Source organism: Bufo bufo, chromosome 8 (genome assembly GCF_905171765.1).
Source record: "Bufo bufo chromosome 8, aBufBuf1.1, whole genome shotgun sequence".
NCBI lineage: Eukaryota > Metazoa > Chordata > Amphibia > Anura > Bufonidae > Bufo > Bufo bufo.
Genome location: NC_053396.1, coordinates 222374125 through 222662482, shown reverse-complemented (window position 1 = coordinate 222662482; position 288358 = coordinate 222374125). Strand labels below are relative to the sequence as shown.

General features: G+C 43.6%; 1 protein-coding gene across 2 annotated transcripts; it reads left to right on the top strand.

Moving 5' to 3' along the window:
• The first annotated feature begins 65431 nt into the window (after window positions 1-65431).
• Window positions 65432-263874, top strand: PCDH11X (protocadherin 11 X-linked). Of its 2 annotated transcripts, XM_040404755.1 has the most exons (5): window positions 65432-65828; window positions 184616-185183; window positions 235301-237787; window positions 261070-261159; window positions 263134-263874. In XM_040404755.1, the coding sequence occupies exons 2-4, from the start codon at window positions 184644-184646 to the stop codon at window positions 261139-261141; spliced, it is 3099 nt and encodes a 1032-aa protein (XP_040260689.1). In that variant the 5' UTR covers window positions 65432-65828; window positions 184616-184643; the 3' UTR covers window positions 261142-261159; window positions 263134-263874. The 2 variants fall into 2 exon arrangements, with proteins under 2 accessions (XP_040260689.1, XP_040260690.1); XM_040404756.1 differs by lacking the exon at window positions 261070-261159.
• The last annotated feature ends 24484 nt before the right edge of the window (window positions 263875-288358 follow it).

Here is a 288358-nt window from a genome sequence, read left to right as displayed (position 1 = left end):
GGTCCGCAATATGGCAACGGGAAGCACACGTGCGTGTGCAGGAGGCATAAGACTGACGAGGCCTTGAAATCCTCCTGCTTCTGATGAAAATTCTGCTTTTAGGAGACAGAAGCCCCGCTGGTAATACGATGCTTCCGAGCGACACATACACAGGCACGGAACTGGATCCGTCAACAGCACTTGATTTAGTATTGGAATAAAAAGTATGTAAAGCGCAGACGATGTAAAAACTGATCATACAACTGGTTATAGCGCGGTGCGATGATGCATGACATCAGACTGGGTCTCCTTCCTAGAAACTAGTAGGATCCGTCAGCAGGCTTCCGCGATCGGCACTGTATTACAGCTCGGTGGAGATGTTCTCAGCGCTGGTTGTGGGGTGCTGACTGCTCCATAGTGCTGAGCCATAGGGACCCCAACGTGCCGCTACACCCGCTCTACAGCTCTGCTGAGTATACCAGGCGTTACCATTAGAGGCCCCTTTCACACGGGCGAGTATTCCGCGCGGATGCGATGCGTGAGTTGAACGCATTGCACCCGCACTGAATCGTGACCCATTCATTTCTATGGGGCTGTGCACACGAGCGGTGATTTTCACGCATCACTTGTGCGTTGCGTGAAAATCGCAGCATGCTCCTCTTTGTGCGTTTTTCACGTAACGCAGGCCCCATAGAAATGAATGGGGTTGCGTGAAAATCGCAAGCATCCGCAAGCAAGTGCGGATGCGGTGCGATTTTCACGCACACGGTTGCTAGGTGACCATCAGGATGGAGACCCGATCATTATTATTTTCCCTTATAACATGGTTATAAGGGAAAATAATAGCATTCTGAATACAGAATGCATAGTACAATAGCGCTGGAGGGGTTAAAAAATAAAATAAAAAATTAACTCACCTTAATCCACTTGTTCGCGCAGCCGGCATCTCTTCTGTCTTCTTCTTTGCTGTGCACAGGAAAAGGACCTGTGGTGACGTCACTCCGGTCATCACATGATCCATCACCATGGTAAAAGATCATGTGACGGACCATGTGATGACTGGAGTGACGTCACCACAGGTCCTTTTCCTGCACACAGCAAAGAAGAAGACAGAAGAGAAGCCGGCTGCGCGAACAAGTGGATTAAGGTGAGTTAATTATTTATTTATTTTTTTAACCCCTCCAGCGCTATTGTACTATGTATTCTGTATTCAGAATGCTATTATTTCCCTTATAACCATGTTATAAGGGAAAATAATCCTATTTACAGAACACCGATCCCAAACCCGAACTTCTGTAATGAAGTTCGGGTTTGGGTACCAAACATGCGCGATTTTTCTCACGCAAGTGCAAAACGCATTACAATGTTTTGCACTGGCGCGGAAAAATCGAGCATGTTCCCGCAACGCACTCGCAGCTTTTCCGGCAACGCCCGTGTGAAAGAGGCCTAAGAGTTGAGCAAATTTCTTCAAAATCGGATTTGGCTGCACCGCCTCCCTTCATTAAACCCCTCAGATGCCGTGTTCATCGCTGATCGCGGCATGTGAGAGTAATATTAAGGCCTTTCAGGGGTTAATTATATAAAAAATAAATGATAGTAGTCACCTTATCCATTTGAGCACGAAGAGGTCACAGCTGGCGGCGTGGTGATGTCATACGTCACCGCGCATGAGATTTCACGTGGGATCTTCAAGCAAGATGGCCGCGGCAGTGTCTTCATGCTGAAATGGATGAGGTGAGTATGATTTTTTTTTTTGATTTACCGCCATTTCACGGAAAATTGATTTGTTACCACGAAGCACGAGGAAATTCGGCTTCGCGGCGAATCGAATTTTCCCTGAAATTCGGATCGCAGTCCACTTCGGATACTTCGATTCGCTCAACACTAATTACCATGATAACAAGTCAATGTTATAAAGCATTTCACCCCTTGAAGTCCCACATGTTAAACCCTATCCACAAGAACGTTGGTCCCGGTTCCCTCCATACCAGTGGAGAACGATGACGGCTACTCCAATCATCTCTGTGCGACTGCTGAACATTGCCAAGCACTGCATTCGGTTGATACAAATGATCTGAAAGAGCCCCTGCCAGCAGGATCAACCCTAGTAGGTCACGCGTGCTGCCTGGTGGGGTTGATCCGTCTGATTAAAATGATACCTGTCTTGGTGAAATCGGTTGCAGCATTACAAAAAACAAACAAAAACTTGTATTATTTATGCAAATGAGGCACTCAGTGCACTGAAGCCCTCATTTGCATAAATGATAATATTACTATTTATATATTCAGGAGTCTTGGAGGTGGGTGGTAAGGACTCCTGTGGGACCCCCCATGTCTTGGTGCTCTTTTGGGGTGAATGCCCTTCACTATAAAAGGGCTCCACAGAATTGATACATTTGTTACTTTTTTCATTAATTCCTGGAAAAAGTGAAAACATCCAGAAGAGTGAGAAGCTTCATCGCGGCGGGCAATGCTGGATGGCACCTCATCAGAGGAGTGTGGAGACCATCGTGCCGCTGTTTTCCCAGAGGTCCCTGCTCGATGTATAAGAGTCAGGATGTCATATTGATTTCTGTACAGTAGCAAATATGTGGTTGGAAAGAGAAGACGCTCTGAAATCCAGATCTGTCCCGTCTCACGCTGGACACTGCAGATCAATAATTCACATCAGATGAAACGTGGAAAACTCAGAGCAGCAGTTAGAGCCGAGCGCAGGGCATTGCGGACCTAATGCCAGGGCTGGTGTCAAAGGTGCATTTTTAGGGCAATGAAAAACGTATGTCAAAGACTAATTTACACTGCGCTGATTGAGCAGGCAATTATCAGGAAGGGACCGTTCCCAATAACTGCCTGCTCGTCAGTGGAGGTGAAGAGCTGCATTTACATGCCACAATCTCCTTCACGGCATAGGGATTAGTAGTGGCTGCTGCCATCGCTCGTCCTCATACAGCAGATGCCTGTTCACTGGTCACACAGCAAAATCTGCTATCTAGAAATAATTATTTAACCCCTTCTCGACATCCATTGTGCATGTACTGTGGATCTCGAGTCTTTAAAGATGACGCCGCTCCCGAGAGGAGCAAGCACCACAGAAACCAGGTGACTGCCCGTGGCAAATGTCTGCAATTGGTGGTAATGCCAATCACTGACATTTCACCCCTCAGATGCCTTGGTTAATTGTGATCATGGCATCAGAGATACCTAAAACCTGGAAGCGCATGATTCCCAAGCAGGAATTCCTCTCCCAGGTAGAGATAAGGGAAGGTGTATCATTTAAGTAGTGAGCCAGAGCCTGTACGAGGCTTCTACTCTCATTCTTTGTACATCCCAATGCAGGCCAGCTGTCACGATCAGTGTGGGGGAAAAACACACTAAATACAGGAGGGAAGGGGAACAGTAACTGGGCCTGGAAACAGGTCACCTCCTAAACAACCCTAATCCGGGCCCTAACTACCTATCAATATGACTAGACCTTGAAGGTAGGTATACAGCATATGAATATTCCTAGGCCCTTATATCCCTATATGGCCTCATGCACACGCGGTCCGCAAAAACGGGGTCCGTAGGTCCGTGATCCGTGTCCGTTTTTTCTTCCGTGGGTCTTTCTTGATTTTTTGAGGATCCACAGACATGAAGGAAAAAGTCGTTTTGGTGTCCGCCTGGCCGTGCGAAGCCAAACGGATCAGTCCTGACTTACAATGCAAGTCAATGGGGACGGATTCGTTTGACGTTGACACAATATGGTGCAATTGCAAACGGATCCGTCAGGAGTCCCTATTAATATACCATCGGATCGGAGTTTTCTCCAATCCGATGGTATATTTTAACTTGAAGCGTCCCCATCACCATGGGAACGCCTCTATGTTAGAATATACCATCGGATTTGAGTTAGATCAACAAAACTCAGATCCGACAGTATATTCTAACACAGAGTTCTCCTAGTGATGGGGACGCTTCAAGTTAGAATATACTAAGAACTGTGTACATGACTGCCCCCTGCTGCCTGGCAGCACCCGATCTCTTACAGGGGCTGTGATCTGCACAATTAACCCCTTAGGTGCCGCACCTGAGGGGTTAATTGTGCGTATCATAGCCCCCTGTAAGAGATCAGGTGCTGCCAGGCAGGAGGGGGCAGACCCCCTCCCTCCCCTGTATTTAACTCATTGGTGGCCAGTGCTGCCCCCCCTCCCTCCCTCTCCTGTATTTAACTCATTGGTGGCCAGTGCGGCCCCCCTCCCTCCCCTGTATTTAACTCATTGGTGGCCAGTGCAGCCCCCCTCCCTCCCCTGTATTTAACTCATTGGTGGCCAGTGCGGCCCCCCTCCCTCCCCTGTATTTAACTCATTGGTGGCCAGTGCAGCCTCCCCTCCCCCCCTAATTAAAATCCCCCCCACCCCCCCATCATTGGTGGCAGCGGAGAGTTCCGATCGGAGCCCCAGTTTAATTGTTTAACTCCCTGCTGCCACCAATGAGGGGGGGAGTGATTTTAATTAGGGGGAGGGAGGGAGGGGGGCCGCACTGGCCACCAATGAGTTAAATACAGGGGAGGGAGGCCGCACTGGCCACCAATGAGTTAAATACAGGGGAGGGAGGGGGGGGCCGCACTGGCCACCAATGAGTTAAATACAGGGGAGGGAGGGGGGCCGCACTGGCCACCAATGAGTTAAATACAGGGGAGGGAGGGGGGCCGCACTGGCCACCAATGAGTTAAATACAGGGGATGGAGGGGGGCCGCACTGGCCACCAATGAGTTAAATACAGGGGAGGGAGGGGGGCCGCACTGGCCACCAATGAGTTAAATACAGGGGAGGGAGGGGGTCTGCCCCCTCCTGCCTGGCAGCACCTGATCTCTTACAGGGGGCTTTGATACGCACAATTAACCCCTCAGGTGCGACACCTGACTGGTTAATTGTGCGGATCACAGCCCCCTGTAAGAGATCGGGTGTTGCCAGGCAGCAGGGGGCAGTCATGTACACAGTTCGTAGTATATTCTAACTTGAAGCGTCCCCATCACTATGGGAACACCTCTGTTTTAGAATATACTGTTGGATCTGAGTTTTCACGAGTTTTTATGCAGACGGATCTGCGGATCCGTCTGTGTGAAAGTAGCCTACGGACACGGATCACGGATGACAATCTTGTGTGCATCCGTGTTTTTTCACGGACCCATTGACTTGAATGGGTCCGTGAACCGTTGTCCGTCAAAAAAATAGGACAGGTCATATTTTTTTGACGGACAGGAAACACGGATCACGGATGAACAACGGTGCATTTTCCGAGTTTTCAACGGAGCGATAAAAAGTCAATGGGTCCGCAGAAAATCACGGAAAACGGAGCAACAGACACAGATGCACACAACGGTCGTGTGCATAAGGCCTAGGGCCCTGGAATGAGGTTAGGACCAGAGACAACCCATTCCTCCCCAGATGGACGAATGGAAGTCTCTGTCTCAGGCCCAGATACAAATAACAGGTAATATAACAAACACAAAACAAACAGAAAAGACAAGACTTATCTGAAAGTAGAAAACTGGCAACTCCAGAAGCAGCACAGAGTACAACCGACCAGCTAGTTAGAAGGCAGGAAGAAAATCTATAAACCGCACCTCCAAGAGTAAGAAGCGGCTACTTATGGGAAAGGTAAATTACCAACAAGCAACACCTGAAGCAAGGCGTGTGGCATTCACCAAAACACAGACACAATAAGATCCTCAGTGAATGTGTCACTTTAACCCACGAGTTGCCAGTCTCTCTGATCTCCTGGTACCTGCGACGGAAACATCCGTGACACCAGCAGGTGGCAACACAGAATTGTAATGTAGCAATTTCCTGTATTATTAAAATATTATATCCCATACTGTGAATGGCCTAAAGGGAAAAAAAAATGGACAATTTGCAGTTTTTTTACCTCCCCAAAAATTTGAAAAAAGGTGATCAAGATGTCAAACATACACCAAAGTGGTATTAATAAAAACTACAGACTGTCCTGCAAAAAATGAGCCCCCACACAGCTCCGTACACATAACTATAAAAATTTTATGGGGGTCAGAAGTGGCAATACCTCATATATTTTTCAAAATTTTTTTTTTTTCAGTATTAAACAGCAATAAAAAACTGTACAAATGTACTATCGCCATAATCGTACTCTCCTGGAGAAGGAAGAGCACAAGTCAGTTTTACCACAAAATGAACGCAGTAAAAACAAAGCCCATAAAACTGGGGAGAATGGCAGTTTTTTTTTTTTACAATTCCACCCCATTTGGAATTTTTTACCAGCTTCCCTCTACATTCTATAGTCCTATACATCTATGTAAACGGGAAAATAAAAGTAATGGCTCCAGGAAAGTAGGGAGCGAAAAACAAACAATCAAAAACGGAAAATCACTCTGTCAGGAAAGGTTTAAGGTCCTTTTACACAGACCAATAATCAGATTGTGTTTGTATGTATGCTTGTTCCCAATAATTGGCCTGATAAAACGATGTCGATATCACAAGAGCAAATACTCGTTCATCAGGTGTTCATGTCGTTCTTGCGCCACTAAAAATCATTCTTTCTGTGCAGCAGATCAGGCAATTATTGGGAACGTCTGATTTGTTCCCCATAATTGCCTGACACATTGGTCCATGTAAAAGGACCTTAAATGTGCAGTTGTCACGGCCATGCCCATGACCGTGACTCCTTTACCGCATGCGGTTGTCTGCGGTTTTGTATGGGCATTCAACCACGGGTGAGGGCCGCTTGTCTGTGGCCTCACTTGTGGTTGCCGCGGACAACCAGTGTTGTTTTTAGCAGCAGAGCAGCCTGAGCGTCGCTAGGTAGCTTGCTGCCTTGGCATGCGGTCACACCTAGCAACCCTATTGTTAAGTGTGTGTGTTGTGTGCACTGTGTATTATGTTTTGTGTGCACTTTCCCTTTATGTATGTTTGTTTTCCCTTCTGTGTTACTGGAAGGGTTAACTTCCTTCCCAGTGTGTGTGTGATGTCACTGGGTGTGTCCAATCCTTGGGTGTGGCCACTTGGGCCTATAAAGACCCTCTCTCTTGCAGAGCTCAGTAGGTTGCTTCAGCATGCTTGCTGATAGCAGCCTCCTGTGTTTGTTCATCCGCCAGTGAGAGCCACCACTGTGGTCATAGTTTTAGTTTTAGTTAAAGTTCATAGTTTGAGTTTGAGTTTAGGTTTAAGTTAAAGTTTTACGTATGCCTATGTCTTTATGTGTGTGTTGTAGCAAGTTTGTCTGTTGGGATTTTCATATGTGTTTGTGCAGCATAACGGTTCTGGATCCCTGTCTGTTTAGGGATCCAGTCAGCAGGGCTGTGGCAGGTTGCTGAATGTCTGTTCACCTGCCATTTCCGTATTGCTGTTTCTGTTCCCCTTTTCCCAACAGCTTGGCCATTGAGGCTCCTGCTCCTCCGTGTCAAGGAGGAGTAGGTTGCCTTACCCAGCTCCTAGCTCAGGGATCTGCGGAGGGTAAGACAGGGCTCAGAGGTTCCGGCGCATGGGCCCTCCTACCTTAAAGGTCGGCCCATGCAGGTTAGGAGTTAGGGTCAGGGTAGGGACGCTGTAGGAGGTGACCTGCTCCCTGTCCTGTGGCTTCATGGCCGAGTAGCTACTTCAACACCTGGCACCTCACGGCTGAGGGTTTCCCCCATCCTCAGCCGTGACAGCAGTGCATTTACACGGACAGATTATTGGGAACAGCTTTCGTAGTAATGTTCATTCCCAATATGCCCGACGATTGTGAGGTGTGAATTCACTGTTACCCTATAGATTATGCCCTTGGAGGAGGCTTTTAGCTCTCCCGCTATAAATGATCTGTGATTCCAGCTTTTCTGCATTGTCTGAGTTCATCTGAAATAAACCTGCTGCCCCATCAAAGTCTCAGGATGCTGCAGTGTCAGTCTTCCGTGCTTTACACTGAAGCTCTGCTTTTTCCAGTGTGAGTGAGGCTTCTATGCACAAGCTCAGGAGGATGTCAGAACATGGAGACATGATGAGAGCAACAGCAGTTTCAATATGGGGAAAACCTGAAGAGAGACTGAGACAAAAGAGTTTTCAGTGCAGCTTTGGATGTGACTTGAGCATATGCCATTGTCTCGCTCATGATCAGTTACATACAGATACTGATGTATCTCTGAGCCTTGGCCATCACTTCCTGCAGCCTTACAGCCTTTCCTTCAGCATTGAGATTCGTCAGGCGGAACATTTGCCCGGTTCATAAACACCATCTCGTTGTTGCTCGGTAGTGCCAGCGTCTCCTGCCATCAGGTCAATTGCTGTTATTTCCCTCGGAGAGCGCAGTTTAGCATCTCACGGAGCCGCCTGGGAAAATAATCTTTACTGCAGAGATTTTCCGAGTGTTCCTTCATTTGTAATGAGTGTGTCACTGTCCTCTCTGCAGGGGACCAAGCAGGAGGGTTAATACATGGTAATTGGATAATAGGAAGATAAACTGGACTCTCCAGAGTTAAGAAGGAGAAATGGGGGCACAACTGGTGTCCTGGAAACCCTTCCTGACCTACCCACCCTGGTGAGGAAAGAGAAAATGTTAAAGATGACAAAAGGAAGGAAGGGAGGGAGAGAGGATAGAAGGAAGGAAGAAGGAAAACGAGAGACAGAGAGAGAGAGAAGGACAGAAGGATGGGAGGGAAGAAGGAGGAAGAAAGTAAAACGAGAGACAGAGAGAGAAAGAAGGAAGGAAGGAGAAAGGAAAACAAGAGAGAGAGAGAAGAAGAACGAGAGAAAGTAAGTAAAAAAGAGAGAGAAAAGGAAAGAAAGAATGATAGATTTAAGGGGACAATGAAGAAAGGAAAGAAAGGAAGGAAGGAAAACGAGAGACAGAGAGAAGAAGAACGAGAGAAAGTAAGTAAAAAAGAGAGAAAAAGAAAGAAGGAAGGATGGATTGAAGGGGACAATGAAGAAAGGAAATGAAGGAAGGAAAACGAGAGAAAGAGAGAGAGAGAAAGAAGAAGGGAAAGGAAAATGGAAGGAAAGAGAAAGGAAAGTAAGAGAAAAAGAGGGAAGTAGAAAAGAAAAAAAAAAGAGAAAGAAGTAAGGAAGCAATGAAGGAAGGAAAAAGAGGGAGAAAGCAGGGAATTAAGGAAGGAAAAGAAGGAAAGAGAATGGAAAGTGATAGAGAGAGAAAAAAAGGAAGGAAAGAGAAAGGAAATAGAGAGAAAAAGAAGGAAAGAAGAAGGAAAAAGAGAGACAGAGAGAGAGAAAGAAGGACAGAAGGATGGGAGGGAAGAAGGAAGAAGAAAGTAAAAAGAGAGGCAGAGAGAGAGAGAGAAGGAAGGAGAAAGGAAAATGAGAGACAGAGAGAGAAAGAAGGACAGAAGGATGAGAAGGAAGAAGAAAGAAAAAAGTTAAAAGAGAGGCAGAGAGAGAGAAAGAAGGAAAGAGAAAGGAAAACGAGAGAGAGAGAGAGAAGAACGAGAGAAAGTAAGGAAAAAAGAGAGAGAAAAGGAAAGAAGGAAGGATGGATTGAAGGGGACAATGAACGAAGGAAAGAAAGGAAGGAAGGAAAAAGAGAGGAAGAGAGAAAGAAAGAAGGGATAGGAAAATGGAAGAAAAGAGAAAGGAAAGTAAGAGAAAAAGAGGGAAGTAGAAAGGAAAAAAAAAGAGAGAGAGAAAGAAGTAAGGAAGCAATGAAATAAGGAAAAAGAGGAAGAAAGCAGGGAATTAAGGAAGGAAAAGAAGGAAAGAGAATGGAAAGTGATAGAGAGAAAAAAGGAAGGAAAGAGAAAGCCTTCTGCTCTTTCAGAACTACAAGTCCCAGGCTGCTTGCTAATTCCCAGACTGCTCACTTTGTGATTGCTGAATATTGTCTGCGCTCTCCTTACTTCCTCAGCACAAGTGGATCCCCAGGTGACGATTTATACGTTTCTCCCTGCCTTCTGTGTCGTGTGGCTGAATTTCTGAGATTGTTGCTTTCCCTCCAGTCATTTCAGATATGGAGCGAGCAGAAACACAATGGCGAGCCCGCGAGAATGGAAATAAGGAGAAAATGAACTTAGAATATTGAGGGTTGAAACAGGGAAGAGTCTTATCCCTTAAAGGGGTCATCACATGCTCTCCTGGTGGCTTCCCTATCATTCGAGTGAATGGAGAATGATGACATGGATGTATGACTGTATGTGTCACTGCACATCCCAGCAGAGGAACAGGAGGAGCAACGGTGCATAGAATGTCTTGGCCCCGCCCTCGGTGCACATACTGTAACAGCTCATTTGCATATGGTTTAAAAAGAATGAAGCAGTGGATCACTAAGTTAAAGGTCTCATTACATTCGGCTGATCTAGCCCTACAAGGCATTGTTCCGGATGTAACAGTGAATCTCCTGCTGACAGACATCCTGCCATCAACTAGAAGACCAAAATTATTCCTAGAATTATTTCCTCTACCCTAACTTGTAAGGCAACCAACAATCCAGAAATGCTCTGGGTGACAACTGCAAATCAGTCACCGCTTCCTAATGTAAGGTCTTTTTAAAGCCAATCATCTCTGCCATCCCCAGCTCTGTGCAATGCATGTGCAAAGCATGCTGCTGCACAGGAACAGTGTGCAGTATCTCCTGGGCCTTAGACGTATATCTGCGTCTTTCCAGCTCAGAATTCGGTATCATTTATTTTACTAGAGCTTCTGCCAAATGTTGATCTGACCACTCCTCCTTATGTGATGCCTAGGTCATCATAGGACATGTTGTGTCCACTGCTACACTCCCTGCAGCTATTGGTTATATTTTTACCTGATGAGGAGGATTGGCTAAGCGCACTTGTCCAGTAGAGCAGATCCTGGGCAGCATTGATACTCAGTGCTGATGTAGCAGAGCAGGAGGATAAGTGCAGCAGTGGAGCTGCAGAATGAGTGTAGCAGAGTGGCTTTCCAAGTGCATTTGGGCTCTAAACCCGATGTAGCAAAGCTGGAGGTCTGATGTAGCAGAGATGAACAGAACGCCTATATAGCAGCGCAATGAAAATCAATATAACAGCGCTGATGGAGTAGAGATACTGGAGGCCATTGTAGCAGAGTTGATGGAGTAAAGTACCGGAGACCAAAGTAGCAGAGATGATGTAGCAGAGCAGGAGGATAAGTGCAGCAGTGGAGCTGCAGAATGAGTGTAGCAGAGTGGCTTTCCAAGTGCATTTGGGCTCTAAACCCGATGTAGCAAAGCTGGAGGTTTGATGTAGCAGAGATGAACAGAACACCTATATAGCAGCGCAATGAAAATCAATATAACAGCGCTGATGGAGTAGAGATATTGGAGGCCATTGTAGCAGAGTTGATGGAGTAAAGTACCGGAGACCAAAGTAGCAGAGATGATGTAGCAGCCTTCTGCAGACCAGTGTAGCAGATCTGATGTGGCAGAGCACTGGAGACTGGGGTAGCAGGGTTGAAATAAGTACACAAGTAGCAGAGTTGGGTGGCCAGTCTGTCGGGATGCTGGTCACCAAATTTAATTATAAGGCAGTGTCCCACCCCCTGTACTGGGAAAAATAACCACAACAACGCAAAGGGCAGGAGCAGACACAGAGCCAGAGGAAGGGACCGAGGTAGTATAGGCGCTAATCCAGGACAGGTGAGTAACAATCTCTATAGCCAAGATGGCGGACAGAAGATGAATTATTCTCTTCCAAAGATTGAGGTTGTTTAGAAAAACAGAAGAACATTGTAACTATGGGAGCAAAGGTGAGGGAATTGTGGTAATGCTGGGTTTTCTGGAGTTTCCCTTTAATATCCCTACATGCATGGCCTCCCAGTGTGAACAGAAGGTTATAACGCCCCATCATTTCTTATGTAATATTTGGCTCCTGCATGATTTTATATGATGTAACATAATGTATCAGCTGCACCTCCAGATAGTAACAAAATGTATCAGAAGCAGCTTTGAGCTGGAACGATCACAGTCGGGAAGGAGTTAAGAGATCTCTGTATTTCCGTATGACACATATAATGTGAGACGTGGGAAGGCCACAGCTATTTTCTGCAGAACATCACGTCTTAAAATAACGTTTCCTTCCACTACAGAAAACAGAGGAGCAGCTGTGTTTGTTCTGAAATTAGTATCCGAGTTGTCTCCACCTAATGAGCTTTGTTGTCGACAACACGTGTGTATAGTGACGACGTCTTATCAAAACCCAGTGAGAGCCTGAGATGACAGGCGACATCGCAAGCGCCACTTTTCCATCTCTGAGGATGAGGTCTTGTGGTGGTTATAACTAAATATGAGCGAATTGTTCAAAAATTTGTCCGGTTCGCCGAATTTTAAAAAAAAATTTGCTTGCGGTGAATCGCATAAAAAAAATGTCTATTTCCTGGCTGCAACCCTGTGCCTTGCAGTGACACGCATAGGGAGTCTGCTTTGGGAGTAAAATAATACTGGGAGCAGTGATGGCCAGTTCGCAGTGTTCGCCAGCGAAAACATCCGGGCAGCCATCTTTAGTATGGTAGACTCACCCGTCTGGCGATGCACAGGTAAGCCCTTAGCCGTGCCTGTGCCGGGACCCGATCTGAAATCAAACGTAGTCACATGGAGCAGGCAGTTCCGAGAGCAGCCGCCGGGGGCCTTCATTGGGCTGTTCTCAGAACTGCCTGCTCCCTGTGACTGCGTTTGATTTCAGATCGGCTCCCGACACAGGCACAGGTAAGGGCTTACCTGTGAGTCCATATGACCTGCAGATGACAGGCGGCGCTCTTAGAATCACTTCACACTTCACTTATTTGTCACGGGGCCAAAACTGACCAAATAAGGCTACTTTCACACTTGCGGCAGATCCATCGCCAGAACCTCCTGCCGGATCAGGCAATCTGCATGCAAACGGACAGCATTTGTAGACAGATCCGTATGTCATCCGGAGAAACAAATCCGTTATATTTTTTTCACATTTTTACCGGAAGGACGGATCCGGCATTCCAGCAACTGATCCGGAATTTTTAGACGGAGATAATACCGTAGCATGCTCTGGTATTTCCTCCATCCAAAACGTTGTTCAGTGACTGAACTGAAGACGTCCTGATGCGTCCTGAACAGATTTCTCTCCATTCAGAACGCATGGGGATATGCCTGATCAGTTATTTTCCGGTATTCAGCACCTATGACGGAACTCAGTGCCGGAAAAGAAAAACGCTAGTGTGAAAGTAGCCTAACTCAAGTGTGAACTCAGCCTTACAGGTGTCTGTTAGCGCCAAGAAGAAGTGCACTCCTTTTACTCCGTCGTCAGCTGATTCCACATAGATGTCTACAGAACCTGTTCTATTAAACGCTTATACAAGTAGAGCCCCCGACAGAGTAAAGAGGGGGTCAGCAGTAAGTTTGTGTATATTTTTATTTTGCCACTAATACACGCCAAAAAGGGCTGTAATTTTCACACTTCACCACACAACGGCTAATAAGCCCTTTTTTTCCCACTAATACAAGCCAGAAAAATGCTAACTGCACCGCAAAAGGGCAAATAAGAGGTAGAAACATTTCCTTGTAATAAACCCTGTTAATGCCGGTATCACACAGAACTTTCACCCCAATAACAAGAACGGTTTGCTGGAATTACAGAGCTGTATAATGGCAATGTGGATCCGCAGTGAGTGCAGCAAGGTGTAATAGGATTGTTCCTATCACCCAGGCTGTAACCTCCCCTACTGAACCCTGTTCTACATAAATACTGTGGAATGATTCCTCCCTATCCTTTCCCTACACCTTGAATAATCTTTCCCTGAACTTGTAAATTGTATTTCTAGCACAATGAAGTTTTTCCTAGCACTGTCCCTAGCGCCTGCTGACGTCTCTCCCTGCACTAAGTACACTGGTAAATGGCAGAATCCAAGACGGCTGAGGGTATTTATAGGGCTGTGACATCACATGGCTGGCTGGCTGCTGATTGGCTGCATGCATGGCATTGTGGGTGATCCCTCATTCCCAGAGTTCCTTGCTCCATGTCCTCACACATGCAGCAGCCATTTTAGGAAAAAAAAAGCGATTCGTTACCACGAAGCGTGAGGATATTCGGATTCGGTGCAAATCTAATTTCTCCTGAAATTCGGATGAAATTCCACATTGTCAACTTCGATTCGCTCATCTCTAGTTATCACCCAGCTTTCTCCGAACCCTGAACAGACCATGTTGAGCTGGAGAAGAAGAATCATAAAGTTTTGTTAAAAGTTTTACAACTTTCCAATATACAGTATTTTGCATTTCAACATCTAACCAATTTCCATATCTTTACTTGTTGTCAGTGAATGGGAACCTTTTGTATATACCTGGAAATAAAAAGAAAAAAAAAGAAAACACATTTACTGTTACAGTTGTGTTAAATCTAAAGAATCCTTTGTGACCTCGATGGCCTGAATGTGATGCGATTAATAACCCCCCCCCCCCCCTCTTAAATAATGAAATAGAACTGGATCGCTCCAGTGCTGCCCACTACAGGCCTGAACCTGACCATGGAGCTGTCAGACTCCACCGCATAAGACATTTCCTGGCACAATCAATGCTTGGTGCCAAGAAGTGCTATTGAGCAGCACCCTGTGGCTCTGCAATGAAGGTGCAGAGCAAGACTTCATACAATTCATCTCAGACATACACAACCCCACTGAAGTCCAGGAGATGCCAGGAGACCTGGGGTCTTCTAAGGAACATTGGACTGCAGTCGCTATGGTCACCTTCTTCGGATGTCCCCCTATAAGAAAATACAGCTCGGGCTGCCACAGTATTGGGATGGGGAGCAGGGCACTTTAATGGGTGACAAGTGCTCTGGAGAGGTTGTCACTTTCCACTCCCACACACTGGTGGGAGGAAGCTGGGTTTGTATGTTCTTGGGAAGATAGGTAGCTGCGTGCATGGTCACTCTACATTGAAATGAAAGGAAGATCGCAGGGTTACTTTAGGACTACATAAAAAAACGTGCATTGGGGCTCATCTTTCCTATAATCTCAGTGATAACAAAATCAGGAAAAGAGATTCTTTTAGGGCATACAGGGTTGTTTTAGCAGCAAACACATGGATTTCGGCAAGCCTCATTGAGATAAATAAGTCCCAGATATGTATGCAGCGCTCCACCGCTACTATAGAGGTGCTCTGCAAAAGGGCGATAAATGTGTTTTTATGTGGTATCTGCATTTACTGTACTTATTGAACATAGAGAGTTAATAGGCCTTAGCAACAAATTTATAGGTGGGGCTGTCATCACCCTCATAGCTAGAGCATTCAATGTACAGAAAGAGGATGCCTGTGCAGTGTAGCCTGTGCTGAGGCTGCAGAATACAGCCCTGAACGAAGCTTAAACATAAGATAAAGTGGAGAGTAGGGATGAGCGAACCCGAACTGTATAGTTCGGGTTCGTACCGAATTTTGGGGTGTCCGTGACACGGACCCGAACCCGAACATTTTCGTAAAAGTCCGGGTTCGGGTTCGGTGTTCAGCGCTTTCTTGGCGCTTTTTGAAAGGCTGCAAAGCAGCCAATCAACAAGCGTCATACTACTTGCCCCAAGAGACCATCACAGCCTTGCCTACTATTGGCATGGCTGTGATTGGCCAGTGCAGCATGTGACCCAGCCTCTATATAAGCTTGGGTCACGTAGCGCTGCACGTCACTCTGCTGATTCAAGCATAGGGAGAGGTTGCAGCTGCGACATTAGGGCAAGATTAGGCAGATTAACTCCTCCAAAAGACTTCATTCTGTGATCGATCTACAGCTGTGGATCATTGAAGTGCTGATATTGACTTGCTCACTTTTTTTAGGCTGCCCAGAGCGTTTTTCGATCACTTTTTTCTGGGGTGATCGGCGGCCATTTTGTGGCTTGTGGTGCGCCAGCACAAGCTACCACCAAGTGCATTTAACCATCAACAGTGTGGTTATTTTTTGGCCATATACTACATCAGGGGCAAGCTGAGCCTGTCACCCAGCGCCTAAAAAATAGGCCTGACATTTATATTCATCCAAATCTGTACTGTTTTAGCTGGTCAAGTTATTTGTAGTGACCGTAAAAGCACAGTTTTTGTTCTGGGTTGAAAAACTATTCCCAAATTTGCCATTCTCATAATTAGTGGTTTCTGGTATATCAGGCCTACTTTAAATCTATCCCTAAAAGGGTATATTAGATTCAAGGTGCTGATAGGGTCATTCTGAAAAACTTAACACACACACTACTGTGCAGATACAAGTCTAATTCTGTGATTAAACGTATACCTGTCACACAGCGCCTAAAAAATAGGCCTCACATTTATATTCAGCTAAATCTGTCATTACTGCTGTGCCTGTATTAATGTAATACGGTACCTAAATACATAGCCAGACAGTGTTAGGTGCCTGTAAAAAAAGGCCTGAATTTTAATTCAATACATTGGCCCGAATAATATTTTTCTTATTGTGGTGAACGGTAACAATGAGGAAAACATCTAGTAAGGGACGCGACGCGGACGTGGACATGGTCGTGGTGGTGTTAGTGGACCCTCTGGTGCTGGGAGAGGACGTGGCCGTTCTGCCACAGCCACACGTCCTAGTGAACCAACTACCTCAGGTCCCAGTAGCCGCCAGAATTTACAGCGATATTTGGTGGGGCCCAATGCCGTTCTAAGGATGGTAAGGCCTGAGCAGGTACAGGCATTAGTCAATTGGGTGGCCGACAGTGCATCCAGCACGTTCACATTATCTCCCACCCAGTCTTCTGCAGAAAGCGCACAGATGGCACATGAAAACCAAGCCCATCAGTCTGTCACATCACCCCCATGCATATCAGGGAAACTGTCTGAGCCTCAAGTTATGCAGCAGTCTCTTATGCTGTTTGAAGACTCTGCTGCCAGGGTTTCCCAAGGGCATCCACCTAGCCCTTCCCCAGGGGTGGAAGAGATAGGCCTCTTTCACACGGGCGTTGCGGAAAAATGTCCGGGTGCGTTGCGGGAACACCCGCGATTTTTCCGCGCGAGTGCAAAACCTTGTAATGCGTTTTGCACTCGCGTGAGAAAAATCGCGCGTTTTTGGTACCCAAACCGGCCTGGGATCGGTGTTCTGTAAATAGTATTATTTACACCATGGTAAAAGATCATGTGACGTACCATGTGATGACCGGAGTGACGTCATCCCAGGTCCTTAAACTATAGTTAATGCTCTCCACAGGTCCTAGACAGTAAAAGAGTCAGACGGAGATGCCGGCTACGCGAGCAAGTGGATAAAGGTGAGTTAAATGACTTTTTATTTTTTTTTAACCCCTCCAGCCCTGTTTTACTATGCATTCTGTATTCAGAATGCTATTATTTTCCCTTATAACCATGTTATAAGGGAAAATAATAAGGTTCGGGTCTCCATCCCGATCGTCTCCTAGCAACCGTGCGTGAAAATTGCACCGCATCCGCACTTGCTTGCGGATGCTTGCGATTTTCACGCAACCCCATTCATTTCTATGGGGCCTGCGTTACGTGAAAAACGCACAAAGAGGAGCATGCTGCGATTTTCACGCAACGCAAAAGTGATGCGTGAAAATCACCGCTCGTGTGCACAGCCCCATAGAAATGAATGGGTCAGTATTCAGTGCGGGTGCAATGCGTTCACCTCCCGCATCGCATCCGCGCGGAATACTCGCTCGTGTGAAAGGGGCCATAGAATGCACTAACGCACAACCACTTATGTTTCCTGATGATGAGGACATGGGAATACCACCTCAGCACGTCTCTGATGATGACGAAACACAGGTGCCAACTGCTGCGTCTTTCTGCAGTGTGCAGACTGAACAGGAGGTCAGAGATCAAGACTGGGTGGAAGACGATGCAGGGGACGATGAGGTCCTAGACCCCACATGGAATAAAGGTCGTGCCACTGACTTTCACAGTTCGGAGGAAGAGGCAGTGGTGAGACCGAGCCAACAGCGTAGCAAAAGAGGGAGCAGTGGGCAAAAGCAGAACACCCGCCGCCAAGAGACTCCGCCTGCTACTGACCGCCGCCATCTGGGACCGAGCACCCCAAAGGCAGCTTCAAGGAGTTCCCTGGCATGGCACTTCTTCAAACAATGTGTGACGACAAGACCCGAGTGGTTTGCACGTTTTGCCATCAGAGCCTGAAGCGAGGCATTAACGTTCTGAACCTTAGCACAACCTGCATGACCAGGCACCTGCATGCAAAGCATGAACTGCAGTGGAGTAAACACCTTAAAAACAAAGAAGTCACTCAGGCTCCCCCTGCTACCTCTTCTGCTGCTGCCGCCTCGGCCTCTTCTGCAGCTGCCGCCGCCTCGGCCTCTTCCTCCGCCTCTGGAGGGACGTTGGCACTTGCCGCCCAGCAAACATGGGATGTACCACCAACACCACCACCTGCATCACCAAGCATCTCAACCATGTCACACGGCAGCGTTCAGCTCTCCATCTCACAAACATTTGAAAGCGTAAATTCCCACCTAGCCACCCTCGATCCCTGGCCCTGAATGCCAGCATTTCTAAACTACTGGCCTATGAAATGCTGTCATTTAGGCTGGTGGACACAGACAGCTTCAAACAGCTCATGTCGCTTGCTGTCCCACAGTATGTTGTTCCCAGCCGGCACTACTTCTCCAAGAGAGCCGTGCCTTCCCTGCACAACCAAGTATCCGATAAAATCTAGTGTGCACTGCGCAACGCCATCTGTGGCAAGGTCCACCTAACCACAGATACGTGGACCAGTAAGCACGGCCAGGGACGCTATATCTCCCTAACTGCACACTGGGTAAATGTAGTGGCGGCTGGGCCCCAGGCGGCAAGCTATTTGGCGCACGTCCTTCCGCCGCCAAGGATCGCAGGGCATCATTCTTTGCCTCCTGTCTCCTCCTCCTCCTACTCAGCTTCCTCCTCCTCTTCTTCCACCTGCTCATCCAGTCAGCCACACACCTTCACCACCAACTTCAGCACAGCCCGGGTAAACGTCAGCAGGCCATTCTGAAACTCATATGTTTGGGGGGACAGGCCCCACACCGCACAGGAGTTGTGGCGGGGTATAGAACAACAGACCGACGAGTGGTTGCTGCCGGTGAGCCTCAAGCCCGGCCTGGTGGTGTGCAATAATGGGCGAAATCTCGTTGCAGCTCTGGGACCTAGCCGGTTTGAACGCACATCCCTTGCCTGGCGCATGTGCTGAATTTGGTGGTGCAGAAGTTCATTCACAACTACCCAGACATGTCAGAGCTGCTGCATAAAGTGCGGGCCGTCTGTTCGCGCTTCCGGCGTTCAGCTTGTCCTTCAACCCCTGCCGCTGCTCGCCTGTCTGCGCTACAGCGTAACTTCGGCCTTCCCGCTCACCGCCTCATATGCGACGTGCCCACCAGGTGGAACTCCACCTTGCACATGCTGGACAGACTGTGCGAGCAGCAGCAGGCCATAGTGGAGTTTCAGCTGCAGCACGCACGGGTCAGTCGCACTGCGGATCAGCCCCACTTCACCACCAATGACTGGGCCTCCATGAGAGACCTGTGTGCCCTGTTGCGCTGTTTCGAGTATTCCACCAACATGGCCAGTGGCGATGACGCCGTTATCAGCGTTACAATACCACTTCTATGTCTCCTTGAGAAAACACTTAGGGCGATGATGGAAGAGGAGGTGGCCCAGGAGGAAGAGGAGGAAGAGGGGTAATTTTTAGCACTTTCAGGCCAGTCTCTTCGAAGTGACTCAGAGGGAGGTTTTTTGCAACAGCAGAGGCCAGGTACAAATGTGGCCAGACAGGGCCCACTACTGGAGGACGAGGAGGATGAGGATGAGGAGGAGGTGGAGGAGGATGAGGATGAAGCAGGTTCACAGCGGGCTGGCACCCAACGCAGCTCGGGCCCATCACTGGTGCGTGGCTGGGGGGGAAACACAGGACGATGACGATACGCCTCCCACAGAGGACAGCTTGTCCTTACCTCTGGGCAGCCTGGCACACATGAGCGACTACATGCTGCAGTGCCTGCGCAACGACAGCAGAGTTGCCCACATTTTAACGTGTGCGGACTACTGGGTTGCCACCCTGCTGGATCCCCGGTACAAAGACAATGTGCCCTCCTTACTTCCTACACTGGAGCGTGATAGGAAGATGCGCGAGTACAAGCGCACATTGGTAGACCCGCTACTGAGAGCATTCCCAAATGTCACAGGGGAACCAGTGGAAGCCCAAGGCGAAGGCAGAGGAGAAGCAAGAGGTCGCCAACGCAGCTGTGTCACGGCCAGCTCCTCTGAGGGCAGGGTTAGCATGGCAGAGATGTGGAAAAGGTTTGTCACCACGCCACAGCTAACTGCACCACCACCTGAAACGGAACGTGTTAGCAGGAGGCAACATTTCACTAACATGGTGGAACAGTACCTGTGCACACCCCTCCACGTACTGACTGATGGTTCGGCCCCATTCAACTTCTGGGTCTCCAAATTGTCCACGTGGCCAGAGCTAGCCATTTATGCCTTGGAGGTGCTGGCCTGCCCGGCGGCCAGCGTTTTGTCTGAACGTGTATTCAGCACGGCAGGGGGCGTCATTACAGACAAACGCAGCCGCCTGTCTACAGCCAATGTGGACAAGCTGACGTTCATAAAAATGAACCAGGCATGGATCCCACAGGACCTGTCCATCCCTTGTGCAGATTAGACATTAACTACCTCCCCTTAACAATATATTATTGTACTCCAGGGCACTTCCTCATTCAATCCTATTTTTATTTTCATTTTACCCTTATATTGCGGGGCAACCCAAAGTTGAATGAACCTCTCCTCTGTCTGGGTGCCGGGGCCTAAATATGTGACAGTGGCCTGTTCCAGTGGTGGGTGTCGTTAAGCCTGATTCTCTGCTATAACATGAAGACTTATTCTGTGCTGACATGAAGCCAGATTCTCTGTTACGGGACCTCTCTCCTCTGCCTGGGTGCCTGGGCCTAAATATGTAACAGTGGCCTGTTCTAGTGGTGGTTGACGTGAAGCCTGATTCTCTGCTATGACATGAATACAGATTCTGCGCTGACATAAGGCCAGATTCTCTGTTACGGGACCTCTCTCCTCTGCCTGGGTGCCTGGGCCTAAATATGTGACAGTGGCCTGTTCCAGTGGTGGGTGACGTGAAGCCTGATTCTCTGCTATGACATGAAGACTGATTCTCTGCTGACATGAAGCCAGATTCTCTGTTACGGGACCTCTCTCCTCTGCCTGGGTGCCTGGGCCTAAATATGTGACAGTGGCCTGTTCCAGTGGTGGTGACGTGAAGCCTGATTCTCTGCTGACATGAAGCCAGATTCTCAGTTACGGGACCTCTCTCCTCTGCCTGGGTGCCTGGGCCTAAATATGTGACAGTGGCCTGTTCCAGTGGTGGGTGACGTGAAGCCTGATTCTCTGCTATGACATGAAGACTGATTCTCTGCTGACATGAAGCCAGATTCTCTGTTCCGGGACCTCTCTCCTCTGCCTGGGTGCCTGGGCCTAAATATGTGACAGTGGCCTGTTCCAGTGGTGGGTGACGTGAAGCCTGATTCTCTGCTATGACATGAAGACTGATTCTCTGCTGACATGAAGCCAGATTCTCTGTTCCGGGACCTCTCTCCTCTGCCTGGGTGCCTGGGCCTAAATATGTGACAGTGGCCTGTTCCAGTGGTGGGTGACATGAAGCCTGATTCTCTGCTATGACATGAAGACTGATTCTCTGCTGACATGAAGCCAGATTCTCTGTTACGGGACCTCTCTCCTCTGCCTGGGTGCCTGGGCCTAAATATGTGACAGTGGCCTGTTCCAGTGGTGGGTGACATGAAGCCTGATTCTCTGCTATGACATGAAGACTGATTCTCTGCTGACATGAAACCAGATTCTCTGCTATGGCATGAAGAGACTGATTCTCTGCTGACATGAAGCCAGATTCTTTGCTATGGCATGAAGAGACTGATTCTCTGCTGACGTGAAGCCAGATTCTCTGCTATGGGACCTCTGTCCAATTGATATTGGTTAATTTTAATTTTTTTTATTTTTATTTTAATTCATTTCCCTATCCACATTTGTTTGCAGGGGATTTACCTACATGTTGCTGCCTTTTGCAGCCCTCTAGCTCTTTCCTGGGCTGTTTTACAGCCTTTTTAGTGCCGAAAAGTTCGGGTTCGGGAAGAAGTTCGGGTCGGGTTCGGATCCCGAACACGAACATTTCCGGGAAGTTCGGCCGAACTTCTCGAACCCGAACATCCAGGTGTTCGCTCAACTCTAGTGGAGAGGAATTCATTTATATATTTAAAAAGCATGCCAGTGTCAAGAGGAGAAGCCCTGTGGAGAGAAACTGCGGAACAAGAAGTCTATTGACTCCATGGCAGACAGTGTCCAGAAAGAGAAAGGCTTCCAGATATGCCCACCATACTATATCCCACAATGGAACCCTGTAGTAACTCAAACTGTGAGTATGGCAACCTGTAAAAAGAGGTGCAGACCTTAGTCTGATGTTGGGGTCTGCCCTGTAGTTGCATAGTGAGAAAGTGTTGCATTCCCATTCTGGATGTTTATGTAAAAGACAGCAAGAGAAGTGCAGTATGAGGAAAACTGCATTAAAGGGAACCTGTCAGCTGCAAAAACCACCCCAAACTGCCCACACTTCAAGAGTGACTCGAAAATAGCGCGCTCAAGGGATAAAAGAAAGTTTTTTCCTGCTTTTAGCGCATCTGACTGCAGGAAGAAAATCATCATTAGAAACACACTGCTGGCTACTTGAAGGTACTGCTGGTGGTTTGCGGTGGTTTTTGCCGCTGACAGGTTCCCTTTAAGGAGACATCTTGGCCTATTAACTGTAGCCATGTAAACTTTAAGATCTGTGGAAATTGCACACTGTGTAAGAACTGCCAGTCTATGCATGTTGAAAACTGTGACTAATGTACCTGTACTTGATTCTTAACCTTTTTAGGACACAGGACGTACATGTACGCCCTGATGTCCTGGTACTTAAGGACACAGGGCGTACCTGTACGCCCTGTGTATTTATTGATCACCGTCGCGCGGCGGGCGGTGATCAGAACCCGGTGCCTGCTCAAATCATGGCAGGCATCTGGGGCCAATGCGCCGGGGGGTCTTGTGACCCCCCCCCCCCCCCCTCGTAGGTGATCGCAGCAAACTGCAGGTCTGAATTCAGACCTGCAGTTTGCTGCGTTTCCGGGTTATTCGGGTCTCTGAGGACCCGATAACCCGAAACAGGATGGTGATCGGTGGTGTGTTTTTACCCCACCAATCACCATCCTGCGATCCTGAGAGGTGATGTGACATCACCTCTCAGGATCGCCTCTGATTGGTAGGTGGGCGGGTGGGAGATTCAAATGTTGCCAGCGCTCCTCTCCTCCTCCGCTGCTGTGCACGTCGTCGGATCTGAGCCAGCATCACCCCATCTGTGCCCCAGCACCCATCCTTGCCCCCAGGAACCGATCTGTGCCCCAGCACCCCCCATCTGATCAGCAGGTAATTATCGAAAGTCTAGGTAAAGGTTGGGCTAGGCAGGGATAATAAAGGGAAAGTTAGTATGAAAAAAAGTTTTATTGCATCACCCTAAGTAGGGTGTCTGGGGTCCACAGCACAGCTGTGTGACCCTAGACCCCCCAGGGGTGCTGCCGCTTAGACTTTAGACTTTAGAGATACAAAAAAAATAATTTTGTATCAAAAAGGATAATATAGTCTAAAACCTAAATAATTGTAAAAAAGTAGACTTATTAGGTATCTCCGCGTCCGTAGGAATCTCCTCTATAAAAATATCCCATAACCTAACCCACCAGATTAACACGGTCCAAAAAAAAAAAAACGGTGCCAAAACAGCTATTATTGGCACTTTTCCATTTCAATGCGTTTTTTCCGGTAACTAAGCAAGGGTTAACAACCAAACAAAACGTAATATTTATTACCCTGATACTGCAGTTTACAGAAACGCCACATTTGTGGTCGTAAACTGCTGTATCACTAAAAGGCAGGGCGCAAAATGAAAGGACCGACATGGTTTCTGGAAGGCCGATTTTGATGGCCTTTTTTATTGACACCATGTCCTTTTTGAAGCCCCCCTGATGCACCCCTAGAGTAGAAACTCCCTAAAAGTGACCCCATCTAAAAAACTACACCCCTCAAGGTATTCAAAACTGATTTTACTAACTTTATTAACCCTTTAGGTGTTCCTCAACAGTTAATGGCATATGGAGATGAAATTTCAGAATTTCAATTTTTGGTAACCTTACCTAGCAAAAATGTAATATAGAGCAACCAAAAATCATATGTACCCTAAAAATAGTCCCAACAAAACCACCACCTTATCCCGTAGTTTCCAAAATGGGGTCACTTTTAGGGAGTTTCTACTCCAGGGGTGCATCAGGGAGGTTGAAACAGGACACAGTGTAAATAAACCGGTCCATAAAAATCAGCCCTCCAAAAACCACACGGCACTCCTTTCCCTCTATGCCCCGCCGCGTGGCCGTACAGTAGTGTACGACCACATATGGGGTGTTTCTGTAAACGGCAGAGTCAGGGCAATAAAGATACAGTCTTGTTTGGCTGTTAACCCTTGCTTTGTTAGTGGAAAAAAAAATGGGTTAAAATGGAAAATTTGGCAAAAAAATGAAATTCTCAAATTTCATCCCCATTTGCCAATAACTCTTGTGCAACACCTAAAGGGTTAACAAAGTTCATAAAATCAGTTTTGAATACCTTGAGGGGTGTAGTTTCTTAGATGGGGTCACTTTTATGGAGTTTCTACTCTAGGGGTGCATCAGGGGGGCTTCAAATGGGACATGGTGTAAATAAACCAGTCCAGCAAAATCTGCCTTCCAAAAACCATATGGCGCACTTTTCCCTCTACGCCCTACTGTGTGCCCGTACAGTAGTTTACGGCCACATATGGATGTTTCTGCAAACTACATAATCGGGGCAATAAATATTAAGGTTTTTTTTGGCTGTTAACCCTTGCTTTGTTACTGGAAAAAATAGATTAAAATGGAAAATTTTCCAAAATATCTAAATTCTGAAATTTTATCTCCATTTGACATTAACTCTTGTGGAACACCTAAAGGGTTAACGACGTTTGTAAAATCAGTTTTGAATAGCATTTTTGGGTGGTTTCTATTATATAAATTTCACAAAGTGACTTCAGACCTGAACTGGTCCCTAAAAATTGGGTTTTTGAAAATTTCTAAAAAAAATTCAAGATTTGCTTCCAAACTTCTAAGCCTTGTGACATCCCCAAAATATAAAATATCATTCCCAAAATGATCTAAACATGAAGTAGACATATGTGGAATGTAAAGTAATAACTATTTTTGTAGGTATTATACTATGTAATATACAGTAGAAGTAGAGAAATTGAAACTTGGAAATTAGCAATTTTTTAAAAAGTTTTGGTAAATTTTGTATTTTTTTTACTTCATTTTACCAGTGTCATGAAGTACAATATGTGACAACAAAACTATCTCAGAATGGCCTGGAGAAGTCAAAGCATTTTAAAGTTATCACCACTTAAAGTGACACTGGTCAGATTTGCAAAAAATGGCCTGGTCCTTAAGGTGAAATAAGGCTGTGTCCTTAAGGAGTTAAAGAACTATTCTACTGCAATATTTCCTCCTCATTGTCTGCACCTTGAAGGGGACCCTGCACTGCACCTCAAAATTAATCACTATAAGGCTACTTTCACACTAGCGTTCGGAGCGGATCCGTCTGATGTTTCATCAGACGGATCCGCTCCGATAATGCAGACGTTCGCATCTGTTCAGAGCGGATCCGTCTGCATTATAACTTAGAAAATTTTCTAAGTGTGAAAGTAGCCTGAGCGGATCCGTTCAGACTTTACATTGAAAGTCAATGGGGGGGGATCCGCTTGAAGATTGAGCCATATGGTGTCATCTTCAAGCGGATCCGTCCCCATTGACTTCCATTATAAGTCTGGACGGATCCGCTCGCCTCCGCACGGCCAGGCGGACACCCGAACGCTGCAAGCAGCGTTCAGGTGTCCGCTCACTGAGCGGAGTGGAGGCTGAGCGCTGGCAGGCGGATGCATTCTCAGTGGATCCGCCTCCACTGAGAATGCATTAGGGCCAGACGGCTGCGTTCAGGACCGCTCGTGAGCCCCTTCAAACGGAGCTCACGAGCGGACACCTGAACGCAGGTGTGAAAGTAGCCTAAAGGGCACCCCAAACAACCACCAGGCAGGAGAATCGCCAGAACCAGGGTATGCCCTGAAAAAAAGAAAGAGGTCGCCCTTCTTATCACTGCACGACCCAGGGGAGCGTCAGAGTGAGTAACAACTACAACCACCATTCTTGCTACTATCCGCTGCGCTCTCCTCCTGGGTCACTGCATGTTTGCCACATGTGAGCAGATGAAGCACCTCATAGCCTGGTGGCCACACCTGATATGTCTCCATAACTAATGATTCCATCCACAGAGGCCAATATTTTAGACTCCATTGACTTGTATGGAGAGAGAACAGATCTGCAGCTTCTCTATCTGCTTCAGGACTCAGTCCTGGTGAAACTATCTGCCATCTTTAACCCTTTCTTCCCCTATTAACTCCTCAGCACAGGAGACAGGTGACAATATTCCCCTCTATGGCTTAATAGGCTACCAGTCAGCTTTAGGGCTCATGCACAGGACAGTTGCCTGTTTTGCGGTCTGCAAATTGCGGATCAGCAAAACGCGGATACCGGGTGCATGCATTCCGCATTTTGTGGAACGGAAGGGCCAGCCCCTAATAGAACAGTACTATCCTTGTCCATAATGTGAACAATAATAGGACATGTTCTATTTTTTGACAGAACAGCCATGTGGACATATGGACACGGAATGCACACAAAGTCATTTCAGTTTTTTCGCAGCCTCATTGAAGTGAATGGTCCAGCATACGGGCCGCAAAAAAAAAAAAAAAAACGGACACAGAAAAGAAATACATTTATGTGCCCTAACACTGACCGACAAGAAAATTATATTAATCCCAAGGCATTATGTAACTGGTCTCAGCTGCCAAAAAAAACACATTAGATTAGCCCCTTAAGGACCCGCGCAGTACATGTACGGCGCTGGTGAACGTGACTTAAGGACCAGGGACGTACATGTACGGCAGGCTGATTGGGCGGGTGCAGGAACTGCGCCCCCCCGATCAGCAGCACAGACCTGGAAGTCACTGACAGTCGGCCCCTGCTGCATACGCCGGCATCGGTGAAAACTGAAGCTGACCGAAGCATGCACAGGGTTCGTGGAGGGTATGGGTGCCCTCCATTTCCCCATCGGGTCCCCGCGCTGTAGTGGCGGGGAACCGATGGCAGAGAAGGCAAGCCCGATGCGTTCCATAGGCATCGGTGCTTGCCTTCTACGGAAGCATAAAAGCTGACAGCCAATGCATTACAATATAGTACAGGTTGTATGCATTGCAGAGGGGATCAGGCCCCAGAAGTTGAACTCCCAGAGTGGGACAAAAATAAAAAGTTTGAAAAAAAAAAGTGTTTTTCTTAATTAAAAAAATTAAATTTTCAAGTAAAAAGATAAAAAAAATTACCAAAATATAACCCGATCGGCTCTACAAAAATATCACATGATCCACCCCCTCACCTGAACGCTGTAGAAAAAATCTAATAAAAACTGTGCTAAAACAATCTTTTTTTTGTCACCTTACATACATCACAAAAAGGGCAACACCAAGCGATATAAAAAGTGTATGCCCCCTATAATAGTACAAATTAAACCGTCATCTCCTACCGCAAAAAATGAGACCCTACATAAAACAATCGGGCAAAAAAAATTGGCTCTCAGAATAGAGACACTAAAACATTATTTTTTTTGTTTAAAAAATGCTAGTAGGCTGGGCTCACACGGGCGTTGCGGGTGCGTTGCGGGAAAATGCACGATTTTCCCGCGCGAGTGCAAAGCGTTTTAATGCGTTTTGCACGCAAGTGAGAAAAATCGCCATGTTTGGTACCCAGACCCGAACCCGGACTTCTTCACAGAAGTTCGGGTTTGGGTTAGGTGTTGTGTAGATTTTATTAATTTCCCTTATAACATGGTTATAAGGGAAAATAATTGCATTCTTAATACAGAATGCTAAGTAAATTAGGGATAGAGGGGTTAAAAAAATTAAATAAAAAATTTAACTCACCTCATCCACTTGTTCGCGCAGCCCGGCTTGTCTTTTTTCTTCTTCTTTCAGGACCTGGGAGGAAAAGGACCTTTGGTGACGTCACTGCGCTCATCACATGGTCTATGGCAAAAAAAAATGAGCCCCTACATAAGACAGTCTCCCAAAAAAAAAAAAACGATGGCTTTCAGGATATGGAGACAATAATTTTTTTCAAAAATGCTTTATTATGTAAAACTGAAACAAACAACAAAAAAAGTTGTCATATTTGGTATTGTCGCATCCGTAACAACCAGCTCTATAAAAATACCACATGAGCTAACCTGTCAGATGAACATTGTAAAAAACAAAAAATAAAAACAGTGCCAAAACAACTATTTTTTGTTACCTCGCCTCACAAAAAGTGTTATATAAAGCAACCAAAAATCATATGTACCATAAAATAGTACCAACAAAACTGCCACCTTATCCTGTAGTTTCCAAAATGGGGTTACTTTTTTGGAGATTCTACTCTAGGGGTGCATCAGGGGGGCTTCAAATAGGACTTGGCAACTTAAAATTATCCCAGTGAAATCTGCCCTCCCAAAACCATATGGCGTTCCTTTCCTTCTGTGCCCTGCCGTGTGCCCGTACAGCAGTTTACGACCACATATGGGGTGTTTCTGTAAACTACAGAATCAGGGTAATAAATATTGAGTTTTGTTTGGCTGTTAACCCTTGCTTTGTTACTGGAAAAAATGGATTCAAATGGAAAATCTGCCAAAAAAGTGAAATTCTGAAATTTCATCTCCATTTTCCTTTAATTCTTGCGGAACACCTAAGGCTACTTTCACACCTGCATTAGGTGCGGATCCGTCTTGTATCTGCTCAGGCGGATCCGCACCTATAATGCAAAGTCTTGTATCCGTTCAGAACGGATCCGTTTGCATTATTCTGTGAAAATAGAAAATGTCTAAGTCAAAACGGATCCGTCCTGACTTACATTGAAAGACTTACACCAAAAATGGTAAAAGGCAGAGTGGACCCAGCATGCATGTAGATACAACACTTCCTGAACTTTATGGCGGCCAATGTGGCGCATAACAGGTAGTATTTAGTGTTAGGACCCGTCTTACAGAGATCGCCTTGACGTCCGGCAGACGGGCTCAGATGGTTTTGTACAAAATGCATTGTCCAAGCATCTCACTTTATAAATAAGCGTAGCATTAGCACTATAATATTTTTTGTGACTATGGCATTATTGTACTTTATCTGGTTTGCAGGGTGCTGTTGCGTTGCCTTTTTTTTCATAACTGAACTGGTCCATAAAAATTGGGTTTTGGAAAGTTTCTTAAAAATTTTAAGAATTGCTTCTAACTTCTAAGCCTTCTAACGTCCCAAAAAAAGAAAATGTAATTTACTAAATGATCCAAACATGAAGTAGACATATGAGAAGTGTAAAGTAATAACTATTTTAGGAGGTATCACTATCTGTTTTAAAAGCAGAGAAATAGAAATTTAGAAAATTGCGAATTTTTTGACTTTTTTGGTAAATTTGGTATTTTTTATAAATAAAAATGAAAAATCACTGTCATGAAGTACAATATGCGACGAGAAAACAATCTCAGAATGGCCCGGATAAGTAAAAGCGTTTTAAAGTTATCATCACCACATAAAATGACACTGGTCAGATTTGCAAAAAATGGCAATAAAATAAAGCGAATGCTGCCATTTTTACTTTGCTGACACTGATACACTGATACTGCACAGCGCAGCCTGCGATGTATCAGCGGGGAGGGAGGAGGGTCTGGAAGCCGGCAACTCGCGGAGGGGCCCAGTGCAGTCACTGTACTCTATTACACCGGGCCCCGCACAGCAATGTTCATATGTAAAGTGTAGTCATGTAATCCTAATTAAAGTAGCGCAATCCTCTGCAGTATTACTTACTATCAAACTACCGCAGCAGGCAGGCCGGCCGGCAGCGTAACGTCACTCACTCCGTCACGCGCCTGCTCCTCCTGCTGCCGGCCGGCCTGCCTGCTACGGTAGTTTGATAGTAAGTACTACTGCAGAGGATTGTGCTACTTTAATTAGGATTACATGACCACACTTTACATATAAAAATGGCTTTGCGCAGGACTGGTGTATTGGGGTCACTATTTACACAGGGACACTAATGGGGGGGGGAATCTGTGGATGACACATATATAGCATAAGATGCTATATATGTGTAATCCACAGATCCCCCCATAACAGTGTCATCCACAGATCCCCCCCATAACAGTGTCATCCACAGATCCCCCATAACAGTGTCATCCACAGATTCCCCCCATAACAGTGTCATCCACAGATTCCCCCCATAACAGTGTCATCCACAGATCCCCCATAACAGTGTCATCCACAGATCCACCCATAACAGTGTCATCCACAGATCCCCCCATAACAGTGTCATCCACAGATCCCCCATAACAGTGCGTCATCCACAGATCCCCCATAACAGTGAGTCATCCACAGATCCCCCATAACAGTGCATCATCCACAGATCCCCCATAACAGTGCGTCATCCGAAGATGCCCCATAACAGTGCGTCATCCACAGATCCCCCATAACAGTACATCATCCACAGATCCCCCATAACAGTGCGTCATCCACAGATCCCCCATAACAGTGCATCATCCACAGATCCCCCATAACAGTACATCATCCACAGATCCCCCATAACAGTGCGTCATCCACAGATACCCCATAACAGTGCATCATTCACAGATCCCCCATAACAGTGTCATCCACAGATCCCCCATAACAGTGTCATCCACAGATCCCCCCATAACAGTGTCATCCACAGATCCCCCATAACAGTGTCATCCACAGATTCCCCCCATAACAGTGTCATCCACAGATCCCCCCATAACAGTGTCATCCACAGATCCCCCCATAACAGTGTCATCCACAGATCCCCCATAACAGTGTCATCCACAGATCCCCCCATAACAGTGTCATCCACAGATCCCCCATAACAGTGCGTCATCCACAGATCCCCCATAACAGTGAGTCATCCACAGATCCCTCATAACAGTGCGTCATCCACAGATGCCCCATAACAGTTTGTCATCCACAGATCCCCCATAACAGTGCATCATCCACAGATCCCCCCATAACAGTGTCATCCACAGATCCCCCCATAACAGTGTCATCCACAGATCCCCCATAACAGTGCGTCATCCACAGATCCCCTATAACAGTGAGTCATCCACATATCCCCATAACAGTGCGTCATCCACAGATCCCCCATAACAGTGCGTCATCCACAGACCACCATTAGTTCAAAACCCACCAAAAGCACACCTTTTAGTTCAAAATATTGTTTTTCTTATTTTCCTCCTCGAAAACCTAGGTGCGTCTTATCATCAGGTGTGTCTTATAGGGCGAAAAATATGGTACACTGCATTGCTCTTAGTGTACAAAAGCAGCTAAAAAAATATAGTAGAAACAATATTTTTCTCCAGGCCCCTCTAAAAAGATAAATAAATGAAATAATAAATTCAGGAACAGATCTGGGATTTCTGGTGTCTGCAGCCTCCACTGCAGAGCTAAACTCTGTCCAGTCCCACAGTTGCCCCCATCATCTCCCTAAACCTCCGCTTAGGCTACTTTCATCTCTGTTGAACATGTCCAGCCTGTTGGAGTTCACTGGATCCGGCATTGTTGGATTTGTACAGTTCATTAAAATAATGCAAAATTAACAACTAGTGTTTTTTTTTTTCCTTCCCTCTTTCCAAAAATACATGAATAAAAATGAATCTATAACTGATATGTACCTAAAATAGTGCGTATAGAAAGTACAACTCCTACAAACCTCCACACAGCTTGGCTGATGCGAAAATCAAAAAGTTCCCCAAAATAAGGCTGGTTTTACATTAATGTTTCATTTTCCGTTCGTCTGATCTGTTAGAACATCCGGGAGGGAAAAAACGGATCCTGTATTTTAGGGCTTCAGTTATGCACATTTTGCATCCGTTGTATCCATTTCTGTCCGAGAGCCGTTATTTTAGACAGAAAAAAAGTCCTACATGCGGGACTTTTCTTTACGTCTAAAAAAAAACATTTTGTTGTTTGTTTGTTTTTTTCTGCTCTTCTGATGGATCAGGAGAACAGAAATGTAACTGATGTGAAAGCTGATCCTTCAGGGGTGAACGTTTATTAATTGATTTGTACCTTTGTATATTTTTTATATAGTTATTATTTTTAATACTTTGTTTCGATGTATCTGATATTTTTATTTCATGCTATTATTTATCACTCGTTGACTCATCCGCCTTTATATTCCATTTATTTCCGTGTTTTTGACTCTCAGTTACAATTATTTGTCTGCAGATTATTAGTGACGTTGGTCATTTCTGCTCGTACCTGGAGCAGCGAGCCGCAGCTTCTCAGTATTAGGCCCGCGTCCTCCCCATCACCATAACCCGGCTGATTTTAGTTATGAAATAATTAAGAAATACAGAGAAGGATTTTCACTGCGGCTTCTTCACGTTCTCGCGGATATTGGCTTCACCTAGAAATGACCTCGCAGCAATTAGATTTTTAAATATACAAATCCAATCCTAAATCTCCTCCGATTTGGTGAAAGAGAAGGAGATGGCTCCCGAAGGTGGAAATCTGTCTGCAAAGCTCTGGGACCCCAATATAGAAGCAGTCAGAGGGCCCCAGCTACTCACATGGGGAAGAGGGGCCCCACAGGCTTGAGGGCCCGGGATGCAATCACAACTTCTACACCCCCAATCTTCAGTCTTATTCCCTCCATTGGCGATAAGTTTCTTCTCTTCAGAAGAACACATAATCAGGAATATCTACCTGCACAAAAGACACGCGATACAGGAGCTTGGATAAACAGTTCAGCAGACAGTATCACACATGATTAGATTAGATACACAGCTCAGCAGACAGTATCACACATGATTAGATTAGATACACAGCTTAGCAGACAGTATCACACATGATAGGCTTAGATACACAGCTCAGAAGACAGTATTGCACATGATTAGATTCGATACACAGCTTAGCAGACAGTATCAGAAATAATGAGATTAGATACATTGCTCAGTAGACGGTTTCAAACACAATAGGATTAGATACCGTGGCTCAGCAGACAGTATCACAGATGCAATGGCGTACCTCTAAGAGAGGCAGACAAAGAAGCTGCTATGGGGCCTGTGGGGAAAAGGGGCTCTCAGCGAAAAAAAGGACCCGCACCCTAATTATGTGAGATTGTGAATAAGCTCTGCCTGTATAAGGTTTAAGTTTAAAGTGTACTTAAACTGTCATTTGGCATTCCGGGCACTAGAGGCCACTGTTTTGCAGCTACAACCAGCACTCTCTGGGATTTGCATATGCAAAGTAGGTGATGACTCATGCTGCTGCTTGTGAGTGAACCAGGAAGTGTTGATCTGACATGGTGGAAGGATTGTGCTGTGAGGGACTGAATCCGATTCCATCCTGACTTGCAGATGTCCGGCAGTGAATGGACACTCAAAGGAAGGAGAGTAGCTGTCGTCTCCTTACTGAATCCAGCTCTTTGAAAGAGAGGTTGTCCCAGGAAGACCAGTTTCAGTGTGTGGACAGAAAGCCTCATTGTCAAGCAAGGCCGCACGGTTGCTGAGAGCTTGGTGGCCATCCCGGGTAAGCGGCATCCTAGGGCCCAGTATGGACGAAGGTCAGTACACCCGTTTACTCCATGCTTTACACTAGTGGCGCCTGAAAAACAGAGACTAAGCCTAGGCCTGAAACTAGATAGCTAGTTAGGGTTGTGTTATTGCCAGGTTGTTCGGGACTGTTCTGCGGCGCAGTATTGACGTTGCAGGCTCTGCTGTGTCCGCCATCGGCTAGGCCTGTCTAGTGGGTAGGGACATTGACTGTGAGTCCTGGATATAGCGTTTTCTATGCGTATTTGTATTGTTTTGGTTATGCCTGTGTTATTACTTTTTGCCTAAGTAAAGTTTCTGTTCTCGCATATTAAGCTGGTGTCAGTGTCGCTTTCCTTGTCTGTGACTTCACTGTATCCTGGGGAGCCCACCCCGATACACGGCTTACAATTACACTTAGTACTGTCCAGCTCCGGTATAGTGTCCCTATCATCAGTGCACACAGCTCACGGACCTGTGATAATGATAGGTCCTGTACATCTAGTAAAGGAACTGCACAGAGCATCATCACAGGTCCTTCACCCCCAGCAGCATGGAGAGGAAATGCAGGATGAGCTCTGCACTGAGACCAGGATGGAGCGGTAAGAGGAGGTCCTCCGCCTTTCTCTTTATTCACCTTTATTCACCCCCCCCCCCCATTTCCTGTTTTTACTCATACAAGAGACAGTTGCAACCAATATTACCTCATGTACCTCACACAGTGACCAAAATGTACAACTGACCACATATATCTGTACACACTGCATCTACTATACCTCATACCTCACATATCAGTACACTGCTGTATATACTATATATCTGTACACTGCATCTATTATACCTCCTACCTCACATATCAGTACACTGCTGTATATATTATATATCTGTACACACTGCATCTATTATACCTCGTACCTCACATATCAGTACACTGCTGTATATATTATATATCTGTACACACTGCATCTATTATACCTCCTACCTCACATATCAGTACACTGCTGTATATATGATATATCTGTAAACACTGTATCTATTATACCTCGTACCTCACATATCAGTACACTGCTGTATATATTATATATCTGTACACACTGCATCTATCATACCTCATACCTCACATATCAGTACACTGCTGTATATACTATATATCTGTACACACTGCATCTATTATACCTCATACCTCACATATCAGTACACTGCTGTATATACTGTATACCTGTACACACTGCATCTATTATACCTCATACCTCACATATCAGTACACTGCTGTATATACTATATATCTGTACACACTACATCTATTATACCTCATACCTCACATATCAGTACACTGCTGTATACACTATATATCTGTACAAACTGCATATATTATACCTCCTACCTCACATATCAGTACACTGCTGTATATACTATATATCTGTACACACTGCATCTATTATACCTCGTACCTCACATATCAGTACACTGCTGTATATACTATATATCTGTACACACTGCGTCTATTATACCTCATACCTCACATATCAGTACACTGCTGTATATATTATATATCTGTACACACTGCATCTATTATACCTCGTACCTCACATATCAGTACACTGCTGTATATATTATATATCTGTACACACTGTATCTATTATACCTCGTACCTCACATATCAGTACACTGCTGTATATATTATATATCTGTACACACTGCATCTATTATACCTCGTACCTCACATATCAGTACACTGCTGTATATACTATATATCTGTACACACTGTATCTATTATACCTCGTACCTCACATATCAGTACACTGCTGTATATACTATATATCTGTACACACTGCATCTATTATACCTCGTACCTCACATATCAGTACACTGCTGTATATACTATATATCTGTACACACTGTATCTATTATACCTCGTACCTCACATATCAGTACACTGCTGTATATACTATATATCTGTACACACTGTGTCTATTATACCTCATACCTCACATATCAGTACACTGCTGTATATATTATATATCTGTACACACTGCATCTATTATACCTCGTACCTCACATATCAGTACACTGCTGTATATACTATATATCTGTACACACTGCATCTATTATACCTCATACCTCACATATCTGTACACTGCTGTATATACTATATATCTGTACTTACTGCATCTATTATACCTCGTACCTCACATATCAGTACACTGCTGTATATACTATATATCTGTACACACTGCATCTATTATACCTCATACCTCACATATCAGTACACTGCTATATATACTATATATCTGTACACACTGCATCTATTATACCTCGTACCTCACATATCAGTACACTGCTGTATATACTATATATCTGTACACACTGCATCTATTATACCTCCTACCTCACATATCAGTACACTGCTGTATATACTATATATCTGTACACACTGCATATATTATACCCTGTACCTCACATATCAGTACACTGCTGTATTTACTATATATCTGTACACACTGCATCTATTATACCTCGTACCTCACATATCAGTACACTGCTGTATATACTATATATCTGTACACACTGCATCTATTATACCTCCTACCTCACATATCAGTACACTGCTGTATATACTATATATCTGTACACACTGCATATATTATACCCTGTACCTCACATATCAGTACACTCCTGTATTTACCATATATCTGTACACACTGCATCTATTATACCTCATACCTCACATATCAGTACACTGCTGTATACACAATATATCTGTACACTGCATCTATTATACCTCATACCTCACATATCAGTACACTGCTGTATATACTATATATCTGTACAAACTGCGTCTATTATACCTCGTACCTCACATATCAGTACACTGCTGTATATACTATATATCTGTACAAACTGCATCTATTATACCTCGTACCTCACATATCACTACACTGCTGTATATACTATATATCTGTACACACTGCATCTATTATACCTCATACCTCACATATCAGTACACTGCTGTATATACTATGTATCTGTACACACTTCATCTATTATACCTCGTACCTCACATATCACTACACTGCTGAATATACTATATATCTGTACACACTGCATCTATTATACCTCGTACCTCACATATCACTACACTGCTGTATATACTATATATCTGTACACACTGCATCTATTATACCTCCTACCTCACATATCAGTACACTGCTGTATATACTATATATCTGTACACACTGCATCTATTATACCTCGTACCTCACATATCACTACACTGCTGTATATACTATATATCTGTACACACTGCATCTATTATACCTCATACCTCACATATCAGTACACTGCTGTATATACTATGTATCTGTACACACTTCATCTATTATACCTCGTACCTCACATATCACTACACTGCTGAATATACTATATATCTGTACACACTGCATCTATTATACCTCGTACCTCACATATCACTACACTGCTGTATATACTATATATCTGTACACACTGCATCTATTATACCTCCTACCTCACATATCAGTACACTGCTGTATATACTATATATCTGTACACACTGCATCTATTATACCTTGTACCTCACATATCAGTACACTGCTGTATATACTATATATCTGTACACACTGCATCTATTATACCTCGTACCTCACATATCACTACACTGCTGTATATACTATATATCTGTACACACTGCGTCTATTATACCTCGTACCTCACATATCAGTACACTGCTGTATATACTATGTATCTGTACACACTTCATCTATTATACCTCGTACCTCACATATCAGTACACTGCTGTATATACTATATATCTGTACACACTGCGTCTATTATACCTCGTACCTCACATATCAGTACACTGCTGTATATACTATATATCTGTACACACTGCATCTATTATACCTCGTACCTCACATATCAGTACACTGCTGTATATACTATATATCTGTACACGCTGCATCTATTATACCTCGTACCTCACATATCAGTACACTGCTGCATATACTATATATCTGTACACACTGCGTCTATTATACCCTGTACCTCACATATCAGTACACTGCTGTATATACTATATATCTGTACACACTACATCTATTATACCTCGTACCTCACATATCAGTACACTCCTGTATATCCCATATATCTGTACACACTGCATCTATTATACCTCATACCTCACATATCAGTACACTGCTGTATACACTATATATCTGTACACACGGCATCTATTATACCTCGTACCTCACATATCAGTACACTGCTGTATATACTATATATCTGTACACACTGCATCTATTATACCTCGTACCTCACATATCAGTACACTGCTGTATATACTATATATCTGTACACACTACATCTGTTATACCTCACATATCAGTACACTGCTGTATATAATATATATCTGTACACACTGCATCTATTATACCTCCTACCTCACATATCAGTACACTGCTGTATATACTATATATCTGTACACACTGCATCTATTATACCTCCTACCTCACATATCAGTACACTGCTGTATATACTATATATCTGTACACACTGCATCTATTATACCTCGTACCTCACATATCAGTACACTGCTGTATATACTATATATCTGTACACACTGCATCTATTATACCTCGTACCTCACATATCAGTACACTGCTGTATATACTATATATCTGTACACACTGCATCTATTATACCTCATACCTCACATATCAGTACACTGCTGTATATACTATGTATCTGTACACACTTCATCTATTATACCTCGTACCTCACATATCACTACACTGCTGAATATACTATATATCTGTACACACTGCATCTATTATACCTCGTACCTCACATATCACTACACTGCTGTATATACTATATATCTGTACACACTGCATCTATTATACCTCCTACCTCACATATCAGTACACTGCTGTATATACTATATATCTGTACACACTGCATCTATTATACCTCGTACCTCACATATCACTACACTGCTGTATATACTATATATCTGTACACACTGCGTCTATTATACCTCGTACCTCACATATCAGTACACTGCTGTATATACTATGTATCTGTACACACTTCATCTATTATACCTCGTACCTCACATATCAGTACACTGCTGTATATACTATATATCTGTACACACTGCGTCTATTATACCTCGTACCTCACATATCAGTACACTGCTGTATATACTATATATCTGTACACACTGCATCTATTATACCTCGTACCTCACATATCAGTACACTGCTGTATATACTATATATCTGTACACGCTGCATCTATTATACCTCGTACCTCACATATCAGTACACTGCTGCATATACTATATATCTGTACACACTGCGTCTATTATACCCTGTACCTCACATATCAGTACACTGCTGTATATACTATATATCTGTACACACTACATCTATTATACCTCGTACCTCACATATCAGTACACTCCTGTATATCCCATATATCTGTACACACTGCATCTATTATACCTCATACCTCACATATCAGTACACTGCTGTATACACTATATATCTGTACACACGGCATCTATTATACCTCGTACCTCACATATCAGTACACTGCTGTATATACTATATATCTGTACACACTGCGTCTATTATACCTCATACCTCACATATCAGTACACTGCTGTATATAATATATATCTGTACACACTGCATCTATTATACCTCCTACCTCACATATCAGTACACTGCTGTATATACTATATATCTGTACACACTGCATCTATTATACCTCCTACCTCACATATCAGTACACTGCTGTATATACTATATATCTGTACACACTGCATCTATTATACCTCGTACCTCACATATCAGTACACTGCTGTATATACTATATATCTGTACACACTGCATCTATTATACCTCGTACCTCACATATCAGTACACTGCTGTATATACTATATATCTGTACACACTGCATCTATTATACCTCGTACCTCACATATCAGTACACTGCTGTATATACTATACATCTGTACACACTGCATCTATTATACCTCGTACCTCACATATCAGTACACTGCTGTATATACTATATATCTGTATACACTGCGTCTATTATACCTCGTACCTCACATATCAGTACACTGCTGTATATACTATATATCTGTACACACTGCATCTATTATACCTCATACATCACATATCACTACACTGCTGTATATACTATATATCTGTACACACTGCATCTATTATACCTCGTACCTCACATATCAGTACACTGCTGTATATACTATATATCTGTACAAACTGCATCTATTATACCTCGTACCTCACATATCACTACACTGCTGTATATACTATATATCTGTACACACTGCATCTATTATACCTCATACCTCACATATCAGTACACTGCTGTATATACTATGTATCTGTACACACTTCATCTATTATACCTCGTACCTCACATATCAGTACACTGCTGCATATACTATATATCTGTACACACTGCGTCTATTATACCCTGTACCTCACATATCAGTACACTGCTGTATATACTATATATCTGTACACACTACATCTATTATACCTCGTACCTCACATATCAGTACACTCCTGTATATCCCATATATCTGTACACACTGCATCTATTATACCTCATACCTCACATATCAGTACACTGCTGTATACACTATATATCTGTACACACGGCATCTATTATACCTCGTACCTCACATATCAGTACACTGCTGTATATACTATATATCTGTACACACTGCATCTATTATACCTCGTACCTCACATATCAGTACACTGCTGTATATACTATATATCTGTACACACTACATCTGTTATACCTCACATATCAGTACACTGCTGTATATAATATATATCTGTACACACTGCATCTATTATACCTCCTACCTCACATATCAGTACACTGCTGTATATACTATATATCTGTACACACTGCATCTATTATACCTCGTACCTCACATATCAGTACACTGCTGTATATACTATATATCTGTACACACTGCATCTATTATACCTCGTACCTCACATATCAGTACACTGCTGTATATACTATATATCTGTACACACTGCATCTATTATACCTCGTACCTCACATATCAGTACACTGCTGTATATACTATATATCTGTACACACTGCATCTATTATACCTCGTACCTCACATATCAGTACACTGCTGTATATACTATATATCTGTACACACTGCATCTATTATACCTCGTACCTCACATATCAGTACACTGCTGTATATACTATATATCTGTACACACTGCATCTATTATACCTCGTACCTCACATATCAGTACACTGCTGTATATACTATACATCTGTACACACTGCATCTATTATACCTCGTACCTCACATATCAGTACACTGCTGTATATACTATATATCTGTATACACTGCGTCTATTATACCTCGTACCTCACATATCAGTACACTGCTGTATATACTATATATCTGTACACACTGCATCTATTATACCTCATACATCACATATCACTACACTGCTGTATATACTATATATCTGTACACACTGCATCTATTATACATCATACCTCACATATCAGTACACTGCTGTATATACTATATATCTGTACACACTGCATCTATTATACCTCGTACCTCACATATCAGTACACTGCTGTATAATCTATATATCTGTACACACTGCATCTATTATACCTTATACCTCACATATCAGTACACTGCTGTATATACTATATATCTGTACACACTGCATCTATTATACCTCGTACCTCACATATCAGTACACTGCTGTATATACCATATATCTGTACACACTACATCTATTATACCTCATACCTCACATATCAGTACACTGCTGTATATACTATATATCTGTACACTGCATCTATTATACCTCGTACCTCACATATCAGTACACTGCTGTATATACTATATATCTGTACACACTGCATCTATTATACCTCGTACCTCACATATCAGTACACTGCTGTATATACTATATATCTGTACACACTGCATCTATTATACCTCCTACCTCACATATCAGTACACTGCTGTATATACTATATATCTGTACACACTGCATCTATTATACCTCATACCTCACATATCACTACACTGCTGTATATACTATATATCTGTACACACTGTATCTATTATACCTCATACCTCACATATCAGTACACTGCTGTATATACTATATATCTGTACACACTGCATCTATTATACCTCGTACCTCACATATCAGTACACTGCTGTATATACCATATATCTGTACACTGCATCTATTATACCTCGTACCTCACATATTAGTACACTGCTGTATATACTATATATCTGTACACACTGCATCTATTATACCTCCTACCTCACATATCAGTACACTCCTGTATATACCATATATCTGTACACTGCATCTATTATACCTCGTACCTCACATATCAGTACACTGCTGTATATATTATATATCTGTACACACTACATCTATTATGCCTCCTACCTCACATATCAGTACACTGATGTATATACTATATATCTGTACACTGCATCTATTATACCTCGTACCTCACATATCAGTACACTGCTGTATATACTATATATCTGTACACACTGCGTCTATTATACCTCCTACCTCACATATCAGTACACTGCTGTATATACTATATATCTGTACACACTGCATCTATTATACCTCGTACCTCACGTATCAGTACACTGCTGTATATACTATATATCTGTACACACTGCATCTATTATACCTCACATATCAGTACACTGCTGTATATACTATATATCTGTACACACTGCATCTATTATACCTCGTACCTCACATATCAGTACACTGCTGTATATACTATATATCTGTACACACTGCATCTATTATACCTCCTACCTCACATATCAGTACACTGCTGTATATACTATATATCTGTACACACTGCGTCTATTATACCTCGTACCTCACATATCAGTACACTACTGTATATACTATATATCTGTACACACTGCGTCTATTATACCTCGTACCTCACATATCAGTACACTGCTGTATATAATATATATCTGTACACACTGCGTCTATTATACCTCGTACCTCACATATCTGTACACTGCTGTATATACTATATATCTGTACACACTGCATCTATTATACCTCGTACCTCACATATCAGTACACTGCTGTATATACTATATATCTGTACACACTACATCTATTATACCTCGTACCTCACATATCAGTACACTGCTGTATATACTATATATCTGTACACACTGCATCTATTATACCTCGTACCTCACATATCAGTACACTGCTGTATATACTATATATCTGTACACACTACATCTATTATACCCCATACCTCACATATCAGTACACTGCTGTATATACTATATATCTGTACACACTACATCTATTATACCTCGTACCTCACATATCAGTACACTGCTGTATATACTATATATCTGTACACACTGCATCTATTATACCTCGTACCTCACATATCAGTACACTGCTGTATATACTATATATCTGTACACACTGCATCTATTATACCTCCTACCTCACATATCAGTACACTGCTGTATATACTATATACCTGTACACACTGCGTCTATTATACCTCGTACCTCACATATCAGTACACTGCTGTATATACTATATATTTGTATACACTGCGTCTATTATACCTCGTACCTCACATATCAGTACACTGCTGTATATACTATATATCTGTACACACTGCATCTATTATACCTCGTACCTCACATATCAGTACACTGCTGTATATACTATATATCTGTACAAACTGCATCTATTATACCTCCTACCTCACATATCAGTACACTGCTGTATATACTATGTATCTGTACACACTGCATCTATTATACCTCGTACCTCACATATCAGTACACTGCTGTATATACTATATATCTGTACACACTGCGTCTATTATACCTCGTACCTCACATATCAGTACACTGCTGTATATACTATATATCTGTACACACTGCATCTATTATACCTCGTACCTCACATATCAGTACACTGCTGTATATACTATATATCTGTACACACTGCATCTATTATACCTCGTACCTCACATATCAGTACACTGCGGTATATACTATATATCTGTACACGCTGCATCTATTATACCTCGTACCTCACATATCAGTACACTGCTGTATATACTATATATCTGTACACACTGCGTCTATTATACCCTGTACCTCACATATCAGTACACTCCTGTATATACCATATATCTGTACACACTGCATCTATTATAACTCATACCTCACATATCAGTACACTGCTGTATACACTATATATCTGTACACTGCAACTATTATACCTCGTACCTCACATATCAGTACACTGCTGTATATACTATATATCTGTACACACTGCATCTATTATACCTCGTACCTCACATATCAGTACACTGCTGTATATACTATATATCTGTACACACTGCATCTATTATACCTCATACCTCACATATCAGTACACTGCTGTACACTGCGTGCAGAATTATTAGGCAAATGAGTATTTTGACCACATCATCCTCTTTATGCATGTTGTCTTACTCCAAGCTGTATAGGCTCGAAAGCCTACTACCAATTAAGCATATTAGGTGATGTGCATCTCTGTAATGAGAAGGGGTGTGGTCTAATGACATCAACACCCTATATTAGGTGTGCATAATTATTAGGCAACCTCCTTTCCTTTGGCAAAATGGGTCAAAAGAAGGACTTGACAGGCTCAAAAAAGTCAAAAATAGTGAGATATCTTGCAGAGGGATGCAGCACTCTTAAAATTGCAAAGCTTCTGAAGCGTGATCATCGAACAATCAAGCGTTTCATTCAAAATAGCCAACAGGGTCGCAAGAAGCGTGTGGAAAAACCAAGGTGCAAAATAACTGCCCATGAACTGAGAAAAGTCAAGCGTGCAGCTGCCAAGATGCCACTTGCCACCAGTTTGGCCATATTTCAGAGCTGCAACTTCACTGGAGTGCCCAAAAGCACAAGGTGTGCAATACTCAGAGACATGGCCAAGGTAAGAAAGGCTGAAAGACGACCACCACTGAACAAGACACACAAGCTGAAACGTCAAGACTGGGCCAAGAAATATCTCAAGACTGATTTTTCTAAGGTTTTATGGACTGATGAAATGAGAGTGAGTCTTGATGGGCCAGATGGATGGGCCCGTGGCTGGATTGGTAAAGGGCAGAGAGCTCCAGTCCGACTCAGACGCCAGCAAGGTGGAGGTGGAGTACTGGTTTGGGCTGGTATCATCAAAGATGAGCTTGTGGGGCCTTTTCGGGTTGAGGATGGAGTCAAGCTCAACTCCCAGTCCTACTGCCAGTTTCTGGAAGACACCTTCTTCAAGCAGTGGTACAGGAAGAAGTCTGCATCCTTCAAGAAAAACATGATTTTCATGCAGGACAATGCTCCATCACACGCGTCCAAGTACTCCACAGCGTGGCTGGCAAGAAAGGGTATAAAAGAAGAAAATCTAATGACATGGCCTCCTTGTTCACCTGATCTGAACCCCATTGAGAACCTGTGGTCCATCATCAAATGTGAGATTTACAAGGAGGGAAAACAGTACACCTCTCTGAACAGTGTCTGGGAGGCTGTGGTTGCTGCTGCACGCAATGTTGATGGTGAACAGATCAAAACACTGACAGAATCCATGGATGGCAGGCTTTTGAGTGTCCTTGCAAAGAAAGGTGGCTATATTGGTCACTGATTTGTTTTTGTATTGTTTTTGAATGTCAGAAATGTATATTTGTGAATGTTGAGATGTTATATTGGTTTCACTGGTAAAAATAAATAATTGAAATGGGTATATATTTGTTTTTTGTTAAGTTACCTAATAATTATGCACAGTAATAGTCACCTGCACACACAGATATCCCCCTAAAATAGCTAAAACTAAAAACAAACTAAAAACTACTTCCAAAAATATTCAGCTTTGATATTAATGAGTTTTTTGGGTTCATTGAGAACATGGTTGTTGTTCAATAATAAAATTAATCCTCAAAAATACAACTTGCCTAATAATTCTTCACTCCCTGTATATACTATATATCTGTACACACTGCATCTATTATACCTCCTACCTCACATATCAGTACACTGCTGTATATATTATATATCTGTACACACTGCATCTATTATACCTCCTACCTCACATATCAGTACACTGCTGTATATACTATATATCTGTACACACTGCATCTATTATACCTCCTACCTCACATATCAGTACACTGCTGTATATACTATATATCTGTACACTGCATCTATTATACCTCGTACCTCACATATCAGTACACTGCTGTATATACTATACATCTGTACACACTGCATCTATTATACCTCGTACCTCACATATCAGTACACTGCTGTATATACTATATATCTGTACACACAGCATCTATTATACCTCCTACCTCACATATCAGTAAACTGCTGTATATACTATATATCTGTACACACTGCATCTATTATACCTCACATATCAGTACACGGCTGGGTATACTGTTTACTAATATCCATGGATATCTGTAAAATATCGCTACATCTTTGAGTATGTGAAGCACTTTAAGGACTACTTAACTCTCCTCCCACAATCCCCTAATATTCCATAGGTTTGAGAAGTCTGGAACCGGTGCCTTGAAACACGTGGGACGCTAAGCACCAACCTACGGAGTCACGTGGGACGCCAGGTACCGTCTTCGGGGATCGCAGTGAACGCTGCTGGGAGTGGAGGTAACACGAGCCGAGTAGGCTGTTGGAAGGAGGTTACAGAGAGCGGGGCACTGACCGCCACGAAGGACTCCACGGCTAACACTGTTTAATGAGATATAGCTCCGCCACTATTACAAGTGAGCAAACTGCAGATATAACGGACACAATATTAATCTAGTGACATTTGATAGCAACAGTTGTGTATCTAATGTGGCAAAATAACAGACTCACAGTTATCACTAACATCAAACCTTCTCTGAAGGAGACAATTATTCCTGTAAGGAGGTAAAGTTTCTGTGGATGTAACCAATTATGTACCAACATATATAAATGTGTCATTATATTGGAAAGATACAGCGTCTCTATATAGAATTATGTGGGAGTAACAAATTGTGTTATTAATATAATCACATATATAGGACCATTACACAATGATGGTACCCGGTGTAGCAGTGTTTTGACAATTGTACGGATGATAATAACACGTTATCGGCAGATCTATCATACATGCACTTCTCTTGGTATTGCCACTATATGTTTTTAATATTTTACAGTTATTTTAATTTTTTGCTATTTTTAGTTTTTATGTATATTTATCTATTTGGAATGAGGATGTACAATACTAAATGGTGATTCAAGGAAATATATTCTCTGGATGGTTTCAGATGCAGAGTACTTGTCTTAAACATACTTATATATATCCAATATATTGACAGGGTGAGTCGACTCGACAAGAGCACCATACCTATAGCAACAAGGGGGTGACCCCCTATCATTTTTTCTATTTCAATTCTGCTGGGTATACTACATACCTGTGTCCATTGCATCTATTGCACTGTGCATTGTATAATATAACAAAACGTGAGTAACTGCAACAATTTTCTGGGAGAAATACTTAACTTTCTGGAAAAATTTCAGGGGTGCCAACACTTTCAGCCATGACTGGCAGAGTCTGTGCCTTCTTAATATTGCCCAAGTTCTGTGCCTCCTGCATGTTGCCAGGTACCATGCCACTTGTATATAATGCCACACACTGTGCCCTCTGTATACTGTATAGTGTACAGACATTCTGTGTACTGATTGTATACGGTAACAATGAGGAAAACATCTAGTAAGGGACGCGGACGCGGACGTGGACATGGTCGTGGTGGTGTTAGTGGACCCTCTGGTGCTAGGAGAGGATGTGGCCGTTCTGCCACAGCCACACGTCCTAGTGTACCAACTACCTCAGGTCCCAGTAGCCAGCAGAATTTACAGCGATATTTGGTGGGGCCCAATGCCGTTCTAAGGATGGTAAGGCCTGAGCAGGTACAGGCATTAGTCAATTGGGTGGCCGACAGTGCATCCAGCACGTTCACATTATCTCCCACCCAGTCTTCTGCAGAAAGCGCACAAATGGCGCATGAAAACCAAGCCCATCAGTCTGTCACATCACCCCCATGCATATCAGGGAAACTGTCTGAGCCTCAAGTTATGCAGCAGTCTCTTATGCTGTTTGAAGACTCTGCTGCCAGGGTTTCCCAAGGGCATCCACCTAGCCCTTCCCCAGGGGTGGAAGAGATAGAATGCACTAACGCACAACCACTTATGTTTCCTGATGATGAGGACATGGGAATACCACCTCAGCACGTCTCTGATGATGACGAAACACAGGTGCCAACTGCTGCGTCTTTCTGCAGTGTGCAGACTGAACAGGAGGTCAGGGGTCAAGACTGGGTGGAAGACGATGCAGGGGACGATGAGGTCCTAGACCCCACATGGAATGAAGGTCATGCCACTGACTTTCAGAATTCGGAGGAAGAGGCAGTGGTGAGACCGAGCCAACAGCGTAGCAAAAGCGGGAGCAGTGGGCAAAATCAGAACACCCGCCGCCAAGAGAGTCCGTCTGCTACTGGCCACCGCCATCTGGGACCGAGCACCCCAAAGGCAGCTTCAAGGAGTTCCCTGGCATGGCAGTTCTTCACACAATGTGCTGACGACAAGACCCAAGTGGTTTGCATGCTGTGCCATCAGAGCCTGAAGCGAGGCATTAACGTTCTGAACCTTAGCACAACCTGCATGACCAGGCACCTGCATGCAAAGCATGAACTGCAGTGGAGTAAACACCTTCAAAACCAAGAAAGGGCTCAGGCCCCTCCTGCTCCCTCTTCTGCTGCCGCCTCGGCCTCTTCCTCCGCCTCTGGAGGAACGTTGACACCTGCCGCCCAGCAAACATGGGATGTACCACCAACACCACCACCTGCGTCACCAAGCATCTCAACCATGTCACACGGCAGCGTTCAGCTCTCCATCTCACAAACATTTGAGAGAAAGCGTAAATTCCCACCTAGCCACCCTCGATCCCTGGCCCTGAATGCCAGCATTTCTAAACTACTGGCCTATGAAATGCTGTCATTTAGGCTGGTGGACACACACAGCTTCAAACAGTTCATGTCGCTTGCTGTCCCACAGTATGTTGTTCCCAGCCGGCACTACTTCTCCAAGAGAGCCGTGCCTTCCCTGCACAACCAAGTATCCGATAAAATCAAGTGTGCACTGCGCAACGCCATCTGTGGCAAGGTCCACCTAACCACAGATATGTGGACCAGTAAGCATATCTCCCTAACTGCACACTGGGTAAATGTAGTGGCGCCCGGGCCCCAGGCAAAGAGCTGTTTGGCGCACGTCCTTCCCCCGCCACGATCGCAGGGCATCATTCTTTGCCTCCTGCCTCCTCCTCCTCCTACTCAGCTTCCTCCTCCTCTTCTTCCACCTCCTCATCCAGTCAGCCACACACCTTCACCACCAACTTCAGCACAGCCCGGGGTAAACGTCATCTGGCCGTTCTGAAACTAATGTGTTTTGGGGACAGGCCCCACACCGCACAGGAGTTGTGGCGGGGTATAAAACAACAGACTGACGAATGGTTGCTGCCGGTGAGCCTCAAGCCCGGCCTGGTGGTGTGCGATAATGGGCGAAATCTCGTTGCAGCTCTGGGACTAGCTGGTTTGACGCACATCCCTTGCCTGGCGCATGTGCTGAATTTGGTGGTGCAGAAGTTCATTCACAACTACCCCGACATGTCAGAGCTGCTGCATAAAGTGCGGGCCGTCTGTGCGCGCTTCCGGCGTTCTCATCCTGCCGCCGCTCACCGCCTCATATGCGATGTACCCACCAGGTGGAACTCCACCTTGCACATGCTGGACAGACTGTGCGAGCAGCAGCAGGCCATAGTGGAGTTTCAGCTGCAGCACGCACGGGTCAGTCGCACTGCGGAACAGCACCACTTCACCACCAATGACTGGGCCTCCATGCGAGACCTGTGTGCCCTGTTGCGCTGTTTCGAGTACTCCACCAACATGGCCAGTGGCGATGACGCAGTTATCAGCGTTACAATACCACTTCTATGTCTGCTTGAGAAAACACTTAGGGCGATGATGGAAGAGGATGTGGCCCAGGACGAGGAGGAGGAAGAGGGGTCATCTCTAACACTTTCCGGCCAGTGGCTCAGAAAGAGGATTTTTGCAACAGCAGAGGCCAGGTACAAATTTGGCCAGCCAGGGCCCACTACTGGAGGACGAGGAGGAGGAGGATGAGGAGGAGGATGGGGATGAAGCATGATCACAGCAGGGTGGCATCCAACGCAGCTCGGGCCCATCACTGGTGCGTGGCTGGGGGGATACGGAGACGCAGACGATACGCCTCCCACAGAGGACAGCTTCTCCTTACCTCTGGGCAGCCTGGCACACATGAGCGACTACATGCTGCAGTGCCTGCGCAACGACAGCAGAGTTGCCCACATTTTAACGTGTGCTGACTACTGGGTGGCCACGCTGCTGGATCCCCGTTACAAAGACAATGTGCCGTCCTTAATTCCCTCACTGGAGCGTGATCGGAAGATGCGCGACTATAGGCGCACGCTGGTAGACGCGTTCCTGAGAGCATTCCCGACTGACGCCGGGGGACAAGTGGAAGCACAAGGCGAAGGCAGGGGAGGAGGAAGAGGTCGCCAACCCAGCTGTGTCAGCGCCAGCACCTCAGAAGGCAGGGTTAGCATGGCCGACATGTGGAAAAGCTTTGTCACCTCGCCGCAACAACCGGCCCCAACTGCTGATATGGAGCATGTTAGCAGGAGGCAGCATTTCACCAACATGGTGGAGCAGTACCTGTCCACACGACTACACGTACTGACTGATGGTTCTGCCCCATTCAATTTCTGGGTCTCCAGATTGTCCACGTGGCCAGAGCTTGCCCTGTATGCCTTGGAGGTGCTGGCCTGCCCTGCAGCCAGTGTACTCTCTGAACGTGTATTCAGCACGGCAGGAGGCGTCATTCCAGACAGACGCAGCCGCCTGTCCACAGCCAACGTGGACAAGCTCACTTTCATTAAAATGAACCAGGCCTTGATCCCTGAGGACTTGTCCGTACCTTGTGCAGAATAGACATTTATACCACCATCAAACATACATTCTTGTACTCAAGTCAAGTGCAATGATTCTTTGTTTTCTTTTTTTTTATTTGTCCCAATATTTTGGGGGCTACCTACCCCAATAGAAAAAAAAAATAAACATTGTTGGCTGCCTCCTCCTCCTCCATTGCTGCCTCCACCTACAACACCACAGTCACCGCCTCCTCAACCTCCAACTCCATATTCACCTCCTTCTCTGAGTTGCAGGTTAACCATTTGTAATTTTTAGTTATTTTATTTCATTTTAAGTTATTTCCCTCTCCACATTTGTTTGCAGAGCAGTTGCCATGCTCTTAAGCACATTTTACTGCCTTTTACATCCCTCTAGCCTTTTCAAAGACTATTTTAGAGCCATTTTAATTAAAAAAAGTGCCAACTTTAGTGCTCTAAATTGAAAAAATTCTTATTTTCAATTGTCAGGTGACATTTTATCATTTTTGGCGTATACAAACCCCTGCTGTGCCTGGGTGACAGGGGCCTAAATCTCTCAAAATCCTCTGTTCTATTGCTGGGTGACATGAACCCCCTTTTGCCGTGAATGAACCCCTGCTCTGCATTGCTGACAGGGAACTAAATTTAGTGAAAACATCTGTTACTGATCGGAAGATGCGCGACTACAAGCGCACGCTGCTGATGGCATTCCCACCTGACAGCGGGGGCACAGTGGAAGCACAAGGCAGAGGAGGAGGAGGAAGAGGTCGCCAACGCAGCTGGGGCACCGCCAGCACCTGAGAAGGCAGGGTTAGCATGGCCGACATGTGGAGAAGCTTTGCCAGCCTTGGAGGTGCTGACCTGCCCTGCAGCCAGTGTATAGTGTGAACGTGTGTTTAGCACGGCAGAGAGCATTATCACAGGCCGCAGCCAATGTGGACAAGCTTACGTCTATTAAAATGAACCAGGCCTGGATCCCACAGGACTTGTCCGTACCTTGTGCAGAATAGACATTTATACCGGCCTCAACCATCCATTCTTGTACTCAAGTGCACTTATTCTTAGTTTTATTTTGTTATATGTCCCAATATTTTGGGGGATACCCCAATTTAAAAATAAAAAATAACACAAATCAGTGTTGGCTACCTATTCCTCCTTCACCGCCGCTTCCACCTACACCGCCACGTCCACCTACACCGCCACATCCACCCATCCACCGCCTCCTCAACCTCCTACTCCTAGATCCAGATTGTTATTTTTAATTTTTCGGTATTTTATGTTATTTTTTGTCATTTCCCTATCCACATTTGTTTGCAGAACAGTTGCCATGCTCTTAAGCACATTTTGATGCCTTTTGCAGCCCTCTAGCCCTTTCCAGGACTATTTTAGAGCCATTTTAGTGCCCAAAAGTTCGGGTCCCCATTGACTTCAATGGGGTACGGGTCTCGAACCCGAACTTTTTTTTCAAGTTCGGCCGAACCTGCCAAACCCGAACATCCAGGTGTCCGCTCAACTCTAATTAGAACACAAATGAAAGATCTAGAAAAAAGCAGAATTTATCCATTTCTATGTGTAACCTAATATGGGGCCGAGCCGTTCAGGTAACAAGCAAACTCCTCCAGGAGAATTTCATCATGGCTTTGTCTTTCTGGAAACGTGTTCCAGGCTGGGATAGGAAGTTATATGTGTAATTGCTGGGATCAATAGGCAAGGTTAGTGCAGCTGACTATGAGGATGGATCAGTTTTTCGCATCGTTCACCTTATCGATCTCCAATTATTGCTTGTCAAATGGGGTAAATATCAAATGTACGAAACCAGAGAAATGTGTTTATTTTCTGGGTGACATCAGCAATATGTCTACAGAATACATTCTTCTAAAGCAGTCATTAAAGGGAGAGTTCACCTGCTATCCAGCTTCATTCTTATCTACATCGACAAAAAAAATACCGAACCCAGATACAAATGTCAAATTGGTGCCAATCTTGTCCTCAGTTATGTCTCAGGCAGATTAAATGATTACATGTGTGGTCTGATTAGACACCACAAGAGGGTGCTTCCTCTGCTGTCCCATATAAAGGCTCTTAGAGGCTACTTTTGGGTAGTACACCGCTTGATGAGAGATTGTTGACTGCTAGACATGCCTCAAAGACATTTTGCCCAGTTGACAGTCTTTGAGAGGGGGGCAGGATGGTGGTTTGGATGAATTTCCCTCTAAGCCATGCTCCAGAAGTCCCAGACCGACGCCAGTAGAGAGGATTATTTGATCCACCAACAAGCACGAGCAGCTCCACAGTTTCGTTTTCTGCCATTCAGAAACAGGTGGCCATTACACACCCTTGTTTCTTCCTGGTCCATTTTGAGGGCCTTTAGCAGAAAAAAAGTTGTTGTCACCGTGCCCATTACCAGGGCGGTTCTAGGTGAAATGGGGCCCTGGGGCGAAAAACAATAAGGGCCCCACCCCACACGACACTTGCTGACTTTAACGTCCCCCCAATCACTACAGAAATACAGTGCCCCATACCTCTTACATCCAGTGACGTCTCCTTTGATGTAGATGTTGTCTTTCCTTATCTTCTCCTTTCAGACCTTTAGACCAGACCATCATTTTGTCTCCATTTTCCGTCTCTGCAGTTTGACAACAACTTAGTTTACTACTTTTCCATCATCCTCCCATCTTCTGGACAAATCATTCTACTACCCCCAATACTGTGCCCCTGTGCTCCCCAATATTATACTGCAGAAACAGATAATACTAGTTCCACACAGAGCCCCCCATATAAAATACCCCTTCTTTGTGGCCTCAGTAGAAGCCCCCATAGTGCCCCATAATAATGTGCCAATATCAAGTGCCTCTCTTCCACCCCCATGTGCCAGTAACAAGTGCCTCTCTTCCACCCCCCATGTGCCAGTAACAAGTGCCAAACCCCCCATGTGCCAGTAACAAGTGCCTCTCCATGCCCATGTGCCAGTAACAAGTGCCTCTCCATGCCCATGTGCCAGTAACAAATGCCTCTCCATGCCCATGTGCCAGTAACAAGTGCCTCTCCATGCCCCCCATGTGCCAGTAACAAGTGCCTCTCTTCCCCCCCTTGTGCCAGTATCAAGTGCCAACCCCCCATGTGCCAGTATCAAGTGCCTCCCCCCATGTGCCAGTATCAAGTGCCTCCCCCCATGTGCCAGTATCAAGTGCCAAACCCCCCCATGTGCCAGTATCAAGTGCCAAACCTCCCTACCCCCATGTGCCAGTATCAAGTGCCTCCCGCTCCCCCCATGTGTCAGTATCAAGTGCCAAACCCCCACCCCACCCCCATGTGCCAGTATCAAGTGCCTCCCGCTCCCCCCATGTGGCAGTAAAAGTCTGGGCTAAAAAATAAAAAAAACACTTATACTTACCTCCATCACACAGCGATGCAGGCCTCTTCTGGCCTGTGTCCCTGGCTGTACGGCTCAGGCGGCGTGATGACGTCATTGCGCCGTCTGCACCGACCTCTGATAGGCTGCAGGCCTATCATAGGAACAGGGAAGGGAGACGCCTCTCCCTCCCCTGCCCCACAACACAGCCATCTGTATCACTGTCCTGAGGATGGCGATACAGATGACTATGGAGATGAACGCTTCCACAATGGAAGCGTTCATCTCCCTGTGACCTGCTGCCGCCGGGGGCCCCCTTCCCAGACCCCCACCAGCGCGAGGCCTCACAAAAATAAAATAACCGGCTGGTGGGCTTGGGGGCCCCTAAGGACTCACCTATATGGAAGCGCCCCTTGCCTATATGGAAGCGCCGGCCCTGCCAATTACGTGTCCTAACATTGACCCCCTTGCCTATATGGAAGCGCCGGCCCTGCCAATTACGTGTCCTGACATTGACAGCCAGGCATAGTCCCCTTCATTTGCAATGGAGTCATGAAAGAGACACCTGGTCTACTGTGGACTGGAACAGTATCATCTTTATGGGTAAATCCAGGCTTTGTTTGGGATCCCACAATGGTTGGGTTTGAATATGGTGGTGAGTTCTTTAATATTGCCTCTGCTGTCGAGTAAAACACTGCCCAAACAGCTGGCATGATGATCTGGGGAGCCATCACATATGACAGTCAGTCACCCCTAGTAGTGATACGAGAGACACTAACAACTCAGTGATATGTGCAGGACATCATTCTACCACATGTGTTCCTTTCATGGCAGGGCTTCCATTTCTCAGCAGGATAATGTTTGCCCACACAAAGAAGGGGTTCCCAGGAATGTCTCCTCCAGATTACACTTCCTTGGCTGCCCAGTCACCAAATTTATCGCCAACCTTGCATTTAGGGGACCATCTGTGGCGCCAGCTGTGACGCCAACTTCAACAACGTACGACTGTGCAGGATCTACAGATCCAGCTGTAGGCAACATCTGTTGGCAAATGTGCCACAGGATACCATACAGAACCTGTATGCCTCCATGCCCAACTGTATCTCAACTTGTATCCAGGCTAGAGGCCATATCTCATCTTGTACCTGGGATGGAGGCTGTATCTCATCTTGTATCTAGGCTAGAGGTATCTGGGCTATAAGTCATATCTAATCTTGTATCCAGGCTAGGGTATGTATCTCATCTTTTTTCCAGGTTAGAGTCCATATCTCATAAAATATCCAGGCTAGAAGCAGTATCTCATCTTGTATCCAGACTAGAAGCTGTATCTCATCTTGTATCTAGGCTCTTACCTTGTCTTTAGGGTAGAGGCTGTATCACATCTTGTCTTCAGGCTAGAGGCTGTATCTCATATTGTATCCAGGGTAGAGTCTGTAGCTCATCTTGTTTTCAGGGTAGAGCCCATATCTCATCTTCTGTCCAGTCTCAAGGCCATATCTCATCTTGTATCAAGGCTAGAGGCTATATCTCATATTGTATCCAGGCTAGAGGCTGTATTTTATCTTGTATGCAGGCCAGAAGCAGTGTCTCATCTTGTATCCAGGTTAGAGGCCATATCTCATTTTGTATCCAGGCTAGAGGCCATATCTCATTTTGTTTCAAAGCTAGAGGCCGTATCTCATATTTTCTTTAGGCTAGAGGCCGTATCTCATCCTGTCTCTAGGCTAGAGGCCGTATCTCATCCTGTATCTAGGCTAGAGGCCGTAGTTCATCTTGTATCCCGACTAGAGGCCGTATCTCATCCTGTATCCAGGCTAGAGGCGTATCTCATCTAGTCTTCAGGCTAGAGACTGTGTCTCATCCTGTATCCAGGCTAGAGGCTGTATCTCATCTTAGATCCAGGCTAGTCATGGCCTAATCGGGCCCTAGAACCTCCTTTTAATTGTACAGTCTCCTCAATGACCTTCTCCTTTCCTCTAATATTCTAATCACTCACATTTATCATCATCACCTTCACACATAAAAAGCCTCACACTAACAACTCCTTTGGGATATAGAGAGGCTGATAGGGCAAGTAAATGAAATCTATTGATCTCTGTTATCAGCCCTCTGTTGTATACAGTATCTCCTCAAGTATCTATAATATGATAAAGCAGCACCTTCCTTGTCATGTGGCATCTTCTCTCCACCTGCTCCAAAATCCAAGATGACCCACACACCAGACAAATCTTGTGTGAGGCAGGAGGCAATGATTCGACAAAGAGTCAATTTAGGAATCTGGAATTGTTGATAGAAGTTTTTCAGGGACTGGATTAAAAAGGGTTGGTGTCATGTAAATGACTGCAGTGCATATTATTACCACTAGGTGGAGCCGTAAAATATTCTTTGTACTCAGTGAACATATTTCCCTTAACAGCGCACCGTGTGGTCAGGGGTGGTATTACAAGTGAAATTCACCAATAGTTTGAATGTGAAAGCTAATAACTTGAAGAATTTTTATGATATATGAATACTATGAATTTAAAAAATTTTTTTATAAAGAGATCTATAGCTGTGCGTTATTATGCCAGGTCTCAGTGGACTCCCTAGACGTGGCTCCCGCTATTGTGCCTAGAGTCAATAAGCTTACGCTTCTACATCCAATTTCCAGAATGAAGAAAATGATTGTGACTTCTGCCAAGAAACAAGAGGGAAGATTACAAGACACCATCCAGGGCCTTAACATATAAAGGTTTATTGGCCGCGGGTTAATGCCAGGACCGAGTGCAGATTTGTGTACAGGGTGCAAACAACATGGAGATTAGTGCAGAAGCCGGGACAGAATCTGCTAACTCCCTGCATTATATTTAAATCCTTAAAGCTCTAAGCAGGAAAGATAGAAGCCACCATTTGTGCTCCGCCATAGACCCCGAGCACAGATCTTATTCATCGACAGCAAAGCTCTGCAGGGAGTGAAGGGTTAACAGTAAATCTGAGAAGGGAGAAGATGAAATGCAGCAGATAACAATGGTGCTTCCGCTCATAAATCCGGAGGATTGCACCAGAGTCTTGTGCTGCCTGTAAACATGGGAACCTCCATGGAGAAGAGACAGAGAGATCTCAGGGCTGGGAGCATGCCCTCTTCTGAGGAGCTGAGGATGTGCAGCTTCATGTTCACACACAGCTCCAGATCCACAGCCGCTGCTGACAGGACGTGATGGATGGATAGATAGATAGATAGATAGATAGATAGATAGATAGATAGATAGATAGATAGATATAAGATGGATAGAGGAATAGATAGATAGATATGAGAAAGATAGATGGATAGATAGATAGATAGATAGATAGATAGATAGGAGATAGATAGATAGATAGATAGATAGATAGATAGATAGACAGATAGATATGAGATAGATAGATAGATAGATAGATATGAGATAGATAGATATGAGATAGATAATAGATAGATAATAGATAGATAGATAATAGATAGATAGATAGATAGATAGATAGATAGATAGATAGATATAAGATAGATAGATAGATAGATAGATAGATAGATAGATAGATAGATAGATAGATATGAGATGATTTTTGGAGATTGGATCACTTCAACATCCGCTGGCACTCCTTTTGCTCTTTGGACGTGCGGTGCCGTTCATACTATATAACATTTTTGCTAGATAGATAGATAGATAGATAATAGATAGATAGATAGATAGATAGATAGATAGATAGATAGATAGATAGTAAGTGTGGGGATTCGCTCTGGTAGGCAGGTTAGCGGACACAGTAAAGAGGCAACCACAAAGTCTTTAACTTAAACAGTTCAGTGTTTATTTACACAGAAGGCAAAACAAAATAACAGTTCGCAGTCTTGGTGTTCGTTCACACCATGGAAAGTCCACAGAACACAAACGTTCACCTTGTTAGCAGTTTTTCATCAGCGGTCCCCAGAAGGCTTTAGGGGCCTGTTTTCCAGCATGCGGCTCTCAGCCCTTTTGCACGGCACACATCTATAGATCCCAAAACACAGAGACTCCACAGCTTCACTGTGAGATGGAGGATAATCCACACCACCTGATAGTGCTGACTGCTTTCTATAAGCCTCCCAAGACCCGGCCTGGAACGTGGGGAGTAGCCACCCACCCAGCACTTTGGCTATTCCCAGTAAGAGCCGTCCCGGATCAGCTTTACATCCATACTGACCAGCTGAAGTGTGAGACTGCAATCTGCAATACTGACACTTCATGGAAAAAAACGGCTCTTACCTCACCAAGGGCAGGAACCTCAGTGACACATACCACCCATCAATGACGACCCCTTGTTCCTTCCTACATACCTCCCCCCTTTGTTCAACCCTGAGGGAGTTGACACACATTAAACAGTGTACACGAGACAGGGCATTCGCGTTTCCTAGTAACCGGCCTGCCCTGTGTTCCACCGAAAACTAGAAATTTTGCAAAGACAAAAACCACCAGGTGATTCGGGCATTTCTCTCTTTGGCTTGGCTCATCGATTTGAGAGAGGAGTGGTCGGTCACCAGACAAAACTTTCTCCCCAATAAATAATAGCAGAGAGACTCGAGTGCCCACTTGATGTCCAGGCACTCTCTCTTCAATATACTGTACCTGGTCTCGGCTGGTGTAAGCTTCCAACTGAGGAAGACAACGGGATGCTCCTCCCCGTTGACTTTCTGAGACAGTACAGCACCAAGACCCACCTCGGAGGCATCGGTCTGCACTATAAACTCCCTTTTGAAGCTGGGTGTCACCAAAACCGGGGACCCACACAGGATTATTATTCCAATGGGCCGTTACTGACTTGTGTCCCTTCAAAAGGCCTGTCAATGGTGCAGCGTCTGTAGCAAAGTGGGGGACAAACCTCATATAGTATCCCACCAATCCCAGAAACGACTTTACTTGCCGAGTAGTGACAGGTCGTAGCCAATTCTGAATTACCTCAATTTTGTTCACCTGAGGTTTGATAATTCCACGCCCAATTACATACCCCAGGTACTTGGTCTCTTCTAACCCTATTGCACACTTTTTGGGTTAGCGGTTAAGCCATCCTTCCTAAGGGAGTCCACTACAGCCTGTACTTTGGATAACGATATCGTCCAGGAACGCCTAAGCGTACCGACGATGTGGGCGTAGTACAACATCCTTTACCCTTTGAAATGTGGCGGCAGCGCTATGTAGACCAAAGGGTAAAACCTTGTACTGATACAGCCCCTCTGGTGTGATGAAAGACGTTTTTTCCTTGGCAGCCTCCATCAAGGGTACCTGCCATTACCCTTTGGTGAGGTCCAACACAGAAAAATACCGGGCGTGGTCTAACTTCTCAATAAGCTCATCCACTAAGGACATGGGATATGCGTCAAACTTGGAAACCTCATTAAGTTTGCGGAAGTCGTTACAGAATAGTAAGGTCCCGTCTGTCTTGGGTATTAAGATTATCGGACTGGCCCATTCACTTTTTGACTCCTCGATGACACCTAGCTGTAACATCAGCTGCACTTTCTCCGAGATAGCTTGTCGCCGAGCCTCGGGTACCCGGTAGGGTTTCAACCGGATTCTGGCCTAAGGCTCAGTGACAATGTCATGTCGGATGATAGAAGTTCATACAGGGAGGTCCGAAAACACATCCGTGTTTCTGCTGACAAACTCCCTGGCCTCCTGAGTATGTGTAGAGGAGAGGTTGTCAGCAATCTTTACTGTGGCAACTGCTTCCCTCGTATCAGACCGCGGGACTGGAAACTCTACCCCCAAAAACCCGTCCGGGGGCTGTTGTCTGTTCTGGTCTCCCTATCTTTCCACGGTTTCAATAAGTTTACATGGTACACCTGCTCCGGCTTTCTCCGCCCGGGCTGCTGTACCCTGTAGGTAACCTCCCCAACTTTTTCGAGCACTTCGTAGGGACCCTGCCACCTAGCCAGGAACTTACTGTCCACCGTCGGCACCAAAACCACGTTTGCATGCATTCTCCACCAATTGTGGGGATTCACTCTGGTAGGCAGCTTAGCGGACGCAGTATTGAGGCAACCACAAAGTCTTTAACTTAAACAGTTCGGTGTTTATTCACACATAAGGAGAAACAAAATGACCACAATCTTGGTGTTTGTTCACACCATGGAAAGTCCACAGAACACAAACGTTCACCTTGTTAGCAGTTTTTCATCAGCGGTCCCCAGCAGGCTTTAGGGGCCTGTTTTCCAGCATGCGGCTCTCAGCCCTTTTGCACGGCACACGTCTTCAGATCCCAAAACACAGAGACTCCACAGCTTCACTGTGAGATGGAGGATAATCCACCCCACCTGACAGTGCTGACTGCTTTTTATAAGCCTCCCAAGACCCGGCCTGGAACGTGGGGAGTAGCCACCCACCCAGCACTTTGGCTACTCCCAGTAAGAGCCGTCCCGGATCAGCTTTACATCCATACTAACCAGCTGAAGTGTCAGACTGCAATAATGACATTTCAGGAAAAAAACGGCTCTTAGCTCACCGAGGCCAGGAACTTTGGTGACACATACCGACCAGCAATGACGACCCCTTGTTCCTTCCTACAATAGATAGATACAGTATGAGATGATTGATAGATAGATAGATAGATAGATAGATAGATAATAGATAGATAGATAGATAGATAGATAATAGATAGATAGATAGATAGATAGATAGATAGATAGATAGATAGATAGATAGATAGATAGATAATAGATAAATAGATCATACAGACATGGGTCTACCCAGCACAAATCTGATTAGATAAGAAAAATTTTTGGGCTACTATGCAATTTTTGATTATTTTTATACTTTCTGGCTACGTTCACAGGAGACTATTTTCAAGCCGCATCGAATCTGAATTATTTGCGGATCGCACACAGACCCACTCACTTCTAGAGATCCGTGCTGCCATGTTGCACATTATAGAGCAAGTCCTAATTTTGTCCATTTTGTGGACAGAACAGGCATCTTTACAGTGGAGCCCGCAAACAGTGCAGGAGACACATTTCAGATCCGTGATTTGTGGACCACAAAACGCATACGGTCGTGTAAATATAGCCTTACACTTTTTTTTGCACTTTTGTGTGTTTAGCAGCATATTTTGCAGAATAAAGGACACACTGCCTGAGATGCACCGCAAATATTAACCGACTCACGTCTCTTAATCGCTGCGGTGCGCTTTGAGCTGCACATGCCCCAGAACTAGCAGACGGACTATCATGTGCAGGCATGTGCCTTTAGACCGCTTCCCTCTACCCACACCCCGCCTGATTTTTGGGGACAAAAGTCAAAAGCCCAAAAAAAGCTAAAAAGTTAAAAGCAAAATTTTGCCACTTTTCCACACCAGAAAACTAGCATAGACGCTTCATAAATCTACCCCACTGTGTATAAAAAGCATCAGGAAAAACACCACAAAATCCGCCTTCCCACGCCACCGATTTTAGATCTGGAGTGAGTGGGGAGAAGTCACAGACGAACCGCTGCAACGCCATCTGCGCCTTAAATAAGCCTAATATAGGCATATTTCCGGCTAACAGGTAACCCCCTTAGTTTTCCCCTCCGCACCGCCGTTAGAGTCCTCTAGTTTATCATGAGAGGTGCACCATGTCATAAATTAGGTGCATCTGTGGCAGTCCTTCCACCTGGCGTAAAATCCATACCAGCCCCTGGGGGACTTGCAAGTATTTTACTTAAATAGTCCCAAGTCCCTTAGTAAATGGGCCCCAAAGCTGAGGCCGCACCTAGACCTTCTGTATCGCCGCTTATTGATATTAACTGTGGAGTGACCGCAGCAGTGCAGATGATCGCACACAATAGTTAATATCAATTAGCAGCGCAGATGATCGCTCACAGCAGGTCTAGGTGCAGCCCCTGTTCGTTCAGATCCTACAGCTCCCTCTGAACGCTGCACAGCCGCCTCATCCTCCATGGGATATCAATGAGGCTCAGGGGAGCAGAGATCACAGGACGGAGGAGGAAAGATCCCAGAGGGAGCAGCACATCTGCATCTACCTGGAGCCTGGGGGGTTACACCGCTCCTGCCACCCACACCGCGATCTGCCAATACCACCATCATCCCACAACCAGGCCTCTCATCATCCAGGGAGACAAACATTTAGGCCCCTTTCACACGGGTGAGTTTTCCGCGCTGATGCGATGCGTGAGGTGAACGCATTGCACCCGCACTGAATCCGGACCCATTCATTTCTATGGGGCTGTGCACACGAGCGGTGATTTTCACGCATCACTTGTGCGTTGCGTGAAAATCGCAGCATGCTCCTCTTTGTGTGTTTTTCACGTAACGCAGGCCCCATAGAAATGAATGGGGTTGCGTGAAAATCGCAAGCATCCGCAAGCAAGTGCGGATGCGGTGCGATTTTCACGCATGGTTGCTAGGAGACGATCGGGATGGGGACCCGATCATTATTATTTTCCCTTATAACATGGTTATAAGGGAAAATAATAGCATTCTGAATACAGAATACATAGTACAATAGCGCTGGAGGGGTTAAAAAATAATAATAATTTAACTCACCTTAATCCACTTGATCGCGCAGCCGGCATCTCTTCTGTCTTCTTTTTTGCTGTGTGCAGGAAAAGGACCTGTGGTGACGTCACTGCACTCATCACATGGTCCGTCACATGATCTTTTACCATGGTAATGGATCATGTGATGACCGGAGTGACGTCACCATAGGTCCTTTTCCTGCACACAGCAAAAAAGAAGACAGAAGAGATGCCGGCTGCGCGATCAAGTGGATTAAGGTGAGTTAAATTATTATTATTTTTTAACCCCTTCAGCGATGTTTTACTATGCATTCTGTATTCAGAATGCTATTATTTCCCCTTATAACCATGTTATAAGGGAAAATAATACAATCTACAGAACACCGATCCCAAGCCCGAACTTCTGTGAAGAAGTTCGGGTTTGGGTACCAAACATGCGCGATTTTTCTCACGCGAGTGCAAAACGCATTAAAAAAATTGCACGGAAAAATCGTGCATGTTCCCGCAACGCACCCGCACCTTTTCCGCGAACGCCCGTGTGAAAGAGGCCTTATACATCTGACCGTCAGCCACAGATCAAGACTGTAAACTGGAATCTCCCAGAAGTTGTTGCCTTGTGAATGAGACTCATTGGGCTGCCTGGCATGGAAAGGGTGCCTTGGGGGTTGGGGAACAGATGGGGGGCTTGGGGCATCTTATCATTAGCAAAGGGCTGCATGCTAGGATTTTGCTTCAGTTGTTTCCTTGTGTCTTCCTTTTTTTTTGTCTGACAGGGGAAAAAAAGGAAGGTTAATGAAAAGTGTAATTTTATTGCACTAAGGTCTTGTAGAAAAAAAAACGGACACGGATGCGGACACGGATGGCATACCAGTTGTGCATCCGTTTTTTTTGACGGACCCATTGACTTGAATGGGTCCGTCCTCTGTTTTCCACTGACAAGAATAGGACAGGTTATATTTTTTGGACGGACTGGAATCACGGATCACGGACGCGGAAAAAAAACTGAGGACTATCAGTTTTTTTTCACAGCTCCATAGAAATGAGTGGGACTTCCGCTAAACTGTGAAAAATGACGGAACGGACGCGGATGCGCACAACGGTCGTGTGCATGAGGCCTTATAGTCTATGGGTCAGTGAAAAACCACGGATGTCATCTGTGCTGCATCCGTGTGTTTTCACGGATCATTAGGAAGAGATGCTTTGAAAATTATTTTTCAGCTGTTCAGTGTCAGTGAAACACGGATGGCACACGGACAGCAAAAAACGGACACAACACGGATCCTTCACGGATGCATCACTGACCACCTGCTCACGGATTTGGACTGTGAATGAGGCTTTATCCAGGATGAGAAAGACATGGCTGCTTTCTAACAAAAAACAGCACCACCCCTGTCCACAGGTTGTGTGAGGTATTGCAACCATTCACTTGGGACAGGGAGGCGCTGTTTTTTTCTTTATTTATTTATATATTTTTTTCTTTTATATATATTTTTTTATATATATATACATTATTTTTTTATTTTATTTTTTTCCTGGACAACCCCTTTAATTTCTCTTAGTCAACAGCGGTGAACTGCACGGTGGTAGCTTATACACTGCAAACTGCTTGGCATGGAAAGGGTGTATGGTGGTATGGGGGGTATTAACTGTCAACAGCAAGAAAGTACCTAGAGGTAGCGGAGGCCTAACAAGCCGCCTTGGCCATGCATTCTGTGATTGCAGCATGGCACAGCATAGTGACCAGCCATTCATGGTGGTCAGGTGATTGCAGAGTGGTCAGAACCGCATGGCGGCCTCTCATAAACCGCAGCTTGTACAGGCATCTGATATACTAAGGTGCAGCTGGCAGAGGGTGGCCCTGGGGTAAGGTGGGTGCATGTCCGTCACGGAGCCTACAGTATATGCCTGGTGGGCAGGGATGCACAGATCTGGGGGCCTGGTATACAAAGGGTTACTGATGGGGAGTCATCTGGCAGGGTGTCTGGCACCCTGAGAGCTGCAGCAGCCAGAGGCAGTGGGGTCTTCCAGGGTCTCTCTCTCTGGGGTAGATGACTCCTTGCTGCCCAGAACCAATAAGACATCAAGACAAGAACCTTCCCCTGAATCAGCCTGTAGAGCAGCAGCAGAACTACGACTCCCACCATCTCCCGGCTGGTGGGGCATGCTGAGACTTGCAGTGACACAACAGCTGCTGCTCCCTGGTGCACCCAGGTGTTTGTACATGGTGATTACTGTGGGGCTCCCAGGAGATGGGCATGTGTCTGCAGAGAGCTGGATCCATGGCGCCCACCTCCTCCTCCTCCTGCATCTCTGAAGCCCCTGCATGTGTTTTGCACGGAGCTCCCCCCGCCTGGGAATGCACACAGGCAGGGAAGGGGTTAAGGATGATGGGACCCGGGGCTGCCTCTAACCCCCCAGGAGTCCTCCTTGTGTTCTCTGTCGGGTCAGCCACTTCTTGTTACATTGTATCCATCTGCAGCAGATACTGTATCAGGGGGATCAGCAGCCCCTCCGCAGCTGCCATTCGGCCCCAGTCCCTGCTAGGGGCCCCGGAGAAGATGCTGCAGAGTCTGGACTGAGGGTGGGAGCATTCTGCAAGATGATACCTTTAAGAGCAAGCAAAAAAAAGAGAAGAAGGAAAGGTTCTGTGATTTGCATGCTAAGCCCCTCCCACCGGTGATGTCACTGCTGGAGAGGAATGCTGGCTCGAACAGTGCTGGATTCAGACAGCAGGCTTCAGCTGCTCCTGTCAGACTCTGAGGTCTCCAGCAGACACCATCACTACTGCAAGACCCAGGGTGAGGGATCTGTCTGCAGGGATCACCACCTGCCAAGGAATAGATCTGCCCATTGCATCCTTCCCACACAACTTGTCCTAGACTTTCCCACACCTGCCTGGCTATGTGGATTTGCCATTGCTGACAGCTGAGCTGCTCCCCATTAGAAGACTCAGCCAGAACTTTGGATACACTTGTTCCTGGAGGGATCCAGCCTTTTGGGACTAGCATGGAATGCAGAAGGAGCTATTGAGTCCAGGGTTAGCTTTGAATGGTTCAACTTGCCAGCGGTGGGACTGCTATCCTTATTGTAGATGATGCTCTGGAGTTGCTGCAGAACTATCACACCACCATCTATGCCATAGAGGAATTAAAGGTAAGCCAGGATCCCCCCCTCCTTGTGCAGCTCCCATACAGTAACTGGGCTCCCAATTAGGATTCTGAGCGCAGAACTGTCAAGTCACATGAAAGTAACCCTTGTTCTTCACATGCAAATGCAATAAACTGCAACTGAGGAGAGGATGGTGATGCTAGAACTGTCCATCATCACCTCCATATACTGCAGGTGGCTGGAGAAGGCTTCCTCACCTCTCACTAAATGTGTGTAATGCAAGATTGTAGCCTCCAGCCAGACAGCTGTGCCATCACCTAGCATCCCTCGAGTCGGTGCATGCCCTCCGAATATGTACCTGCATCAGGTAAAGAGGAGGGCGACAGCCTTGTGCAACTTGCCTGTTGTGTCTTATTATTCACACTGGTTTTGCAGGGGATCTAGGGGATTGCGGTGATGGGCTGCAGAGTTATACAATGGTCAGGCAGGAGCACTTGGCTGCAGAGGCAGAAAACACTCCAGGCACTTGGTGGATGTGGAATAAAATAGGTGATGATTGCATAAGGGGAGCCAAATGCAACTGGTAGGGGGGGGACCTAGAGACATGGAAACCTGGAAACCTGGAGCTTGTGCATCTGCAGTGGCTTCAGAAGGTGCAGGATGCAAATAAATAAACAATTGACAAATCTAATTTCTAGTTACAATGTATATATAAATATAAACAAGGGTAAGATAAAAAATATATATACCATGTAGAATTAGAAGAATCGGTATAAAATAAATGTATCCTATGGGAGTCTGGTGCTGTAGACGGTGCCCCGAGCCCCCGGCTTGTAGATCCTGCACTTCTGCTTAAAGACGTGCGCTATTTACCATGCAGGAGTGGAGCTAGTTGTAGTGCTGAACAGTTCTTGCATATTTCAATGAACAGCCTCTCTGTTTAGCTGAGCCCATTCTTTCTGCATCAGCTCAGTGTTATTACGTGGTTGAGCCATTGGAAAGCAAAAAAAAATAAAAAAAAATAAAAAATGTATCCACAGGCTGCAGTAGATGCATAGTCAAAAAGGACCCCCTGACAGGAGATGGGTCCGCGGAGAGGATCAGGGTTATACGCAGCCAATGAACGAGCAATTAACGGATTCATATAATTATTATTGTGAAGTAGGAGAGCCCGGCCGCCTGATGCCACCGTCCTCTGCAGGGGGATATTGATTAATGTCTGTGCTGTAGATATATTCAACACGCACAAGTAGTGTCCAGGTAAAATCAATTTCAGAATAAAACGCTTTGCCACAGTTGCTTGAGTCGTACATAATGCAGACCAGTGCTCGGCATCAATCTTGGAGGAAGCTTTAAATTTCCCTGTCGTACAGAATGAGTCTGACAAGAAATATACATATACATCTTTCATGGAGTCTCTGGAGCCGTAAACTAAAAAGAATGGCTGCTTAAAATAGCAGCAGGAACTATCTGTGGTCGTCACCGACATCTATCTATCTTCCCATCTGCAAGGTGCACATAATTCCCCATATGTCGCCTCCATAATTCATGATACCAGGATACATGGTTTTTGCCTATCATACAGTAAATCCTGAATAATGATTTCTTATGGGGGGGGGGGGGGGGTGGAATGGAAGAAAATATGTGGTCAGGAAATGTGAAGATTCCAAGATTTATCTCACTTCTCCACCGATTTCCCACGCACAGTGTTCCGACTTAGTAAGACGCATGGGTGCTTGAATTTGGAAATGTGAAGATGTCTCTTGGATTGTTCAAAAAATAAGTAGAAAGATGTGTTGTTCTTAGAATGTGGGTCTTGAGGAAGTGTAAGAGTCTTTCAGAGTAGGGATACTGGTGGTGCTGGTCTTCCAATGGTGGCCAATGGATTATAGACTGGTTAAAAACCTTCCCGTGTTCTCTTGTAGGTTCCTCAGATGCAACCTCCGTGTTGACAACGTGAACACAATTTTCCTTTCCTTATCACCGTGCCCTCCTTGTGCTTCTCGGGATGGGCGCCTTCTTCAGTGGAAGGCTGTTTTATGCTTCAAGGATCATTTCAGTGCCACGTTGTACTGTCTATTCTGTGAGATTGTTGTTTTTTTTTTTTACTGCATTGGAGAAGATCATTGATCTGAACTTGGGGTCTTCAGATAGATTTATATTCAACGTAGAGCAAAGTGATGAAGACGTTCACAAGCGAAGCTAAGGTCCTGATGGTAGTAAGGGATCAGGTTCACCATGATATAGTAAATGGTCGGTGGAATGAGGACGGTATTTGTGGTTGGTGCGGTCCAAAGGTGAAGTTACTGTAACTGTGGTCCCCACTCACCAAAATACTTATGTCTAGAAAGCCTTCCTAGATTACTTATATGGGTAACTTAGTAGAGCCAAGTAGCAAAAACATATGGGGTTAACAAAACAAAGGGGAAATAAGCAAAGCGAGCCCGGTCCAATGATGTATGAAGGAACCTCCACCATACAGTGCTGCCCTGGGTAGACATGGTCCCTGCCGCCCACCTGGTTTATGAGTTTTCAAAATCTCGTGCTCTTCACTTCTTCCCTTTCTCAAGGCGGTCATCATTCCAACAAATTGATGTAAAAAGTTCAAAACATAAAGCTTTAAAGGATCATGTCTTTTCAGTTCTAGTCTGTGAATTTGAGGCAGATCCTTTGCAGAAAATATTTTTTAAAAAGCTCCTGTGTCTGAGGATTTAAGCCGTCCTCGTAATTGCCTCTAATGTGGTATTTAGCGAGCAAGACCCGGATTAGCAGGGTATGGATTTTCCAACTTGCAGTCACTGCCTTTTGTCATCTTCAGGGTGTAAATGTAAATATGAGGATGAAGTTTTTAATTTTTTTTGGTTTGTTTTTTGGTCTGTTGCAAAAGTTTTAGTGTCTTAGAGACTTTGGTTCCCACTTAAGTGTTAAGTTCCCTGCTTCTGCACTTACCATTCCATGAGGATACAGTAATTGACATGAGATCCAGTTGGGTGAGGATTCGGGCAGAGCCAGCGTTGAGTGCATCACTTTTTGGATATTTGGAGATGGCACCTTTGCTCAAGGTCAGATGTGGCGCAGCACAATAAAGTCCTGCGCGTGTCTTACCTGCCACAATACCTGTGTTTTCCATAGAATTTGGCTACTGAATAGTTGCTGTGGATTATGCTCCATGGTGCAAGATCCGCATCGATGGAATGGAATGACCATTTTTGAGACGACCACTGAGGTTTAGGGTTCATCATTGCAGTAATTTGATTTCCACACCTGAATGAATTGCTCCCTAAGGTGAGACTCTTCCTTTACCTCTGAGCAGGGTCAGCGATGAACTCTCGTGGGGTCTTTTCCAGGCGCAGCGTTCTTGTCAGACACATTGATTTTGCTTTCCCATAAGATGTTATCTTTCTCATTAACAGTCATGATCCTTTAAGTAAATACGTTTTGTGTTTTTGTGCGTGAGTGTGGAACCGGGGTCATCCTCGGAGACACGTCTTCATATGTTTTACCATTCAGCGGGCTTAATGATCAATTAGCTGCTGTATATGCAGAACTGATAACGGGTAAGAAAAGCAGAGAATTAGCAGAAGATGTCAACATGGTTACCCCCCCCCCCCCAAACCTACTAAGATCTGTGACTCTTTGATGTCCACATAGTGTGGATTGTGTTGTATCCAGGCACAAGATATGAAAGGTTTGACCATTGACCGTATAGATATTCTTATCACTGAAGTAACATCAAATTAAAACCTCGGGGATCAAACCAAATATTTCCATCTAGAATGGAGCCCTGAGCTTCCTCCCATACTGTTCTGCGTAACAACCTTGATGACCCCAGATACTCATCTATGTATCATTAGCGTGGTCTTTGTATGACATTCTATGGGTTGTATATATGAACACACCTCGGGGCTGACAGAACCTTGTGCTCAGTTCTTGTAAGACAATGCGACATTTGGATGTATGGAGCCAAGATGTTCTACTGACTGATTGACAGGTCTGGTGTGTAGATATGGATGCAGCAGAGGTCGTGATGTGTTATCACAAGGTTTTCATCAAAACCATTGACTTACTTCATCTCACTGAGACACAAAAAGCATCACCTTAGGATTTCATGACCAATACAACTGCACAACATCTGTATCGCACACCTACGGCTAGTAGGTTGTGGAGTCAGTCATCATTACTAGTGGGGTCTAGATCTGTGTAGGATGCATGGTTGATCCCAATAACTGGCAGGGCTATAGGCTTACAAAGGGGGCCGTAAGGGCACCTAGGAAGTTGGGTTCATACAAAGTAGAACATGAAGTCATGTTATGTTAGTTGGGATAGGTAGAGCCATAGATCCAAGAAGAAGAAGGTCAATGTCAAAAACCAAAATGGGGCCCCCTGCTGTCTGATTCATGTCATTACACCCCATCAACCCCCCCCCCCCCCCCTTTCTATTGGGGTCCAAGAAGCAGCATTGCTTTTATTACTATTATTGTAGAGTAAAGGAGCTTAAAGAGAAGAGTGATGGTGCCAGTCAGAGCAGCCGTCACCCTCATCTGGACCCCATGGTCCGCCATGTCTCCAAGTTTCCATGGTGTCGTTCTATTTGCAAAGACCTGCTTGTGTTTGTAGTCCCTCAGAAGGTGTACAGCTGTACTCTGCCCAGTGGACCTGATGCGTGAAGTCACCCGATAGGTGTCGATGCTGAGATCCTGGACTGATACGTGAAGGTGTCGACGCTGAGATCCTGGACTGATACGTGAAGGTGTCGATGCTGAGATCCTGGACTGATACGTGAAGGTGTCGATGCTGAGATCCTGGACTGATACGTGTTCTGCATCGATTTCTCTGCTGATCTTTTGATTTCGACGTTTCTAATGAAGCTTTCGGAGATTGAATTGTCCTGACGTTCATTGTATTTCCTTTATTCCTTTCCATTCAAGATGAGATAACAAAGCGTTCAGTTTTTAGCTTTTGTAGATTGGAATATCATTTACTATATAAAACTGCAGAGATAAAGGGTGGGCGCCTGGTGAGTGTCTGATCTAATGACTGGATCTTCTTCCTAGAACGTCTCCTACCCTATTACTACAGAGTAACCCCTTGTCACCAGAACTAATGATATGTTCCTCTCATCTTCCATGAATTGGTTAACCCTTTAGCCCCCTTTGCCGCCTATACTGAGCTGTTGTGACAAGCCGTCTTCCATGAGCATGCTCGCTGTGGAGGAGAAGAGCAGATTTATGCACCTGAACTGAGTGAGTATCGTGGGTGTAGCGACAGCACCCCTAGCACTCGCTATGGGGGGGGGGGGGGCCCTATCAGGTGCAAGAACATTACAGTATGGTGGCTTTTTGCTATAATGTGCATTTTTTGATGTATTGTGCTATTATACAACATACTTTACATTTTTGTTACTTATACTGCTGTTTTAATTTTCTTACACTAGGTGGTGGGGACCCCATCTTATTTGGCTATGGGACCTGTTGAATAATAATTCTGCCCCTGATAGTACTAACTAACAATCAGTGGGGAAGGATGGCACTTGTTTTGCACTTCTGCCTTGCAGCCCTGAGTTCAAGTCCAACCATGGGCAACATCTGCATAGGATCTGCGTGGTCTCTGTGGGACCTCCGGTCGTTGTCGTCCCCCCCCCCCCCCCCCCCCCCAACACTCCAAAAACATCCTGATGGGTTAATTGGCTTTCTATGAAATTGACCTTAGTAGATCTGGAATTAGACTGTGGACGCCTCGGTAAGGCACTACGGAATATGTTGGAGCTGTATAAGTAGCAGAGAATTAAATCTACGGGCAGTAGATCAGCAGATGCTTTGGATCAGTTCCCCATCTAATTCTAAGCCATTTAAGAAGGAATTCGGAGACCACTTTCACATCTGCGTTTTTGCTGTCCGAATTTTGAGATCCGGCACAGGTGCACGCCGTTCCGGTTTGTTTCATTTTGGTCCCCATTGACAATAAATGGGGACAAAACTGAAGCGTTTCCCTCCGGTTTTGAGATCCAGTAGAGGAAACACAGATAAGGCTACTTTCACACTTGCGGCAGAGGATTCCGTCGCCGGAACTGCCTGCCGGATCCAGGGCCGTCTTTAATATTGATTGGACCCTGGGCAAGAATTTACTTGGGCCCCCTGGATCCCGCCTTCCCACACCTTAAAAAAAAGCCAAAATCTTATACTCACCTGTTTCCTTTCACTGGCGCTCACTAGCTGCTGGTACGGCGAGGGATGGTGCAACGCAGACACGCACACCTCACCGCGTCCTGGCACAGGCGGGCGTGATGACATCATCATGCCTGCCTGCGCTGGGATTTCACTACCAAATAGACCTCAGGCCTGTAGCCTATGACAAGTCTTGTCGCCATCTGCAAATTTCAAGGCGCATTGGCGACCATTTTGGTCGCCATCTGGAGCGCTGTATTGCATCAGTGACATGAACACTCTCCACATAGAATGTTATATTACATCAGTGACATCACCGCTCTCCACATATAATGTTATATTACATCAGTGACATCACCGCTGTCCACATATAGGCGATATATTACATCAGTGACATCACCGCTCTCCACATATATGTGATGAGCGGTGATGTCACTGATGTAATGTATTACTTACCGATATATGTGGACAGCAGTGATGTCACTGATGTAATATATTACTTATGTGTGGAGAGTGGTGATGTCACTGATGTAATATATCACTTATAAGTAATATATTACATCTGTGACATCACCGCTCTCCACATATAAGAGGCATATTACATCAGTGACGTCATCCCTTGGCGCTGGGGTGCGCAGCCAGGGCCGGCCTTAGGTGTTCAGGCGCCCTGTGTGAGCTAACCTTGTGGTAGTGTTACCTGCAGTCCTATGTAAAACCACAGATAACACTAGTGCTAAATAATGTAGTAGTGTTACCTGCAGTCCTATGTAAAACCACAGATAACACTAGTGTAGATCATGTGGAAGTGTTACCTTCGTCCTTAGTGTGCCTCCCTGTGTCTATCGCACAGACTCCATGCTGGCGCTGCCTCCTCTTCCATCTTCTTCCTCTTCCCCGCACAGAACGTTCTGAAGCAGCTGCGTCAAGACATAGGAACACTGTGGGCAAGGTGATACACACAGGGAGAGACATACACACAGGGACGGGGACACACACAAAGGGACACACACAAAGGGACAGACACACACGGACGGACACACACAAAGGGACAGACACACACGGACGGACACACACAGGGACGGGGACACACACACAAAGGGACAAACACACACACACAGGGATGGACACACACACACACACACACAAAGGGACAAACACACACACACAGGGATAGACACACACACACAAAGGGACAGACACACACACAGGGACGGACACACACACACACACACACACACAAAGGGACAGACACACACACACAGGGACGGACACACACACACTGGCACACTCAACATCAGCAGCAAGTCCAACCCTTAATGACCCCCACAATCCCTGGGGGGGGGGGGGGGGGGTTGATGTAGTAGCAGGCAGGAAAGCACACACTGTCCCCCTGTCCTATATGAGCCCCCCCCCCACCCCCACCCCCACCAAATACCTGTAAGTTCTGTTAGTTGCTTGGCTTTGGCTGTGGCTGCCGGCTGGGGCTCCGCCTCCTTCCTCTTTCTGCCTGTGCGGCAGCTGCATCACGCTCCAGCAGCCACTGGTCTGCTCTGTTAAAGAGACAGGCAGGCCAGGCAGCAGAGCGGAGCGCAGAGCGGCCGCGGGCCCCGCCCCCTCCTCACTCCGGACAGTGACTCCGTGCTGTTACAGGGCCGGCGGCGGCGGCGGCAACAAAATATAGGGGGCCCAAGTAAAATCCAAGTAAAAGGCTGCTTGGGCCCCCCAGGAGCAACTGGGCCCGGGGCAGCTGCCCCTTTTGCCCTGCGGTAAAGACGGCCCTGGCCGGATCCGTCAAAACGCATGCAAACTGATGGCATTTGTCAGACAGATAAGGAAATGCATTGAAATGCCGGATCTGTCTCTCCGGTGTCATCCGGAAAAACGGATCCGGCATTTTATTTTTTTTGCACAGACCGAAAAGCCGGATCCGTTTTGCCGGAACACTTGGGGCATTAATGCATGTCAATGGGAAAAAATGTTGGATCCGGCATTCCGGTAAGTGTTCCAGAATTTTGGACAGAGATAAAACCACAGCATGCTGCGGTATTATCTCCGTCCTGAAAAGTCAAAAAGACTGAACTGAAGACGTCCTGATGCATCCTGAACGGATTTCTCTCCATTCAGAACGCATTAGGATAAAACTGATCAGTTCTTTTCCGGTATTGAGCCCCTAGGACGGAACTCCGTGCCGGAAAAGAATAACGCTAATGTGAAAGTAGCCTTAATTGGGGTTTAATCCACAGAAAAAAAAGTAACATTTGCTGAATGCCATTGATACAATGTTGCAGATGGCTGTAAAGGTCACAGGGGTCACATGATTTCCAGCACAACAGAATCCCAAGTGAAGGAGACTCTGATCTTGCAGCCGAAGTCCCCGTTACCTTTCTAGAATTGCGCTCCGTCTGTCTCTTAACGGTTACCATTCGCCAAAGACCTCACAATGTAGAGCTTCACTTTGTCAAGACAAATCTTTGTCCCCAGGAAGACGGAGAATTAACGCTGCGGCGAGCGAGGCCCCGCACGGAACACAAGTCAATGCTCTAATAAGTACCAGTGATTGCCAAATGAGACATCAGGCAGAAAAAAAAAGTTGCGATCAATCAAAATGACATCCAGACTCCCAATTTATCAATCTGGTGACCCCTCGTTAGATGTTCTGGGTGTAAGGAGGATAATTGGTGGGAAGCTGCAGTGGAGGAGCTTCTCAATGACTGGAATCGTGAGAGGGGAAGTATAGAAGTGTGTCCGGTGGGTGTCGGGGTTCTGCCGCCTGATCTTAAAGGGGCATGGCCAACTAATGAGCTATGATTAAAATGGATAAGGAGCAAGGGACAGCAGGGTTGCTTGCTTGTTATCTTCAGATCAATATGTTGCCTTACCCCAGGATCACTGCTTGCTTTGCTTGTAGCTTTTCTTTTTGTCATTATAAGACATCAAGTTACGAGGTTTATGAATGACGAGGAACTTGTAGAGACGTCTGGGTGTATTAGCAGTACCTCGTCAGGTCACACTTTGCTGCCTCTGTATACACCGTCTATCATAACGAGGCACTCCCTTACAGTGAGCCGTTCCGTGCCTCGCGCTCCACTTTCTATTTATAGCAATGTTGCAGGAGGGTGCTCAGCTCCCATAGGGACCGGGGCCGCATCTGAAAAGGTTTACCCCTAACGGCACCACCTTCACTCATTCCTAACTGGGAATAGTCCCTTACAGATGTAGCAGAGATGAGTGTGTGTTGTGGCACAGCTGACAAATTCAGCTGCACGGTGTAAAGATTGTATCCAGATCGCTGACTAAGCTAATGTTCACACTTCCATGTTTGGTGTATCCAAGGATACATTCAACTCTCCGTTTCGGAGATCCGGCGCAAATGCCGGCTGTTGGCCAGACTAAAAAAACGTTACATGCGATGGTTTTTGCCGGAAATTGGCCGGATCAACGCAGTGAATGGGGATCTGGTGGTGAAGTAGAGGATCAGGCGGCCGCTCTGTGTCGGAACAGTGAAGCCCAAGGCCTCTTTCACACGACCATTTATTTTTATTTTTCATTTACGGGCCGTTTTTTGCGTTCCCTATACGGAACTATTCATTTCAATGGTTCCGCAAAAAAAACGGAATGTACTCTGTATGCATTCTGTTTCCATTTAAAGATAGAACATGTTCTATTATTGTCCGCTAATCACTTTCCATGGCTCCGTTCAAGTCAATGGGTCTGCAAAAAAAACGGAACACATACGGAAATGCATCCGTATGTCTTCCGTATCCGTTCCGTTTTTGCGGAACCATCTATTCAAAATTTTATGCTCAGCCCAATTTTTTTTCTATGTAATTACTGTATATGCCATACGGAAAAACGGAACGGAAATGGAAACACAACGGAAACTAAAAAACGGAACAACGGATCCTTGAAAAACGGACCGCAAAACACAGAAAAAGTCATATGGTCGTGTGAAAGAGGTCTAAGGCCTAGTTCACACGATCGTTTTTTTTTTTTTTGCGAGTGTACGGGCCGTTTTTTGTGTTCCGTATACGGAACCATTCATTTCAATGGTTCCGCATTAAAAACGGAATGTGTTCCGTAAGCATTCCATTTCCGTATTTCCGTTTTTTCCGTTCCGTTGAAAGATAGAACATGTCCTATTATTGCCCGCAAATCGCGTTCCGTGGCTCTATTCAAGTCAATGGGTCCGCAAAAAAAACGGAACACATACGTTATGGCGGTAGTCTTCTGTATCCGTTCCGTTTTTTGCGGAACCATCTATTGAAAATGTTATGCCCAGCCCAATTTTTTCTATGTAATTACTGAATATGCCATACGGAAAAACGGAAACACAACGGAACTCGAAAACGAAATAACGGATCCGTGAAAAACGGATCGCAAAAAACTAAAAAAAAACACATACGGTCGTGTGAAAGAGGCCTAAAAGTGGATTGATTTCCAGGAAGGGTTATAAGAGGGACAGTCTCTAGGACCCTCCTCGCCCTGCATTTGTGATGCACTGTATTATTGAAGCACCGTATGGCGGTAGTATATGGTGCAGGACTCTATGATTATCACCTTTTTCCCATCTATTCTCCATTTTCTTGCTTTCTCTAATTGTTTTGCCCCGGGGTCCGTACCTTTCGCTCTGATCCTGATATCATATGGAAGAGACGTGAGATGAGAGGAGACCGTAGTATGTGATGTGATGCATCGCCTGGTACCAGGCGGTTATAGGGTTAACTAGGCTGTATATATCCCCGGGGGTATCCTGGGTGAATATAATGGGGCTGCGTGTACGAGCCGGCCCCAGAGCTGCTGTCCATAGGACGTGACTTCTGCCTTCTGATCATGTGCAGGCAGCATTACCGCCGAGGGCCACAGAGGGCGCTGCTTCATTGCAGTCTACAGCTGGTAATAGGCGCCGTGACATCTGGAAAACATGATGATTTTATGATTACTATTTTCTTTCCCTGCATTTACCGTTCAAATTCTTAAAGCTATGAAATGATTGTGTATTATAGACCTATAACGAGCGCTCCCGCGAGACCAGATCCTGCGACATTATAGCTCTTCTGATTGGGGCCCCGGGAAATCCTGCTCCATGTAATACAATGATATTTTAGCCTCTGGTAATCCGCCACGGTCTGCACTGACCCCCCCCCTATACGCGCTGCCCATTTTCCGCGAGGGTCTGTGTGCGATTTCACGGTTCGTGCTGTGTGCAGCTAAACAACAACAAGAACCATCAACGCAGCAGACGCTTACGCTTGGTAACGCCAGCGCGGGGGCATCGGGTCTACCCAAATAAGTCATTAGAAATGGCAATGGTCCAGCATAAAAGTTTAATTGGATGATTCTGGTTGTGCATTATCGCTGGCGGGATTAATATTAAATGTGTCGGACTGGAAGTGATTGATTTCGGATCCAGACAGTCAGCAAAGTATAGCGTCGCCATATAGGAGAGTGTCTCCATATAGGAGTTGCCATATAGGAGCTCATTGTCCTGTAGTAGAGCGTCGCCATATAGGAGCTCATTGTCCTGTAGGAGAGCGTCGCCATATAGGAGCTCATTGTCCTGTAGTAGAGCGTCGCCATATAGGAGCTCATTGTCCTGTAGTAGAGCGTCGCCATATAGGAGCTCATTGTCCTGTAGGAGAGCGTCGCCATATAGGAGCTCATTGTCCTGTAGTAGAGCGTCGCCATATAGGAGCTCATTGTCCTGTAGGAGAGCGTCGCCATATAGGAGCTCATTGTCCTGTAGGAGAGTGTCGCCATATAGGAGCTCATTGTAGGAGAGCGTCGCCATATAGGAGCTCATTGTCCTGTAAGAGAGCGTCGCCATATAGGAGCTCATTGTCCTGTAAGAGAGCGTCGCCATATAGGAGCTCATTGTCCTGTAAGAGAGCGTCGCCATATAGGAGCTCATTGTCCTGTAGGAGAGCGTCGCCATATAGGAGCTCATTGTCCTGTAGGAGAGCGTCGCCATATAGGAGCTCATTGTCCTGTAGGAGAGCATCGCCATATAGGAGCTCATTGTCCTGTAGTAGAGCGTCGCCATATAGGAGCTCATTGTCCTGTAAGAGAGCGCTGCCATATAGGAGCTCTGTGTCCTGTAGTAGAGCGTCGCCATATAGGAGCTCATTGTCCTGTAGTAGAGCGTCGCCATATAGGAGCTCATTGTCCTGTAAGAGAGCGCTGCCATATAGGAGCTCATTGTCCTGTAGTAGAGCGTCACCATATAGGAGCTCATTGTCCTGTAGTAGAGCGTCGCCATATAGGAGCTCATTGTCCTGTAGTAGAGCGTCGCCATATAGTAACATCCAGTTCCGGTAATGAGGCAGGAAGGTGTGTGCACCAACATGTTATCATGCTCTATATGGCGGCCTTCAATGAGTGCACTCGATAGGAAGTGATTAGAAGTATAGAGAACCCCTTTGAGGAGCTGATGGATTTCGGGAGCTCTTGCACGGAGCGGAGCGTTCTATGTCCTTCTTCAGGATCCATCTTCCCTCTGAAGTCAGATACATGAAAACTGTGCAATACAGTCCAGAGCCTTAGGATGGCACTGGCTTGGTGTCTTCATGAAGTTGCCTGCACTATGTCCTTATAGTGTCCTAATAATGCTGCTGGCACAGTATGTTGGCATGGTTTCCTTTGGATAGCATTGGCAAGGAGTGTTTACGAAGTTGCTGGCACTGGTTCCTTATGGTTTTCTTATAATGGTGCTGGAAAAGGGTAGTTAAGATGCTGCTGGTACAGTGTCCTTAAGATTGTTCTGATGTGGTATCTTTATAATGGTGATGCCACAGTGTTGTTAGGATGACACTGGTACGGTGTTGTTAGGATGACACTGGTACGGTGTTGTTAGGATGACACTGGTACGGTGTTGTTAGGATGACACTGGTACGGTGTTGTTAGGATGACACTGGCACGGTGTTGTTAGGATGACACTGGCACGGTGTTGTTAGGATGACACTGGCACGGTGTTGTTAGGATGACACTGGCACGGTGTTGTTAGGATGACACTGGCACGGTGTTGTTAGGATGACACTGGCACGGTGTTGTTAGGATGACACTGGTACGGTGTTGTTAGGATGACACTGGCACGGTGTTGTTAGGATGACACTGGTACGGTGTTGTTAGGATGACACTGGTACGGTGTTGTTAGGATGACACTGGCACGGTGTTGTTAGGATGACACTGGCACGGTGTTGTTAGGATGACACTGGCACGGTGTTGTTAGGATGACACTGGCACGGTGTTGTTAGGATGACACTGGCACGGTGTTGTTAGGATGACACTGGTACGGTGTTGTTAGGATGACACTGGTACGGTGTCTTTATGATGTTGAGACCATTGTGTCTTTATGATGAGGCTGGCACGGTGTCTTTATAATGGTTATGCCACAGTCTCCTTAGGATGGAGCTGGCACGGTGTCTTTATAATGGTGGTGGTACGGTGTTGTTAGGATGACACTGACACTGGCACGGTGTCTTTATAATAGGGAGACCATTGTGTCCTTAGGATGGAGCTGGTATGGTGTCTTTATAATGGTTATGCCACGGTCTCCTTAGGATGGAGTTGGCGCAGTGTCTTTATTATGGTGGCGGCACGTTCCTCTAGCTTGTTTGTAAGATGCAGAGATTGTGTGTGACACTGTGGAATATGTTGGTGGTATACAACATAAAGTAACTGGAAGAGCGGGTCAGACTGGTCATGATGGAGCCTGTGCGCGGCTAGCACTATAGTCCGGTGGCTCCATATAGTTTATCACAGCATTATTAGCATGGCTCCTTGGGCCCTTCTCAAGGCTAGCCATAGGGATGAGCAGCGGTGGGACTTGTGGTGGCTCTGTTGGTCACTTGCCAGAATGTATCAGTCATGGATGACTGTGTCCTTGAACATCATGTTACCAGCATCTCCCAGGCTAAATGCACCAGGTTCCTCCTGTCCTCTAAACATCCAGAACTAAGTGCAGAGCAGCTAAGTGCACCTAACCCTGGATACATACCTGGAAATTTGCCTTCAGCCGTTATAATGCATATTAATGTAGATTTCCAGCGGCTCCTCAGATAATAACCGTGTAAAATTCCTTCTCCTGGAAGCTGACAGGCCTGGAAACTAAAAGCATGCATTACTGAAAGGTTAAAAGCTCGGCAAGCTTCTTCCGGTCCTATATGTCTCGCCACCAGGAGCCACCATCTTAATGAATCAGGCACAATAGCCTAATGGTTCCCACATTCGCCCTTTAAGATGCTCACTGACAACAGCATTTAGTCTAGACTGGGTCGTTCATGACGTCAGCCCATTACCTCACTGCAAAGGGTTAACACGCCGACACATTGTAGGAGCTGGCTGACTTATTTCTATTAATAAGTGTGATTCATAAGACAGTTGTAAATGGAGTCTTGGAGAATAATGAGAGGGGGTTATTTCTTATGTTCTTCCGTCTTAAAGGGGAAATCCGGCTAAGAAAATTATCGGAAGATTTCATAAGATATTGTTGGTGGGGCATCCAACTCAAGTATTAATGTGTCTATAGGACAACTAGTATTCCAATATGTTTCTGGATTTTTGTTGGTTAAAGGGGCAACGGGGCAAGCCCTACAAGATATTGTACCTGAACATCACAAAGGTTTTATCCATGGCAAACTGTTCAGATTGTTTCAAGACCAATTAAAGTGATTGGATGTGACTGCGTTCCATAGATACGATGAAAATGGTAACTTTGTGTCTATGGGCAACTTAATATTTACCAAATATGTCTCCACCCCTGCTTAGTGTCAGACAGCCCATGCAGAGCTGAATTATAGGGTGTGTTACCATTATAGTGACTTGGGGGGGGGGGTCTCCGTTAAGTTGTTAAAAATCATAAGTGAAGAGATTGCTGGTCTTCAGCTCGTTTTCCCACCATTCACCTTGCAGCCTAAAGGTTTCCTCTTTCCATGTCATTGCACCGCCTGTGCGGAGCTGTAGACGGCCTGGAGTTGGTATTTGAACAGGAAGGGTTTGCTATGAGACGCAGGTGGTTATAGAGGTAGTGTAAATAATGGGCACCTCTAGGACCCCACCTGTAAGGAGAGCCACGAATACAACCAAGAAGAGGAGGAGGAGGTGCAGGAGGAGTGTGGCTGAGGATCTGTAGACATTGTAGGAGAGGGCCACATACACGTGACCACCTCTTCTACATGTGGCCATAGAAGGGAGGACCAAGTTCTACACTTAAGAAGTGGCCCCATTAACAGTTTTTTTTTTATTCTTGAGATCATAAAACCCTTTAAATATTACAAGAAGGATGAAAGAAGAAAGCCTGGAAGACCCATCACTGGGGAGCGAGCAGGATTATGGATTTGGGACCAGCCTTTCGAAGTCCCCTTTACATGCTCATCCTTAATTTAGTTTTTTTTATTAGCAGTTGTTTTATGTTAAAAAAAAGTCCATTAATTATGCTTATTATGTTAGCTTATTATTTTGTTAATTTAATTATTAATTTTGCAGATTATTTTTACCTATCTTGTTAATTAAATTCTTTGCAGATTATTTTTACTTATCTTAATTTCATTTTTCATTGTCATGATTTATTTTTCTTTTATTTATTGTATCACTTTTTTGTTATTTTATTATTTTTTATTATGCTGAATATTTTTTCTTTTATATTATCTTTTATGCAATATTACCTTTTTTTATTTTTACATTTTTTTGGTCTTTCCTTCTCATATTTCATTGCACATTCTGGCTGGAATAGTCTGTGGTTTTCTCACCTGCACGGCCCGTCCCTTCGTGAATGCCACTTAATACTTTGCGTTGTTCGTAATGTACAGGAATATTTAGCATCTATTATGGAAAAAAAAAAAAGTTATACGGCGGTAGTTTGCGGCGCGGCAGCCATGGTGTAAGTCTTCGTGTTTGTCTTTAATGAGATTGTTGTTAAGAATTATGTTTTGCTATTACTTGCAAACCCTAAATAGTCTCTATAATATAGTTTACAAGGAAAGCATTTTACTAGATTAATATATCTCAAATTATTCTGCAGTCGCGTAAAAAGAACAGGTAAATGAGTTAAAGCCTCTGGGAAATTCTCTGCAGTTCTCTTTTTTTTTCTTTTTTTTTTTCTTCTCACCCCAGAATTATTTTTTATTACAGGACGAGAATATATCTGCTGCAGTATCAATTCACACTTTTAAGCTCTGTTTAAAATGGGTAATGAATCCTGAGAGATGATTTGATGCTGCAGCAGATACATATATTGCTGCAATTAACCAGAGAGTTAAAAAAAAAAAAAAAAAAAACTGTGAACCTGTGAAAAAGGCCCAAAAATAAAGTTCTGGTGCAAAATGGCTTCAGAAAGCTCCGGAATGAAATATGCTATCATTATAGCAAGCTTCTCTAAAGAGTATGAAGACTTTTGCAATCATTTATCATTTCTCCAATGCATCCAAAATTAAATAAATAAATAAACAAAACGCTTTGCAAATGTTGATTTAAAATCTCCTTGAACTTTCTGTATACAGCTCCTATGCATAAATGTGTTTCCATGGTGACAGACTGCAAACAAACTCTCCGTAGTCAGATATATTGCTTTACTGCCTATTTTTGTTACTTTCAGGTACTATGAGAGGTGAAAGTGATACAATAAGTTCTAGGCAGCCCTCAATGATTAACTCTTAGTGCAGTCTAAAATCATTGACCTCCCCCACCCCTGCAAAATATGTCTAAAAATAATTAGATAATAGCGAAATGCATTGCTAAGATCTATGTAATATATTGAGTAACATTGTAGCCAACATATCGTGAGTTGCATCAAAGCTACACTTCCAATTCTAAGTGATTATGGGAGATAGAATGGCAGAGAGACAGAAAGAGGTTTCAAAAAAACATCCCGAGTGAAAACTAAAAAATCTGGAAGTCACTTTGGATGTGACTGGAGTAAGCGTTATGGCAGAACCTTGGTAAAGTCATGTATTGGCCGAGACACTGGGCAATGTTGTAAACAGATAAGGTAGGATTTTACTTTAGAAATAATTTCTATTTCCGGTGAATAATCGGCAGCAGAAGAGCACGGTACTCGGGATGTTGTACTTTGAAAAATCACTTAATAACTGAAAGCTTGTTTGGTTTTCTACCCGATTAGATCATAGGCCCAGTGGAATGGCTGTTCTGCAATCTCTGGAAATGCACAGAAGTACACAAAGCATATGGAAGGCTTTCTGTTTTCCGGCCATTAGAATCCATCTTTTCATTAAGTCGACCAAAGATTTTGGACTTTTCTGTAGAAGGAGTTTTGTGGCTCGTTAAGTTGTTTCTTCTCCCAGTTTCCTGTAATTACTTTTCCTCCGTCATGTGTTGTTTCACGTATTTGATCAATTATCTAAATGACATGAAGTCGGCTAAAATTATCAATCTTATTTAGTCTACATGGATTTCTTGAGATGTTCTCTGTGAGCTCAGACTCATGGCTTAGAGTTGGAAAGATCCAACTAGATATCTACATACAAGGAGCGCTCAATTTCGCTGAGGTGTGAATTTTACCGCCCATAGAAATGAGATAAGTATGCATGCTACATTTGGTTCATAAGCAGATCAAAGATCCAGGATTTCCCATGAAAGCAGATGATCTCATCAGTCAATAGAAAACGAGAAAATTTCATCCCTCCCTGCACAATGACCTCTGCAAAGGTCACAGAACATACCTACAACACTTTCCCTTTGAAGTCAATGTGTGATGATCACAGCTTATCTCCTCCCCCTCCCTGCACAATGACTTCTGCACAAGTCACAAAGCCTGCCTACAACACTCTCCCTTAAACCTCAATAGGTGATGGTCTCAGCTCACATCCTCCCACTCCCTGCAAAATTACTTCTGCACAGGTCACAGAACTTGGTTATACATATTCATATAAGAACATTCATCACGAAGGATGCTGAGACTGACATCGTTCACACCTCCTCCCCACCACGTGATGTTTCTCCCCCTTACTCATGCATGTGCAGAGACGAATGCTACTATTGACTCCACAGGTTACAAAGCATGCCTACAATGCTCTCTCATACATTTTAATAGGTGATGGTTACACCTCCTCCCCCTCCATGCACAATGACCTCTGCACAGGTCACAGAGACTGCCTTCAATGCTCTTCCATAGAAGTCAGTAGTTGATGGTAAAGACTTGCCTCCTCCCCCTCCCGGCACAATTATGTCTGCACAGGTCAGAGAGCATGCAACAATACATTCCCATTGAAATCAGACTACAGGTTACTGAGGTCTATATGGCTGCTATAAAGCAAATCTGTTAACAGCAGCTCCGGCAAGACTGCCACCACAATCATCATGTTGACAAAATAGAAAATAAAAACAGATGAGAAAAAATATTATGTGTCAATATCTAGTTTTATTATCAAAAAACAGTATACAGTTGCAAGAAAAAAGTATGTGAACCCTTTGGAATGATGTGGATTTCTGCACAAATTGGTCATAAAATGTGGACGTCCACTCCTAGGCAGAGTAGCAGCAGTGCTGAACTTTCTCCATTTATAGACAATTTGTCTTACCGTGGACTGATGAACAGCAAGGCTTTTGGAGATACTTTTATAACCCTTTCCAGCTTTATGCAAGTCAACAATTCTTAATCGTAGGTCTTCTGAGAGCTCCTATGTGCGAGGCATCATTCACATCAGGAAATGCTTCTTGTGAAAAGCAAACCCAGAACTGGTGTGTGTTTTTTATAGGGCAGGGCAGCTGTAACCAACACCTCCAATCTCATCTCATTGATTGGACTCCAGTTGGCTGACACCTCACTCCAATTAGCTCTTGGAGATGTCATTAGTCTAGGGGTTCACATACTTTTTCCACCTGCACTGTGAATGTTTACATGGTGTGTTCAATAAAAACATGGTAACATTTAACTCTTTGTGTGTTATTAGTTTAAGCAGACTGTGATTGTCTATTGTTGTGACTTAGATGAAGATCAGATCACATTTTATGACCAATTTGTGCAGAAATCCATATCATTCCAAAGGATTCACATACTTTTTCTTGCAACTGTATGTAATACATTTCCTTTAGGGATTCAATAAGCTCTTTCTCTACTTTACCCAACCCATAGAAAATAGTGGGGAGAATAAGAAACGCACGTGCACAATGCATTTGGTAGATGCATATATTGTCCAATGTAGTCAAGTCCAGAGAATCCCGTCAGTCCTTACTTAATGCTTCTATTGTCCTCATTTTTGTCTCCTGATATAAGAGATGAGGCTCTACCTGCGAGCCCTTCTTGCTACACAAGCTCCTGTACATTTATATAAAATCTTCATACTGCGCACAAAATGTGTGTCGCTGCGGGGCTGAAAATATTTTAAGGCAACATCCAGGAAGCATAGATAATTGCATTGCTGAGCGCTAAGTTGATATACCACATTAATAATGTTTTCATTTTCTTAGTCTTACCTTTGGACATTTACTGTTCAGAAAGATTAAATGTTCATCGGCCTTGGGTGGCGAGCTGTCAGCTTGGCTTTCGTCTGACAATGTGGATAAAAGATAAACTGTGTCTCAGACTTTTCCTCTGCACAGTTGTGCTCATACGTACATTTCTCCAGAGGAATCGGAGGTGAATAAATCACATCACCGACCAAACGTTAACAGGAATTATCATTATGTTACAGGTAGAGATGGGGGAAAGTACAATTCAGTTCTTTAAACATGTAGAAGGACAAAACACACACCGAAGCACTACACAGCCTGGACAAACCCCATAATTCTACAGTACGATACCCAGGTTATACCAGCATGCTCCATATCACTATATACAAGAAGATGTATAACTTATACCAGCTGTACATATATAATTATATACAGGAGATACCCAGGTTATAACGGCATGCTCCATATCACTATATACAGAAGATGTATAACTTATACCAGCTGTACATATATAATTATATACAGGAGATACCCAGGTTATACCAGCATGGTCCATATCACTATATACAAGAAGATGTATAACTTATACCAGCTGTACAGATATAATTATATACAGGAGATGCCCAGGTTATACCAGCATGCTCCATATCACTATATACAGAAGATGTATAACTTATACCAGCTGTACAGATATAATTATATACAGGAGATGCCCAGGTTATACCAGCATGCTCCATATCACTATATACAAGAAGATGTATAACTTATACCTGCTGTACATATATAATTATATACAGGAGATACCCAGGTTATACCAGCATGCTCCATATCACTATATACAAGAAGATGTATAACTTATACCAGCTGTACACATATAATTATATACAGGAGATGCCCAGGTTATACCAGCATGCTCCATATTACTATATACAGAATATGTATAACTTATACCAGCTGTACATATATAATTATATACAGGAGATACCCAGGTTATACCAGCATGGTCCATATCACTATATACAAGAAGATGTATAACTTATACCAGCTGTACAGATATAATTATATACAGGAGATGCCCAGGTTATACCAGCATGCTCCATATCACTATATACAGAAGATGTATAACTTATACCAGCTGTACAGATATAATTATATACAGGAGATGCCCAGGTTATACCAGCATGCTCCATATCACTATATACAAGAAGATGTATAACTTATACCTGCTGTACATATATAATTATATACAGGAGATACCCAGGTTATACCAGCATGCTCCATATCACTATATACAAGAAGATGTATAACTTATACCAGCTGTACACATATAATTATATACAGGAGATACCCAGGTTATAACGGCATGCTCCATATCACTATATACAGAATATGTATAACTTATACCAGCTGTACATATATAATTATATACAGGAGATACCCAGGTTATACCAGCATGCTCCATATCACTATATACTAGAAGATGTATAACTTATATATAATTATATACAGGAGATACCCAGGTTATACCAGCATGGTCCATATCACTATATACAGAAGATGTATAACTTATCCCATCTGTACATATATAATTATATACAGGAGATACCCAGGTTATTCCAGCATGCTCCATATCACTATATACAAGAAGATGTATAACTTATACCAGCTGTACATATATAATTATATACAGGAGATGCCCAGGTTATAACTGCATACTCCATATCACTATATACAAGAAGATGTATAACTTATACCAGCTGTACATATATAATTATATACAGGAGATGCCCAGGTTATACCAGCTGTACATATATAATTATATACAGGAGATACCCAGGTTATAACGGCATGCTCCATATCACTATATACAGAAGATGTATAACTTATACCAGCTGTACATATATAATTATATACAGGAGATGCCCAGGTTATACCAGCATGGTCCATATCACTATATACAAGAAGATGTATAACTTATACCTGCTGTACATATATAATTATATACAGGAGATACCCAGGTTATAACGGCATGCTCCATATCACTATATACAGAAGATGTATAACTTATACCAGCTGTACATATATAATTATATACAGGAGATGCCCAGGTTATACCAGCATGCTCCATATCACTATATACAGAAGATGTATAACTTATACCAGCTGTACATATATAATTATATACAGGAGATGCCCAGGTTATATCGGCATGGTCCATATTACTATATACAAGATGATGTATAACTTATACCTGCTGTACATATATAATTATATACAGGAGATGCCCAGGTTATACCAGCATGCTCCATATCACTATATACAAGAAGATGTATAACTTATACCAGCTGTACATATATAATTATATACAGGAGATACCCAGGTTATACCATCATGGTCCATATCACTATATACAAGGAGATGTATAACTTATACCAGCTGTACATATATAATTATATACAGGAGATACCCAGGTTATACCAGCATGGTCCATATCACTATATACAAGGAGATGTATAACTTATACCTGCTGTACATATATAATTATATACAGGAGATACCCAGGTTATACCAGCATGCTCCATATCACTATATACAAGAAGATGTATAACTTATACCAGCTGTACATATATATTTATATACAGGAGATGCCCAGGTTATACCAGCTGTACATATATATTTATTTACAGGAGATGCCCAGGTTATACCAGCTGTACATATAGAATTATATACAGGAGATGCCCAGGTTATACCAGCATGCTCCATATCACTGTATACAAGAAGATGTATAACTTATACCAGCTGTACATATAAAATTATATACAGGAGATGCCCAGGTTATACCAGCATGCTCCATATCTCTGTAAATATGTAGATATCTTACTCTAGCTCTTGGTCAGGACTCTGTTGATGTTGATACTGAAGATGTGCAGTTAGTAAATTATTCAAGATCTAATTAAGTGTCTAGAAATTGTTCCTTTTATTAGCTCATGGATATTTTATGGATGAATTTGTATGAAATGAGATTTCTTGCATCATTTTGTAAGTGTTTAGGGTATTGCCGGTAATTGCTATGACCTTCCACGGCCAATCACCTATAGTAGGAATACTTATATTCTGTATTTCTGAGCTGTGGTTGGTGAAGAGAACCCAGAATTCGGAGGCAATCTTGGGGTCCCTGTTTAGTACCCTCCTCCATTAGCCTGAGAGGAGATGATTGGGAAGACTGAGGAAGCCTTGTCATAGGAGCTTGCTCTTCCTGATATAAAAAGGCATAAACACGTGTTCAGAGCCCGTGCGCTGATAGCACGCCAAATGGTTTTAGCAGCAGTGACAATTCTTAAAGAGATCAATATATCGATCAGTTCTGTGCTGGAAAGAACCGAGTCTGGTATTATTGTACTGTCCACCCAGAAGTACTGAAATAATTATGATAAAGGGTTTGTTTAGTCGACGGCCTTCTGGAAGCGGTTGGACTGCTGCCCTGGCAGTGGAGAAGTGCATTAAATATAATTACCGCTCAATGTTTGATCACAAAAAAAGCATTAGACTAACAAAATAATAGGTAAACACGGAGGAGGAACTAGTTATTTCTGTGCCCGGGGCGCGTTTCAGGGATCGCCTTCCAAAATTAGCCGGGCGAAACTGTAGCCAATCAATACTTTAGTAGAGCACAGAGCGTATACACTGTATAGGCTGCGGACAATTATTATAAGATACTGTATCCCTATCAGTGAACGCATGAGGAGGACACAGAGCTTATTTCACCAAGGAAATCAACGCCATATTGAATTCATTTTGCCCCCAACAGATTTTACCTTTTTGTGGTCAGCCATTCTTTAAAAACAAAATCCTCTATTCTTAGACACCACACAATGGATACATTGTGCTTCATGGGTATACACGCCTATAAGTGCAGGGGGTTTGTATCCATGTATTGCATTAGGGGCCACGCTTACAAAGGTGTTATTGAGCCCTTCGGGGGGAGGGGTGTAGAGGGATTTTTGTCCATGATATATCCAATACTAATTCATTGTTACATTGGACTTGCAATATTTAGAGGTATAAGGTAGCATTCCTTCAGGGGAAGAAGATCTCTAGACCTATGGAGTCCACTGGAGAGCGGGGAGGCTGTATGGTCCATAGTAGGGCGTCTTACAGCCTCAATGTACTGCCAGACAAACTCGCCAGATCTTCTTCCCCTGAAGGAATGTTGTATAAATGATAGAAATCCTGTTCCTAAGTCTTGATTTGGAGCTTCAAGGGGGGGGGGGGGGACAGAGCTTGATGCAAACGTTCATCCAAAAATGTGAATGCATTCACTGAAACCCATATACTTCCCCATTCTATGGATGAATGAATGTAGAATTTGACCCACCAGTATTTCAACCATGGACTTCCACAATCGACATCCAGGAGTGGGTTCATTATAGTCAAGCACAATAACTATGTGTAATAACAATGTCTATAGGCAGGACTTTAAGGTGAAATGATTTGATTTTTTTGGAGTCAAAACACTGTCCTTGGCTAGGACTAATGGATAATGGTTTCCATGTATAGGAATGTGGAGGGCAATTATTGGCTTAATGCAATAGAATAGGCGTTTTGTAACACTCTGGGTCACCTTAACGTTGGTTTGGAGGTCTATAAGGTGGAACCTCTTTCAAACTCCTGAAAAGAGGGACCAAGACTCTCAATTAGAACAAGAGATGCTTGTCTTTGAGAAATCAAGAACCAATGCGGGATCTTTGCCTCATCACTTTAAGATTTATTGGAGGGTCCCAGTTCAAGGACCCCCGACAGTCTTATTTTTTGATACATCATCATCAATTCAGTCGAGCAAATGAGTGAACTGAAAAACAAAAAACAATTCTTTGTTAAGAAGTTAGAAGTTTAGCAAATTTCCCCGTAATGTGGAATGTTTCTTACAATGTATCAAACAATCACCAACAATATTTGGCAACTAATGAAAAGATTTATATTGTTTCTTTAAATGAATGAAATCCTCGTCCTCAATCTAAAGGAGACCTTCTTGTCGGACACTTGGATTATATTATTTGCGTCTTCTTCTTCAGCCCGGGTGGTGAGCCAGTGGGGTAGAATAATAGGAATATCTATATTTTACTAGAAATCTCTCATTTTAATATTTTCCGAGTGCTATCTATCAGCATCCACTTTGCACAAATAACATGTTTGCCCCAAGGAGCGAGTGCTTAATGTGCCAAAACTCAGTATAATAAATATTGGAAGAGGCTGGATCCAGCGCGAGACTGGGAAAGTGCAACCTGCTGCTCTCTGCACATCCACTTCATTATAGATGATCAGGAGGAGGGACTGCGTTCCTGCGTGTCGCTGAGGTCGTGTAGTGGAGCCATGAGCATTATTGTGCTTTGATTTTCTAAAAAAGAAATTACCAGATGCACTTTATATTGTTTGGACACTGATTCCAAGCACCAGAGGGTCCTAGATTGTCACGGTAGTGCGACACAACTAAAAAGTCAATTCACAGCCGTTATGGAATCAAGAATAACATGAGGTTCAAGGCTTCATAGTTCTATACTCAGATCTACTAACTGTATTAGTATAAAAGAAGGTTGAACAATAAGAGAACGACTTGGGTTTTCAGAAAAAAAAATGTCTGGAACTTGAACAGAAAAAGTGACATAATGTACAGAACAATGACACTGACACTTGGGGTACAGGATAATGACACTGACACTTGGGGTACAGGATAATGACACTGACACTTGGGGTACAGGATAATAACACTGACTCTTGGGGTACAGGATAATGACACTGACACTTGGGGTACAGGATAATGACACTTGGGGTACAGGATAATGACACTGACATTTGGGGTACAGGATAATGACACTGACACTTGGGGTACAGGATAATGACACTTGGGGTACAGGATAATGACACTGACACTTGGGGTACAGGATAATGACACTTGGGGTACAGGATAATGACACTGACACTTGGGGTACAGGATAATGACACTGACACTTGGGGTACAGGATAATGACACTGACACTTGGGGTACAGGATAATGACACTGACACTTGGGGTACAGGATAATGACACTTGGGGTACAGGATAATGACACTGACATTTGGGGTACAGGATAATGACACTGACACTTGGGGTACAGGATAATGACACTTGGGGTACAGGATAATGACACTGACACTTGGGGTACAGGATAATGACACTGACACTTGGGGTACAGGATAATGACACTGACACTTGGGGTACAGGATAATGACGCTGACACTTGGGGTACAGGATAATTACACTGACACTTGGGGTACAGGATAATGACGCTGACACTTGGCGTACAGGATAATGACACTGACACTTGGGGTACAGGATAATGACACTGACACTTGGGGTACAGGATAATGACACTGACACTTGGCGTACAGGATAATGACACTGACACTTGGGGTACAGGATAATGACACTGACACTTGGGGTACAGGATAATGACCCTGACACTTGGGGTACAGGATAATGACACTGACACTCGGGGTACAGGATAATGACACTGACACTCGGGGTACAGGGTAATGACACTGACACTCGGGGTACAGGATAATGACACTGACACTTGGGATACAGGATAATGACACTGACACTTGGGGTACAGGATAATGACACTGACACCTGGGGTACAGGATAATGACAATGACACTTGGGGTACAGGATAATGACAATGACACTCGGGGTACAGGATAATGACACTGACACTCGGGGTACAGGATAATGACGCTGACACTCGGGGTACAGGATAATGACACTGACACTCGGGGTACAGGATAATGACGCTGACACTTGGGGTACAGGATAATGACACTGACACTTGGGGTACAGGATAATGACACTGACACTTGGGGTACAGGATAATGACACTGACACTTGGGGTACAGGATAATGACACTGACACTTGGGGTACAGGATAATGACGCTGACACTTGGGGTACAGGATAATGACACTGACACTTGGGGTACAGGATAATGACAGACATTTTTATCCAATTGTTTTACAGATATTTTAGCAATTTTTTTAAAGAAAAAAAACAAACTTTTTTTGACTAAAATTCTCTCCATTTGCGCTGCCCCAGCAAACCATATTTCACATTGAACAGGAGCTTCTTTCACAACCATAAAGTGCTGTTATATATTTTACTTTACTTTTTGCCATAATATTTTAGTTGGAAATAAATTCATAGAAATGATTTATTCTAGTTTCTTAAAGATGGACATAAAATGGACATAAAACTTGATCGTCCTGGCGATTCGGCCGGCGACGTGTCCAGGTGTAGCGGAGGCGATGTGCGTTATGGTCTGGGAGTGAAGCCTCTCGCTGTTCTGTGAGGGAGTGAAATGTTTTTGGAAATGACTTTGCTAATGTTTTTTTTTTCTTGCAGGTGGCTGCACTGCTATATTTAAAATGGCAGCAGCCCCCGTAGGGTGGTAGTTATCACACAGTGGGGAAGGAGACATAGCGCAGATTTAGATGGGAGCCTAAAGACTTCTCACAATTGCAGACCTGAGATGCAGCTTGCAGGTGCACTTGACTGGTGGTAGAGGACTGCAGCAAACGTCATGAACCGTAATCGCCCCTTCGCTCTTGCACCGCAGTAGACGCGCCTTTCACATTTCCCTTGTCTGTCGCTCAACTTACTCTGAAATTTGTTAAAAATATTTCTATTTTGTTGGAGCCGCTTTGTGCCGACTCTACATAGGACCCGAAACCATGAAGTTGTCACTCGGCAATTTTGTAGGAATTTCTTTTCCACGGTGAAAATTTTAATGTCGTAAAAATTTTGCATTTGCAGGTTTTGTTTTCTATACCAAAGTCCTGGTCACGCCCTATACAGCGGCATCAACAGGCGTCTGGTATGGCCCCCAGGCATTCCGCGTGCTGCTACACGGAGCCTCTGTGCGGGTTTGTATGATCCTGTAGGAGTGACGATATCTGGGGAGAAGATCTCTCTAACCGCATGTTCACGTGACGGAATTTTCATGCTGATTTTGGTTCCAGAATCTGCATGAAATCTGGTCAGGAAAAATAAAATAAATTGACATTCTGCCGATTTTTAAATCCGTTCCGTAGGTCAAAATTTGGGATGAGCGATAATACTTCATATGCATACTGTACGGAGCGAGCGCTCCATATAGTATTAGAATGTATTGGCTCCGATGAGCCGAAGTTATTACTCCGAAGTCTCGCAAGACTTCGCATAATAACTTCATAAATTAATTTCTGCTGTAAAAAAACATTTCCCAAAATTGAGTTTGGTTCCAGGTACCGCCGAATCCAAGTTCGGTAAATGCAGATTTTCCGCACGCAAATCCACGCAAAAAATCTGCACGCAGGGCTAAATTGGCATGCTGTGGATTTAGGTCAGTTTCCATATGAAGTTTGCATAGATTTTTTTTATGTAGCGTGTGAAGGAGAAACTTTGTTTAAAATAAATTAATAAATAAGTGCTAAACTGGCTTCCATGTTAGGGCTCATGCACACGACCGTATGTATTTTGCGGTCATGGATCCGCAAAAAGTACAGATGATGTCCGTGTGACATTCTTATTGCTTAGTTTTTTTTTGCGGATCCATTGCAGCACTGCCTGTCCTGGTCTGCAAAACGGACAAGAATAGAACATGTTCATATCTTTTTTGAGGAAGCGGAATGCATACAGGGTCATTTCCGTTCTTTTTGCAGACACATTGAAGTGAATGGTTGCACAAAAAAAACAAAAAAACGGAACAGACACAGAAAAAAATGTTTGTGTGCATGAGCCCTAAAGCTGAAAGCTTGTGGTTGAGCCCAAATTTCTTGTGATTTGTGATATTTGAGGGGGGGGGGAATATAGAGAAATGATTTAAATTAAAAATGAATCAAATGTAAAAAAAAATTTAGAGTCTATTAGAATTACTATAATCACAAAATGCTTGACGTTGTGCATTGATTATAAGCCAGGACTAAACTCCCAAAAAGATTGAAAAAGGAAAAAATAAAGATGGAATAATTAAAGGGATTATCCAGTCTTGGAGGTAACCAATCGATACCTCGGAACCTGTGCCCAAAAATATAAAGATGCTCCCGGCTTCTTCACTTCCTCGCTAGACTAGAAATGTCTTGGGCCTAGGCGATACATATGCTACAGCAGCACATTGCTGCTAGTGACATGCTACCGACGTGCCGTCACATCACATGACCCCTGAGGCCAGTGATTGGCTGAGCCACTTCCTGTCTGGTGGGACCTGAAGCGGCAGAACTGTGAACAGGTTCCAAGGATTGGGTTAGTCTGCTCCTAGGCTGGACAACCCCTTTAAGTAATAAACTCCTTACCTAAATTACAAATCATCCGAGTACGTTTTCTACGCTATATCCCACTTCCTCCCACATCATACAATTTCTAATGAATGCACAAATTTTTTACCATTTTTAGGAAAAGCTAAAACAAACAAAGTGCCGGCGGGATAATTGGCTTTTCACAAATTGTCCCCAGAGCTGAATGATATTTTTACGCCTTGAAGGAGAGAAATTAGACTAAACTCCACTGGGGCAGGAGCTGGTAGGGTTACCTAGAATAAGATTAAAATATGCTCACATTTAAAAAAATATATTCAATTTATGATTTAAAAATTCTTAAATCATCAGCGTAGCTCTGGGGGTCCTTCCCGGGTCCTGGTGCCTCCATATATATAAAGAGCAGATGTCGGGGTCGGAGGAGATACTTACAGGTTTGTCATTGGGTTGAGCTTAACTGGTGAGAAACAATTTTGAAATTCAAGCATCAACATTGTTACAATTGTTTCCATATTTAACTACTTTATTTCTATTGTTTTCTTTGTAAATGTCGATTGCAGAGCTTTGTATTTCCACGCCACTTCGGTAAATATTTTTAGCGCTAACGTCAAGCAGCAGGTCGTGAATCGGACTCTTGCGTCTGTTGTAATCACCAGCGCATTGACTTGACCTCTGACCTGTTTTTGTAATCACTTGAAAAAAAAAACATTTACAATCACATCCCGGCATTCAATCACTTTAAATTATCCTGCTTGATTCTGCATCTATATGTGCAACAGCAAACAAACACAAACATGTAGCAGCACCCTGGGGGCGCTAATATATATGCAAACTCTGAAATATATGCATTTATGTAGCCAGCCCCAGGCGGATTAGGACTCGATAATGTTAGGGTTCAGCTGAGCCAGAATATTATCACTTGACCAGATGTTTTTTTTTTGTTTTTTTTTCTTACTAAGGAATACATTTTTGAAAGATAAGAAATGCAGCAAAGTGCAATCTAAGAACCTATGAATGTAAACCCCCTCCCCCGCAGTAATAACTATGTGACAGTATACATCCTACAATTGTGCAGATGAAATGAGAAATTCCAATCAATGCTGGATTCCTCGTCTTGATTATGTAGTGTTCATCCTCTATAAACATCAAGTGATTGAGGCTCGGTTCTGGGGCTCATGAATTTTTAAGTTTCCATCAGTGGCCTTCTTCTGTCTGAATAAATTGTGGTGCACAAAGTAACCCACGTACGAAGAACATATGTACACGGCACAGGTCACAAGACATGGCATGCGTCAAGGTCCATACGTAACCTCAGGTCAGTGTGAAATGTAACAATACTTGCAACATGCGTTATATTTGGAGTCTAGTTTCACTTAAAGGGGTTGTCCGTGTGGAACCATTACTTTTGTTAGAAGGGTCCCCCAGACACCCCCAGTGACACCCCCAGTGATTAGATGTAACATTGCAACAAGTGATGAAGATTCCTGCAGCGCCACCACAGTGCAAAGGAAGCATTACATCTGTCCATGTTCTGAGCCAGCATGCCAAGTCCTCCAGACCCATGAGGGCCCTGATCATGGGGCTCCCCTCTTTGATTTCAGAATTTTTCAATAAGCTATTTGAAGACTTTTTTTTTTATTATTATTATTTTTTTTCCTTCTAAACTAGACAATCTTTTTTAAAGTGGTTTCCCATGATCCTGATATGGATGACCTGTTGTTGTCATGCTAGGTCACTAAAATCTGATGCTGAGGGTCCGATGCTCCACATACCCACTGATCAGCTGTTCACTGCAGTCTCTGGCGCTGAAACAATCACTTTCAATGGAACAGGAAGCAGATAGCTCCGTTCAAAGAGCAGTGGCCACGTTGGGTTACTGCAGTTTAGCTCTTATACACTTCAGTGGTAACTGAGTTGCAGTACCCAGCACGGCCACTACACTTTGAACGGAGCTGTTCTTTTCATGAGTTACTTCTACAGGGAACAGCTGATCGGTGGGGGGGTGGGATGTTTGACCCCCACTCATTGGATATTGATGACTAGTGTTGAGCAAACTTGTGTTTTAAGTTCCACGTCTAAAGTTCGGGTTCGGGTTATCGAAGAATCGCGGTATGGATTCTAAATTCCGTTAGGGTTCGTGGTAGCGGAATCCATAACTAAACCCGAACTTTAGACGCCGAATTTAAAACACAAATTCGCTGAACACTATTGATGACCTTTCCGGACATCAGTATTTAGAGCCTGGGAAATGCCATTACAAAACATATCTATTTAGCCTTGTTGAAATTAAAGCGCCAGAGCAGTAGGAATTGTCTAAAATAGTCGTGCTCAACCTGCGGCCCTCCAGCTGTTGTAAAACTTCAACTCTTACAATGCCCAGCTGTAGGCTGTTCGGGCATGCTGGGAGTTGTAGTTTTGCAACAGCTGGAGGGCCGTAGGTTGAGCATCCCTGGTCTAAAATTATAAAGGCATGTCTGTTTTCTTCATACAATGGCTCCACATCTGTCTACAGGTTGTGCCTGTTATAGCAGTCGGTTTCCCTGCCGGAATTAAGGACGCAGATGTGAACCCAGCCTAACTGGCAAGGTAACATGGTCACTGACTAGTGAGCTGTCCGCGACCCTCTGCCTGTTCATAAAGTCTGTACGACCTGTAATAATTAGAGATGAGCAAAGTTCTTAAAAATTTGATTCGGCTGCTTCGCCAATTTTTTATTTATTTTTTGTAAGTAGCGGGTGCAATGATGGGGAACGGCGATGCGCTGCCCCCGTCATTGAACCCCTCTGATGCCGCGGTCATCACTAATCACAGCATCTGAGATCAATATTAAGGCATTTTAGCTGTTGTTCATTTAAAAATATATATATATTCTATTTACCTCCGCAGCCATCTTGTTTGAAGATCCAGCACAAAATCTTGAGCGGCATGTGATGACGTCATCACATCGGTGGGTGTGGTGATGTCATACGTCACCGCGCACAAGATTTTGCGTGGGGTCTACAAGCAAGATGGCTCAAATGGATGAGGTAAGTATGATTTATTTTTTTATTTATTTTTACCGCCATTTTGGTAAAAATCTATTTGTTACCAGGAAGCACGAGGAAATTCTGCTTTGTGGCGAATCAAATTTTCCCTGAAATTCAGATCGCAGTCCACTTCATTAACTTTAATTCGCTCAACACCAGTAATCATGAAGAACTATACTTTAACCCCTTAGGGACGCATGACGGTGATCGGAACATGGTGCCTGCTCAAATCATTGAGCAGGCACCACGGCTAAATGCGCGGGGGGGTCCCGTGACCCCCCTTTGTCGGCGATCGCCGCAAACCGCAGGTCAATTCAGACCTTCAAAAATGAAATCATTGTGTAAAACTTACATAAATAAAAAAAAAGTATACATATTAGGTATCGCCGCATCCGTGACAACCTGGTCTATAAAAATATCACATGATCTAACCTGTCAGATGAATGTTGTAAATAACAAAAAATAAAAACGCTGCCAAAACAGCTATCTCTTGTTATCTTGCCTCACAAAAAGTGTAATATAGAGCAACCAAAAATCATATTTACCCTAAACTAGTACCAACAGTACTGCCACCCCATCCCGTAGTTTCTAAAATGGGGTCATTTTTTTGGAGTTTCTACTCTAGGGGTGCATCAGGGGGGCTTCAAATGGGACATGGTGTCAAAAAAAACAGTCCAGCAAAATCTGCCTTCCAAAAACCGTATGGCATTCCTTTCCTTCTGCGCCCTGCCGTGTGCCCGTACAGCGGTTTACGACCACATATGGGGTGTTTCTGTAAACTACAGAATCAGGGCCATAAATATTGAGTTGTGTTTGGCTGTTAACCCTTGCTTTGTAACTGGAAAAAAAATATTAAAAGGGAAAATCTGCCAAAAAAGTGAAATTTTGAAATTGTATCTCTATTTTCAATTAATTCTTGTGGAACACCTAAAGGGTTATCAAAGTTTGTAAAATCAGTTTTGAATACCTTGTGGGTGTAGTTTATAGAATGGGGTCATTTTTGGGTGGTTTCTATTATGTAAGCCTCGCAAAGTGACTTCAGACCTGAACTGGTCCCTAAAATTTTGGGTTTTAGGGACCCAAAAAATTGGGTTTTTTAAAAATTTCGGAAAAATTTCAAGATTTGCTTCTAAACTTCTAAGCCTTGTAACATCCCCAAAAATAAAATATAATTCCCAAAATGATGCAAACATGAAGTAGACATATGGGGAATGTAAAGTAATAACTATTTTGGAGGTATTACTATGTATTATAGAAGTAGAGAAATTAAAACTTGGAAATTTGCAAATATTTCAAAATTTTTGGTAAATTTGGTATTTTTTTTTTATGCATGAAGTACAATAAGTGATGAAAAAACGTTCTCAGAATGACCTGGATAAGTCAAAGCGTTTTAAAGTTATCAGCACTTAAAGTGACAGATTTGCAAAAAATGGCCAAGTCTTTAAGGTGAAATAGGGCTGTCTCCTTAAGGGGTTAAAGGAATTGTGTCACTTCAACAGATGGCATTTATCATATAGAGAAAGATAATACCATATTGCCTCCTTTGCTGGCTGGATTCGTTTTTCCGTCACACTGCTCGTTTCCAGGGGTTATGGACACTGCTGCAGCGCAGATACGAGGTGGCCGGGACAGGACCTGCTGCGCATGCGTGCCTCCAGAGTCCAAGCCACGAAAGTGGCAGGCGGTGGCCGTAACCCCAGGGAACGAGAAGTGTTTAATGTGATGGGAAAATGAATCCAGCCATCAAAAGAGGCAAAATGGAGAATCCCAATACATTAGTAAGTGCCTCGTATTAACTCTGTCTACATGATAAATGCCACTGGCTGAAGTGAGACAATCCGTTTAAAGGCACAGTCCTTTAACCAATGGTGAAAGTCGAGTCTCCGCCTGCTGCTTCCCGCGGGCTCTTTAAATGTTTTCTTTCTCCCCCACAGCCGATGACGTGAGGCTGAGCTGCTCTGTCTTTATGGAGGAATACATATAATGCTAGTCTTGTTACAAAAAATAAAAAGTAAAATTCTGTTTTCCTCCAGTGCTACTTATCTGTATGTAAAGAGCAGCTCGTCTCCCGCTCTCTGCCTGATTATGGCTGATTTGAACATTTCTGCCGATCCTTATAGAATTCATTTATATTCAGATGTTAAAAAAAAATAATGAAAGTAATGGGTTGCTGGAAAGATTCTATTATAGTCGCAATTTAACTTTTTTCTTTTTAGCTGAACTTTTTCTTGATGTTTATTGAGCTGAATCCATTTGTATATATTAATAATAACAATAATAATAATAATATTTTATAATACAAAGTAACCTAATGATTATAGCATGCTTGCTGCCTCTCTCTGTCCCGGGAGCCCCATTCTTCTATTCATAGCTTTAGTCACTTTGCAAAACTCCTTTTTTGGGATTTGGTTGCCTGCATTGCTCTTCAGCCTCTATTGACCCGAGCAGAGGATGCCCGTCGTGATGTTATAACCACTCATTGAAAGTTGTGTCATTAAATACTGCTGATTTGGGCCCTGATGCCACCATGGTTCTTGGGCGATATGAATGATATTGAATGGTACATTCTCAATGGACCTTTCCGCACATAAGTAAGAACTCCACAGGACCAGGTAGACGCTTATGAGGTCTTCTGCTGGGAACCTGGAGCTTACAGGGGATGTCCACAGGGTATGAGAATATCCTTGATCCAAAATAAACTGTTAACTATGGAAAAACCTAGCAGTTTTCACAACAGTGCCTCCACAGGGGAGGTGAAGTATTACACAATGTCCATTCACATGAGTGGGTTCTCTGTGTCATGCAGGACTGGATAGGTCCTCCAGAGGCAGAAATGCTCATTGGTACTGCTCTTCTCTTTAGACAAAGGGTGGCCCTCACTGGCAGATGGTATATAACCAGGAGGATGACTCCAGCTAACCATGGCTGAAGATCCTGAACAGAAGCCTCCTCTATTAGTTGCAATGTCCTGATACATCAATGAGACCCATCAAAGCTTCATGTTAGGGATTCCTCCTGATTTATCTCATTGCTTGTTGTCTTCTTGTCCCGACAATCTTCAGAAGAACTGTTGAACTGGCTTGGAACATGGAGCCCAATAAATGGGTGATATAGCAGATGGGGGTAGCTAACCTTCCCGCAGCATATCCTTCCTCTTAGTAGTTGTTACATTTACTCCAGTGCTACTTAGTGTCTCTTTTACGTATGATGTAAATAAGGGTGCATGTGACATAATCCCCTCATTCCTGCAGTTGTTTCATGCTACCTTACCCTACCTGCTAGGTGGGGGTGCAACAAGCAGCCCCCCCACTGATCAAATGTCTGTTGTACCCGCTGGTGCTGGAAACATAAGTGTATGGTGGCCGTGCCCGGGTACTGCAGCTCAGCTTTCATTTACGAGAATGGGATAGGTCATCCCATAGACATTAAATAACTGTCAGGGTGGTACTACACTGGGTGACCTTCAGGCAATGAATGGTGACCCATCCATTGGCGCTCCTTTGTACGGGCTTGATTAGACAGGCTGATTGCTACCACAATAGTCGTTACTCCTACAGGTGAAACGCGAAAAATTAGAATATCGTGCAAAGTTCATTTATTTCAGTAATGCAACTTAAAAGATGAAACTAACATATGAGACTCATTACATGCAAAGCGAGATATTTCAAGCCTTTATTTGGTATAATTTGGATGATTATGGCTTACAGCTTATAAAAACCCCAAAGTCACAATCTCAGGTCCCTGTCACGGCTGAGGATGGGGAAAACCCACAGCCGAGCGATGACTGAAGATGGTGGTCGCTGCTAGGCCAGGACAGGAATCAGGGAGCAGGTCACCTCCTATTACGTCCCTAATTTTGACATTTCTGACTCCTAGCCGTATGAGCCGACCCTGATGGTAGGAGGGCTCATACTCCGGAACCTTGGGGTCCCTACTAGACCTCAGGATGGCCCTGAACTAGGAGCAGGGTAAGACGACCTGTTCCTCCTAGATGCGGACGAACAGGAGTCTCACTGGCCAAGCTGCAAGGAAGGGGAAGCAAATACAACATATGGATATGGCAGGTGAACCAAAGCAGTTCCAAACCTACCTGCCACAGCCACGCTGACTGGAACCCGTGCATAACTACTGCTATCCACACAACACTAAGGGACAGAGAACACAACACATATCACACAGGTAACCAGGACATCCATAGTTGCAATAAACCGATAGACCATAAAGACATCTTCAAACATCATACATAAACTTATGACCACAAGGGTGGCCCTCACTGGCAGATGGTATATAACCAGGAGGATGACTCCAGCTAACCATGGCCGAAGTACCCCTCAGATACAGGCATCCAGTGGAAGCTAAATAGCCCCAAGTAGCCACACCCACACACAGACACACCCAGTGTTCACACACTAGGAAGGGAGTTAACCCTTCCTACACCAGGCAAGGGAAAAAGCCACTTAAAGGGGAAGTGTACAATAAACAATTACACTGCAGCTGTTACCGCAGGCAACAACATGCGTGGCAACCATGTCCTGGGAGTCAGCCAGAAGGCCGAGACACTGCCACCACATGTACACAATACCACATGTTGCCACGGGCAGCCACAAGTGAAGGGAAGTGTCACAGTGCACACCTACATAAACCTCGTGCACACCAGACATAGAAAGTGCATACATATACACACACACCCAACCAGGTGTAACCGAATGCACTTGACAGCAAGCTGCCTAGCAACAGCTCAGGCTGCTACACTGCAAAGTACAATCATGTTGCCAGCGGCAACCACACGTGAGGCAACATACAAGCAGCCCTCACCATGTGGTTGACACTAAAACCAAACCGCAGGCAACTGTCTTTAGTCATTTCCTGCGATATTTTTGCCCTCCGTCCTCCTTCCTTCTGGAATTATCTTTTCCTACTGTTACCGTGTGGGAAAGCAGATGATTCTGTAAGGGCTCAGGCTACCAAAGGTTGGAAGTGGTCGTCTTGAGCTAAAGCCCCCTCTCCATAGGGCGGCTGTAGTGATATTATGTAGACCCTTCTGCTCTGCAATACATTGGGCAAAGGTCAATTAGATGTGTCCATTGACTACCGGTCATAGAAATTATTAAGAACAGTTCTTTGCCCAGGGTCAGAATTGAGTGCAGGTATTCTAACTCATTTCGGCATATCTCCAGTGCTCGTGTTATTTTTTGTGTGGGTGCTAAAACCATTGAATGTTCAACAAAAATCTAGACGAAGCCGAATTTTAATGACAGATTGTAGATTCCAGGGGCCATCACTTCTGGAAACAATTTATTTTTGAGTGGTTTATGGTCTTAACCTTGAAATGGTCTTAGCGATCAGCATTGCATATAAGCTATAGCACAGGCCCTACTATCAATCACAGATTAGGGTTTGGAGGACTGGAGAAATGTGACATCAAAAAATCCAGTGAATTACCCAAATGATAAAAAAAAATTGAAGGGAAATTATTCCAGGTGCAAATATGAAGATGAAATTGCCAGGGGAGGAAATCTAATTTTTTATTTGAATAAAATATTTGAATGAAAATATAAAATAATTGAAATGTGAATATTGTTATACAGCAACAGATGTGCACACGGGTTATAAGATGTCTATGAAGCCAAGTGGATTAAGAAAAGTTCCTCCTATACCAAAAAGTGAGGCCTTTTGATAAGAGCACCGGCTTCCCAGATAAAGAAGGTTGTGCTTGACTGAACGGCAGAATAAACCAGCAGCCTGTGCATGGTTAATCCCGCGTAACAAGAACACAGCGTGAAAGGTCTTCCTCCTCATAGGTTAATCCCAAGTTGCTTCTTTACAGGGAAACTAATGGGTTTCACAGAAGAACATTATTCAGGCCTTAATTTGAGGAGAAATTTCTGTCTGTACTGATGTTACCATCAGTGGAGGGGGAATCGTTCTCTATGGACACTACATGGTACAAATATTTGTGTGTCATTCCTGCTGTCATGCTTCAGGAAGAAGTGCAGCTGAGGTAATACTGCCACCAATGTACAATAATATAACTACTATAATACTGCCACCAATGTACAATAATATAACTACTATAATACTGCTCCCATGTAAAAGAATATAACTACTATAATACTGCTCCTATGTACAAGAATATAACTACTATAATACTGCTCCTATGTACAAGAATATAACTACTATAATACTGCTCCTATGTACAATAATATAACTACTATAATACTGCTCCCATGTAAAAGAATATAACTACTATAATACTGCTCCTATGTACAAGAATATCACTTCTATAATACTGCTCCTATGTACAAGAATATAACTACTATAATACTGCTCCTATGTACAAGAATATAACTACTATAATACTGCTCCTATGTACAAGAATATAACTACTATAATACTGCTCCTATGTACAAGAATATAACTACTATAATAAAGCTCCTATGTACAGGAATATAACTACTATAATACTGCTCCTATGTACAGGATTATAACTACTATAATACTGCTCCTATCTACAAGAATATAACTACTATAATACTGCTCCTATGTACAAGAACATAACTACTATAATACTGCTCCTATGTACAAGAATATAACTACTATAATACTGCTCCTATGTACAAGAATATAACTACTATAATACTGCTCCTATATACAAGAATAGAACTACTATAATACTGCCTCCTATGTACAGGTATATAACTACTATAATACTTCTCCTATGTACAAGAATATAAGTACTATAATACTGCCTCCTATATACAAGAATATAACTACTATAATACTGCTCCTATGTACAAGAATATAACTACTATAATACTGCCTCCTATATACAAGAATATAACTACTATAATACTGCTCCTATGTACAAGAATATAACTACTATAATACTCCTCCTATGTACAAGAATATAACTACTATAATACTGCTCCTATGTACAAGAATATAACTACTATAATACTGCTCCTGTGTACAAGAATATAACTACTATAATACTGTTCCTATGTACAAGAATATAACTGCTATAATACTGCTCCTATGTACTAGAATATAACTACTATAATACTCCTCCTATGTACTAGAATATAACTACTATAATACTGCTCCTATGTACAAGAATATAACTACAATAATACTTCCACCTATAGTTGTTAAAAAATACTACTACTAAAAACCAGACCACACTTTTGTTTTTCCGGCCGGCAGCCACAAGACGTGTGTAACATTTCCGCTCCTGCAGTACATGTAGTTTTTATGTTGTAGTTTTTATGATTCTTCTTCGCTTACATTAGAACTTTTCTAAATGTGTTGTAAATGTCTCGGAACTCGTTATGAAATGCATTTAAGATGTAGCAAGAATTGACAGGAATGAATGTAGTCGTCTTTCTACGTTTCGTTTACATGACAAAACCTTGATATTAATCCTTTATGGACAATGAAAATAACCCGTACTGTGACAGGACAGAGGTAGCAGGTGGTGGCTCGTATATGGAAAAAGAAAAGGCCACTTTGACTAGTTAAATATCGAATGACAAATCCTGTCTGAGACGCCTCGTTTTCTTGAGTCAACAGGCAGTTGCTGGTATTTGAATGTCTCAGATTCATCTGCTTGGATCTGGAAAGTTAACAATAATGTGTCGCCCGTAGCTTCTGAGCTGCCGTCTAATTAGAAGACTAAAGACAAAGCATTTTACTCTTAAATTACTATGTGCTCCCCATCTCATAGTATCGGGTGGGTGGAAATGTGACTTGTCCTAGGCAATGGGCTGCCTAGTGCTCTGACGTCTATTCCGATCATTTGCATTTAGACCAAGTGACTGGGATCGTGCACTGGTATTGAGAGTTTTAATGGTTTTTCAGTGTTTACATGGCAGGTGCTCCTGCTCTCAACTGAATGGTGGTTGCAAATTTGTTTATGAATTTTGAAATAAAAGAAAGTAACAGCTGGAAATGCGTTTTTTTTTGTTATGTTTTTTCATGAATACTTCATCATCACAGCAGTGGAAATGTAGTATCACACTGACAAAAAATGATATAGTTTAGGCTCTGATCAATTACTGCGGCAGCTTCTGCTCTTAACTCCTTAATGACTGCCGATGCATGTTTTTACGGCATTATTAGCGGGCTTTATTCTAGTCCGCTGTGTTTTTATGGAGGCCTAGAATAATTAGCTTAGCTCTCATATGAGGGCTAGGCTCCGTCTCTAACAGCGCTATTCTGAGCTGCTCTGGGCCATTTAACTCCTTAGATTCTACAGTCAATAGTGACGGTGGCATCTAAGAAGGGAGGGAGCTCCATGTGTCTCCCATCAGCACCCCACGAAAGAGATTGCTGGCTGTGTATTTCTCTGCATGGCAGCCTGAGGCCTAAAGAAGGCCCCAGGCCTGCCTGTAGTAGTGTATCATCATCAGGCAGCACCTCTCTGGCGCAGCCTGCTGGTTACTGTCAGTATAGCACTGACAGTATAATACATTGTAAGATATTATGTAAGCAATGAGAAGATTGCCTGTTTAAAGTCCCCTAATGGGACTAGTAAATGGTAAAAACACAATTTAAAGTAAAAATATATTAAATTAAACCATTTTATTTAATCAAAATGATCAAAACTGTTGACAGGAAGAATAAAATGTAAACAGATTCTTAGAAAGTTTAGTGTCAAGTGTATTGAACCCTAATCATTGGTTATTCAGAGTGGCTGTAAAGACGCCCAACACATGCTTAATTGGCATCGACAGCAAATTGGTTTAAATAGAAATGTTGCAATGCACCTTTTTCCACGTGGTAGCGCTACAGGAATATTAACTATTCACTGCCAGGCTCTTTACCACATTATAGCAGATTATTAGGAGTTGTAGTAGGGGATACCCTATGGATTGCTTGCTTTTGGGGAACCTTCCTATCAAAAATGGTTTGTCTTAAAGTGGCTAGATGGATGGGTAATGTCTCAATGCTAGTGTGCATATTTGGATGTTTTCGCATTTGATCCCGGACGAGCCCCCAAGATGTCAGAATGTTGATAGGTGAGTAAGTGGAAGTCTAAGGGGGAGAGTTATCAGACTTAGGGCTCATGCACACGACCGTTGTTCGGGTCCGCATCCGAGCCGCAGTTTTTGCGGCTCGGGTGCGGACCCATTCACTTCAGTGGGGCCGCAAAAGATGCGGACAGCACACGGAGTTCCGTGGCCCCTCAAAAAAAATAGAACATGTCCTATTCTTGCCTGTTTCGTGGACAAGAATAGGCATTTCTACAATGGGCTGCCTGAAAATTGCAGACGGCACACGGGCGGATCCGCGGTTTTTGCGGTCGTGTGCATGAGGCCTTATGTAAAATAGAACTGGCTTAGTTCCCCATAGCATTCAATCAGATTCCACCTTTCATTTCCCAAAAGCCTCTTTGATGTTTAACATTATTGGGAAACAGTGTGAGGGAGACATGCAGAGCAATTAGTTTCCCTAGTAACACGTTCAATACAAGTTATTCCTTTAAAATTGTTTTACATGCCGTTCATCACCCAGGGCTCAGCCTGTTCCCCTCCTCTGCCCCATTATTTTCTTTACTTTGCTAAACTAAACATTTCAGCTTGTTAAATTGCAAAGCCTGAGCACTCCAGCCACATTACAAGCAGTAAATACACTATGCAAATAATCAGTGCGTATTCCGTTCTACGACCACGGTAGGTCAGCGTGACTCTGTTCCATCTGAAAAGAACATGCTACATTGTTATGGGAAATATACCGAGAATAAAAGAGAAAAAATAACAACATAATTGGAAGTGAGAAGTCCGCTCCAGCATGCAATGGACTATTTCACATTTGGCTCGATTAAAAATACTTGGTGGTCAAGAAAAAATAGTTATGTCAGCATGTAAAAGGCGCTCATTCTTCATTAAGTAAAAGATGAAAAGATCCATTCAAGATCTGCACAGTAGAAATCCCCTTTGCTCCTTTTCAGAAACATGGCTCAATTTAATTCTAGAAGCACAAGGGCACATGGTGATAAATCATGGGCCAGTACCGGCATGTGCTGGCACTGCTCGAATCTTGGCTCTAAGCATTCAGCTTCTGTTTATATCCCCTATAGTGCTCATTATTTCTTCTTGGATTCTAGGAAATTTTGTAAATTGAAACATTTATACAAGAATAAAACATGAATGTGAAAATATTTATGATTGTATTACTTTTTACATAATTTCTTCATATAATGTCTATAAAATGGAAGAAAATAAGGCTTCATGTTGGAGCCGAAACGTTGCATCACCACTGGGTGAATAAACAGCTTCCTTTTTTTCACCATACTGGAGTGCTGCTCTGTTTTTCATTGATATTATCCTGGGACGCTATTCCCATTGGAGCTTGCACCCAATTTTCAACATTTTAAGGTTGGTGCTGCCATTTATTACATTTTATGTGTATATATAGATATATATATATATATATATATATATATATATATATATCCAGTGATCCCTTAAAATGGTTACCCCATGATTATTTGAAAAAATTTAAATCAGACCTCATATACAGTACAGACCAAAAGTTTGGACACACCTTCTCATTCAAAGAGTTTTCTTTATTTTCATGACTATGAAGGCATCAAAACTATGAATTAACACATGTGGAATTATATACATAACAAACAAGTGTGAAACAACTGAAAATATGTCATATTCTAGGTTCTTCAAAGTAGCCACCTTGTGCTTTGATTACTGCTTTGCACACTCTTGGCATTCTCTTGATGAGCTTCAAGAGGTAGTCCCCTGAAATGGTTTTCACTTCACAGGTGTGCCCTGTCATGTTTAATAAGTGGGATTTCTTGCCTTATAAATGGGGTTGGGACCATCAGTTGCGTTGAGGAGAAGTCAGGTGGATACACAGCTGATAGTCCTACTGAATAGACTGTTAGAATTTGCATTATGGCAAGAAAAAAGCAGCTAAGTAAAAAAAAACGAGTGGCCATCATTACTTTAAGAAATGAAGGTCAGTCAGTCAGCCGAAAAATTGGGAAAACTTTGAAAGTAAGGGCTATTTGACCATGAAGGAGAGTGATGGGGTTCTGCGCCAGATGACCTGGCCTCCACAGTCACCGGACCTGAACCCAATCGAGATGGTTTGGGGTGAGCTGGACCGCAGAGTGAAGGCAAAAGGGCCAACAAGTGCTAAGCATCTCTGGGAACTCCTTCAAGACTGTTGGAAGACCATTTCAGAGGACTACCTCTTGAAGCTCATCAAGAGAATGCCAAGAGTGTGCAAAGCAGTAATCAAAGCAAAAGGTGGCTACTTTGAAGAACCTAGAATATTACATAATTTTAGTTGTTTCACACTTGTTTGTTATGTATATAATTCCACATGTGTTAATTCATAGTTTTGATGCCTTCATAGTCATGAAAATAAAGAAAACTCTTTGAATGAGAAGGTGTGTCCAAACTTTTGGTCTGTACTGTAGTTCATATGACAATCTCTATCTAACGACACTAGAACCAGTCATGTACCTCACATGGATCCAGAGATCTTCCCATTCATTGATTTGCAAGATTTATATCAAGCTGGCAGCTCAGGGGAATGTTTTTTCTGCTGCAGCTCAGGGGCGTGTCTTTTCTGCTGCAGATAAGGGGGCGTGTCCATGCTCTCCCTGTCACAGCCCCGGAGGCAGTTTAAGGATGAAACTAAGTATGTCCGGCCATTTCAGTGAGATAGACAAAGAAATAAGAAAAAGATCAAACAGCAGGTGGCGCTTTACAGATACATTTTATTGAATAGCTCAGTGACTATACAAAAATTTACATTCAATTAAAAAAGTATTCAGATCCAGGTGCTGGTTTGAAAACTGGAGAATATTTTTCATGGGACAACCCCTTTAATAGGATATTGAGATTATTAAAGGGATTCTCTATCTCTGCAAAATGTATATTTTCTTAGGATAGGCCATCAATATCATATCGGTGGGGATTCAACACTTGGCTGATTGAAGGGGCCACAGTGCTTCTGCACGGTGTCCCTTCAATGGTTATGTGGAATAGCGCTTTACTTGTGTCAGTGGCGATCCCTGGTATTGCAGCTTATTCCCATTCTTTTGAGGCATAGCCACTACTAAAATACAATATGGAGCTGTGCCTAGTAAACAACAACACTTCGAGTGAGCCGAGGTGCGAAGAGTCTTATCCCCACTGATCTAATATTAATGAACCATCCTAAAGTCAGAACTGCTTTAAAGGGGCTGTCTAGTCCATTGATATTGTTGGCCTGTCCTCAGAATACGTCACCAATATCTGAACGGTGAGGGTCCTACAGTCTACACCCCTACTGATCAGCTGTTTGGGAGTAGGTCAGAGGTTGGAGTTCTGCAGATTCATTCAGAGCAGCGCTGGTCCAGTTCACTTCCGTAGACAAGGCTGTGCAGTTCTGCTGCCTCCTTCCAACAGTGAAGCTACTCCCAAACAGTCGAGTGGTGAGGGTGCAGGTTGTTGGACAACCACTGATCAGATAGTGATGACGTATTTTGCCGAGGAGACAACCCCTTTTACGGTTTATTGATGATGTCTCATTTTCTAGAAATACTACTAAGCTACTAAGAAAATACTGAAGATATTGAAGCTCAGATGAACGTGTTTTAATACAGGTTATTGACTGCACTGGTTCCTCGGGGGAGGGTCCCAAGTGGTAACCTCCCACTAATGATAGTAGATCTGAACGTCTCCCGACAAAAAGGTGCAACTTCCGCCACGACTATGATAGAGGGAGGTGTACATTGTGTGTGTGCTCCCCAACTTCTGCACCGTTTAACTGGGAAGGAGAAGCTTTAAGACCATCACTGATTGATTCATTTCACAATTTTAATTACCTTTTAGCTGTTTTTTCTTCTCCACCTGATGGTTTTGTGCTTCAGCTAGGATAGAGCAGCTTTTTAAGGCACCTATCCATCCATGCTTAGAAGCCAACAGTCCGTGAGCGCTGGGGGGGGGGGGCCCTATGTAATATATTAGTTCTTTATTTGCTATTTTAGTACAATCCTCTTACTGTTGTGCTCTGTCAGCGACCCCCATACTTTACTTTCCAGTATATGTGTTTGTAGAAGATGAATATCGCTGCGCTTCCCACACACCGCTTGTTCCATAATCCATATCATCGCCAGCCTAAGTACTTCCTGAATTATGATGAGTGGGTTTGTCACATACTTGAGCCATTAAAAGGATTTCAGTTTTTTCAGTTTATTTTTTATTTTTTTTCACGCCTGGTAATATCTAGAATTACTGATGCAAGGATCTTTTCTTAGAAAACATAGCTGAAGTAGAGTTGTACTGAATGCACAGGAAAAGATATCAGAATATGAGAAATACTAGCCGAGGGCTGGAGGTCTGTTAAATCTCAAGGAGCAGTGAAAATATTGGATTTCTGGTTATTTTTTTTAGCATAGGTCAAAACTGCTGACGCTTTGCAGAAAGGCTATATGCTTGTATGTGATCAATGCAATCCCCACATGATGCAGGCTTGCTCCATTATCTTGAAGAGAAGCTTAACCGCTGCTTGCGATAAGTCTCCTCCTAGACAGGTAATGGAGGTTTCTGCCCATAAATTACCTCATTGGATCCATGTCTTGCTTCTTTCTGGCGTCCCAATAGTCAAGGCTTGGAGAAGTGAGACAGCACCCACCCTTACATCTGACATGCTCTTTGATTCTGCTTGGATGTGGAAGGTAACACCAACTGGAGGCACGTGTCAGCTGGATCAACCCTATCAAACAATTTGTTGATCCTGCTAATTAAAATGATACCTGTCCTTGTGAAAAATGCTGCATTCCCAAGTAAAATCTGCAAATTAGGCTGTCATTGTCTTGGAGAGGGAGGGGACAGCCTGGATAGTTGAGCTGCTAAGGTACGCTGGGGGGATAGGGCCTTCTTGGTCTAATAGGGATTATCCTGCTGACAGGTGCCCTTTAAAGTTAAAACTAATGACTAAACATGCATCACAGCCAATGACTTGATGGCGAGTGCTCCAAGGCTATGTAAGAAATGATGGCTTCTTGTAGGTAAGTGGCAAGAAGACCTCAGAAGATAAATATATCAAGTATCTATTGTTGGGCAATTTAACTCATATAATCATTATTGATAATCCTATCAATATACATCTTGCCATGATGAAGGGTTGGCTTAATTTAATTAAGTGCTCCATTTATTTCTATGGAGTTCTGAGAACAGCCAAGCCAGGGAGCATCTTGGGAGTTGTAGTTTCACCACAGTTGGAGTGCCGAAGGTTAACCATCACAGGCCTAAAGGGTCCTAGATGCTTGATTGATTGATAGTAATCTGGTCAACAGAAAGCAGAAGAAGCAGGTCCACCACCAGACTGTTTTGTACATAGGGGGGAAATCAGTGTTGAGGACCCTCTCAGTTTCCAGATCCTTGGCACTCTCTAGTCGTTGGCCAAGCTCATGACCATCGCAGTCAAGTACGATCTCCCCTTGGATTTTTTTGCCTCGCACTTTGTATCAGGTAATTTTCTTCCTGATCTTTGTTATATTATTACAATAAGGTTTTCTACATTTTTCATTTTGTGCTAATTGTTCAAGAATAAGGCCTCGTCCACATCACTGTTTCTCCTTTCCGTTCTCCATCTCCGGAAAGGACAGATTCTGCAGATAACTGAGACCTAACTGAGCGTAACGGAGCCTAAAGACCCCATAGACTATAATGGGGTATATTCGGTGTCCGCTCAGAACATGATTTTTGAGTGGAGACTCAAGTTCGGTGTCTACTCGGAACATGTTTTTTGAGCAGAGACGAAAGTTCGGTGGTCGCTCAGAACATGATTTTTGAGTGGAGACTCAAGTTCGGTGTCTACTCGGAACATGATTTTTGAGCAGAGACGAAAGTTCGGTGTCTGCTCAGAACATGATTTTTGAGCGGAGACGAAAGTTCGGTGTCTGCTCAGAACATGATTTTTGAGCGGAGACGAAAGTTCGGTGTCTGCTCAGAACATGATTTTTGAGCGGAGACGAAAGTTCGGTGTTCGCTCAGAACATGATTTTTGAGCGGAGACGAAAGTTCGGTGTTCGCTCAGAACATGATTTTTGAGCGGAGACGAAAGTTCGGTGTCCGCTCAGAACATGATTTTTGAGCGGAGACGAAAGTTCGGTGTCTGCTCAGAACATGATTTTTGAGCGGAGAGGAAAGTTCGGTGTACGCTCAGAACATGATTTTTGAGCGGAGACGAAAGTTCGGTGTTCGCTCAGAACATGATTTTTGAGCGGAGACGAAAGTTCGGTGTTCGCTCAGAACATGATTTTTGAGCGGAGACGAAAGTTCGGTGTCCGCTCAGAACATGATTTTTGAGCGGAGACGAAAGTTCGGTGTCTGCTCAGAACATGATTTTTGAGCGGAGAGGAAAGTTCGGTGTACGCTCAGAACATGATTTTTGAGCGGAGACGAAAGTTCGGTGTTCGCTCAGAACATGATTTTTGAACGGAGACGAAAGTTCGGTGTCCGCTCAGAACATGATTTTTGAGCGGAGACGAAAGTTCGGTGTCCGCTCAGAACATGATTTTTGAGCGGAGACGAAAGTTCGGTGTCCGCTCAGAACATGATTTTTGAGCGGAGACGAAAGTTCGGTGTCTGCTCAGAACATGATTTTTGAGCGGAGAGGAAAGTTCGGTGTACGCTCAGAACATGATTTTTGAGCGGAGACGAAAGTTCGGTGTCTGCTCAGAACATGATTTTTGAGCGGAGAGGAAAGTTCGGTGTCTACTCGGAACATGATTTTTGAGCGGAGACGAAAGTTTGGTGTCTGCTCAGAACATGATTTTTGGGCGGAGACGAAAGTTCGGTGTCTGCTCAGAACTCAAAAATCATGTTCTGAGCGGACACTGAACGGACCCCATTATAGTCTATGGGGTCTTTAGGCTCCGTTACGCTCAGTTAGGTCTCAGTTATCTGCAGAATCCGTCCTTTCCATTCTCCTGCTCCTCATCGGAGCCGGAGAACGGAAAGGAGAAACGTTGATGTGAACGAGGCCCAACACAAGTCGTCTGTTTCTTATAACGTTGTAACAATGTTGCACATTTTTATTTCCATAGCGTGGGTAATGTAATTTCACAAAAATGTCAAGATAAGGAAAGATACATAAAAGGATGAGCGGGATAAGCATCTTGTGTTCCTCCTGTAATAACCCCCTTCTAGCAGTGATTGCAGCACTTATCTCCTGAGATAAGGCCAGCCTCGTATGACGATAGTGGACATAGGAAGCATTGACCTCAACCTTCCATTAATGAATGTGCTGGCGGTTGTTCCCTTGTATCCACCTGATGGAGAATTGAGCTTACACATGGTAAATCGTTAGTACTGATGAACGGCTCTGAGAACACCAGTCCCTTACATTTGCATCATATTCCAGCCTGGAAAGATTTTCTGTAATCACATTAATGATCTTGAGGTTATTAATAATTATTATCACAGCTCGTTGGGAATTTCCCTTTTACAAAGTTTAATAGCAGGTGATTCTAATGTTTCTATATCCCTGATTTAACTTCATTTTATGTTGTTCTGAAGCTGCTTTATATACAGGAATCCATGGCTAAACGTGGAGTATGCTGCTGCTGCTAGAGACCTCTAGCGGTGGCTTATCTCCTGGGAAAAACAAAGGACTTGGCATGTTCAGACGCATCATGTCCAATCTTTCCTTCCCCTTTCATAGTCAGTTGGTCTTACCAAAATCAGCAGATTCATCTGAATTTTCTCTAATGAAGCCCAGGGATCATTAGAGACGATGAAAACCATTGTCAGTTGGAAAAGAATGGCATTGGCTCCAGCCAACGGTCCAGCAGGAGACTTGGTCATTGCCAGCCCCCCACACTTCGACTTGAAAATCCCACCCATCCCATGGGACATGACTAGACTTCTGCATAAGATGGAAACTGGGCAAATCTACGAATCCACTAATGAGCCAAAAAAGTGTTTGAATAGTTTATTTTGGATATGCTAGTTGTGCCTTGGAGTGATGTAACATATTCCCAAGTCTATTAGCGCCCATGACATGAGGGTGTCTTCTTTATACAGAAGAAGAAATACTGTTATTTTATGAAGATGTCCACGTAGTGACGTAGCCCGAAAAGATGAGACTCTTGGATTCGGCAGGACGAGCTAAATTAGGTTTTCTTTCCCAAAGATGCCCTTTCATTGATTTTTCAAAGAAAAAAAAGTTACTAATAATTGACTTAACTTTTTTCAAGGTTCCTTTGAGAACTGCACACTCCGTCTATAAAATTCCCCTCCGTGTTGTTTCAATGTTTTTTGCATTTTGTGTTGTCTGCCGCCAGCTTGCACTCGACAATCAAATCCCTTGCCTCAGAGCCATGAAATACGACAAGATTTTTTCTTCATGGCTGAATATGCTCCATTTAAGATCGCTGAGTCCACATTCCACTCTTAAGTTACTCTACAGATGCCACTGGGTATAGAGCGCCCAGCTCCTCTCGCTATAGGAATCGCTTTTGAACAAAGCCGAACAGAACGCAAACGGACATTAATCCATCTGAATAGTAATGGATTACTAAAATAAAAAAAAAAAATTAGGTCTAGTCCCCCAATGATCAGATACTGATGGCCTGAGCCGTATGAAAATCTTTAAGCGTCCAGCAAAGGTGCGATCAGGCACAGAAGCTCTGGGCTACCAGGTGACGGCTCTGTATGACTAGCTTGCATTCTAGCAAATTATAGAAAATGTAATAATACAGGGAAATTCATATTCAAAACAAACAAAAAAATTGTATATTTTCTTTTTATGTGATGCTGCAGTCACTTCTACGGCAGACTGAGAGCAAACAGAAAAGTGCCTAAGCTGCCAAGATATAATAACCATAGAGAGAATCTGTTTGAAGGAGCGTTCTCCTCTGGAGCCTATCCGCAAAATATTAAAACTCATTACACGCCGATTGCCTTTGTGACGTGCACAAAAAAATGTTCTGGTTTGGAAGATGCGAAATACTGAAGTATCATCAAGCTTCAAATGTTTTGGACCAAACAGTTTGTAAACACGAAGCCGGGGAACGGGAGGGGGGGGGGGGGGCAATTGGTCGTACAGCTTGTTGGCGGTAAATAGATAATGGCAGGTAGAGAGAGGACCTTGGCGGATGGGGAGCCTTGTGTTTTCCGTGCCATGGCTGGTGATGGATCATACGTTAAATTTATATCCCCAGTTCATGTCCAATAAAATTCCAGTACAGTAAGGACTGACACTTTACATAGGCACAGGAATAGGAAAAACCCTTATTGGTGTCGAGGGCAAAGGTTTGACATTATTATAGCTGTGGAGTGGAGCCCACGTCATGTTATATCTGCAGGTACTGTATTATCAGCTACTTGGATACAGCGCCAAATTGACTGTTAAAAGTAACGACAATGGCGCCCCATTTTTTTGTAGTGGCATGACTTTTGGTTAAACATGGCTGCTTTTTTCCAGAATCAGCGCCATATCCGTCCTGTGGTTGGGTGTGGTATTGCAAATCCATTCTAATGCAGTAAATGTGGTTGAGTTGCAATAGAGTGAAATCTATGGCAAATCCACAAAAAACAAAAAAAAATAATCTGTGGCAAATTTTGCTATAGAAATGCACAAGACGGGAAAAAAGAACTTCTGTATGGAAACCGCAGTGGTTGGCCAAGCACAGATTCTATAGAGTTAAATCAAAGTGCGGATCTGTGACATGTACAACTACAAACCGAAGTATCAGCCTCAGATTTTATATTTCCAGGAGTTTTTTTTTAATTTTTTAAATTTTTTAGGTTCTGGTGTCTAAAAAAATAAAATAAAAAATCTATGGAAAATCTAGTCTAAAAGTTTAGTTGTTCACACTTCGGGGCCCCGACAAATGTCTTTGTGTTTCTGACAAGACACGGTGAAGGAGAAGAAAATTTAAGGAAACAAAAGAAGGATTTTTGGACTGCAGATACATTTGTATCTATTTATGTCAAGAATATGTCTGAATCGCCTTCGTCTTCCCTCGGCGTTCGTACTGTGCATACGTCTAAAATGTGCTGAATCACACAATCCGGCGTTGGCATATAGGATAATGAGAATACAACTGTCAGGCGCCTCTGATCATCTTCTGATACATTGTAACCGCTACACTGGAAAGCTTCACCTTTGTGGGAAAGCTTTCTGTAGCCGCATACGCCACAGAAGTGATCGCCGCTACGAGTATCATCCTAGAGGTATTATATTAATACCATGAAATGATTTGGGAAGTCGCCCTAATGAGTATGAAACATATTGAGAAAAAATAAAATAAAAAATCCTTAAGACCCGTCCTGAATAATTCAACGTTTTTGGTGTTAATAATTTACAGAAACACAAAGTGAGAAATCAGCAGGACTTGGGATGTTGGAAGTTTGATCTGCTATGAATGCCTCTGTAATGAGGTAGAGTCGGAGGCTTTGATGTATTTATAATGAGAATTTAGAGGGTTCACTAATTATTTCAAAAACTAAAAAAAAAAACTAAAAAAAAAAATCCATATTTTACCCCCCTCCATAATTGGCCCAAATGGTTTTGCCTCGAGATATAGAAATATGCAGAAAAAAGTTCATGTTTGTTTAGAAGCGATGCAGGAACCCAGGAGCCACCTACACGCCAGGGTCAAGGCGCGAAGATTAGATTTCACTCTGAAAAGAGAACGGGAGACACATGTATTTTTCAGGCGGTTAATGAGTTTCTGTTCGTCGGTGTTCACCACCTACTGAAAAATCAACAGTCAGCTGGAAATACAGACGAGGGGGGACTATAGAGATGGAGCTGGAGAAGTTCATCTAATGAAGATCCTAAGTGAAGACAGAGAAAGTTTTAAAAAAAATAATAAAATAAATAAATAAATTAAAAAGTTGAATAAATAAATAAAACATAAAAAAATAAATATATGAATAAATAAATAAATTAAAGAGCACCTGCCATCAAGATCAACTGCATTAAATAAGGGATACTGTCTCGTAGGGTTGCGTTCCCAAGAAAATGACTTTTTTTATTTTAGTTTTTTATGCAAATTAGGGCTTTAGTGCAGTGAGAGGCGGGGCCTAGCTCCTCAGCTCTCCAGTGCAATCCCCCTGGTCACTGAAACCCTCATTTACATATAAAGGAAAAAAATATATATATTTTTTCCTTGGGGATGCCAAACTGATTTTCGCAGGACAATGTGTTATGGAGGAATAATCCCCGTAAGACGATCGTATAGGGATGTACCATTAGGGCGCCACTATAATACGGAGCAGTAGGGACATTGTGTGCCACGTAGCAGCTCCACGCCTACTGATCTGCTGTGTGCACGAGGCCGTGGAGGTTAGGATTTGTTAAAGGTTCAGTTTCACTTTAGTTGATGATAATTATGTCTAGGGTATTAAATAGGATCAGTTCTGATGTAGGGTAAGTGAAGGGGTTAATGTAGAATTGCTCTATATAGATACAATGTATCAGGTATTGCTGGGGTGATCACATGGTATGGTGGCCCCAGATTCCCCGCAGCCGGTCGCTCGTTATTCGTCACGTATGGCGCTCTCTAACGACTTCTAAGTAATGTGTTCTGAAGCGCGATAAAACAATGGCCAGAGGGTGACGGCTTCCTGGAGATAATAGCGCGAAGCCCCACGTAAATGTAATAATAAGCTTCCCTTTGATTAGGTGTCACCATAACTCTCCAAGTCCCCAAACAAGCGATTCCTGCTAATTAAAATAAGCCAGAGCCCAGCTGTGATTTTTACATATAGAAAGACTTTAATCATTATCTCCCCTAATATCTTCAATCTAATTGCATTTAGTTTGTTAATAAAAATCAGATTATAATTGGAAAACCCATTAACTGCATTATAGCGAGCTGTACAGGATTTGTGTCAACACCGTATTAAATGGAATTATTTGCTGTTATTACTGCCGGCATTTCCATCTTCAGACAATGCACTGGATACAATGTAACGGTAAATAGTGACATATACACCCAGGAGGCGGTCTAAGACCTGTCACATGACTGGAGCTGTTACTTCCCTGTATGATGTAACTGCATGCATATGGCTTTTCAGGATGTAAGGGAAGAATCGGGTCCTGGTCCTTCTGGGTCAGTCAACCTTCCCCCCCAATCTTATGGTTTATCTTGGTTTTGTCCAATATTATGACATCATCAAACTGCTCCAATTATGTAATATCCAAAAGGAACTTTGGACGATAAAGACCAGCTGCACTACTACTATGGGACCAAGGAGATCTCGCTGACCTATAGTTCCTAACCTTTTGGTCAAGAGCTTTTATTCCATATAGTCAGGTACTATGAGACCCAGCTCATGATTGACACCACATTTTACCATACGGACAATGTGGACCCAACTCTGGTTAAACTCTTCTTCAAACAACACAGGCCTTATAGACCCAGCTCAGATTTCCCTTCTCTTCTACCATATGGGTATTGTGGTCCCAGCTCAGGTTAAACACCTCTTCTAACCCTGTGGGCTTTATCGGCACAGCTCATATTATCTATCTTCTCCTAACCAGTTGGCAGTATGGACCCAGTTCAGACTTGCCTTCTCTTCATATGGGTAGTTGGACCCAGTTTCGTTGAAACTTGTATTCTAAACCTGTGAGTTAATGGACCCAGCTCAGAATAGCTATCCCTACATAATGGGCAGTATGGACCAACTTGTCTATTATATTGACAATGTAGACCCTGCTCAGGTTGTCCTCCTCCTCTTCCAGCATACTGTATGGGCAGTGTAAACCCAGCTCAGATTCGTCTCCTCCTCTAGCATATGAGCAGTATGGACCAATCTCTAATTATTCTCCTCCTTTATATTATAGTCAGTTTGTACTCGGCTCAGATTTTTCTCCTCCTCTAGCATATGAGCAGTGTAAACCCAGCTCGGATTATTCTCCTCCTCTAGCATATAGACAGTATAGACCCGGCTCAGATTCTTCTCCTCTTCTAGCATTTGAGCAGTATGCACCCAGCTCAGATTCTTCTCCTCCTCTAGCATATGAGCAGTATGGACCCAGCTCAGATTCTTCTCCTCCTCTAGCATATGAGCAGTATGCACCCAGCTCAGATTATTCTCCTCCTCTAGCCTATGAGCAGTATGCACCCAACTCAGATTCTTCTCCTCCTCTAGCATATGAGCAGTATGGGCCCAGCTCAGATTATTCTACTCCTCTAGCAAATAGACAGTATGGACCCAGCTCAGATTATTATCCTCCTTTATATTATAGTCAGTTTGTACTCGGCTCAGATTTTTCTCCTCCTCTAGCATATGAGCAGTATGGGCCCAGCTCAGATTATTCTACTCCTCTAGCAAATGGACAGTATGGACCCAGCTCAGATTATTATCCTCCTTTATATTATAGTCAGTTTGTACTCGGCTCAGATTTTTCTCCTCCTCTAGCATATGAGCAGTGTAAACCCAGCTCGGATTATTCTCCTCCTCTAGCATATAGACAGTATAGACCTGGCTCAGATTCTTCTCCTCTTCTAGCATTTGAGCAGTATGCACACAGCTCAGATTCTTCTCCTCCTCTAGCATATGAGCAGTATGGACCCAGCTCAGATTCTTCTCCTCTTCTAGCATATGAGCAGTATGCACCCAGCTCAGATTATTCTCCTCCTCTAGCCTATGAGCAGTATGGGCCCAGCTCAGATTATTCTACTCCTCTAGCAAATAGACAGTATGGACCCAGCTTAGATTATTCTCCTCCTTTATATTATAGTCCGTTTGTACTTGACTCAGATTCTTCCCCTCTAACATTTGAGCAGTATGGACCCAGCTTAGATTTTTCTCCTCCTCTAGCATATGAGCAGTGTAAACCCAGCTCGGATTATTCTCCTCCTCTAGCATATAGACAGTATAGACCCAGGCTCGGATTATTCTCCTCCTCTGACATATGAGCAGTATGCACCCAGCTCAGATTCTTCTCCTCCTCTAGCACATGGGCCAGGAGCGTTGCTAGGGTCTGAAAACATGCGGGGCACAAGCCCACTGTGTTGAAATTGCACATTAAAGGCATGCTTAAAGGGGTGTTCTGGTTTACGCAAATGAAGTACAGACTGCAGTCATTATATAATACAACATTCGGTAACTTTCCAATATCTGTTATGTTTCATTTCCTCACCACTGCAGAAATCCTTGCTTTGGCCCTTCAATATTGATGGGAGTGGACCTTGTGCAACCCCACAGATCATCCCCCCCACCCCCTTGTACTTGTTCCGCTGATCAGCTACTCGCGGGCAGCCCGCAAGTAGTGAATCAGCGGAACAAGTACAAGGTGGGTGGGGGGATGATCTGTGGTGGGTTTCCCAGGTCCAATCAATATAAAAGGGCCCTGGAATAGCCAAATAAAAGAAAAATGCTACCAGGCCAGCATAACATTCGGGGCACTGGACAAAACATCCGGGGCTCAAGCCCCGAATGTTTTGACCTAACAACGCCCCTGATATGAGCAGTATGCACCCAGCTCAGATTCTTCTCCTCCTCTGACATATGGGCAGTATGTACCCAACTCAGATTCTTCTCCTCCACTATATTATGGGCAGTATGTACTCAGCTCAGATTCTTCTCCTCCACTATGTTATGGGCAGTATGTACTCAGCTCAGATTCTTCTCCTCCACTATGTTATGGGCAGTATGTACTCAGCTCAGATTCTTCTCCTCCACTATGTTATGGGCAGTATGTACTAAACTCAGATTCTTCTCCTCCACTATGTTATGGGCAGTATGTACTAAACTCAGATTCTTCTCCTCCACTATGTTATGGGCAGTATGTACTGAGCTCAGATTCTTCTCCTCCACTATGTTATAGGCAGTATGTACTGAGCTCAGATTATTCTCTGTGGGCAGTATGTACTGAACTCAGATTCTTCTCCTCCACTATGTTATGGGCAGTATGTACTAAACTCAGATTCTTCTCCTCCACTATATTATGGGCAGTATGTACTGAGCTCAGATTCTTCTCCTCCACTATGTTATAGGCAGTATGTACTGAGCTCAGATTATTCTCTGTGGGCAGTATGTACTAAACTCAGATTCTTCTCCTCCACTATGTTATGGGCAGTATGTACTCAGCTCAGATTCTTCTCCTCCACTATGTTATGGGCAGTATGTACTGAACTCAGATTATTCTCCTCCACTATGTTATGGGCAGTATGTACTGAACTCAGATTCTTCTCCTCCACTATGTTATGGGCAGTATGTACTGAACTCAGATTCTTCTCCTCCACTATATTATGGGCAGTATGTACTGAGCTCAGATTATTCTCCTCCACTATGTTATGGGCAGTATGTACTGAGCTCAGATTATTCTCTGTGGGCAGAATGTACTGAACTCAGATTCTTCTCCTCCACTATGTTATGGGCAGTATGTACTCAGCTCAGATTCTTCTCCTCCACTATGTTATGGGCAGTATGTACTGAACTCAGATTATTCTCCTCCACTATGTTATGGGCAGTATGTACTGAACTCAGATTCTTCTCCTCCACTATGTTATGGGCAGTATGCACTGAACTCAGATTCTTCTCCTCCACTATATTATGGGCAGTATGTACTGAGCTCAGATTATTCTCCTCCACTATGTTATGGGCAGTATGTACTCAGCTCAGACTCTTCTCCTCCACTATATTATGGGCAGTATGTACTGAACTCAGATTCTTCTCCTCCACTATGTTATGGGCAGTATGTACTGAACTCAGATTCTTCTCCTCCACTATGTTATGGGCAGTATGTACTGAACTCAGATTCTTCTCCTCCACTATGTTATGGGCAGTATGATTATTCTCTGTGGGCAGTGTGGATAGGTCTGCCTTGTGCCTCCTCCTCTAATCTGTGGTCGATGTGGAATCAGTTGAGGTCATCAGTGAAATCGGAGGGGGGCAGCTCCAGTGATGAAGCTGCTCTAAGGGAGGGAAGAAAGGGGTCAAACAAGCTCCTGGGTGCAGGACTATGACCATGTGGAGCAGTTTTTGGCGTTGCTGTGGTCCTGTCACTTCTGTACACGCTCCACTGACCCCCAGATAATGAAGACATTGAACTCTGCTGCTCCTGTATCATTCTCTACAGAGATGTTCTTCTAATGAGCCGGTGTCCTCATGTAAATTTACCCACATTTTACAATATTGTGTCCTGGTTTCCTATCAGCATTTTGAAGGTAAAGTACAGAACTAATGACCTATAAGAAATAATCGCATTTTAAGTGCTGTTCTATATGGAAAAAGAGGAACAGGCGGTAGGAGAGAAGTTAAATCACTGCTCCGCACCTCATTAAATGCCTCACACAGCTCCGCTTGGCAGCACATGACGGGATCTCCCTCTCTTCTATTTATCTCTTACTGATCCTGAGCTACATGTCTTATACTGCAGTCACCTCCAGAGCTGTATTCACAATTCTACTGGCTGTCAGGCTTCAGGATCCGACATCCCCATGATAATTGTACATTGTAGAGAGATTACTGATTTACTAATGCTATCTAGAATGAAGACCGTGTAAGGCTACTTTCACACTAGCGTTTTTACCGGATCTGGCAGGGTTCAGCAAAAACGCTTCCGTTACTGATAATACAAACTTCTGCATCCGTTAGGAACGGATCCGGTTGTGTTATCTTTAACATAGCCAAGTCGGATTCCTCACGAACTCCATTGAAAGTCAATGGGTGACGGATCCGTTTTCTATTGTGTCAGAGAAAACTGATCCGTCCCCATTGACTTGCATTGTGGGTCATGCCGGATCGGTCTTGCTCCGCATCCCAGGTTGGAAAGAAAACCGCAGCACGCTGCTCTCCGGTATGAGAATGGAACGGAATGAATTTTGGAGCGCTCCGTTCTGTTCAGTTACGTTTTGTCCCCATTGACAATGAATGGGGACAAAACAGAAGAGTTGTTTTTTTTTTTTAATCGGATCTCAATACCGGAAAATGGAAACGCAAGTAGCCGAAACTCAGCTCAATTTTGGCGCAAATTGAAACATCTGGAGTTTCTACACGAGGGACGAGGCTTAGCAGGAAGGGTCCCGGACTGAGATGCACCATTATAAGACAATTGCCCCTCAATTCTGACACAAAGTAACCCTCACCAGCCTGGACCACTGCGACCAATCAGGTGCATGTCTAGACGGCCGGGCTAAGCTTACACCATCTACAGGATTAGTAAATCTGGGTCTATATCTCCCACAGTGATCACACAGCTGGACATGCAGCAGATTCCTAATGGTAGCCAGCAGAATTCTGAATGCAGCTCTGGTTGAGATATATATATATATATATATATATATATATATATATATATATTTATTTATTTTTTTAAATTTTGTACTGATCTAAAATTATATGAGGTCTTGTAATCCAGGCATATCCTGAGCTGCAAGCAGAACTCTGCAGGCTGCAGACACTGGATTTCCCAGTGCAACATTTCAGGTGAGGACTTACACTGCATGGCACAGTGGGTGACGTACTGCATTTTCCTTTCTTCCCTGACCTGCAGTCAATAAAAGTGATGGAAATTCTATATTTCCAACAGGGCGCCATGCTGCGCACAGACCACAAACCAGCAGGGGACGGCATGTCAGAATCTGCAGCCTCTAAGCCATCGGGAAGCCAGCAGAATTGTGAATGCAGCTCCGGATAACTGCAAAATGAGATATGAGGACAGTTTCTCAATCTGCATGTATAGATTTAATCTGCAGAGAGGAATGGTCCTGTTCTATAGACTTGGTGAGATTCGCCACTGAATCTTTTATATGGTCAGTGATACAATGTATCACTTTCACCATTTTCCAGATTTTTTTTTTTCGGCTGGCGTCGGAGCAGTCATTTTGCAAAAGCCTTAGAAACGAAGGGCAAAGCAATTACCATGGCGCAGATTTTCCCTATTATTTATGAAATGGAAAGTGCAGACAGCATAGCTGATAATAGAGGCCTCTCCGTGTGCTCCGCAGAATGCAGAGCTTTGGAGGTGTCGCTTAGCATTTTTCGCCTTTTTCTCTTTTTCGGATCAGGCTATTAGTGATAAGAAGCCCTTATTGGCTCTCTCTCTATTTCAGAACCTAATATCTCGCTGTGTTGTGCAGACTTTGTTCGGGGAGACACACAGAAGTCGTCTCGTCGTTGCTGGTTATTGTGTCATCTGGACGGGGGGGGGGAGACGAGAATGTTTTTGTCCCTCAATAGTGGGGATTGTGACAATGAAGTGATCCACAGTACAAAATTCATCTGCAGAATTTTGCTGAACATAGTTGCACTCCTTTCCTGGATGTTTTTCTTTTTGATTTAAAGGCTATGTACACCAATTTTTTTTTATGATTGTATATTACTCATTTGGGGCAAAAAAAATAAAAATTCAATTGGTATTTGTTAAAAATATTGAGCCGTTCTGTCACAAAGGGGTTAACAGTTTTTCTAGATGTGTGCATACTACTTTCGCTTTGTGCCGGTCAGATAATAACCCTTATCTCTAAATTACTGAGAGGTCATAAACACTTAGTTAAGCCACATTCTTATCAGTAAGAGAAGGATTAAGCTTTGATGAGTGTTTATAATGTCAGAGAGCAGAGATAAGGAACTGTCAGCTCCCTGTCTGACCGAGCAGTGAGAGAATTCAGATTCTGCTAGTAGAGCATCTCAGCTCTGTACAGAGAAAAAGGCTCCATATTTTTAATATAGACCAATTGGAAAAATGATTTTTAGCTCATAATGAGTACAATGTACTAAAATAAAAAATTGCCCCCATAGGTTTACATAGCCTTTAATGTTGTGAGTTTTGGCCAAGGCAATACGGCATCATTAGGGTATTTGCGATACTTGCAGGCGACTACACTGCTGTGGGGCTCAGTACCATGGTGCCCCCCAGTTTCACATTCAGCTTTCAGGAACCCCTTTGCTGGATGGTTCAGAGGACCTTGGCCATGTTATTACTTAGACCCAGCATACCGCCGGCACCATATAGCACTACTATGTGTTCACTGTATGGAACTATTATATATGCCTGTATTATTACTGTTACTCAGCACAGTATGGTGGCATTGCTTAGGAATTGTATGGTACCTGGTAGTGTTATGGCGATATCAAACATTTGCCCAGAGGCTTGAGCAGTAAGCTACTGGGGGGAATATGGATGGTGTATATACAAAAATGGACTATGGTGAACGTAACGAATGGAGGTGTGAAAAGTGTCACAATAGGGTGGAATAAAATATCATATATATAATAATGATATATAAAATAAAATGTATCTATCTATTATCTATCTATCTATCTATTATCTATAATATCTATCTATCTCCTATCTATCTATCTATCTATCTATCTATCTAGTATCTATCTATTATCTATCTATCTATCTATCTATCTATCTATCTATCTCCTATCTATCTATCTATCTATCTATCTATCTATCTATCTATCTATCTATTATCTATCTATCTCTATCTTTCTAATGAAAAAGGAAATGCCACAGCACTTCCCAAAAATAGATACGTGTTTATTTCACCAGATGCTAATAAACACATATCTATTTTTGGGAAAGGCCGTGGAATTTCCTTTTTCATTTATGGTTTGACGGGAGGATCACCGCCACAGCCGCTGGCACCCCTTTTTCTACTTTGTTCTACTATTGTTTGCAGTGCTGCCCAGCCACTTTGACGTATCTATCTATCTATTATCTATTATCTATCTCCTATCTATTATCTATCTATTATCTATCTATTATCTATTATCTATCTATCTATCTATCTATCTATCTATCTATCTATCTATCTATCTATTATCTATCTATTATCTATCTATCTATCTATTATCTATCTATCTATCTATCTATCTATCTATCTATCTATCTATCTATCTATCTAACTCCTATTTAACTATCTATCTATTCCTAAAAATTTCATCCTAAGATAACAAAGAGTAAAGTTTTGCGAAACTTTAAGCTGTAAATCCCTTTCTATAGTGAGGGCAGGAACTTCTTCAGGGTCTTGCATTTATATGGGTTTTCACTATGTTTGTGTAAATGATGCATGTCCCATTCACTGACAGCAAGCCGGGATCTTGTAAATAGCCAGAAAGGGAGAGGCAATATATAGTTTATTATAAAAATTACAGAGAAAAAGAAAACTCCTTTAAAACATTTGGCCGGTGTGCACATATGAGCTGCCCTCCCCTCTTACACATCTTATAATAGTGCTACTTTACACACTTACACCCTCCATATTATGTACCCCTCAGTGGCACCTGCAGAGGTTCCTCTATGGTACAGGTGCCCATTACACACCCACACCCTCCATATTGTGTACCCCCCCTTCCTCAGTGGCACCTGCAGAGGTTCCTCTATGGTACACTTGCCCATTGCACATTCGCACCCTCCATATTATGCACCCCTCAGTGGCACCTGCAGAGGTTCCTCTATGGTACACGTGCCCATTGCACACCCACACCCTCCGTTTTGTGTACCCCCCCCCCCCCTTCCTCAGTGGCACCTGCAGAGGTTCCTCTATGGTACACGTGCCCATTGCACACCCACACCCTCCGTTTTGTGTACCCCCCCCCCCTTCCTCAGTGGCACCTGCAGAGGTTCCTCTATGGTACACATGCCCATTGCACACCCACACCCTCTGTATTGTGTACCCCCCCTCAGTGGCACCTGCAGAGGTTTCCTCTATGGTACACATGCCCATTGCACGTTCGCACCCTCCATATTGTGTACCCCCCCTCAGTGGCACCTGCAGAGGTTCCTCTATGGTACACATGCCCATTGCACACCCACACCCTCTGTATTGTGTACCCCCCCACCCCCCGGTGGCAGCTGCAGGTGCCCTTGAGAGTTTGCCCTGCTCTATGGCGCTGCCACGGTCACCTTGTAGAGGCTTTTCTCCACATGCCGGTATCTCCAGACTCATCTAGGATGGACTGACAACATCCGAGCGCCGCAGACCTGCCCTCCCTATCCCTCCATACAATATGCAAATGGACCCCGACATTCTGAATATTAAAATATTTAAAAGTAGCAGAAGTTCACGAGTCGGACAAAGTTTTAGGTCAAACTGTGACTTCATTTAAATATAATTTCGAGAGAGACATTTCCATTGCTTTGCCCTGACTGGCAGGAATTAACCCTCTGGGCACCGAACCAAGCGCCTATATCTTATAGAATGACCTACATTAATACATGACCTCATATATACCTATAAAGGGCACAGGAGAGCTGAATCATTGGGACTGCTGAGAACCCAGATTTCTTACTATTGCGGTTTCCATTCACTAACAACAAGCAGAGGTTTTGAAAATGATAAGGAATTAAGATTCAACATATAATTGAATGTTATTCAACTGCATTTAATGCATTTCAGTCTCATCAGAGAGACTCCCTCCCAGAGTGCGGTCCTTGCAGAGATCAGTCCATGTCCCACTCCATGGTCTCCGTGGCCGGAGGAACCGCACCAAGCCCCTCAAACGTTGGCCTTACAGATGCCTGCTGCTCTCCGTTCTTGACTCGCGGCCTCGATGGGGGACCCCCGCTAATATCCATACGTCCAGGGTTTTTGTCTTCAGACCGTCCATATGATCGTAGGCTCCACTCTGCGGTTACAGTTGTCAGACACCGGATTTTGAGATGTACTTCCCCTTTAAATCCGCCGGCGCTCCAGAATCCTATCTTTCCTATAATCTGATTATGCATGCAAAGTATTCCATTGTAAAACTGAATTTTAAACAGCTTATCAAATCTGCCCAAAAGACTTTGTAAAGCCGATAAGAAGTGACCTTGCAGTCGTCCATCTTTCCTGACCAGTCGAGTGTTTTGTTTTTTTCTCCCTTCTATGCAAATTTCTTCTCTTTTCCGTAATTGCCTGTGGATGAAAAAAATGGAATTGCTTTGTCGTTCAGTTACCTATTGTTCCAGCGGCCTCCGTCCAGTTAGTCATTAAACCAGTAGTGACAGGAGAGTTTAGCGCGGCTGCATTAATATATTTCTGTATTCAATGCAAGTCGGCGGTGAGAACGTGAGCGCGACTGAGAGAGGCGGCGACGATGTGAGAACCGAGCGGAGGACAAATGCTTCTCAGCGAGTGATGAAGGTGGCCATCTGACTGCAGGGTGAATGGGTTAAAAATGGTTTCAATTGATTCACCGTGTCATAGCGTTTAGAAGAGGCATCTGAGGGGCCCTTCAACAGGAATGGCCCCAGCGCAGGTTGTCTGCTCCTCGTGGGCGGCATCGGGTGGGGTGGAAACCTCTTTGTCCCCATGGACTCACTATTTAAAGGGGTTATCCCAGGACTAACGTGAAAAATGCTAATCAGACATCCCATAGTATGTGTCAGTCTCTTTCTACAGCCTTTCTGCTGCCTGAGGCGAAAACTGAAAAGGCGCCCCCCCCCCCCAATGCCAATTTATTAACCTAACCCCTTTGCCACAATGAAAGCGCTCATTGCCCATGGCCCTTCTGCTTACCCCCTCTTGCCCCTACCTGGTGCTGCCTGAGGCGATCGAATCTCCTTGCCTCATTGGTGGTGCACCCCTGTCTTTCTAACAAAGCTAGAACCAGCCCTGCACCTCACAGGGATCCAGAGATCTCCCCATACATTGCTCGGCTAGATTTATATCAAGATGGCAGCTCAGGGGTGTGTCTTTTCTGCTGCAGCTAAGGGGGCGTGTCCATGCTCTCCCTATTACAGCTCAGGGGACATAGTCATTCTCCCTATCACAGCTAAGGGGGCGTGTCCATGCTCTCCCTATCACAGCTAAGGGGGCGTGTCCATGCTCTCCCTATCACAGCTAAGGGGGCATGTCCATGCTCTCCCTATCACAGCGCAGGGGGCGTGTCCATTCTCCTTATCACAGCTCAGGTGACGTGGTCATTCTCCCTATCACAGCGCAGGGAGCGTGCCCATGCTCCCCCCCATAACAGCGCAGGGGGCGTGTCCATTCTCCCTACCACAGCTCAGGATGTAACTGAGCATGTGCGGCCATCTCAGTGAGCAGGACAAAGAAATGAGAAAAAAACAAACAGCAGGTGGCGCTGTACAGACACATTTTATTGAATGACTGAGTGTCTATGTACATTTTTTAATTACATGCAATTACAAAAGTATTCAGATCCAGGTGCTGGTTTGAAAACTGTAGAATATTTTTTCGCGGGACAACCCCTTTAATGTCGCGCACAATGTATCACTCCGATCATCTTAACTCCCAAGAGCTTACAATCTAATTTCTGCATCGCACACATACAAGCTATATAGCTTTCAGTATGTTTTTGGGGTATGAGAAGAACAAGGTTGGTTTCTGGGGATTGGAAACTGGCCAGTTCCCCAGGAACTCCAGCGAACCCGACTGATGTATATCCGCTGGGGATAATCTGAGCCAAGAGAGTCTTGACTGAGAGGATGGGAGTGCTGAGCCTTGTACTTCTGGTGAAGCTCTGGGTCGTGATGTCACATTTAAAGGGGAACTCTGCATTACTAAGGATGCACTGGATGGGTCACCGTGTAGCCTCGGCCCGTTCCACGTCTCATTGTTACAATGTTGCCAGTGGATATTTATTGGTTTCACTCTTTGGCACTACTATAGCGGAAGACCATGCGACTGCTATGGGGCCCAGGGCAAGAGGGGGCCCAGTCTTAGTTGGGATCATCTCCTCTTCTACTGGAGGGAAAAACTTGGTCAGGACTCTACCCTCTAAAGAAACAACTTTTAGCAAATGAGGCAGGAATGAATGGCCCAAGGGTCACTGAAAAGGGTTTAGGCAGAACCCCTTCTGTCCTGTGTGGGGGGCCTGGTTTGATCCTTGCTATGGGGCCCGTACATCTCTATGTACACCACTGCTTTGGCACCAGTACAATGGCTGCAATTCATTAAAAGCCGTTATCAATTCCTGATTATTGACAGACTGCGGGCTCAGCCGCCTCCTGGAGTCGTGTCTGCAGTGACGCGGAGAGTGGGGAGCGCTGCAGACAATCGACGAGCCATGGATCATTCTACAAGAAGCACTTTGTCAGGATAAATGGTTCACGAAAATGAACTGCATTTTGGGAGTAGTTTAATTCACTTTCTATGAATGAATTAGTTGCATGCAGATGGTGTAACAAGACGGCGCCGAGCAAGTGTTATTATGTGACTGATGCATCCTGATCCTCGCCCGCCTGCCAGAGGCTCCGCAGGAAACATTGTAACTGTTATCAATAGGTTCTTGCATCCAAATAGCAATAATAGTAGAATTACAATGTCCTCTCCCTTTCCTTGGTCTTCTTTTTCCTTCTCTTTCTGTCGTCTTCTATTTCTGTGGTGTTACATAGGACTGCAGGAAACCTACTACACTATCTGTACTCAGAGAGTTATCACTGTGTTATCTGTGGTGTTACATAGGACTGCAGGTGACATCTAGTACATTATCTGTACTCAGCAAGTTATCATTGTGTTATCTGTAGTGTTACATAGGACTGCAGGTGACATCTAGTACATTATCTGTACTCAGCGAGTTTTCACTGTGTGATCTGTGGTGTTACATAGGACTGCAGGTGACATCTAGTACATTATCTGTACACAGGGAGATATCACTGTGTTATCTGTGGTGTTACATAGGACTGCAGGTTACATCTACTACATTATATGTACTCAGAGAGTTATCACTGTGTTATCTATGGTGTTACATAGGACTGCAGGTAACATCTACTACATTTTCTGTATTCATAGAGCTATCCCTGTGTTATCTGTGGTGTTACATAGGACTGCAGGTGGCATCTACTACATTATCTGTACTCAGTTATCCCTGTGTTATCTGTGGTGTTACATAGGACTGCAGGTGACATCTACTACATTATCTGTACTCAGAGCTATCCCTGTGTTATCTGTGGTCTTACATAGGACTGCAGGTGACATCTACTACATTATCTGTACTCAGAGAGTTATCACTGTGTTATCTGTGGTGTTACATAGGACTGCAGGTGACATCTACTACCTTATCTGTACTCAGAGAGTTATCACTGTGTTATCTGTGGTCTTACATAGGACTGCAGGTGACATCTAGTACGTTATCTGTACTCAGCGAGTTATCACTGTGTTATCTGTGGTGTTACATAGGACTGCAGGTGACATCTAGTACGTTATCTGTACTCAGCGAGTTATCACTGTGTTATCTGTGGTGTTACATAGGACTGCAGGTGACATCTACTACATTATCTGTACTCAGAGAGCTATCACTGTGTTATCTGTGGTGTTACATAGGACTGCAGGTGACATCTACTACATTATCTGTACTCAGAGAGTTATCACTGTGTTATCTGTGGTGTTACATAGGACTGCAGGTGACATCTAGTACATTATCTGTACTCAGCAAGTTATCACTGTGTTATCTGTAGTGTTACATAGGACTGCAGGTAAAATCTAGTACATTATCTGTACTCAGCGAGTTATCACTGTGTTATCTGTGGTGTTACATAGGACTGCAGGTGACATCTAGTACATTATCTGTACACAGGGAGATATCACTGTGTTATCTGTGGTGTTACATAGGACTGCAGGTAACATCTACTACATTATCTGTATTCATAGAGCTATCCCTGTGTTATCTGTGGTGTTACATAGGACTGCAGGTGGCATCTACTACATTATCTGTACTCAGAGCTATCCCTGTGTTATCTGTGGTCTTACATAGGACTGCAGGTGACATCTACTACCTTATGTGTACACAGAGAGCTATCAGTATGTGTTATCTGTGCCCGCTCGTTTGTTTTGCCAGTATTGGGGTGCCTGTGGAGGGAGGTTTGACTCTACACTCCTGCAGAGGGTCATGTGGTTAGCCTGGGGTGTAGCCATTCACTTTGGGGATACTTACCTTCCATACATGAGACTGATGCCCATTGGTTTTAATGGGCACCATTTTATACTTTGCTGCAGTAAAGGATTTTCCTCCGTAGTGATAACATCTGCGATCGGTAGCAGGACGACCCTCATCATCCTATAGTCACCAGCTGAAATGAAAGAGACCCTGCCTATAGGGAACAAACCTCTTTAAAGGGTTACACACGTCTGTGTTTATGGATACAATATTACTATGTAACAATCTTCTTCAGGTCAGGGCTGCACCTTATTACGCTGGATTTATTGTAGATGGACCCGTCACTTATCCACATTTGCCTGAGAACCTTGAAGAAAACAAGGTGAAGCTCTCCTCCCATTGTTTTAATAATTTTCATTAGTGAGCGGCCTGGATGAGAAATCAGCCCGGCACCGCAAGAAGAACCAGAGTCCTGATTAGCAATTTCTGTAGTTTTTAATTATGCAGAGTGCGCCGACGTTTTTATTTGATAATCATCCACTGATATTAAAATTTTGACACCATTGACCCGACAGCTCTATTGTCGCAGTAAGGATTAGTGTAGTGCGAGGCGGGCGGCGGAGGAAGACAAACCGCAAAGGTCACTCTCCTCCGATCTATGTATTCTCATTGTAAATGTATTTAGTATCTTATCTATCTATCTATTATCTATTATCTATTATCTATCTATCGATCTATCTATCTATCTATCTATCTATTATCTATCTATCTATCTATCTATCTATCTATCTATCTATCTATTATCTATCTATCTATCTATCTATCTATCTATCTATCTATCAAATCAAATCAAATCAGCTTTATTGGCAGGACTAAATACATTTTAGCATTGCCAGTGGGAAATAATTGGGTAGGGTTGGGGGATTGGGACACATCCAGGGTGGGGATATAGGAGTCCATGGTATATCAGGCTCCTCTCAGTCTATGGCAGGCAGTAATATATTGTGCTGCTGTGGCCGCTGTCTTCTCCTCTTCCCCCAGCAGTACGGAGAGTCTCTCTTCCTCCTCCATGGAGGTGAAGTCTGGGCAGAGATCAGACAGTCTCCTGAAGTCAGTCTCCCTCACTGCTGAGTATTTGGGGCACCGCAGCAGGAAATGAGCCTCATCCTCCACGGCCTCCTGGTCGCACTGCTGGCACAGTCTGCTCTCCCTGGGCATGTACCTCTGTCGGTGACGCCCGGATTCAATGAGCAGGCTGTGGGCGCTCAGTCTGTACCGGCTCAGGATCTGTCGGTCTCTCGGATTGGGGAGTTTCTCCAGATATGGGGCCTATCTATCTATCTATCGATCTATCTATCTATCTATCTATCTATCTATCTATCTATCTATCTATCTATCTGTCTATCTATTTATCTAATTATCTATTTATCTAATTATCTATCTATCTACCTCATTATCTATCTATCTATTATCTATCTATCTATCTATCTATCTATTATCTATCTTTCTATCTATCTATCTATCTATCTATCTATCTATCTATCTATTATCTATCTATTATCTATCTATCTATCTATCTACCTCATTATCTATCTATCTATCTATTATCTATCTATCTATCTCATATCTATCTATCTATCTGTCTATCTATCTATCTATTATCTATCTATCTATCTATCTATCTATCTATTATCTATCTTTCTATCTATCTATCTATCTATTTTCTAGATCATACCTACAGCTCAGTGCTGGCCCTTTATTTCGGGCTGGTGACTGGGCACTTCCTCCTCATGGTATTTGTTCCTTGTTTTCCGTTTGTTTGTTCCTTGGTTCTGGTGACTGGAAATCTGTTCTTCTTGTTAGAATTTGGCAATTTATGAGCAGAGTACAGCAGGGGCTGAGGAGAACAGGGAGCGGGTCTGTGCCATCTCCTGTTTGTCACTGTGCGTTACATATGTAATCTTCTGCTCCATCAGAACAGATGATATGAGGGAGTAGATCTGCGCCGCGCGCTTCATGAAGAGCCAACCGCATGTTCTGTAATAAAGGGGAGCAGAAATTTCTAAATATTAATGTATGCAGAGTCAACTCTACACCGAAATTATAAGAGACCAAACACCCCTCAGCTCATTTGGGGTCCCAACAGATGGACACCCTCCGACCAGACATGAGGACACATGAAGCTGAGATGGGAACTCTCTTCTAAAAGAATATCTCCAAGACACCTTTAAATGAGACCATTGCTCCTTCTAGACCTGCAGCCTCCATGGTGGTGGGTGTGGAGATAAAGCAAGAAAGTCCTTTCAGCCAATCAGAAACACAGAAACAGATCACATGGCAATATTTTCCCCGCCCCAACCGAGAGCAGCAGGTGCTTCTGTCAAGTTCGAATTATTTATTTATATATAATGTAACAAAACAACAAATTAATCTGTAAACTACTCATTTTATGGTCCTGAAAGTCACGACGTCTTTGCAGTGGACACGACTTTAGGCGGGGAAGGGGGGTCCTACAGGGCCAGAGACCAGAATGGCAGAGCTCAGCAAGTTCAGGGATCGCACTGACAGACCACCCGTTGTGGGGGAAGGGAAGTGACAACCGCTATCAGTTGATGATTGAGTTAAATATCCACCTAAGGGAACATTTGAACCACTTCCTATCATTTACCGCTGTTCTCTCAAGGGTCAGAGGGACAACAAGACGACTACAACCTCTGGTGCGGCCATAACCGTCACTTCTACTGGTTCAGGCTGGATCATTTTTAGGATTTCAGTAAAGCAATAGTTAACCTTGTATACAATATCTCTGTGTACTGGATGCAGCTGACAGATAAAAGCATTACATGCTAATGAACCCCATCATCCGTGCCGCCTGTGTAGGAGTAGATCTCCTTGGAAATCGCTTCTCTCTGATGGCGGCCATTTCCCTCTTATGTTTGACCCTTGTTTGTTTCTTCTTCATTTCAAGTTTATATATAGAAAGAAAAATTGCTTGAAAAGGTTTTATTCTCCTGGAGACAACAATGGCGACAATTGTCACTGGGGGGAAAAAAGAAGAAAAGTACTAGAAGCCATTACGTGTAATTTTTGTGTGTTTCTCAGATGTATTGTCCTTGTGTTAAAGCGATTCACAGAAATATGGAACCTTTCTTTGACTTTTTTTTAACTTTTTTTTGCGGTGGAACACAGTTTCACCATTTTCTGAAGGTTATCCTAAACAGAGCCCAGTGCAGAATCTGGCCCCCGCCTACCATGAATTATCTATAATCCTGGTGTCTTCGTATGTGATCGACGCCAGGGCCGAGGTGTGACTGCTGCCTCTGCACCCCTAGAGTTCCATCCCTAGACTGAAATTATTTGATGAACTGACAATGTGTTTTATTGACTATAATTGGAGAAGATGTAAACAATATCTTTCATTGATTCATTGTTGCAAGTTTGATGTAAACAATGTTAAAGGGGTTCTCTGGGCTTTTAGTATTGATGACCTATGCTCAGGATAGGTCATCAATATCAGATCGATGGGGGTTCCGACACCTGCACCCCTGCTGATCAGCTGGTTGAAGAGAGGAAAAGAAAGTCGCGCACCTTTGCGAGCGCGGCCTTCCCTTCAATGTTTACCCGTTCGCCATCGACATTGAAGACAAGAAGCCATCTCATTCACTTCTAAGGGATTGCTTGTTCCTATACACTTGAATGGGGGTGTCAGGACCCCACTGATCTGATATTGATGACCTATCCTGAGGATAGGTCATCAACAGCGATGGCCAGTTCGCAGTGTTCGCCCGCGAACTCATGCGGGCTGCCATCTTGACTCACAAGTCCAGCGATGCACAGGTAAGCCCTTACCTGTGTCGGGAGCTGGTCTGAAACAAATGCGGTCACCGGGAGCAGGCAGTTCTCGGTACTGCCTGCTCCCGATGACCGCATTTGATTTCAGACCAGCTCGCGCCACAGGCACAGGTAAGAGCTTACCTGTGCATCGCCGGACTTGTGAGTCAAGATGGCAGCCTGCATGTGTTCGCTGGCCATCAATATAAAAATCCCAGAAAACCCCTTTAAATTTAACAGAGAAGAATGTAAAACTTGTAGATGCCTTGGCCAGAGAGACACCTCAGATTTAGATGTATCCTCTTAGCGGGGATTATGAAAAGCATAGGATGAGAATGTTTGGGGTGACCTTAGGGCATTCTCATGCTCGACAGAAGATAACCCAAGCTCTTTTCATACTGGACAATATGAGAATGACCTAAGCTATACAAGCATAGTCTAACTTGCTCAACCAATCAGAGTCCCTCAGCTGAGGTTCACTTCAATTAGGGCAGGTTTACATGGCAGGTTTACACAATACTTGGGCAGAGTATCGGGAACGAATGTTCTTGCAAACGCTCGTTCCTGACCATCTGCCCGTCTAAAGTTGCAGCCGATCACCCGATGAACGAGCGAAACGCTCAGGTGAAGCTGTTGTCCGTGCAGGGTAGTAAATTCAGTTTTCTGGGCAGCAGATAATGGTGTCTACGCAGCACTCTGCTGCCCAGGAACAATTCAGTAGCATGAGGATGAGCGATGGAAATAGGGCTCGCTTGATCTCTTATTGTGGAGGTGGTCGCTGCAGGTAAATGCAGAGCTTCACCCTACCGAACGAGCAGCCAGTTCAGGAAAGAGAACGCTTCCTTCCCAATAATTGGCTGCTCCTCTGCACGTGTACATCCACCTGAACTTGGATAACCTAAGGTCATTCTCACACTGCATGATCTGACTGGCTGCTCTGATGGGCATTAAGGTCAAAAGATGACTCTGATTGGTTGAGCATGTGAGACTACGCGTGTATAGCTTAGGTCAGTGATTGCTAACCTCCGGGACTCCAGCTGTGGTGAAACTACAACTCCCAGCATGCTCCATTCATTTCTATGGAGTTCTGAAAACAGCTCAGGAAGGGAGTTGTAGTTTTACCACAGCTGGAGTGCCGGAAGTTAGCCATCACTGACCTAAGCTATACACGCATAGTCTCACATGCTCAACCAATCAGAGTCATCTTTTGACCTTAATGCCCATCAGAGCAGCCAGTCAGATCATGCAACCAGAGGTTAGCCGTCACAGGCTTAGGTCATTTTCATATTGTCCAACATGAGAATGACCTGAGGTCACCTTGAATGTTCTCATCATGCAGTTTTTATGCCAAGGTCATTCTCTCAGTCCTTGGACATATTCTAGAGATCTCGAGCAGTTTATCCACCACTGTTTGGATGGAAATGGCTGAAAGTTAAGAATCCATTGAAGGGACTCCACACAAGTTGGGGGCACCCTTTCATCTTACAGATAGATGGTTTGTGTTTCTTTAGAATTAATGCCCATCAGAGCAGCCAGTCAGATCATGCAACCAGAGGTTAGCCGTCACAGGCTTAGGTCATTCTCATATTGTCCAACATGAGAATGACCTGAGGTCACCTCGAATGTTTTCATCATGCAGTTTTTATGCCAAGGTCGTTCTCTCAGTCCCTGGACATATTCTAGAGATCTTAAGCAGTTTATCCACCACTGTTTGGATGGAAATGGCTGAAAGTTAAGAATCCATTGAAGCGACTCCACACAAGTTGAGGGCACCCTTTCATCTTGTGGATAGATGGTTCGTGTTTCTTTAGAATTGTCTGTCAATGGTTCCCTTGGTTCCTATTGACAGGATAGTTTTTTTTTCTTCTTCTGTTATATTTGTGCAGCCTGTAAACCGATCGTCGCCATTGCAAGTAATTGGCTTGTGCTCTTTACACGTAGCGTCCCGGCTCTGATAATTGCTGAGTGTCCTGGCACTAAACATTATGTGTTTATTTGAAATGCAGTAAATTCCATTCAGCCCATTATGCATTACCGTTTGCAGAATACCGCTTGCTTCCCGCCGTGATAATTTGCAATATTTAAAATTAAGTTAAAAATGGCTCCCGCTGGCCTCTTCGGAGTATTTATAGATTCCTCTTTTTGACTACAGTACCTTTTTACGGCGTAGGGGATTTTTGTTTTGGAGATTGAATTATACCTTGCAGGCTCCTGGAGGCCTCGCCAGTCTATTCTGTGAGTTCAGCGGAGAGCGAGGTGTCTGCGTACGGTATCATTTCAGGTTTGAGATCCGCGTCCTCTTTATAGGATGTGATAATTCTGGTGACATCAAGGTCAATGGCTTTACCCTACGAGAATCATGAAAAAGACCGAGCTGTCTACTGCGGTTTATTCCGATAGCACATCAAAGCAAGAGAGCGCAGCACTGGAGGAACCGTGCGCAGTAACACTTCCAGGGCTGGATTATAGCGGGGCAAAAGGAGCAAACCATTCACCACCGCCTGTGAGCGGACGTGTAGCGTCGACCGAGAGATCAACCCAGTATTTATTGAGCACCTCCCGCTCATTGTATTAAATGACCAGGGAGAGATTTATCGTACCACGTAGTGCACCAATCAGTAATATCTACACAGACCTGATAAAACGTGAAGCTGCACGTATTGTGCCAAAATATGCGCATCATTAATTGCCGATTTGCGCAATCGCGAATATATTGGAGCACTCTATCTGCATATAAAGCTATTGTAATGTTCCGCCGTGCCGACCATTTTCTCCAGTCTCAGGAAACTTCTAGCAGCTTGAAAAATGTAGCAGAAGTGACCCACGCCTGTACTGCGTGCGCAATACACGCATATTACATTGCCGATTTTCGCAATCAAGAAAATAATGGCGAATTTATGCCGAATATTTGCGAAATATCACGAATTTGAATATTGCCCGTGCCGCTCATCACTATTTATGACGAGGCCCCGTCAGTAGCACACGCCGCTCTTGATTAATCATGGCCTATAGGTTTGTGTTTCTAGCTCACCGTGTGCCTCCATTATTGGAGCGCTCTCTAGGGCTATTTGGGCACTGTGTGGCGGCATTTGTTGAGCACAGTATAGTAGATTAGGCACTGTATTGTATTACCATGTGGTTTAGAGTATATCTAATTATATGGCCACTATATGACGGTATTGATTGCACTGCATGGCATTATTTTGGCATTGAATAATAGAAGCATGATTGGTGCCATTTTCTGGATACTATATTATTATGTTACCAGGGTACTATATGACTGTATTTATTAAGCACTACATGACTCTATAATCTGAGAACGCTGACACTTTTTGGGCACTGTATGGTGATATTACTTGGGCACTGTATGGTGATATTACTTGGGTACTGTATGGTGATATTGGGTACTGTACGGTGATATTACTTGGGTAATGTACGGTGATATTACCTGGGTACTGTTTGGTGATATTACTTGGGTACTGTTTGGTGATATTACTTGGGTACTGTTTGGTGATATTATGTGGGCACTGTATAGTGATATCTGGCGCTGTATGGTGATATTACTTGGGTACTGTATGGTGATATTGCTTGGGTACTGTATGGTGATATTACTTGGACACTGTATGGTGATATTACTTGGGTACTGTATGGTGATATTACTTAGGTACTGTATGGTGATATTACTTGGGCACTGTATGGTGGTTTTACCTGGGCACTGTATGGTGATATTACTTGGGTACTGTATGGTGATATTACTTGGGCACTGTATGGTGGTTTTACCTGGGCACTGTATGGTGATATTACTTGGGTACTGTATGGTGATATTACTTGGGCACTGTATGGTGGTTTTACCTGGGCACTGTATGGTGATATTACTTGGGTACTGTATGGTGATATTACTTGGGCACTGTATGGTGGTTTTACCTGGGCACTGTATGGTGATATTACTTGGGCACTGTATGGTGATATTACTTGGGCACTGTATGGTGGTTTTACCTGGGCACTGTATGGTGATATTACTTGGGCACTGTATGGTGATATTACTTGGGCACTGTATGGTGATATTACTTGGGCACTGTATGGTGATATTACTTGGGCACTGTAGGGTGGTTTTACCTGGGCACTGTATGGTGATATTACTTGGGCACTGTATGGTGGTTTTACCTGGGCACTGTATGGTGATATTACTTGGGCACTGTATGGTGATATTACTTGGGCACTGTATGGTGATATTACCTGTGCACTGTATGGTGATATTACTTGGGCACTGGTGATATTACTTGGGCACTGTATGGTGATATTACTTGGGCACTGTATGGTGATATTACTTGGGTACTGTATGGTGGTTTTACCTGGGCACTGTATGGCTCTGTTATTTGGCACTTTATGATAGTATTTGGCAGGTAGTATTATTTCAGTATTTCTGGACTGTATGGAAGTGCCTGAGCTGTTTATACATTTCTATTATTTCATACCTGCCCTTGTTCCTTCGGTTGCCTGAGCCTACTCTCCTTTCTGCAGGTGAAGCCCACACTATCACTAGTGCAGCTCGGTGGCTCACGTGATCGGTCACAGCACAATTTAACATTCCGACAAGTCTACACATGCAGCAGATCTGAGTTTGTCATTCACACTTCTCATGGTGATATGATTTATGACTCTGCGTGATGGCGTTGGTTGAGCACAGTATTGCAGTAGTAATTGGGCACTGTATTGCGGTGTTTCCGGGACACTGTGCGGTTGATCTCAGCTCTGCTAGGTCTGAGTGCCTGGAGCCTGGCAGCAATGTGCATTGCGTCTAGTGTTGGCGAGTAGGGTCTTCCAGGACCTGTTTTTTGGTCAGCTGGTTGTTTTCACAAGCGAAGGGAGCTATAAATGAATGGCATTAGTATTCATCCCAGCAGCACGCGGTTTAACCACCGAAGACGTCCTGTGAAATATGAGGCTTTTTAACGTCGCTTAGCTTTTTTTTTTCCCGCTGGCTGCCCGAAGAGGCACCTGAATCTCCAGCCTCGGTGTCGGTGCCTCGATGAAGGGTGCTCAGAGGTCATTCATAACGACTGTGCAACTTTGACGAATGTGATACATTGTAACATGCGGGGAAAACAACACTTGGTATTCTGCCCAAGGCCCTGCCATTCCGAAGCAGAATGTGCTTTGGCTCTTAAGTGATTTTGCTCCGCTCTACACTTTTAATAAATGCGCTCGCGAGTCGTGGAGCTCGCTCCAGCCCCAGATAACAAAAAGAGAATGAAGTGTCACCGGCTCCGAACGGCTGATTATAATAGAATCTGCCGCAGAGGTCAATGAGGGCCCTTTAAGGCTTTTGCTGTTGATTGAAGCTTCTTTCTGAGCTTGTGACGGGGTCTCCGGTGTCACTGACGTTGTGCCTTGTCACTTTTCTGCAGATATTTGGCTTTTTAGGCCCTTCCTGAGCCTTACTCTTCATAAACCCCCCCCCATCCCTTAACAGTATGATTGCTGGCTGGCTTATGTGACTAGATCCATCCAGAGTTTCAATCCTAGATTAAAAGGAGTCTGTCAGCAGTATTGCCCAGGCAGGGGAGAACAGGACAAATATGCCCTTTGTGGAGCTTTTCTCATCAGGAGTAGTGTGAGTATGAAGTTTTATTCTGCTACGTTCTGCCCCTGTAAGTGCACAGTGAAGTGCTCTCTGCATTGATCTGCCTCATGGCCCCTCCCCTCCCCTCTGAGTGACAGATGTAGGGGTCTCCTGATGGGACGTTAGTTAAAACAGCGAACCGAACGTCCCACGTGCCAGCAAGCAGTGGCCGTGTCTTTGATTCAGCTGTTAACTTCCAGAAACGCGTCGTCTTTGAATAAATCTAAATCTATTTGACACCCTGTGTCGTCCACACGTTTGCTTGACTCCTATGGTCCAGCGTTCCTCCAGTTTGGCTCACGCCTAAGGTTATCGGACAAGTCCGGCTGCACCAACCAGTAACTATCTTCATCTGGCCTTTATTGTGGTTGCACCCAGTTTGGTGCAACCCTAATAGGTGAGCAAACCGCCTCTCCTGTGTATTAGGGCACAGTTATTTTGACTTACTCACCCTATGAGCGCCTTTATCTCTTTTTTTTTTTTTTAAAGAGGGGGAGGGGCTGAGGGAGATCAATGTGGAGCTCTGCCTCCGGCACTTGCAGGAGCAGAACCTGGCAGAATAAAACTTCATACTTGCACTACTGCTGGTGAGAAAAGCTCACAAAGCGTATGTTTGTCCTGCTCTCCATGGCCCCTACCTGGTGCTGTCAGCAGTTGTGCATGGTCAGTACTGCTGACAGACTCCCTCTCTCTAATGCATCCAGATTATTGACTTGGGCAGGGACTGTCGGTAATTCTGATACTCTGACAATCTGATAATCCGGAAACTTACAAGACAAGAAAGGAAGTGGGAACCTGACGCATTGTATAGCATAGGACGTGGTGCTGTGTCCTAATAGGTAGATACCCCCGACAAGCCTTTCTTTATCGGCTTAGATACACTAGTTCAGCAGTATGTGTGGCTCTCTGAGCCGGTATCGCACATGAAAGGCTTAGATACCGCGGTTCAGTAGGGCAGGTTCACACTGTAAAAACACATATTTTGCCTGGCATTCTGTTGCGGTTTTGCAGTGGAGCTTGTCCATGTGCGGATGCCCACGTCGGCTTCTGTGCGGTGTCATCGTGGAAATCCCGCCGAGGAGCCTCACACTCGCATATTAGAAACCGTATGAAGAAGAATCTAACATCAGCATCATGTAAACCGCAGCAATAAAACAACAAGAGGCAAATACGACACAGATATCCACACGGAAAACGCACCGAAACCTGCATGTAAAAAAGATGCGTGAACTAGTGATGAGCGGCAGGGGCAATATTCGAGTTTGCGATATTTCATGAATATTTGGGCGAATATTTTTAATAAATTTGTGAAATCGAGAATTTGCGATTATTTTCTTGATTGCGAAAATCAGCAATATAATGCGCGCGCAAAACAGGTGTGGGTCACTGTTGCTACATTTTTCAAGCTGCTAGAAGTTTCCTGAGACGGGAGAAAACGGTCGGCACGGCAGAACATTACAATAGCTTTATGTGCAGATAGAGTGCTCCAATATATTCGTGATTGCGCAAATCGGCAATTAATAATGCGCATATTTTGGCGCAATACGTGAAACTTTACATTTTATCAGGTCTGAGTAGATACACTGCTCAAAAAAATAAAGGGAACACAAAAATATCACATCCTAGATCTGAGTTAATTAAATATTCTTCTGAAATACTTTGTTCTTTACATAGTTGAATGTGATGACAACAAAATCACACAAAAATAAAAAGATGGAAATCAAATTTTTTAACCCATGGAGGTCTGGATTTGGAGTCACCCTCAAAATTAAAGTGGAAAAACACACTACAGGCTGATCCAACTTTGATGTAATGTCCTTAAAACAAGTCAAAATGAGGCTCAGTAGTGTGTGTGGCCTCCACGTGCCTGTATGACCTCCCTACAACGCCTGTGCATGCTCCTGATGAGGTGGCGGACGGTTTCCTGAGGGATCTCCTCCCAGACCAGGACTAAAGCTTCTGCCAACTCCTGGACAGTCTGGGGTGCAACGTGACGTTGGTGGATAGAGTGAGACGTGATGTCCCAGATGTGCTCAATTGGATTCAGGTCTGGGGAACGGGCGGGCCAGTCCATAGCATCAATGCCTTCGTCTTGCAGGAACTGCTGACACACTTCAGCCACATGAGGTCTAGCATTGTCTTGCATTAGGAGGAACCCAGGGCCAACCGCACCAGCATATGGTCTCACAAGGGGTCTGAGGATCTCATCTCGGTACCTAATGGCAGTCAGGCTACCTCTGGCGAGCACATGGAGGGCTGTGCGGCCCTCCAAAGAAATGCCACCCCACACCATTACTGACCCAATGCCAAACCGGTCATGCTGGAGGATGTTGCAGGCAGCAGAACGTTCTCCACGGCGTCTCCAGACTCTGTCACGTCTGTCACATGTGCTCAGTGTGAACCTGCTTTCATCTGTGAAGAGCACGGGGCGCCAGTGGCGAATTTGCCAATCTTGGTGTTCTCTGGCAAATGCCAAACGTCCTGCACGGTGTTGGGCTGTAAGCACAACCCCCACCTGTGGACGTCGAGCCCTCATATCACCCTCATGGAGTCTGTTTCTGACCGTTTGAGCAGACACATGCACATTTGTGGCCTGCTGGAGGTCATTTTGCAGGGCTCTGGCAGTGCTCCTCCTGTTCCTCCTTGCACAAAGGCGGAGGTAGCGGTCCTGCTGCTGGGTTGTTGCCCTCCTACGGCCTCCTCCACGTCTCCTGATGTACTGGCCTGTCCCCTGGTAGCGCCTCCATGCTCTGAACACTACGCTGACAGACACAGCAAACCTTCTTGCCACAGCTCGCATTGATGTGCCATCCTGGATAAGCTGCACTACCTGATCCACTTGTGTGGGTTGTAGACTCCGTCTCATGCTACCACTAGAGTGAAAGCACCGCCAGCATTCAAAAGTGACCAAAACATCAGCCAGGAAGCATAGGAACTGAGAAGTGGTCTGTGGTCACCACCTGCAGAACCACTCCTTTATTGGGGGTGTCTTGCTAATTGCCTATAATTTCCACCTGTTGTCTATCCCATTTGCACAACAGCATGTGAAATTGATTGTCACTCAGTGTTGCCTCCTAAGTGGACAGTTTGATTTCACAGAAGTGTGATTGACTTGGAGTTACATTGTGCTGTTTAAGTGTTCCCTTTATTATTTTGAGCAGTGTACTAATATGTGAGATATAATAGATGCAGTGTACAGATATGAGAGGTATGAGGTATAATAGACGTAGTGTACAGATATACAGTATATACAGCAGTGTACTGATATGAGAGATACAGGCTGTAATTTGCACCTTATACGTCACGTATCTATACACTGCTGTATATACTGGGCAGGAACCGGTAGTGGGAGGAGCTATGAATGGGGCATGGAGGCCCAATTTAGATTCTTGCTGCGGGGCCCAGTGATTTCTTTGTACGCCCCTGCACATATGTCATGTTATATGATGAGCTTAGATACACATACATCATGCCATACGACCTATCACTTGCTTAGATACACAAGTATTTCACCCAGTATTATAGATAAGTGGCTTAGATACAGTGATTGTTTAGAATTGGGGGGGGGGGGGGTCCTAACTTAACCCTGCGGGGTCCGTGCAGCACAGCGGCTGCTCTCACAGGACTTCTAACTGGAGGGAATGTAAATGACATTTATTCCGAGTGCCGCAGTTCGATTCCTTTCATACATAAGAATTAAAAGAAATCGCGTCTTTCTCACCGGCCCGGCCGCCGTTTGGAGGCTGAAACTTGCGGCTTTGGCAGATAAACACATATTACTCGGGAAACCTTGACATTATGGTGTCTGGATTGTCATTGGCTCCAGAGTTTAATTACCTCTATTCTTCCTGAGCGAGGACGCCGAACGCTGCAAACTACAATCCGAGGTTTGATACATTGTAACCTGTGGCTGGAAATGTATCCACCCCCACAATGCAACAGTAAGAGGCGCGGGCGCCGCTCTCCATACCGCAATGTGAAGCTGGGAGAACGCTTCAGTCACTGGGGCCATGGTCAGAAAGCGTATCACACACGATAGGCTTAGATACAGCGGCTCAGCAGACAGTACCACACATGATAGGCTTAGATACAGCGGCTCAGCAGACAGTACCACACATGATAGGCTTAGATACTCAACTCAGAAGACAGCATCACACATGATAGGATTAGATACTCAACTCAGAAGACAGTATCACACAGGATAGGATTAGATACACAGCTCAGCAGACGGTATCACACAGGATAGGATTAGATACACAGCTCAGCAGACAGTATCACACAGGATAGGATTAGATACACAGCTCAGCAGACTGTATCACACAGGATAGGATTAGATACACAGCTCAGCAGTCAGTATCACACAGGATTGGATTAGATACACAGCTCAGCATATAGTATCACACAGGACAGGATTAGATACACAGCTCAGCAGACAGTATCACACAGGACAGGATTAGATACACCGCTCAGCAGACAGTATCACGCAGGATAGGATTAGATACACAGCTCAGCAGACAGTATCACACAGGAGAGGATTAGATACACAGCTCAGCAGACAGTATCACACAGGATAGGATTAGATACACAGCTCAGCAGGCAGTATCACACAGGATAGGATTAGATACACAGCTCAGCAGACAGTATCACACAGGATAGGATTAGATACACAGCTCAGCAGTCAGTATCACACAGGATAGGATTAGATACACAGCTCAGCAGTCAGTATCACACAGGATTGGATTAGATACACAGCTCAGCAGACAGTATCACACAGGATAGGATTAGATACACAGCTCAGCAGGCAGTATCACACAGGAGAGGATTAGATACACGGCTCAGCAGACAGTATCACACAGGAGAGGATTAGATACACCGCTCAGCAGACAGTATCACGCAGGATAGGATTAGATACACAGCTCAGCGGACAGTATCACACAGGATAGGATTAGATACACAGCTCAGCAGTCAGTATCACACAGGATAGGATTAGATACACAACTCAGCAGTCAGTATCACACAGGATTGGATTAGATACACAGCTCAGCAGACAGTATCACACAGGACAGGATTAGATACACAGCTCAGCAGACAGTATCACACAGGACAGGATTAGATACACCGCTCAGCAGACAGTATCACACAGGATAGGATTAGATACACAGCTCAGCAGACAGTATCACACAGGATAGGATTAGATACACAGCTCAGCAGGCAGTATCACACAGGATAGGATTAGATACACAGCTCAGCAGGCAGTATCACACATGATAGGATTCGATACACAGTTCAGCAGACAGTATCACACAGGATAGGATTAGATACACAGCTCAGGAGACAGTATCACACAGGATAGGATTAGATACACGGCTCAGCAGACAGTATCACACAGGATAGGATTAGATACACAGCTCAGCAGACAGTATCACACAGGATAGGATTATATACACAGCTCAGCAGGCAGTATCACACATGATAGACTTGGATTCAGCAGACCGTATCCACAGGCTTAGATACATACCCGTGTAACACATTATGTCTGCCCTGGAGGTGACAATAACGTTAATAAACAGAAGGGATGAGAAGCGTCTCCTTGTTTTTAGCAGATAATTACATTGTGTAACAATTTTATCCTCAATTAGCGCTTATTATACCAATAATGAACCGTCGGAGCACAGCGCCCATGGGACCGGTTACATGGCGGATTGCGTCAGAGATGATTGCGCTGAACCAGGGCCTGCGGGGTTAATACTGAGCCCAGGCGGCGGGCCGGTACACGGGATCGGCTCCGGGGGGTGGCGGACACCATGGAGGCCCTGCGTTCTGGGCTCTCGGGCCCATGTTCAGCCTCATCTGTGTGAAGTTTCAGCCCTTTGTAGCCGGTCCCGTATTCAGTCCTTTTCATGCCGGTGAGCCTGCGGCGGAGGGTCCGGCCAGGGCTGGTTAGCACAGGCACCCGGAGCTCTCCGGCCTCCATCCAGGGATCAGGCACATCTCCAGCCCAGGCTGTACTGTGTCATTGCTCCGCAGTGGAGAGGTACCTCGTCTCTATACGCAATTTGCTTTCAATTACAGAAGAAAGGACAGAATTTTACATCTGAGGTTCACAGAGGAATTGATTTAATATTAAAAGAAAACCAGAGAAGGTTTAACCCCCCCCCCCCCTGTACATCGAGAAAGAAAGATTATATTTCCTATGGATACAGTGAAAAGCACTGACTTATTATCTCTGGGGTCTGCAGGGCTGAACCGTATTAGATAGGAGGTCAGGGATGTGATGCAATAGGTCAGGGATGTGATGCAATAGGTCAGGGATGTGATGTAATAGGTCAGGGATGTGATGCAATAGGTCAGGGATGTGATGTAATAGGTCAGGGATGTGATTTAATAGGTCAGGAATCTGATGTAATAGGTCAGGAATCTGATGCAATAGGTCAGGGATCTGATGTAATAGGTCAGGGATCTGATGTAATAGGTCAGGGATCTGATGTAATAGGTCAGGGATCTGATGTAATAGGTCAGTGATCTGATGCAATAAGTCAGGAATCTGATGCAATAGGTCAGGGATCTGATGTAATAGGTCAGGGATCTGATGTAATAGGTCAGGAATCTGATACAATAGATCAGGGATCTGATGCAATAGGTCAGGGATCTGATGCAATAGGTCAGGGATCTGATGCAATAGGTCAGGGATCTGATGTAATAGGTCAGGGATCTGATGTAATAGGTCAGGAATCTGATACAATAGATCAGGGATCTGATGCAATAGGTCAGGGATGTGATGTAATAGGTCAGGGATCTGATGTAATAGGTCAGGGATCTGATGTAATAGGTCAGGGATCTGATGTAATAGGTCAGGAATCTGATACAATAGATCAGGGATCTGATGCAATAGGTCAGGGATCTGATGCAATAGGTCAGGGATCTGATGTAATAGGTCAGGGATCTGATGTAATAGGTCAGGGATCTGATGTAATAGGTCAGAGATCTGATGTAATAGGTCAGGGATCTGATGTAATAGGTCAGGGATCTGATGTAATAGGTCAGGAATCTGATACAATAGATCAGGGATCTGATACAATAGATCAGGGATCTGATGCAATAGGTCAGGGATCTGATGTAATAGGTTAGGGATCTGATGGAATAGGTCAGGAATCTGATACAATAGATCAGGGATCTGATGCAATAGGTCAGGGATCTGATGCAATAGGTCAGGGATCTGATGTAATAGGTCAGGAATCTGATGTAATAGGTCAGGGATCTGATGTAATAGGTCAGGGATCTGATGTAATAGGTCAGGGATCTGATGTAATAGGTCAGGAATCTGATGCAATAGGTCAGGAATCTGATGCAATAGGTCAGGGATCTGATGTAATAGGTCAGGGATCTGATGTAATAGGTCAGGAATCTGATACAATAGATCAGGGATCTGATGCAATAGGTCAGGGATCTGATGCAATAGGTCAGGGATCTGATGTAATAGGTCAGGGATCTGATGTAATAGGTCAGGGATCTGATGTAATAGGTCAGGAATCTGATACAATAGATCAGGGATCTAATACAATAGATCAGGGATCTGATGCAATAGGTCAGGGATCTGATGTAATAGGTTAGGGATCTGATGTAATAGGTCAGGAATCTGATACAATAGATCAGGGATCTGATGCAATAGGTCAGGGATCTGATGTAATAGGTCAGGAATCTGATGCAATAGGTCAGGGATGTGATGTAATAGGTCAGTGATCTGATGCAATAGGTCAGGGATCTGATGTAATAGGTCAGGAATCTGATGTAATAGGTCAGGAATCTGATGCAATAGGTCAGGGATCTGATGCAATAGGTCAGGGATGTGATGTAATAGGTCAGGGATCTGATGTAATAAGTCAGGGATCTGATGTAATAAGTCAGGAATCTGATGTCAGGGATCTGCATGTATGGATATGCATAATATGTAAGTGCAATGAGATAATAAGGTAAAACAAGCTGCTGCTCGGAGATAGTTCAGGACGATGCACACTTTTCTGGAAGGTGATGAGGAGCTGTGTTATTACATAACGGGCATGCTATAGCAAACAGGTAAGTCCTGAGAGATAATAAGCCAGTGACAAAAGATCTATATTATCAGATAATAGATCTACGTTATGTCATAATAGGAACATGAAGATAAAAAAGTGCTGCAAGGTGATAACTCACAGGACACTATGAAAGGTCTGAACCTGGAGATAATAACCAAGTGCTGTGAGATAATAAGCCAGTGCCTCACTCTGTAATAGCCTAGGTAAATTTACTTCTAATTCTACATATTCACATGCTCAGGATTGTACAACTCTCATCTTCCCTACTACGACTCCAGTCAGGCTTGACGGTCGGACGCACATGGTGATCTGATACTACAACGTGGCGCTGGGTGGGAGGAGCCAGTCGGCGCCCTGTGTATCGGGCTTATAATTGGGGTGTTATAGCATGCGGCCGCTCTGCAGTCAACACCTCTGGTGTGATGTTCAGGTCAGGGCCACCCATGAGAAGAAGTCTTCTGTCTGTGGGGGTTTAGATGATGACTTTGTGCTGCTGAACGCAGACTAGAAGCTGTAGCCGGTGTGCAGCGCGCGGAGGTCGTGATGTAATAGCGAGGCGTGTTGCTGCAGCGCTCGGCTATTTATAAGTCAGGGGCCCCCTGTGTACTAAATCCACCAAGACCTCGGTGAATCCGCTGCCGTGTAATGTGTCTCCTGCTGTCCTGAAGGAAGCAAGACAAATAATATGGTAGATGGCGGGGACCTGACCAAATCACATGAAATAAGGAGCTAGATCCCCAAAATCCCTGTTTATATAACTTGTGAAAAAATCCATTCACAATGAATTCACCAGCAGAATAGTGAGTGCAGCTCTGGAGTATAATACAGGATGTAACTGAGTATCAGTACAGGATAAGTAATGTACATACACAGTGACTGCACCAGCAGAATAGTGAGTGCAGCTCTGGAGTATAATACAGGATGTAACTCAGGATCAGTACAGGATAAGTAATGTATGTACACAGTGACTGCACCAGCAGAATAGTGAGTGCAGCTCTGGAGTATAATACAGGATGTAACTCAGGATCAGTACAGGATAAGTAATGTATGTACACAGTGACTGCACCAGCAGAATAGTGAGTGCAGCTCTGGAGTATAATACAGGATGTAACTCAGGATCAGTACAGGATAAGTAATGTATGCACACAGTGACTCCACCAGCAGAATAGTGAGTGCAGCTCTGGAGTATAATACAGGATGTAACTGAGGATCAGTACAGGATAAGTAATGTATGTACACAGTGACCGCACCAGCAGAATAGTGAGTGCAGCTCTGGAGTATAATACAGGATGTAACTCAGGATCAGTACAGGATAAGTAATGTATGTACACAGTGTCTGCACCAGCAGAATAGTGAGTGCAGCTCTGGAGTATAATACAGGATGTAACTCAGGATCAGTACAGGATAAGTAATGTATGTACACAGTGACCGCACCAGCAGAATAGTGAGTGCAGCTCTGGAGTATAATACAGGATGTAACTCAGGATCAGTACAGGATAAGTAATGTATGTACACAGTGACTGCACCAGCAGAATAGTGAGTGCAGCTCTGGAGTATAATACAGGATGTAACTCAGGATCAGTACAGGATAAGTAATGTATGTACACAGTGACCGCACCAGCAGAATAGTGAGTGCAGCTCTGGAGTATAATACAGGATGTAACTCAGGATCAGGACAGGATAAGTAATGTATGTACACAGTGACTGCACCAGCAGAATAGTGAGTGCAGCTCTGGAGTATAATACAGGATGTAACTCAGGATCAGCACAGGATCAGTAATGTATGTACACAGTGACTGCACCAGCAGAATAGTGAGTGCAGCTCTGGAGTATAATACAGGATGTAACTCAGGATCAGTACAGGATAAGTAATGTATGTACACAGTGACTGCACCAGCAGAATAGTGAGTGCAGCTCTGGAGTATAATACAGGATGTAACTCAGGATCACTACAGGATAAGTAATGTATGTACACAGTGACTGCACCAGCAGAATAGTGAGTGCAGCTCTGGAGTATAATACAGGATGTAACTCAGGATCAGTACAGGATAAGTAATGTATGTACACAGTGACCGCACCAGCAGAATAGTGAGTGCAGCTCTGGAGTATAATACAGGATGTAACTCAGGATCAGGACAGGATAAGTAATGTATGTACACAGTGACTGCACCAGCAGAATAGTGAGTGCAGCTCTGGAGTATAATACAGGATGTAACTCAGGATCAGTACAGGATAAGTAATGTATGTACACAGTGACCGCACCAGCAGAATAGTGAGTGCAGCTCTGGAGTATAATACAGGATGTAACTCAGGATCAGGACAGGATAAGTAATGTATGTACACAGTGACTGCACCAGCAGAATAGTGAGTGCAGCTCTGGAGTATAATACAGGATGTAACTCAGGATCAGCACAGGATCAGTAATGTATGTACACAGTGACTGCACCAGCAGAATAGTGAGTGCAGCTCTGGAGTATAATACAGGATGTAACTCAGGATCAGTACAGGATAAGTAATGTATGTACACAGTGACTGCACCAGCAGAATAGTGAGTGCAGCTCTGGAGTATAATACAGGATGTAACTCAGGATCAGGACAGGATAAGTAATGTATGTACACAGTGACTGCACCAGCAGAAAAGTGAGTGCAGCTCTGGAGTATAATACAGGATGTAACTCTGGATCAGTACAGGATAAGTAATGTATGTACACAGTGACTGCACCAGCGGAATAGTGAGTGCAGCTCTGGAGTATAATACAGGATGTAACTCAGGATCAGCACAGGATCAGTAATGTATGTACACAGTGACTGCACCAGCAGAATAGTGAGTGCAGCTCTGGAGTATAATACAGGATGTAACTCAGGATCAGCACAGGATAAGTAATGTATGTACACAGTGACTGTACCAGCAGAATAGTGAGTGCAGCTCTGTGGTATAATACAGGATGTAACTCAGGATCAGTACAGGATATGTAATGTATGTAGACAGTGACTGCATCAACAGAATAGTGAGTGCAGCTCTGTGGTATAATACAGGATGTAACTCAGGATCAGTACAGGATAAGTAATGTATGTACACAGTGACTGCCCCAGCAGAATAGTGAGTGCAGCTCTGGAGTATAATACAGGATGTAACTCAGGATCAGTACAGGATAAGTAATGTATGTACACAGTGACTGCACCAGCAGAATAGTGAGTGCAGCTCTGGAGTATAATAAAGGATGCAGCTCAGGATCAATAATGGATTTATACTGTGTATACTGTATGTTTTATAGTTGTGCAGGTTGACCATACAAGTAGAACTAGTTTACCATGTGCAGTACAGGGATATACTATATACGGTATATGTACAGGAATAGCTGTTTTATATTTCCCTTATGATCGGTAGATTGTTTTCTGCAGAGTGTGTTTCGCAGGAGTTTTTCTTCTACAGACGGATTGTTCAGCAGGAGCTCTCATCTCTCTAATATTTGCAGGAATTCTTGGCATCACCCCTGAACTCATTGTCAAACTCAACTTGTGATGTTCTTTTGCTGAGAAGCTTTCACTTCTTATTTCCGCTGCTGAGCAGATATTGTCATCTGATTATACAGCGCTGCAGACAAGACTTCCTCAGTATACAGCCTGCAATGTAATGAGAGAGACGGGAGCTGGAACATACAGGACACTGACACTCGGGGTACAGGATAATGACACTGACACTTGGGGTACAGGATAATGACACTGACACTCGGGGTACAGGATAATGACACTGACACTTGGAGTACAGGATAATGACACTGACACTTGGGGTACAGGATAATGACACTGACACTTGGGGTACAGGATAATGACACTGACACTTGGAGTACAGGATAATGACACTGACACTCGGGGTACAGGATAATGACACTGACACTTGGGGTACAGGATAATGACACTGACACTCGGGGTACAGGATAATGACACTGACACTCGGGGTACAGGATAATGACACTGACACTTGGGGTACAGGATAATGACACTGACACTCGGGGTACAGGATAATGACACTGACACTTGGGGTACAGGATAATGACGCTGACACTTGGGGTACAGGATAATGACATGGACACTTGGGGTACAGGATAATGACACTGACACTCGGAGTACAGGATAATGACACTGACACTCGGGGTACAGGATAATGACACTGACTCTTGGGGTACAGGATAATGACACTGACACTTGGGGTACAGGACAATGACACTGACACTTGGGGTACAGGATAATGACACTGACATTTGGGGGACAGGATAATGACACTGACTCTTGGGGTACAGGATAATGACACTGACTCTTGGGGTACAGGATAATGACACTGAGACTTGGGGTACAGGATAATGACACTGACACTTGGGGTACAGGACAATGACACTGACACTTGGGGTACAGGATAATGACACTGACACTTGGGGTACAGGATAATGACACTGACATTCGGGGTACAGGATAATTACATGCTGACACTTGGGGTACAGGATAATGACACTGACACTTGGGGTACAGGATAATGACACTGACACTTGGGGTACAGGATAATGACATTGACACTTGGGGTACAGGATAATGACACTGAGACTTGGGGTACAGGATAATGACACTGACACTTGGGGTACAGAATAATGACACTGAGACTTGGGGTACAGGATAATGACACTGACACTTGGGGTACAGGATAATGACACTGACACTCGGGGTACAGGATAATGACACTGACACTTGGGGTACAGGATAATGACACTGACACTCGTGGTACAGGATAATGACACTGACACTCGGGCTACAGGATAATGACACTGACACTTGGGGTACAGGATAATGACACTGACACTCGGAGTACAGGATAATGACACTGACACTCGGGGTACAGGATAATGACACTGACACTTGGGGTACAGGATAATGACACTGACTCTTGGGGTACAGGATAATGACACTGACACTTGGGGTACAGGATAATGACACTGACACTTGGGGTACAGGACAATGACACTGACACTTGGGGTACAGGATAATGACACTGACACTTGGGGTACAGGATAATGACACTGACCTCGGGGTACAGGATAATGACACGCTGACACTTGGGGTACAGGATAATGACACTGACACTTGGGGTACAGGATAATGACACTGACACTTGTGGTACAGGACAATGACACTGACACTTGGGGTACAGGATAATGACACTGACACTTGGGGTACAGGATAATGACACTGACCTCGGGGTACAGGATAATGACACGCTGACACTTGGGGTACAGGATAATGACACTGACACTTGGGGTACAGGATAATGACACTGACACTTGGGGTACAGGATAATGACATTGACACTTGGGGTACAGGATAATGACACTGACACTTGGGGTACAGGATAATGACGCTGACACTTGGGGTACAGGATAATGACACTGACACTTGTGGTACAGGATAATGACACTGACACTTGGGGTACAGAATAATGACACTGAGACTTGGGGTACAGGATAATGACACTAACACTTGGGGTACAGGATAATGACACTGACACTTGGGGTAGAAGATAATGACACTTGGGGTACAGGATAATGACACTGACACTTAGCGTACAGGATAATGACACTGACACTCGGGGTACAGGATAATGGCACTGACACTTGGGGTACAGGATAATGACACTGACACTCGGGGTACAGGATAATGACGCTGACACTTGGGGTACAGAATAATGACACTGAGACTTGGGGTACAGGATAATGACACTGACACTTGGGGTACAGGATAATGACACTGACACTCGGGGTACAGGATAATGACACTGACACTTGGGGTACAGGATAATGACACTGACACTCGTGGTACAGGATAATGACACTGACACTCGGGCTACAGGATAATGACACTGACACTTGGGGTACAGGATAATGACACTGACACTCGGAGTACAGGATAATGACACTGACACTCGGGGTACAGGATAATGACACTGACACTTGGGGTACAGGATAATGACACTGACTCTTGGGGTACAGGATAATGACACTGACACTTGGGGTACAGGATAATGACACTGACACTTGGGGTACAGGACAATGACACTGACACTTGGGGTACAGGATAATGACACTGACACTTGGGGTACAGGATAATGACACTGACCTCGGGGTACAGGATAATGACACGCTGACACTTGGGGTACAGGATAATGACACTGACACTTGGGGTACAGGATAATGACACTGACACTTGTGGTACAGGACAATGACACTGACACTTGGGGTACAGGATAATGACACTGACACTTGGGGTACAGGATAATGACACTGACCTCGGGGTACAGGATAATGACACGCTGACACTTGGGGTACAGGATAATGACACTGACACTTGGGGTACAGGATAATGACACTGACACTTGGGGTACAGGATAATGACATTGACACTTGGGGTACAGGATAATGACACTGACACTTGGGGTACAGGATAATGACGCTGACACTTGGGGTACAGGATAATGACACTGACACTTGTGGTACAGGATAATGACACTGACACTTGGGGTACAGAATAATGACACTGAGACTTGGGGTACAGGATAATGACACTAACACTTGGGGTACAGGATAATGACACTGACACTTGGGGTAGAAGATAATGACACTTGGGGTACAGGATAATGACACTGACACTTAGCGTACAGGATAATGACACTGACACTCGGGGTACAGGATAATGGCACTGACACTTGGGGTACAGGATAATGACACTGACACTCGGGGTACAGGATAATGACGCTGACACTTGGGGTACAGGATAATGACACTGACACTTGGGGTACAGGATAATGACACTGACACTTGGGGTACAGGATAATGACACTGACACTTGGGGTACAGGATAATAACACTGACACTTGGGGTACAAGATAATGACACTGACACTTGGGGTTCAGGATAATGACACTGACACTTGGGGTACAGGATAATGACACTGACACTTGGGGTACAGGATAATGACACTGACACTTGGGGTACAGGATAATGACACTGACACTTGGGGTACAGGATAATGACACTCGGGGTACAGGATAATGACACTGACACTTGGGGTACAGGATAATGATACTGACACTTGGGGTACAGGATAATGACACTGACACTTGGGGTACAGGATAATGACACTCGGGGTACAGGATAATGACACTGACACTTGGAGTACAGGATAGTGACACTGACACTCGGGGTACAGGATAATGACACTGACACTCGGGGTACAGGACAATGACACTGACACTTGGGGTACAGGATAATGACACTGACACTTGGGGTACAGGATAATGACACTGACACTTGGGGTACAGGATAATGACGCTGACACTTGGGGTACAGGATAATGACACTGACACTTGGGGTACAGAACAATGACACTGACACTTGGGGTACAGGATAATGACACTGACACTTGGGGTACAGGATAATGACACTGACACTTGGGGTACAGGATAATGACACTGACACTTGGGGTACAGGATAATGACACTGACACTTGGGGTACAGGATAATGACACTGACACTTGGGGTACAGGATAATGACACTCACACTTGGGGTACAGGATAATGACGCTGACACTTGGGGTACAGGATAATGACACTGACACTTGGAGTACAGGATAATGACACTGACACTTGGGGTACAGGATAATGACACTGACACTTGGGGTACAGGATAATGACACTGACACTTGGGGTACAGGATAATGACACTGACACTTGGGGTACAGGATAATGACACTCACACTTGGGGTACAGGATAATGACACTGACACTTGGGGTACAGGATAATGACGCTGACACTTGGGGTACAGGATAATGACACTGACACTTGGAGTACAGGATAATGACACTGACACTCGGGGTACAGGATAATGACACTGACACTTGGGGTACAGGATAATGACACTGACACTTGGGGTACAGGATAATGACACTGACACTTGGGGTACAGGATAATGACACTGACACTTGGGGTACAGGATAATGACACTGACACTTGGGGTACAGGATAATGACACTGACACTTGGAGTACAGGATAATGACACTCACACTCGGGGTACAGGATAATGATGCACCCCTTGGGGTGACAGAACAGTGACCCTGACGGTTTGATGCCTGTAGTTATTGACTTCCCCTTTAAGAATCGGCATCTTCCTTCAGATTCCCATATTTCTTGTCTTCTATTAATCCCCTTGTTTTCCCGGAGCCGTGTCACTGTGCGCCACAATAAGCTTATTAAGAATTCATGATTGTATCGGGCTGTATCTCGGAGGATTATTCTGTCCTATTTTACAGCTGGGGAGAACAGCAGAGCCGCGCAGATTGTCTTTCCTAAAAGTAAATCACAGACCTGCAGCAGATCAATTTACCCCGAGCTGCGTGACGCTCGCCGAGCCTTTTATGATGATGTCATCAGTCCGTAAAGTATCGAGATTTTATTCCCAGACCGATAAAGCTTTTATGACTTTCAAGTAACAAGTTCATTTTGTGGCGAGGAGATCAATAATATTCGACACGCCGTTACCCGGCCGGAACCGGAGGGGAGGTTACGGATCGCCTGTCACCGCAGAACTCCAGAGAATCCGCAAAGAAATGATAACCGAGTCTCATCGTTGCAGTCGAAATTTTGCATATCTGGTCAGGCGGTCCAGCACTGAGGCCTTAAAAGGTAGTTCCACTTACTCGAGTGTATGTAGACAGGTAAGTGACAAATTCAGCTCTGCTACATCTACTGGATGACAATTTCACATATTTTACATTGGAACAGCCAGGGGCTTATTGTCTACTGGGCAGCGCTGCAGTCTCTTCATGCACGGATATGTTCTGCAACTTTCTATCAGCCTTTGTGTTTTCTTAATAGCATGCTTGTTTCCATTGTTATCTTGATACATTGTGCCCACACTGATACATTGTAACAGACTGCAGACCTGTTTAGCTCACAGAGGATAGTGTAGATCTGCACCCGTCCAAGGGCTCATGGGCAGTAACGAATGTATTTTGCATCCGCATTGCGTCCGTTTTATATTTTTTTGCGGATCTATTGTAACAATGCCTGTCCTTTTTCCGTCAAAACGGCCAAGAATAGGACATGTTCTATATTTTTTTTGGGCGGAATAGCCATGCGGACTTGCGGAAACGGAAAGCACATGGAGTCATTTCTATTTTTTTTGTGGACACATTGAAGTGAATGGTTCCATATACGAGCCACAATAAAAAAAAAAACGGAACAGACAGTGCATGAGCCCTTAGGTATGTTTTTGGTCTCTGAATGTAAATTAGAATGCTCCCATTCACTGACGGCAAGCAGAGATCTTAAAAATAAATAAATAAATAAATGAAACACAAAGGGGGTCATTTATTAAGAGGGGCATTTTAGACGCCGGTCTTAACATTCCCTATAGAAGGCGATGGACTCGCCGAAGTTATAAAGAGGTTCCGGCCTCTCCATGTATGACGGCTTCCTTGCTGTCAACAGGAAAACTTTCCTCCTAAATCAGGGAGTCCTTGCTCCCGAGCCGTTCACCTCCCACATCCTTGTGGCCGGAGGAGGAGGAACTTTCTGTATCGTTTTTTCCTGCGTTAGAAGACGGGCCATAAAAATAAATGATTCCACCCGGCTCAGTACATTGGCAGTAAGAAAACCTCGTTGTGGGGACGCAGTGTACCGCAGGAGGTGACGGCGCAGGCACATGGCCCTGACGGTGTCTCTGACAATCCACGCCGTTCCCGGGAAAACTCGGACTCATTTGTGGTCGGCCGGAAAATATCACATACAATTAATAAAATGCAGGTTATGTAACGATCCCCGGAAGGATTTAGATCTCCTCAGAATGCAGGCAATCAATAGCAGTAATGTTTACAGATAACACCCGCTGCCAAGACAAATGGAAGACGCGCCGCCAAAGACGGCAATTATTTATTGACTTCATTTGTAGCCGGCCAATGAGACGGTCCGGGCTGAAAGAAGTACTTCTCCAAGAATGATGCCTTCTTCTCCCAGACGACATGGCGGAGCAAGGACGGCACCTTTAATTATTTACTTTTATCGTGTGAAAAGAAAATATTTACCTGTTATTATAATCGTCGATGCCGGGCGAAGATTTCCCTCAGGAAGCATTAATTCCTTATTGCGAGAATTCTCGGTGGTTTTCCCAGGATAACCGTATAATACTTATCAAAATGTTGTATCTTTCTCTTACCGTGACATTTCTTTGCTAGAAAATATATATTTTTGGTTAGTTTCCAGTTATATTTGGTTATATAAATATTTTGGATTGAGTTTAAAGGGAACCTGTCATGTGGATATTTGATTATAATCTAACTAATTATATACAATCATTAACTACTAAAAAGTACCTTAGGCCTCCTGCACACAAACGTATTTTTTTGCGGTCCGCAAAAACGGGTCCCGTTTTTACGTGATCCGTAACCGTTTTTTCGTCCGTGGGTCTTCCTTGATTTTTGGAGGATCCACGGACATGGAAAAAAAAGTCGTTATGGTGTCCGCCTGGCCGTGCGGAGCCAAACGGATCCGTCCTGAATTACAATGCAAGTAAATGGGGACGAATCCGTTTGACGTTGACACAATATGGTGCCATTTCAAACGGATCCGTCCCCATTGACTTTCAATGTAAAGTCTGGAGTCCCTTTTATACCATCGGATCGGAGTTTTCTCCAATCCGATGGTATATTTTAACTTGAAGCGTCCCCATCACCATGGGAACGCCTCTATGTTAGAATATACTGTCGGATATGAGTTAGATAGTGATGGGGACGCTTCTAGTTAGAATATACTACAAACTGTGTACATGATTGCCCCCTGCTGCCTAGCAGCATCCGATCTCTTACAGGGGGCCGTGATCAGCACAATTAACCCCTCAGGTGCCGCACCTGAAGGGGTTAATTGTACTATCATATCCCCCTGTAAGAGATCAGGGCTGCCAGGCAGCAGGGGGCAGACCCCCCCCCTCCCCAGTTTGAATATCATCGGTGGCCAGTGCGGCCCCCCCCCCCCTTCCTCCCGCTATTGTAATAATTTGTTGGTGGCACAGTGTGCCCCCCCCCCGCCCCCCCCCTTCCTCCCTCTATTGTAATAATTCGTTGGTGGCACAGTGTGCCCCCCCCCCTTCCTCCCTCTATTGTAATAATTTGTTGGTGGCACAGTGTGCCCCCCCTCCCCCCCCTTCCTCCCTCTATTGTAATAATTTGTTGGTGGCACAGTGTGCGCCCCCCCCCCCCCTTCCTCCCTCTATTGTAATAAATCGTTGGTGGCACAGTGTGCGCCCCCCATTGGCCCCCCCTCCCTCTATAGCATTAACAACATTGGTGGCCAATGTGCGGCCTCCCCTCTACCCCCCCCGCCCCCCGATCATTGGTGGCAGCGGGTTACTAGCAATAGTACAATAGTAAAAGATTCATACTTACCTGCGAGCTGCGATGTTCGTGTCCGGCCGGGAGCTCCTCCTACTGGTAAGTGACAGTTCATTTAGCAATGACACTTACCAGTAGGTGGAGCTCCCGGCCGGACACGAACATCGCAGCAGCCGGTAAGTATGAATCTTCTACTATTGTACTATTGCTAAGTAACCATGGCAACCAGGACTGTAGTAGCGTCCTGGTTGCCATGGTTACCGATCGGAGCCCCAGCGATTAAACTGGGACTCCGATCTGAACTCCGCTGCCACCAATGATGGGGGGGGGGGGGAGATGGGAGGCCGCACACTGGCCATCAATGTTGTTAATGCTATAGAGGGAGGGGGGGCCGATGGGGGGCGCACACTGTGCCACCAACGAATTATTACAATAGAGGGAGGGAGGGGGGGGGGGGCGCACACTGTGCCACCAACGAATTATTACAATAGAGGGAGGGGGGGGCCGCACTGGCCACCAACCTATTATTACAATAGAGGGGGGGGGGCCGCACTGGCCACCAATGATATTCAAACTGGGGAGGGGGGGGGAGGGTCTGCCCCCTGCTGCCTGGCAGCCCTGATCTCTTACAGGGGGCTGTGATCAGCACAATTAACCCCTTCAGGTGCCGCACCTGAAGGGTTAATTGTGCTGATCACGGCCCCCTGTAAGAGATCGGGTGCTGCCAGGCAGCAGGGGGCAGTCTTGTACACAGTTTGTAGTGTATTCTAACTAGAAGCGTCCCCATCTGTGTTAGAATATACTGTCGGTTCTGAGTTTTCACGAAGTGAAAACTCAGCTTTGAAAAAGCTTTTATGCAGATGGATCTTCGGATCCGTCTGTATAAAAACTAACCCACGGCCACGGATCACGGACACGGATGCCAATCTTGTGTGCATCCGTGTTCTTTCACGGACCCATTGACTTGAATGGGTCCGTGAACCGTTGGCCGTGAAAAAAATAGGACAGGTCATATTTTTTTCACGGCCAGGAAACACGGATCACGGATGCGGCTGCAAAACGGTGCATCTTCCGATTTTTCCACGGACCCATTGAAAGTTAATGGGTCCGCGAAAAAAAACGGAAAACGGCACAACGGCCACGGGTGCACACAATGGTCGTGTGCAGGAGGCCTTAGATGTATTCACTTACTGGTGTGACAGATGGTTACCTCATAATATACACACAAAGATGCCGCATGCCGTATGCTAATGAATTGATTTGAGTCCAGCATGATGTCAGTGAGTCCAGCGTTTTTTTAAATTCAGAGCTATAGCCACTCCCCTGCCCACCTGCTGCTGATTCATATGGAAAATAACTGTCAATCAGCAGCAGGTGGGCGGGGAGAGTCAGGAGCTCATGAATATTCATGACTCATCATTATTAGCTGGAGCTTTTCAATACAAGATGTTGGCAGATTGACTGGGTCAATTAAAGAAAGTTACCCAGCATTTTGCTAAGAGAATCAGTCACTTATTTATGTTGCCCTTAGTTAGGACACCATAAAACTGGTGACAGGTTCCCTTTAAAGGGGTGCCCTGGATTTTACTATTGATGAGATGATCTATCCTTAGGACAACCCCTCAGCATTAGATCGGAGGGGTCTGACTCTCAGCCCCCCTGCTGCTTAGCTGTATCAAAAGGTCGTGAGTAGGGATGAGCGAATAATACTTTGCTAGAATACCTTACGGAGCGGTGACATACCGGGGCTCTTCATGGGGGCTGCCAGGAAGCCCGGTGACGTCACCGGCACTGATGGGCGGGATTTAGCGCTGCCCTAGCCAGTAAAACGGCTAGGGCAGCGCTAAATCCCGCCCATCAGTGCCGGTGACGTCACCGGGCTTCCTGGCAGCCCCATGGGGAGCCCCGGTACGTCACCGGATCTAAAAAAAAACCGCGATTTAGCACAGGGCAAAGGAGAGCATCGGAGGCTGTCTGGGTGAAAATGGAGGTATGTCCGGGTTCAGCTCTGAACCTGGACAACCCCTTTAAGTCCTGGGGCCTGCAGTTCTGGGAAGCATTGTGGCGCCAACCCATGGACCACTCCCATTTCATCCTCAGAACCTTTCTGTAGCTTTGCATCCAACCCGTTTACCGTGGAGGAACGCATGACATTTGTGTCCAGTCCCCGGCAAGTCCTAAAGAAGCCTTGATTGTGGTTGGGCAAGTAATTCTGCTGTGGTCGGGCCCAAGCTTTTCATTGCTTTGTCCATACTCGACCCCATGTGTAGACAGGTTGAGGTCAGTTTGTCCGTTTCTCCATAAGACGGTGGTGTCTTCTTAACACAGTAGTTTAGAGGCTCTGGTCTGGAATTCCCCCTAAATACTGTTTGGAGACATCTGTAGAAGGTCCGGTCCTGACCATGTCATCGCGCAGCAGTGTGCGCGCTGAGGAGCGAGGCTTCTGACAGTTCTGCATAAATGAGTCTTGTCGCGGCCTCCAGAACACATCACCCTTTTGTTTTAACAACGCGTCTACATATATTTTGCATTTCATTAGTGGAACACACGTATTCGGGGAGTTTGGATGGAACCTTTTAACACTGGTAATTGTATGTGTGCATTGGAGGAGTCGGAGGTCGTCTGCAAATGCTAAACAGGCTTAAGAAGAGTCGCCACCGGGTCTATGTGACATTTGTGTAATTGGTCAAAAAAATATCATAAAATCTGAGCGTTTAATTCCAGAAAGAACTTTGTGACTTTCACACGGACGAGTCAGAAAAGTTTTAGGGGGTCTGTATTTGGTGTATTTCTGGGGCAGATTGCGGCACAAAGGTTACATGAGTAACATCTATGAATATATTGAATGTCTGACACAATGATTCTCCACTCTCGTCTGTTGTAATACTAATGATGATCCCACCTTGTAGTAAGCTCCCCCACAGTATTGCTGAGGATCATTCCCGCTCCCCTCTATTCTAAGAATTGGTGGAGGTCCCAATTCACTGAGACAAACTTAAAATCACTGACTCGGTGCCTCTGTAGAAGCTCCATTGATTTCTATTGCGCTGTGCTGGGCATTCACAGTAGGAGAGCAATGGAATCAGTGGAGCTTCCAAAGAAGAGCTGAGATTGATCTTCCAAGCTCCTTAAATCTATGTCCGGCTTCAAAGGGGTTCAGTAAAAAGCAGGAGCCGTGGACGCAGCGAGGATCCCAACCTACAGTACGGTCGATTTTTATTTCTTTTAATGTTTTGCAATGAAATTTCTTCTCTCTCATACAGAGAGGTCCTGTTGCTCGGATAGAATAATGGTGCATCGAGAAGCTCAGGATGAACACTTTTATAGATGCCAAATAAAATAGAAAAGCAAAGCCCTACTGCGAGATGCGCTGGATGGAAATAAATCCTGGAATTTCTACAACTTTCCAAATGACTTTGTCTTATAATTCTTTACCGATTTCAAGATACAATTTCATAGTCAATGAATAGAAATACGCTTGTTTCCATTCAGAAGCTGTAATCCTGTGCATAGCTCCGGGATTAGCGACCTCCAGCACTCCCAACGGCAGGGAGACTACAACTCCCAGCATGTATGCTTGCTAGGCTATTTTTAAAACTCCAATAGAAGTGAATAGGCTGTTCTTGAACTTCCCATAGGAGTGAATGGAGTATGCTGGGAGTTGTAGTTTCAGAACATTTGGAGTACTAGGTTGCTGACCCCTTATATTGCTAGTCCTGCTCTCATGTGAAAAGTGGATACAAGTGCATCTAATCTAGACACTGCTCTGTGATATTCAGCAGATCTGGAAAGAAAGTTTTCACTCCCTTTCACTTTTTTCACATATGATTTCTGCCCTGAATCCCCCATAATAATAAAGGGACAACAGAAAGTTAGAAATCTTCCATAATTTATCAAAAAGGAAAAACTAAAATCTTTCTTTGACATAAGTCTTCAGACCCTTTACTCAGGACATAAGTCTTCGGCCCCTTTACTCGGGACATAAGTCTTCAGCCCCTTTACTCAGGACATAAGTCTTCAGCCCCTTTACTCAGGACATAAGTCTTCAGCCCCTTTACTCGGGACATAGGTCTTCAGCCCCTTTACTCGGGACATAAGTCTTCAGACCCTTTACTCGGGACATAAGTCTTCAGACCCTTTACTCGGGACATAAGTCTTCAGCCCCTTTACTCGGGACATAAGTCTTCAGCCCCTTTACTCGGGACATAAGTCTTCGGCCCCTTTACTCGGGACATAAGTCTTCAGACCCTTTACTCGGGACATAAGTCTTCGGCCCCTTTACTCGGGACATAAGTCTTCAGCCCCTTTACTCGGGACATAAGTCTTCAGCCCCTTTACTCGGGACATAAGTCTTCAGCCCCTTTACTCGGGACATAAGTCTTCAGCCCCTTTACTCGGGACATAAGTCTTCAGCCCCTTTACTCGGGACATAAGTCTTCAGCCCCTTTACTCGGGACATAAGTCTTCGGCCCCTTTACTCGGGACATAAGTCTTCAGCCCCTTTACTCGGGACATAAGTCTTCAGCCCCTTTACTCGGGACATAAGTCTTCAGCCCCTTTACTCAGGACATAAGTCTTCAGCCCCTTTACTCAGGAGATAAGTCTTCAGCCCCTTTACTTGGGACATAAGTCTTCAGCCCCTTTACTCAGGACATAACTCTTCAGCCCCTTTACTCGGGACATAAGTCTTCAGACCCTTTACTCGGGACATAAGTCTTCAGACCCTTTACTCAGGACATAAGTCTTCAGCCCCTTTACTCAGGACATAAGTCTTCAGCCCCTCTGTCAGTGATTCCAGCCTCCAGTCTTCTTGGAAATGATGCCACAAGGTTTACACCTGGATTTGGGGATTTTCGGCCGTTCTTCTGTGCAGATCCTCTCCAGCTCTGTCAGGTTTGATGGGGGCCGTCGGTGGACAGCCATTTTCAGGTCTCTCCAGAGATGTTCCATTGGGTCCAGGGCTCTGGCTGTGGCCCCTCAAGGACATCCACAGAGTTGTCCCTCAGCCGCTCCTGTGTTGTCCTGGCCGTGTGCTTAGGGCCATTGTCTTGTTGGAAGGTGAAGCTTCTGCCCAGTCTGAGGTCCAGAGCTCTGGATCAGGTTCTCAGTGAGAATATCTCTGGACCTTGCTCCATTCAGCTTTCCCTCCACCCTGACCAGTCTCCCTGTCCCCCCAGCATGACGCTGCCACCACCATGCTTCACTGTAGGGATGATATTGGGCAGGTGATGAGCGGCGCCTGGTTTCCTCCAGACATGATGCTGCCACCACCATGCTTCACTGTAGGGATGGTATTGGGCAGGAGATGAGCGGCGCCTGGTCTCCTCCAGACATGATGCTGCCACCACCATGCTTCACTGTAGGGATGGTATTGGGCAGGTGATGAGCGGCGCCTGGTCTCCTCCAGACATGACGCTGCCACCACCATGCTTTACTGTAGGGATGGTATTAGACAGGTGATGAGCGGCGCCTGGTTTCCTCCAGACATGATGCTGCCACCACCATGCTTCACTGTAGGGATGGTATTAGGCAGGTGATGAGCGGCGCCTGGTTTCCTCCAGACATGATGCTGCCACCACCATGCTTCACTGTAGGGATGGTATTAGGCAGGTGATGAGCGGCGCCTGGTCTCCTCCAGACATGATGCTGCCACCACCATGCTTCACTGTATGGATGGTATTGGGCAGGTGATGAGCGGCGCCTGGTTTCCTCCAGACATGATGCTGCCCCCACCATGCTTCACTGTAGGGATAGTATTGGGCAGGTGATGAGCGGCGCCTGGTCTCCTCCAGACATGGACAGCAGGACTAGCTATGTTTACTGCCTCTGAATGGAAACAAGAGTGTTCTCATTCACCAACAGCAAGCAAATCTTGAAAATGTTGAAATAATAAAGTTTATTAGAAAGTTTTAGAACTTTCCGTTTGAACAGCAATGCTGCTGACATCTCTTTACCATTTGGAGTTCGGGATCTCAGAAGGTCAGTAGCGTAATGTTGTTTTCTCCATACAATTTGAATATTAGACGTCGCTCTTAATTGCTGTAATGTCTCGCTCTTCGTTATCCGGTTATGTAACCTAATCAGGCTTATCACAGCCCATTAGTATGGAGAGCGGCTGATCCGTCCCCGCACTGAAGTGACAGGATTTTTTGTAACTATTAGATTTATTTGCTCTGTGTCTCGGCTTGGAGACGTGGCTCTCCGAATCTTTCTCTTTTAGCATATGTCAACATGAATTTTTGCTTTGAGCTTATTCCAAGAAGTGATTTTCATAGTGACATTCATGTCTCATTCAAATGCCATTATCCCTTTCCTTGTTTTGTCCTGTCATATTGTTTTATACAAATCTAGCAAATCAAGTCAGAGCCGGGTGTGTGGAGACGGAGGCTCTGTGTGATGGCTGGCTGGGATTGAAGGAGCACCTGTCATCTGCACTGTTGGAAATTATTAATAATGTGTAATTGAAGAAAAACTAATCTACATTAATATATATATATTATTTTTTTTATTTTTTTTATTTTTTAACCAAAAAACTCCTAAAAGTTTCCATAGCACTTAAATGGATTGTCCACGACACTCAAAAATGTTACAGAAGGGAATGCTTTAAAATAAATAAATAAATAAAAAAGTTTTACTCTCAATCCCCACTGTTTTCTCCCAATGGTCTTTTGTTTCAGGTCTTGAGCAATGATGTCTCTGGCTGCTCCCTGTGATCACTGCAATCATTGTCCTCATTGGTCAGTAGTAATGAGGTAGGTACAAGGCTCTTGCTTCAACAACCCAAGGTAGCCCACTGAGGCCTGCAATTGGCTGCAGCGATCACATGAAGTAGTCAATGACATCATCAATGTCATTGACTACAAAGACCACCGGGACCACCACTGGAATTGCAGGGGATTGAACAGATGAGTAGTTGTTTTTTTTTTTATTGTTTGCTTTTTAGAGCATTCCTTCTGTACAATTGTTGTTGGACCCAGAAAACCCCTTTAAGATTCTGGAGTCTTATGGTGTTTCAGCAAACTCATTGGCGCCTGGTGAGTTTTCGGGCTTCGTTTTCTTCCATCATCAGCATGGTTGTCCTCATTGTGGGTAATTTCCTACAAACGTGTAAATTTGCTGCAAGATATAGCAAGCAATTAGCATAAAGCCTGGATGAGATAATTAAGACCAGGCTCCGATAGGTTACTGTGCGCCTCCACGCTGCTATCACCCCCTGCCAGGCGTAAGGCTTCTTCACAAGACTACATTCAGGCAGGTGATGAAGACAAGTTTAGTGAATACAGATTCTCGTCTCGATCAGATAATGCGTAAACGGCTCCTATGGATTGTTTCCTTGTTAACTTTTGGGGGTCGATCCTTGGAGCTCATGAGCGATGTGCAGAGGATAAGCTCTAAGTGAACCTACTCTTGAAGTGACCTTTCGCTCGCCAGACATGAACTTTGCATCATCCAAACATTTGACTATTGTTTTCCAGACAAGGTCTGTCCTTGGCCTCATTTTTATCCAATTCCTCTAATTATCCAGAAGAAGACATTGCAGCCGTTAGTAAGATATCAGATTAGAGTTGGATGAATCTGATGGATTAGATAAAAGCACAAGTCAATAGGGATGTGTCCCAGCTGAAGAAGCAACAATGTATCACTTTGTATCAGGAGAACACAAGATAAGCTTCTTCTGGGTGGGTGCTCTGTCCAAGCTTCTTCTGGGTGGGTGCTCCCTCCAAGCTTCCTCTGGGTGGGTGCTCCCTCCAAGCTTCTTCTAGATGGGTGCTCCCTCCAAAGCTTCTTCTGGGTGGGTTCTCCCTCCAAGCTTCTTCTGGATGGGTGCTTCCTCCAAGCTTCTTCTGGGTTGGTGCTCCCTCCAAGCTTCTTCTGGGTGGGTGCTCCCTCCGAACTTCTTCTGGATGGGTGCTCCCTCCAAGCTTCTTCTGGGTGGGTGCTATGGAAGGAATAATCATTTTCTACCCGATAATTAGGTCCAGGTGACCAATGATGAGGAGTCAGAGCTCTAAATTGTGGTTGTTTGTCAAAATCTGATGTATCTAATAGAATAATTAATAGACTGCTTTTTAAATTTTTGTCTCGGGCACCATCAAGGCTACGTGCTTCCCTGACCCTGGCCATAAAGCACTGAAGGAAGGGGGGCCAAAGCTGAACCCTTGTACCAGGGCCCATAAGGCTTTAGCTAGGCCCCTGGCCATGTATGAGTTCATTCCCACTGGGTTCACTCAAAGGTGTGACCTGAAGCTCTTGGGCTCCAGTGCAAATACCATGACCACCCCCTCCCCAACTACCATGTGTCCTATATTATCCTCATGGTGTCTTATGTGGCAGAGGGTCTTTGATCACTCTTATACACAGGGTCTTGGTGGGCCTCTTAACCTCATATAGCTATGTACCTCCCGGACCCTGGTAGACCATAACTTGTCTAGTGGTCAATAGCCAGTAGCTGGCCCTGTATGGCCTAATCTATAAGGGGTCGGTTGTGCCGGCACATTCCTTTAAGAGAGTTCTCCATTTTAGGTGGAGCCACCTATTAGTTCAGAAAGCCATGCTTTTTGAAAGGAGTAGTCCAGGTAGGATGCATATATCCAGACATATTGCGGACGATAATCCCTCTCGAGAATAAAGAGCTCCAAACACTTTCCATCCTCGACGCGCCAAGTCAACACTGTCATTACGATGAAAGACATGGCAATTTGTAAACCCCATCTCTCCTGCCGCACGGCTCCTGAAGAATGTGAGACCTTAAGACCTGGAACGTGTGGAAAGAATGAGGACACTGAGATCAGCAGAAGAACGCGCTCGTCCTGCTACTCTGCCGCGCGGTATTAGGAGAATGGATTGCGGAGGTGTCGTTTTCAGTTCCAATTACAATCTGGGTGGGAGAAGTCTTAGCCCAGAATTTTCCCTGCTTTCCGTCTTCATCATAAAAGAAACCATCCGAGGGCACAAAATGAATCCTCTCTCTGGAGACAAAATACAGGGAGAACGAGGTGAAAAAAGCTCCCGGGGTGAGTATGTGCTTCTATAGATTCTGACAACCCTGCAGCGGTGACGAGAGGAGCTGGCGCGCCAATTACATCCTGTAGAAACATTACAGCGGATTTGTTACTGCATGACCCCGACTGGCAAAAAGTCAGAAGCGGGAGAGCGGGCGAGGCCGGGACGTCTATGGCAGGACATCATTTTATTACAGTTAACAAACAGAGGCCCCGACAGCAGGAGGAGGTGACCTTGGGTGGACCTTCTGGAGCAACGCGTCCTGCTGCAGAATAACTGTGCTGTGAACTGGATAGGCCGAGCATAGCAGAGGGCCAGATCATTAGCTCAAGTCAGAATAATGGAGAGAAAAAGTCGCAACATTTTTGCGCAATCGCTAAAACTGTGCAAAAATTTGCGACTTTTATTGGCTCTGCGCTATGCTCGCCAGTTCTCTGAAAGTGGGCGTGTTTTCTTATGTAAATGAATCTCCAGACATATTTACTATTGCGACAATTTAAAAAGTCACAATAAAATTGTGCAAAAAATTGCACAAGTTCACTCCAGTGAGGACCATGCTTATCTTATGCGACTTTTTAATAGAAGATGCAACTTTTTCGTAAAGACGTGCGACTTTTGTAAAGCTGCTTACTGAAGGATAAACTGCTACCATCAAACCACATTTATTACAGTCTTAAAGGACCATTAATAAATCTGACTTTGGACATATGTGAGGGTTTTACTATAATATCGCCCCTTGGGTGCAGGTATATGAATATTTGCAGACTCATTTTCAGATGTGGCTGGGGCAGTTTTTGTAAACTTTTCTGGAGCAGTCAGCAGTCTGGAGCGTTTGGAGTATTACATGACGCCGCATGGGGTTCACAGTGCTTAGTGTCGCTGCCTCGCAGCTTTGGTGCTATGAGTTTGAATCCAATCATCTGCATGAAGCTTGTATTCTCTCCAGGACGTGTAGATTTCCTCTGGGCGCCCCAGATTCTTTCTGCATTCAAAAAACTCAACTTCCCATGAAATTGGCCTTTGCTATATTTCTTTTGCCTCTGATGAAGTTCTACATAAAATTTTGGTTTTGTGCAAAAATGATTTTCTTGGAGACCAACTTAATATCGGCTTTAGTCACAAGGAAAGTTCCTCTATGAGAACGCCAGCCGTCGGTGTATAAACCCTTCATGCATTGTTCCTAGAGGGGTCCTAGTGTGAACATGCTCCTATAAGCCTCAAGTGAAGTGAAGGTACTTATGTACTATGTTACTATTATAATAATGCAGCTGTGCCTGCCAGGCTTGAGCAGGTATATGTGTGAATATGGATTAGGGAAGATGCTGAGATCTGGCTGTACCTCACTGTGAGTTACCGCCGGATCTCAGCATCTTCCCTATTCACACATATACCTGCTCAAGCCTGGCAGGCACAGCTGCATTATTTAATAGTGTGGTGTGGTAATGGTTAATGGCATTTTGGCGAAGAAACAGCCACCTAGGCTACTTTCACACTTGCGGCAGTGTGATACGGCGGGCAGTTCCGTCATCCGCTGATTTTGATGTGACTGAAAGCATTTGTGAGACGGATCCAGTTGCGGATCCGTCTCACAAATGCATTGCAAGAACGGATCAGTCTCTCCACTTGTCATGCGGACAGATGGATCCGTCTTGTATTTATTTTTACATTTTTACCGGTCTGCGCATGCGCAGGCCAAAAGGACGGATCCGGCACTAATACATTCCATTGGGGAAAAATGCCGGATCCGTCCTTCAGGCAAGTCTTCAGTTTTTTTCGCCGGAGATAAAACCGTAGCATGCTATGGTTTTATCTTTTGCCTGATCAGTCAAAATGACTGAACTGAAGACGTCCTGATGCAAACTGAACGGATTACTGTCCATTCAGAATGCATGGGGATATGCCTGATCAGTTCTTTTCCGGTATAGAGCCCCTGTGATGGAACTCTATGCCGGAAAAGAAAAACGCAAGTGTGAAAGTACCCTAATCCTATCTGAGGGGTCTGTAATACAGACCCCTCCGATAGGATTAGGTGGCTGTGTCTTCACCAATGCCATTAACTATTACCACACCACAGTATTAAATAATGCAGCTGCACCTGCCAGGCTTGAGCAGGTATATGTGTCTGTGAATAGGGATTAAGGAAGATGCTGACTGAGATCCGGCTGTACCTCACACACACACAGATGAAGTAACACCACAGTCTCCACTTGTCCACTACACTACACTAGTCTCCATTTACAGTACTCCGTCCTCCACGTCTCCACTGACTGATGCTGCCACGTGCCGCCTCAGTTGGACACACACCGCAACAGTGACAGACTCAGTCCCACTCCCCAGCCAGCCCTCACCTCAGCCACTTGAACTGGCCGGGACCGACACCGATGACCGAACTGTACCTGTACTGCACGCGCCGCCAAGCCAGCCAGCCAGCCAGCCACGCACACTCACTCACTCCAGCAGCTCACCTCGCAGCTTCCTATCCTTGTACGTGCCGCTCCAAGTCTGCGACTCCGCCTCCTCCACTTCCAGCGAACCACCGCCCAGACTGCCTCTCTAGTCTCTACCTCCGGCTACGAGTCCGACCGCCCCCTATCACAGCACCACGACCGGCCCACTCGCCACATAAATTTTATTTTTATTTTTTTAATCCTCAGTCGGCGGTGGGCCCCCAGTGGCGTAGGGCCCCATAGCCATTGCTATGGCTGCTTTGGCGATCCCTACGCCACTGGCTGTTACTGTCATCTTTTTCTTCTCCCTCTTCTATTCTATTCCTCTATTTTTCCCTCTTTTTTTTCTAACCCCCTTCCTTTGCTTCTCCCTCTTCATCTTTTTCTTTTCCTTCTGTTCTGTTAATCCTCCTCTTCCTCCTCTGCTTCCTTCCCTTTCTTTTACTCCTCCTTTTCGTATCCCTTCCACACCTCTTCTTCCTCATCTACTTCTTTCTTCTTGTTTTTGTTTTTAACTCCACTAATTCCTTCTGCTCCTCTTCCTCATCCTACTTCCTCCCATAACACTTCCTTCTTTTTATAGTTCCTTCTCCTTCTTCATTCTTCTCCAATTCTTTCTTATTAGGGCTCATTCACACGACCGTGGTTTGGTTCCGCAACCATTTTTTTGCAGCTTGGGTGCGGACCCATTCACTTCAATGGGACCGCAAAAGATGGGGACAGTACTCCGTGTGCTGTCCGCATCCGATGGTCCGTTCCGTGGCCCCTGCAAAAACTATAAGTCATGTCCTATTCTTGTCCATTTTGCGGACAGTAATAGGCATTTCTATAATGGGCCGTCCCTTCCGTTCCACATATTGCGGAAGGCACACGGGCGGCATCCGTGTTTTGCGGATCCGCAAAAACACAGAACGGTCGTTTAAACAAGCCCTTACTCTGCTCCTTTTCTCCTTCCTCTTTTTCACTTCCCTCTCTTCCTCTGGTTCCTTTTCCTCTTTTACCTGCTCCTCCTTCTATTCGATGTCCACCTCATCTTTCTTTTCCTATGCTCACTCTTTTCCCGCCTCCTCTTTCTTCTCTTCCTCATCCGTCTCTAGTTTCCTTCTTCTCATTCTTTCGCTTCCTCCTACTTTGGCTTCTTTTCCTCTTTCTCCTTCTTGTCTACCTCCTCCTCTTCTTCGTCTTTTTTCCTCCTTTCGGCTCCTTTTTTCTCTATTTTCCCCCACTTCCTCCTCTTCTTCCTCTTCCTCCTCTTTCTTTTCTTCCTCATCCGTCTCTAGTTCCCTTCTTCTCATTCTTTCGCTTCCTCCTACTTTGGCTTCTTTTCCTCTTTCTCCTTCTTGTCTACCTCCTCCTCTTCTTCGTCTTTTTTCCTCCTTTCGGCTCCTTTTTTCTCTATTTTCCCCCACTTCCTCCTCTTCTTCCTCTTCCTCCTCTTTCTTTTCTTCCTCATCCGTCTATAGTTCCATTGTTCTCATTCTTTCGCTTCCTCCTACTTTGGCTTCTTTTACTCTTTTCTCCTTCTCCTTCTGTTCCTCTCCTTCTTGTCTACATCCTCTTCTTCGTCTTTTTTCCTCCTTTCGGCTCCTTTTTTCTCTATTTTCCCCCACTTCCTCCTCTTCTCCCTCTTCCTCATCTTTCTTTTCTTCCTCATCCGTCTATAGTTCCATTGTTCTCATTCTTTCGCTTCCTCCTACTTTGGCTTCTTTTCCTCTTTTCTCCTTCTCCTTCTGTTCCTCTCCTTCTTGTCTACATCCTCTTCTTCGTCTTTTTTTCTCCTTTCGGCTCCTTTTTTCTCTATTTCCCCCCACTTCCTCCTCTTCTTCCTCTTCCTCCTTTTTCGCCCTTCACGACTCTTTCTTCTTCATCTTTTAATTCTTGCATTTGTTTTTCTTCTTTTATTGTTACTTTTCTTAATTTGTCAATGAATATTGAAATCTTTTTTTTTTTTTTCCATTTCTTTTCTTTTTCTCGGTGAATTGTTGGATAATTCAGACCCGATCAAAGAAATGTATGAAATAAAAGCTAAAAATAAAATCTGCTCCTACTGATATCTTGCCTCCTGCTCTGTCCCAACATATCATCGAGGCGACATCAATAATGACACATCCATTAAGGACATGTCGTTTTTCCAGCAGAAATGTGGCATCGCAGCTTCGATTTCCATAGATTTCCTGTTTAACCCTTTGTGTGCTCTAGTTTTGACACCGTGCTTACTGTAGGTCTGTACTTTCATCGGAGCCAACGCAGAAAGTCTTGAGCTGCGGCCCCAAGAGGCATCTGGGATTTTAGCTTCATCTATAGAAGGAAATCGTAATTTTCTACCAGGCCCTGAATTTTTTATAAATTCTTCTGCTGCACGAGTCCTCTACGTGTCCAACGTCTATCTGCCGCCATCTGTGTTATCCTAATCAGTGCGTTGCTAGGTGCTTAGCGCGCTAGTTACCAATTTTGCTTGAATAAATCTTAAAATATGAAGGCAGCTTTATTCCTGCTTAGTAAGGTGAGAAGAAGGTCATCATAAAAGGAGCAGCTGCGATGGTTGTCTCTCCCGCCTCACAACGCAACGAATACGAGCAGCCGAGGTGCCATCCAGATTACGACAAATAAAATGAAATGCGTGCAGAATTCAGTCATGGGACCAAAATAGCGGCAGGTTAATAATACATCCTGCTAGAGAGAATTAGACTCCAGATACCGGCCTCCACCGCTAATGGCTCAGCTCCGGCAGCCATGTTGCTCTTCTGTAGACCTGTAGATGTTTAATTCTTACAGTCAATGAAATGAGCAAAAACTTTATGTTCTATAACGTTGAGTAACTTTGTGTTATTTTTCGTGTTGCATTTACTATTGGAATCTTATTAGAAACACCTTCTAGCAGCTTCCATAAAGCTGGAGAAGGAGGCCCTTCTGTCACCATACATGGAGAATATGCCATCTCGTTAATCACAATTGCCTCCTGGTGCCCGGACGACATGAGGGCTTTGCTTTCTGAATGCTAAAAGGTATCATGGGGCCCATAACCTGTTCTGACACAAGGGCCCCTCTTGCTGTGTCTGAAGGTTTAGATTTTTCCCCAGTAGGCCACAACTTTGGCCATGAAGACTATATATCCCAGAATGATCATCAGGAGACATACTGTGTACAGACACTGATGCAGCAGGGGGTTCAGTGGGGATGGAGCTTAGACTAATTCTAAACGTTGGTCTGGATGTGACTGGAGTGTATTACAAATGCTTTACTAATGGAGAACATTCGTTCAGGTTCCTATGGGTGGAAAGTGTGTGAATAGAAAAGAAAGAGGCCCCACTGTAAATTGGGCCCCCCTTCTGGTGCTACGAGGGGGTGATGAGCAGTGTGAAGGTAGTGATCTCTAGGAGTGTTGAGCGAATTGAAGCATCCAAAGTGGAATTCGGTCCGAATTTAGGAAAAATTTGATTCGATACAAATCTGAATTTCCTCGCGCTTCGTGATAATGAATCAGTTTTTCCTAATAATGCGGCTGCATGTGTTACCAAATGAAAGTAAGAAGCCCGGGAACGCGAGATCACCCATAATGCCATGCAGCCAGCCAATCCGTAGATAGCCACCCCCTGTAATGTCACAGCCGTATAAAACCCTGATACCGCGCGGTCTCCGCTATTGTCCGGTGAGCTGAGAATAGGGATGGATGAGCTATGGACAGTGCTGCTGCAATAATCCAGCGGCCATGTTTGATCCATCCACCATGTTCGGTCATCTGGTCATAACCCTAAGAATTTTAAAATACCACTAAGTTCATAGTCGGGAGGGATCCACATGGGATTATGGTCATCCCTGTTGTGGATCCCTCAATTTTATTGCTTCGAAGAAGGTTTTCCCGCCTCAGTGCTGTTTCCAATCTCTGGTACCATCACCCAGGAGAACAGAGGCTGCTGCATGCACGCTCCGGCTTCCCCGAAACTACTGTGGTCCATCCAAAGTCATAGCTGATAAAAGTCGGAGAACCAATCCTGATCTGAATGATACATTGTAACATTCCTTTTTAGTGGATACAATTTATACAAGGAACCATTTGACATGGGATTATGGTCATCCGTGTTGTGGATCCTTCAATTTTATTGCTTTGAGGAAGGTTTTCCCACGTCAATGTTGTGTCCAATCCCTGGTACCATCACCCAGGAGGCTGCTGCATGCACGCTCCGGCTTCCCCGATCTCTGTAGCTGGAGCACACCCGGATGGCCACTGACTCTTCACCATGTTCACATGTTCTCCTTCCTATAAAGGTGACACATTTTGGATCACTACCGCATGCTTCCTGTGGCTTCTCGTCCACTTTGTGAGGTCTTCCATTAGTAGTTAAAATCAATGGGAAACTACTGTGGTCCATCCAAAGTCATAGCTGATAAAAGTCGGAGAACCAATCCTGATCTGAATGATACATTGTAACATTCCTTTTTAGTGGATACAAATTATACAAGGAACCATTTGGCTGTGGGGAAACACAAGTCCCAGCAGTCCTCTTTCTTTCCTTGTAAAGATTTTAAGACCAATTACATTGTATGATAAAAAATAAATAAATACAAAAAATAACTAAAAAATTGCCCATATTTCAAAGTATTGCACATGCAGAGGCTGTAAACTCCTCCGGACCTAGTCCTGCTGCTCATATAGATATAGGGCTCATGCACACAGCTGTAAGTGTTTTGAGGTCCGCAAGTCGCGGGTCACCACAACAGGGGTCCCGGCCGAGCGATTGTCGCCATTTATTTTATAACTTCTGTAGCAGTCTCCTATCCTTGTCTGCAAAATGGAGAAGTATAGGACAGGTTCTAGGGACAGAACACGAAATGCTGTCCGAATCTTTTGCGGCCCCGTTGCTAGCTATGGGTCCGCATCTGATAATGCAAAAAGTGCGGACGGAAGATATGGCCGTGTGCATGAGGCCTAAGACAGAGCTCTGATACATTGTAACAAGTTGGGCAGTTTTAAGCCCCTGAATGTGAATGGTAAATATTTACATTCCCCGAAAGCAAGCAGAGCTGCTGAAAATGAGGCGTTGAGACCCCAAATATATAAGAAAGCACCAGACGACGGTCCGCCGAGACGCGCGTCGGGGCTGGCGCCATCCCAGAGGAGACACATAATGGGTAAATAGACTCTGTTGATTGTATGAGATGGTTTTATGCACTTGCACTTTAGTATTATGTGGTATGTCCTACTATGTATCACCATTTGTGTCTCCTGTTGCGGATGTCGCCTTCTCTCCTGCACTCGGTTTTATGTCTGGATTGTCATTTGTAAGTTGTGATAATAAAGGATACTTAGGTTTCATGGCAATCTTTATTGGCGTATACCGTAGGTTTATACTTTTGTGGATTGTGTCCTGTATGGTATTGATGCGTATGGATGGTTGTTTCATTCATCCATTTATTTATTGTTGATTTATGTTTTTTTTTTTTTTTTTTTTTATATAAGAAAGCTGCAGAATTTCCGGGACCCCCGTTAGCCTCTCGGGTGCAGCGGTGGCGACGTGATTCCCGCCGTTAACCGTTTAATCAGCTGGATCCACTTGACTGTCTCATTATTGCTGTTTTCCTCGGTTGCAGAATGTAAAGTTGTATCTGTGAAGGAAATGTCAGGCACTTTATATCTCTTATGAGCGGATTATCGCTGATACCCAGAGAATTACAGCCCAGAAACATGACATTTTCCCATTTCTTCAATTGTAAAGAGGTCACAGCGTGTTTTGGAAATGCACTTGAAGGAATATTCCGGGGGAGGGGGGGGGGGGGGGCCTTAGATTTCACTTCCAGATGATAGGAAGCACAACAGACTCATCCCACCAGTTCTAACACACGGCTCCAGCACTGTGCAGAAGGGACCTGTAGCTGTGTTCATCCTGAGCCTCCTGGTTCACGAACAGCATGCATTAGCCACTAGCTGGGATGTCACTCTGCATTTCCGTACTGGTTTATCTGTTACCCGTCTGTATGTTATGGTGGATCAGAATTGCTTGTGCAAACGATGCCCCGAAGCGCGGCGTTTCTGCGAGGTTTTGTGGTTGCCTCTGGCAGGGCTTTAACATGCTTTGAATGGGTATTAAAAAAAAACCTGTGAGTTATGAGGACGGCGGCGCGATCCTTGATTGTCTTGGTGCATGTGTTAGCCATGCAGTTCTGTCATCCTGACTTAGCTTGATCAGGAAGAGAATTCCAGAACTGCGGTGAAGACTGACACATAGATGCGCACAGCTGTGCGAGGAGCAAGAGAGGGTGTCGCTGGATAGTAATGTAGATTCATAACCCATCTGAGGTCTTTAGAAAGCTGAGTGACAACCCATATGGGGGGAGAATCAGCTCCTTATAATGACGGGGGAGCGGCGAGCGCCCTTCTAGAAGCGGAGGATTGTGTTGTCGCACAATAATATTGCCACATGATGGGTCTCACGTCCTGTCACACAGAGGGGACTCCATAGTGTCGGGGGACCTCTTTATTGAACCGGGCGACCCTCATGGAAGGGTCTATGATAGGTCTGTTGCTAAGCAACAAAGATGACACAGAGAAATGTATCAATTTGGGCAAATTCCTCCATTTAACCCGAAGTCGACTTTCCCATTTGTGTCCTGTTCTCGGCTTTAATGACTTTTCGGGGTCTCGGAACCTTTCAGACGATTTCCTCAATGTTGCTGCTTTTCTAATACTTTTAAGAAGCTGAGATTTTTTTAATTTTTTTTCTTGCTTTGCAATTTGTGCCCCAAAGGGAATAGAAAGCAATTACAGGAGGTGCCTTGTTTATAGGACTTTGTAGCTGAGAGAGGTTTTTTTGTTGTTGTTGTTTTTGTATTTGCATTCAAAGCATTTTCTACGTGACCCTCCCGCTACCACCGTAATTAGGTAGGTCTGTGGTGGCCTACTTATCAGCAAGACTCCAGCTCACATGGGGCTGGAATTAAACATGAAAACTGAAGACAACGAGGTAGATGTCACCTGCAGTCCTATGTAACACCTCAGATAGCACCGTGATAACTCTCTGACTACAGAAATGTAGTAGATGTCACCTGCAGTCCTATGCAACACCTCAGATAGCACTGTGATAACTCTGTGACTACAGATAATGTAGTAGATATCACCTGCAGTCCTATGTAACACCACAGATAACACAGCGATAACTCTCTGAGCACAGATAATGTAGTAGATGTCACCTGCAGTCCTATGTAACACCACAGATAACACAATGATAACTCTTTCAGTACAGATAATGTAGTAGATGTCACCTGCAGTCCTATGTAACATCACATATAACACAGTGATGACTCTCTGAGTACAGATAATGTAGTAGATGTCACCTGCAGTCCTATGTAACACCACAGATAACACAGTGATAACTCTCTGAGTACTGATAATGTAGTAGATGTCACCTGCAGTCCTATGTAACACCACAGATAACACAGTGATAACTCTCTGAATACAGATAATGTAATAGATGTCACCTGCAGTCCTATGTAACACCACAGATAACACAGTGATAACTCTTTGAGTACAGATAATGTAGTAGATGTCACCTGCAGTCCTATGTAACACCACAGATAACACAGTGATAACTCTTTGAGTACAGATAATGTAGTAGATGTCACCTGCAGTCCTATGTAACACTACAGATAACACAGTGATAACTCTCTGAGTACAGATAATGTAGTAGATGTCACCTGCAGTCCTATGTAACACCACAGATAACACAGTGATATCTCTCTGAGTACAGATAATGTAGTAGATGTCACCTGCAGTCCTATGCAACACCTCAGATAGCACTGTGATAACTCTGTGACTACAGATAATGTAGTTGATGTCACATGCAGTCCTATGTAACACCACAGATAACACAACTATAACTCTCTGAGCACAGATAATGTAGTAGATGTCACCTGCAGTCCTATGTAACACCACAGATAACACAGTGATAGCTCTGAGTACAGATAATGTATTAGATGTCACCTGCAGTCCTATGTAACACCACAGATAACACAGCGATAACTCTCTGAGCACAGATAATGTAGTAGATGTCACCTGCAGTCCTATGTAACACCATAGATAACACAGTGATAACTCTCTGAATACAGATAATGTAGTAGATGTCCCCTGCAGTCCTATATAACACACAGATAACACACTGATAACTCTTTGAGTACAGATAATGTAGTAGATGTCACCTGCAGTCCTATGTAACACCACAGATAACACAGGGATAGCTCTATGAATACAGATAATGTAGTAGATGTTACCTGCAGTCCTATGTAAAACCATAGATAACACAGTGATAACTCTCTGAGTACAGATAATGTAGTAGATGTCACCTGCAGTCCTATGTAACACCTCCGAGTACAGCAGATAATATGTTAGATGTTCTATAATAAAAATAATGATAAAAAGAATATATAAAAAAAGGTCTTTATTAAAAATCTCCTGCCGTATTTTGTATACAGATCCTGTGCAGATCTGTATTTTTCTGGTCAAAAATGACATACAAGAGCGGTGTAGTCTGACCCTGCAGACACCTGTTACTGTCGTCCCTCTGCCTTATAGCACCAGGTGCCACTGAAACAAATTCAAGTTGTGCACTCCTTTTTATTATAGTCATTCTTATACAAGGGATGTATAGTATTGGATCCTCGGGGGCGTATTTGTGTTTATTTGTGTAGTTGTATTTATTTAGCATTTGTTTCTTGTTTGGCTACATTGTCCCCTTTTGTGATATTGTATCTTTTTTATTTATCCTGTAACTGGTGCTGCCGTATTAGTCTCAGTTATTGGGCCACATATGATCCGCATTTTTAGATTTTTAGTGGTCAATTCAAATCTATAGGAGTTGACTTGAGATGTTGCATTTTGCCTCTTGGTGCATGCAATTGATTATACGGACCCTGCGCCACTTAACATTCTATAGGTTCCCAGGTAAAAGGCTAAAAACTACCTATAAGTGGCAGAGAACAGGTGACATCGGGGTGATGTTGATCGTATGTCTTTCTTTTTCCGGAGTATTGGCACAGTGCCTCGATAAGCTGTATTTTGTGTAGAGTTTTTGTATGTTGTGTCGATGGTGATTCAGACGGTAATGTCGCTCCTGGGTTGTACGCCCTACATTCTGGAGGCCGCATTCGCATTCAATCATATAGATTACGTATGAGGATTGACAAGTCAGGTGATGTCCGAGGTCAAAGGAGGTTTTGTTGGTATTTGAGGAAAAGGTTCTTGTGCAGAGATAGCGGGGAGTGTTGCATTTGTAACTCCCTAATTTTTGGGTGCCTTTGGGAGCGTGTCCCTTCTGGTGGTGCTTAGGTTTACTTGGCGCCAATAAATTTCTGACGGTGGTATGTAACTTTAGGTTTATTCAGGGGGTATTTTTTTATGTGTCCGTCTTGTAGTAAAATGTGCCAATGTTTTTGTAGAACTTGTAGAATGACAGAGTGTGATACAGTAGATATCTTTCGGGGCTTTTTGTTCTTTTTTTTTTTTTTGCTCGGTTCTAGGCATTCGGTTTGTGTTAGTTGCAAGCTCTTTTTATACGCGTCTTGTATGATATTGTTGGGGTATTGTTTTTCGTTAAATCTTTTTTCTAATATCTTTGCTTGTGTGACAAAATCCTTATGATTGGTACAGTTTCGCCTGATCCGTTTATACTGGCTGGATGGTATATTTTTAAGCCATTTTCTGTGTGGTGGAAGCTGGTATAATGAATGGAACTATTAGTGTCGACAGAACAGAAACATCACATAGCAGAAGGCGATTCATTGTCGGACACACCACAATATGCTAACACTAATAAGGTTCGCAGAGGACACGCCCCTCATCAACACAGCAATCAAACATCAAAATATCAGGGTAAGAAATTCCCCCACTTCAATCAACTCAACCAGAAGAGTCGATACTTCACGAACCAGAAATATCATAGGCCCCCGAAACATACTCTAGACACAGAATCACGAGGATTCGGGGACAGCTAACCCCACACATCCCCTAAACACGACCACACTAAGAATATCTACCTAATACTAAATACCTACTACCCAATTACTACAAAATCCTCAAAACACGGATGGCGCTCGTGTGCCTTCCGTAATTTGCGGAACGGAACAGGAGGCCTATTATAGAAATGCCTATTCTTGTGCGTGGATATGCGATACCACTAGCCAATCCACGAGTATTGCTGGGTCTACTTTATTCATGTACATATCCGGTTTACTTTCTATTGTATTGTCGAATTTTAGTTTATTTGATTTTAGTTAGTTTTATCTGCACTGTACCTTTATAACTACCTGCATATTTATTTTATTGTATCAGCATTTGTATCCATATTGTACCTTTATTATTGTCCACCATCCGCAAACTACCCTACAATACTAACTGCAGACTCCGGTAAATAGGTAAAACACACCTGTGTACCTCCCCTCCTCAATCAGCCCGCCTTTTTAAAGCTTCCCTGCGCATGTCTTACCATTACTGTCCTGATGAAGGGGACGCTCCGTCCCAGAAACGCGTTGACGTCCCTGTGAATAAAGATTATCGGGAATCTACTGCATCGCTCCTGATGTTCCTTTAATCCATATCCTGGCAGCGCCTACACAGTTACCTGGCGAGTAGCTAGGAAGTAGTCATCACCTGATGCAGTAGTTGTAACCTGCAGTCCTATGTAAAGTTACCAGCACCTGGTACAGATAATGGAATATACATTAAGTGTATTAATGTTATTACCTCGATGTAATTTTTGTATTCCTTGCTCCCAGTGACCCGGTGCCCAGTGGGCGATCGTATTTCCGTGGTGGTGTCTTTAGAATAATATCTCGGGCTGCACGTTTCTTGCTTTCTCTTGTTTTCTCTAGTTTCGGCGTTAACCAGGACAAAAAACTTTTCTTATTAAATCTGTAGAAAATGCTGCTGGTTGTGGCTTTAAACAATAAGTGCCAGTCGGTCTCCAGGCATGAAATGAAATCTCATCGTCAGACGCAGCGGCCAGACACACGGAGCGCGCCGGGTAAAGTGATCCCATGTGAGGAGGGAGAGAGGGCCACAGGGGGCTCCGAGCTATTCCGAAAAAATCCCTAAAGAAGAGGTTCAGTTCCAGGTTTACAATGCAAATCGCTGGTCTGGGAAGCCCATGACCAGCATCAGTAGCTGACCCATAGATGGTTCTCTCAGGCTGGAGCATTAAGTCCCCTCTGAGCACCATCATAGGGTCTCGAATCCTGGTCTGTTAGGCTCCATTCACACGTCCGCAAATGGGTCCGCATCCGTTCCGAAATTTTGCGCCTTGTCCAGCAAGGGAGCATGGCTTTGTGGGAAAGCGGGCATGGTCTAAATACTCCCCTTTTCGCCAAAATTTTGGCAAATTTTTAGAGGAAACAGCGCCAACCTATAGGCAGTGTAAACTTAGACTAGACAAGTTATTTTGGCGCATGGACAAATTTTGGGTGCACAGACAGAATTCTAGCGTAAAGGTGCATTTAGACGTACCAATTACCTTGCAGATTATTGGGAATAACCGTTCCTGCAAACGGTCGTCCCCAACAATCTACCCATCTGAATCTGCCGCCAATAAACCGATGAACCTGTTATCCTGCAAGTTGATCCAGAGTAAGGCAAAAAAAAAAACTGTGAGGTACATGTAGAAGGCAATCTTCCTTCGTTATTTAGGATGTCAGATCTTGAGACTATGGTGGTTTCTTGACAGGTATTGAATTATTTATGTCCCTCCTTGTGGCCTTCATTGATCTCTTCTTTGTTTTCCTAGGTCCAGTGTTCGAATCATAATTCTGGAGATGGACTTACTATCTGCAACGTGCGTCTTGGCAGTTTTGGTAGCCTGTATTGTCTACGAGTCTGGTGCTCAGGAACAGAATTACATCATCAGAGAAGAACAGGGTGAAAACATATCCATTGGGAACTTGTTGAGGGACCTTAATCTGACGTTGGACCCTGACATAGCTCTCTCCACCCCTCTCCAGTTCAAACTGGTCTACAAGACTGGAGATGTTCCTCTGGTGCGGGTTGAAGAGAACACCGGTGAGATCTTCACCACCTCAAATCGTATAGATCGAGAAAAGCTTTGTGCCGGCATCTTTACGGAGAACAAATGCTTTTATGAGGTGGAAGTGGCTGTGCTTCCAGACGAGGTCTTCAGATTGGTCAAGATCCGCTTCTTGATCGAAGACATCAACGACAACGCCCCTCTGTTCCCGTCTACAGTCATCAATATTTCCATTCCAGAAAACACAGCCGTCAACTCTAGATATTCTGTACCATCTGCCATTGATCCTGATGTGGGCAAGAATGGAATTCAAAACTACGACCTCCTCAAGGTGCGTACTTACCTACAGCATAAAGTGTGATGTTCTGTAACAGTAGGTAAAAGAAAATAAATCTGTTCTGTAAATATACGTTTCCTTACCCTCAACATAAAGTAACAGTAGCTGATGTATAGGGAGCTGTTTGCAAGGCTTTAGCAACATCTATCTATCTATCTATCTATCTATCTATCTATCTATCTATCTATCTCATATCTATCTATCTATCTATCTATCTATCTATCTATTATCTATCTATTATCTATCTATCTATCTATCTATCTATTATCTATCTATCTATCTATCTATCTATCTCATATCTATCTATCTATCTATCTATCTCATATCTATCTCATATCTATTTATCTATCTATTTATTATCTATCTATCTATCTATTATCTATCTATTATCTATCTATCTATCTATCTATCTATCTATCTCATATCTATCTATCTATCTATCTATCTATCTATCTATCTATCATTATCTATCTCATATCTATCTATCTCATATCTATCTATCTAATATATATCTATCTATCTCTTCCTCACTGCGCCTGCGCCGAATACTGAACGGCGCGAGATTTCCCCAGCGCACAGGGCCGGCAGGAGGAGGTGAACGCTGCCTGGCCCTGTCAATCTAGTCTAGCAGGGCGTGGCCAGAGGTGAGAGAATGGAGCCTCTAGGAGCAGGGTCAATGCCCCCCCCCCCTGCACCTAGGGGCTAATTAGTTAGGTTCAGGTGACATTAGCTAGTTTATTAGGGTTAATTCTGGTGACAGGTTCCCTTTAACTGCAGATTTAACGTAAAAGACTTTTACAAAGTGTTTCTTAATTATTTGCCAATATGTAGACTTGAAATCACCGCTATTTAGTATACATGAGGGATATTAATGAAGCCTTTAATTAATTAGCTTTAAATGAGCTAAAGCGAAAGCTTGCATAAAGTATAAACACACATTTGTCTCCATCTTATTCATTGTAAGTTTGGGATTTTCAGCCGCGTTGGTTTCTGAAACGACGATGACCTAGATGAGGACTGGGCACTACAGAGCCATTAGCAGCTGGTCCTCCTACAGTACGGCCGCGGGAGTCGCTGACCGTGCATAATAATCATGTCTGCCGCTAACACGTGCCCGGAAAATAGGAAATCTTGGGCTTCTGACTGAGGCCTCTTAAAGCAAAGGCCAAAAAGCAGTCAGCAGTGTCACATAGTAAGTGCTGGAGGAGGCAGATCTACACGCCAGCAGTGGACTGCACAGAAGGGAGTCACACAGGATATACAAAAAACAATTTCTAAAATATAAAAACATATTATGGTGCAAAATCCATTTTTAATAATGCAGAGCTCAAAATCCCCTCTATAGACAGAGAACTGCACAAAATACATTGTTATGACCCATAGCCTCCACTAGGGGCAGCATACAACCTAGGCTTTTATGACTGCATGTACATAATATGAGCGCCCTCTAGTGGTGGTGTCAGGCAGCCAGGATTTTATTCTACCTCCAAGCAGGGTACTTGGAGCTTTGTATCACAAAGCATTAATCTTTACAAGGAAAAAAAAATCCAGAAATTAAAACTTTTTGCTTCACCAAACACAAAACAATGCAATAAATTGTCAGAACATTTCATGGTACGAATAGTAGACTATTTGAAGCATCATTTTTTTCTGAGATGTTTGCTTTGTATTTGCTGACAATACCTGACCTATATTGCAACTGATAATGATGGTCTCATTAGTCTGTGTTCTCACCAGGTTGTACACAGATAAATTATTAACTATTTCTTAGCTTTATGGATTCTATTTCTGTTCTATTTCTGTTTCATTTATTCTGCCTTGAGGTCCAAGCACCATGTAATAACGAATGACCAAAGGCAAAGTCTCACTTAAAGATAGATGTATACAGGATGCAGTCGTCGTCTCCTCTGTCAGCACTGAGATACTGAAAGCAACAAATACACATAAAAGAGCAACACAGTAAACCCCGAAATTGTTTATTAATTAAGTGTTGTTAAATAACTCAGATAGAACTAATGTACATAAAAAAGTTGTGTCACTTGGTAAAAACATTACTTCCTTCTGGGATTAGCGCCCGCACCTATCCCTTGGTTGAACTTGATGGACTTGTCTTTTTTTCAACCGTATTAACTATGTAACATAAACTGTACAACACTCCAGAGCTGTACTCCCTATTCTGCTGGTGCAGTCACTGTACATACATTACATTACTTCTCCTGCACTGATCCTGAGTTACATCCTGTATTATACTCCAGAGCTGCACTCACTATTCTGCTGGTACAGTCACTGTGTACATACATTACTTATCCTGTACTGATCCTGAGTTACATCCTGTATTATACTCCAGAGCTGCACTCACTATTCTGCTGGTGGAGTCCCTGTGTACATACATTACTTATCCTGTACTGATCCTGAGTTACATCCTGTATTATACTCCAGAGCTGCACTCACTATTCTGCTGGTGCAGTCACTGTGTACATACATTACAATACTTATCCTGTACTGATCCTGAGTTACATCCTGTATTATACTCCAGAGCTGCACTCACTATTCTGCTGGTGCAGTCACTGTGTACATACATTACTTATCCTGTACTGATCCTGAGTTACATCCTGTATTATACTCCAGAGCTGCACTCACTATTCTGCAGGTGCAGTCACTCTGTACATACATTACTTATCCTGTACTGATCCTGAGTTACATCCTGTATTATACTCCTGAGCTGTACTCCCTATTCTGCTGGTGCAGTCACTGTACATACATTACATTACTTCTCCTGCACTGATCCTGAGTTACATCCTGTATTATACTCCAGAGCTGCACTCACTATTCTGCTGGTACAGTCACTGTGTACATACATTACTTATCCTGTACTGATCCTGAGTTACATCCTGTATTATACTCCAGAGCTGCACTCACTATTCTGCTGGTGGAGTCCCTGTGTACATACATTACTTATCCTGTACTGATCCTGAGTTACATCCTGTATTATACTCCAGAGCTGCACTCACTATTCTGCTGGTGCAGTCACTGTGTACATACATTACAATACTTATCCTGTACTGATCCTGAGTTACATCCTGTATTATACTCCAGAGCTGCACTCACTATTCTGCTGGTGCAGTCACTGTGTACATACATTACTTATCCTGTACTGATCCTGAGTTACATCCTGTATTATACTCTAGAGCTGCACTCACTATTCTGCTGGTGCAGTCACTGTGTACATACATTACTTATCCTGTACTGATCCTGAGTTACATCCTGTATTATACTCCAGAGCTGCACTCACTATTCTGCTGGTGCAGTCACTGTGTACATACATTACTTATCCTGTACTGATCCTGAGTTACATCCTGTATTATACTCCAGAGCTGCACTCACTATTCTGCTGGTGCAGTCACTGTGTACATACATTACTTATCCTGTACTGATCCTGAGTTACATCCTGTATTATACTCCAGAGCTGCACTCACTATTCTGCTGGTGCAGTCACTGTGTACATGTAATGTATGTACACAGTGACCTAAATAATGGCTCTTTTGACAAGTGCAACTTTTGCAGAAGTTGCAAAAAAGTTGCAACCTACACTAGGCAAACCCCGTGGTCTACCTTAACACATATACATTACACTCACGGCAAAAATATTATTAATGTGCACCATTTCATAATTTTGGCGCAGATACACAAAACAAAGCAGAATTAAAACTGACAAAAAAAAACAACTGCAAGCGATAAATGTCCCCAAAGTGCTTACACTCAAGCTACATCACTGTCACCCAAGGGCACTTTAAAAGAACATAGCACCTCTTGGTAAAGGTGGAATTTTTAGCAGTTAATTTAGCGCAGCAGGTGTGTGAATGTTACATTGTCCAACCTTGTACTCTGTGTATTAATAAAAGGGGAGGAGCCGTGACCACCTCTTGTTCATTTGCATAAAATAGGTTGTAATAATGATTCCAGGAGCAGAGGTAAAGTCAGCAATAAAAATATATCATGGCTATAGATTAATAGAAAAGGGAATGACTGTTAGCAGCAAGTGGTAAAATAGATGCAGAAATTCTGCTGATTCTGGCCCTAATTTTCTGGCAAATGGGTAAAATAATCCTGATTAGAGAAATATTACCAGTTAATACTCTGCTGGTGCACAGTGTTCCGGTCTTTTATGTCGCTATTACACTGGTGGAAAAGATTTTTATGAAGAGATTAAGTTTAAATGTGCTAAATAAAAGAAAGTTATTGATCAAGTACAGGATTTCTAATCATCTGCTGTATTTACCGGAGCTGGCAGGTGCAGACAATATGAACGTCCATTCTAGTTCTATGAGTCCAAGAAATGTATCTGCAGATTAAAGTCAGAGGGGAAAATGTAGACTTAGAGCAATGTACAAACCTCAACATACACAGTCCTATTATATCCTGCATGTACACATTCAACTTATCATACAATTATATACAAGAAAATAACTGCTATAAATATTGCTGCTATATACAGTAATATAACTACTATAATACTGCTCCTATGTACAAGAATATAACTACTATAATACTACCTCCTATGTACAAGAATATAACTACTATAATATCGCTCCCATGTACAGTAATATAACTACTATAAAACTGCTCCTATGTACAAGAATATAACTACTATAATACTGCTCCTATGTACAAGAATATAACTACTATAATACTGCTCCTATGTACAAGAATATAACTACTATAATACTGCCTCCTATGTACAAGAATATAACTACAATAATACTGCCTCCTATGTACAAGAATATAACTACTATAATACTGCCTCCTATGTACAAGAATATAACTACTATAATACTGCTCCTATGTACAAGAATATAAGTACTATAATACAGCTCCTATGTACAAGAATATAACTGCTATCATACTGCTCCTATGTACAAGAATATACCTACTATAATACTGCTCCTATGTACAAGAATATACCTACTATAATACTGCTCCTATGTACAAGAATATAACTACTATAATACTGCTCCTATGTGCAAGAATATACCTACTATAATACTGCTCCTATGTACAGGAATATAACTACTATAATACTGCTCCTATGTACAAGAATATAAGTACTATAATACAGCTCCTATGTACAAGAATATAACTGCTATCATACTGCTCCTATGTACAAGAATATACCTACTATAATACTGCTCCTATGTACAAGAATATAACTACTATAATACTGCTCCTATGTGCAAGAATATACCTACTATAATACTGCTCCTATGTACAAGAATATACCTACTATAATACTGCTCCTATGTACAAGAATATAACTACTATAATACTGCTCCTATGTGCAAGAATATAACTACTATAATACTGCTCCTATGTACAAGAATATAACTACTATAATACTGCTCCTATGTACAAGAATATAAGTACTATAATACTGCCTCCTATATACAAGAATATAACTACTATAATACTGCCTCCTCTGTACAAGAATATAAGTACTATAATACTGCCTCCTATATACAAGAATATAACTACTATAATACTGCTCCTATGTACAGGAATATAACTACTATAATACTGCTCCTATGTACAAGAATATAACTACTATAATACTGCTCCTATTTACAGGAATATAACTACTATACTACTGCTCCTATGTACAAGAATATAACTACTATAATACTGCCTCCTATATACAAGAATATAACTACTATAATACTGCCTCCTCTGTACAAGAATATAACTACTATAATACTGCTCCTATGTACAGGAATATAACTACTATAATACTGCTCCTATGTACAAGAATATAACTACTATAATACTGCTCCTATGTACAAGAATATAACTACTATAATACTGCTCCTATGTACAAGAATATAACTACTATAATACTGCTCCTATGTACAAGAATATAACTACTATAATACTTCCCCTAGGTACAAGAATATAACTACTATAATACTGCTCCTATGTACAAGAATATAACTACTATAATACTGCTCCTATGTACAAGAATATAACTACTATAATACTGCCTTCTATGTACAAGAATATAACTACTATAATACTGCCTCCTATGTACAAGAATATAACTACTACAATACTGCTTCCTATGTACAAGAATATAACTACTATAATACTGCTCCTATGTACAAGAATATAACTACCATAATACTGCCCCTATGTACAAGAATATAACTACTATAATACTGCTCCTATGTACAAGAATATAACTACTATAATACTGCCTTCTATGTACAAGAATATAACTACTATAATACTGCTCCTATGTACAAGAATATAACTACTATAATACTGCCCCTATGTACAAGAATATAACTACTATAATACTGCTCCTATGTACAAGAATATAACTACTATAATACTGCTCCTATGTACAAGAATATAACTACTATAATACTGCCTTCTATGTACAAGAATATAACTACTATAATACTGCCTCCTATGTACAAGAATATAACTACTACAATACTGCTTCCTATGTACAAGAATATAACTACTATAATACTGCTCCTATGTACAAGAATATAACTACCATAATACTGCCCCTATGTACAAGAATATAACTACTATAATACTGCTCCTATGTACAAGAATATAACTACTATAATACTTCCCCCTATGTACAAGAATATAACTACTATAATACTGCTCCTATGTACAAGAATATAACTACTATAATACTGCCTTCTATGTACAAGAATATAACTACTATAATACTGCCTCCTATGTACAAGAATATAACTACTATAATACTGCCTCCTATGTGCAAGAATATAACTACTATAATACTACTCCTATGTACAAGAATATAACTACTATAATAATGCTCCTATGTACAAGAATATAACTACTATAATACTGCCTCCTATGTACAGGAATATAACTACTATAATACTGCCCCTATGTACAAGATTATAACTACTATAATACTGCCCCTATGTACAAGAATATAACTACTATAATACTGCTCCTATGTACAAGAATATAACTACTATAATACTGCTCCTATGTACAAGAATATAACTACTATAATACTGCCCCTATGTAGAAGAATATAACTACTATAATACTGCTCCTATGTACAAGAATATAACTACTATAATACTGCCTCCTATGTACAAGAATATAACTACTATAATACTGCTCCTATGTACAAGATTATAACTACTATAATACTGCCCCTATGTACAAGAATATAACTACTATAATACTGCTCCTATGTACAAGAATATAACTACTATAATACTGCTCCTATGTACAAGAATATAACTACTATAATACTGCCTCCTATGTACAAGAATATAACTACTTTAATACTGCCTCCTATGTACAAGAATATAACTACTATAATACTGCTCCTATGTACAAGAATATAACTAATATAATACTGCTCCTATGTACAAGAATATAACTACTATAATACTGCTCCTATGTACAAGAATATAACTACTATAATACTGCTCCTATGTACAAGAATATAACTACTATAATACTGCTCCTATGTACAAGAATATAACTGCTATAATACTGCCTCCTATGTACAAGAATATAACTACTATAATACTGCTCCTATGTACAAGAATATAACTACTATAATACTGCTCATATGTACAAGAATATAACTACTATAATACTGCTCCTATGTACAAGAATATAAGTTCTACAGTTTGCTATTCATAAGATTTGAATGACATTTTTAGATTTGATTTGCTGCCAGGCAGGCCTGTTGTGCCCCTGTGCGGTGTATGTGGCAGTACAGTACGTTGTGGGCTCATGTATGTGGAGCTGTATTTAGTCTCTGTGCTGCGGTTCTCTCTGCAGAGCAGCGCTCTTTTTTTTAACTCATGTGCTACCTCTCGGTGGGTATAACAATGGGTTGTGAAGCGTACTGGCAGCTGCCATGGAAATCTTGGCTTGTATACAATGAAGTCGCCCTCAGCAGGCGGCATTATGGCAGAGGGTGCGCACGGCGGGCGCCTTTAGCCTCACTTTGGCTCCTGAGCAGGAACAGCTGGAAAGTTCTGAACTTTAGTGATCACCGTCATAAAACTATAGATGTGGAAAATGAATGATCCGTTTCAGATTTGTTTAAAAAAATAATTCTGCCTTAGCTAAATTCACCCCACATCCGACCGGCGGAACCGCGCAACCTCAGAGTGGATACGGAAAATGTGTCATAAGAGAGCAACTACAGCGCATGGCGCTCCACCAGTAATGTACTGGTCATGGGGACGGGAAGGACTGCACTGGAGGAAAGCACTGGTCCATTGATGTGTGGGATCTGCTTCCAGTTATGACCCAGTGATCTGATGAGGTCATGTAAAGTATGGTGGAGGCTGAGTGGATGATCTGGTATGGTCATGTAAAGTAGGGTGGAGAGTTATCCAATGATCTGATATGGTCATGTAAAGTATGGTGGAGAGTTATCCAGTGATCAGATATAGTCATGTAAAGTATGGGGGAGAGTTACCCGTGATCTGATGAGTAGTGTTGATCGCAAATATCGCGAATATCGCCTCTTTGAGAATTCGCGAAGATGTAGAATATAGTGATATATATTTGTAATTTAGAATATTCTAGATGATTTTTTTGCTTTACACTATGACCTGTACATTAGCATCATCGTTAGCGTCTTCAGATCCAAAGATGATTAAAAACAGAGCCCCCCTTTAAACCTCAACTTTTCTGAGCAGATATTTCTAAGGCTTCGGTTTTTCTTTTCATCAGTGCCTGCCCGCCATCCTAACATCTCCGGACCCTCCACCAGCGACGTGATGATGAATCGCTGCGGATTTCTGTTTTCTGGGCTTTTTCTTTCTATTCTGAGCTTATTAAGTGAAAGGGGAGAGAATAGGAGCCTGGGGGAAAAAAACAAACAAAAAACAAAAAAAATCCTTCCTCGATTGTTTCCAGGTAGACGTAAAAGCAACAAAAATGAGAATAATAATAATAATGATATAATAAAATTGGAAACAAAAGACATCAATAAATCATACAAGTATTAAAAACAAATAAAATATCAATAAAAAAAATAAAAACTTTTTTTTTTTTAAATTAGAAAATCAGGGTTATTTGAGAATTTAACAAATCTTGCCAGGAAATGGTATAACAAAAAATTCACCATTAAATCACCCCCCTCCACCTATGTTAACGCCGCCGGCATAGTGGTCACTGTCAGGCCTCAGATCTTAAGGTCTTAAAGGGGTATTCCTATCATGGCAACCATTTCAAATTGTGCATCACTGGGAAATAATGCTCCAAATTCTTGAAATTACTGAAATTGCCTCCTTTTCTTGCCTCTGCCTTTTCATTGTTTGCTGCTCGTTGTCAGGAGTTACGACCATTGTTGTGATACTAGAGCAGTGGTCGTGCTTGAGCAATTCCTCAATCTGGTGGCTGGGATTGCAGGAGTGTGCTTATCTGCGCATGCGCCTCAGCTCCCGGCCACTGCTCTGCATTGCAGTAGGGGTCAATGGAGCAGCTCATGGGCATGCGCAGTAGCCCAGGAACTGCTCAGTACAGCTGATACAGGCAGTGACATCAGCAGGGCACCGCTTGCCTGTACTGTCAATCAGAATGATAGTACCGCCCCCAGAAAAAGCAAAAAGTGCTAAGAGACAGTAAAAAGGAGAGACGGGACAATGAATGCAAAAGCTAAAAATAATAATATGATAAAGTGTAAAAATAGAAAGTTACTTGACCGAGTGTCGTTAGATAAGTGTTTAAAAATAAGTAAGCGTAAAAGCTGCAGTAATGAAAAAATAATTTTATATTCTAATTAAGAAATACTAAAAATAAATAAGATTATATTATAATAATAATAATAATAATGATATTATTATTTATTTATATAGCGCCACCATATTCTGCAGAGCTTTACAAATTCATAGGGTTCATGTACAATACAAAAGTAACTGGCTAATATACAACTGAAACACTAGGAGTCGGGGCCCTGCTCGCAAGAGCTTACAATCTATGAGATTTATGATATATCAGAATAGTAACATGATAATAAAACAAAATGAATACGAAGATAATAATAATTAAATAAAATTTAACACATTTATAGTATAAATACTAAAAAATATATAGATAGTAAAATTACAAATAAATACTATGATAGTAAACACTAAAAATAAATAAATAGCATAATAGTAAAATAATAATATAGAAAAATAATACTAAGATAAATGCTAAAATAATAATTAAATAAAATGTAAAAAATTAATAAATAAATAAATACTAGAGAGAGAGAAGAGGAAGAAAAAAAATGAAAGAAAAAGGAAAGTAAGAAGAAAAAAGGGGAGGAGGGGAAAAGAAAAAAAAAAGGAGAAAAAAAAGGGGGCTTGAAGTTTGGTTGCTTTTAAAAGTACAAGGAGAGGGAAGGGCAAAAAACAAACAAAAAAAGAGGAGTAGGTTAAGAAAATGAGCCCTAAACAACACAGGCGTTCAACAGACCTGTCAATGTCTAAAACTGGACAGAGATCTCTAGAGTCTGTAAAAATTTACCAGTTTTTGAAATCGCCAAATGTAAATACAAGAACAGGACAAAAAGGGAAACGGGATACAAACTTGATATTGCTGGACTTAGAGCGGAGGAGGCAGCAGATGACTACTTCCAGGGAGGGGACGCGGAGAGGGCGGATGAAGTGGATATTCCAATGATATTTATTGTTTCTTAATAAAAAAAAATTATAATATTAAAGTTCAAAATGAAATAAATTGCAAAAAAGTGGTTATACAAGTGGAGTTGGTTTTAAATCCAAATTTGAGGGGATTGTCGAGTTTAGAAAACCCATTTATATTCCCATTAGGGAATTCTCAATTAATAGAGTTGGATTCTCATTGGCAAGAGAAGAGAACGGTTACCAAGAGCTTTTCTCTCTCTGGAGGACCTGTCCTGTCCTGCATGACTGGACGCGGTGTAATGCTTCATTTGCCCTGTGGTGGCGCTGTGGTGAAATCCAACACTTACTGCCAGGTTTCCCCACAGATCACGGGGACACTTTGTGATCAGTTATTATCAGAAGACCATTGTAACACGTAGAGAACCCGTTCAGTCTTATTAGATACTCTATGTTCTGGCATCTTACGGTATTGACATCTGTCCGCTGTATATTCAGTAAGCCAGTGATATAGGGGTTGATTGCCAGGTGACGCAGACCCTTTTACCGCAGTTGGGACCGGTGTAGCCCAGTGCACAGTTGCAGGTTGGCTTTCCTATGAAAGATCATTATCAAGTACAGATAGAACCATCCAGACTTGCACCAACAGATTGTATTTCACTGGAGTCTAGGTCCAGCGGCCTATAATAAGGTTGTGTTTATTACCGTAACTGCTTGGCCTACCAAGACATTGCGTTGTGATATTCTACCTCTGTATATAGTCAGACATTTAAGCATTGTGTCCTCTCTGAAATTGTATTAAAAGTGGAGAAAATGTTTAAAGAAAAAATACAAAAATATAGATAATAGTAAAATAATAATAAATAAAAATAAATACTAAGATAGTAAATGCTAAAAATAAATAATAAAATGAAAATAAGTAAAAACTATAATAATCATAATAATAAATAAAAATTAATACTAAGATAATAAATACATGAATAATACTATAAATATATAATTATAAAATAAATAACTACAAATTATAGAAAAAATGATGATAAAAATTGAAAAAAAAAAGGTTAAACCTGGTTGGATTTTCTCGCCCAGTTTATGTTACTATCCAGACAGACTTGGCAATAGGCCGGTTAGTAAACGGCGTCCGACCAGCGAGGATTGTGTTTATCAGCGGTGACAGACAGTATCGCCGCGCGTTGTCCTTATCAGGTGGTTTGTGACTGGAGCGCGTGTCATCATCCATCATTTCCCTCCTCGGAATAAGTAGGTCACCTGCAGACAGGAGCGCCACATGTTAACACCTTCAGTCTGGTGTCACCTGCTGCACGAAGCCGCTCGGGCTCCAGGTAATTCCGCGTGACGTCCGCGCTGGCAGAGCCTTTCCTTTGATCACGCGGCGGTCAGTAGGACTATCGGGGTCTGGGAATTCCTGTCCTGGCCACTTAGAAGTGCGCGAGCCCGGTCAGAATGAATCTGGATTGTCCTCCCGGGAGAACGTGTTTCTACTGTAAAGCTCTAATGTAATTTTTGAAGGGGTGGAAGATGGATGGCGGCGCGCAGAACAGCAGCCTAAACACTTCTTCTTGTGTTTTAATGTAAGGCAATCAGGTCTGTGCGCCGTATTTAAAGCTCTTCTCATTACTCTACCTTTATAATAATGAATTTCCATGGACGTTAGCAATTCTTCCTGGAAGCTCGCTAATGTGACTGGAAGGAATGCGTCGGATTTTTCTGGTCTTTGGGGCTTAAAGGGGAATTCCATTTTTTAAGGGATATTCCAATCTGGACAATATCGACGGGATATACCATAAATGTGTGATAGGTGCCGTCCTTCCTCTGGGCCCCTCTTTCATCTCAATAAAGGGGCCCTGAAGTGAATGGAGAGCATCCTGCTCATGCACATCCACCCCAACATTCACCGTTATGGGACTTTCGAAAATAATCACATGCTGCTCATGTGCTGTGTGCTCTGTGTTTGAGGCCGGGCCCCTCATGAGATCGGAGCGGGTCCCAGAGGGCAGAGTCCATTGATTCTCAAAAAAAGCTGCATTTGTGTGTAACATATGGCAGCACGATTAGACAGTGTTGTGTGGGCACTGTATGGCACTTTTATTTTAGCACTGTTTGACTGGCACTTTGTATAGGCATAGAAGTACTGTACGAGAGTATGATGTAGACACCATGTGGTAGTATTATGTGGGTACTGTATAAGTAATGTATGTACACAGTGACTGCACCAGCAGAATAGTGAGTGCAGCTCTGGAGTAAAATACAGGATGTAACTCAGGATCAGTACAGGATAAGTAATGTATGTACACAGTGACTGCACCAGCAGAATAGTGAGTGCAGCTCTGGAGTATAATACAGGATGTAACTCAGGATCAGTACAGGATAAGTAATGTATGTACACAGTGACTCCACCAGCAGAATAGTGAGTGCAGCTCTGGAGTAAAATACAGGATGTAACTCAGGATCAGTACAGGATATATGTACACAGTGACTGCACCAGCAGAATAGTGAGTGCAGCTCTGGAGTATAATACAGGATGTAACTCAGGATCAGTACTGTATAAGTAATGTATGTACACAGTGACTGCACCAGCAGAATAGTGAGTGCAGCTCTGGAGTAAAATACAGGATGTAACTCAGGATCAGTACAGGATAAGTAATGTATGTACACAGTGACTGCACCAGCAGAATAGTGAGTGCAGCTCTGGAGTAAAATACAGGATGTAACTCAGGATCAGTACAGGATATATGTACACAGTGACTGCACCAGCAGAATAGTGAGTGCAGCTCTGGAGTATAATACAGGATGTAACTCAGGATCAGTACAGGATAAGTAATGTATGTACACAGTTACTGCACCAGCAGAATAGTGAGTGCAGCTCTGGAGTATAATACAGGATGTAACTCAGGATCAGTACAGGATAAGTAATGTATGTACACAGTGACTGCACCAGCAGAATAGTGAGTGCAGCTCTGGAGTATAATACAGGATGTAACTTAGGATCAGTACAGGATAAGTAATGTATGTACACAGTGACTGCACCAGCAGAATAGTGAGTGCAGCTCTGGAGTATAATACACGATGTAACTCAGGATCAGTACAGGATAAGTAATGTATGTACACAGTAACTGAACCAGCAGAATAGTGAGTGCAGCTCTGGAGTATATTACAGGATGTAACTCATGATCAGTACAGGATAAGTAATGTATGTACACAGTGACTGCACCAGCAGAATAGTGAGTACAGCTCTGGAGTATAATACAGGATGTAACTCAGGATCAGTACAGGATAAGTAATGTATGTACACAGTGACTGCACCAGCAGAATAGTGAGTGCAGCTCTGGAGTATAATACAGGATGTAACTCAGGATCAGTACAGGATAAGTAATGTATGTACACAGTGACTGCACCAGCAGAATAGTGAGTGCAGCTCTGGGGTATAATACAGGATGTAACTCAGGATCAGTACAGGATAAGTAATGTATGTACACAGTGACTGCACCAGCAGAATAGTGAGTGCAGCTCTGGAGTATAATACAGGAGGTAACTCAGGATCAGTACAGGATAAGTAATGTATGTACACAGTGACTGCACTAGCAGAATAGTGAGTGCAGCTCTGGAGTAACTCAGGATTATTATAGGATATCCAATGTAAACGGACTCAGCTGGACATTCCTCTGGATTGTATAGTTGTTGTAATGATGAGCTGTAGATCTTCACCTTCTTGTAACCATTTTATGTGCCCAGAATTTCTGAGGAATGTGGAGACATTTTGTCGTTCTGATGCTGATGGTCTTTGGGCTCCTTCCCTCGGGTAATAATCCTCCTATTACACATCACTGTGATGAGCGCTGCTGCAGGAGGCTCATGGATGACGGGAGAGCAGAGATCCCGGAGAAGCGCAGCTCCTGAAGATTATCAGGCTTACGGATAACAAGATGAACTTGGAGCTTTTTTAGGCTTTGCGATGAAGCAGGACACGGGAGCCGGTTAATCCTTGTGACAATACAGCGGTCCGGGCGGCGTGCGCGCCGATAGAGAAGATGCATCCTGGGATTACAGGTCTGTGACCTCGGCGTCTCCTGCAGGGATCCTGCGCGCGGTCTGCCGGCCGGGGAGATTAGATGGTTAACTCTGCCGCCGCGGCTCGTCGTGTTCTACACGTTAGGGCTCATGCACACAAGCGTATTCTCTTGCCGTGTCCGTTCAATACACGGAACCATTAATTTTAATGGGTCCGCAAAAAAAACGGAAGGTACTCTGTGTGTATTCCGTTTCCATGTGTCCGTATTTCCGTTCCGCAAAGAAATAAAACATTACGGACAAGGATAATACTGTTCTATCAGGGGCCAACTGCTTTATTACGCAAAATACTGAATGCATCCGTATTTTTTGCGGATCCGTAAAATACATACGGCCGTGTGAACAAGCCCTTAAAGCCACATCATTCCATGTGTCTATCGAGCACCTGATAGTGTGGAAATACCAATAGTCTGGCATGTAACAGAAATAGTCCTAGAACCTCACCTGATAGTCCGGAAACGCTGGTAATCTGGCATGTAATGAGAGGTTTTCTTAATTGGAATAATCCTCTTTGAATTTTTTTTAATTTTTATTATTATTATTATTTTTTACTATTTCTCGTTGTATTAAGGAGAATTCGGATTAGATTTTCGCCGTCTGTATGACTGATCACAGGGAAGTCCATTTCGGTGAAGCCCCCGGATTGAGTAATCCCTTAATTCCTCAGATATTTAACATCTTACGCGTTGGCGACTTGAAAGTAAGATGAAAGATGGCGGCGATCCAATGGCAAGCCGCCATCCCGGGCTCCGATAACGGCTTCCTGTTGGCCCGTAGGAGTCGCGTCTTGGATGGCAGCCATCTTCATTTTCCAAGAGCACGCCGGCCAGAAATGAGAACGCTTTTCCCAAGAACATGTGAAGAAAAACAGCGACGGCTTCCGATGTCACAAAGGAGGGGGGGGGAAGGGGGTCTGACCATGGGGGGGGGTCATAAAGAGAGACCCTTAAAGAACAAAGAGACTCAATCTCCAGGGGGAAAAAAAGAGACAATGTAACAATGGGCAGTTGTCAGCAGGATCAACCCTATTGAATCAGGCGTGCCGTCTTGTGGGTTGATCCTGCTGATTAAATTGATATCTGCCTTGTGAAGGTTTCATTGCACTGAGGGGCGGGACTTAGTCTCGGTGCACCTCTGGCTTTTAAGTGCACCGAAGCCCTCATTTGCATAAAGGGTAAAAAAAAAAAATTCTCTCAGTGATTTTTCACAAGACTGGTGTCATTTTAATCAGCAGGATCCGCCCTACCAAGGAAGGGTTGATCCTGCTGATAGGTAAGCAGATTGATAGAAGAGAAGCAATGGAAGGGATCTGTAGCTTGGAGCGACCTTCTCTGAATTCATGGGGGGAGGGGGTGCTGCAGAGACCCCCAGTCCAGGACTGCGGGGGGGGCAGAGGTACTGTAGCCGTTACACCTGGGCCCCGTTACCAGAAGGCACTCCGCCACATTACTCCAGTATTACAGAGGAGCGGTCCTTTACGGATCTTGGGGTGCATTCAGACGGCCATGTGTATTTTGACGTCAGTGTGACGTCCATGTTGCATCCGTTTTTTTTTTTTGCGGATCCATTGTAACAATGTCTGTCCTTGTCCACAAAACGAACAAGAATTCGGACACGTTCTATCTTTTTTGCGGGACTTCGGAGCGGACATAGGGATGCGGACATGATGTCCTGTCTCCGTTTTTGGAGGTCCCTTTGAAATGAATGGGGCCCAGGATCTTCTGTGAGCGATGAGATCCTGATCCTCCGGGATCCCCCCTCTGGTGCGGAGCCAGAACCGTGAGGTGCGAGGTTTTTTAGCGCCTCCTGTAAGTGGAGCTGCACAATCGGCGATGCGCCGAGCTCCTTCTTATGAATATTTTCATAGAATTTTCATTTCCTTGTACAATTTCAAGGACAATATAATTTGCATTTTAATGGATCCACTATAATAGTACAGAACATTAAGCTGCTCCTCGGGCCCACAACTCCCACTCTCCGCGCTGCTGAGCCATCCTTATCGTGGGGGATGAGCATTAATTAGCCGCCATCCTTTACATCTCCGCGTTTTATATTATTTTTTACAGTCAACACATCCAAATGAGCAATAGAATGACGAGCATCGGGGGGGGGGGAACCTCGGCCAGAATTCACATCTGACTGGAGACGTAACTGTATGATGTGCGAGGGCCCGAGGGCGCGGCAGCCATCATTGCCCCAGAGATATTTCTGTGGGTGATAGGGATCTGAAATCCGCCTTGTATCTCGCCAGAGACTCAAGTTGCTTCCCTGATCCCATATACTTTACACTGCTACTCTGCTCTATTTGGACACAGCTATGGTCAGGGACTCTATCAGTCTGGGGCTCAAGCTGCTTCCGTGTGTTCTCATACTTTACACTGCTGCTCTGCTCCATTTTGACACAGCGATCACCAGTGCTGAAGCTCAGTTACATTGTCTATTGGAGTCTCCAGCACTTGACTCATCAGCAGCTTAAAGGGGTCCTCTCACTCCAGTAAGTGGCAATTATCATGTAGAGAAAATTAGTACAAGGCACTTACTGATGTATTGTGATTCTCCATGTTGCTTCCTTTGCTGGCTGGATTCCTTTTTCCATAACATTATACACTGCTCGTTTCCATGGTTACAGACCACCCTGCAATCCATCAGTGGTGGTCAGGCTTGCATGAAAAAGCACTGGCCTGTGTGCGCTCACATGGTCCCGGCCACCAGAGAGTTTGATGCCTTTTCCTACAGTGTGCAAGCACGACCACCACTGATGGATTGCACGACCACAACTGATGGATTGCACGACCACCACTGATGGATTGCACGGCCACCACTGATGGATTGCACGGCCACCACTGATGGATTGCACGGCCACCACTGATGGATTGCACGGCCACCACTGATGGATTGCACGGCCACCACTGATGGATTGCACGGCCACCACTGATGGATTGCACGGCCACCACTGATGGATTGCACGGCCACCACTGATGGATTGCACGGCCACCACTGATGGATTGCACGGCCACCACTGATGGATTGCACGGCCACCACTGATGGATTGCACGGCCACCACTGATGGATTGCACGACCACCACTGATGGATTGCACGACCACCACTGATGGATTGCACGACCACCACATTAGTAAGTGCCTTGTATTAACTTCATGATAAATGCCACTAAGGCTACTTTCACACTTGCGTTGTTCTTTTCCAGGATAGAGTTCCGTCACAGGGGCTCTATACCGGAAAAGAACTGATCAGGCATATCCCCATGCATTCTGAATGGAGAGTAATCCGTTCAGTTTGCATCAGGATGTCTTCAGTTCAGTCTTTTTGACTGATCAGGCAAAAGAGAAAACCGTAGCATGCTACGGTTTTATCTCCGGCTAAAAAAACTGAAGACTTGCCTGAATGCCGGATCAGGCATTTTTTCCCATAGGAATGTATTAGTGCCGGATCCGTCCTTCCGGTATGCGCATGCGCAGACTGAAAAAAAGGTGAAAAAATAAATGTCGGATCCGTTTTTGCCGGATGACACCGGAAAGACGGATCCGGCATTTCAATGCATTTTTTCGACTGATCAGGCATTTTTAAGACTGATCAGGATCCTGATCAGTCTTACTAATGCCATCAGTTAGCATACATTTTGCCTGATCCGGCAGGCAGTTCCGGCGACGGAACTGCTTGCCGGATCTCTCTGCCGCAAGTGTGAAAGTAGCCTAACTGAAGTGGGACGACCCCTTTAAGTTGCTTCCCTGACCCCCTGTACATTATACTGCAGATCAACTTTATTAGGACACAATAATTAGTAACTTCAGCTGAACTGCACTGTGTTTCGGTCTTGAGCTGCTTTGTCCCCCATGCTTTACCCTGCAGCTCTGATTATAAAGTGATAGGAATGAACTGGATGGTGGCTTTTTAGCACATACAGAGGACACAGGATGGTTAGTCTTGGCATCTTCAGTGTCATAAATATCGCAGATACGTTCTGAGGACATGATTTTAGTGAATGAGGGGTTAATTTCTCTGTTTAATGTGATCAGTGTGAGGAGCCAAATCTGCAGAGCAGCATCCAGTATATGGCGGCATCCAGTATATGGCGGCATCCAGTATATGGCGGCATCCAGTATATAGCAGCGTCCAGTATATGGCGGCGTCCAGTATATAGCAGCGTCCAGTATATAGCAGCGTCCTGTATATGGCGGCGTCCAGTATATAGCAGTGTCCAGTATATAGCGGCATCCAGTATATGGCGGCATCCAGTATATAGCAGTATCAGTATATAGCAGTATCAGTATATGGCAGCATCCAGTATATGGTGGCATCCAGTATATAGCAGCGTCCAGTATATAGCAGTATCAGTATATGGCAGCATCCAGTATATAGCAGCATCCAGTATATAGCAGTATCAGTATATAGCAGCGTCCAGTATATAGCAGCATCTAGTATATGGCGGCATCCAGTATATGGCAGCATCCAGTATATAGCAGTATCAGTATATAGCAGTATCAGTATATGGCAGCATCCAGTATATGGCGGCATCCAGTATATGGCAGCATCCAGTATATAGCAGTATCAGTATATAGCAGTATCAGTATATGGCGGCATCCAGTATATGTCGGCATCCAGTATATGGCAGCATCCAGTATATGGCAGCATCCAGTATATGGCAGCGTCCAGTATATAGCAGTATCAGTATATAGCAGCGTCCAGTATATAGCAGCGTCCAGTATATAGCAGTATCAGTATATAGCAGCGTACAGTATATAATAGCATCCAGTATATAGCAGCATCCAGTATATAGCAGTGTCCAGTATTTAGCAGCGTCCAGTATATGGCAGCATCCAGTATATGGCAGCGTCCAGTATATAGCAGCGTCCAGTATATAGCAGTGCCCAGTATATAGCAGCGTCCAGTATATAGCAGTGCCCAGTATATAGCAGTGTCCAGTATATGGCAGCGTCCAGTATATAGCAGTGTCCAGTATATAGCAGTGCCCAGTATATAGCAGTGTCCAGTATATAGCAGTGCCCAGTATATGGCAGCGTCCAGTATATAGCAGTGTCCAGTATATAGCAGTGTCCAGTATATAGCAGTGCCCAGTATATAGCAGTGTCCAGTATATGGCAGCATCCAGTATATAGCAGCGTCCAGTATATACAGTGGGGGAAATAATTATTTGACCCCTCACTGATTTTGTAAGTTTGTCCAATGACAAAGAAATGAAAAGTCTCAGAACAGTATCATTTCAATGGTAGGTTTATTGTAACAGTGGCAGATAGCACATCAAAAGGAAAATCGAAAAAATAACTTTAAATAAAAGATAGCAACTGATTTGCATTTCATTGAGTGAAATAAGTATTTGAACCCTCTAACAAAAAAAGACTTAATACTTGGTGGAAAAACCCTTGTTTGCAAGCACAGAGGTCAAACGTTTCTTGTAATTGATGACCAAGTTTGCGCACATTTTAGGAGGAATGTTGGTCCACTCCTCTTTGCAGATCATCTCTAAATCCCTAAGGTTTCGAGGCTGTCTCTGTGCAACTCTGAGCTTGAGCTCCCTCCATAGGTTTTCGATTGGATTAAGGTCCGGAGACTGACTAGGCCACTCCATGACCTTAATGTGCTTCTTCTTGAGCCACTCCTTTGTTGCCTTTGCTGTATGTTTTGGGTCATTGTCGTGCTGGAACACCCATCCACGACCCATTTTCAGTTTCCTGGCAGAGGGAAGGAGGTTGTCGCTCAGGATTTCACGATACATGGCTCCGTCCATTTTCCCGTTTATGCGAATAAGTTGTCCTGTGCCCTTAGCAGAAAAACACCCCCAAAGCAAAATGTTTCCACCCCCATGCTTGACGGTGGGGACGGTGTTTTGGGGGTCATAGGCAGCATTTTTCTTCCTCCAAACACAGCGAGTTGAGTTAATGCCAAAGAGCTCTATTTTGGTCTCATCAGACCACAGCACCTTCTCCCAGTCACTCTCTGAATCATTCAGGTGTTCATTGGCAAACTTCAGAGGGGCCTGCACATGTGCCTTCCTGAGCAGGGGGACCTTGCGAGCCCTGCAGGATTTTAATCCATTGCGGTGTAATGTGTTTCCAATGGTTTTCTTGGTGACTGTGGTCCCTGCTAATTTGAGGTCATTAACTAACTCCTCCCGTGTAGTTCTAGGATGCTTTTTCACCTTTCTCAGAACCATTGACACCCCACGAGGTGAGATCTTGCGTGGAGCCCCAGAGCGAGGTCGATTGATGGTCATTTTGTGCTCCTTCCATTTTCGAACAATCGCACCAACAGTTGTCACCTTCTCTCCCAGCTTCTTGCTAATGGTTTTGTAGCCCATTCCAGCCTTGTGCAGGTCTACAATTTTGTCTCTGACATCCTTGGACAGCTCTTTGGTCTTTCCCATGTTGGAGAGTTTGGAGTCTGCTTGATTGATTGATTCTGTGGACAGGTGTCTTTTATACAGGTGACTAGTTAAGACAGGTGTCCTTAATGAGGGTGACTAATTGAGTAGAAGTGTCTAACCACTCTGTGGGAGCCAGAACTCTTAATGGTTGGTAGGGGTTCAAATACTTATTTCACTCAATGAAATGCAAATCAGTTGCTATCTTTTATTTAAAGTTATTTTTTCGATTTTCCTTTTGATGTGCTATCTGCCACTGTTACAATAAACCTACCATTGAAATGATACTGTTCTGAGACTTTTCATTTCTTTGTCATTGGACAAACTTACAAAATCAGTGAGGGGTCAAATAATTATTTCCCCCACTGTAGCAGCATCCAGTATATGGCTGCATCCAGTATATAGCAGCGTCCAGTATATAGCAGTGCCCAGTATATAGCAGTGTCCAGTATATAGCAGTGTCCTGTATATAGCAGTGTCCAGTATATGGCAGCATCCAGTATATAGCAGCATCCAGTATATGGCAGCATCCAGTATATAGCAGCATCCAGTATATGGCGGCATCCAGTATATAGCAGCGTCCAGTATATAGCAGCGTCCAGTATATAGCAGCGTCCAGTATATGGCAGCATCCAGTATATAGCAGCGTCCAGTATATAGCAGCGTCCTGTATATGGCAGCGTCCAGTATACGGCAGCATCCAGTATATAGCAGCATCCAGTATATAGCAGCGTCCAGTATATAGCAGCGTCCAGTATATGGCAGCATCCAGTATACGGCAGCATCCAGTATATGGCGGCATTTAGTATATAGCAGCGTACAGTATATGGTGGCATCCAGTATACGGCAGCATCGAGTATATTTGAGTATCCAGTATATGGCAGCGTCCAGTATATAGCAGTATCAGTATATAGAAGCGTCCAGTATATAGCAGTATCAGTATATAGCAGCGTACAGTATATAATAGCATACAGTATATAGCAGCGTCCAGTATATAGCAGTATCAGTATATAGAAGCGTCCAGTATATAGCAGTATCAGTATATAGCAGCGTACAGTATATAATAGCATACAGTACATAGCAGCATCCTGTATATGGCAGCGTCCAGTATATAATAGCATACAGTATATAGCAGCGTCCAGTATATGGCAGCGTCCAGTATATAATAGCATACAGTATATAGCAGCGTCCAGTATATGGCAGCATCCAGTATATGGCGGCATCCAGTATATAGCAGCGTCCAGTATATGGCGGCATCCAGTATATGGCAGCGTCCAGTATATGGCGGCATCCAGTATATGGCAGCGTCCTGTATATAGCAGTGCCCAGTAAATAATAGCATCCAGTATATGGCAGCATCCAGTATATAGCAGTATCAGTATATAGCAGCGTCCAGTATATGGCGGCATCCTGTATATGGCAGCGTCCTATATATAATAGCACACAGTATATAGCAGCATCCAGTATATAGCAGCATCCAGTATACGGCAGCGTCCAGTACATAGCAGCGTCCAGTATTTAGCAGTATCAGTATATAGCAGTGTCCAGTATATAGCAGCATCCAGTATATAGCAGCGTCCAGTATATAGCAGCGTCCAGTATACGGCAGCATCAAGTATATCGCAGCATCCAGTATATAATAGCATACAGTATATAGCAGCATCCAGTATACGGCAGCATCCAGTATATGGCGGCATCCAGTATATGGCAGCGTCTAGTATATAATAGCATACAGTATATAGCAGCGTCCAGTATATGGCAGCATCCAGTATATGGCGGCATCTAGTATATGGTGGCATCCAGTATACGGCAGCGTCTAGTATATAGCAGCGTCCAGTATATAATAGCATACAGTATATAGCAGCGTACAGTATATAGCAGCGTACAGTATATGGTGGCATCCAGTATATGGCAGCATCGAGTATATTTGAGTATCCAGTATGAGGCAGCGTCCAGTATATAGCAGTATCAGTATATAGCAGCATCCAGTATATAATAGCATCCAGTATATGGCAGCGTCCAGTATATAGCAGCGTCCAGTATATAGCAGCATCCAGTATATAGCAGTTTCCAGTATATAGCAGCGTCCAGTATATAGCAGTGTCCAGTATATAGCAGCATCCAGTATATAGCAGTGTCCAGTATATAGCAGCTTCCAGTACATAGCAGTGTCCACTAGTATATAGCAGCATCCAGTATATGGCGGCATCCAGTATATAGCAGCGTCCAGTATATAGCAGTGTCCAGTATATAGCAGCGTCCAGTATATAGCAGTGTCCAGTATATAGCAGCATCCAGTATATAGCAGTGTCCAGTATATAGCAGCATCCAGTATATAGCAGTGTCCAGTATATAGCAGCATCCAGTATATAGCAGTGTCCAGTATATAGCAGCTTCCAGTACATAGCAGTGTCCACTAGTATATAGCAGCATCCAGTATATGGCGGCATCCAGTATATAGCAGTGTCCAGTATATAGCAGTGTCCAGTATATAGCAGCGTCCAGTATATAGCAGTGTCCAGTATATAGCAGCATCCAGTATATAGCAGTGTCCAGTATATAGCAGCTTCCAGTACATAGCAGTGTCCACTAGTATATAGCAGCATCCAGTATATGGCGGCATCCAGTATATGGCGGCATCCAGTATATAGCAGCGTCCAGTATATAGCAGCATCCAGTATATAGCAGCGTCCAGTATATGGCAGCATCCAGTATATAGCAGCGTCCAGTATATGGTAGCATCCAGTATATAGCAGCATCCAGTATATAATAGCACACAGTATATAGCAGCGTACAGTATATAGCAGCGTACAGTATATGGTGGCATCCAGTATACGGCAGCATCGAGTATATTTGAGTATCCAGTATGAGGCAGCGTCCAGTATATAGCAGTATCAGTATATAGCAGCATCCAGTATATAATAGCATCCAGTATATGGCAGCGTCCAGTATATAGCAGCGTCCAGTATATAGCAGCATCCAGTATATAGCAGTTTCCAGTATATAGCAGCGTCCAGTATATAGCAGTGTCCAGTATATAGCAGCATCCAGTATATAGCAGCTTCCAGTACATAGCAGTGTCCACTAGTATATAGCAGCATCCAGTATATGGCAGCATCCAGTATATAATAGCATCCAGTATATAATAGCATCCAGTATATAGCAGCGTCCAGTATATAGCAGTGTCCAGTATATAGCAGCGTCCAGTATATAGCAGTGTCCAGTATATAGCAGCATCCAGTATATAGCAGTGTCCAGTATATAGCAGCGTCCAGTATATAGCAGTGTCCAGTATATAGCAGCGTCCAGTATATAGCAGCTTCCAGTACATAGCAGTGTCCACTAGTATATAGCAGCATCCAGTATATGGCGGCATCCAGTATATGGCGGCATCCAGTATATAGCAGCGTCCAGTATATAGCAGCATCCAGTATATAGCAGCGTCCAGTATATAGCAGCGTCCTGTATATAGCAGCGTCCAGTATATAGCAGCGTCCAGTATATAGCAGCGTCCAGTAATCCCAGTACAGAATGCAGGACACTGTTTCTAGTAAAGCGGCGATGAAGGTGAGATGTGTCGCTGAATAATCACACGATTCCTTCCATGATCCGTTGAACCATCGTCAGGGAAATGCCTGGCAACAAGTACAACTTAAGCCGCGTCTACGGATGTGTGGAAGCCGCTGCTTTTGTTTCTTTGTTGCAGGTTTGTATCTACCCTGTAATATACAACAATACATGCAATGAACTCTCCTTAATCTGGCATAAGTGGCACCTAAAAAGTGCTGGGTTATGAGATACTCCGTAAGGTCGCTCTTACGGAAGTGTAATATGGCTGCCCCGTATCCCAGCCCAGTGCTGGTTCTGCTGATCTGACCTGAATCCATTAGAGTTCTGCTCCTGTTTCTGATGTCTCTCTCTGCTCTCTCCCTCCCTTCTCTCCGTGTTAGGCATAGCAGCAGGGAGAGGGGGAACAAAGTCTGAGGACACACAAATCCAGTGTATATAATAGTAGGGAGGGGGAGGAGGTTGTACATGGCAGATGTGTGTGGAGAGGAAGGATAGGATCCAAGGAGGGCAGCTCAGACAGACTGTAGACAGGGAGGAGAGTGCACACAAGGCAATCTGCGGGGGGAAGACAGCAGCATCCTGGACACACAGATCCAGTGTATATAATGGTAGGGAGGGGGAGGAGGTTGTACATGGCAGATGTGTGTGGAGAGGAAGGATAGGATCCAAGGAGGGCAGCTCAGACAGACTGTAGACAGGGAGGAGAGCGCACACAAGGCAATCTGCGGGGGGAAGACAGCAGCATCCTGGACACACAGATCCAGTGTATATAATGGTAGGGAGGGGGAGGAGGTTGTACATGGCAGATGTGTGTGGAGAGGAAGGATAGGATCCAAGGAGGGCAGCTCAGACAGACTGTAGACAGGGAGGAGAGCGCACACAAGGCAATCTGCGGGGGGAAGACAGCAGCATCCTGGACACACAAATCCAGTGTATATAATGGTAGGGAGGGGGAGGAGGTTGTACATGACAGATGTGTGTGGAGAGGAAGGATAGGATCCAAGGAGGGCAGCTCACACAGACTGTAGACAGGGAGGAGAGCGCACACAAGGCAATCTGCGGGGGGGAGACAGCAGCATCCTGGACACACAGATCCAGTGTATATAATGGTAGGGAGGGGGAGGAGGTTGTACATGGCAGATGTGTGTGGAGAGGAAGGATAGGATCCAAGGAGGGCAGCTCACACAGACTATAGACAGGGAGGATAGCGCACAAAAGGCAATCTGCGGGGGGAAGACAGCAGCATCCTGGACACACAGATCCAGTGTATATAATGGTAGGGAGGGGGAGGAGGTTGTACATGGCAGATGTGTGTGGAGAGGAAGGATAGGATCCAAGGAGGGCAGTTCACACAGACTATAGACAGGGAGGATAGCGCACACAAGGCAATCTGCGGGGGGGAGAAAGCAGCATCCTGGACACACAGATCTAGTGTATATAATGGTAGGGAGGGGGAGGAGGTTGTACATGGCAGATGTGTGTGGAGAGGAAGGATAGGATCCAAGGAGGGCAGCTCACACAGACTGTAGACAGGGAGGATAGCGCACACAAGGCAATATGCGGGGGGAAGACAGCAGCATCTTGGACACACAGATCCAGTGTATATAATGGTAGGGAGGGGGAGGAGGTTGTACATGGCAGATGTGTGTGGAGAGGAAGGATAGGATCCAAGGAGGGCAGCTCACACAGACTATAGACAGGGAGGATAGCGCACACAAGGCAATCTGCGGGGGGGAGACAGCAGCATCCTGGACACACAGATCCCGAGTGTATTCAGGGGAGGGTGTGGTTTTCCTGCTTGTTTTTTGTGATGACATGCCCTTATTCGGCACTTGACCACTGTTGCCAATCACTGTCGTCTGTTGTCTAACTCTGAGGACAGTGATTGGCTGCAGCGATCACATGCTATATACGGACACCTCACTTCTACTGTTTGTAAACAAGCTGCATCATTAGAACTAGATTAGCACTGCAGATAACGTCACTGGAGAAAGAGGTTAATATAGCATACTTTTTTTTTTTAGACAATTAGAGGGTTTGTCCAAGATTTTAAATTCTCTCAGACAACCCCTTATATAGGGCACTGAGTCCATTTTTTGTAATACAAATTTCCAAATCCCTTTCTTTACCCATAAATGGTAAACTTCAGTCTTCTTGCAGCATCCACTAGGGGGAGCTTAAGAGTTTACTGCGTACAGGTATACATCAAACGTACAGTAAAGCAGTATGCAGAGAGCTCTCCCTAATGGTGGATGCAAGTAGACAGAATGCTACCTTGTCTATGCAGAGGATTCAGAGCTCTATATCAAAAAACAAAGCTACAAACTCCAGAAAAATATCCTATACAATTAATCAGTAAAGATTTGTGGATCTAAAAATGTTCTGGCTCCGTTATTGTGGTTAGACCTTTCTTTGAAGCTGTTGTGACGTGTCATTTGTTTCCTCTCTAGAACTGGCTCCTGGAATCTCTCAGAGAGCCACTAGTTGACACATTTAAGGTTAATTCAACCCAAAATTGATATCCTATGAATGGCTTCACTCGCCATTTACTAGCTGGTGGCCATAGAGCATGTGAGTCCTCAGCTGCCACCTTCACACCTGCAGAGCCTCAGGTAGAAGATTTGCATTGCATTGGATTAATATAGGGGACATGGTGACTCTCCTGGATGGTCCTGTCCTTCCTTCTGTCTCTTATTGCACTTGATGCTTTAATATATTAGGCGCGGTGTAGTCTGCAGTGCTCTGCGATCACGGGTGGAGCAGGAGAACTGGACTTAAAAGGTATTTAAATTGGAAACAAGTTTTCCTTTGAGGATGAAAATCACTTTTCAAGCTAAGAACATTCCAGATGAGATTTAGACAGATGGCAGCTTTGCCCAAGGGATTCACTAAGCAGCTTCATCCTGCGATGCAGTTACCAGACTTCTTCTTGAGGGCAAAATGTATGTATCATGCTGAACTGAGCGCGCCAGAGGGTAACCTCCCACTAAATAAAACTCCATCAACACAGAAGGGTTTGTGCACCATCAGTGAGAAGTCAAGGTAATTGTAAGCTGTGTGATTCTGTTAGAGGTTCCTCCGGGGGAGTTGGCGGCATCAGAGCCGTGATCCTGTCATGTCTTATTATAGTAATGTCCCTTTAAGGGGGCAGAGCTGAAGGTTAAAGGAAGAGTATGACTGGTAGGCATGGGCCCGTTGTTGGTGTCATTGTCTAGAAGAAGTGCTGCGTCTGTCTTCATTATCATCCCACGTGTACGTGGTCATTGTAATGGACTGGTGTCCAGGGAAGGTGTTGAGTTCAGCTCCATATTCGTCTTGCCTGATGTGGTTATGGTAATGAATAACCCTTGGCTCATATCGTTCCAAAATGTACAGGGATCCAAAACCCATCGTTCGCATGCCCCCAATTTATGGCTTACTGGCTGTCTGAAACATTTTTGACATATATTCCTGTATTGTACCTTGTGTGATATGAGAAGGAGTCTTGAAACTCTGTAACATCACCTCCTCTCCATAATGAAACCCGTTAACTGCAGATCCCTTCTGTGCCCGGTAGGTGGCACCAAGGAGGCCATGCTTGCTTCTCCATGCTCACTCCCATAGGCTCCCTGGTATGTACATCATCAATCAGCGTGGCTCCTCATCTAACTGTCAAACCCATTAATTGCCCTCTTCCACCATCTCCTTAAGTAAAAGCCCCATATTATTGACCAGACCTGCTACAAGGACTGAGGAGAAGCCATTTCTGTGTTTGAGTAGGAGCACGGTCTCTCACCTCATGGAGGAAGCAAATACTCCAAACGAGTTCTCCACCATCACTCATTGCTGAATGTGGAAGGTTTGGGGACCAATGCAACAGAACATAACCATGGATAAAGCAGAAGGATGGAGAGTAGACCAGGACGTGGTTGTAGATCAGTCGCCAGGAGGAATCTCTCCTTCCATCTTCAAAATCATCACATAGTTACATAGTCAATATGGTTGAAAAAAGACATAAGTCCATCAATTTCAACAAAGGTTGAGGATGTGAATTTTAGAAAAAAAGGGGAGTGAGACGTCCTGAGGAAGACTATTCCACAGATTCACAGTTCTTAAAGTGAAGAAGCTATGACGTCTCTGGAGACTGAACTTTTGCTCCTTCGGTCGGAGGCAGTGCCCCCTTGTCTTCTGAGGGGATTCTACGTGGGACAGCTTTTCGTCCCATTTATACATTTGTATAGGTTAATCATGTTCCTCCTTAGACGTCTCTTCTCAAGACTAAATACGTTTCATTCTTCATTGATTCTTTTATTCTTCTTCTTTCTTCATAACTCAGACCCTCCAGGCCCCTTATCAGTTTAGTCGCTCTCCTCTGCACTCTCTCCAGCTCCAGGGCATCCTTTCTATGGACTGGTGTCCAGAACTGGACTGCATATTCCAGATGAGGCCGCACCAACGCTTTGTAAAGTGGTGATATTACATCCCTGCCCCGCGAGTCCATGCCTCGTCTAATGCATGTCCTGGTGGCCTTAGAAGCAGCTGATTGACATTGTATGCTGTACCTTAATCTACCATCTACAAGGACACCCAAATCCTTCTCTATAAGTGACTCTCCCAGTGTTACATCCCCTAGGACATATGAAGCACGGAGATTATTACTACCAAGATGCAAACTTTACATTTGTCCACATTGAACCTCATTTGCCAAGTTGATGCCCAATCACTCAGTGTCCACGTCAGATCTTGTAGTTTGTGGACATCTTCTATAGACTGCACAGTTCTACACAGCTTAGTGTCATCTGCAAAACTAGAAATGGTGCTATTAATCCCGTCCTCGACATCATTAATAAATAAATAAATAATAGAGGACCCAGCACTGAACCTTGGGGTCACCACTTATAACCTGGGACCATTCTGAATAGGAATCATTGACCACAACTCTCTAGACACGGTCCTTCAACCAGTTCTCAATCCAATTACAAACTATACTTTCCAAGCCTATAGACCTTACTTTACTTATTAAACATTGATGGACAACGTCGCCTATTCTCCATTCTCCATGTTCTATAGAATATAATGGAGGTGATTCATGTCACATGTCACGTTCCCCATATAACCATTCTGTAAATTCGATTGAACTTTCTGCGTCTTATGATCTCCTTCCACATTGTTCTTGATAAATGAGGGATCAATAGCCTGGCAGGGGACGGATGTTTCAGCCACCAGGTATTGTTATTACAGTTTGTATGGGCTGAATAGGATGGCGACTGTTGGGAAGGAGGACGAGGTGAGAGAAGAACGCGTCTTGTAGGTATGGGCCAGCATCAGTCAGAATCTCTGCGTCCATCTCCTCCCGTCTCACACTCCGGTGGTCAGATTAATGAACGGTCCTCTTCTGGTCTTTATTTGTCAGCTGCTGATAGACAGCGATGTCGGGTGGAGAAAGCGTCTGCATTCATCATATCCAAAGCTTTCTATATAAAGACTCATAATGTGACACTGGGAAGATAAAGACGCGGCATGTGATGATATTCCCACATCAAACCATTGACCGGTCTGCATGACAAAGGATCTGACACCTAACACGGCTGAATTATTTCCAACTTTGACAAATGTCATGGCGGCATCTTTCATGAACATGTTCTTATGATCTCCTCAGAGAAATGAGGACAAAGAGCAATAAATGTGGCTGGATGGGGACGGGGGCACAACTAATACAGCCATACAGTGCACAACTAATACAGCCATACAGTGCACAAATAATACAACCATACAGTGCACAACTAATACAACCATACAGTGCACAACTAATACAATTACACAGTGCTCAAATAATACAGCCATACAGTGCACAACTAATACAACCATACAGTGCACACCTAATACAATTTCACAGTGCCCAAATATTACAACCATACAGTGTCCAAATAATACAACTACACAGTGCTCCAATAATAGTCACACAGTGCCCAAACAACACATCCATACAGTGCTAAAATAATACATCCATACAGTGCTAAAATAATACAGCCATACAGTGCTCAGATGATACAACCACATACAGTGCACAAACAACACAACCATAAAGTGTCCAAACAATGCAAAAACATAGAGTGAAATTCATTAATTTGCTTATCCCTGTGTTGTGACTTTTTAATACTATTTCGACTTTTCTAGTCACACTTGGCATTTCTGTCACCCTCAAGAGGGAGCATGGCGGGGGGTGGCGGGGGTGGGGTTGGGGGTCCTCGGTCCAGGTTTATTCATCATTATTTATGCCAGAAACTGCTGTAAGTAGATTTCATTCTGGTGCATGGACTGCTGGAGGAGCCCCGCGTCACGTCACATATAACATCGCTCCTCCGGCAGCACAGACCCCATCAAGACCGGTAAAGTAGACTCTGGTCTTGATTAATCAGGGCCATAGTGCCCAAAAATCACCAGCTTTGTACCTATGACACCTGTTACATGTGCACTTGGCAGCTGAAGACATCTGTGTTGGTCCCATGCCCATATGTGCCCCCCGCATTGCTGAGAACAAGGAGCGGGGGGCGTTACCATTACACCTAGAGGCTCTGCTCTCTCTGCAACTGCGGCATACTCTGCATTTTGATTCACTGAAAACGTCATCATGCAGGGTCCTGTCAATCACAGTGCAGAGGACACGGCAATTGCAGAGAGAGCAGAGACTCTAGGTGTAATGGAAACGCCCCCGTTGCTCTTAGAGGCTCATTTTAATATAGTAAAACATCATTTTTCTCAGCAATGCGGGGGGCACATATGAACATGGGACCAACACGGACGTCTTCAGCTGCCAAGCGCACATGGAACAGGTCAGATAGTCTCATAGATACAAAACTGCTGACAGATGCCTTTTAAATAATCCTGCAAGGAGCACCTCCTGACACAGTTCTGGCCCTCCCCTCAGTACCAGCAGGAGATGCCTGAGACAGAACAAGCGGCACAGTCCTGAGAACGGCGGCCGTGCAATTAGGAGCTCGCTAGATGGCAGATTGCAGCACTGTGTGGCATCCTAACATGATATGAGCAACATGTGGCAACAATGTATCTAAAAACAATAATAATAACAATCCGAACATTCTGAACCTCCTGACGAACAGACGCCTACCTGTTTTCTTCTAATAAGTTAAAAAAATTATTGCTGAAGACACATCCAGCTTCTGTCATCGCTTTCCTGCTGCAGACATATTTTTATTTGAATGTTAAAGAAGAAATTGCTTTGTATTAAAGCTGACAATTTAATTGCGTTATCTGCCTACTTTATTTTCACAGATAGAGCAGGTTCTGCCCCAAAGGGATCACTTAAATATGAAAAAATAAAAAATAAAATCTGGTATTTGGAGGCAGAGTGGTGATCTCACATCTCCAATAGACCAGGTCAATGTATGGAGAGCACGGAATAGAGCAGCTCCGTAAATCACCCGCCGCTCTAATGCCCTCGATCAGTGGACGCCCTGACACGGTCATACATTTTGTGGCCCAAGATGTTTAAAAAAAAATGAGTTTTCTAATTATAATTGGCGCAGCTTCTTTGTTTTATTTAAAAAAAAATTATTTTCACGGTAGATCTGGCAGAGCTGGAACGTGCGTTTTCTTGAAGGATGGGATCATTTTGATATTGGGCGCTTTTATGTGGCGGGAAAGTTACTGTATGATAGACATCAATAACTGAGCAGAGCCAAGACGCTTTCAGTGTGTGCCAGGTTTCCACTCCCTGACAGCAAGCAGATACCTTGAAAAGATGGAAAAATTAAAGGGAATGCGTCACCAGATACATCATTATGAACTTTCCTGCAGGTTGTGTGCTCGTCCGTGCTTTGTACTGGCCTTGAAGCGATTATAATTTTTTTTTAAATCACATAATTTTTATTAATGTTATTGCTTTAAACAAAAACAAATAATGCCAACTCTCAGCCCTTCCCCTCCCCCGCCCTACCCCTCGCAGATCTGCACCACGGCGAAAGTCCATGTCATAGGTCTATTATAAGGGCTAATGCACAGGAACATATTTTCTTTCCATGCCCATTCCGTTTTTTTTTGCAGACCGTATATGGAACCATTCATTTCAATGGGTCCGCAAAAAAAAACAGAAGGTATTCCGTTTCAATATGTCGTTATTTCCGTTCCGTTTCCATATGTCCTATTATTGTCTGCATTACGGACAAGGATAGTACTGTTCCGCAAAATACGGAATGCACACGGACGTCATCCGTATTTTTTGCGGATCTGTTTTTTGGGGACCGCAAAATACAAGAGGCCTAAGACTGGCCCACCAATGATCTTGGGAACATCTTTTCTATGAAGGTCCAATGTCTATGTCCAAGTAGCCAAGCGCATGGTCACCCGCAAGATCACTTGGGGGACCATAGATTGAAAGCAGTGATCAGATACAGATAAAACCGTAATATCACGAAAACTGTTGGCACCATAGAGCAAGCCTATTGAGTAAGGAGGGTATCATAGACGATGTCCACCATAGTCACTTTCTTCTACGAAGGACTACCATGGTGGGTGCGGTGATGAACGAGGGCAGGGTCATTAACTGGAGGGGATCTTCCTTATGTCCAACCTGGAGGTCTCCATCTCCACAGGTCACAATACTAGGGAGACAAAGTCAGTTATTCCCGAAATCTCACGGTAAATAACTTCAGAATTTGATTTTTAAACTGGAAAACCAGACTCGGCTTCGCTTCTGACTGGTATCCAAAGTGACTTCAGATCTAGGATCCGAAGCTTGCTTTGCTCATCCCTAAAGAATAACAAAGAAAAGCGGAGAGAAAAACTAGCACCCCTTATCTATACAGGGCATAAAAAAGTAAGAAGGAACTAGATGCCAGACCCGACCCCTATATTAATCAGACCCCAGACCAGACCCTTATATTAATCAGACCCCAGACCAGACCCCTATATTAATCAGACCCCAGACCAGACCCTTATATTAATCAGACCCCAGACCAGACCCCTATATTAATCAGACCCCAGACCAGACCCCTATATTAATCAGACCCCAGACCAGACCCCTATATTAATCAGACCCCAGACCAGACCCCTATATTAATCAGACCCCAGACCAGACCCCTATATTAATCAGACCCCAGACCAAACCCCTATATTAATCAGACCCCAGACCCCTATATTAATCAGACCCAGACCCGACCCCTATATTAATTTGACCCCTGACCCGACCCCTAAATTAATCAGACCCCAGACCCGACCCCTATATTAATCAGACCCCAGACCCGACCCCTATATTAATCAGACCCCAGACCCGACCCCTATATTAATTAGACCCCAGACCATATCCTTCATTTCAACCAAAAAACAGACCCCTTAAAATTATTCAGACTCCAGATTAATCCACTAAAATTGATCAGGCCCCTAACATAATTCAGACCCCCTAAATGAATTCTGACCCCAGACCAGGCCCCTGAAATAAATCAGACACCAGATCAAACCACCATAGTTGGACCCCAGAGCGGACACCAGATCAAACCACCATAGTTGGACCCCAGAGCGGACACCAGATCAAACCACCATAGTTAGACCCCAGAGCAGACTGCAGACCTCTAGATGAATATGAAACAAGACTAAACTAATCAGACTCCAGACCAGACCCTATTCCCACACAAGACCGTTGCCGTCTTGTCCAGCCTAAACGCTCCAGCGCAGTTGTTCCTTTTGGGTCTGTCAGAGGTGTAGCAGAGTGCCTCAGCCGCGCCCCTCCCCCTCTAATATATATGGCTCTGGGAGGTTTTTAAAACCTTCTCTGTACGTTAAATAGCAAATCAATAAAGATAACACGGCACTTGTTCAACATTCAATTAACTTCCTAAATTATTACTTAGCTGAGTTCATTATGTTCACTGTCAGATCGCGGGGAATAATGATCGGAGCGAGTCATATAAATATTTTGTAAATGTTCTTCTGAGCTATTAACAAGAAGAAAGGGCGCTCAGGGCGCAATATGCGAGCATCCGCTAAAAGAGAAAAATGGAAATATAATGGACTCCTATACGATTACGGAGCTTTACTTCCCCCAGTAAGACTAATGGCACCGCTGTATATATATATACCGTACGCGCCTCACAAAGGTCACTGCTATTAGCTGCTCCAGGGGGAGACGTCCACCGCTCTCACCAGATGTCACACATGGTAAAACACAGCTGGTCCAGATACTGTCTAGTTCTATCAGAAATGAAACCGCAACAGATGTAGCAGAGCAGAGTTTGTCATTGGCTGCAACTCACTCACAATGATAACATATCCAATACCGTACTATAAAGTAATCTGTTATCTGTGGTGTTACATAGGACTGCAGGTGACATCTATTACATTATCTGTACTCAGAGAGTTATCACTGTGTTATCTGTGGTGTTACATAGGACTGCAGGTGACATCTACTACATTATCTGTACTCAGAGAGTTATCACTGTGTTATCTGTGATGTTACATAGGACTGCAGGTGACATCTACTACATTATCTGTACTCAGAGAGTTATCACTGTGTTATCTGTGGTGTTACATAGGACTGCAGGTGACATCTACTACATTATCTGTACTCAGAGAGTTATCACTGTGTTATCTGTGATGTTACATAGGACTGCAGGTGACATCTACTACATTATCTGTACTCAGAGAGTTATCACTGTGTTATCTGTGGTGTTACATAGGACTACAGGTGACATCTACTACATTATCTGTACTCAGAGAGTTATCACTGTGTTATCTGTGGTGTTACATAGGACTGCAGGTGACATCTACTACATTATATGTACTCGGAGAGTTATCACTGTGTTATCTGTGGGGTTACATAAAACTGCAGGTGACATCTACTACATTATCTGTACTCAGGGAGTCATTACTATGTTATCTGTGGTGTTACATAGGACTGCAGGTGACATCTACTACATTATCTATACTCAGGGAGTCATTACTATGTTATCTGTGGGGTTACATAGGACTGCAGGTGACATCTATTACATTATCTGTACTCAGAGAGTTATCACTGTGTTATCTGTGGTGTTACATAGGACTGCAGGTGACATCTACTACATTATCTGTACTCAGGGAGTCATTACTATGTTATCTGTGGGGTTACATAGGACTGCAGGTGACATCTATTACATTATCTGTACTCAGAGAGTTATCACTGTGTTATCTGTGGTGTTACATAGGACTGCAAGTGACATCTACTACATTATCCGTACTCAGAGAGTCATTACTGTGTTATCTGTGGTGTTACATAGGACTGCAGGTGACATCTACTACATTATCTGTACTCAGAGAGATATCACTGTGTTATCTGTGGTGTTACATAGGACTGCAAGTGACATCTACTACATTATCTGTACTCAGAGAGTCATTACTGTGTTATCTGTGGTGTTACATAGGACTGCAGGCGACATCTACCACATTATCTGTACTCAGAGAGTTATCACTGTGTTATCTGTAGTGTTGCATAGGACTGCAGGTGACATCTACTACATTATCTGTACTCAGAGAGATATCACTGTGTTATCTGTGGTGTTACATAGGACTGCAGGTGACATCTACTACATTATCTGTACTCAGAGAGTTATCTCTGTGTTATCTGTAGTGTTACATAGGACTGCAAGTGACATCTACTACATTATCCGTACTCAGAGAGTCATTACTGTGTTATCTGTGGTGTTACATAGGACTGCAGGTGACATCTACTACATTATCTGTACTCAGAGAGATATCACTGTGTTATCTGTGATGTTACATAGGACTGCAAGTGACATCTACTACATTATCCGTACTCAGAGAGTTATCACTGTGTTATCTGTGGTGTTACATAGGACTGCAGGTGACATCTACTACATTATCTGTACTCAGAGAGTCATTACTGTGTTATCTGTGGTGTTACATAGGACTGCAGGTGACATCTACTACATTATCTGTACTCAGAGAGATATCACTGTGTTATCTGTGGTGTTACATAGGACTGCAGGTGACATCTACTACATTATCTGTACTCAGAGAGTTATTACTGTGTTATCTGTGGTGTTACATAGGACTGCAGGCGACATCTACTACATTATCTGTACTCAGAGAGTCATCACTGTGTTATCTGTGGTGTTACATAGGACTGCAGGTGACATCTACTACATTATCTGTACTCAGAGAGTTATCACTGTGTTATCTGTAGTGTTACATAGGACTGCAGGTGACATCTACTACATTATCTGTACTCAGGGAGTTATCACTGTGTTATCTATGGTGTTACATAGGACTGCAGATAAACCTGCTACAACTACATTTTTAGATAAAGTCCATCACACCTCACCCTTTCTTTTACAGATGTGTCACTGAATACTGTAGCCCTAGAATTCTAATCATGAACCATGAGGTGCGGGGGAGGATCCTGTGGTGGGTCCCAGAGGTTCGGAAGGAATGAAGCGATGCTTGACGCTGCCCTTCGAGCCTATTAGACTTTATTGATGGGATTGGGGGTTGGGCTCCGATTGTCCGATGATGGGACCGGACACTGAACAGGTCATGGTCACTGTCAGTTCCTGACGCGGCGTCCTCGGGGCTCCGGGCATACACGGCTGCGTGCGCTGTGGCGGCGGAGCAGATCCCACATAAATCTGTGCTGACAGCGGATTCGATTTCCCTTTCATTGTGTCAGGAGATGAGACACATTCACATTTCTCCACCAATCAAGGCGATTTAACCTGATGAGCGGTGAAAGGATGCGCGACCAATCCGGCGCCACGTGAAGAGCCGCGTTCTGCCGATCATGTCCCTTTGTCACAGCCATCGTAAGTGTAGAATAGAATTCCAGCCTCGTCTGACATCCCTAAGATTGCAGAGAATTATCTCTTCCGGCCGGCACTGTGCCTGTGGAGCTGATGACATCATCACGACATGACATCACTGATCAGACGGGTCACAGGATGAATTCTGGTCCAACAAGAGTTCACAAGCGAGGATGTTGGTGTCTGTGTTTGACCAGGTGTCCTATAAATGTCACAGCGGCACAGAGTATTTCAGGAGAGGAGTGTGCTGATCTAGTGGAGGTCACAGGATGAGAGTTGCGTAATGGAAGGAGCAGGGTCCTCCCAGCAGCACAGATGATTTCAGGAGAGGAGTGTGCTGATCTTGTGGAGGTCACAGGATGAGAGTTACATAGTGAAGGAGCAGGGTCCCAGCAGCACAGAGGATTTCAGGAGAGGCATGTGCTGATCTTGTGGAGGTCAGAGGATGAGAGTTACATAGTGAAGGAGCAGAGTCCCAGCAGCACAGAGGATTTCAGGAGAGGCATGTGCTGATCTTGTGGAGGTCACAGGATGAGAGTTACATAGTGGAAGGAGCAGGGTCCTCCCAGCAGCACAGAGGATTTCAGAAGAGGAGTGCGATGATCTTGTTGAGGTCACAGGATGAGAGTTACATAGTGGAAGGAGCAGGGTCCTCCCAGCAGCACAGAGGATTTCAGGAGAGGCATGTGCTGATCTTGTGGAGGTCACAGGATGAGAGTTACATAGTGGAAGGAGCAGGGTCCCCAGCAGCACAGAGGATTTTAGGAGAGGCATGTGCTGATCTTGTGGAGGTCACAGGATGAGAGTTACATAGTGCAAGGAGCAGGGTCCCAGCAGCACAGAGGATTTCAGGAGAGGCATGTGCTGATCTTGTGGAGGTCACAGGATGAGAGTTACATAGTGGAAGGAGCAGAGTCCCAGCAGCACAGAGGATTTTAGGAGAGGATTGTGCTGATCTTGTGGAGGTCACAGGATGAGAGTTACATAGTGAAGGAGCAGGGTCCCCAGCAGCACAGAGGATTTCAGAAGAGGAGTGCGATGTTCTTGTGGGAGGTCACAGGCTGAGAGTTACATAGTGGAAGGAGCAGAGTCCCCAGCAGCACAGAGGATTTCAGGAGAGGAGTGGGCTGATCTTGTGGAGGTCACAGGATGAGAGTTACATAGTGGAAGGAGCAGAGTCCCCAGCAGCACAGAGGATTTCAGGAGAGGAGTGGGACTTGTGATGCTTTTAAAGACTGTCTGTATGACAGCAAAATCTGTAACGTGCCAGAAGAAGATGCAGCAGAGAAATTGCGGATACTTCACAGTTCGCCGTCATCTGTGCCTCCATCTTAATCTCTCATCCGAAATTCACATTTTACTATGAATTAAATGATGTCACATCTGATATCTATCTATTTGCAAAAAAATAAAATAATAATAATTCACATTTTTAAGTATAGAAAGCTAATAATAACGTTGGAGAGATGAGAAATCCGCCGCACGTTATCAGGTAGAGAGCTGATATTCGCTGATTGCGGCTGCGCTGTCGGAGGGATCGCCCCAGGATCCGTGTGTGGAAGCCTGTACGCCCTTAGGCATGTGATGTACCTTGGTCTGGGAACTGTGCAGGCGCCGCGTTCTCTGGAATAACGACAAGACGCGGCAGGTTCTCCTGCTCCTCGCTAAGCGGAGCCGATATATCTATAGGGGGGGGGGGGGGGGGGGGCATCAGGCTCTCCATGGGGTATCTGCATCTTCTGGAAGTTTCCGTCTTGTGCTGCTGGTTCTCTTCTGGTAGAAGCTTTACCTTAAAGCTTGAATCATGTGAAGTACACAGATGATGGGCAATTCCCCCCCTTCTTCCCCGTCCTGTAGGGCACCGGGCGGGAGGACCACGAGCCTGGGACCAGGGATCTGGCCTCACTCTATTTAGGCTTCCAGAAGGCTTCTCTGCTTTTACTTTCTGAGGACTGTCCGATAATCCAGAATATTTGGTAATCTAGCACCTATCGCCGGATGATTGGGGCTCTGGGTGCCCCCAGCAGTCTCCATACCTTGGCTTGCCACAATGGCACCGCTGGTATCATATGCTGCTTCATGTGGTGCCATCCTGGCATACAGAGGAGCGATGTTGTGTTGGTGCCGCCTATAGCACTGCCGATCTCTTACACATCACAGGGCCTTATAGACCGCCAGATATATTGTTGCCAACCGTCCCAAATTGATGAGATTCTACCTATTTTTAAGGTAAATCCCAGCATTTTTTGTCTCGGTGCTGCCCCACAATCCATGGCATATATTTTTTTTTTTTAATTGAGCGTTACCTAATGGTCTCATCCAATAGAGATTCCAATATCAATTACCCCTGTCTCCTTGTGTCTCCTGGCTCCTCTGCAGGCTGGGCCCCCCTGGCTCCTTCTCTGCATGCTGGGCCCCCCCTGGCTCCTTCTCTGCAGGCTGGGCCCCCCTGGCTCCTTCTCTGCATGCTGGGCCCCCCTGGCTCCTTCTCTGCAGGCTGGGCCCCCCCTGGCTCTTTCTCTGCAGGCTGGGGCCCCCTGGCTCCTTCTCTGCAGGCTGGGCCCCCCCTGGCTCCTTCTCTGCAGGCTGCCCCCTCCCCTGGCTCCTCTGCAGGCTGGGCCCCCCTGGCTCCTTCTCTGCAGGCTGGGCCCCCCTGGCTCCTTCTCTGCAGGCTGGGCCCCCTGGCTCCTTCTCTGCAGGCTGGGCCCCCTGGCTCCTTCTCTGCAGGCTGCCCCCCCTGGCTCCTCTGCAGGCTGGGCCCCCCTGGCTTCTTCTCGGCAGACTGCCCCCCCCCCCCGTTCCTCTGCAGGCTGGGCCCCCCTGGCTTCTTCTCGGCAGACTGCCCCCCCCCCCCCAACTTCTTCTCGGCAGACTGACCAACCCCAGAGCCAAAGAGGAGCTCAGCCTACAGAGGAGAAGCTGGAGGGACGTGGAGTCGCCCCCTGACAGATCCATTGGAAGCACCAATGCAAATATCGTGAGGCGTCTAATTCTGCTTTCATTACAAAGATATCGATCAGGAGTCGCCTCGAATTCTGTGTAAATGAACAATTATTTCCTAATTATACATTCTGCTGGAATCTGTTCTGTGTGATATGTGGAGTGCCGAGGGGTCTGCGAGGAGCGAGATAGCACGGAAGACCCCCAAGGAAAGTCGTAATGATAGCAGCAATTTACTGGAAGAATTAACTGCCTCGTCAGAATGAGGTTTTGTACTTTTTCAACTTTTTCTTGCTCATTTTAATTTTGTATTTTTGTATTTTTTCATGTTTTATTCTTATTTTAGCTTTTTCCTTCCTTCTGCTTCTGTTTGTGCTGCTGTTTCTGACAGCTTTGCCTATATTATGCTTCTTGTATGTCAGTATTTTTGTAGTTTTTCACATTTTGGCGGAGATCTATCAAAACTCGTGTAAAGGAAAACCAATCAGATATCAACTTCCATTTTCCAGTGGTGGAATCTGATTGGTTGCTATGGACAACTAAGCCAGTATTCCTTTACACCCCCTTTGTGCTTATTTTAATTTTTAACTTTATATTTATAGTTTATGCTTATTCTTGCTTTACAGTTTTGACATTTTTCATGTTTATGTTTTTTTTTATGTTTTGCATTTTTTGAGGTTTTTCACGTTTATGCTCATTTTAGATTTGTGGTAGCTTTTCACGTTTTTATTTTATATCTTAGTTTTGTATTGTACTTTTTCACGTTTTATGCTTAGTTTACATTTGTATATTTGTCGTTAGTTCGCCTTTCTTGCTTATTTTAGTTTTGTATTCTCCTTCATTATTTCTGGATGCAGATAACGCACAGGCAGCTGATTTAGGAGATCCACCATTTTTATTAATTCTTTTCTTGGAAGTTGAAGCTGAATGTAGACAGCGATGCGTTATGCGGTGTGCACACTACTGGAGATTGCTCCGCACGCTCCGGCGCGCCGCGCTTGCTTTGCTGGCAGATACGTCCCCGGTATTGTAGGTTACCCATAGAGCTAATACTGCTGAGAAGCTAAGCATACAGAAAATGACCACAAATCCTCTGTAAGAATACTAGACAAGCCTCAAGAGCTTAATTCTGACATTGAACGCCATTACCCGTCCTCTGCTGCTCACATGGAGCCGGGGCCCCTGGGAAGTCCTCCGTCTTCTGCACGTCTCACACTGAGAGTTATCATAAGGCGATGTACTAAGCTTCCTGTCATCATTTCTGCTCTATTCTGTACAAAGTATATATATTCTGTTGCTATCTCGAAACTGTCAACAAGTAAACCTGCTGTTGACTGATCCTATTGTGTATATATTGCACATTATTACTATTTATTGAACATGCTATTTGAGCTGAAGCCTGTCATAGAGCAGGAGGAGCTGAGCAGGGTAAGATATAAAACTTATCATTTATTTATTTAAATTCCTGCTCATTCTGGACTTTGTAGTCCAGGAGGCGGTCCTATCTGTGATTGACAGCTTTGTGTGTGTACACAGTCAGAGGGCCGCTGCCAATCGCTGATAGGACCGACCGCCTCCTGGACTTCAGAGCCCAGAATGAGATTTAATTCAAATTAAGACTATTGGATCTGTCAACAGCAGCTTGCTGACAGTTAGGCCCCTTTCACACGGGCGAGATTTCCGTGTGAGGTGAACGCATTGCACCCGCACTGAATCCGGACCCGTTCACTTCTATGGGGCTGTTCACATGAGCGGTGATTTTCACGCATCGCTTGTGCGTTGCGTGAAAATCGCAGCATGTTCTATATTCTGCGTTTTTCACGCAACGCAGGCCCCATGGAAGCGAATGGGGCTGCTTGAAAATCGCAAACATCCGCAAGCAAGTGCGATTTTCACGCGCGGTTGCTAGGAGACGATCAGGATGGGGACCCGATCATTATTATTTTGCCTTATAACATGGTTATAAGGAAAAATAATAGCATTCTTAATACAGAATGCTTAGTACAATAGCGCTGGAGGGGTTAAAAAAAATAAAAAAATTATATAACTCACCTTAATCCACTTGTTCGCGCAGCCGGCATCTCTTCTGTCTTCATCTGTGAGGAAAAGGACCTTTGATGACGTCACTGCGCTCATCACATGGTCCATCACATGATCCATCACCATGGTAAAAGATCATGTGATGAGCGCAGTGATGTCATCAAAGGTCCTATTCCTCAAAGACCTTCCCGCTGCCCTCTTTTGATCAGAGTCTGTATAGCCCTTGTGTATATTAATTTATAAAGCTGTATTAGATACATTAGTATTTTATCATAGCGTATACTCCAGTCACATCCAAAGCTGCATGCATAATTTTGCTGAACATTTATTATTCAGTGTCTTTGCCAGGGCTGCCCACCCACTATAAGTCCCTTTTCATGAAGCAGCTTTCCAGGCAGCAAATTGTCAGGGGTCCAGGTTATAAACATCTGTACGCACATTTTTATAAGTCTACTGTTCACACCAGGCATTGCATGCTCTTCTGAAACTGCATCTACTATAACATAGGACAAGATGTTAGATCAGCTGCTGGGGTTAAATGAATTGTAACTGCAGATCTGGAGGTGGGAAATGTATGAAAGTCGTGATCAATCTGAGGATTTTCAGATTTATTCAAATTGTTTGCAATTATTAAAGCTGCTGCTACATGTTGTGGAAACACATAAAATATACCGGGATCCCCCCTTCATGGATGAGGATGATGAGGGTAACAGTTAATCTTCTTGTAACATTTCACAGTAGTTGCAGGTTTCTCATCCTTAAAGATCAGCATTTGCTACAATGTTGCAGAAGTTTTATAGCACTGCTACATGCAGTGAATGATGCCACCATAAGAATTCATGGGAGTAAGGGGGGGGGGGGATACAGTGGGTGTGAGGGGTCTATAGCGGGGTGTACACTGGGGGTTGGATGTGCATGGCGGATTATATGTACATGCCTTCCAGCACAGTCCCTGAGCCTCAGCACAATGGTCGCACCGGGAGAGTTTGCAGTCTGTTCCCTCATTGACAGTTTGAATTGCGCTACAACTTTTAATCAGGAAGTCGGTGAAAATTAAAGTCTCCTCGTAAAAAGCCATAAACTCCAACTGCGCTTTTTTTCTCCGATTGATACTATTGAACTGAAACAAACAAGCTCCAGATAGTTCAAACAGATTTCTGTGTGGAAGAATCCTGCAATAAACACTACAAGAACTGTGAATAGGCTGCGGTTACATCAAAAGGGCTAAAATAAACTCCTTTAGACTGCAAGCTCTGCAACCGAGAATGTGTGTGTGTTCCACTGCAAACTCTGCAACCAAGTCAACATCATTTTATATTTTATATCTATAAGGTACTGCGCGACGTGTACCCCCTGTATTTTCTCTGCCTGTCGTCGCGCAGTACTTTATAGATATATTGCATACATCATTTTTTTGATTCTCAGCGGTGGCGATACCGTTGCAGTAACGCAGCGTCAGTCTAAATAAGTGCAAGCGCTGGTGTATAACAAGTGTTTTACATAATTTTATATTTATTTATGTATTCTTTACAAGATAGTATCAAATATAACCATTCAGACAGAACATTTCCATTGTAATAAAAACACACAGAGATGTCACAGTACAGAGATAATAAACACAGTGATGTCACAGTACAGCGATAATAAACACAGTGATGTCACAGTACAGAGATAATACACACAGTGATATCACAGTACAGGGATAATAAACACTGATGTCACAGTACAGGGATAATACACACAGTGATGTCATAGTACAGGGATAATAAACACAGTGATGTCATAGTACAGGGATAATAAACACAGTGATGTCACAGTACAGGGATAATACACACAGTGATGTCACAGTACAGGGATAATAAACACAGTGATGTCATAGTACAGGGATAATAAACACAGTGATGTCACAGTACAGGGATAATAAACACAGTGATGTCACAGTACAGGAATAATAAACACAGTGATGTCACAGTACAGGGATAATAAACACAGCGATGTCACAGTACAGAGATAATAAACACAGTGATGTCACAGCACAGAGATAATAAACACAGTGATGTCACAGTACGGAGATAATACACACAGTGATGTCACAGTACAGGGATAATAAACACAGTGATGTCACAGGACAGAGATAATAAACACAGTGATGTCACAGTACAGAGATAATAAACACAGTGATGTCACAGTACAGAGATAATAAACACAGTGATGTCACAGTACAGAGATAATAAACACAGTGATGTCACAGTGCAGAGATAATAAACACAGTGATGTCACAGTACAGAGATAATAAACACAGTGATGTCACAGTACAGGGATAATAAACACAGTGATGTCACAGTACAGAGATAATAAACACAGTGATGTCACAGTACAGAGATAATACACACAGTGATGTCACAGTACAGGGATAATAAACACAGTGATATCACAGTACAGAGATAATAAACACAGTGATGTCACAGTACAGGGATAATAAACACAGTGATGTCACAGTACAGGGATAATAAACACAGTGATGTCACAGTACAGGGATAATAAACACAGTGATGTCACAGTACAGGGATAATAAACACAGTGATGTCACAGTACAGGGATAATAAACACAGCGATGTCACAGGACAGAGATAAAAAACACAGTGATGTCACAGTACAGAGATAATAAACACAGTGATGTCACAGTACAGGGATAATAAACACAGTGATGTCACAGTACAGGGATAATAAACACAGTGATGTCACAGTACAGAGATAATAAACACAGTGATGTCACAGTACAGGGATAATAAACACAGTGATGTCACAGTACAGGGATAATAAACACAGTGATGTCACAGCACAGAGATAATAAACACAGTGATGTCACAGTACAGAGATAATAAACACAGTGATGTCACAGTACAGAGATAATACACACAGTGATGTCACAGTACAGGAATAATAAACACAGTGATGTCACAGTACATGGATAATAAACACAGTGATGTCACAGTACAGGGATAATAAACACAGTGATGTCACAGTACAGGGATAATAAACACAGTGATGTCACATGTGACACAGTGAGGGGTTGTGTCTGGCAAGGTTGGGCTGGTTTCCAGCAAGGTGAGGTCAAACACCGGACCGGAGTTTTAGTGCCGGTCCGGGTTTTGGCAGCACCTGGCTGTCCTTAAATAGGCAGCTGGGCTCAGCAGAGAGGTCTCTGTTTTGGGGATCTGAGGCTTTGTGCTGGAGGGCTGAGAGCCGCACGCTGGGGAAACAGGCCCCCTAAAGCCTGCTGTGGACTACTGGAGGCAGAACTGCCAGCAAGGTGACTTGTGTTATATGAACTTTCCATTGTGTGTGAATTAACACCAAGACTGTAAAGTTATGTGCTGTTTTGTGCAATTGCCTCAAGTGTGAACAGTACAGAGGTAATACACACTGTCATGTCACAGTATACATAATAGACAGTAAAATAAATATTGGCATTGCTGTAATTGACCTTTGTATCCCTTTGTTACTGCGTCCTCTACACCTCTTGTCGCTGCCTGTGTTTGTGTGGCTGTAATAGTCACTGTAAAGCCGGCAGTCATGAAATTCCCTCATGAGAATATGAAAACCTTCCAGAGTTGATTCTCATAATGTATAAACTTTTATTATCCTGTCAATACTAAACAGAAACAAGCATGAATTGCTACAGAACAATGATGAGAGTCTCCGCTCTGCAAACAAAACAATTATTTGTTGTAAAAATATAAAATACTAAAGTTCAGTTGAGTTTATTCTGAAAACTGAGGATGTGAATGGGAGCGATGTCAGAATGCAGGAGGATGAATCAGCAGCTTCCTAAACCACTGACAGTCCTGAGACTGGGCTACTTAGGGTACCATCTGGGCCAGATTGTGTTCCTGATTATTAGGGGATAGCCTCCATATTCTGCTCATGTTGTGAGGACGTGCTGACACTATGTCCTATGGGTGGACACAAGAACATGGAAGATAGAGCCGCTGATATTGTAGGATGTAGCCACCATACATGTGGGGGCACTGCAGCTTAGGATGGTCACATTGCCCTCCTCAACTGGTGAGATAAACCTGCCTCAATAATATTACCATACAGTACAGAAATAAAGCCGCAGTACATTTACTAATAACCAAATAATTTACAGTAGTGCAAGAAAACATATAATGGCCTCATATAATGAACACCTAACAGTGTCATACAGTGCTGAAATAACTCAAATTTCTTAAATCATCGCGTTATCTTGAAACAAAACCCATTGAAAAGCAATTGAAGGTGTTTGCTTAGTTTAGATAACACATCTCAGAAATATCAGAAAGCATAGCCTCATATAGTACACGTAACGTTGGCATAACGTCCCATAAGTTCCTTACATAATACTGCCATATAGTGACTAAATAATAAAGTAAGCACATAAGATTGCCATATGGTGCGGTAGTAATGTCTAATAAAATCTCTACATAATGCTACCATACGGTACAGTGCTTATTTAGAAGTTTAATATAGTATCTTTACCGTACAGTACTGTAAGGAAGAGCAAACTGGTTCTACTGGTTTGGGATTCGGTCTGAACTTCTCAAAAAGTTGAGGTTCAGTCGAACCCAAATTTTTGGTGATTCGTTTTGCGCGAACCGACAAGAGAGAGAAATTTGTTGAACTTTAAACCAAACGAATCTTATCTAGTTTGCTCTTCTCTGCAGTGCTCACAGCGCAGAGGTTCCCTGTAAAACACCGCCATACAGTGCTTCTGTAAAGGTTCAATATCGGAAGTAGAGATGAGTAGTGATGAGCGGCTGGGGCTATATTCGAAGTCGTGATATTTCATGAATATTTTGTAGAATATTCGTCATATATTCTTGAATTTGAGAACTCAAGATTATTTTATTGAATGCGAGAAATCGGCAATGTAAAAATTGTGTAATGCGAATTCGGAACGCGAAATACAGCCGTGGGTCACTTTGGCTACATTTTTCAAGCTGCTAGAAGTTTTTCTGAGATTGGAGAAAATGGTCGGCACGGCAGAACATTACAATAGCTTTATATGCAGACAGAGTCAAGTGCTCCAATATATTTGCGATTGCGCTAATCGGCATTGATTAGAATATTTTTTCGCACTACGTGCAACTTCAGATTTTAGCAGATCTGATTGGGCACTAAGTATTGTTGTGAACTTGACATTGCTTCCTTCTCATTGGCCCACAAGCAAGAAGCAGGGAGGAATCATGTGTTCAGATGAAAAATAATGCCGAATATTCAATGTAACAAATATATAGCACTGTATTCTGAATATCCACAAATTCTCGAAGTGGCGATATTTGCGATAAAAATTTGCTATTCGAATATTCGCTCTCAACACTAGAGATGAGCGAAGATATGGAGAATTTGATTCGGCTGCTTCGCCGAATTTCACAAAGAAATTAGCTTTGTGATGAATTACTTTGTCGCGAAGCATATTTCTTTGTGGGTGGCGGGTGCAATGACGTGGAACGGCGATCACGCCACCCCCCATCATTTAACCCCTCAGATGCTGCAGTTATCGCCGATCGCGGCTGACATTTAGGCCTTTCAGAGGTTAATCAGGGTAATAAATAAATACTCACCTCATCCATTTCATTGCGTAAAGGCCATTGAAGACACTGCGTGAAATCTCGCGAGGTGACATGATGACATCATTGCGCTGTCTTGGTGATGTCATACGTCACCACATGGGAGATTTTGCGTGGTATCTTCAATTAAGATGGCTGGAAGGGCCTCTTGCCACTAAAATGGAAGAAAGTATGTTTTTTTTTGTTTGTTTGTTTTTACTGCCATTTCATGGAAAATTGATTCGTTACCACAAAGGGTGAGGAAATTTGGCTTCACAGCTAATCAAATTTTTCCTAAAATTCTGATCAAAGTCAATTAGTTTGACTTTGATTCGCTCAACACTAATAGTAATCATGTAATATGCATCCCACAAAATCACCACATACCATAGCACTGCCATACAGTGACTATAGGGTAGTGCTATATAGTAAACATAAACTAAAACCCTAATATTGCTACATAATAACTAATACCAGGTGGGCGCCTGCTGGGAAGAATCCAGTGGTAAAAGCCCATCAAGCCCTAATTACATGAATTACCGCAGCTTCTTTTCATGCGACAAGGCTTTATAAATGGAATGAACATTTTTTGTAACGTATTTGGTAAAATAAATTCTGAGTTAAGACAAAATAATTTAATCTGGGGGTTTTCGTTGGCATGCGTCAGTTGGCTTGTTAGATGTTTCTTGAGTTAATCAGTTTTAGATGGGGTTTTTTTGGGAATTTATTTTCACGCTCACTGGCGGCGCGGACCCATCTGGGTAAGAAAATTAGATTAACATCTTGAAAAGTGTATTTAATTTATTAGCTCAAGCCGCTTTCAGAAATGGGTACTGTAGCTATGAATATTCACAGGTTTACGGGAGGAGGAGTGTCGGCGATTGTCATAGAAAGAATCGGGCAGGGAGCAAATCACCCCCCACATCAACAGAATTTCACAGCTACAATCTATACCAAGAGTCAAACTACCTACCATTCAATGTTTTGCTTTACTGTTTTTTGTAGTTGTGTCTTTTTATTAAATCATGTATGAGGAACATTATGGTTGCCCTTGAAAACATACAACAGTTTAGTTCTACCCCCTTGACATGTAACATATCTGACCTAAGCTCCCACAATGCACTGCTCTCTAGCAACAGGAAACCAGAAGAATTTATGGTTGAAGGCAACTTGAGATATTGGGGGAGATTTATCAAAACTGGCTTTGTTGCCCATAGCAACCACTCAGATTCCACCTTTCACATTTCAAGGTTCAATTGGAAAATGAAAGGTGGAATCTGGTTGCCGTGGGTAACTAAGTCAGTTTCACACCAGCTTTGATACACCTCCCCAATCAAGTTGCCAAAACTCAAGGCAAGCTAAGTAACAATGTTTCCATAAATTGTAACCAGCCCACACTTTTTACAGTGTAACATTGTAAGTTGTTGCTCAAAACATTTTTCTCAGACTTTTTGAGATTCTGTTACTCATTGTAGCCAACCCGATTTCACACTGTAATGGATGTTCTGATAAACACATGTGCATTTGGATCTTCTGAGTTTGCCATTATTGGAGCACTGTTGACCACTTTGTCTCTTTTTTCTGGACCATACATCACTGGGTACATGGTGCAGAAAAAGGACCTGGACGCCCAGATTCTCAGGCAGGTGCCCAACTACCTAACCCACCTCCTTATTTCTCCAGGATTTATAATGTCCTCCATGGGACATATGCTGGTCAGTCATGTTGAACCTGGCCTCACTAGGTGATAATTGTCAAATATTCTTGGGAAGGGATCAGCAACCTTCAGCACCCCAGCTGCTGTGAAACTACAACTCCCAGCATGCAAGCATGAACTGTTCCATAGAAGCGATGGGAGCATTCTGGGAGTTGTACTTCTTGAAGAGCTGGAGTTCCAGAGATTGCTGATCCCTGGTCTAGAGTGCCTTAACGGATTATACTAATGGAAGATCATCATTAATTGGTTATTATATTGATACTTTTTAATTATATTGTATGGGACTGAATGTTTACAAAAATACTTATTGTGTTTCTGTTCTTTTTATATTTTAGGGCCAAAACGTGTTTGGACTCGATGTCATTGAAACTCCCGAAGGAGACAAGTGGCCCCAACTTATCGTCCAGCAGAGTCTGGACAGAGAGCAGAGGGATACTTACGTCATGAAGATTAAGGTGGAAGACGGTGGGAATCCTCCCAGATCCAGTACGGCAATTTTACAAGTCACGGTCACCGATGTCAATGACAACCGTCCTGTTTTTAAGGATAAAGACATTGAAGTGAATATTCCAGAAAATGCAGCTGTGGGGACCTCGGTGACACAACTTCATGCGACTGATGCTGACCTCGGCTCCAATGCCAAAATTCATTTTTATTTTGGAAACCAGATCTCTAACCTTGCCAGGCGCCATTTTGCCATTGATAATAATACTGGATTAATTACCGTTAAGGAACCCCTGGATCGTGAAGAATCTCATTACCATAAACTGACCGTCTTAGCAAGTGATGGGAGCTCGACCCCCTCTCGGGCCACCATCACCATAAACATCACAGACATAAATGATAACATTCCATCGATTGATACAAGGTATATTATAAACCCTGTCAATGGAACTGTGCAAATCTCTGAGAAGGCTCCGATTAATACAAAAATCGCCCTGATCACGGTTACCGATAAGGACGCCGATCTTAACGGCAAGGTGACTTGTTTCACAGACCATGACGCCCCCTTTAGGTTAAAGCCAGTGTTTGACAATCAATTTCTATTGGAGACTGCGGCCCCTCTGGATTATGAAGCCACAAGGGAATATGCAATCAAAATTGTCGCCTCCGATTCTGGAAAACCACCGCTCAACCAATCCGCCATGCTTCTTATTAAAGTCAAGGATGAAAATGACAATCCTCCAGTTTTTACCCTTCCAGTCATTGGTCTATCGTTTGTTGAGAACAACCCACCCGGCACAGAGCTGACCAAAATCAGTGCCACCGATGCAGACAGCGGGCGCAACGCTGAGCTCAGTTATATGCTTGGTCCCAATTCCCCGACCATATTTAACCTTGATAGGCGGACGGGAATTCTCAGCGCCGTAAGGAAACTGGATCGGGAGAAGCAGGACAGGTATACCTTTACAGTCATTGCTAAGGATAATGGGATGCCTTCCCTACAAACCAATACCACGGTGACCTTATCAGTCCTGGATCAAAATGATAACAGTCCCTCGTTCACACATAACGAATATAACTTTTATGTGCCGGAGAACCTACCAACTTATGGCACTGTTGGCCTCATCACCGTAACAGATGAAGATATAGGAGAGAACGCTGAGTTTACTCTCTCGCTTGTGAATGCAAAGGATAATTTTATAATTGATCCCCATACAGGGGTCATTAAGCCAAATATAACCTTTGATAGGGAGCAACAAGGTGCCTACACCTTTCAAGTCAGAGCCGTGGATCGAGGAACCCCTCAAAAGTCTTCAACAGTAAAAGTGACCATATTCGTTGAGGACGTCAATGATAACCGGCCAGTATTTCTCATCCCATCCACTAATTATTCATATGAATTGGTGCCAACCTCAACCAACCCTGGCTCCATAGTAACCAAAGTCTTTGCCGTGGATAATGACACCGGGATAAATGCTGATTTGCGTTACAGTATAATAGGAGGTAACTCCAGGGGTTTATTCACCATTGATGAAAGGAGTGGTAATATCAGCTTGAAGGAGAAAATACTTGCCGGTGATCATGGTTTACACAGACTCGTGATAAAAGTTAATGACTCGGGGAAGCCGGAGCCTTTTCATACTCTTTCACTGGTGCATTTGTTTGTCAATGAAACCATCACCAATGGATCTTACATTCAAGAGCTTGTAAGGAGAAACATGGAAACGCCGGTTGGACAGAACATCGGGGATGGGGAGATAACACCGCAGACCAACGACTACGTCAAAATCATCATTGCTATCATAGCGGGGACCATGACCGTGATTTTGGTAATTTTTGTCACTGCTCTCGTACGTTGTCGCCAAACACCACGGCACAAAGTGGTTCAGAAGAACAAGCAAAGTGGAGAATGGGTTTCTCCAAACCAAGAAAACAGGCAAATCAAGAAAAAGAGGAAGAAGAAGAAGCGTTCTCCAAAAAACCTTCTCCTCAATTTTGTTACTATAGAGGAATCTAAGACAGAGGATCCCGCCCATGAGCACATCAATGGCACACTGGACATCCCAGTGGAGTTAGAAGAGCAAACTATGGGGAAATATAATTGGGGCACCACTCCGACTACATTCAAACCTGATAGTCCAGATCTGGCCAAGCACTACAAGTCCGCTTCTCCACAACCCACCTTCCAGATAAAGCCTGAGACACCGGTTGCTCCTAAAAAACATCACGTCATTCAGGAACTACCACTGGACAACACATTTGTTGTGGGCTGTGACTCATTGTCTAAGTGCTCCTCCAGCAGCTCGGATCCTTACAGTGTCTCGGAGTGCAGTTGTCAAGGAGGCTTCAAGGCACCTGGCCCCATCCACACACGACAGGTAAATTAGACATTTCTATTGTTCTTGTTTTCTGTGGAATTTTGCCACTTCTGTCTCTTCTGAATCCTGGTTCTGCCTTGAAGTCATTAGCATCGAACCAAAGAAATAGTCACTGCTTGGCTGAGGCCCCAATGATTCATCAATGCTGGAAAAAAAAATTGAATGTTAAGTCATTTGCATTGGGGTTGCTCAGGCCTGTAGATGGCAATGCAGCCCTTTGACTATGGTTTAGAAGAAGAAGCAATGTGAGGGCAGCGACAGGATTGTAAGTGTAGGGCTTATCTGGGGCAGGGGCAAAGTGATAAAGACATGCAGAACCTGATAAGTGCATCTAATGGTGATGGAATGGCAGCTTCGGCTGGACTGAGCCTGCAGACAGAAAAGCTATGAGCAGAAGGTAGGGGAAGCAATGCAGTAGGTTCCAGCTTCTTCCTATAAAGAAGCATTATCAGAGTGGAGCACTTACTTCACATTTATTCAAGATCCGTCTAGAAAGGATCCAAAACTTGACACCATTCAATGCTGAGGTCACCTCATTTTATAATACGTCTGATATCCCAGAACTGCTCTCCAGTACATCCCTTTATGCTGCACACTATGGAGGTAACAGAACCTGCTTTGGGGCCCAGCATTCAATGGGGCCCTTCTCCATGCAGAAAAGGGGAGACCATGAAAATCATGAGCTACAGTCATCTGCTGCTGAAGATGATCATATGGTTGACATGGTAGTCCACACTGAGGTTTTGTAGGAGGTTTTTAGGAGAATTGCCCTGCAGGTTTTTCAGCCAAAGCCAGAAGTAGATGAAAAAGGAATTAGAAATATAAGAGGAGGACATGTCCTCTTCTCAGTTGGATCCACTTCTGGCTTTGGCTGAAAAACCTCCTCCGAAAAACTCTGTGTGAACGTATTCTCGTAATGACGTAATGACCCTCGCAGGAATTGGGGACCATTGAAAGAAGAATGAAAATGTCAACTAAATATAGATGTTTATTTACATTTACCAAATAGTTACATTGTATATAAGATAGAAACACGTGGGGTCTATTGTTATTATGTATCCGGCACGGCACAGAGGAACACTGCATCCCCCGCTACCTTATATCGCCGGGACGTGAAACAAGTGAAAGAGATTCGTAAGTTTGTAAGTTTACAGTTAAATTCTGAAACTGATGAGATAGAAATGACCGTTCTGTGTGTATGAAGTAAATCACATCGCGGCGACCAAGATGGTTTAACTACATGTAGATCGGCACCATCCGTACAGGTAACCTTGTTATAACCTTACAGAGCTGGAGGTAGCAGAGCTCTCAGTGTATTAGCGGAGTAGCTGGAGGGATTAAGTATCCATTACGTAGCATAGTGAACTGCATGAGAACTCATCTGGACGGGGACGCCTGCGAGACGCTGTGTGCTCCCTGGTTCTAAAGCAGAGAGGAGTGTGTCGTCACTGCGCAGTGGACACATATTTGTAATCTTGCACATATTAGACCAGAAACTGCCGACATGAAGGCTAGGGCTGCACAGCGTGACAATGCAACATGTGTCTTGAGACATTTATGTTGCACAACATTTTTTGTAATGATAGTCAATGGTGTCGCACTGCGACATGTGACGACTGGTAAACGACAGGTGCACAAAGTCCAACTTGGATGTTTTTTTTGCGATTGCCGTGTCGCAGTGGCAGTGTGTCTCATGTCGAAGTCCGACACCATTGACAAAAAATGTTGAGTAACAGATAATCGCACGACAAATGTCGTTGTGTAGCCCTAGCCTAAAGCTGTAGAAATTTTACGGGTCTTTCACTGATTTCATCTGTTTCTTTCGTATACAGTGGTTCGCAGTGACTGACACTCGGTCCAGGATGAGGCCACTTTCACGCGTCAGTGTTCGGTCAGTGATTTCCATCAGTGATTGTGTAGCAAAACCAGGTCCGGCTCTAAACACAGAACCGGAGCAGATCTTCCCCTCTACCTTATGTCTGTGGAGGCTCCAATCCTGGTTTTGGCTCCAATCACTGATGGAAATCACTGACCGAACACTGACGTGTGAATAAATCCTGCGAGAAGATAAAACCATTTATGAAACAATGTATCACTGTAATGCTTAATTATACAGGCTGACGGAAACATCGAGACCTACTGATATGTACCCCAAGTGTCAGTGTCATTATCCTGTACCCCAAGTGTCAATGTAGTTATCCTGTACCCCGAGTGTCAGTGTCATTATCCTGTACCCCAAGTGTCAGTGTCATTATCCTGTACCCCGAGTATCAGTGTCATTATCCTGTACCCCAAGTGTCAGTGTCATTATCCTGTACCCCAAGTGTCAGTGTCATTATCCTGTACCCCAAGTGTCAGTGTAATTATCTTCTACCCCAAGTGTCAGTGTCATTATCCTGTACCCCGAGTGTCAGTGTCATTATCCTGTACCCCGAGTGTCAGTGTCCTTATCCTGTCCCCCAAGTGTCAGTGTCCTTATCCTGTCCCCCAAGTGTCAGTGTCATTATCCTGTACCCCGAGTGTCAGTGTCAGTATCCCATACCCCAAGTGTCAGTAAGGAGTGTGGGGGGGGGGGGGGGCTAACCGAATCAGGGGCGTGTCCTTTTGAACAGCTCACTCTAAGACAGCAGCACTGTGACGCCCCTCTGGGCACCTTACTGGCTCATTTACATACCAAATAAACTGGATTTTCAGAGGATAAAAACATCTATTGCTGGAACAAAGGCACATCTGGAAATAAGGTACTAAGTGCTATTAGGCCATGGTTTTACTGACATAGCAATTATCCTGGTGACAGATTTCCTTTAAAGCTCTCCTACAGCAGTGAAGATAAATGGCTGCCTTGTTATGGACCTGGAGTAAAACTGGATGTGGAGGCTGGAGGACCTGAGAGCTTTTATTGGCTGATATTGGTCATGTGACCAAGCTTCTATTGGCTAATGCATTTTTTGGGAATATCTCAGGAACGGTACGTCCTAGAGAGCTGAGACCCGGTCTAAAACCTTCCCGGACACCTGATGTACCTGTGTGCCAAATTTTGTGATTGTAAATGCAACAGATTCCTTTAGCGGACACACATGCACACACACATTACACTCAGCTTTATATATTAGATAAAACTAGACATAAACAAAGTGATCGGGTCTTAGTTTAGCTATCAGTTTCACCGATGCTCCGTCGGCTTCTTCAGGCTGACCCAGAGGAGTGGCACACACCAGAATTTACACAAAAAAACAGGAAATGACATCATTAGATTGATGGGTTCAGTCCACAGATACATTTAGTAGCATAAATAATTAAAAGCTGAATGAAACATTGTGCAAATATATTATATAAAGGCAAATAAATAATTGATAGTGTATATATATATATATGTAAAATTAGACTTAAAAGTGCACCAATACACTGTTTCAGTAACAAATTCTAATTAAATAATAGATTATAAAATAAATAATAATAAAAAATCAAGATGGCTGACATAAAGTCATTATTTATAATAAAATGCTCTGTTAAAATAATTACTTATTCTTCTATATTCATTCATCTATAGTAAGTACTTGTGGTAGGAAGCCTGAATACTACTTATTCAGTATGTTCTATGGCTTCATTGAGACCTTCAGGCGAAATATCCAGTAGGATTCTTTATTTACTAATTGTTGGAGTCTATTTTTAGTGTTTGGAGGAATCCAGTCGTTGATGGTGAGTTTTAGAACAGATATATCGCGATTGTGCTGTTCTGTTTCTAAACAAAACTCATTTAAAAAAAAACATAGAAGCAATACAAGTAATGAAAAACAACACCATAGCGTCTCTACACAGCACAATCGCGATATATCTGTTCTAAAACTCACCATCAACGACTGGATTCCTCTAAACACTAAAAATAGTAAATAAAGAATCCTACTGGATATTTCGCCTGCAGACGCTGATACCTGAAGGTCTCCATGAAGCCATGGAACATACTGAATAAGTAGTATTCAGGCTTCCTACCACAAGCACTTACTATAGATGAATGAATATAGAAGAATAAGTAATTATTTTAACAGAGCTTTATATTATAAATAATGACTTTATGTCAGCCATCTTGATTTTTTTTATTATTTATTTATTTAATAATCTATTATTTAATTAGAATTTATTACTAAAACAGTGTATTGCTGCACGTTTAAGTCTAATTTTATATATATACTATCAATTATTTATTTATATAATATATTTGCACAATGTTTCATTCAGCTTTTAATTATTTATGCTACTAAATGTATCTGTGGACTGAACCTGTCAATCTAATGATGTCATTTCCAGTTTATTTTGTGTGTAAATTCTGGTGTGTGCCACTCCTCTGGGTCAGCCTGAAGAAGCCAACGGAGCGTCGGTGAAACGCGTAGCTAAACTAAGACCAGATCACTTCATGTCTAGTTTTATACTAAAATAAAATTTGTTTAAATCTTAGCGCCCCGGTAGTACTGCCATTTCTTTTCCCTAAACTTACCATTGTCCTTATCCTGTACCCCAAGTGTCAGTGTCATTATCCTGTACCACAAGTGTCATTGTCCTGTACCACAAGTGTCAGTGTCATTATCCTGTACCCCAAGTGTCAGTGTCATTGTCCTGTACCCCAAGTGTCAGTGTCATTATCCTGTACCCCAAGTGTCAGTGTCATTATCCTGTACCCCAAGTGTCAGCGTCATTATCCTGTACCCCAAGTGTCAGTGTCATTATCCTGTACCCCAAGTGTCATTGTCCTGTACAAGTGTCATTATCCTGTACCCCAAGTGTCAGTATCCTTATCCTGTACCCCAAGTGTCAGTGTCATTATCCTGTACCCCAAGTGTCAGTGTCATTATCCTGTACCCCAAGTGTCAGTGTCATTATCCTGTACCCCAAGTGTCATTATCCTGTACCCCAAGTGTCAGTGTCATTATCCTGTACCCCAAGTGTCAGTGTCATTATCCTGTACCCCAAGTGTCAGTGTCATTATCCTGTACCCCAAGTGTCAGTGTCATTATCCTGTACCCCAAGTGTCAGTGTCATTATCCTGTACCCCGAGTGTCAGTGTCATTATCCTGTACCCCGAGTGTCAGCGTCATTATCCTGTCCCCCAAGTGTCAGTGTCATTATCCTGTACCCCAAGTATCAGCGTCATTATCCTGTCCCCCAAATGTCAGTGTCATTATCCTGTCCCCCAAATGTCAGTGTCATTATCCTGTACCCCAAGTATCAGTGTCATTATCCTGTACCCCAAGTGTCAGTGTCATTATCCTGTACCCCAAGTGTCAGCGTCATTATCCTGTACCCCAAGTGTCATTATCCTGTACCCCAAGTGTCAGTGTCATTATCCTGTACCACGAGGGTCAGTGTCATTGTCCTGTACCCCAAGTGTCAGTGTCATTGTCCTGTCCCCCAAGTGTCAGTGTTATTATCCTGTACCCCAAGTGTCAGTGTCATTATCCTGTACCCCGAGTGTCAGCGTCATTATCCTGTACCCCAAGTGTCAGTGTCATTATCCTGTACCCCGAGTGTCAGCGTCATTATCCTGTACCCCAAGTGTCAGCGTCATTATCCTGTACCCCGAGTGTCAGTGTCAGTATCCCATACCCCAAGTGTCAGTAAGGAGTGTGGGGGGGGGGGGGGGGCTAACCGAATCAGGGGCGTGTCCTTTTGAACAGCTCACTCTAAGACAGCAGCACTGTGACGCCCCTCTGGGCACCTTACTGGCTCATTTACATACCAAATAAACTGGATTTTCAGAGGATAAAAACATCTATTGCTGGAACAAAGGCACATCTGGAAATAAGGTACTAAGTGCTATTAGGCCATGGTTTTACTGACATAGCAATTATCCTGGTGACAGATTTCCTTTAAAGCTCTCCTACAGCAGTGAAGATAAATGGCTGCCTTGTTATGGACCTGGAGTAAAACTGGATGTGGAGGCTGGAGGACCTGAGAGCTTTTATTGGCTGATATTGGTCATGTGACCAAGCTTCTATTGGCTAATGCATTTTTTGGGAATATCTCAGGAACGGTACGTCCTAGAGAGCTGAGACCCGGTCTAAAACCTTCCCGGACACCTGATGTACCTGTGTGCCAAATTTTGTGATTGTAAATGCAACAGATTCCTTTAGCGGACACACATGCACACACACATTACACTCAGCTTTATATATTAGATAAAACTAGACATAAACAAAGTGATCGGGTCTTAGTTTAGCTATCAGTTTCACCGATGCTCCGTCGGCTTCTTCAGGCTGACCCAGAGGAGTGGCACACACCAGAATTTACACAAAAAAACAGGAAATGACATCATTAGATTGATGGGTTCAGTCCACAGATACATTTAGTAGCATAAATAATTAAAAGCTGAATGAAACATTGTGCAAATATATTATATAAAGGCAAATAAATAATTGATAGTGTATATATATATATATGTAAAATTAGACTTAAAAGTGCACCAATACACTGTTTCAGTAACAAATTCTAATTAAATAATAGATTATAAAATAAATAATAATAAAAAATCAAGATGGCTGACATAAAGTCATTATTTATAATAAAATGCTCTGTTAAAATAATTACTTATTCTTCTATATTCATTCATCTATAGTAAGTACTTGTGGTAGGAAGCCTGAATACTACTTATTCAGTATGTTCTATGGCTTCATTGAGACCTTCAGGCGAAATATCCAGTAGGATTCTTTATTTACTAATTGTTGGAGTCTATTTTTAGTGTTTGGAGGAATCCAGTCGTTGATGGTGAGTTTTAGAACAGATATATCGCGATTGTGCTGTTCTGTTTCTAAACAAAACTCATTTAAAAAAAAACATAGAAGCAATACAAGTAATGAAAAACAACACCATAGCGTCTCTACACAGCACAATCGCGATATATCTGTTCTAAAACTCACCATCAACGACTGGATTCCTCTAAACACTAAAAATAGTAAATAAAGAATCCTACTGGATATTTCGCCTGCAGACGCTGATACCTGAAGGTCTCCATGAAGCCATGGAACATACTGAATAAGTAGTATTCAGGCTTCCTACCACAAGCACTTACTATAGATGAATGAATATAGAAGAATAAGTAATTATTTTAACAGAGCTTTATATTATAAATAATGACTTTATGTCAGCCATCTTGATTTTTTTTATTATTTATTTATTTAATAATCTATTATTTAATTAGAATTTATTACTAAAACAGTGTATTGCTGCACGTTTAAGTCTAATTTTATATATATACTATCAATTATTTATTTATATAATATATTTGCACAATGTTTCATTCAGCTTTTAATTATTTATGCTACTAAATGTATCTGTGGACTGAACCTGTCAATCTAATGATGTCATTTCCAGTTTATTTTGTGTGTAAATTCTGGTGTGTGCCACTCCTCTGGGTCAGCCTGAAGAAGCCAACGGAGCGTCGGTGAAACGCGTAGCTAAACTAAGACCAGATCACTTCATGTCTAGTTTTATACTAAAATAAAATTTGTTTAAATCTTAGCGCCCCGGTAGTACTGCCATTTCTTTTCCCTAAACTTACCATTGTCCTTATCCTGTACCCCAAGTGTCAGTGTCATTATCCTGTACCACAAGTGTCATTGTCCTGTACCACAAGTGTCAGTGTCATTATCCTGTACCCCAAGTGTCAGTGTCATTGTCCTGTACCCCAAGTGTCAGTGTCATTATCCTGTACCCCAAGTGTCAGTGTCATTATCCTGTACCCCAAGTGTCAGCGTCATTATCCTGTACCCCAAGTGTCAGTGTCATTATCCTGTACCCCAAGTGTCATTGTCCTGTACAAGTGTCATTATCCTGTACCCCAAGTGTCAGTATCCTTATCCTGTACCCCAAGTGTCAGTGTCATTATCCTGTACCCCAAGTGTCAGTGTCATTATCCTGTACCCCAAGTGTCAGTGTCATTATCCTGTACCCCAAGTGTCATTATCCTGTACCCCAAGTGTCAGTGTCATTATCCTGTACCCCAAGTGTCAGTGTCATTATCCTGTACCCCAAGTGTCAGTGTCATTATCCTGTACCCCAAGTGTCAGTGTCATTATCCTGTACCCCAAGTGTCAGTGTCATTATCCTGTACCCCGAGTGTCAGTGTCATTATCCTGTACCCCGAGTGTCAGCGTCATTATCCTGTCCCCCAAGTGTCAGTGTCATTATCCTGTACCCCAAGTATCAGCGTCATTATCCTGTCCCCCAAATGTCAGTGTCATTATCCTGTCCCCCAAATGTCAGTGTCATTATCCTGTACCCCAAGTATCAGTGTCATTATCCTGTACCCCAAGTGTCAGTGTCATTATCCTGTACCCCAAGTGTCAGCGTCATTATCCTGTACCCCAAGTGTCATTATCCTGTACCCCAAGTGTCAGTGTCATTATCCTGTACCACGAGGGTCAGTGTCATTGTCCTGTACCCCAAGTGTCAGTGTCATTGTCCTGTCCCCCAAGTGTCAGTGTTATTATCCTGTACCCCAAGTGTCAGTGTCATTATCCTGTACCCCGAGTGTCAGCGTCATTATCCTGTACCCCAAGTGTCAGTGTCATTATCCTGTACCCCGAGTGTCAGCGTCATTATCCTGTACCCCAAGTGTCAGCGTCATTATCCTGTGCCCCAAGTATCAGCGTCATTATCCTGTACCCCGAGTGTCAGTGTCCTTATCCTGTACCCCGAGTGTCAGTGTCATTATCCTGTCCCCCAAGTATCAGCGTCATTATCCTGTCCCCCAAATGTCAGTGTCATTATCCTGTACCCCAAGTGTCAGTGTCATTATCCTGTACCCCAAGTGTCAGTGTCATTATCCTGTACCCCAAGTGTCAGTGTCATTATCCTGTACCCCAAGTGTCAGTGTCATTATCCTGTACCCCAAGTGTCAGTGTCATTATCCTGTACCCCGAGTGTCATTATCCTGTACCCCAAGTGTCAGTGTCATTATCCTGTACCCCAAGTGTCAGTGTCATTATCCTGTACCCCAAGTGTCAGCGTCATTATCCTGTACCCCAAGTGTCAGCGTCATTATCCTGTACCCCAAGTGTCAGCGTCATTATCCTGTACCCCAAGTGTCAGCGTCATTATCCTGTACCCCAAGTGTCAGCGTCATTATCCTGTACCCCAAGTGTCAGCGTCATTATCCTGTCCCCCAAGTGTCAGTGTCATTGTCCTGTCCCCCAAGTGTCAGTGTCATTATCCTGTACCCCAAGTGTCAGCGTCATTATCCTGTACCCCAAGTGTCAGCGTCATTATCCTGTACCCCAAGTGTCAGTGTCATTATCCTGTACCCCGAGTGTCAGTGTCATTATCCTGTACCCCAAATGTCAGTATGGAAGAAAAAAAAAAATCACAGGGAGGGGTGCTCTATGGAGAAGTATCACAGGGTGGATATAGCAGCTAGGTGTGCAGGTAAGTAGAAACGCTCTCCAGAAAGAGTTGAGCGAGCGCAGGCACAACTCTGGGAAACATATCGAACTCTCTGAGGGAGATAACCCGGTAGCTGTAGCACCTCCAAAATGATCCCTGAATTTGAAGCAAAGAAAACCAGGAGAAGCCGGCTTGAGAGCCGCAGGTTACCATCTAACTTCTTTTTTTGCACATGTAACGCGTTTCAGGCATGTGCGCCCCCTTCATCAGACACCGTCAGTGGTTGTGAGGAGAAGTCATTTCCTGTATGACGAGGGGATTATGAAGTGTTGCAGCGGCCGTGGTGAGGGATTTGTGAATATGACTTATTTTATCATTTTACAACCTCTGCATCTGATTTTTGGTTCGGTGCAAATTTCCCCCAATATCTGTTCCTTATTAAACCATCTGCTGAGACAGGAGAGTGATGGGGGAGGGACAGAGATCTGACAGAATAGAGGAGGGCATCGATGTGTCCCCGTCTACCTCCTCCTCTACTTTTCTACAGTTCACCTCTGTAAACCTAAGGGCTTGTGCACTCGGCCGTAAGTGTTTTGTGGTCAGAAAATTGCGGAACCGCAAAACATAATTCCCCGCCGAGTGCATGCCGACTTTTTTATTTTATTTTTACTCCTGCAGAAATGTCTTATCCTTTTCTGCAAAACAGACAAGAATAGGACATGTTCTATTTTTTGGAGTTGCAGTCCCATCTAGATGAATAGGTCTGCAGCCGATCTGCAGAAAAGATGGATCAGATGCAGACTGTAACTACGGCCGTGTGCATGAGCCCTTATCCTGATAATCTTCTAGGTCCACGACAAGTAGAGGCGGGAACCAGGGTCTTATTCTGGTAAAATATTTGAACCCTGGTTCACGTCCATCGTAAAGTGGTAAAAAAAACAAAAAACAAACAAAAAAAAAAAAAACCCCAGTGTATTCTGAATGAGAAAAGACAGCAGTCATCAATATAAGCGGAGCAGTATGGCAGCCGGGCGGATACCTGTACAGGTCAGAAGTTCCTGCAGATCTGCGGGATGATGGTCTTTATAGTCCCTGGTAGGACTGGTTCCCGTCTGTAGATCCGGGCTGTGGAGTTTGGTGACTGCAGATCAGTAGCTGCCATGAGATTCACATTGAGATATAAGAGGCAGGTTGTAGATGATACAGTATATACTGGGACCCAGTATCCCAGTCCTTCGTAGCTCTTGGAATCACATGGGCTTCAGGGGCCGCCACCAGCATCCTCTCCCATCCATCAGTTTTATTTGCATAGTAATTGAAAATCAGGGCAAGAACATCTTGATTTTTATGGAGTATCTAAGAAGGTTTACTGATGATGTGCTGAAGGGCGGCTGGAAAAGATAGAAAATTTACATAAAACAACATTAACTTGTGCAGTTCCTGAGAAGATTTACTTAAAGGGGATGTGCACTAAAACAACTACTTTTTTTCCATGTACCTGTTGCTTTCTGCTGTTGACTGTTCCTGCTTTTATTTTCAGGACCTGCTTTCTTGTTTCATTAATTATTTTTTTTTTATTATAATTTTTTTCATTTTCTATGACAAAGCTTCTTGTACAGCTGCAAGTTCAGAGCTCAGGGGGCGTTCCCTGCCTTCCTCCTCTCTATCCTATTCTTATTGCTCGAGCTTTTTTGCTTGCGTCTTCTCTTTCTGGGAGATAATGCAAATGGAGAGCAGGAAAGAAGTACATTATTGAAAGACTAGATAGACAGAGGGAGCGGAGAATGTCAGGACAGCCAGATCAGACACCAGGGGCTTGGTTTGTAGTCTGCAGACTTGAAGACCCATAGCTCTGCTTAGGAGATGAATACACAATACAGAGGGCTTTATTTCTCATGGCCGGTGACCTGACGATAAAAATGGTGTGCATAGCCATATTCTGACCCGCATATATTTTTTATATTTCCATCTACGGAACTAGGGGGTTTCAGGGGTTATTTTTTGCGGGGCGATCTGTAGTTTTTGTTGATACCATTTTGGAGTGTGTAACTTTCTAATCACTTTTTATTCAATTTTTTGGGGGAGGTGAAACGACAACAAAAAAATTGTGAATTGGCCATTTTGATTTTTTTTTGTTCACAGGATAAATATATTTATATTTTAATAGTTCTGGCACTTTGGTATACGGTGATGTATATTATCTTTATTTATTGTTTATTCCTTTTTATTTTTATTATGAGGAAAGTATGTTGATTAGAATTTTTATATATTATAATTTATTTTTTATTTTTTTTATATATACTTTTTTAAAGCCGCCTAGGGGACCTGAATGTGCAATTATTAAGTAGCTTCTCCCATATTGTACTGTGATTTAATAGAGTAGTGTATAGGAAATTCAATATATTCTAATGCTGCACTGCCACCTGCAGGCCTACATTGGAACATGTCTGTGATAGGCTGGGTGGCCTCATAATGGCTCCAGCCTATCACCACAAATGAATGTGATGAATCTTAGCGCAGCTGACCATGGCATCTGAGGGGTTAAATGTCTACTTCGCTCTAGTTATCTTCAGAGATGCAGTATCCACTCTACATGTGCAGTGCATGTCGTCAAAAGGGTAAATATAATTACATTTAAATGGTTACTATACTTTATAAAAGCTTTGCATAATAAGAGTACAGGTGAATCCAAGAAACTGTGTAATATATGTTATCAGAGAAAAATGCTACTTTATTTCCCCTCTTCAACTAACATTTTCTGCCATGTCTGTCTTGAGAAAGGAGACGGACTGTCAACTCACTAAAGTCTATGAAGAGGTGAGGGGATGCAGGGCAGAGAGATGTACTCATAGTACTCATAGAGGTCTATGTAGAGGGGCAGTGAAGGAGGAGGAAGACGATACAGAGAGACATACACACAGAGAAACACACATGCTGTTTATAGAAGTCTATGGAGAGGGAAGGGAGGAGGAAGGAAGAAAAAGTGTGGAGAGGCACAAATACTGCCTATAAAAGTATATGGCGGGGGGAGGTTGAGGAGGAGGAAGGTGATGCAGAGACACACACACACATACTGCCTATAGAAGTCTATGGAGAGGGGAGGTTGAAGAGGAGGAAGGTGATGCAGAGACACACACACACATACTGCCTATAAAAGTCTATGGAGAGGGGAGGTTGAAGAGGAGGAAGGTGATGCAGAGACACACACACACATACTGCCTATAAAAGTCTATGGAGAGGGGAGGTTGAGGAGGAGGAAGGTGATGCAGAGACACACACACACACATACTGCCTATAGAAGTCTATGGAGAGGGGAGGTTGAAGAGGAGGAAGGTGATGCAAAGACACACACACACATACTGCCTATAGAAGTCTATGGAGAGGGGAGGTTGAAGAGGAGGAAGGTGATGCAGAGACACACACACACATACTGCCTATAGAAGTCTATAGAAGAAAGTGGTACATAGAGACATATACACTTGATGTCCTTTGTAGTTTATGGAGAGGGGAGGGGGAGGAATGAGCTGCTAGAGGGAGAACAAAGCATTTTGTCTGATAAAATATTTTGTATAGTTTTATTTTTATATTTACCTCTACTATTGATTCATGCAAAGCGTTTATTTAACATTGGCTCTTGTGGAAGGTAGCATTGCTTTTCAGTCCTTCATATTAAGGTGCAGGAAATTTATGGTTACAGATATGAGAATAGAGCATAGCTACAGTGATCAGTGGCCCACGTTATTTTATTAAAAACAGCAAAAAAACAAATGGCTGCTTTATCCCAGAAACAGTGCCACACCTGTCCATGGGTATGTCTGGTATGACGTATATCTTCCACGTTGTATACATCAAGTCCTTGAAATGTGTCATTCATAGTCATGGCGCGATACTTTTGTCCTTGTTGCCCCGTCCCTTTCTTCCTATCATTTTATGTGTTATGGCAACACCACTATTAATACATGACGGGGCAGGGGGAGTGCGCAGTGGGCGGGGCTAGGCACACGAGCAGTTAATTTGGGTCGCACATGAATACCGCCTCATTATATTGTAGGCATCTCAGAGTGGCGTATCAGCAGATCCGGAGTTTCTGTTTTACAGGGTGGAATGTCCCACAGTATATTAATCAAGCACAGAGTGTCCTATATACATGGCTGTAAATTAGTTCCACCGCATTAAACAGCATCAGTTGATATATTTCATATTCATGATTTTTTATTTTTTTTGCCGCGGCCATAAAACGATGAGAATATACGACACCGGCCCCAGTCATCTGCTTATATTCTGCTAATTTAATTGAACCATATGAGACATTGTATCAGTGCCAAGGAATTAATATATCTCATCTGCGGCCGGCTTTAAAGAACAGGAACATGGCGGCCCCCTCTGTAAATCACAGGCCAAATGGAGGTCTTCTCAGGCAACTGTAATGTAGTGTTTGTCCTGGGCGGCCATGACTCTGAGCAGTTACTCCGTGAAATGTTTGTCTGCCAAGAAGTGACCCCCGTCCTCTGCTCCAAGGAGCTGACGTGTTCTTAAAGGGCGATGTCCGCTTTTTATAGAACAGTTCCTTTCTAGCAGGTTCTGGAGGTTTTATACTGTTGGCTTTGTTCTTTAGTCATTAGTCAGTATGTTGTACTTTCACTGTAGTACTTAAAGGGGTTATCCAATATCTAAAATATCCCTAGCCCCCCCAATGCCCCGGCCCCTTGTATGGACTATACTTGCGGCACCCATGTCCCTCCGGATCCTTGCACAGCCACCAGTGCATCTCCCTATCGCTCGGATCAAAACATCCGGCGGGGGGTTCGGGGGTAGTGCAGGCAATGGCAGGCCAGCCTCTAGGGGGCTCTTCCCTGTCCCAGATTTCGATTGGCTGTTCCCCCTGTCACCGTATGCCTGGGAGCAGGTGAGTATAATCCATAGAAGGGGCCCTTTAAAGGTATTGTGTCATCAGAAAATGACCAAAGTTTTTATGTTAAACATAATTTTTATAATTTTTGTTAAATTTATTTCACATTTTCTATGCCACTATATTTCAAAAATCCTAAAATCTTGCAATTTTTGTACTGACCATTAGGTCTAATAATATGTCAGTACTTCCTGTCCTGTACGGCCATGTCGTTATCATCACAGGTAGGATTACAATGACAGATATCACCTCTTTATATGTAACACAGGATGCACCGTTCACAATAGGTGATATCACAGCTTTCCTGCTCCCTCCTGACCTCTGCACTGATCACACAGCATGCCGCGAGTCTTGACATCTGGTGTGCAGAACTGTTCATTAGTTATTTTTATTTTGGTTTCCTTTGCCTTTTCATGCTTTGTCATTCCATCCAGAAAAAAAATGATAACATGACAGATCCATTATAAAAGAATAATCATTTCTAGCAGATAGATTGTGATTCTGACAGATTATTACATCATGGGTCCTGTAACAATATGGACGCAGCCTATTAAATACCCAACCCCCACCTTATTCCATCCAGCAAACACTGTATCACTTTGCATGTTCTCTTGTGCGTTTACTGGAAACTGTTGCAAAATAAAACTGATACATTGTGCTTTGTGTAATGCAGGGACTGGAGGGGCAGAGCAAGACTGCAGGATTCAAGTAGCATCAAAGGGGAGTCCATGTGTCATGCTCCGTCACCTGTGGCCCAGGGGATAACACAATGTATACATTTTACTGTTCCTTTTAATAAACGTCTTCCATAAAAGACCCTATGGACACATCAGTCTCATGTGTTATAAACATCAGACCAGTGTCATCCCAGCAGCTTGGTACCCTACCAGTCCCAAAGGTGACCTGATCTCAGTCCTACCAGTTGACCTGAGTGGTAAGGTCTGGTCCTCCATGTGCATCGTGTATTTGAGGTGTAAGAAGGTACAAGGAATCGTTGTGGATGATAGGTACTTGTCACCGAGGTTCCTGGCCTCAGTGGAGTAAGAGCCAGTTTTAATGTGTCAGCAGCAGTTGCTGTTTGACACCTTAATACTTAGTATGGCTGTATAGTTGATCCGGGACGGCTCTTACTGGGAGTAGTCAAAGTGCTGGGTGGGTGACTGCTCCCCATGTTCCAGGCCAGGTTTTGCCAGGCCTAAAAACCAGCCAGCAGTGCTACGTGAGGAGGATTACCTAAGTCTGACAGTGGAGCTCAGGAGGTGTGTGTGCTGGGATCTGAGGCTTGTGCCGTGCTGGAGGGCTGAGACCCGCCTGTAAGGGAAACGAGCCCCCTAAAAGCCTGCTATGGACGGCTGGAGGCAGAACTGCCAACAAGGTAATTTTTCCTATGTGGATTTTTTCATTGTGTGTGAACTAACCCATTACTTCGGAGCCCAGCACCACCCCACTGCTAATTTATTCACTGCTCATCGCCGACGTAATGTTTGTGCAGTGCCCATAATCCCACGCATGCACCCTGGATACACATATCAGCGCTCGCGCAGAACTTATTGCGCATGCCCCAGCTGCACAAACAGTACGTCAGCGATGAGCAGTGAATAAATTAGCAGTGTGACGGTGCTGGGCTCCAAAATAATGGGCGCGGCTGGGCTCCAACTGTCGGAGGGACGTCCCCTTGGGCTCCTTATTGAGGTACTTTGCATATTAATAAAACCATTTTATAGACCAAATAAAAGACACAGGGCAGTAATACTGGTATATTTTAATGTAAATCGTGGAGACTGATGTGGTGATTTTATTAACTCAGTAAGTAAAATCCAGGTGACAGTGTCCCTTTAAGAACTGGTAATTTGCCTCTGTACTGTACTGCGTCCGCACACCCTGTCTACCAGAGCGAATCCCCACAATTAGTGGAGGATGCAGGCAAGAGCAGTGAGGCTGGCGTGAACGCCAATATTTTTGGTTTCTGCATTTTTCAGGCACGGTTGTATGTCGTACAATAAACTAGCTGTATTACAACCACTGCCTCACGACAAAATGGATGCTGTTGTGAAGGCCCTCATGCAGCAGCGAGAGACAAACCTGCAGCAACGCAAGGCTAATAAGCAGCAGCAGGAGACTAACCAGTTGCTGCTACAACATGTGATGGCTTTGCAGACAGTAGGAGCAACACCGAACATCCACGATGCCCGGAAAGCAGACTTTGCCGCGATTCCTAAGATGACCCCCCACAGACGACATCGAAACCTACCTGGCGATGTACGAGAAAGTGGCCATCAGGGAAAAGCTACCCCGTGACCAGTGGGCTGAGGTCGTCGCTCCGTTCCTGGCATCCGATTCCCAGCGAGTGTATTTCGACTTGCCGGACGATTACCAAAAAGTTAAGGGTGAGATTTTGGCAAGACTGGGGGTGAATGTGTTGGCTGAGCCTGCGAGACCCCAGTATTATGACTTGCTCCACCTCTTTCAAAAGTGGTTACAGCCTGGATATGCTGGATAGACTATTGGCTGATATGTTCTGGAGGGCTCTGCCACCCCCTCTCCAGCACTGGATCGGCCAGGTGTCTCCTGGCAATGCCCTGGAAATGGTGGACCCACGTGGTAGCGCTACGAGGCTACTAAGACTGTTACAGGGGGTTCTTTTGGGAGGGGGCAGTCAAAGCCAGTAAATCTCCATCCCAGACCCGGCGACTTGTACCAGCCAAACCCACCCGGGATGTACCCCCTACGAACCTGGCTCCGATAGTCTGCTGGCGGTGTCAGGGGCCTGGCCATGTAAGAGCTGACTGTCCACATCAGGTGGAACCCATGGATACTATCTATGGCTACCATCAGTCGTTATATGCCAGGAAGCTGTGTGCAGCAGGTACCCCAGAAACTCAAAACCACTTGTGCCTGGTGGAAGTGGGAGACACTCCAGCGGAGGCTCTGCTGGACTCAGGGAGTCTGGTGTCCCTAGTAAGGGCTCCCCTGGTATGGTCCACGGCGTATACTGGCTGGAAAGTCGGGGTCATGTGGATCCATGGAGACTTAAAAGACTATCCCACCGCCCTGGTGTCTCTAACCACAGGGGCTGGCAGGTGGACTCACGAAGTGGCAGTTGCCACAAATTTACACTACGAACTTATAATAGGGAGAGACTTCCCGGCACTGTGGCCTGCTACGAGAGTGACTGATACCTATGAGACAGGGGTAACCCCATCAAAGTAGCCTGGCTTCAGGGGAAGGCCAGAACCCTGGGAACCCGTGGCCGAAGGGCCAGCGGTAGGGGTGACCGCCACTTCAGTGGAAGAGGGGGGGCAACAACACTGAATGTAATGGTGGGAGATGCAGAGGACTTGCCGCCGGGGCCTGAGCTGGCCGACCTGAATGTCTCTGGGGATAATTTTGGTACTGCACAACACCGAGACCCAACCCTTTCCCAAGCCTGGGAAAATGTATTAATAGTAGATGGTGAACCACAACAAGCTGGGCAGAGTCAGTGTTTCCCCGTTTTGTGGTTCATCAGGATATGTTGTATCAGGTAAACCAACTGCGAGGTGAACATATTGAAAGGTTAGTGGTGCCCCAGGCTTATCGCAAACTTGTGTTAGCGTTAGCCCACCAACATGTTCTCGGAGGGCATCTGGGAATGCAGAAAACACAGGACCGGATACTACAACGGTTTTACTGGCCCAGTGTGTTTAGAGAGGAGGACGAATTCTGTAAGTCTTGCCCGACCTGCCAAGCAACTAGCCCCCAGCACCTTTTCCGCAGTCCCTTGATACCTCTCCCGATCACCGATGTACCGTTTGAGCGAGTCGCGATGGACCTTGTAGGCCCAGTACCGAAGTCCACTAGAGGACACTAAAACATCTTAGTCATGCTAGACTACGCCACTCGGTACCCGGAGGCGGTGCCACTCCGACATACATCGGCTAAACTGATAGCTAATGAGCTAATGGAAATGTTCTCCTGAGTGGAGCTACCTAAAGAGTTTCTGACTGACCAGGGGACCAGTTTTATGTCTAAGGTCATGAGGGAGCTCTGTAAGTTGCTGCATATCAAACAGTTACGGACATCCGTTTACCATCCGCAAACGGACGGTCTGGTTGAAAGGTTTAACAAAACACTAAAAGCCATGTAAGGGCTCTTTCACACCTGCATTGTTGTGTTCCGGCATAGAGTTCCGTCGTCGGGGCTCTATGCCGGAAGAATCCTGATCAGGATTATCCTAATGCATTCTGAATGGAGAGAAATCCGTTCAGGATGCATCAGGATGTCTTCAGTTCCGGAACGGAACGTTTTTTGGCCGGAGAAAATACCGCAGCATGCTGCGCTTTTTGCTCCGGCCAAAAATCCGGAACACTTGCCGCAAGGCCGGATCCGGAATTAATGCCCATTGAAAGGCATTGATCCGGATCCGGCCTTAAGCTAAACGTCGTTTCGGCGCATTGCCGCATCCGACATTTAGCTTTTTCAGAGTGGTTACCATGGCTGCCGGGACGCTAAAGTCCTGGCAGTCATGGTAAAGTGTAGTGGGGAGCGGGGAGCAGTGTACTTACCGTCCGTGCGGCTCCCCGGGCGCTCCAGAGTGACGTCAGGGCGCCCCAAGCTCATGGATCATGTGATCACATGGATCACGTCATCCATGCGCATGGGGCGCTCTGACGTCATTCTGGAGCGCCCGGGGAGCCGCACGGACTGTAAGTATACCGCTCCCCCGCTCCCCGCTCCTACTATGGCAACCAGGACTTTAATAGCGTCCTGGGTGCCATAGTAACACTGAACGCATTTGGAAGACGGTTCCGTCTTCAAATGCTTTCAGTACACTTGCGTTTTTCCGGATCCGGAGTGTAATTCCGGCAAGTGGAGTACACGCCGGATCCGGACAACGCAAGTGTGAAAGAGGCCTTAAAAAGGGTGGTGTCTAAAGATGAGAAGGACTGGGACCTTCTTCTGCCCTATCTCATGTTCGCTGTGTGAGAGGTGCCCCAGGCCTCTACTGGGTTCTCGCCCTTCGATTGCTTTATGGCAGACACCCTCGCGGTTTGTTGGAAGTAGCCAAAGAGGCTTGGGAACAGCAACCCACGCTGCATAGAAGTGTCCTTAAGTATGGTACCAAGATGCAACAGCGGATAGAGACCGTTTTGCCTCTTGTCAGGGAGCATATGGAGGCTGCTCAGTGAGCCCAGAGTCAGATCTATAATCTAGGTGATTGGGTTTTGGTTCTGGTGCCGACCATGGACAGTAAGTTCCTGGCCTGGTGGCAGGGGCCCTACGAGGTACTTGAAAAAATTGGAGAGGTAAATTACAAGGTACACCAGCCAGGGAGGCGAAAGCAAGAGCAGGGGTACCATGTGAATCTACTCAAACTGTGGAAAGATAGGGAAACCTGTACTGAAGACAGCCCGCGGCCGGGTTTTCTAGGGGAAGTGTTTTCGGCCCCTCTGTCTGAAGCAAGGGAAGGGGCTGCCACAGTAAGAATTGCTGACAGCCTCTCCTCTAAGCAGGCTCAGGAGGCCAGGGAGTTTATTAGCCGGAACACGGATGTGTTTTCGGATCTCCCTGGACGCACTTCCATAATCCAGCATGACATTGTCACTGAGCCTCAGACAAAAGTCCGATTAAAAGCATACCGGGTACCCGAGGCTCGGCGACAAGCCATATCGGAGGAGGTGCAGCTAATGTTTGAGCTAGACGTCTTTGAGGAGTCAAAAAGTCAGTGGGCCAGTCCTATATTGTTGATACCTAAGCCGGATGGGACATTGCGGATTTGTACCGACTTTCAAAAACATAACGAGGTTTCCAAATTCGATGCGTATTCCATGGCCCGGGTGGATGAGCTCATCGAGAGGTTAGGACAAGCCCGGTATTTTTCTGTTTTGGACCTCACAAAAGGGTACTGGCAGGTGCCCTTAATGGAGGCTGCCAAAGAGAAAACTGCCGTCATCACGCCTGAGGGGCTGTATCAATATATGGTCTTACCCTTTGGTCTCCATGGCGCCCCCGCCACTTTTCAGTGACTAATGGACATTGTGCTTCGTCCACATCGTCGGTACGCTTCAGCTTACCTGGACGATATTATCATCCACAGTACTGACTGGGAAAAGCACCTACCCAAAGTGCAGGCTGTAGTGGACTCCCTTCGGAATGCGGGACTAACCGCTAACCCCAAAAAATGTACGATAGGGTTAGAGGAGACTAAATACCTGGGGTATGTCATTGGGCTCGGAGTGATCAAACCCCAAGTATTGGCCCCGACCTGTCACCACTAGGCAAGTAAAGTCATTCCTAGGAATGATAGGCTATTACATGAGTTTTGTTCCCCACTTTGCTACTCTATCCGCGCCATTGACAAGGTTATTGAAGGGACGCAAGTCAGTGATGGTTCACTGGAATGACCGGGCGGAAGAGGCTTTCTCTGCTTTGAAGTCGGCCCTGTGCGGTGATCCCTTACTTTAAGCGGGAATTCATAGTACAGACAGATGCCTCAGAAGTAGGCGTCGGAGCTGTACTGTCTCAGGAAGTCAACCGGGAGGAGCATCCCGTTGTCTTCCTAAGCCGCAAGCTTACCCCAGCCGAGAGTCTCTCCGCTATTATTTGTTGGGGAGAACATTCCGCCTGGTGACTGACCACTCCCCTCTCAAGTGGTTGAGCCAGACCAAAGAGAGAAATGCCCGAGTCACCAGGTGGTTCCTGTCCTTACAAAACGTTCTCCGTAGAACACAGGGCAGGCTGGTTGCAGGGAAAGGCGGATGCCCTGTCCCGAGTATACTGTATGGCATGTGTTCACCCCTTCAGGGTTGAACAAAAGGGGGAGGTATGTGAGAAGGTACAACGAATCATTGTGGATAATAGGTACGTGTCACCGAGGTTCCTGTCCTCGGTGGAGTAAGAGCCGGTTTTTATGTATCAGCAGCAGTTGCTGTTTGACACCTTAATACTTAGTATGGCTGTATATATGATCCAGGACGGCTCTTACTGGGAGTAGTCAAAGTGCTGGGTGGGTGACTACTCCCCATATTTCAGGTCGGGTTTTGCCAGGCCTAAAAAACAGCCAGCACTGCCAGGTGAGAAGGATTACCTCAGTCTGACAGTGGAGCTCAGGATGTTTGTGTCCTGGGATCTCAGGCTTGTGCTGTGCTGGAGGGCTGAGACCCGTCTGTAAGGGAAACGGGCCCCCAAAAAGCCTGCTATGGACGGCTGGAGGCAGAAATGCCAACAAGGTGATTTTTCCTATGTGGACTTTCCATTGTGTGTGAACACCAAGACTGCAAAGTGACGTTTTGTTTTTGCTTTATGTGTGAATAAACTCGGAAGTTTGATTTAAGACCTGGTAATTTGCCTCTGTACTGTGTCCGCACACCCTGTCTACCAGAGCGAATCCCTACAGAGGACATTATTGACGGGGGAAATTTCACTTGTTTTTTTGCGGACGCTTGTAACAATATAGTAAATGTCATTGTCCGGTTTATTTTCTGGCAAAATTCACCAATGCTGATATCTATAGCAACATCTGATCCGGTGTCCGAGCCCGGTAACTGTGTATTTCAGTATGTAACGTCTGTCTGCAAAGGTTTGGAAAGAGGATATTCATGTATGGTTAAGTCCCTTCTGATAATCCTGCTAGAGATGTTTCTATAGTTTTTATCCAATACTTCAGAATATTTGATAATCCCACACATGTTACGGTATATCTAATGGATGCCGGATTAACAGAGTTTTGTTAATGTGTTATAGAGGTGACCTTTTTATTTCGGTGTGTAGCTTTAGGCTGCATAAAGACTTTAATTATTTTAGAGCACCCCTTGGTGTCCACATCATTGGCCATGTTGCAATCCTGCTGAACTTGAATGCTGCCCAAAATCCTTTTCTTTTAGGACTCCTATGATCCACGTGATATAGGCAATTATATACAACCTCCTTACAACTGTTCTCTGTTAAAATCCACATATATTGTAATAATTAGCTTTACTTACCTCAGACTGAATAGTATACTCCAGTCACATCTAAAGCTTCATTCATAATTCTGCTGGATCTTGCTGGCTGGTCATCTGTTTTTCTAGTACAGTCAAACACAGACATAACCTTTGTCCAGAATTACAAACACATGGCATCTTTTTTGCAGAATCCTGTCCACAGTTTGTGTGTGTTGTTGCAGCTGAGCCCCATTCACCTCAATAGAGCGGAGTTGCAATATCAGATACAACCCAAGGACAGATGGGGTGCACTTTATGGAGGGAAGCAGCTATATTTTTTTTGTAGTCCTGTTGACACCAAATCTGAGATCCCACAATGCACTGCACACTTGTGGCACAAATGCATCCGAACTGTGAATGCAAACTCTTGCTGTGACTGGAGTATATAAAATGTAATATAAAATGCAGTATATACATTTTTATGATTTGTTCTTTTAAAATATATTAAGTTTTTAAGTTTCCATTTCTTTTTACTACTAGTAACAGGGTAGACCGTCAGCTTTGTGTCTTTCTTCCTATGCGTATCTACCTTACTGTCTCCCTCCCTGTCATTGTGTCCAGTCTTGGATTTGCCGTCTTTGTGACAGCCGGCAGGAATCCTCCATGAATTCTGCTCTTATTTTTCTTTCCATTTCCTCTCTGTATGCAGAAAATCTATGAAGGCAATATTTCAATTCTCTAGCCTTCTGTACTCCAGGACCACCATGGAGTGCATACTGTACTGAAGGCAATCGTAGATTTTCTGGAATCCCTAGTTTAGAACTTTCCAAAAATTCAGGAAATCTGATAGTCTGGCAGTACACTAGTATATAGAATTGGAACTTTTTCTGGGAAAATGTACAATGATCTGTTCTACGAGTATACATGAAAGCGGTCTTCAGCTCTTTGCTCTCCAGCTGTTCATACTTGGAGTTCTTGGGCAGCTGTAGAGTCATAGGTTGGAGACCATCAGTATTCAGTCTTGTGCTGTCAATTGTGAGAATTGTAGACTTTGCCTTTTTATCTCTGTGCTTCACCTTCATCTCTTCCCTTTATTTCAGCCCCTTCGCTTTCACTGGATACTTGACAATGCAGCGTCAGTTAATGTTGGGCAGCCTACAGCAGTGTCTTGATCACTGTTTGCTGTCTTGGTGAGTGCTCCTTATCCTTAGAACCATTTGCTTTCCATATTTAGACACTAATGTTAGATGTCCACTGGTAGAGGTAACTATTACTTTCCAGTGCCCCTTTAAGAAGTCTTAGATTTGGGTTGGCTCGCAGATCGGAGACATGCTTAGTAGATGCCATATGACCAAACGTAGCTGGAATGCCATTGGAAGGAACACAGTTTTTGTCTTTCTAATGAACTTCCAAGTCATGGAGGCCATCAAAAGGGCTTCTGGTCAGAAGATGACCTTAAACAAACAGCAACTACTCTTCCATTGATTTTCCAGATTATTTTAGTCTACACATGGTTATATCTGTACCCAGCTGCTCATTGTTGGCTACAATATGACTTTTGTGTCATGGAAGCTTTAGTCGTTTTTTTTGTATAATCTTATATGTTTATCTAGTGACCCATTCTAAGATCCAGAATATAATTTTTTTTCCCCAATTCTAAAATCCAGAATTTAAGATTTCTTACCAGTAATACCATCTAGTCTTTAGGTAAGAAACGTTAATGTTCTTTTTAAAACCTATAGGCTGCATCTGGTTCTTAAATCCTTACATAGACACTGAGATTAGTGTTTTCCTGTAGCTTCGCTGACTGTTATCCTTTAAGTCTAAGAGATGCTAAGAAGGTTAGTAATGTACAGCATCAAATATTATTAGAAAAGCTTCATAAAAACTGTCTAATTCTGGTATTGTAGGTTGGACTGTGTTCAATAAAGTGGACTGACTAAGCTAGACATGACTGTGGTGACCTGACTCATTGACTGTGCAGAGTTTCATGAATTGAGTCAATAATCATTCAGTTTTTTTAAAAAATAGGCTCAACAAACTCGTAAAAACTATGGTTGACTGACTCAATGACTTTAGGGAATCAATAATCTTCTAGGGCAGTATTTCTAATCATTCCTAACTCAAACATCCCCTACTCAACAAATGACATCAAAGTAACCCCAACGTTTGATCTAATACTATACTGTCTATTAAAATGGCTGGTAACCCCTAGATATATGGTATGTTCCCCCTGGGTTATATGTGCCAAATCTTGGTTAACTGAGTCAGTGTCCATGTGTTGCTTTATAAATTGACTCACTGATTATTTACGGTTTAGTAAACTCAATAAACTTCAGTGAACCGGCTCACTGACCATATACTGTGGAGTATGGTAAACCCACTCGATGTGACTGTGGTGAAGTGACATGACCATCTTGTGTTTTTTTTAATTGACCTAATGATCACTCAGGGTTAAATAAGGAAATGACCTAGAAAAAACTTTAGTCAACTCAGTGACAATGAAGGGGTTGGTAAATTGATTCATTGAGCTAGAATGGACCATGGTGGGGTAGCTCCATGACCATCTAAGGTTTAGTTAAGCAGCACATTGATTTTCTAATAACTGTGAACCAAGTCAATGACTGATGAGTGACTGTGGTGAATGAACACCTAGAGTTTGGTAAAAATGACTAATAACTGTGATGAAGCTACACAAGGATGAATGTAGTTCTGGGCAAACCCAATCAATGTCCACTTAGTTTTGGTAAAAAGACTCAATGAAGTTCTAACGATTGTGATGAACTGACTGAATGACCATGTTGACCATATTACTGTGTTAAGTTAACTCAATGAACATGTAGCATTTGATAAAATGACTCAATGATGTTCTACACATTATTAAAACTGACTCCAATCATTGACTCCAGTGTTGACCCCATTGTGGTGATGTTACTCAATGGCCACGTAGCATTTTGTCATTTGAAGTTCCAAATATTATTAAAACTGACTCAATGACCATGTTGACTCCATTGTTGTGATAAGTTACTCAATGACCATGTAGCATTTGGTAAAATGACTTAATAACCTTGTAATGATTATGATGAAGTGACTCAATGAGCATGTAGTTTTTGGTGAAATGGTTCGGGAAGAACTTTTTCTCATGCTGTTTCTCTATTTGCCAGCTCTGAGAACGTCACCGCATCTGAGGTCATGTACTGAGATCGTTTGCGTACACAATGAGGTTTAACCAGCAAACGCGGAATATGGAAACAGCACGAGAAAAAAAACCTTTCTACTGACTCTGATTGGCGAAGACTTTAATTTGGATGTGGAGACGAACCCCTTCCAGCACCCATAATGAAAGGTATCCAGGGCAAGATGTCGTCTATGTACCTATCCTTCAAGGACAACAAACTTTGTGTCATACTGTAGTCATCAAAACCAAGGTAGAACTATGAAAAGGACTCTTCCCCATCGCTCACTTGGAGGGATGGTTATAAGTATGATATCAATTGTTTTCAAATATTGCTTGTACAAATATATATCTTTTTTTCTTTTTTGCTTCTTTTGCTTTTTTCTTTTTATTTATTTTTATTTATATAATCTGGTTGTTAATATTGAATTAGGGAGCAATAAAACATATGCATCAATGTAAAAAAAAACACACAGAATGTAACCTTTATACACAAACTTTTTAAAGATATGTTTCCTATAATGTACATTTAATAGACGTGTGTGTAATTTAACAGATTGCTAATTTGCTGGATTACCCTATAGTTTTCTTAAACAAATAAAAAACAAAAAACCTACAAATGAGACAATAGGATATACAAGCAGAGGAGATGATTTGTATTCTGCAACAATTCAGATTTTCATGCTTTTTTTCTTTTTTCTAATCCAGAAGAGTATTTAAAGGAATATGGTGTTCCCCTTAACATATATTGCTCAATAAAGTGACTGCGTTTTTTTAAATTATGTGACGTATTTTTTTTTATGGTATTGCACACTACATTCATTGTTTTTCTAAATATTAGGTTTACCGAAACACACAAATGTATCTGGGAAAGAATAGAGCTTAGTGGAGATCATACACCAAGCATTGAGGATAGATGGATATGAGATGTTGTGCAGGTATGGGGGAAAATTGCTGCACAGTTAGAATGCTTTCAAAAATAGAAGTGTTAATAGTTTATTTTTATCAGTTAATAAAATGCAAAGTTAATGAACAAAAAATAAATCTGAATTCAATCAATATTTGGCGTGACACCTTCCCCTCTTTGCCTTCCGCTTCAGTTCTAGATGCACTTGAACAATATTTGTGAAGGAACTTGGCAGGGAGTTTGTTACAAACATCTTGGAGAATTAACCACTGATCTTTGGTGACTGTAGCATTTCTCAAATCCTTCTGTCTCTTCATGTAATCTCAGACAGACTTTAAGATGTTAAGATCAGGGCTCTGTGGGGGCCATATCACACAATCAGGGCTCATTCAGACGGCCGTATGCCATCCGCAAAAATGCGGATCCGTTTTTTTGCGGATTAGATGCTGACCCGTTCACTTCTATGGGGCCCTTTTCTATTCCATGGTTCCGCAAAACAAATGAAACATGTCCTATACTTGTCCGTGAAAATCAGGACATGGCCCCATTGAAGTCTATGGGTCCTCAAAAATACTGAATGCTATCTGTTTTTTCTCAAAAAAAACGGATAGCATTCAATATTTTTGCGGACAGCATACGGCCGTCTGGCTCCAAATTTATTCTGCAGCAGGTCATTGACCTTGAACGTACAGCCAATATCATTAAGAACCAATCTCAGTGTACAGAACAAGGAGTCCTGGATGATATGGTCCTCACAGAACCCTGATCTCATTTTGGATTACATGAAGAGATAGAAGGATCTGAGGTGGCCTACATCCACAGAAGATCTGTATTTCGTTATTTAAGATGTTTGGAACAACCTTCTTGTTACTTCAGTGGGCCAGTGCCTAAGGTGGGCACAGGCACCGCTCCACTCACTCTGCATATATCGCAGTTCCAGTAGCAGGCCCAGCTGCCTGTGTCCTGTGGATCTATTAGAAGTATTCTTCATTGAACCTTACCTCATTCTGCAGTATTGCAAGGGTCAACCCCTCCTTTGGTTCTGTGTGACTACTAATCAGCTGTGTTATGTATGCTGTTATCTTTGTCTCACTCACTGCCTGAGCAATAGGTTTCCTAGCTTGCTAAATCCTGCAAAGGCACTTTAATATGCTTGCCTGCCCATGTACCGACTTCTGCCTGATTCTCGGATTCTGACCATCTACCTATTGACCTGACCCATGTCTGAACGCCATATTGACCCTGAGCTGCCTTCTCTGGCCTTCGGACTTGTTTCATGGATTTGCATGAACTTTGGCCTGTTACTGCCTACAAATTTTGCCTGATCCCTCGGTGCCCTGCATCAGTGTCTCTGACCCCTAACTGTAAGCTGTCAACCACACTGGAACTACTCCAGGAGGTAGTGGCCTGGTGGCTGTCTGCAGCAAATTCGGGTGTAGGGGTGAAAGGGTCTATAGAGGTTAAAGGGTGAATACCAGGGGTGCCAGGATAAGGCCCTTAGGCTTAGCTCAAAATCACATTGGTTGGTAGACATAGTAGTTCCACTCCCTGGTTCTTCGAACACTGTGTGCAAGTGTACCTAGAAAAAATGATGCTGTTTTGAAGACAAAGGGCAGTCAAAGCAAGTATTGATTAGATTTAATTTAAGTTTCTATTTGTTTATTTATTTTGCATTTTATTAAAAAATATACTATTAGCACCTCTATTTTTGAAAGCGTTCTTCCTTTGCAACATTTTTTCACAACTGGAAAAATCTTTTGCACTATACTGTAGATAGATAAATATGAGATACATAGATAAATACAGGGAGTGCAGAATTATTAGGCAAGTTGTATTTTTGAGGATTAATTTTATTATTGAACAACAACCATGTTCTCAATGAACCCAAAAAACTCATTAATATCAAAGCTGAATATTTTTGGAAGTAGTTTTTAGTTTGTTTTTAGTTTTAGCTATTTTAGGGGGATATCTGTGTGTGCAGGTGACTATTACTGTGCATAATTATTAGGCAACTTAACAAAAAACAAATATATACCCATTTCAATTATTTATTTTTACCAGTGAAACCAATATAACATCTCAACATTCACAAATATACATTTCTGACATTCAAAAACAAAACAAAAACAAATCAGTGACCAATATAGCCACCTTTCTTTGCAAGGACACTCAAAAGCCTGCCATCCATGGATTCTGTCAGTGTTTTGATCTGTTCACCATCAACATTGTGTGCAGCAGCAACCACAGCCTCCCAGACACTGTTCAGAGAGGTGTACTGTTTTCCCTCCTTGTAAATCTCACATTTGATGATGGACCACAGGTTCTCAATGGGGTTCAGATCAGGTGAACAAGGAGGCCATGTCATTAGATTTTCTTCTTTTATACCCTTTCTTGCCAGCCACGCTGTGGAGTACTTGGACGCGTGTGATGGAGCATTGTCCTGCATGAAAATCATGTTTTTCTTGAAGGATGCAGACTTCTTCCTGTACCACTGCTTGAAGAAGGTGTCTTCCAGAAACTGGCAGTAGGACTGGGAGTTGAGCTTGACTCCATCCTCAACCCGAAAAGGCCCCACAAGCTCATCTTTGATGATACCAGCCCAAACCAGTACTCCACCTCCACCTTGCTGGCGTCTGAGTCGGACTGGAGCTCTCTGCCCTTTACCAATCCAGCCACGGGTCCATCCATCTGGCCCATCAAGACTCACTCTCATTTCATCAGTCCATAAAACCTTAGAAAAATCAGTCTTGAGATATTTCTTGGCCCAGTCTTGACGTTTCAGCTTGTGTGTCTTGTTCAGTGGTGGTCGTCTTTCAGCCTTTCTTACCTTGGCCATGTCTCTGAGTATTGCACACCTTGTGCTTTTGGGCACTCCAGTGATGTTGAAGCTCTGAAATATGGCCAAACTGGTGGCAAGTGGCATCTTGGCAGCTGCACGCTTGACTTTTCTCAGTTCATGGGCAGTTATTTTGCGCCTTGGTTTTTCCACACGCTTCTTGCGACCCTGTTGACTATTTTGAATGAAACGCTTGATTGTTCGATGATCACACTTCAGAAGCTTTGCAATTTTAAGAGTGCTGCATCCCTCTGCAAGATATCTCACTATTTTTGACTTTTCTGAGCCTGTCAAGTCCTTCTTTTGACCCATTTTGCCAAAGGAAAGGAAGTTGCCTAATAATTATGCACACCTAATATAGGGTGTTGATGTCATTAGACCACACCCCTTCTCATTACAGAGATGCACATCCCCTAATATGCTTAATTGGTAGTAGGCTTTCGAGCCTATACAGCTTGGAGTAAGACAACATGCATAAAGAGGATGATGTGGTCAAAATACTCATTTGCCTAATAATTCTGCACGCAGTGTAGATAGCTATGAGATACATACATAGATAGGTAGACAGATAAATATTAGATAGATAGATAGATGTGTTACATAGACAATAGAGAGATATATATTAGATAGATAGATAACAATTTAGCTGTATTTGTTGCCATGATGAAATCACATGACCTCAGTAGCCAATCACTGATAACAATGATACATATTATCCAGAGTACAGTAATTGCGTATGTCACATGGATTATGTGTCATCGCACCGAAATATCATTTTCACGACAGCAAGCTCAACAAAGGCTAATGGTGGGAACAAGAGGGGAATTTAGAAGCAACAAAGTTTACTGTTATTTTCCTATTTGGAGGATAAGAATGTAAAATTATGATAAGCCATAGCTAAAATAAATGAGACGCCGACCACTAACAACAAAGTCTCAAAGGCGCACTGGGCGAGGCAATGAACTGATTGATCTGGATACTGGTGTTGACAAACACATTGATAGGATTTCGCATATGTAGTCACATCCCCGGACTCACTTTTATCTCAGGTCCTCAAATTCTGTCTGAGGTAAGCAACATGTAATAGGTAATAATTACAGATGAGCGAATCGAATCCCACGAAGTGCAATTTGATCAGAATTTCAGGATAAATTTAATTCGCCTAAAAGCCGAATTTCCTCGTTCTTCGTGTCAGCGAATCATTTTAGCCTGAAATAGTATAAAAACTGCGATAGTGCCGCCCCCGTCATTGTGCCCTTCAGATGTCGCGTTCATACATGATCGCGGCATCTGAGTGTAAATTGTACACTGCTTTTAACAATAAAAAAAACAATTGCATCAAGCTTACCGCCTCCATTTGCTCGCGACGGGCTGCCAGCCACCATCTTGCTTGAAGATCTCGGCTGAAATCCCATGCGGCGCGAGATTACAGCATCACGCCGGCCGGCGTGATGACGTAATCTCACGCCACACAGGGTTTCGGCCGAGATCTTCAAGCGAGATGGCAGAGGCGGCCCGTCGCGAGCAAATGGAGGCGGTAAGTTTGATGTAATTGCTTTTTTATTGTTAAAAACAGTGTACAATTTACACTCAGATGCCGCGATCATGTATGAACGCGACATCTGAAGGGCACAATGACGGGGGCGGCACTATCGCAGCTACCTGTCATTGCACCCGCTATCACAAAAAAATGCGCTTCGTGACAAAGTAATTTGTAACAAAGCTATTTTTTTGTAAAATTCGGCGAAGCAGCTGAATCGAATTTTGCAGAAATTCGCTCATCTCTAGTAATAATAAACACAAACTATACCTAGTTCAATAAAAATGTGTTCCTTAAAGGGAACCTGTCATGTGGATATTTGATTATAATCTAACTAATTATATACAATCATTAACTACTAAAAAGTGCCTTAGATGTATTTACTTACTGGTGTGACAGATGGTTACCTCATAATATACACACAAAGATGCCGCATGCTAATGAGCTGATTTGAGTCCAGCGTGATGTCATTGAGTCCAGCGTATATTTAATTTACAGCTATAGCCACTCCCCTGCCCACCTGCTGCTGATTCATATGGAAAAAAACTGTCATTCAGCAGCAGGTGGGCGGGGAGAGTCAGGAGCTCATGAATATTCAGGACTCATCATTATGAGCTGGAGCTTTTCAATACAAGATGTTGGCAGATTGACTGGGTCAATTAAAGAACGTGAGCCAGCATTGTGCTAAGAGAATCAGTCACTTATTTATGTTGCCCTTAGTTAGGACACCATAAAACTGGTGACAGGTTCCCTTTAAAGCAGCTCTGACTTATCCCCTACCTGATGGCAGCAGAGGATAGAGGGGGGGAGGCTGAGCTCGGTGATATATAGTTTTTTATGATTTTGATTTAGTATTTTACCATAAAAATGTGTTTAAATTCTGCAAGAACTCATGATAAAGGCCTGTGAGTCCTTTTTGCTCCACCCACTGAAGCACTGTATGTGGGCGGAGTCATCAGGACTCACAGGCTTTCTCCTTGACAAATGGAAGCATTTAAACGTCCTTTTACATTAAAATACTGAATCAAATCCTAGAAAACGTTATATCCCCGAGCTCAGTGTCTCCTTGTCTATCCTACGCTGCCTTGAGATATCAGATCTAAAGATTCACTTAAAATACATTTCAGTTTATTGGCTAATACATGTTCTTTTTGTAAAATGTACTTTAGCTTATTTACTATAATTGTGTGTCGAGACTGGCAGAGGGAATATATAGCTTAAATGAATAAGATGTTGGATGGTTGACATCTCGATGTTCGATGTGCTGGCTCTGACCAGAATTGCTGAAAGAAAAAAAATAATAATAATTTCAAAGTCAGTGCCTTGCTTTAGATTTATTTCCTTACTTATGGCTGAAGCGGAGCTTTGGAGATGAATCGACGCGCACCCCAGTGCCTGATAGCATCTGGAAATTGACAATAATCATTTTGATGGTGCGGTAAGCAGCAGAAGGGAAGACACAGCGAGAACTTCATAAGTCAATTTCATTGTTCAATAACAGACTGTAAAACTTGATTTTGGAGTTGGTGAATTAGGTGCCTGTGACCTTTATATAACTCCGCGGAGAGGCGAGCGCAACCCAACGGTGCCGTTTATTCCAATCACTTTGTTTTTTCCTAAACAGACTGATGTAAAGGAGCCTATGAGAGCGCGACCCTTATTATCCAAACGACTGGTAGATATTAAAATTTAATTCAGAATGGCATAAAAACGGCAAAATGAGGAGAAAAATAAAGTATTGTAATGGTGTGAAAATAATTCAGGGCATTAAAAGTCAAAATATGACTGTGAAATAGTCCTGCAACAACTGGAACAAAACCTAATGAATAAAAAAATATGCAAACGTTATTATTGTGGCTCCGAAATTGCATATTTTAAAAGTAATAATATGTATAAAAGAAAATTCAAAAGTGAGCAAGACATTAGGTTCAGATGTGTAAAATAACGGAGGCACTAAAGCAACGCAACAGTAAATGTATATAAACACGTTTTATGTTGTGATTACCCTACAGCAGAAATTTAAAGGGATATTCCCGTCTAGACATTTATGGCAAATCAATAGGATATGCCATAATTGCTTAAAATGTGCAGCTCCCACTTTTGGCACTTGCGCCTATCTCAAGGTCAATGCGTAAACGAAAAGCACACTGCGCATGTACACCCGCCTCTCCATTTACTGCTATGGGACTTTGAGAGTCACATGCCCGGCCGTCCCTCCATGCACTGCTATGGGATTACCAATATCAAAATCTCATATCAGTGATAGGAGGGAGCCATAGGGCCATATTCTTGAGAGCAGGTTCCAGAAATGGAACCCATACCTATCAGGCACAGGCATTTATTACATATCCTATTCACATGCCACAAATGTCCCAGATAGGAGAGCCCCTTTAAACCTATATTAACTGCCAACCAATTTAAACAGTATCAATGGTCCATTTTATATTAGCCAATATTCCAGCCTGCCTCATCAGTCGTAGTATTAGCGGACCTACTATAATAAAAGGCTATGTACACCTTTTTGGAGGCAATTTTTTTATGATTGCATGTTACTCATTTTTGGCTAATCATTTTTTTAATTGGCCTTTATGAAAAATATTGAGCCATTCTGTCACAAAGGGTTAACTGTTTTTCTAGCTGTGTGACTGGTGCTTTCACTTTGTGCCGGTCATCTAATAAACCTTATCTCTAAATTAGTAAGAGGTCATAAACACTTATTTAAGCCACATTCTTATCAATAGGATAAGACCTGAGCTATAATGAGTTTTTATAAGGTCAGAGAGCAGAGATAAGGAGTCCGTCAGCTCCTGGTCTGACACAAAAGGCAGAAAATCCAGAGGCTGCTACTAGAGCATGTCGGTTCTGTACAGAAAAAAGGATGCTATATTTTTTTTAGAAAAAAAAATTTTTTTTTAGCTCAAAATGAGTACAATGCAATAATAATAATAATTAAAAGAATTCCCCCAAAGGTGTACATAGCCTTTAAAACCCTCCTGCCTTCATCCGCATAAATTCATACCTGGCAAATTGTGCTTTGTAGGATCCTATTTGATAAGACCTTGTCTAGTTCATTGTACTGAAATATATATACAGTACAGACCAAAAGTTTGGACACACCTTCAAAGAGTTTTCTTTATTTTCATGACTATGAGGGCATAAAAACTATGAATTAACACATGTGGAATTATATACATAACAAACAAGCGTGAAACAACTGAAAATATGTCATATTCTAGGTTCTTCAAAGTAGCCACCCTTTGCTTTGATTACTGCTTTGCACACTCTTGGCATTCTCTTGATGAGCTTCAAGAGGTAGTCCCCTGAAATGTTCTTCCAACAGTCTTGAAGGAGTTCCCAGAGATGCTTAGCACTTGTTGGCCCTTTTGCCTTCACTCTGCGGTCCAGCTCACCCCAAACCATCTCGATTGGGTGACTGTGGAGGCCAGGTCATCTGGCGCAGCACCCCATCACTCTCCTTCATGGTCAAATAGCCCTTACTTTCAAAGTTTTCCCAATTTTTCGGCTGACTGACTGACCTTCATTTCTTAAAGTAATGATGGCCACTCATTTTTCTTTACTTAGCTGCTTTTTTCTTGCCATAATACAAATTCTAACAGTCTATTCAGTAGGACTATCAGCTGTGTATCCACCTGACTTCTCCTCAACGCAACTGATGATCCCAACCCCATTTATAAGGCAAGAAATCCCAGTTATTAAACCTGACAGGGCACACCTGTAAAGTGAAAACCATTTCAGGGGACTACCTCTTGAAGCTCATCAAGAGAATGCCAAGAGTGTGCAAAGCAGTAATCAAAGCAAAAGGTGGCTACTTTGAAGAACCTAGAATATGACATATTTTCAGTTGTTTCACTCTTGTTTGTTATGTATATAATTACACATGTGTTAATTCATAGTTTTGATGCTTCAGTGTGAATCTACAATTTTCATAGTCATGAAAATAAAGAAAACTCTTTGAATGACAAGGTGTGTCCAAACTTTTGGTCTGTACTGTATATATATATTTTTTTGTGATATATATTTTTTTCTTATATTTCTGTACATGAACTGTGAAGAGCAGTTTCAGTAATTAATCGACTCGTCAATGTCCATTTGAGCTGTAGTGCGCATGCACAGTGATATGTACATAGGATGCTGTACAGGGAGAGGGAGGAGGGAGGAGAAGCTGCATTGTCCTCATCAGTTATGGTCCACCATCTTGGTAATAGAGGTATTCCCTGTCATTGTAAACTGCAGCTTGGCAGCCAATTGTGAAGGCTGATCAGCTAGTGAGAAAACTGACAGATTTTATAATTTAAAATGCATTTATTTTTTGTAACATGTAGGATTAAAGGTTTTGCATTTCACCATATAAGGACTTTTGGCTACCAAAAATGAAATAACCTTGTTGGGGAGCTAAAACCAGTGGTGTCCCATGTGATCATTATCATTTCATAATCCTTTAGATCATAGAGAAAAACAAGTCAGTAAAACTTGCTTCGCCAGCATGTCGCCTACAGCTGAGCCATATTGCCCTGATAGAAGATGATGGAGACTGACAACCACTGTATTATGAATGTGTCCTTCCTTATATTTTGTCTTGGCTGAATATATCCCGAGATACGTGGCTCAAGATGCCCAGCTTGGTAAAAAAAAATAAAAAAAGATTTTCCGATACTTTGTCACAAGATGTCTACCCTGTATATATCTATATGTGGCCTCCTACTGGTTGGGATGTGAATTGCAGCCTGCCAAAGGTTTTGCAGGCATGTTGTGATATTGGATTTGATTTAATGAGAAATTTAGAGTTCTTAACCAACTTTGAGCTATGGTAAGTGTAGACACATCTGTATACGCAGGAAATACCGCCCCATATTAAGAAATCCTATACAGTAATTGGCATATAAAATAGTATCTTACTAATTAATATTAATACTTCTATGGGTAGAAATACTTGGATATTTTAATGCCTTTTGCGCTGTATTTTGGCTGATACTATATTTTTTAGACACTTTAGGTCAGTACAGTTACAGTACATTCAGTATAGCGGCTTAGTAGAGGAGTGACCGGAGTATTCCTGCTCTAGACGTAGAGCAGTGACCGGCGTATTCCTGCTCTAGACATAAGAGCTGACACTTCAGGTCCATTATTTTCAATATCTGAATATTTTTAATAGTTTACATTTTCTGTAACATAATTTCACTACAAAAATAAATAAATGCAAATAATAATCACCCGGGTCTTATTGGTATTTAAAATTCTATCAAGACAGAACGAGGCTCGCTTCAATCGTGAATCACACTGCGTATCCGGATGCAGCGCCTGTACTGGACTGGTATACTGCCTCCTTATTTAATCACATTGTGACCTTTGTGCCGGGAATGAGATTATTTATTTATAATTCAATTTGCCTGAACCAATGGAATGGGAAAGTGAAGGACGGTCGACAGGCGAGCAAAACACCCAAACAAAAAGTTACAGCTCAGCGAGGGGATGTCTATGCCTGATTTATCTAGTGTGCAGCATACTGGATAAAACCTAACGGGGACGACCATTGGAATCTGTTTGACATTAAGGGGCTCGTCTGATTTTAAATTAGTAAGGGGAGTCCAGGATTCCCATCTATTAGTCATACCGGGTGGGGAGCTGCTACAAAAATGATGAGATATGTGTAATGCTGTAATGCCTCATGTCACCTGCGGAGGCACTGCAGGCAGTTTTAACACTTAACACAGAGTATTGCTGATTGATGAGAATAGGTTGTTACTGGGTCACTCTCCACATAAAAAGGGATTGTTCAATGTGAAAGGAAATTTCTAGTTGAAAATATAAACTAATCACCTCCATAGCACCTGTTGACCATTATTGTGCTCTGCGCTTCCCGTACTTACAGTATGGTTTCTGCACAGTAGCAGTTCATGGCTCTCCTATCTAAATTTCCCACACCAGTAAAATAGTGTCAGACTGTTTCCATTTTATGTGGACTGGTTCATGCAGTCATGTGATAGCTTAACTCCACCCAGAATGGGGCTTTTGAAAAGGAGTCGTCATAAAAAATAAAATGTTTTTTAAACCTGATCACAGGTCTCTAATGGGAATCATCGATATCACATTTTGTCGTGGCCGGTGGAGTAACCAGAGGTGGCCTAGTGATTGTGCAACCATTAACACGCACAAACAAACAAGCAGAAAATGGGCCCCAAATTGTTTTGTGCTAAGAAATGGTAACAAATTGTAATTTTTTTTGCTCTACTTTTCCAATTTCCATCAATAAAGTCAATGCTGAAAGCATATTAGATGAAATGTATTTTATTAGATGCATCAATTCTAGCAATAATCAGTGATTTCATATTCATGGTTTCCTCAGTTTTGCATCAGTTTACAGAATAAAGGCTTAATTTACATTCCTCTGATACGTGCCCACGTGCCTTGATGGCCATCCAGATGTGTTCACCCTTACCTCTGCTTGGATTTGTTTGATAGGCTGCAGTACCCATCACAACCACTTGGTGGCCACACATTTAGCATAGACATCCCATGACACAATATCATAAAATAATTTATTTTTTCATTCATCTCTAGTTCAGTTGAAGGCGCTGCCATCATAATTCTGATGCTCGCACGCAGGTGTATCCTGGAGCCTAGGGTTGGTTTTACACTGGATGAATTCTCGAAACAAACTTCAATTGATGACACAACAAGTCACTCATTAAAAAGGCCTTTTTCTTGGCACAATGCAAACTGAATGTGAGGGCAAACTGAATGTGAGGCCCTTCCCGGCGGTTACGATTGTCTGCACCAGTCCCTGCTGACACGGGGAGATGTGCTGCCGACAAACAAGCTGGGGTATTGGGGCAATAATGAATGTTCTTTGTCGATTTATGGCTGATTAATGGATCTTTAAGTCCATATTCATGTGGACACGTCGAGTGATGTTGATAAATGCAACAACTATTACAGGAAAATTAAGAATAAAAAAAAACAAAAAGAGCAAAAAAACAAAAAAAATTCAAAACTTTTTATAAAAGTATTCCATACTGAAAAAAAAAAGAAACCAAACATATATATCCTTTTACATTCATATTACGGTATTTCAATTAATACAGTCAATGAGGAACATGTAGCAAAAAGTTGCCAAAATTAGAAAAAATAAAAAAAAATTCAGGCTTAAAGGGCAGCAGATTTGTACCTATAAAACTGGCTGACCTGTTACATGGGCACTTGGCAGCTGAAGGCATCGGTGTTGGTTCCATGTTCATATGTGTCCGCATTGCTGAGAAAGATTATGTTTTAATATATGCAAATGAGCCTCTAGGAGCAACGGGGGCGTTACCATTACACCTAGAGGCTCGGATCTCTCTGAAACTGCCGCCCCCTCTGCACTTTGACAGGACCAGGCAGTGAAAACGTCATTACGCTTGGCCCCATCAATCAAAGTGCAGAGGGAGCACCAGTTTCAGAGAGAGCTGAGCCTCTAGGTGTAATGGTAACGCCCCCGTTGCTCCTAGAGGCTCATTTGCATATATATTTTTAAAAAAAGCAATGCGGGCACATATGAACATGGGACTAACACAGATGCCTTCAGCTGCCAGGTGCACAGGGAAGCACTGCTGCCCTATAGATGAGACTGCCTGTCCTCTGTTGTCCCTTTGCTATAACATGCTTAACCCTGTGTGACCCAGATCACATTCTTTAGCTTTTTTTGGTAGTTTTCACTTGAAATCACTCAAAAATATTTGGTGTAATCATCTCAGGCTCGCGTACTTTATCACATCAGGGGAAAGTCTCCTCTAATCAGATTTTTTTTTTGTAAAGTTTCCGGTAAGATTGCGGCCACTTAGTTTATACTCTGGAGTCGTGTGTGACAGCTGCAATATATGTTCTGAACCATTCATCGTCATTTTGCCGGAATTTCATATTTTAACGTGACAGTTTTTGAGCTTTTAGCTTGTTTATTGGAAACAGGAAGGAGTTTCGAGAGGAAAGCTGGGCAGAAAATAACAAATAAAAAAAGGACAGCGCAAAGAGTGTGTGTGTGTGTATATATATATATATATATACTGTGTGTACATGGGCACTAAGTTTATGGGATGTGACGGTCCCCACTGTTCCAATCATCTCAGGCTGTGGACAGGATGACCTCTGTAGTCCTTATTGTCCTTGGGGAAGTAAGACATGAGCTGGGGTCTGCTCTTGCCTCTAGAGGCTACTTCTAGATTGTATGTCTGTACCAAACTACATAGCTACTGTATATCTGACCACCTGCCAGCATGATCAACCCTATCGATACAGACATACTGCTTAGTAGGGTTAATCCTGCTGTTCAAAGGGATATTTGTGAAAATCGGTGTTCCCGAAAACAAATGAGGGTTTCAGTTCACTCAGCGGTGGGGTCTGGCTCCTCAACAGTTTCTTTAATTACTAGTGATGGCCACACCCCTCGGCGCCTTAAATATCAAATTTGCATAAAGAAAAAAAAACTTTTGCCCCAGGAAAGCTGCATCCAATTTTCACCAGTCATATGTCATTGTAATCAGCAGGGTCAACCCTACCAGGCAGTATACCTGGTTTAATAGGGTCGATCCGGCGGACAGGTGCTCTCTAACGTTACAATAGCCCATTAACACATTAACCCGCTCATAATGCCGCCACACTTATTACTTGCCATTCCTAACCCTAGATTATGAGGTTAATATCATAAATCAATAAGACTGACAGGAGGGCTAAAGTGGATATGAGTGTCCTGTCCTCCACGGAGAGGTCTGGGAGCAGGTTTGTTCCTCTTTTTACTCTACATCTGAGATTCACATTGACAAAATTACTCTTTTTATTTCATTTTTGGCAAATCAACAACCAGCAGAACCAGAACTGATCTGCATTCGCCTCCGATATGTTACCGGAAACATGGATTTACATTGCTGGTCTGTACGGACTTGCTTTACTCCCCCTCATGTCTCGGCTCCATTGGCTGATATTTGGGGAGTATGGATTCCTAATACATATCTGTACTCAGAAAATAATGGACACCATTTGCATCTATGAAGTCTACTTCAGTCTCTCTTATTTTCTTTGGAATTTTGTCGCATGTTGTCAGCTTGTAGCGTTTGCCTTGAATTTTCAACCCAACAAATCAATAGGTCTTAAAGGGTTCCCAGCCAGTTCCCTCCAGTTCTCCGGATCCGGTTGTTAAAATTACAACTGGATCGGAGAACCGTGTTACCGGCTGAGTCCCGATCCGGTGCTCTGATGGTGGCAGCTGGAGATGTTTGCTTCTATTGCTTTGCGTGCCGCTGATAGTTTAGCTCCTTAGTTGGGTGGTCTGTGTGTGTAGTGTATATATGTATGTGTAGCATGTATATGGTGTATTTATGTGTGTTGTATATATATGGTGTCTGTAAACATGTGTTGTGATGCCGCGTGTCCACCATTGAGTAGGGAACATTAGAATTCCAGCCCTGAGTATTCTGATTGTTACAAGTTATCCCCTGTCCACCTGATGGGGATTACTATTAGATCGGTGGGGGTCCTACCACTTGGACCCCCCCACCGATCACTAGAATGGGGACCTCATACCCTTCAGAGCCCCCCATGAAATGAAAGGAGTGGCAGGTCATCTATATGGGAGTTCTGGAAATAGCTGAGCAATGCACTTGACTGTCTCTGGAACTCCCATAGAGATTAATGGAGGGACATCGCACATGCTTGACCTGCCACTCCTTTCATTTTAGGGGGGCTCAGAAGGGTATGGGATCCCCATTCTCATGATCGTTTGGGGTTCCAGCAGTAGGACCCCCACCGATCTAATAGTTATCCTCTCTCCTGTGGACAGTGGATAACTTGTAACAACTAGAATACCCCTTTAACTTATAGGTAGCTGATATATACGATTGCCACCGGTAAGTCACGAGACGATAAATATCTTCAATGAACTGAAGTGGTAGGAATTTATACTGAAGTCCACCATTATCTTATATTCTAGTCATATGTACGTTATACCACCTGTAACCCATCAGTGACTTTACAAAAGGTTTTTATCATTACCAGTTTATAGAAATATCGATGCTATATGCAAAAAATTGCTACTCTAGACTTATTTTTTTTTTTATGTTTCTGGATATGATTGTAGTACCAGGACTGACCACAGGGTGTGCTGTTAATGAGAGGCATGCAGCACGGAGCAGTAAGTACTCTACAGCCCCACCTAGTGGTGGAGATATGCAGAGCCATTATTACATCACAGATTATACATTATATCATGCTGTATAGGATAATGGTCTAGATGATGGTGGATGTTCTGAATGTTATGTCTGAGCATTAGTCTTACAGTCTATCTGTCCCAGAGTCTTCTGATTATTGGGGCACTAGTATTACCTTTCAGGATCAAAAAACGAAATTACAAATCCTCCACCGTGTGTTATGTTTTTGAAACCCATAACTGCAAGAAAGTCTACACACAATTCCTCCCCTGCACACACGACATAAGGCTCTTAGCGGCCTCCTCGCTCCGCTCATTTATTAATGTCAGTGACCTATGGACGTTTTCTTACCATGATTGAACAGTCAATGAAGAGTGAACGGCTGTTCTTGGGTGTTGTGTATTGTCTGGAAGTTTAGACAAGTGACCAAGCCTGGGAATTTTGTGAATGTCTTCAGATATATAAAGACATTCATCACAGAGACGTAACTTGTGGATGACCCTTATGTGTTATGAATCACAATCAAGTATAACCTTCTTTAGAGGACACTGTGCTTTAGAGAAAAACAAACAACCACCAAAAAAAAAGTCAAAATAAAAATAAAAACATCAAACATAGAAAAAAGATTCACTATATCAAGCATATTATATTAAACATTTTATTGTCAAGGCTTTGTTGACTTGAATGGAGTCCATCAGGTTCCCATCTGGGTTTGAGTATTGTTGGGTAGAGAAATTGCCAGAAGTACTGCAAAGCGGAAAACCCAACAGAATCCCATAGTACAAACCTTGTGTGAACAGATCCTAAGAAATCAAGAAGATTGGGTTTCATCATTGATCCTGTAGGAGAAGCCAATGCCGCCAGTGAGGACAGAGCCTATGACCCAATCATGATTTTTGTAATAGTTGCCTATGTTTCACACATAGAATTGCTTTTTTTATTTTTTTGTTTATTTTTTCTGTTTTTCTAGTTATTTCTACATTTCTAGTTTTCAAAAACCAATCCTTTAAAAATCTATTTTTGCTTGGAAATGAGACGTGGAAAGCAGATTCTCTTTGTCCTATTTATCTGCCGCACTGTCTGCTTCGATTTGAGCCGCGGTTTCAGAGATTATTTGTGGCCCGTGCACCAGTCACTTTTAGTAACAAAATGTTGAAATGCAATGTCACTTCCAGACAAGGCGCTGCTGATAAAAACGCTATAAGGCATTAATAGGCTATTTAGTGATCTGAAAGTAGTTATCTACCCCTCTAATAAATGGTAATATATTGCCTCTCTCTGCTAACCCTGAGACGCACCTGACAGAGATTAATTGGTCAAGCTATTTCTTCCCGGAGTGTCACAGCTCTTGTGGGATTAGAGAAAAAGCCCTGATTTTATACAACCCTTGGTTACATTCTTCATGTTTTTCACTCAGGCGACTTTCACATTAGTGTTTTCAATTCCGCTATTGAGATCCGTCATAGGATCTGAATAGCGGAAGAAAAAGCATGTACTAAATAGCGGAAGAAAACAGAATGTACTAAAATGCATTCCGTTACGTTTGGTTGCGCTCCCATCGCGGACAGAATAACACTGCAAGCGTGGTGCGGAGCAAGACGGATCCGTCCTGGCACACAATGTAAGTCAATGGGGACAGATCCATTTTCTCTGACACAATAGAAAACTGATCCGTCCCCCATTGACTTTCAATAGTGTTCATGACGGATCCGTCATGCCTATAGAAGACATAATACAACCGGATCCGTTCATGACGGATGCATGCGGTTGTATTATTGTAACGGAAGCGTTTTTGCAGAACACGCTATTGTGAAAGTAGCCTTAGGTCTCTTGCACACGACCGTATGGCTTTTTCTGTATTTTGCGGTCCCCAAAAAACGGATCCGCAAAAAGTACGGATGACGTCCATGTGCATTCCGTTTTTTGAGGAACGGAACAACTGGCCCCTGATAGAACAGTACTATCCTTGTCCGTTAAGTGGACAATAACGGGACGTGTTCTATCTTTGAAAAATGGAAATACGGAAATGGAAGGCATACGGAGTACCTTCCATTTTTTTTTTGCCAAATCATTGAAATGAATGGTTCCATATACGGAAAAAAAACGTAAGGTAAACGGAAAAAAAAAGATTGTGTGCAAGAGGCCTTAAAGGGCCACGAGACCTAAAATGATCAATTGTCTTTATTTTTATTTTTTTTCTGTTATTTTTGTATTTCTTCTGTGTATTTTTACTTTTAACATTATGATATATTATCTATATAAAAAAAATTAACCCAGAAATATTGCAGTTTTCCTACCGATGAATGAGCGTTGGCAATAGGCCCATACTTTGTCATGTTTTAGCTTCTTCGTCCTGGGTGTACATTGGGGGCAGCTCATTATCAACGGTGGGAGGGTTTATAACATCTGTATTCTAGAACTCAAAGGACATAACATTGACAATGGGTAATGGAGACACTTCAGCTTCTCCTCCCTCCTCCCTCTCCTCTGCACATGTCATGGAGCATGCCCGCTACAGTCTCCCGTAGACGTCAATGAGTCACTTTCTGACTTTCCGTAAATTTTGCCAAATTATTCGAAAGTTGTGATGGCAGGTCGAAAATTGTAAAAATGTTTTGTTTTGTTTTTTGCCGGAAATGCACGTAACTGACTAAGCGTAGATATGAATTCACCAAGGTTTTTACTTCTGTTACTAATTAATGAACATCTTTTGAGTCCATCATCTTGGTCCATGATACCCACTGTATTTCAGCCAAAACCTTCACTATTGACAAACTACTTTTCCCATTGGTTTCTGCATATATTAATGGTGGTTAAGGATACTCATGAGCACATTTCCACCATTATGGAGGTCAGCCACCCTTATTGAGCCATTGATGTTGGCTTCAAAATTGCAGAATCAAGTTCTACTTTGTGCCCAATGTCGAGAAGCCGCTGCTCAGCCCAAGCTGGACCGTACGTTGGAAAACCAAGAGTATACATTTATGTTCTTTTTTTCCCCTCCTCTCTGCTCCTCTGTATCTAAAGACTCATAAAAAGTTACCAAGCAGAAAAATGAGACATTAGGCAGAGGAGGAGCGAGCAACTGAGAGGGAAGAAACCTGAAATGTATTTTATTATTACAAAGAAAATTGAGAACCACCCACAGTCCACAAATTAAGCAGTAATTGCATCCCAGCTTCTTGTAACATTTAGGAAGCCCCGAAGCAATCACTGCCTTATTATAAACATTGGGGGTACTTAATTCCACATTATTATTTTCTTTAAATTACCATTTATGTCTCCAAAATGTACCATGGTGCAGTGTATCATGGGAGAAGAAAACTCTAAAAAAAAAACAGTGTATGTCATTGTAGTCACATACCATGAAATTGCATTTGCATTCATATTTACCTAAGTGAAATTACAGGACGAGCTGGGAGAGGCGGGTGACCTGTGCATTTACATATAAGAAGTAATTGTGTAGAATGGAGAGTGACCTTGTTATGTATGCAAAGAGGCAGAATAGGACGCTGTTCACTCTGCCGCCATCGTAATGCATTGTTTTTGGAGTAGAATGGATTAAATGAGGCATGGCTTGCTTTATGTGCCTCCTTGTTAAAACATTTTAAAGGGCATCTGTCCGCAGTTTTGTCCCTATGACACTGACCTGTTACATGTGCACTTGGCAGCTGAGGGCATCTGTGTTGGTCCAATCCTCATATGTGCCCGCATTGCAGAGAAAAATGATGTTTTAATATATGCAAATGAGCCTCTAGGAGCAACGGGGGCGTTACCATTGCACTGACAGACTCAGCTCTCTCTGCGGTCACCATTGCTTTCTGTGACCAGTCCCTTCTTCCCTGCTTTATCACTGCCTGGTCTTATCAATAAAAGCAGCCAGGGAGGGGCTAGCCCCAAAAAAGGGTGGGGCTTGAGTGCATCTTGAGCATCGGCAATGCCCTCATTGCACCAAATGGTTAATTTGCATATTAAGGAAAAGTATCGTAACTTGGGAACAGAATCTCAGATAAAGAAAAGAAAAACAGTGTTTTAATCACAGCTATATATCTATATAAACAGTTGGATACAGAGGTCGTTGCTGACAGATTCCCTTTAATGCTATGTTCATAATATTCTTCTATTATTATTCTTATTATTGTTTTTATTATATTACATTTTTTATTGTTAAGTATTTTTTTTATTATTATCTTATTATATTATTACTAGTTATTATTTTTGCTTATTATTATTTTATTGTTGGTAATATATTAAAATGTTTATTATTGTAATTAAGTGTATTATTATTATTATTATTTCATTATTTAGTTTTGTTATTAGCATTATGATATTACTATTTTTATATATTTTTTTCTTCACTATTATTATTTTATTTTGTATTTATTTATTTTTTATTTATTTTTACAGGGGTTTATATTGTTCACTCTGTGACTTGTTGAATAACTGATACTGATGTTATAATGCTATACTTCCAATGAACTTTTGGTAGTAACAGACCTTCCGCTGATATCACTTACCTGCCATATATATGCTGATTGCTACTTGTCAGGATTGGTTCCCCCTCTATTGACAATGCTACAGTAGATCTAAGCAGGGAGGCAACAATGGGAAAAATCGTTATTTTAAAAAGCCCACTAAAATAACAGAAAATAGACTGAAAATGATTGAAGTTGAAGCAGATTTGTGTGGATCTTGTAATAGAGGCGTTTTCATCAGATTCCATGCTTCCATTGACGTTCATTTATCTGTGTTTCCATCTCGTTCTTTGCATTAATTAAATATTCATTCCCTTACATTCGCTCTGTCTGTTATTGTTAATTCTCGGAAGGGAAATTTACAAGAAATGTTTGTCGCTGCAATCTTCTCTGTGACAAACAATTATAACAGAAATAGTGTCTGCAAAATCATCGCAGCAAATCAAAAATGAGATGAAGCGGGAATCAATGTAGCAAAAGGAGAAGTCAAAGATGATAATAGTCACTGTGTGTGCGATACATAGTAATGACAAACGGAGAATGTGTCATCAGACAATAGATTATTTAAAAGGAGTTTTCTGACTTTTTTTTACACTGATGACCGATCCTAAGCACATCCATAAATGCTGTTATTATAAACAGGTCAGGCAAGAGGGCCGTTCCCAGAATCATGTACAGAAAATAGAATGAATAAAATATACAATCAAAAAAGAAAAAAAAACAACAACTATCTGATAGGATGGGGTCCGACACCATAGACCCCCACAGATCAGCTGTTTCAGGAGGTCGCGGTGCTCTGGTGAGTTCTAGGGCCTCCACACAGCTTACCAAGCACAGCGCCGTACATTGTATAGTGGCTATGCTTGGTATAGCAGCTCATTTGAATGGGGTAAGCTGAGGCTGGACCAAGTGTCAGATGAACGTAACGGTCTAGGGTAAGCTGTGTCGTCAAAACATCTGATCTGCGGAAGTGCTGGGTGTCGGACCCCAACATATCAGACGCTGAACCCCTTTAAATCAAGTGTTTATGTTTAAGCATTTTAGAACTTTTGATTTTTTTTTTTCAAATTCCCATGTCACCATCTATAGTTAAAAAAATATATACAAATCCTAAAATCCTGCAGTTCTCACACTGACCACTAAGCCTCATATAATGCTGACAATTTCTGTTCTGTAGAGATCACTTCTCAGCAGTCATCACATTATCATTTCATGCAGGATTACAGTAACAGGAAACCTCTGTACAGGTCACAGAGCATGCCCACAAGACTCTCCTAAAGGGGCCAGTGAACATCTCCTGTCTAATGTGTCTGTGGTTCATGTGGCTGCTGTAAAGCACATCTCTAAATGCTGTAATTATGAACAGGTCAGGCAAGGTGGCCGTTTACTTAATCATGTACAGAAAATATAAAAAAAATATATACAATCAGAAAATAGCAAAAGGAGTAGAAAAAAAGAGTATGTACCTGGTTTAAATTGGCAGAACATAATGAGAAAGAACACATTCCCTTTAAGGCCCCATAGACATTATACTAGTGTTGGCTGACTGACAGTAGGGGGAGCTCTTGACTCTCCTCCGACATTATCAACTTTAAATTTCGATGCCCGATCCTTTCATCTCTCTCCACACTGGAAACATGCATGCTTGGCCAAACTGATCAAGCGCGTGGGAGTTGGGAGAGATACGGTAACTGTCAGCCGATCAAAGAGTTCAACAGAAAACCATTGATGGTGTATGGAAACTACAGCTTGATGGACATCACAGCACGGTTTTATGAGACCCATGACTAAGATGGTACCCGGCCAACAAACATTTCGTATACTCTACCCCCTTCTCATCAGTCATAGTTGTGTACCTCAAGAGTTTGATCCAGGATGGAAAAGGAGTAAAAAAAAATACAAAAGGTTACATGAAATTCAATATGTAACAAAACTGAAATCCAGTACAGTTTACATGTGTCCTTCACCTTCACAACCAGGAACATCTAGGGCAGAATTAGCAGAGCTTCCGAACCACTGGTTACCAGATTACTGGAGCTTTATACCATGTGATGAATATTTCTGGTCTTACATTGCAGATTGAAAATAATTGCCTCCTGATAACTTTTTAGTAAGAGTAGCTCCAGACTGAGCCCAGTGCTCCGGACTCCTCACGGACACCAGTGCTATTTTTTAGTTTTTTATTTGTCTTCCTTGATATGCATCTTATTCAGAGTGAATGTTGATAATAAGCATGTGTGCGTTAATTAGGATCACAACAAATGCTGCAATACAACAGAATCTCTCCCCCGTCATAAGGTAACTCATTCAAGGAAAGTCAGATTATGTAATAATTGTCAATGAATCCTCCAAAGGCAATGGTATAAGTCAGAGAAAATAACATTGTATTAATAGATTTGTTAATAATCTTCCTAAGATTAATGATTCACCGTGTGTGTCCCCGAATCACCCAGCGGACAGTCCATTTATCATCTGAAAGATCTTGGGGGTTTTGTTTTTTTTATCTGCTAATCGGATCTTCGGCTGTTGCTTTGTCTTTAATAAGGGAATTATGTTTTTAGAAAATACTTAGATTCTTCAGAAGTTTATTGTTAGAGGATAATTTATAATTACTAAAGAAGTATAAATGTAAAGCACGTAGGATCACTTCCAGGAATGTATCAGCGCAGTGTTTTATCCATATGGACAGAGGGGCCAAGACCCACATGAATCCTTACAAGATTATGTCCAGTACCTCTACGTCACATTATGGTTCCTCAAGTGTATTCAGACCCATGGGCAAGAATGTAACTACCATAAGTAGAAGAAAAATGTACAAGAAAATAACTACTGTAATACTGCCCCTATTTATAAGAATAGAACTACTATAATACTGCTCCTATGTACAAGAATATAACTGCTAGGGGGGCGGAGTTTGGCCGCTGAGCTGCATGGCTGCTGGTGACTGAGCTCCTCTTCCTAATCGGCACAAACCCCCTTAAATAGCACTTTTCAGAAGCTAAAAATGGGCAAAACGGGGAGAGATCGCCCCAGGGAACCTGTCGACCCACCTGTGAACCGCTCCAAACAGCCTGACATGGAGCAATTTCTGAGGAAAGCTGCCAAGGGCACCGCTGCAGGGACGCCTAAGATGGCGCCGGCTCCCTCACTCCACTCCGATGCGGAAGACTGCTCAGAAGCGGAAAGTATTTCGGATGCTTCCGAATATAAAAACAGACGGCGGGGACCAAATCTTTCAAAAGCGATCCTTCGCAAAGTTATGGATTCTGCTCTGGCTCCCCTGAAGCAGGACTTGGCGGAAATAAAGACCGATCTCCGTTCCATCGGCCAGAGAGTCGCGGCACTGGAAAATTCGCAAGATGCGATTATTCGCTTTAGTGAGGAAACATGCTCTACCCTGGGTGCGCATAAAGATCTCATTAACGATGCCCTCCTGCGAATCGAAGACCAGGAAAATCGCAGCCGCAGACGTAATATTCGCATCCGAGGCATACTTGAAATATTCGCACCGGAAGCGCTCGAAAAAGTCGCGAAAGAAATATTCGCGAATCTTTTGAATCCAGAAAGAGCAGCGAATATTGTTATTGAACGCATACACCGCGCTCTTCGTCCCAAGCCAAAAGCTTCAGATCCTCCGAGAGATGTTATCTGTGGTATCCTCAGCTTTGTGGACACTGCGGCTCTTTTGAAGGCTAGTAGAGAGACAGACCGTCTAGAATATGAAGGCGCGCAGCTGCAGTTCTTTCAAGACCTGGCACCTTCCACGCTGACAAAAAGACGTATTTTGCGTCCACTTTTAGAAGCGCTTAGATCCTCCGGGACCCAGTTTCGCTGGTTGTTCCCCTTTGGCTTGGCCGTCTTCAAAAACGGAAGGCAGATCACCATACGCACACCCCAGGACTTGTCCGGGGCCTGGGTCTCACTGGGTATAGCCCCGATTGAAATCCCGTCCTGGATGCCAGCGGACCAGGGAGACCCTATACCCTCGCCTCCGACTGCAGAAACCTGGTCCCTTGTACCGGCCGGGAAGAAATCCCGTTCCAGCCTGGGTTTTCAAGCCTCCACTGCTGCGGAACGCTCTCCTCATCGCTGAAGCCTTTCTGCTGTGAAAGTTGTCATCTCTTGCCGGCCATAGTTCCGGTGTTCTCCTGAAGATTTCCTCTGTTTTACTGTTCAGGACATGCATCAGGGCCGCCTAGTTTTTTTTGATAAGGCCTTTCTGGATGTATTCAGGCCCTTGTTCACCTCCCTGTGGACCTTACCTTCCTGAGTTTTATTCACCTCTCCCCTCCCACCCCTTCTGCACAGGGGATTTGTTTGCCAATGTTTCCCTCATTGACTTCCTTGTTACCTGATGGCCTTTTCTTGGCCTATTCCGGCTCTACGAGACCCCCCGCCTGATGGATCCCGGCACCAGTCCGTGATGAGAAAGGATCCTCTGGTTCACAGGCGCTCCGTGGAGCTCTTAAAATTGCATTATGTGATTTTGAATTATTGTTTGCCGTTTTGTCTACCCTTTTTTGCCCTCATGTGTTTCCCCTCTTGTGTCCTCTTTTCCCACTTTAATGTTCTTGCTTGGTTCGCTCAGACCTTGATTGCTATGTGCTTTCCCACTGATTTAAAATGGCTTCTCTTGTAGTCTCATCCCTTAATGTCCGGGGCCTGAACGAGCCGTGCAAAAGATCCCAGGTGATTTCCTTGCTACAGAAAGACAAAGTCTCGATCGCCTTTTTTCAAGAGACACACTTTCGGGCAGGTAAGATTCCCAATCTTCCTTCCAAAAAGTTCACTCAGTGGCACCACAGTGCGCAGACCTCTGCTAGCCGGGGTGTCAGTATTGCCATTCACAAGCTGGTGCCCTTTGCGGTTACAGCCTCCTCCTCAGATCCTGATGGCCGGTACTTATTTGTGAAGGGCTCTATAGCAGGCACACCGGTTACACTGGCCAATATTTACGCGCCTAATAGGGGACAGGTTGCATGGCTGGTTCAGACCCTCTCGGCGCTTGCTGCATTCAAACAGGGTATGGTAATACTAGGGGGAGATTTCAATGTAACTCTAGACCCACTCCTGGACTCCTCCTCGGCGAGATCGGCTATCACTCATGTCCGTCTTAGACGCCTGAGGGTGGCTCTACGTAAATTAGGTGTTATCGACACCTGGCGTACCCTGAACCCTACTGGTCGTGACTACTCATTCTACTCCCATGCCAAGTCCTCACACCACAGGTTAGACTATGTCTTTCTCTCCTCTGAACATGTCA

What these genes read in the sequence shown, in the direction of transcription:
- PCDH11X (XM_040404755.1), top strand. Translation starts at nt 184,644, where the DNA reads ATGGACTTACTATCTGCAACGTGCGTCTTGGCAGTTTTGGTAGCCTGT. An exon ending in AAAACTACGACCTCCTCAAG is followed by an intron (nt 185,184 to 235,300) that starts GTGCGTACTTAC and finishes TTTATATTTTAG; the next exon opens with GGCCAAAACGTGTTTGGACT. An exon ending in GCCCCATCCACACACGACAG is followed by an intron (nt 237,788 to 261,069) that starts GTAAATTAGACA and finishes CCTTTATTTCAG; the next exon opens with CCCCTTCGCTTTCACTGGAT.